Here is a 288,358-nt window from a genome sequence, read left to right as displayed (position 1 = left end):
GGAACAGAGCTTTACACAGAACGTGTGTATCTTAGCAGTGTCCCAAATAAGCATTACAGACATCCCTTCTTTTATGCACCTTTCATGGTCGACACACCCAACTTATCTGGTTTATCAGTGTCCACCATTTCTCTATCATTATGGAGGACCATGACTGGACTTTCTTATCAGGGGATCACACACAATGATTTGGCACATACAGACAACTTACAATGTGATTACCATCTACAACAGCTTACACTACATAATGTTATCTTAACTTGCTGGCAACATATTCTACAGACAAAAACATGTTTTTGTCTTTTCTGAAGTGCTGACAGAGGGATACAGAATATACTTAATTTATTAACACATCAAACATAAATATATCAGTGGGGCACCCTATTGCATATATGGTGGGAATGCAATCTCATACAGCCGTTTTGGAAGGAAATCCACCGGCTGATTGCTCAAATATCCTCATATACACACGCCTTCACCCCTGAAAGATATCTACTACACCACACCTCAGTCCCAACAGGATCCTACAAAAAGTCACTCACCATACACTTAGTCAAATTATTAGCCAAGCCAATGATAATACTAGCAAATTTAACACCACCTGGGCATGCTGGTTCCACTTCCGTCAATCCTCCCTACAGACTTCTCCACATAACACTTCATCTCAGACACCACTTTAAGCACATATGCCTTGATACCCTGAAACCCTGCCTCCGCGGTACCGCCTACCTGACCCCCTGTCCCCTTCCCCCTACCCATTTCCAACTTCGTTCAGAGACATATCCCCACCTTCTCACAGACATACTAGACAAGGTCCCTTTTGGATATCCGCTTCCATTCTCTCTACTTGTGATAGAAGCTGATTCCCACCAATATCTTCTTGCCCTAACTGACACCTGTCAGCGACAAACCAGGTCACTCTGTGGATCTGCATTTCCATACACATCACATTTTAGCTGATGATCCCACCTTATCCTATGCCTTCAGTTCCCGACCCATTCACAGTACTGGTCCCGTTAGGGGTGAATGGAACCGGGTTGTGCATATGACAATCTTGATGTGACCGTTGCTATTCTTAGGTTCCCATCCTCTAGAACCATCGTCTTATCTTTTAATTATTGCCTCAGTTTGAGGAATTCTAGTTACTTCTACAAAACATGTTCTTTGACGGGAATTGACTTACTGTCCATCCTCAATGTGTAGAATACTATGGAAATTCTATATATGCTCTCAACTTTTGTAACCTTACGGTGTGAGATGTATGTCACGTATACTTTGTACATCTGTAAAACTTAATAAAATCTTTTGAAAAAAAAAAAAACATAAATATATCAGTGATACAGAATTGATCATAAATTTCCCCTACACATTTCCCCCCTTTGATCATTGCTGATCACTAATCTTCATTCTTTCCCACCAGCCTGAAAGTGTCAGGGACCAAGGGAGTATGAAACAAAAGACCCTTCAAAACATCTATCATTTTAAGTATGGAAATGCAAAGATATAAGTCCTTTACTCTCCCACACTCATCCCCATCCACAGACCTTTTGGTGTAAAAGAAGGTTACAATACTTTAGTTCCTTACTATCCTCCTAAAATCTAGACACCGTCCATTCCATCTCCTCTACCGACATCCACAAGCTGGAGTAGCCATACTCATGAACTGGGTAAATGTTACCCTCGAATCGCTGGAGTTAATGGGACAGAGTCATCAACTATTCACTCAAGGAAGCTTTCATTTTATTTCGCCACTGCACATATCAACCATCCACACTCTAACTAAAAATTCACATCCCCCATAAACAGACAAAACTCCACCATCTGTCTCAAAGTAGGCACAAAAATGCATTTCCCTTCATTACTTAGGTGAACCCCACCATCTCAGAAGAGATCAAGCTGTTCTCCTTCCAAAGAATAATTATGGTACATATACCCCTTTTCCTTCCACAAAAACCCTTTTAGAACATTGTTTATTCTCCTTCCCCTCCACTTTGCTCCCGACTCCAACATGATCTGAGAACAATGGAGGAAAATACCAGAATGGTGTCAGGGAAATACTCTGAAATCCACTTCAAATCTCCTTTTATAAAAGAAATCAATCCAAGATTCCTCTTTCTCCCCACATCATTACCACCTAAGTGGATGATAATGCCAAGAGGAGTAGGGCAATGACCAGCCGCCTCTAACAAGAGTGGCCTCAAAGCCCTCCAGCGCATTCCCCTAACACCACCCCAAACTACTCTTATTTTGTTAAGATCACAGCCCAAATTCTCCATCCCCACTTGTAATTCTGGGCCTAATGTATATATGAATGTCCCACAACCCAGATTTCTTGTACAGTCTGTTCTACTTCCAATATTTAAAGTGAGTCATCAGAATAAACAGACTCCCGATTCTCTTCTGAAGGTTCTTCAGCACTGGGTAGGGAAGTGGGTCCAGCAGCACAGCTAAATTGTTTTAGTTCAAAGTTCATGGTAGCGACCGTAGGGCTTAGAGATTCTTCAAATGTCTCATAAAGCATCTGAGTGGGCAAATTCTCAATTTCAAGTTCAACTAGTTCAGGCATTTCTGCTTCAGCAGCATAACAGGACAGACAACTGCAGGGGCCATCAAATACGGAGAATAGATCTGGCATTTCTCTTTCTGCCATTTTCTTCCTTTGAGAAAGCAAAAGAAACATCTGAGGCTTTCTTATCAGGTTTTATCTTTCCTTACACATTGCTATACATGCACAAATGACTATTTTAAAACACAAATACAAACATAGCACCGCTCCTAAGATCACCCCCAGAATTTTCAGTAGTCCTATCAAAAAGTTTTTAAACACTTCTCCTATTCCCTTGAACCATGATAGAGGGTTCAACCAGGATAGCCATCCTCCTCCTCTTTCTGATAAATCCAATGTATGATTAGCAATATCATGCACTTTCCCCTGCAATTCCCCTGCTGCTGCTAAATGCTTTTCTACATCATAGCTATTATCAACTATATAAGTACAACATTCCTGCTCAATAACTTTACACAACCCTCCTTGTGAAGCAAATAATATGTCTAATCTCATGTGATTAACAATCACCTGTCTTCATATCTCTATTAGCTCATCTGTCTCCTCCTTTAGGGCCTCAAAAACATGTCCCAACATCATATTATTAGCATTAGCATCATTTAACCTATTAATCATTTCATGTCCCCAGCCTGTGAACGAGGGGGCATAAGTCCATGACTTAAATGCCTCCCTGAACAAAGAAACTGAGAACTTTTTCCCTATTCGTTCCATCTCCTTTTGTGCTGTAGTGATAGAGTACACCTTATCGGCTGTAGATCTCTTAAATCTTTTTCCTTTATGGGCCTCTATTAGTTCTGTAGTATTAACAACTCTAGTAGTGTAAATCAACCTAGCAAGCACACAAGTATCATTTGCCTTTACTAGTAGCCACTTATAGGCCTTTCGGCCACATACATAATAATATGAGGCTGGCAACACTCTCGCTTCAACGCTTACGAGGTGAATTTTCAATTGGGAATCTACTTTGTCCCTCAAAGAGTGATTGTACATATTTAAGTCAGTAAACTCATAATCCCTTTCACATTCATCAGTTACATTTAACTCTTTCAATGACCTTTTCAAGGTCTCATCAAAACAGTTATGCCGCGTACACACAAGCGGACTTCTCGTCCGCCTGAACTCCGAAGGACTTTTAGACGGAGTTCCGATGGAGTTGCGACAGAGTTCCAACGAAACGGACTTGCCTACACACGATCACACCAAAGTCCGATCGTTTCGAACGTGATGACGTACGATGAGACTAGAATAAGAAAGTTCATAGCCAGTAGCCAATAGCTGCCCTTGCGTCCTTTTTTGTCCGTCGAACTAGCATACAGACGAACGGATTTTTCGATCGGACTCGAGTCCATTGGAAAGATTTGAAACGTGTTCTCGTTCTAGGTCCATCTGAATTTTAGACAGAAAAGGTCCAATGAAGGTCCAATGAAGCCCACACACGATCGGAATGTCCGACAGATTCGTTCCATCGGACCTTTTCTGCCGGACAGTCTGCTCTTGTGTACGCGGCATCAGAGCAATCCTTAAGGCACTGACACATAGTTTGGTTTTCTATACTAAAACAACCATTCACCACAACCTGAACATTCCCAGGGTCCTGATAATAATCAGTAATCCCCATTTCAACCATCTCTGGGTCAGCACTTAGCCCTATTCCTTTTCCTGATATTCCTTGCCCTAACAGCCCCTTTTCTCCCTCCAGTTTCCAAGGCTTCTCAGTTAGGGCACTATTGGCTGTTTCTTTAGTCAATATTGCATAAAATAAATTGGGATCTGTAACTGCTAGGGCTACTATCGGTTTGTGTCTCACACTTGATTTAAATGCTTGTGTAACCCAATGACATACTCAGTGAGTGACACGTATGATCTTGCTAAAGCCTGTGGATAGTACAAGCCTGTCTTTGGTACTGATCCAAATAATATTTCATAGAGAGAGAGTTTCCCGTTTTGTTTTGGTGTACTTCTCAATGCAAACAGAGCTATAGGCAACCCTTGAAGCCAATTTAGCCCTGTGTCAGCTGTAATTTTACTCAACTTGTCTTTTAGTAGCCCGTTGTATTTTTCTATCTTACCACTAGCTGTGGGGTTGTATGGAGTGTGTAAGAGTTGCTCAATGTTAAAGGCTGCAAGTACTTCTTTCATTACCTGCCCAGTAAAGTGACTTTCTCTATCTGACTCTAAGGTCTCAAAAATCCCATATCTACACACCACTTCCTGTATCAGCTTCTTTGCGTTTGCTGTGGCTGTACCCTACTGTATAGGCCACGCCTCCAACCAGCTTGAGAAGCAGTCAACACACGTGAGCACATACTTGTATAAACCTACCTTAGGCAACTGTATGTAGTCTATTTGTAATCTCTGGAAGGGATACAGAGCTCTTGGAATGTGACCCAAAGGGGTTTTCACCTTTTTGTCTGGATTATATTGTGGACAAATTAAGCAAGCCTGACAATACTTCTTAGCTACTTCTTCAATGCCTGTTGCATACCACAATTTCCATATTAGATCAACCATCCCCCCTTTGTTTACATGAGAAGGGAGATGTGCCATAGAACAAAGAGAAGGGTACATCGAAGGAGGGGCACACGGCCTCCCATCCTCGTGGAGCCAAACACCTGTATCCTCATTGTAATGACAATTGTTCTTTTTCCACTTATTGATTACCTCTCGAGATGCTGTGCTTTACAATTGCTGTAGGGTTTGAGTGTCTGTATCCTCTTTTAAGAAATACACTCTTTCATCATCACCCACCACCAGGGGAAGCAAGGCAGCTGCTTTAGCTGCCTCATCTGCCCTTTGGTTGCCTATTGCAACAGCATCAGATGCTTTTGTGAGCCTTCACCTTGACCACTGCAACTGCAGCGGGCAAGGTGATAGCTTCAAGTAGGGCTTTCACCTGAGCAGAGTTTTTAATAGGTTTGCCCTGAGATATTAGAAAGCTACAACTTTTCCAGAGAATTGTATAATCATGAACAGCACCATGGGCATAATGAGAATCAGTGTATATATTCACAAATTTCCCCTTTGCCATTTCACACACTTTTATCAAAGCCTCCAACTCAGCCACTTGGGCAGAACAATAATCTGGGAAAGCCCTCTGGAAAGTGACTTCCTCTTGACCAACCACAGCCAAACCAGTGACAGGAGAACCTTTCTTAGTGTAATACCTGGAACCATCTACCCACAGTTCCAGCTCTGGGTTCTCCAGGGCAAAATCCTGTACCGTCACTGGGAGCTCATAGTGGGCCTCAGTTGTGTGACAATAGTCATGTACCCACTCCACTGGAGTAGGCCGAATGGGTAACAAAGTGGCTGGATTTAAAACATCACACCTTTTAATGACAAAATTACTTGGTGTAAGCAAAGCCAGCTCATACTTAGTTAACCTAGCAGCAGATAAGTGTCTCGTGTTAAGATGTCCCAGCACCTGCTCCACAACATGGGGGACCATGAGAATCAAGGTGTTCCCCAACACAATTTCAGCAGTTTTCTCCACTAACATGGCTGCTGCTGCCGTGGCTTTCACACAAGGTGCTGCTGTTGAGATTACAGGATCAAGAGGCTGGGAATAATATCCCACAGGTTTGTGCTTATCAGCAGATTTTTGTGTTAACACTCCAGATGCCTGATTACCTGATTCATGACAGAACAGGTAAAAGTCCTTTTTATAGTCAGGTAGTGCCAATGCCAGAGATGCCATTATAGCCTCCTTCAATGTCTCCACAGCCTGTATCTCCTCAGCAGACAACTCAAAATGCACAGCCTTACCTGAGGTTAAAGCATACAATGGTTTAGCTATTTCGGACATATTTGGGATCCATTGTCTGCAATAATCAACCAAACTCAAAAATGTTCTTAGAGACCTTTGATTTTTAGGGGTATGAGCGTATCACCTCTTTCCTTTCTGAGGTTAAGTGTTTACCCCCTTTAAAGATACAGTGCCCCAGGAAAACAACTTTTTCCTGGCACCATTAGCTTATCTTTAGCTACCTTACAATTTTGGTCTGCCAAAAAATTTAAGCAAACTCAAAGAAGCCTTTTCACATACTTCTCTGGTCACTGCCACCAAGCACAAGTCCTCTACATACTGGAGCTGTGTGACACCTGGTGGTGCCTGCCATTGGTCCAACACCTGTTTTAATGCTTGATTAAAACAGCTTGGAGAGATAGATAGGCCTTGAGGGAGGCGGAGCCAGGTATATTTTTTTGATCAAAGGTGAAACGTAACAGGTAGAAGCATGATTCGTCCAGCTTTACACTAAAATAAGTGTTTGCCAGGTCAATCACAGTGCAACAGCTGGCGTCACTGGGAATACCTGAAAGGAGAGTATAGGGATTTGCCACAACCAGTACATCAGCTTCAATTATTTTGTTTATAGCTCGCAAATCATGTAACATCCAGTACTTAACTGGAGCTTTCTTATCTGTAGGTTTCTTTTTCACTGCCTATAGAGGAGTGTTGCAAGGGGAGCTCGCTTCCCGCAATACCCCCCCTTCTCTAAGTAAATCCTTATTCGATCCCTGATACCTTCCCATTGCTGATAGGAGAGAGGATACTGAGGTCATTTCGGTAAGGTGGATCCTGGTTTTACCTTTACGCTGACTGGAGTCACATTTAGGAGAACTATGTCTTCCTTGGACTCTGCCCAGAGTGACTCAGGTACTTCCAGCAAGGCTGATGATGAATTTGGGCTTTGCGGGGCAGCCACCAAAACATGGAGAGAGGTATAGTTTTGGGATTTGGATCAATTTATGTATTTATTTAAGTGGCAGCTTTGTTCACCGTACACTGTGTATGTACACTTATTTTGTATTATTTACACATCTTTTATATAGCTTTGCACTTTTCTTTGGCGCAGTGGAGTAAGAGGGATTCAGGGGCGGTTTATTTGTATACCTCTTGCTACAAACCATGGAGACTGTCACACACATCTTGCTCTATTTCAGTCAGCGGAGAGGTAACAAACACTCCCTCAGGAGTGTAACTTATGGTACACTGTAATTTTGATAAGATATCTCTTCCCATCAAGTTACAAGGCACAGAGACAACAAAATAGTAGATTGTACCATAAGATTTCCGATCCTCACAGACAGAGGGGCAGTTTCTTTTAGAGTTGTTACGGAACCATTCAAACCAATCACTGTCCTTTCATTTAAGTGGCGGAGAGATGGGGTACAATGGGAAGAGAGAACTGACTTTGATGCCCCAGTATCTGTTTAGGAATGTGAGCTCATTATAATAGGGCATTTCTGCCAAAGTAATTTTTACAAAAGCATCATTACCATCAGTTTCAGATATCACTGACCATACTGGGGCCTCTGCCTGTCAATCCCTTTTTCCCCATGCATCCTTGACAATTCTCCTGGGTGCACAGCAAAACCTAGCAATGTGGCCAGGTTTTTGGCAGTTGAAACACACACCTATAGCTTTTAGTCTCCCGCTGTCCCTCCCTTTTCCGCCCTGTGGAGCTTCTTTGGGTGAGAGGTAGGAGAGCAGCACCTTTTGTGGCTTTCTTGCCTCTTTGTCATTCATATTCTTTTGGATATGGGATGCCACTGAGGTTAGAGCTTGTAGGCCCTTCCACTCAGGATAACGGGTGGTTAACTTTTCCTGGATGGATTTTTTTAAACCTGTACCCCACATGGTGACAATCATTGAGGCCAGCGCTGGACTATCTGGATCCTGCCCAGTCTCAAGGACTGCATTCCTAAAGCGATCAGTGTATTGGTTCACTTCCTCTTTACTTTCCTGTGTCATTGAACTCACTTTATTCCAAGAGGCTGCTGGGAAAATCTTCCCTATCCTTTCCTTCAATTTTTCACATTCTTCTAATGCCAAATCTGGTGTGTCCAGTTTGGAGATCCCCAACTCTTCTGATTTCACTAACCCTGCCTCCCGTATCATGAGATCAGCATCACTTATTCCTGCCACCCCCTTTATGATTCGTAACATGTCCTCCTAATTCGCTTTGTAGCTTGTAGCTATGTTGCACAGCTGCTTAGCAAACAGATGAGGACTATGCCTGGGCTTGAGGATCGAATTTAGAAAAGTATTCATCTCCCCAGGAGTCCAGGGCACATGGTGAACTAAAATCCCTGTTAATTCACTTTTATCATCATAAGCTCTCTGCTCTCTCACTGGTAATACTCTTCCTGTCCCCCCTTGTTTAGAAATTATTACCTCTTCGTCACCTGAGTCAGGGGGAAGAGGGGGGTAAATTCTTTCCTGTTTCATACTCACCCTTTGTATTGGTGTCATCCTAGGAAACTTTTATCCTGCCAACTTACCTCTTGGCGAATCTTCTGTACTCAGCAACCTGGACGGAGGCATGCTACTCCATCCCGACGACTTATACCAATGTTTACCCTTAAGTGTGTCTGGTACATATCCTTGCATCACCTCTTCTCTCATTGGTGCAGATGCTTCTATAGCACCTGCTCCAAGAGGGGTAGATGATGTGACATATGGTGGTGGGGACCCACTACTAGACACTAGTTGGTCAGAGACAGGCCTACTTGGGTTTCTGATGAGTGTTTTTGCCAACATATGTGTACTAGCAATCATTTCCTCTGATAACTCACCTTCTTCCTCCGATACCTTGGGCAGTGTTGCAACTAGGACCTTAGCTGTTTTCCCATATGCTTCTGCCTCCCATCTAACCCATGCTGCATCTTCATTAGGTTCAGTCGTCCTACTCTTAAAGTTATGGTGTAATGCCATCCAAACCCTGACACCAAATGTTCCCTGTATGGGTACCAGCCAATCAGTTGCCTTTGCCAAGCTGTGCCATTTCTTTAGGTACTTCACTACCCACTTCCCATAGCAGGCCTTGACTTCCTCCCAGGGTGTCAATGGCGCCCCATAAACCTTAGCACCTCCTCCCACCTGATTCCCCATTACTGGATTGTCAGTGAGGTTCCAGTTACTTTTCCTTTCCTATGGGAGCTGGCCAATACTCCCCTTGTGCTTTCCTCCACTGAAAGCACACCCTCACCCTCTACTTGGATGAGGCTATATACTGGACTTTTATGGCACAGTTTGTTACAGCACGAATTGGAGATCACACACAGGGAAACCATGCTGTCTATCTCGCCAGATTTTCAGCAGCATACACACCATAAACACTATGATATAACAGATGAACAATGTATATACTATCACCCCAAGTTGCTCACATTCATTTCTTGGACACATCAGCAAGGTTATGCAATTTTATGTATTCTCCACCCTCTAGCTCTTTGTGCTCTGAGGGTACAGTTTTCTCTCTTGGTCTAAGCACAAATTACTTTACTCTATGAACCCTGTTAGCAAAAACCCACTCATACAGGGTAGCCATTAATACCTTCCAATTAGTATGCATGAACATCAACAATTAGTATAGTTCTATGACATATAGACAATACACTTTCACTCAGAAGGCACCTGTGACATCATAGGCATCAAAGCAGCGCATGTATGGCCTCACCTTAGGCTATGAACCCAGGCCTTCCAGCTTTTGACATTTAGGCAACCCTCTCATTCACACTCAAAAACAATTTAGTACTCTGCGTTAGTTTAAAAGTCAATAGTTTCACCTTTTTTTTACATATAACAGACAATAATGTTCACTCTTCACACTTGCTCGGAAAGGGGTTCTCCTCACCTTGAGACTCCAACTTTCCTTACACACTCACACACATACAAGTTAGTAGACAAACAGAACATAAAATATCACCCCCCTTGCCCAGGTTATTTGATTGCATTTTGACACACGATCTGTATTCACCCTGGTCGTACAAGGACGATCAGACATGTAGTGAGAAATTTTTACTCACCGATTGGGCCCTTGTCTTTTTGCAGTTGTACGTCAGGTGGACCACAGATCCTGTATTCAGTTTAGCAATCCGAGTCTTCTACGGCACCATTGATTGTAAAGGGAAAATACCTGGTTCCAAATTCAAGATGTTTATTAATATATATATATATATATATATATATATATATATATATATATATATATATATATATATAGGGAACAGAGCTTTACACAGAACGTGTGTATCTTAGCAGTGTCCCAAATAAGCATTACAGACATCCTTTCTTTTATGCACCTTTCATGGTTGACACACCCAGATTATCTGGTTTATCAGTGTCCATTTCACCACCATTTCACCACCATGTCCATTTCACCACCATTTCACTGTCATTACGTAGGACCATGACTGGACTTTCTTATCAGGGGATCACACACAATGATTTGGCACATTCAGGCAACTTACAATGTGATTACCATTTACAACAGCTTACACTACATAATGTTATCTTAACTTGCTGGCAACATATTCTAAAGACAAAAACATGTTTTTGTCTTTTCTGAAGTGCTGACAGAGGAATACAGAATATACTTAATTTATTAACACATCAAACATAAATATATCAGTGATACAGCATTGATCATAAATTTCCCCTACACAATAGTAACTACTATGGTTCTGTGTCCCGTGATGTAAGATAAAGAAAACAAGCATGTCATACGTACCTGCTCTGTGCAGTTCTTTTGCACAGAGCAGCCCTGATGCTCCTCTTTTCAGGTCCCCCACCAACGCACCTGGCCCCTCCCTGCTGCTGAGTGTCCCATAGCAGGCAGCTTGCTATGGGGGCACCCGAGCAGGCACGCTCCCGAGACGTTGCTCTGTCTGTCCCTTCAGACACAGTGCATGGCTCGGCCGCATCCCCGCTCGCTTCTCATTGGCTCACTGGCTGTGATTGACAAAAGCGGTACTGTCTTGTGTTTTTACAAGTGCTTGCAGTAACTTGCAGTGGCAGCAGTGCTACTGACTGTGATTGACAGTAGCTCTGCTCTCTTAGCGAATGAGGAGGCAGGGATCCCATGGAGCTGTTACTATTATGCACATCGCTGGATCGAGATGGGGCTCAGGTAAGCATTAGGGGGGGTCTGCACACACAGAAGGATTTTTATCTTGCATGATGGTAAAAAACCTTGAGCCTTTACAATCAAAGGAAGACGGCGGTTTGAGAGAAGTATTGGAGAAGATATTGGAGAAAGCAGGAGTGCATCTGTCAGTGCTAGAGGATGGCAGACTAGTTAATAGAAAACTTCATGCTTACCATGGAAGCCCCCTTCCTATCCAGCCTGACATCGTAAATTCCACTTTAAAGTAGAACTCCAAATTTTTTTTTAACTAAATTGGAAATGGTTAGAACTTTTGTAAGGCTTTTATTACTGTCTCCCCACTCATTAAGGAGTGTTTCCTCACTTCCTGTTCTGGTGATACAAAAAGGGAGTGGAAATCTACCCAATGGGGACACAGACAGCTATAAACAACTGAGAATCATTTGCTTCTGAGAACCATTTACACGGGTAAGAAATATCCAGGGTTTTAGTGGCTTGAGTGCAGTTATAAGATGACCTATCAAAAGGTCTTTCTTAGCACTGCATACATGCAGGTGTTTGGGCAAGCACCATTTTCGAGTTTTGAATGCACATTTCCCCACTGGCTCTTTGACACCAGTATAATTTGCTGTTTTTTTTAAGTTACTATTGTAATACATAACTAAGATTAACATATCAACAATATCACACCATAGATTGTGTGCTATTCAGAATAGCTTTATTTGCTTCGATGATTTAAAAAATGACGTCTGCAATAAATATAGGATGTTTTTTTTTTTTTAACTCCTTTATTTTTATACATTTTTACAAAAACATATACTACTGATCGAGAGGCACCTCGTATACATACTATTATAAGATCTTTACAATGTCGTGTATAAATTCACACTTAAATAACCTTCAATACATTATTATACCCAGTTCGTATTTACTTCCTTTAAAGGGGAAAAAAAAGAAGACACACAACTACTACCAATACCTCAGCTCCCTCTCCTCTACGGTTCTCTAACCTTTTGTGACCCCTTTATCCTTTTATAACTCCTCTCTCCCCTCTCCTCCCTCCCTAATCTTTTTTAATAAAGTGCAATTGTCCCTTCCATACACTGTGTCTATTTAAATAACAGATATATTATGTATTCTTATTTCTCTCTTCTCACTCTTATTTGCCACTTCCCTTCGTCCTCTCCACTCCCCCCTTATTTTCCCGATAATATCCTCCTAGTCTTTGAATATGATCTCCACTCTCTAGTAGTTATTCCCTTTAAAGGGGACATCCCATTTTATCTAACCAGGGCTTCCACATCATTAAGAATTTGTCCAGTTTCCTCCGTCTAACAAATACCACTTTTTCCCTCCATACTGTGGCATCCATCACTTTAGTACTGTCTTCTGATGTTGGGGGTCTCACTGATTGCCAGTTCTGAATAAACATCTTATTACTGCAATTTTACTATTTTTGGGCACAGTATTTTCCTCTATTTTCCCCAACAGACATATAGCACCATTCAGGTCTATCTTAAGCTCAAAGGTACTATTAATATCCTCCAGTATCTCTGTCCAGTACCTGAATAGTTTTGGGCACCTCCACATCATATGAATCAAATCCCCTATTCCTGGACGCGTTGGGCATTTGTCGTCAGCTCTGTATCCGTGCCGAAAAATATAGGATGTTTTTAAACATTTTAAATTAGACCCACCCCCCTCAATGGATGACTTTTGATTTGCTACCATGTATAATAAACACCCTTTCTTGCTCTCATTGCGGTCTCTTTAAGTCTACTTGTACTCACAAGTAGATTGATTTTACATCTATTTTAACTCTCCAAGTACGAAGATCTGGTAGCAGCTTTGTGTGGACTGCACCTTACTGATGATGGATGAGAGAATGAAGGTTGATAGTGTGTTAGTAAATCAAGTCATTCTTACAGCCTTTTTCTCCTTTTGAAAAGATCATGGATTATACTGTAATGAATGAGAAAAAAAAACACAATGACTTTTGGGTTTATATGTGGTAACAGTTAAATATAAATTATTTTTTACCTTAATGTGACACTAAACTCAGGTTTTACAAAAATGATATAAAAAAATAGAGGAAGCCACGTGACAAGGATGCAACGCTTAGGGGTGCAGCCAGTGATGTCAGGATGCCAGAGCAGGAAGTGGATCTTGTTCAGGTCACAACCGCTGAATATTATTCCTTAAGGGGACTGTTCATGTTAATACTCTGTGGTGTGGGGGGCGTGACAGGCAGCAGGGATGTGAGCAGCGTTTCTCAGGAGCTCCAGCAGAGCCGATGTCCTTTTCACTGATTCTGCAGGCACAGCAAGCCAGAGCGTATGGCGGAGCCACGCTCTTACGTCATACCTGGAAGACGCAGCTTGGAACGCAGATGGTACGCACACTATGGACCGGCTCCGTACTTACCACTTCTACCCTTAGTTCCTCGCTTTTGTTTGCCAGCGTTTTTGTTTCTGTTTTTAATTAATTTTTAGATAATACATTTTTATTTCAAATACTGCACTATGGGAGCCCCTTGTTTTTTCTATGAGGACTCTGCCGCTTGCTGATGGGAAATGCCTTAGGAATCCCCGGATAGCACATACCCGGATCCCGACTGAATAGGGACACTACCCTGACGGAGGAACGGACTGGCCCGCACAGCTACCAAGGAGGATAGCCATTTAAAGCCACCCACTCTATGCCTTTCACCCCTGCAGGGGTAACTACGTCTGGTGAGTGGGGACCCACTGGGGGATCACTACAGTCACATTACTTGTTGAGCACGGAAGCACGGAAGTCACTTTATGTATGGAACACTGAACAATTTGAGACTATTTATTTATTTTCCACATTTATGTCTTTTTGATTTTGATCAAATTGGACACTCAACATATTCACGCATAACTGTGGACTTACTGCACTGTAATATTGTGGGGGATGCTCACACGCCTAGCGTTTGCATGATAGGGTGTGGATACCCCTGGACACGTTTGCACGCTCATGTTACATAGTCCTATATGTTATTATTTATTTATTCATATACAATTCTACTTTTTATTTTTATTTTTATGTTTATTATCTAATCACAGCAACTGGAGTTAGTATGTATTTTATTTAATTTATATTACGCACTTACCTTTTATATTGGAGATCTGTACGCCTTTTAAGTACTGACATTTACTCTATTATTCACATATTACACCCCGCTGTGGGGGTACGCTTACTGCCGATCTGGTGTAAGGAGCTCAGTATAATATTTATACTGCCTCCTGATCAACCATTAGCACCATATAGGGTGGCGCCAATCACCCCATTTTCTATACATACCCCTGTAAGTTCCTTTGGGAACCCAAAAGGGTGGGCAGCAACCCATACTATCCTAAGCGCGGAATCTACTTTGTAATTATCTAGATCACCTTAGGGTGTGACTCTTTTCTGCAGCTATGGATATTTTTGGCTACATGACTAATAGAAACATAGACATAGAGGGTATTTTTAGTCAAGAACAAGTTACTAACAACAAGGACATGCATGGCTTGATGAAACAATTGACACATACTTTAGAAAAGTAATTAAGGGTCTGGTGGGATATCGCCACTTTAGAGATGTACATTACGGAAAAATTGACCCCTAGAAGATTAAGGTGGGATGTACACCCCAATGATAATATTGATGATGCTAACCTTATGGGAGACTGGTACGCCCTCTTTAACAAATGTGAGGGAGAATTACTCCGAAACATCGTCAAAAGAAGGCAGTTCAAATTAAGGGGGATAGAAAGTAACCTAGTGAAGATAAAAAACCTACTCATACCCTTTGCTCACTTAAAAGAATATAAAGATAAGGAAAAAGAACTCCAAGAATTTATAAAAAGTATGATAGTGATATTCAAGCCAAAAAACAGAAAAAGTTTAAAAGAGATGTTCTGGACTATAAAGAGTCCAAAGTATATAAATGGCAAATACCATTGGAAGACCAACAAAATGAATTAGAAGACACCTCTATGGATGATAGCCCTGAATTAACTACACCAACCCGTCCCTTAGGGACATTGGGGTTTACACCTTGGAGAACGGAACCAGATAGGAATATACCCTATGGCCAGGAAAGATCCACACCCCTTAATGGGCAATCAGGAAGGAGGGAGGCTACCAGGGGAGAATATCGAGAGCCTCCAAATTACAGGACCCCGAACTATAGAACCCAGAGCAATGGCTATAATATACCCACATACAATAGGTTCTCACCACTTAGGAGTTATGAATAGAGGGGTCCCAGTTCTCCCTATGGGGGGAGTATGGGGAAGATAGGGGTTTTCCCAGGGCTGGTCCTCGGGACAGGCCACCTGGGAGATGGAAACCCCGTATCCCCTACAGGACCTCAGGATGGAGAGGATGCAATGGGAACAGAGGAAGAGTCCCAGGAGACAACCATCGAACTACAAGGGAAGAAAGAATTACAATCGAACATCAGACATATGGAGACAGTACACACCCTGGAACCAGGAGAGATTATCCCCAAGGAAGAAACTTGGGACCTATGCTGAGAAACCTAGAAAGAGAAAACAGACAAGAGGAAGAAGAGGAGGCAAGAAGAAGAAAAAGAAGACGAGAACACTAGGCCAAGGAATATTTAATCTTAGTGATGTACAGTTTTCCCAAGCAGAATTAGAAGTGCTTGAACTAGGGCTCAAGTTTGCACCTGACAAGCCTCTGGATAAATTCTAGGTCTATATTGACCTCCAAAAATTTCTGAGAAAACTTAACATAAAGAAACACTTTGCCTTGAATACAATTAATGTAAGAAGGGAAGACACAGAGTATATACAGACAAACCTCAGAAATAATTCCATCTTCAACCCGAAAACACCAGGAAATCAATGCATGGGTGCATTTAAGAAGATGGTAGAGGATGATATTAGATCACTAGGGAAAAGTAACAAGAAGACACATAACATTTGGAAAACTATTAAGGAAATTGGAAGCAAGCATGAAGTGGTAATACGGCCTGCAGATAAAGGGGGAGGACTGGTAATATTGAATAAGAAAGACTACCAAGAAGAAATGGCTAATATACTGAATACAGAAAATACCTATAAGAAGCTGACAGGCAATCCCAAGAAAAAGTATGAGAAGAAACTGAAGAACTATGTACAGAAGGGGAAAAATAAGGGTATCTTAAATCCTAAAGAAGCAGAATACCTTGTCTCAAACTCCACCAAGACACCAGTGATATACTACACACCCAAGATTCACAAAAGATTGGAGAAACCCCCCAGAGAGACCCATTATTAGTGGAATAAATTCGGTCTTCTCTAGATTAGGGGAGTACCTGGACAAATACCTCAAACCATTGGTACAGAAAGGTAAATCTTATTTACGAGATAGCATGCAACTTATCCAAGAGCTTCAGAACATAAAGGGTGTAGAACACTGGGTGCTTGTTGCTTGCTACTATAGATGTCAACTCACTGTATACTAGTATCGAACAAAAAGATGGTCTCTTGGGAGTGGAAAAAGCATTACATGGTGATGCAGGGATGAAGCAACAACAGATTAACTATATTCTAGAGGGCCTCAAACTTGCCATGGAATGTAATTATTTCTGGTACAATAAGGAGTACTTTGTACAAACTAAAGGTGTTGCAATAGGAGCTCGCTACGCTCCAAGTGTAGCGAACTTATTTATGAACATATGGGAAGATAAGTACATTTACTGCAAAAATATCCCCGAAATCAAGATGTACAGAAGATACATAGACGATTTGATCATACTATGGGATGGAACACCAGATAGTTTTACCAAATTCCTCGAAGGTCTGAATACGAACAGTTATGGAATCACATTCACAGGCAAATGGAGGCAATGGCAACTGATCGGAATGGGTACATCCCCACCTCCAGCTGCCATCACCCACGATGGAAGCATAACACCCTAAAGGGTCAACTAATGCGGATACGGCGTAACTGATGCATTTGAAGATTTTAATGTACAGGCCAATTGTCACGACTAATACTCACCGAGGCCAAGATGCCGAGAGCGGCTCGCCCTTACGACCACGCGCACCTGAGCCCCTGGAGGTGATACAGGGAGTCGGGGGCACGCAGAGGTCATGGGTATCAGGCAGGCAGAGTAATCCGTTAAACAGGCAGAGGTCAGGGGTATCAGGCAGGCAGAGTAATCCGTTCAACAGGCAGAGGTCAGGGGTATCAGGCAGGCAGAGTAATCCGTTAAACAGGCAGAGGTCAGGGGTATCAGGCAGGCAGAGCAATCCATTAAACAGGCAGAGGTTCAGCACGGGTAGACAGGAACAAGGAACTAGCAATGGTTCAGGGGAACAGGAACAGCTGACGACAAACCAGCAACCCGACTGGGTGCTGGAGCCATCTGAAGTAGCCTCCCCGGCGAGCGCGTCAGCGTGACGTGCTACCGGGCACCCGTACGGGCGACGGCGCGCACACGGGGACCGGCGTCCACCCGCGCGCGCCGCACCATCGGGCCGCACCATCGGGCCGCGAACAGGTGTACGTCTCAGCGCTAGCCCACTGCGCATGCGCCCCGAAGCCCGGCGGACGGAGGCAACCTGCGTCTCCTGACAGTGCCCTAAGGGCGGACACTGGACGCCCAGGCTGGACATCAATTCCGGATGGTCTCGATGAAAGGCTTCAATTAAACGAGGTGCATGTAAGTTCCTTGCGGGCTCCCAAGAATTGTCCTCAGGTGGGTATCCTTTCCACTGGATCAGATACTGTAGTTGCCTGCCCCTCTTCCTACAATTAAGGATGGACTCTACCTCGAACTCGTTCTCCCCGTCCACCCTGATTGGTGGAGGAGGGAACTCTCCTCTTTCTGGAAAAGCACTGGGCACCACAGGCTTCAGCAGGGATACATGGAAGACAGGATGGATCCTGTACGTCTTTGGTAGTGCTAGCTCCATGGCCACAGGATTGATAATTCTTTTGATAGGGAAAGGACCAATGAACTTGGGTCCCAGTTTCCGAGATGGCACAGGTAGTTTAAGATTGGCGGTGGATAACCAGATCTCTTCCCCTATATTAAACGTTGGATTCTCCTTCCTACCCCGGTCATACTGCTCCTTGTAGTCCCTTTGAGCTTTCTGTAACATGTCTTGGATCCTCTGGAAATTAGATTGTAATTAGGTTATCCTGTCGTGAACTTCAGGGACTGCTATCTCAGGAATATCGTTAGACAGAAACGTAGGGTGGAATCCGCAATTTGCCCAGAAAGGCGTTTGGTTGGTAGGTGCGTGAACGGAATTATTATAAGCGAACTCCGCATACGGGAGAAGACTTGCCCAATCATCCTGGGATCCTGAGCAGAAGCAACGGAGGTATTGCTCTAAGGTCTGGTTCGTCCTCTCCGTTTGACCGTTGCTCTGAGGATGGTAAGCTGATGAGAGGCAAACTTTGATATCCAGGGCTTTGCAGAGTTCCTTCCAGAATTTAGACGTAAATTGCATGCCCCTATCCGACACTATACTCCTTGGTACGCCATGGAGCCTGATGATTTCTTTCAGAAAAGTATTGGCCGTCTCCACAGCAGAAGGAGTGCCCTCCATGGGCAAAAAATGAGCCATCTTGGAGAGACGGTAAGTCCACGATGAAATCCATGGACACGTCGGTCCATGGTTGTTCTGGAATGGGCAGGGGTTTGAGCAGACCCCAGGACTTAGTGTTTTGGCCCTTGTTCCATTGACAAAGAGGACAGGAGGCCACATACTCCCTGCAATCCCGTCTCCACCCAGGCCACCAGAAGGAGCGAGAGATCAGCTCAGATGTTTTCCTAATTCCGAAGTGCCCTGCCAGTTTACGGTCATGGCACATTTTAAGGGTTAATGACCGTGTCTCCTAAGGTACAAAAATTTTCCCCCGGATCCAAAAAAAATTCCCATATTTCTTCAAGGAATGTACCTCTGGTTCCATACATGAGTTAGACGAGGCTTTGATGGATGACATTAAGTCCGCCTGCGCCAGCCCAAGGAAGTTTTGAGGAGAGAGGATTGTGCTCGGTTCCGGAGTTTGGGGATCAGCCGAGAACATCCTAGAGAGGGCGTCTGCCTTTCCATTCTTTGCACCAGGTCTGTAGGAAATATGAAAATTGAAGCGAGAGAAAAAGAGGGCCCAACGGGCTTGTCTGGGTTTGAGTCGTTTTGCTGTCCGGAGATATTCAAGGTTCTTGTGATCTGTAAAGATCATCACTGGGTGGAGTGCCCCCTCAAGCAAATATCTCCATTCCTCCAGGGCGAATTTTATGGCCAGCAGCTCCCTGTCATCCACATCGTAGTTTAATTCCGGCGGGCTGAGTCTCCGGGATGCAAACGCAACGGGATGTAGGATGGCTTTAGGTCCCTGTCTTTGGGAAAGAATTGCTCCTGTTGCGATCTCCAATGCGTCCACCTCCAGTACAAATGGCTGAGAAGGATCGGGGTGACGAAGAATTGGAGCGGAACTGAACAGGGTCTTCAATCTCAGAAAGGCTTCCTGTGCGGCTTGGGACCACCGGAATGAACCGTGCTGGCGGGTTAGCTGGGTGATGGGTGCCACTATGGCAGAGAATCCAACAATGAATTTCCGGTAGAAGTTGGCAAATCCTATAAACCGCTGGACTCCTCTTTTATCAGATGGGGCTGGCCATTCCTGGATAGCTTGTATCTTTTGAGGATCCATTGCGACCCCATTTGCTGATATGATGAACCCCAGTAATTGCACGACTGGTTTTTCGAACTTGCACTTCTCCACTTTCAAGTAGAGCTTGTGTTGCTTCAGTATGGTAAGAACCTTTCTGACGTTCCCCTTGTGTAGCTCAATCGTGGAGGAGAAAATTAGTATATCGTCCAAATAGACCACAAGGAAATCATCCAGGTATTCTCGGAATATATCATTTACTAGGTGTTGAAAGGTGGCTGGAGCATTACAAAGCCCGAATGGCATCACCAAGTACTCAAAGTGTCCAAATCTGGACCTGAAGGCCATCTTCCATTCATCCCCGGCCCTGATTCTGACAAGGTTATAGGCACCTCGGAGATCTAATTTGGAAAAGACTTTAGCTGATCGGAACCGTTGGAACAGCTCCTGAATGAGCGTCAGTGGGTACCTATTCTTGATGGTAATGTTATTAAGCTGCCGGTAGTCCACACAGGGTCTAAGGGAGCCGTCTTTCTTCCCAACAAAGAATATACCCGCTCCGGCAGGTGAGGACGAGGGACAGATGAACCCCTTCTTCAGGTTCTCGTCGATATATTGTTTGAGAGCCTCCAGCTCAGTCTCCGAAAGGGGAAATATACGACCAAACGGGATTTCCGACCCTGGCAGCAGGTCAATTGGGCAGTCATAGGGTCGATGAGGTGGTAGGCGATCGGCCATTTGTTTGCTGAAGACTTCCTGGAACTCAAGATATTCATGTGGAACATGTTGGAGGTTATCTGATGGAACAGTAACCGTAGCACAGAGCCGAAGGGAGGCAATGTTGAGAGCAATATGGAGAGGGGAACGAAACCGCCTTAGTACTCCATTGGATCTGTGAATCGTGAGCCTGTAGCCAGGGCAGGCCTAGAATGACTGGAAACATGGGAGAGTGAATGAGGTCTAGGCGTAGGAGCTCTTGATGCCCGGAATCAGTAGTTACTAGAATAGGTTGGGTCTCCTGGGTAATTGGACCTGAACTAGGGAGAGACCCATCAGCCAGATGTACTCGTAGATGTTGAGCTTTGGTTTGCAAGGGGACATGCAGGTTGCGGGCCAAGGCAGCATCCATGAAGCAACTACATGCACCCGAATCAATGATGGCTGGCAAGCGGGACTCCCCTTCCGGTAGCTGTAGAGAAACAAACAACCTTACGTAAGATTTAGGAGCATTGTTGTCTAGGCAATTCATCGATTTTGGCTGAAAGAACTTACTGGGCCTTATCGGGCAGTTGCGCAGGAAATGTCCGGCCCCCCCCACAATAGAGACACAATTTGGACTGCCGTCTGCGTTGCCTTTCTTCTGAGGTCAGTGGTGCCCGGACCAGGCCAAGCTGCATGGGTTCGGCCTCGGGAGGTGTAGTAGAACCAGCTGCCATAGGAGATGGTGACTGCACAGGTAGGGGTCTCGACGGCGTCCACGCAGGGCGTGGATTTTGGAACCGTTCTGAACGACGTTCCCGCAAACGTCTGTCCAGCTTTGTGGCTGCCTGGATTAATTCCTCCAAGGAAGTGGGAGTCTCCATCCTGGCTAACTCGTCCTTGAGGAGTTCGGACAGGCCTTGACGGTACTGATAGCGCAGGGCCAGCTCGTTCCAGTTCGTATTGGCCGCCCATTTACGGAACTCCACCGTATAATCCTCAATTGGTCTCCTTCCTTGGGACAGGTGGTGCAGGATGGCTTTGGCTGTAGCCATACGCTGCGGGTCATCATAAAGCTGGGACATACTCTCGAAGAAGGTATCGATTGTATTTAGCTCCTGACTTCCCTGTTCCATCAAGCCGTGGGCCCAGGCCTGAGGTTCTTCAGACAGCAGGGAGATCGCAAATCCTACCTTGACCACCTCTGATGCGAAGGTTCAGGGCTGGAGGGTGAAATAGAGAGATCATGCATTCTTAAAAGTCCTAAATTTCTTACGGTCCCCTGAGAACCGTTCAGGTGTAGGGACCCTGGGTTCCGGAAGCTCCATGACAACTGTGGGACTGGCGGTAGCCTGGTGAAGCGGACCTTCACTGCTGGGTGCGGGAGCTGCGGCGGCAGAAGGGAGTGGCCCCGTAAGCTGTTGGAGGCGGTTGTCAATTTGAGTATATCCCTCTTGTAGTTTCTGCACCGAGTCGGCCAGGGTGGAAACCTGCTGACACAGGATCTCCAAGGGGGGCGCGCTCTGTCGGCCTCGGACATCTGGCTGGTTTGTACTGTCAAGACTAATACTCACCGAGGCCAAGATGCTGAGAGCGGCTCGCCCTTACGACCACGCGCACCTGAGCCCCTGGAGGTGTTACAGGGAGTCGGGGGCACGCGGAGGCACGGGCTTCCAGTAGCTGCAGGATATCAGGAAGGCCGGCTAGAAGTCCTAGTTGGTTATTGGAGAACACCGGCGGGTGCCGTGCAGGACCGGGGAACTGAAAAACAGAAAGTCCGTAAAGCAGGCAGAGGTCAGAACCGGGGGATCAGGCAGATCAGAGTCCGTTAAGCAAGCAGAGGTCAGAACCGGGGTATCAGGCAGATCAGAGTCCGTTAAGCAGGCAGAGGTCAGGGGTATCAGGCAGGCAGAGTAATCCGTTAAACAGGCAGAGGTCAGGGGTATAAGGCAGGCAGAGTAATCCATTCAACAGGCAGAGGTCAGGGGTATCAGGCAGGCAGAGTAATCCGTTAAACAGGCAGAGGTCAGGGGTATCAGGCAGGCAGAGCAATCCGTTAAACAGGCAGAGGTTCAGCACGGGTAGACAGGAACAAGGAACTAGCAATGGTTCAGGGGAACAGGAACAGCTGACGACAAACCAGCAACCCGACTGGGTGCTGGAGCCGTCTGAAGTAGCCTCCCTGGCGAGCGTGTCAGCGTGACGAGCTACCGGCACCCGCACGGCGACGGCACGCACACGGGGACTGCCGTGCACCCGCGCACGCCGCACCATCGGGCCGCGAACGGGTGTACATCTCAGCGCTAGCCCACTGCGCATGCGCCCCGAAGCCCGGCGGACAGAGGCGACCTGCGTCTCCTGACACCGATATCCTAATCAGTAGATTTCATGATAAGGGTTATTCCCTTGATTATCTTATGAAACTCAAAGCAGAAATCATGGGAATGGATAGAAACACCTTATTCCAGAAAAAGAATAATGAGAAGAACGAACAAACAGAAATAGCCTTTATAACCGGATTTAACAGCCAATTCAAAGATCTTGAACGGATTGTGAAAAAATACTGGCCGATATTAAAAGAAGATCGTGTTCTATCTAAAATTTTGCCCACAAAACCCAAATTTGTTTACAGAAGGGCACCCACCTTGAGGAACCATTTGGTACATAATGCTATAGATCCCCGTAAACCGATTAAAATTCTTCCTGATCTTAAGGGGTTCTATAGGTGCCAAAGATACTTACCCTGTAAGGTCAGCAAGAGACAACCAAGAAAGAGAACCTCCTTTAAATCACTTGCTGACCATAAAGTATACCATATCAAGCAACTAATCACATGCCGGAGCACACACGTCACTTACATTATAGAATGTCCTTGCCATCTTCAGTACGTGGGCAGAACCACCCGCCCTCTTTTTGTTCATATACGGGAACACATCAAAAATATAAGAACGGGTTTCCCCAATCACAGCCTATCAAGACACTTTGATGAGGTCCACCACAGAGATCCAAGTGGGCTCATCTTCTATGGGATTGACTCAGTACAGGAACAGTGGAGAGGGGGCAACAGAGAAATTTTAATATCCAGAAACGAAACCAGCTGGATATACCAGCTGAGATCTCTTGCCCCTAGAGGACTGAATTTAGACATTGATCTGAACTGTTTCATAGCAAACCCTTAAAATAAACAAGCACATATTTGGGAGTTATTAGTAAAACCGAATGTAGTGATTAATACCCAACTTATAGGCTGTAATCTAGGGGGGGAGACACTAGGGATAATCATTATGACACTTATTAGATATCACACCAATTCATCTGGTGGAAAGGGTGGGCTTATGAAATTAGCTCACTAACCATTATTGTGTCTAGCCAGCCTATGATACTACATACAGGTAATAGTGTTAATTACCTTATAGAATACAACTAATAACAACCCCCCCCCCCCCCCCCGTTTGACCTTCCCTTCCCTATATTTATACTTTTTGAGGTCTTGGGCCTCAGACTTATTCCAGTGTGTAATTTTGTGTAGGCCTTATGGCCTATAATACAACATTGGGTGGGATGTCTGTAACAATGAGGATGCTGCATATGTAGGGAAGGACAGGCTAAACTGGTGTGGCTCTCTTTCTCTTTGCATATATACGTTCCTATAGTTGCCGTATGAACTGCATCCCCATTTCAACAAATGCTTCCACCCTTTTATCTCATCAAATGATCCCCATTGTTGTCAATAACCTGCCACATGGGGCGAATCCTCACTGAGTGTTAATTAGGTCATGGTATTTTTAACTGATGTAAACCAACTTACTTTGAATCATAGCTGTCGATGTTGAGACCCCTTTTACATTTTTTGATTATTTGCTACAAGCACATTTTTTCAGATACACCCTTATTTTATTGTTATTCATTTTTAGTCAGTGTCAACAACACTGACATATGGTGCAATATACAAGTATACATTTTAATATAGATTTAATAATCATTAGTAGGTCATGTTGGCCTGACATTTACTACCAAGTAGGCTATCTTTTAGGTTTAGCCCCTTTATTGAGAGGTAATTAATCCTATATATACTCTTGTGAATATACACAGTATTGGATGCCAACATCTCACTTTTATGAATGTATTAGGATGGATGTAGTACCCAACTTAACCACCTGGCTGTGCTTTTCTTTCTTCTTCTGTGTTGCACACACACACATATATATATATATATATATATATATATATATATATATATATATATATATATATATATATATATATATATATATATATATATATATATTTATATTTATTTTTTTTTTTATATATATATATTTTTTATAAGTTATATTTACTAATACCAAAATTTAACTTATGTTCAACAAATTCATTTTCCTCAGCGGATTGACCTATGTGGACGGTTACTTTTATCCCCAGTGCCCCATTAAGTTTATGTATTTAGCCCGCCTAGCCTCTCTATGCATTGTCTGTTATCTCTTATGGACGAGCTGACTTTAGCCAATGTATTATGAAGGGATGTCAGTCCGGCCGCTCGCACTCTCGGCCGCTGCTAAACTATCATTGGTTGCCTACCGTTAGGGTCCGGCTTAGCTGGGTCCGCTTGTCCATATTAGACGTAGGGCGTGGAGTGATGGCACCGCCTTTGAGAACGTCCTATGATGAAACGCGTAAGGCGGAGCCACGCTCTTACGTCATACCCGGAAGACGCAGCTTGGAACGCAGATGGTACGCACGCTACGGACCACCTCCGTGCTTACCATTTCTACCCTTAGTTCCTTGCTTTTGTTTGCCAGCGTTTTTATTTCTGTTTTTAATTCATTTTTAGATAATACATTTTTATTTCAAATACTGCACTATGGGAGCCCCTTGTTTTTTCTATGAGGACTCTGCCGCTTGCTGATGGGAAATGCCTTAGGAATCCCCGGATAGCACATACCCGGATCCCGACCGAATAGGACACTACCCTGATGGAGGAACGGACTGGCCCGCACAGCTACCAAGGAGGATAGCCATTTAAAGTCACCCACTCTATGCCTTTCACCCCTGCAGGGGTAACTACGTCTGGTGAGTGGGGACCCACTGGGGGATCACTACAGTCATATTACTTGTTGAGCACGGAAGCACGAAAGTCACTTTATGTATGGAACACTGAACAATTTGAGACTATTTATTTATTTTCCACATTTATGTCTTTTTGATTTTGATCAAATTGGACACTCAACATATTCACGCATAACTTTGGACTTACTGCACTGTATTATTGTGGGGGATGCATGATAGGGTGTGGATACCCCTGGACACGTTTGCACGCTCATGTTACATAGTCCTATATGTTATTATTTATTTATTCATATACAATTCTACTTTTTATTTTTTTTTTTATGTTTATTATCTAATCACAGCAACTGGAGTTAGTATGTATTTTATTTAATTTATATTACGCACTTACCTTTTATATTGGAGATCTGTACGCCTTTTAAGTACTGACATTTACTCTACTATTCACATATTACACCCCACTGTGGGGGTACGCTTACTGCCGATCTGGTGTAAGGAGCTCAGTATAATATTTATACTGCCTCCTGATCAACCATTAGCACCATATAGGGTAGCGCCAATCACCCCATTTTCTATACAGCAAGCCAGATCTCTTCCTTTCTCACTCACCCTGTGTCCCAACATCCTGCTGCCTCTATTGCCATGGTCAAAATCGGGCATGGCTCTCTCAAGCCCCTCAGAGATTGATTGCCAAAGGGATCCTTATGAGGCACTAAAGATGGCAGAGTTGCAGAAGATCCATGTGCTCTCCCCCAGCGGGAGAAGTGCAAGAAGACATTAGTGGGTGAGTTCTCCAGCTCTACATTTAAAAAACCCGCTGCCTTGAAGTCGAAACTTCCCAGCACTATCAGAGAGCATTTTTCCATGTCAGAGCATGCTCCATTGGAGTTACAACTAGGTATTACTCATACTCCCGGCATGCACCAATGGTGCTTAAGTCCTTTTCAGTTTTCTGATCCTTTGGTATTATATAAATGTGGGGGTGACATGAAATCTTATTGGAAGAATAATGATCAGGGGGTCTTGACGGGTCTATGATGGGATGCCTTTAAGGCTGTAATGAGAGGCTCTTATATGACTGGGGTGCATGCACTGAAGAAAGCTAATAAATCCAATTTAACTTAACTTTCCCTAATACCCCTTTCACAATGAGGTGCTTGAAAACTGGCCATAAAATGGCGATCGCTTTTGCAGCGCATTTCAAATGTTTTTGAGGCATTAACGGTGTGCTTTTTTGAAGGTCACGTGACTCAAAAGAACCATTTTGAGGCACTTTTGAAGCACTTTTCAGGTGCTTTTGAGACGCTTTCCATTCATTTCAATGGAGAGGGGCACTTTTGAAGCGTGTTTTTTTAGCGCTTCAAACATGCTTCAAAGATGCTGCTTGCAGGAGTTTTTTCACCGCCCCACCAGTGCACTGCCCCAGTGTGAAAGCATTCATTGATTTTAATGGAAATTAGTTTTCATGAGCCTTTTTTTAGCGTGAAAGTGCCTGCTGTTTTTTAGTGTGAAAGGGGTCTTAAGGTTGTGGATACAGAGAAACCATAGATCTCTGACCCGTCGTCCCACAATTATCACCAATGGAAGGCAACTCATAGACAGATAAGACTCAGATAAAATTGTTGTACCAAGCACAACACATTTTTGAGTCAGGGATAAGAGTGGCCAACTGCTCGCCTTTTTAGCTAAGCTTGTCCATGAACTCTTTACTATCCCCAGATTAAAGATAATAGTGGTACTCTTCAAACTTCCATTGAGCTAATTGTGAATAGCTTTTTCACAGTAACCACTTTGACTGTAGCTTTTGGAGGGGACTGAACGCTGGCCTCTTGTCTACTGACTATGGGCCCTGGCATTTGAGGGGGCTCTATTCTTTAAGAGGTGTGTGCCTGGGGGACCTTTGGAGTCGTTTTACTTTGTCTATGTCTCCCCGAAACACACAGACTTTAAGAACTGGAGGACCCGGATACAGATTTTAGGCCTCTGTGCCAAAACCAGCATTGACTGCTTTAACCCCCTCCTAGACTCAGAGACTCTAAACAGAAGATAATCAACTCAAAACAACCTGATGCTGAGGTCTCCTGCTGTTATGTGTAATCTGTTTATTATAGTGTTATGTGTTTACTGTTAAGTGTATTTCTCCCATTGTTAATTGAGTAACCTATTGTTCCTGTCTGTTTGCTAATCCTCTTAATGTGATTAGTCTTGTGTCAACTTGACCTCATAACTTAACCATTGTGGAATGTTTACCTCAAAGTGTAATATTTGTTTTTATTGTTCATATAGGGACTGCCCCTATTTTTGAAGTGTAGAAAAACCTCTATTTCTGTTCAATAAACATTCATTACTTTGGTTTTTACCCCAACATATTGTCTCTGTACAATGCTTGGGGTAAAGTGCTAGTATTAGCTATCGCTCTGCTGGAAGAGTTTGGTTGGCAGGAGGCACTGTTTGGTGGAGGCATCTAGGCAGGGTGCCAAGAGGAAGAGGTCCATCACAAGCTTCTTACAGTGATTTATATACTTTTCATGTTAACTATGGATCCATTGAGTTCTTGAGGTATTTACAAAAGCAAACCCCACACAGGGGCCACAGTTTGGCAGACCGCCGGATGTCTGCCAACACAAGAAGCACTGTAGAAAATCGAACAACTCAAGTGTGTGTGTGTCTCATCCTCATACCAAAATGTAGATCAAACGGAACAATCATCCCCATTTGGCCAACAGGATAGGTTATATTTAGATAGCTCAATCACCTCTGATGAGATTGAAAAAATGTTGGCAAGCACAAAACACCTGGCCTAGATGGCCTGCCCATTGAATGGTATATAGCCCACAAGGAAGATTTGGTGCCCCCGATTATGGGTGCTCTATAAGGTTATCTTTGAAGAAAAAGCATTAAGATCTTAGCTAAAATCCTGGCCTCTTGCCTAAACTCTGTAATGACCTCACTAGTAAAATATTACCAAACTGGTTTTATTCCCGGCCGGTCCACAAATAATAATCTTCACAGACTTTTCACTAATTTGCAGGTGCCTAACCTTTTGCATACCCCTAGAGCTCTTATATCCTTAGATACCCATAAGGCTTTTTATTTCGTAGAATGGCCATACTTATTTCAAGTTTTTCAAACCTTCGGATTCAGGAAGGTCTTTTTTACCTGGATATGTTTCCTATATACAACCTCAGGTTTGTATATGGGTTAAGCACTATATCTCTGATTTGTTTTCCATACAAAAGGGGCACCAGGCAGGGGTGTCCAATCTCATCCCTGCTGTTTCCCCTAGCTATAGAACCACTGGCGGAACTACTTTGGGTTTCCCTACTGGTTAAGGGTATCCAAATTGGCATGCTAGAAGAACGTGTCTCCTAATATGCTGACGACATGCTATTGTATCTAGCTGACCTGCAGCATACTATACTTCAGGTCCTGCATTTAATCCAACACTTTGGGTCCTATTCGGGGCTTTAAGGTTAATTGGTCAAAATCTCATATCTTTCTGTTAGATCTGGATCCTAATTTCCACTTGCCCCGAACTGCCCACTGCAGACCATGCAGAAATTTTAAAACCTGGGTATTGATATCCAAGTACCACTGTCAAGGTTTTATGATAATAATTTAGCACCTTGTATTTCTTTCTTCTGTACCAAAGTTGCTCAGTTGGCTAAATTGCCTCTTTTGTTTGATGGGGAGAGTAAATATATTTAAACATTTTAGTTTTTTTCTCCCAAAATGTTTATGCACACGGGTTCTCTGTTTGTTTTGTTTGAAGAGGGGTTTTTATAATTTATTTTTGTGGATGAAAAAGGCCAGCCATACACGGAGCACATTTCTTTCCTGCAACCACAGACTGTAGGAAAGGAATTTTCTTGATTCCTCTATAAACACAGACGGGTATTGTATCTCTCCTGCCGGGCCATTGTCTTCTCCCGATGGGGGGGGGGGGGGTTAGGCCTTCCCCACCGGGAGAAGACAGTGATTAATGTTAGAGGCTATAGCAGCCTCTATCAACAATCACGGGTAATACCTGGCTCGATAAACTTGGTACATTAAGCCTGTCCATACATGGTTCGAATCTTGGCCAGTTCAGCAGGAAACGGCCTAGATTCAAATCATGTATGGCCTGCCTAAGTCTTGTATGATCTTTTGTGGAATACCATTATCCTGCACTCCAGAGTGATATTAAATATATGATGATTTTAGCAGAAAGCAATTATTTTTTTATGTTTTTGAGCAGATGAATAAAAGGTGCCATATAGGATTCACTTTCCTGAAGGTGACAGGTAGAACCGGGTAAAAGTGGAGAGAGACAGTTTTCTATTGGTAAGTGTGGTGAAGCGATACCTTAGAGCTTTATTTCCCCTATAAAGGGTAAGGTGCATTTTGATCTATCAGATCCATAGGTCAGGAGAGACGGTGAGAATATAGTGTGAATGGCGGAGGACAAACGTGTGATTTACCCATCCAGAGATTGGATCTGTTATAGGAGATCATACGGAAAATAAGAATGAAGATTTTTTTTATGGTCTATATATTGGACTTATTTACTTATACATGTGGTTTTACATGCATATACAGTTGTGTGAAAAAGTATTTGCCCCCTTCCTGATTTTTAACTTTTTTGCATATTTCTCACACTTAAATGATTCAGATCATCAAACTAAATTTAATATTACATAAAAATAACCTGAGTAAATCCAAGATGCAGTTTTAAAATTATTATTTCATTTATTAAGGGAAAAAAGCTGTTCAAACCTACCTGGCCTGTGAAAAAGTAATTGCCCCTTCCCATGCTGAATCATGAATGAACTGTGATTAACCACAATTTTTTGGAAAGCCGAGTTTGAATTAACTTGCCACACTCAGGCCTGATTACTGCCAGACCTGTTGAATCAAGAAATCACATAGGGGGCGTGACCGGAAGCCGACCTGAATGGGTGCCTGATCTCCCAGCTCTCTTAGCCCGCAGCACAAACGGCACAATCGGGGACGATCCACCACACTTACATGGGCAGATCGAGGACCACCCGCTCATCCAATGCCAGGGCACATCGCAGCCCCCTCCAGGCTCCTCCACGGACCTCTGATTCTTCTTTTACCCGCTGGACATGCCGCCAGGCAGGGGGGACAAGATGGTGTCGGACGCCTATGCATACCACTCCCGGACCACCATGCAGCTCTCTCCTCCAGCTCCCTCCACAAATCGAACCTCCACAGGTCCCCGCTGGCAGCCATGGGCCCCATGGAGTCCGCACATCATTCCAGAGCGGTGAGTCCACCGAATCACCCCACCTCCCCGGAGGCTTCAGCACGTGGGTTACAGGCCGCCATGTCTGAACCCCCCCTCCAGCACTACACACGGTGCTCAGAAGCTTTCCAGAGGCCTTTGAGGACAGCCTCAGACCCCTGCGTCCCTGGGACAGATCCAGAATCCCCCACTGCCTCAGACTTCTCCCTGGACTTTCCGGCCCTGCCAGGCCCCGCATACCCCACCAGTCAGAAACCTCAAGAGCCTGAGGGCTTACATGCGGCCTCATGGGCCTCGGCAGCCTCCTCACCCCCCTAAGGCACAGAGATTATCCCGCTCAAGGGATCCTAGCTCATCCAGAGCGCAGTTGGCACACAGGGTCACATACGCTCAGAAGGCCCGCTCCCCGGCCCCCCTTCCACCAGGGGCACACAGTGTGAGGCCTCCCCAGCCAGGGCAGGCTCCGACATGGTCAGAACTGTGGGACCCTCTGGCACCAAAACCACACCAGGCCACAGGCCTGGCCACAACTGGCCCCCATCCGCAACCATCCTGCCCATCATCACCCCCCAGTTCTATAGGCCTGTTCAAACACCTCCTTTGACCCCTCAGTGGCACACCTATTTGCAAGCATTTCCAACAAAAGCAGACTTCAGACAATTAATAGAGGATGTGAAATCCACATGCCGCTCAGAAATCCAGGTGCTCCAATCAGGCCTTAAACATCTCGCAGATAGAGTAGAAATGGCCGAAGAAGAATTCCAGGAAACAAAATTGGCCGTGCATAGGAACCAACTCCAGGGTGCGGATCACGATCCCTGCTCAGAGACATGCAACAACACGTAGAGGACCTGGACAACAGGGGGTGCAGAAACAACTTTTGAGTGAGAGGAATACCTGAACCAGAGGGCTCTGAAGACCTGCGATCGACCCTGAAGACCGTATTCAATAACCTATTTGGCGAACCACCTGCGAAACACATAGAAATGGACAAAGCCCACCGAGCCCTACGACTCAAGGGAGTCATCTCTAAGCCGAGAAATATCATATGCAGGATTTTCTCTTATCCCATCAAAGAAGAAATTATGCGGCAAGCCCGCCTGGCACGCAAAGTGACTTTTGACGGTGTCCAGATACAATTGTATCCCGACCTTTCCTGGATCACTCTGCAAAAACGCAGATTGCTCCAACCCCTACTGCACACGCTGCAGGAAGAATCCATCCCTTACCAATGGGGGTTCCCGTTCAGCCTTACTGCAGCCTCTCTCACACACCTACCATCTCCCCCCAACCCGGTTTATAGCTTAGAGCTATCTGAAGTTTACTTGTTGGTTTTCCTATTTTTTTTCTTGTTTTTAGACCAGTTTGGGGCTCCCCTGTGCCCCTTCTGGCCCATTTATTTGGTGTGGGGTCGAGGGGGCACCTGGGAAACCGTATTAACCTAGGCTTGTTAGCCTCTCAAGGTTTTATGACAATGTTTGCTCCTTGCTCCCCCTGCTATCTTGCACTAACCACTTTCCTCTTTTTCAGCCTCCCCCCCTTCTCTCCCCTTTCCGATCATCGCCAGGCCCACCACACAGATAGCGAAAATTGCCTGGGTCTCCTCCCGAAGGGTGCCCACTCCCTGCCTTCAGCCTTCGGAAACTCCACATCCTCATCAGGTAAGCATGCACCCTCTTGCTTATACCCAACACCATGGCTAAGATCCTATCTCTGAATGTTCACAGCCTCAACTCCAATAGAGAGGCATCTGGCACTGAGGGAGTTTAGACAGTCAGGAGCAGATGTCATATTGGTCCAGGAAACTCACTTTGACAAAGGGGGGCTCTTTTGCATTTGCCTTGAAATACTACCCTCAGATCTTCCTTTCATCGAGTTCCCATAAAAAAGCTGGAGTTGCCATACTTATTAAACGCGGTTCCCCCTTCACCTGCTCAGCCCACTACTGCGACCCTCATGGTCACTTTATCATACTGCAGAGACTCTGGCAAACACAAGAGGTCACCTTCTGTGCCCTATATTCCTCAAACACAAAACGACACAGCTTTCTGTCCAGGGTACATGCCCGCATTTTCCGGTCAAACCACGGGATCCTTGTGGTTGGTGGAGACTTCAACCTAACCCAATCAGCAACTGCGGATCGCCACGTGGTGAGCCCCCGGCATCCCCTCCTCTGGCTCTTAGAGACTCGAGGATCTTCTGACAAATCACCAGACAATACGCTCTCTTTGATGCCTGGAGGGCTCTCCACCCAAGTGATCGGAAGTACACCTTCTACTCAGCCCCCCATCGCACACACTCCCAAATTGACTACTTTTTCGTTAATAACGCCACACTCAGAATAACATGTGAAGCTCAGATACTCCCTATCTCATGGTCGGACCATGCCCCTATCCTACTTACAATAGACCTAGGTTCCCCCAATCGTAGACCATATAATTGGAAACTAAACACATTCCTCCTCCAACACGTCCCCGCACGAGAAGAAATGAACACCACCCTCAAATTTTATTTTGAGGAGAACAATACCCCAGATATATCTCTCCCCACACTGTGGGAAGCCCACAAGGCAGTCCTTCGAGGTAGGTGCGTGACACTGTCCTCTGCAATGAAAAAGGACACGTTGGCCACAAAAGTACAAACAGAGAGGGAACTTCGAGTTCTCAAACGTCGACTACAAATCACTCCTACAATACCTCTCCTTAAAAAGATAGTCAACCTACGTGCAACCCTTAGTGAATTGGCCCTAGGCTGCGTCGAAAAAGCGCTGACCAGATTGAAACAACTGTTTTACGATAAAGGAAACAAAGCGCACTCCCTTTTGGCAAAGAAGCTATGTGAAAACTCCCACATGCAGACCCCACACCAGATTAAGAGCAAATCGGGCCACATGCTATCCCACCCCATAGAGATTGCCCATACCTTTGCAGACTTCTACAGGGATCTATATAACAACCCGGACATCCCCAGTAACCCCCCTCACCTGACCTTTCCCACCGCATTCGACAATATCTGGAACGAAGCGGGATTCCCCATCTTCAACCCTCTGACCTATTATCTCTTAACACCCCAATCACCGACAAAGAAATAGAACAGACTATTAAATCCTTACCATCTCACAAAGCCCCAGGTCCAGATGGATTGCCCTATGAATATTATAAAACTTTTCTTCCCCTTCTACTACCCCACCTACGCAAACTGTTTAACGCCTTACTCCAGGACACACCCATTTCCTCGGACATGCAACGCTCCTTTCTCACCCTATTTCCAAAACCGGATAGGGACCCTTCCCTGTGCGCCAACTACAGACCCATTGCCCTATTGAACTCTGACGTTAAAATATTCACAAAATTACTCTCAATCCGCCTGAACATGGTCCTTCCCTCCCTGATTCATAAAGATCAAGTGGGCTTCGTCCCATTTAGACAAGCTGGCGACACCAGAAAAGTGATAGCTTTAGTAGGCGTGGCGAACAGGGAGAACTCGGCATCCTTGCTACTCAGCCTGGATGCCGAAAAGGCCTTTGACCGTTTGGGGTGGCCATTCCTGTTTGACACGCTACGTCACATAGCCACTTAAGGACTAGCCTCGTTTTGAGATTTTGGTGTTTACATGTTTAAAACAGGTTTTTTTGCTAAAAAATTACTTAGAACCCCCCAAACATTATTGTTTTTTTTTTTCTAACACCCTAGAGAATAAAATGGCGGTCATTGCAATACTTTATTTCGCACCGTATTTGCGCAGCGGGCTTACAAGCGCACTTTTTTTGGAAAAAAAATCACTTTTTTGAATGAAAAAAATAAGACAACAGCAAAGTTAGTCCAATTTTTCTTTTTACTTTCTTTTTTTTTTTTACTCTTTTTACTCTTCTTATTTCTTTGTCTTCTTTGCCTCTTTTGTGACTTCTTTATGTTTATTTGGGTTCATTCTTTTATCCATCTTTATTGGATAATATATTAGTAACAGACAGGAGTAGATGGAATGGAATGTAACAAGTTATTATCACGTTTTTTTTTTTTATTTCTTGTCTGGCTGTATGTGCAGAAATGTAATGTAGTATACAGAAGGATTGTTCATTTTTCTCTTTATATAAAAGAAAAATAAATAAATAAATAAAAAAAAAAAAAACATTTTTTTTTTATATTGTGAAAGATAATGTTACGCCGAGTAAATTGATACCCAACATGTCATGCTTCAAAATTGCATCCTCTTGTGGAATGGCGTCAAACTTTTACCCTCAAAAATCTCCATAGGTGATGTTTAAAAAATTCTACAGGTTGCATGTTTTACGTTACAGAGGAGGTCTAGGGCTGGAATTATTGCTCGCTCTACCGATCGCGGCGATACCTCACATGTGTGGTTTGACCACCGTTTTCATATGCGGGCACTACTCATGTATGCCTTCGCTTCTGTGCGTGAGCTCATCGGGATGGGGCGCTTTAAAAAAATGTTTTCTTCTTCTTGATTTTACTTGATTTTATTTATTTTTTCCACTGTTTTTTTTTTTTTTTTTTTTAAATGGGTCACTTTTATTCCTATTACAAAGAATGTAAACATCACTTGTAATAGAAAAAAAAGCATGACAGGACCTCTTAAATATGAGATCTGGGGTCAAAAAGTCCTCAGATCTCATATTTGGACTAAAATTCAAGAAAAAAAAATTTTTTGAAAAAATGACAACAGAAAAATGTGCCTTTAAGACGTATGGGCAGAAGTGACGTTTTGACATCGCTTCCGCCCTCCTATGGTATGTAGATGGGTGGGGGCCATCTTCCCCTCACTCATCTCCATACCACAGACGTGAAAGGACCCGATCACCTCCACCGCTACTGACGGCTCCGGTAAGCGGCGGAGGGCACGGGAGAGCGGCGGGAGGGTGATCTCGCGGTGAATCCGCCGCAGAGACCACCATTATCGAAAACAGAACCGCCAGCTCTAAAGATGGATACCTGGGTTGTGGCAGCAGCTGCTGCCGTCACCGAGATATCCATCTTCAAACTGCCGACATATATGTACATGAGCCGGTCGGTAAGTGGATAAGGTTTCGAGGGCCCTTCATGCGGGCGATCAGACATCTCTACTCCAATCCCTCCTCTCAAGTTAGGACTCCCTTTGCCCTTTCCCCTTCTTTTTCAGTGGCTAACGGAACTAGGCAGGGGTGCCCACTCTCACCCCTGCTGTTTGAACCTCTTGCTGCCTCTATCCGGAACAACCCAGACAATCGGGGAATATCGGTCAGGGGCAAAGAGTTCAAAATTTCCCTTTTTGCCGACGACATTATCCTCACACTGACCTAACCCCACATATCCCTCCCGATCCTGCACGCAGAGCTAGACCACTATGGAGCCCTCTTGGGATATAAAATTAATACATCCAAGTCAGAGGCCCTGCCCATCAACATTCCCGAAGCAGAGACCACACTTTTAAAAACCAACTTTTCTTACAGCTGGAAAACAACTGCCCTAAAATACCTAGGGATCCAAATTACCCCAAAATTCACTACCCTATACCAGGGCCGTAGATATTTTTTTTTCCTGGGGGGGGGTCAGGTCTTTCAAACTTAAAGGCATCATTTACACTTTTAGGTTGGGGAATGTACGGTAAAAACATGTGACAGCAGAGTGGGGCCATGAGACTTTGCAATGCAGTGCAGCAAAAATGATCTCCATTCAACTGAATAGAACGCAATGCATGCAGTTGTGGTGCGGTAGTGTACTCATTAGTACAGCAAGCTCCCCCTAAGCTCCCTAGTTTTTTTTTCCTTCAGCCCGCTGGGTTGAACTAAAAAAAACTTACCGTGTGAACCAGGCTTTAGATATCATTCATATGTTCTAAATGGCCATGGAATGGCAAATATATCATGAATACCTACAGCCAGTATCCCAGATGTTCCCATTTTTATCAGCTGTTCGCCCTGTTCACCTGAGAGATGGGCTTAAAAGAGCCACTGCTGTTAACATGTATCTGTGCACATTCAGTGGTTCCCATGTTTAAGCTCCGGGGACAAAGCAAAACACATTGGGGTGTGGCCTGGCAGGAACCCAGGCTGAGGTCTCTCCCATCACTACTACATTACCATAGGACTCTGTGGATGTGTGGCACCAGGGATTTTTTTTTCTCTCTTCCCTTCAGCCAGCACTCCTGCAGCACATTCGGTATCATCTACATTACTCACCAGATCGATTAAGCCTGAGCAACACACTAACAGACCATGGGTCACAGTGGTTACCTGCTGTTAGGGACACATTTCTGACCCTGGATGCAGAGAGATTTTATTCAAGGGCAAAAATGTATGCCTACCTGCAGGTAATCACTGGATGTGCAGATACAGGTGGATACATGTTTACAGCAGCAGATAGCCTTGGCTCTTTTCAGCCCATCACTCAGGTGTACAGGCTGAGATTGGAACATCTGAGATCCCGGGTGCGGGTATTTGCAGTATACTTGCTGCACCATGGTCATGTAGGATATATGAATGAGACCCAAGACTGGATTTTAGCTAACCTTACTGTGCAAGTTGAGCAGGTGCAAGGGGCAACATATGGTGGTGGGCAGTACATTCAGTGATTTATTTACACCTTAAAAATATGTGTCCTAAGAAATGTTATGAAATGTTTTAAGAGATGAAAAGATAAAAAATATTGTGCACTGCCTACCAAAGGATGGTGCCCTTTGCACCTGGTCAATATGGTTGGCTTTTATTCAGTCTTAAACTGTAGTAAACCCAGCTTTTGAACTTGTACCTACAAGTAAGCCTATAATAACGCTTATCTGTAGGTATAGTGAATATCTCCTTAACTTGTGGTGTTTAGGAGATATTCACATGGAAAGCAGGCGGTGATGTCACCAGTGCATGCGCTCTGAAGGAATGGCATACTGCTTGGTTGTACTTCTCCTGGGGAGGAGCGCAGTTCGTTCTGCACTTTTGTGACCCATTTTTAGCCAACAGCCAGCTATAGCACGCTGTCAGCTGACATCGCTCAGCAGGTCCAGGCTGTGGAAAGATCCTAACTTTAAAGTCAGGATTCACCCAGATGCCTGGACCAGCAGCTTGCTCAGCCTCTCAGTGAGCCACAGAGACCCTGAGTCAGCCGCTCCTGCCCCTCCACAGCCTGTCATTCCAGTGAGCTTGGGAGAGGGGGCAGAGCCAGGGACTGACAGTCGCCACTCTTTGCTCACTGAAGGCTGAGAACTGAGTAATCAGCGGTCTTTGATCGCTCTGTTGGGCTTAGAAGCAGCTGGGGACAGATGCAACATTGGATCGATGCTCTATCCACCTAGTATAATTAAAAAAAAAACATCCCTATTAAAAGGAAAAAAATCCCCCTCTCCCTCCTAAGAACCCTCTCTCCCCAAGCAAAGATTCCTGCTGTAAAATATCTCCCTCCCTTAAACATCCCCCCAAAAATTAAACCCCCCTGTCTCTAAACCGACCCACCAAAGCAAAAATATCTCCCTCAGTCAATACCCTCTCCCCCAGCAAAGATTTCTAATTATGAAGAAAATCTCCCTTCATCCAATCAAACTCCCTCCCAGAAGCAAATCCCTGCCATTAACCACCCCCTGTAAACTTCTCTATAAGAAACCACCCTTCTCCAAAAGCAAACCCACCCCCTTTCCTTAACCCCCCACCAAAAGAAACTCCCCCAGAATGGAATTCTTACTTCCTCCTTCCTAAAACAGAAAATTGATGCCACCCCACTTACCAGACCTCAGATTCAGCACAGCACAGAAGTAGGAAAACTTCTGCATCCCCAGTCTCCCTTTGGCTGTGTCATATGATACCTCAAGGAGGAGTCTAGGAGTTCCCTCAACTGTGCACTGTCAATTGCCAGCATCTGAGACCCTGCAGTAATTTCATGCTTTTCAAGGGGACCCCTTATTAAACTGAGGGGATGGGACACAATAGAAGGGGGGCTGGCTGCTGCACTCCGAAACTCTGATTGCTTTTACTGTCAAATACAAATACTATCAGGCAACCCAGCTATGAGCAGTTGCCTCCTGGTTTACCCAACGGTCCTATAACAAATGGACAGAAATTGAAAAAATATGGATAGCTCCGACACACCCGAACCACTTACTCTGGAGTGCGAATGCGGAGGTAGCTCCCAAATGCCTGCTGGGCTCTATGTCCCTACTCAGGCAGCTCTGGCGCAAATTGTCACAATCCCATGGGTTGTCATCTGTCATATCATTGCAAAACCTATTCCACTTTGGGAACCTAGTGGACCCCAGGTCACACAAACTGTTACCCATTGCCGAACTTCAGACCAAATTTGATCTATCACGACAGGTGTTCTATGGGTATCTGCAAATCCGACATTACGCACTTACTATTGCCCCTAACTTAAAATTCTCTCCTCCATCCCCTTTTGAAGCTATAATTCTGGCTGGTACTGCACAGAAGGGCCTAATCTCAGATATTTATAAGATACTAAATACTTGCTCCCTAGAAGAACAGGGGAAGCATTCCTATATGACTAGATGGGAGAAAGCCCTCAATGAGGAAATTCCCATAGAACAGTGGCGGGTGATATGGTCCCAAGCAGCAAAAAGTTCAATATGTACACTATATAAAGAAAACACATACAAAATCCTCCTGTTCTGGTACATGACTCCAGATGTACTCCACGCCATCTATCCTACTAGCACAGATAGGTGTTGGCGATGTCAGGGAGCGAAGGGCACCCTTCTCCATATTTATTGGAGTTGCCCACTAATCACCCCATATTGGACCACAGTCCAACAGTTATTGGCCCACCTTCTTGAAAAAACGGTCCCGGCGACCCCAACATTTTTCCTACTAGGTTTGTCACCGCTGAGGCTCCCCACGCCCTATAAAAAAACGAGTACACCATGTCCTCACAGCAGCACGCTGTCTTATAGCCCTAAATTGGAAATGCTGCGCCCCCCCTTCTCCTGAAGCCCTTTTCTCCAAAATTAAGAATGTTGAATTGATGGAGAAAATGACGGCTAGGATGCAGGACAGACTGGAGGCTTATAATAAGGTCTGGGAGTTGTGGCACCTTCGGGAGGACCCACCAAAAGCTATCGTGATGACTTCTTTTTTTTTCCCCTTCTTACTCTTTCCCCCTCCTTCCCTTCATATAGAGTATTCGTGTGACTCTAACTACAACATACAAATTGTCACGATTAAATGAATAAGAAATGCATATTTGACAAAATGATAATGCTAGATAAATAAATAAAATACATAATGACTGCTGTCTTTAAACATAGCATCAATATTCATGAGTAACTATCTGAAAGAAATGATGCATACTACGACTTATGCCGAGTACACTTATGCCGAGTACCGACTTTCCGGCAGAAAAGGTCAGACGGAATCATTCCTCGGACATTCCGATCGTCTGTGGGCTTCATCGGACTTTTTCTTTCTAAAATTCTGACGGATCTAGAAATAGAACATGTTTCAAATCTTTCCGACGGAATCAGTTCCTATCGGGAAAACCGCTTGTCAGTATGCTATTCCGACGGCCCAAAAACAACGCAAGGGCAGCTACTGGCTACTGGCTATTGAACTTCCTTTTTCTAGTCCCGTCGTAAGTCATCGCATTGTAAATGATCACACCTTTGAAATTGTGTACCTCTTTATTCTGTATCGCAAATACAAACAATAATAAAATGTTATTTGACAAAAAACAAAGAAATCACATAAACAGAAGCTGTCTGACAAAGTGAAGCATGCTAACAGATCACAAAAAGCCACACATCATGCCACAATCTAAAAAAAATCAAGAACAGATAAGAAACAAAGTAATGTACATGTATCGGTCTAGGAAGGGTTTCAAAGCCATTTCTAAGGCTTTGGAACTTCAGCGAACCATGGGGAGAGCCATTATCCACAAATGGAGATAACTTAGAGCAGTGGTGAACCTTCCCAGAAGTGGCCGGCCTACAAAAATTACTCCAAGAGCATGACGACGACTCATCCAGGAGGTCATAAAAGAACCCAGAACAACATATAAGGAACTGCATGCCTCACTTGCTTCAGGCAAGATCAGTGTTTATGATTCAACAATAAGAAAGAGACTGGGCAAAAATGGCATCCATGGGAGAGTATCAAGGCTAAAGTCACTGCTGACCAAAAAGAACACAAAGGGTCATCTCTCATTTACCAAAAAACATCTTGATTATCCCCAAGACTTTTAGGCAAATATTCTGTGGACTGATGAGACAAAAATTTAACTTTTTGGAAGTTATGCGTCCCGTTACATCTGGCATAAAACTAATATGCTATGTACACACAATCGGACATTCCGACAACAAAACCGTGGATTTTTTTTCCGACGGATGTTGGCTCAAACTTGTCTTGCATACACACGGTCACACAAATGTTGTCGGAAATTACGATCACAAAGAGCGCGATGACTGACAAGTGGATTTGCCTTTAGTAAATATCCCCATTGTCACTGTAAACTACACCAACTTACTACAAAAACTGGTATTGAGCATTGAAAGAAGAAGCCACACATTGTTAAGTATAAAACATTTTACTCAAAGCACATTCATGTGCGTTAGAAAAGGTATTTTTAACAAACCAACATCTTTGCTGTATAACATTTTTATGTTTGACAGTAGAAATTTCCTTTTTTGGGTTAAACAGGCATGTTTAAAACCATAACATACACAACTAAGGAACTTACAAAGTTCAACTTTGATAAATTGAAGGCAATATGTAGTATGTCATAACTTTGTTGATTTTGCCTTCATCAGATGGGCTGATATCACCCCTGTAAAAACCAAATTTCGAAGATGCCCACAAATTGGGAGTGAAAATGTGGATTTCCCTCCTGATCCCATGCCTAATGTCAACATGTGCTAGCTCCCATCATGGGGGATCAATTGACGTGTTTCGGGGATGCAAGCCCTTCCTCTCATCTACTTGAGTTGCGAGGAAGGGGTTGCATCCACAAAACGTGTACATTGATATCCCGTGATGGCAGATAGCACATGTTGACACACTGTGTGCATCTTCAAAATTTGGCTTTCAAATTACTTTAAAACTTTTTGAAAATAAAAAATATAATGACAAAATGTAAAAATGTTTGGGTGTTTTATATTTTGCTTAAAAACATCAGTGATGTTGTTGAGTCTTTTTTCAATATCATTTATGTTTTCCTTTATCTTCTCTAATTCCCGATTGCACACAATGATCTCGCCTATGAGGATGTGTGCACTTGCACTGGTGAAATGAGTTTCTTCTTCCACAACATCCACCGCATCACCTAAAAATAAAAAAACACACCATGTATTATAAATATGCATGCATACACCTATTATCTGAAGCTGTAGTCTCAGACACTGACCTGTAGTGGTCACTATTTCGCCCAATTCCTGAAGCTCTCCCTCCACATCTTCTTCAGGGTATGTGTGGATTTCCCCTTCTTTAGGAGGTTTTGTGTTTTTGGTGTCCTCAGTTGCCCCGAGTCTTTTATCTTCTATGTGAAGAAAAAATAAGGTATACTTAGCACACAGATATTTGAGGCAAGAAATAGGAATATGAAACATTGCTTGGAAGTGACGTACAATTGTCTGTTTTGGCAGAGTTCCAAGCTGAAACATGTTTTTTTTTCCCTTTCTAAAGCTGGAATACTTACCTTTTGTTGTTATTAAAGTTTCACAGATGGAGAGACCCCTAGTATCCATTGGAGCTCCTGCGTGGGACACCCTAAAAAGGGAGTTCTGGTGTCCCACACTAGTTCTCCTGCATCCAGATGTGTAAACAGCTGCTGAGTGTCCTCTCCTTACACTGAATCAAGTTTGCATTTCATTCTAGTTACAAACCCATCTAAACGACAATGTACTAAACTTCTTTTCATACAAATACGCCTGAACAAATGTAGTTAACCTGCATTTGCAAAAAACATTGTATTAAGGGTCGAATGATATTGAGTGTGACAGAACGATGTTTACTGTGAACGAACAATGTTTACTGTGAACGACGATTACTGTCCCCACGCCATTTTAAAAAACAGTAAGAAAAGCACATGGAGCACCATGCAAGTAATAATAATTGGAACACACGACAAAATACTTACTTTTTTGCAGCTCTCTCTTGATCCTTCTGTACTGATCCTGCTCCCTCAATTTGAGATCTGACCAGCGTTTCCTCAATTGCTCCTTAGATCGTCGTACCCCAAAATTCTTCTGCAGACTTTTCACAACTTTAGTCATGATTTTGGCCTTTCTCACATTTGGGTTGCTGTACGGTCCATATTTCACGTCATAGTTGGCCCTCTTCAAGATGTCCACCATCTCCACCATCTCTACAAAGGACATATTTGATGCCTTAAATCTCCTCCTGGATCGGGACATTTGTGGCTCCGGGCTTTCGTCCTCCTTGTTGCTGAGATTATCATGCACCTGTTGTCTCTCCGCCATGTGATCTCCCACTGCGCCCAAAGAGAAGGGGTGGGGAATATACTATAAAAAAGGCCAGGGGCGGCGTTTCATGCATGCGCAGCAAAGATAAAGCGTAAAACGCATGCGTCGTACGTACGATCTGTGAGTGGGGGACGGAGTAGCATAAGCGCTGATCGTGCAAACGAAGGCACCATTTTAACTTGGGGCATCAGTGGTTAGTGGCCTTTACTGCTTATAGATTGAGGCCTATATTAAGACAAGATTAGGAGAGTTTAGCCTGACGTTAGGGTTTGTCTTGTTGTGTCTTGCAGAGAAAATGGATAAATTTAATGACCATGACTTCCTCCCCAACTTTATTGATAAGTACAGGGAGCTGCCCTGTCTGTGGCAAGTGAAACACCCATTTTATAATAATAAAATAAAGAGGAAGGCATCGCTGGATCAACTTCTGGAATTGGTGAAGCCGGTGATTCTCACGGCAGACATCACCTATTTGAAGTGCAAAATTGGTGGCCGGAGGAGCACATATTATAGGGAGTGCAAAAAAGTCCAGGATTCCATGAGATCAGGAGCAGCGGCAGATGACATTTATGTCCCCAGGCTGTGGTACTATGGCAGACTATGGTTTCTGTCAGACCAGAGTGAACCCAGGCCATCACTCTCAACCCTTTCTTCCACAGTTCCTTCTACCTCAGACGAGGCTTCAGACGTACAACCTGGGCCTTCCACCCAGGAAGATGTGGAGGAGCCCAGCTTGAGCCAGGTATAGCATTGTTCAACATATTTCTTCAAAAATTTCATCAAAAATGTAATTATGTTAACTAGATTCTATTATTGATCACTAATTTCTGATTTAACAAAGTGGTTTACATATCAATAGACAATAGTAGCCAAAAATGATTGGGACAAGAATGAAAAATGCTGGGGTCAGAATGATAGTCTTTTCTATTTGTTAACATTCAATTTGCAACAGTCATGAGCTCAAAATTGTGTGTGATTGATGACCAAAAAAATAAAACTATGTCCCATTTTCATACACAGGAAAGTCTCAACCAGGAGGAGGCAGTGGAAAGTGGCAGCCAGGAGGTGGCGGGGGAAAGTGGCAGCCAGGAGGTGGCAGGGAAAGTGGCAGCCAGGAGGTGGCCGTGCCCAGTAGCCTGACCGAATTGCAGGTTACTCCCCTCCACCTTCCAACAAAAAGGCCCAGGAAGGGGAGGAACATGGAGGAGTCAGAGCTTGGTTTGATTCGGCAGGCTACTGCGGTCCTCACAACCACCCCTAATGTCCAGAAGGCCTTTGCGTGTATGACGGCCAGTAAGATGCAGGAAATGGAGGTGGGGCAACGCCTCATCAGTGAGGAGCTCATATTTCAGGTCCTAAATAAGGGGGTGAGGGGAGAACTCACCAAGAAAAGTCATGTATGTGAGTTGGACCATACTCCTCCTCCACCTCCTGCCACAACTCCAACACCACAGCCACAGCCTGGAAGGAAGCGTGGAAGGAAGTCAAGAGAGTGATGGCCTGGGTTCGGTCTGGTCTGGCAAAAGACGCAGGTTGTTGAAAGACCACAGCCTCGGGACATATATGTCATCTGCTGATGCTCCCGATCTCTAGGAGTCCTGGACCGTATTGTGCTCCCTATTAAATGGACTCCTCAGGTTACCAATTTGGCCTGTCAAATAACTGATGTCTGCCCTGGGGAACAAAGGCTTCGCCAATTTCAACAGTTTATCCAGCGTTGCCTTCCTCTTTATTTGGGTATGACCCCTAATAAATTTCAAATTTTTTTTTTTAAATCCTTGGCCATGTGTTTTAGTTCAAAAAGGATAGTTTGTTTGTTAGTAGGCAGGTACATTTCAAAAAATGTCAAATGTCAATGTCAAATTAACAAGGGACACCAACACCAACCAACCTCTTTGAGGTTAAAAAATACAAGATAATAATGGTGTTGTGGTAACTTGACACAAAACAACAAAAAATATTATGGAAATCACAAGAAAAAAAAATCAGGAGATCTTGATAAAAAAAAGTAGATCACTATAAAAAAAACGTATAAACATTATTCTGGAGATCTGGCGAAAAAAAAAAAAAAAGATTATTTAGGCGATCACAAGAAACAATAAATAAATCAGTTTGACAGAACTCTGTGTGAATATCAGCAGCAAAACAACTTCATTATTCTAGCATTATAAAGGAGAAGATAATGCGCTGCATTGAAATATTTAAAAATTTGCAGCGTGACGAATGTGCTATCTCCATTACGAATGCCAGTTTTACCAGACCGAGAGCTTCCGTCTTGTACTTGATTCTGAGCATGCGTGGAATTTTGTGCCTCAGACTTGTGTACACACGCTCGGAATTTACGACAACAAAGTTTTTTGTCGGAAAATTTGAGAACCTGTTCTCAAACAGTTGTTGTCGGAAATTCCAACAGAAAATGTCCGATGGAGCTTGCACACGATCGGAATTTCCGACAACATGCTCACATCGAACATTTCCTGTTGGAAAATCCGATCGTGTGTACGGCCCAATACAGCTTTTCATAACAAGAACATCATACCAACAGTCAGACATGGTGGTGGTAGTGTGATGGTCTGGGGCTGCTTTGCAGCTTCAGGACCTGGACGACTTACCATAATTGATGGAACTATGAATTCTGAGCTCTACCAGAAAATCCTAAAGAAGAATGTCCGGCCATCAGTTTGTGACCTCAAGCACAAGTGCACTTGGTAAAACAATAAAAACAGGTAGGTATCTGCGCTACTGAAAAAGGTACTAATATTGGAAGAGGAAAGCAGCCAGCACTATTTGTTGATAAGCAAATATAAAAATATAAAAAGTCCACATTCGGCGCTATAAAAAGCAACAGTCTGAAGTATTAAAAGAGGAAAAGATGATAATTCCTTCACCAGTATTCAGTGTGTATAGGGAAGCACTCCACACCACGTGAGAATCAAATCTGCTTACCAGATATCAGCAAGTGAAAGGCACTGATTAATAACTTCCAAAGAAATCACATCTGAACTTGTCAATCACCAGTAAGTAGATGGTTAAAATACACTGCAAAGCTTGCATCCATTCACTTGTCCCAGGCAGCAACAAAGTAGTAAACATTCAGCAGTCAGTGGGCGTCTCACCCAATCAAGGGAATATCATCACCAAATGTAAATAAAGCAGCATATAGTGAAGCCCGTCTCACTTGTGAAAGGGTTTATTGTAGCAACTTACATGTATTGTCAATAAGAACAATCATCATAAAACAAAACAGCTGCGGCATTCAGCGTGCTTGTGTCTTAGCCTGACATGTTTCATCCGAGTGGATATCATCAGAGTCTTGGCTGTACCATACAAGCACGCCCTTTTAAGTGTGTCACCAGGTGATGCGAATCAACCACCAGGATGACGTGAGAACCCGGAAATACTCTGCTGGAACGCATCACGTCCTGCGCCTGCGTTCCATACAGAGGAAATGCCTCTCAGATGTGATTGACAGGGGATGAGCCCCCAGACAGATGCACCAACGGAGAAGAGATCCTCTAGCTGCTAGATGCTATCATGTTAGCGCTAGGTATATACATGCACAAAAAATACATTTACTATAGCAATGCTGCTTAAATAATATACAAATGGCTTAAGGATACAAAACTAATTTGTAGGACGATCACATAAGTCATGCAATGTCTAAAAACATATATAAAATTGCAATAAACGAATACAATAAAGACACTGAGTGCATATATATATATATATATATATATATATATATATATATATATATATATATACACACACACAGTGCCTTGCAAAAGTATTCACCCCCCTTGGCTTTTAACCTATTTTATTACATTACAGCCTTTAATTCAATTTTTTTTTAAATCTGAATTATATGTGATGGATCAGAACACAATAGTCTAAGTTGGTGCAGTAAAATTAGAATAATATATACATAAAACTATTTTTATGAAATAAAAAACTGATAATTGGAATGTGTGTATGTATTCACCCCCTTTGTTATGAAGCCCATAAAAAAGTGCTGGTGCAACCAATTACCTTCAGAAGTCACATAATTAGTGAAATGATGCCTACCTGTGTGCAATCTAAGTGTCATGTGATCTGTCATTATATATACACACCTTTTTGAAAGGCCCCAGAGGCTGCAACACCAAGAGGCACCACTAACCAAACACTGTCATGAAGACCAAGGAACTCTCCAAACAAGTAAGGGACAATGCTGTTGAGAAGTATAAGTCAGTGTTAGGTCATAAAAAATATTCAAATATTTGATGATCCCTAGGAGCACCATCAAATAACTAAATGGAAAGAACATGGCACAATAGCAAACCTGCCAAGAGACGACCGCACACCAAAACTCACGGACCGGGCAAGAGGGGCATTAATCAGAGAGGCAGCACACAGACCTAAGGTAACTCTGGAGGAGCTGCAGAGTTCCACAGCAGAGACTGGAGTATCTGTATATAGGACGACAATAAGCTGTACGCTCCATAGAGTTGGGCTTTATGGCAGAGCGGCCAGAAGAAAGCCATTACTTTCAACAAAAAACAAAATGGCACGTTTTGAGTTTGCGAAAAGGCATGTGGGAAACTCCCAAAAATGTATGGAGGAAGGTGCTCTGGTCTGATGAGACTTAAATTGAACTTTTTGGCCATCAAAGAAAACGCAAACCCAACACATCACATCACTCAAAGAACACCATCCCCACAGTGAAAGATGGTGGTGGCAGCATCATGCTGTGGGGATGTTTTTCAGCAGTCAGGACAGGGAAACTGGTCAGGGTTGAGGGAAAAATGGATGGTGCTAAATACAGGGATATTCTTGAGCAAAACCTGTACCACTCTGTGTGTGATTTGAGGCTAGGATGGAGGTTCACCTTCCAGCAGGACAATGACCCCAAACACACTGCTAAAGCAACACTTGAGTGGTTTAAGGGGAAACATGTAATTGTGTTGGAATGGCCTAGTCAAAGCCCAGATCTCAATAGAAAATCTGTGGTCAGACTTAAAGATTGCAGTTTTGCAAGGAGGAATGGACAAAAATCCCAGTGGTAAGATGTGGCAAGCTCATAGAGACTTATCCAAAGCGACTTGGAGCTGTGATAGCCACAAAAGGTGGCTCTACAAAGTATTGACTTTAGGGAGGTGAATAGTTATGCACATTGACTTTTTCTGTTATTTTGTCCTATTTTTTGTTTGCTTCACAATAAAAAAAAATTGTGGGCATGTTCTGTAAATTAAATCATGCAAATCTTCAAACAATCCATGTTAATTCCAGGTTGTGAGACAACGAAACACGAAAAATGCCAAGGGGGGGTGAATACATTTGCAAGGCACTGTACATGGAAAAATGCATTTGGTAAAGCAATGCCACATAATATATATATATATATACAAATGGCTTAAGGATACACACCTCTTAACTGAGGGATCACATGAGCCATACGTTGTGTTATACCATAATCAAAATGTGAAAACGTTTACTAAATGTGCAGCACAGTGGCGCAGTGGTTAGCACCTTCACCCAGCTGCAAAAAGGTTTGCTGGTTCGAATCCCAACCATGACACCACCCGCCTGGAACTTGCATGCTCTCCCCGCACCTGCGTGGACCCACTCCAGCCTCCCCCCACACTCCAAAGACATGTCGGCAGGTCAACTGGATTCCGTCCAAACTGACCACAGCATGCATGAATGTGAGCTAGGGACCCCAGTCCGAGGGCAGGGACTGATGCAAACGTACAACACACACGTAAAGAGCTGCACAAATTGATGGCGCCACACAAGCACCTGAAATAATAATAATGAAATAAAATATAAAAAGCTATACACTTTAAGAAACTAAGCGCCCCTAGTGGACATTTAGTAAACTATCACCCATCGAAATATAAAACATAATATATTAGAGTCATTGCTATTGGTACCACTACCTATTGACACCCTTGAGCTAAGCAATCAACTCTATAAGGATAATTAGTAGACCTCAACTGTTATTAATGAAGCTATTCACATTCCAATCTACATTTAACCCAAATTGCGTGTAGCAAGCATTTTAAATAATAAATCCAGCAGGTTTAAGAGATCTCTCTCTTAGCGACACTCCCAGGTCAATGTGGGGTCAACCTATCAATAGCTGTGAATGTAGTAACCACTGGATTTTTGTTGTGACGCTCTAAGTAATGATGGGAAACAGTATGTTTAGGAAACCCCTTTTTGATGTTAGCCACATGTTCTTTTATTCTAACGTTCATAGCTCTAACCTTGCTGCCCACATATTGTAGACCGCATGGACAGGTTAACATGTAAACCACGTTTTGGGACGTGAAAGTAATGAATGTATTAATATCATACTCTTTCAATATAACGTTAGATTTAAATCTGCAATTTTTTTTATCTTTGTTTCTATTAAGATGGCAGACAGCACATTTGCGACATGGATAGAAACCTTTTGTTTTCTGAAAAAAATAAACTCTATTGGGAGCATCTAGAATGTTAGGTGCTACTCTAAGTTTAAGGGGAGGAACTCCTCTAAATACTACTTGTGGACGATCTGGGAGGACAGGGCCCAATACTCTATCATTTTTTAAAACTGCCCAATGTTTTTAAAAATTTTTTTTAGAAAAAAGAAGGAGTATTCCCACGCTGCTTGTATCTACAGGGATAAGGATACTAGTTGCAGCAAACACCATAACCCAAAAAATAAATAAAATAAAATCAACGAGTGGTGTTGCGCTCTAAGTAATAACTAAAATTATAATAATAATAGTGGTGGATAAACAATAAAGCACATATGGAATAAATCCTAAATGCTAATCACACAGTACTAGAGAATAACCACTATAGATGAATAAATATAAAGTGCGAGTGAAAAAGTGACAATATTGGAATACAATCTTCAGGTAGGGAAATATTAAAGTGCTGGTAATAAAAAAAGTCCATATGGATAATTCTTCGGATAAATATTAAAGTGCTACTAGTATAGAACAAGTCTATATAAAGGTGAACTGGAGCCGTGAAGTGCTGCTCTAAATGACACTCTGTGCAGATCAAAGAATATATATGGTGACTTGGTGATTAGATTCTTCAGTGTGATTACACCTCTGTATAGGTGGTCCCTTACCTTACCACTGTAAGGTAACAACATGAGAGAGTACAGAGACAACCAGGATAGTCCAGGTTCCTGCTGTGGAGTAAAGGTATTTCCTCTGCATAACTCAGCAATAAAAATAAAGAGGGGGAGCTCCAGGGACCACCTTATACAGAGGTATAATCACACTGAAGAATCTAATCACCAAGTCACCATCTTTGATCTGCATAGTGTCATTTAGAGCAGCACTTCACGGCTTCAGTTCACCTTTATATGGACTTGTTCTATACTAGTAGTACTTTAATATTTATCTGAAGAATTATCCATGTGGACTTTTTTTATCACCAGCACTTTAATATTTCCCTATCTGAAGATTGTATTCCAATATTGTCACTTTTTCACTTGCACTTTATATTTATTAATCTATAGTGGTTATTCTCTAGTACTGTGTGATTATTATTTAGGATTTATTCCATATGTGCTTTATTGCTTATCCACCACTATTATTTTGTTTTTGTTTTTTTAAATCTTGTTTTATTGAATTTTCAATTTCACATACAGCTGTAGCCCACTCAGGGGCAAGACCAACGTGTCACATTCTCATACAGCACATAGAACACAAGAACCAAACATAACAATCTGCTAAACTACTACCTCGGTGTAGGGAGAGGGTTCAGTTCAGGATTAACTATGCTCAAACCTGGGATACTAGGAAATAAATTAAAATATTTATCCCGTGAATAAGTGAGTGGTCAGAGACTATAGTTTGACTAGAGTAGCCTTAATCTCCCCTTGCTGTAGTGGTGTCATCGAGTCAACATGTCCAAACTTTATTAAATTTATTAGGGCAACCCCTGTTTGCATAAGTGGTCTTATACAGGGGCAGACTGACATTTATCAATCCCTTCCGGAATTGGACAGAAGGAGGGGATGAATACTTCCAATGCATTGTGATGGCTTTGTGAGCGTAAAATAATAATAGACTGATAAGTATTCTCCTGGCCATGGTCACTGACATTTGCTCAACCAATCCTAACAAACAATATCTTGGGTTGCATGGTAAGTGAAGCTTGGTTACCTTGTTAAGCACTTGAAGGACCTCCTGCCAGTATAGTTGTATTGCTGGGCAGCTCCAAAAGATATGGAAAAACTCCCCAGGCTGTTGCGTACATCTCCAGCACAATGGGGAGTGTGCTGCAGACATCCTGTGGAGCCTGAGAGGCGTATAATATGCTCTGTGCAATATTTGTAGCAGTCAGGAAAGGCCAACCCCCCCCATCCACAGTCTTGGTCAAAGTAGTGTATTTGTATCTGGGCGTTTTTGATCCCCAGATAAAGGGCGTGAAAAGTTGTTTGATGGAGTTAAAGAGTTTTTTTTGAGAGCCACTGAGGAGAGTTCCTAAAAATATATGTGAATTTGGGGTGGACCTTCAGTTAGTGAGAGGGGGAAGTTGCTCCATGCTTTTAATTTCGTTTTAACCCTAGCTATTACAGGATTCAGGTTGAGGCTCACAAAGTACTTACTATGTCTGGATATCTCAATTCCCAAATAAGTAATGTGGTCCACCCACTGCACGGGAGAGATGGGGACAAGATCTAGCCCCCTCATCCACCGGCAACAACTGGGATTTGTGCCAATTCACCCATAATTCCGTGAAGGCTAAGGTGTTCATTATACTGTGGGCAATCTGCAGAGAGGCCCCAGCATCATTCAAGAAGAGTAGTAAGTCGTCGGCATAGAGAGCCACTCTCTCCTCCAGCCATCCCACCCAAAGGCCACGAAATTCTGAGGGCTTCAGCGATGGGTTCCATGGCCAGGGTGAAGAGGGCCAGGGAGAGAGGGCATCCCTGTCTGTTACACCTCTGCAGGGGAAAGGGGGCAGATAGCAATCCATTAAGCCTTATGTTTGCCTGGGGGCCCATGTAGAGCGTGCGTACCCAGTCAATAAATTTTAGTGGGAATCCCATCCTCCTCATCACCTGTCTTTTCCATATCTAGGGTGGCAATGGTTCTGGTGCCCAATAATCTGGATCTACAAGGGATTTTATAACTTTGTTCAGCCTGGTGGCAAGCAGCTTGGTAAGGATCTTCAGATCACAATTGAGAAGTGCAATTTGTCTGTATGAGGCGCACAGCTTGGGATCCTTATTGGGTTTAGGTATTAGGATAATGTGGGCTTCTTTTATGGAGGGGGGTAGAGAGCCTGTTTGTAAACAGGATGTGAACAACTCAGCCAAACTTGGGGCAAGCAGTTCGGTGTGGTCTCTATAGAATTCGATGGGTAAACCATCAGGGCCCGGGGCCTTACTCACCGGGAGAGACTGTATGGCAAGTGTGATTTCTTCCGGGGTGATGTCTGCAACCAAAAAATTCCTCTCAGTGTTGGAGAACCAGCCCAACACCAGGGCATCTAAAGCAGAGGTCATGGGGCAGGGTCAAAGGTCTCTGGCAAGGAGGATGTGTACAGTGTAGTGTAGAACCTAGTGAATTCTGTCAGGATATCCTCCTGTGAGATGGCCGTCGTGCCATCTGCTGTAAGCATTTTGGAGACAACTGCAAGGGGTCTATCTTGTTGTGCTAATAGTGCCAGTAACTTGCTGTTTTTGTCCCCATGTTCAAAGTACTCCTGCCTACAAGATTGTATGCCAAGTCTGGTGACCTCAGAGATGTGAAGGTGCAATTCCCTCCTAAGTGAGGAGAGGTGATCGAAATTTGGGGCAGTGGGTGATGCGGAGTATTGACTCAAGGCCTTATTAACCTTTTGCTTAAGTGAATAGACCGCAACACCATGCTTTGCCTTTACAGCAGCCACAGCAGAGATATACTGTCCTCTGCCGTGAGCCTTGAACGCATCCCATGTTACCTTTGGGGAGGCTGACTCCGCATTAATTACAGGCACACCCCACTTTTAAGTACACAATGGGGTTTATTTACTAACGCTGGAAAGTGCAAAATCAGGCTCACTTCTGCATAGATACCAATGAGCTAGAAGCCCCAGCTTGTTCAATTAAGCTTTGGTAATAAAACCTGGAAGCTCATTGGTTTCTATGCAGAAGTGAGCCTGATTTTGCACTTTCAAGCTTTAGTAAATAAACCCCATTGTGTACTTAAAATTGGGGTATGCCTGTACCCAGTATTCCTTCAATTGGGGGGGGGGGGATTCGGTCCTGAACCGATTCATGGTTAATCCATTGGAGTTGCAGTCTCCAAAGGGCTCTATTGCACGTTTTTGGGGTTCTAATGGTCAATTTCAATGGATTATGATCTGAGAGGCCAGAGGAAAGATAACATGCCTCTTGGCTCTCATTAAGGAGGGCCACATTTGCAAATGCCAGGTCTATACAGGATAACTTCTTAAAGGTGGTAGAGAAATAGGAGTAAGTTCTATCATGAGGATGTAACCATTTCCATACCTCTGTAAAGTTCGTGGCATGTGCCCAGGTGCCCAGATCTGAACTAAAATTAGCTTGAGGTGAGGGCCTATCCAAATCTCCTTCCAGTCATCCTCATCCAGTCCCGTGATTGTCCCCCTCCCATTTCCTGCAAAGGGAGGACAGCTCGGGACTAGCAGCCACTAGTAGGTAGCCATATAGTTGAGACGTGGACTTTTCCAAGTCTTCCACTTGGAGGGTAGATTCCAATTGTGAATATGTCAGAGTTACCCGTTGACCCAAAAATTGGCACCTGAAGGCATGAGCAATCTGGGGGTATCTGAAAAGTGCTTGTGCGGGTAAATTAAATTTCTTCTTGGACTTCCATTGAAGTGGCAAAAAAAAATTGCAAGCAACTCAGAATCAAGCTGCTCGCCTGGTCTCCGGATGCTTCAGAACAGACCACATCTCTCCCGTGCTGGAAAAACTGCACTGGCTTTCTTTCGCTAAGCGAGTACTATTCAAGGCAATGTGCTATATGTATAGGGCACACCGGAAACTGGGCCCAATTTATCTGTCTGAATAGGCCTCTCACCATGTACCGTCAAGACCGCTCCGATCGGCCAACTTACTTCTCACAGAACCGATAATCAGCAGACTAAAATTTACTGGTAACAGACGCCTGGTTACAAAGGGCAATGAGCTGTGGAACTCCCTTCCATTGTCTCTAAGGTCTTTACCCTCCCTCCTGAGTTTCAGGAAGGGTTTAAACACCTTCCTCTTTATCCAGGCCTACAGATAATCTTATGAAGAATTCCCTCTTAAGTGAGGAGAAGTGATTGAAATTTGGGGCAGTGGGTGATGCGGAGTATTGACTCAAGGCCTTATTAACCTTTTGCTGCAGTGAATAGACCGCAACACCGTGCTCTGCCTTTACAGCAGCCACAGCAGAGATATACTGTCCTCTGTTGTGAGCCTTGAACGCATCCCATGTTACCTTTGGGGAGGCCGACTCCGCATTAATTAACCAGTATTCCTTCAATTGGGGGGGGGATTCGGTCTTGAACCGATTCATGGTTAATCTATTGGAGTTGCTGTCTCCAAAGGGCTCTATTGCATGTTTTTGGGGTTCTAATGGTCAATTTCAGCAGATTATGATCTGAGAGGCCAGAGGGAAGATAACATGCCTCTTGGATCTCATTAAGGAGGGCCGCGTTTGCAAATGCCAGGTCTATACGGGATAAGGTCTTAAAGGTGGTAGAGAAACAGGAGTAAATTCTATCATGAGGATGTAACCATCTCCATACCTCTGTAAAGTCCGTTGCATGTGCCCAGATCTGAATTAAAGCTTGAAGTGAGGGCCTATCCAAATCTCGTGATAGGGTGGCGTTGAAATCACCCATGAACAGATCCTGGGCAGGGAAATGCGGAGCCAACCTTTCGTATAGGGGGTACAGAGACTGCACCTGACTAGGAGGGGGCAGGTAGACATTTACAATAACATATTTCTCGTTGTATATGGTCAATAACAACATAACATATTTCCCATGAGGGTTTAGATGTACATCATGAATTATACACGGTAATTGTTTACCGATCAGAATAGACAACCCATGGGAGTATGTGGAGTAGGTCGCATGGAATGCTTTTTGTACCCACGGTTTCTTAAGAGCCATTACTCTGCTTCCCATTAAGTGGGTCTTCTGCATCAATACTATGTGGGGGTTGTGCATTTTCAGGTATTGAAACAGTAGTGACCTCTTGTATTTGGCATAGAGCCCCCTGACATTCCATAACAAGACAATCAAGGACTCTTTGCCAGAGTTAGCCATCATGGAATGGCAGGGGTGCGCAGGACCAGGATGAGACCGGCAAGCCTCTCCACAGTAAAATCATCATAGACAAGCATTGTCTGTGTGAGTCTTCAAAGTAACACGTGTTTGCGCAATAGTAGTTATATGTACATCCCTAAAACATATGTCCTCCTCCCCCCCCCCCAAAAAATAACTCCCTACCCTAGCATCAAAAAAACAACAGAGCAGCATGGCTAAAAACGGGCCAAAAAGAGAAGAAAAAAAAACTGATGCAGGGTTTCTTCCCATAACTTGTCAACAAGGTGAAAACTTCAAGCCACTGGGATCTCGAGAAACTTTGCACACAGGGCTGGAGCAGGTGGAGCACACCCCAACAAAACATCTGACAGTACCTGGGTAAGTTCCAGACGCAAGGTGCGTGAGGGAAAAATGGGGTGAACCTCAGTAGTGTGTCTTGTAGAGTAAGTGCTTCACTTCTGCAACATGTGGCTAGTGTCAGGATCCCAGCCCCCATAAATGACTGTATTAGGCAGAATTGTATTCCAGTGTGGATGTCAGGCAAAGAATCAGCGGGAATCGAACCAAGAGACAGCTGTAGCAGGGGTTTCAAAGTAGCGGGTGGAACTACCATCCACCACCCTGAGCTTGCAGGAGGCTGTACTTCAGGCCGTTCTTCAGGAGGTGCTTGTGGATCTCCGTGAAGGAGCGACAACATTGCTGCATTTCAGGTGAGTAGTCGGGGTACAGGGAGATCTTGGAGTTTTCAAAGGTTAGCTCCACAGCATTTCTGGCGGCTGCCAGAAATCTATTCCTGTCACGGTAGTTGAGGAGCTTAATCAGGAAGGGTCTAGGACGAGCCCCAAGACTAGATGGTGTAGTGGGGACCCTGTGGGCCCGCTCCACTACAAATGTGGGTGGGAGATCCGTGAGGCCTAGCAGCGTGGTGAGGAACCCCTCAGTGAATTCATCAGGTTTGGTGCCCTCGGCCCGTTCAGGGAGCCCCACCACCCGCATGTTGTTACGACGGACCCTGTTCTCCATGTCCACTGTTTTTTTCATGCAAGGATTGTACCTGTTTTCGGATGATTCTCCACTCCCTGGAGTCCTCATGCACCATGTCTTCTACCTGTTATATGCAGGATTCCGCCTTGGACATCTGGGACCAGAATTTGTCCATATCGTGACGAATTAGGCTGACCTCCGAGGTCACTGTGTCAATCTTGGCAGTAAGGGTCTTTTTCAGGGAGGTGATAGCCGCCATCAGGTCTGCCAAAGAAGGCTCTGCATCTCCCCTGCTTGCAGGTGCTGTCTGGGTGCTCACAGTCACACAGGATGGGGAGGAGGGGGCAGAGCACGAGGGCAAGATGGCCGCCGATGGAGGAGACCGGGCCTGGGGAGCTGTGTGTTTGCCGTATTTTCTCTGACCCGAAGCCATCTAGGAGGGCAGGAGTAGCTGGAAACCGGAGAGGCACTGATCAGACACTGGTATGTGAGTACAGAACCGTCAACCACTGTAGCAGGAAGGTCAGAAGGATTAGGTAGAAGCGGAGCACATATACTGCATGTCTGCCTTGCTTCACATCCGGACACTCCTCCTATCCACCACTATTATTATTTTTATTTTGGTTATTACTTAGAGCGCAACAGCACTCACTGATTTTATTTTTTTTTAAATTGTTTAACGTCATAATATTGGTGAGAACATATGGTGACCATAGAAAATTTATAATCATTCTCATGTATTTTATCTCTGCCTTTCAGCATCACAGCTCTATCCATGTTCACACACCTTATTCACACACGTTATCCACACCTCACCAATAACTTTATCCAAATCACCAGGAAGGTATCCTTTATTAACGAATTAATTTTTTTAAGGAAGAAGTTTGTTTCTAAAAATCCTTTTTCATAGTACAATTTCGCCTCAAGCGAATATACTGACTCTTAGGTACTGATTTTAGCCATGTGGGGTGAGGGCAACTACCCTGCCCCATATACCCATTGCTATCAGTACTTTTCAAGTAGGTAGAAATGTTAAAAGTATTCTCTCTAATCTTAAAGTTTAAAACTAGAAAGTGGATATTAGTCTGGCTGGCCTCATATTGCAGAGAAATGCCCAAAGTATTATCGTTAAGGTGTTCCATGAATACTGCCAATGACGTCATATCACCATCCCATAGGAGGAGGACGTTGTCTATATATCTACCCCAGAAAACAAATTCTGGTCTCCTAAGGGTATTGATGGTGTCCTCCTCACCTTTAGCCATAAACAGGTTTGTCATGCTCGGTGCAAACTTTGCACCCATTGTGACCCCTCTATTCTGAAGATAGACGGATCCTCTGAAACAGAAGTAATTATTAGACATGGTGAACCTGAGTAGGCTTAACACAAATTTTCTTTGGGGAGAGAGTAAATCACCATCTCTCCTCAAATACATATCTACTGCCTCAAACCCATCGTTAAGTGATATTATGGTTTATAGAGAGAAGCCACATCGGCAGTAGCCATAATGTGACTCTCTTTCCACTCCATGGCCTCCAATGTTTGAATGACCTGTGTGGAACCTTTAATGAAAGATGGAGTCTGTGAGACTAATGGCTGTAAAAAGCCATTTATAAATTTGCCTATCCTTGAAGTGACAGAGTCCAGCCCACTGATGATAGGTCTTCCCGGTGGTTTAACTGGGTCTTTGTGCACTTTGGGTAAAAAGTATATAACTGAAATCCTCGGTGCCGAAGGAACCAGATATACCTTCTCTTTCTTAGTGAGCAGATTATCTTTAAACCCTACATCTATAAGTTTCGTCAGTTCCTTTTTATAATTAAAGGTGGGGTAATTGTGGAGTGGCTTATAGGTGTCTCTATCAGAAAGGATCTTATTCATTTCTTCCACATAAGCTGTTTTATCCATTATCACAATTCCACCACCTTTATCTGACGGGCGGATAATATCCTTCCTATTTTCCAAGGATTTCAAACCTTCACAAAATCTAAAATTATTTCCTATTAAGTGCACTTGGGTTATGCAGCAGGACAATGATCCAAAACACAACAGCAAGTCCACCTCCAAATGGTTCAAACAGCATCACAGCTCTATCCATGTTCACACACCTTATTCACACACGTTATCCACACCTCACCAATAACTTTATCCAAATCACCAGGAAGGTATCCTTTATTAACGAATTACCGTATTTATCGGCATACAACACGCACTTTTTTCCTCTTAAAATCAGGGGAAAATCGTGGGTGCGTGTTATACGCCGATCCCCGCTAATTGTGATCTATCGGCGGCAATCGCCGCCGACATTCACATAGCGTATAGTTATAAATATGGCGCCGTGGAGTTCGGAGGGACTCGGCGGAGCTGAACGAGCGCTGCCGAAATCACAGTGACTGGGCGGAGCCGAGATACACATAGTCGAGTGTTCTCGGCTCTTTCCAGCGCCGCTCACAGTCACACCCAGTCCCGCCATTGGACCTGTGTTATGTCCATCATAGGGCGGGACTGCGTGGGACTGTGAGCGGCGCCGGAAAGAGCCGAGTACACTCGACTATGTGTATCTTGGCGGCGTTCGTTCAGCTCCGCCGAGTCCCTCCGAACTCCACGGCGCCATATTTAAAACTACATGCTATGTGTATGTCGGCGGCGATCTGTCCAAGCATGGACACTGGGGGCAAGGCTGCACTGACCACTTTGGCAAGGCTGCACTGACCACTGGGGCAAGGCTGCACTAACCACTGGGGCAAGGCTGCACTAACCACTGGGGCAAAGCTGCACTGACAAGGCTGCACTGACAAGGCTGCACTGGGGCAAAGCTGCACTGACAAGGCTGCACTGAGGCAAAGCTGCACTGGGGCAAAGCTGCACTGACAAGGCTGCAATGGACACTGGGGCAAGGCTGCACTGACACTGAAAAGGCTGCAATGACACTAACAAGGCTGCAGATGGACACGATAAGGCTGCAATGATGGGCATTTTAATGTAAGTTTTTTTTCCTTAAACTTCCCTCCTAAAAGTTTTTTTCCTTAAAACTCTCTCTTAAACTTGGGGTGCGTGTTATACGCCGATAAATACGGTAATTTTTTTTAAGGAAGAAGTTTATTTCTTAAAAATCCTTTTTCATAGTACAGTTTCACCTCAAGCGAATATACTGACTCTTAGGTACTGATTTTAGCCATGTGGGGTGATGGCAACTACCCTGCCCCATATACCCATTGCTATCAGTACTTTTCAAGTAGGTAGAAATGTTAAAAGTATTCTCTCTAATCTTGATGTTTAAAACTAGCAAGTGGATATTAGTCTGACTGGCCTCATATTGCAGAGAAATGCCCAAAGTATTATCGTTCAGGTGTTCCATGAATACAGCCAATGACGTCATATCGCCATCCCATAGGAGGACGTCGTCTATATATCTATATATATGTCTATATATCTACCCCAGAAAACAAATTCTAATCTCCTAAGGGCATAGATGGCGTCCTCCTCCCATTAAGCCATAAACAGGTTTGTCATGCTCGGTGCAAACTTTGCACCCATTGCGACCCCTCTATTCTGAAGCTAGACGGATCCTCTGAAACAGAAGTAATTATTAGACATGGTGAACCTGAGTAGGCTTAACACAAATTTTCTTTGGGGAGAGAGTAAATCACCATCTCTCCTCAAATACATATCTACTGCCTCAAACCCATCGTTATGTGATATTATGGTTTAGAGAGAAGCCACATCGGCAGTAGCCATAATGTAACTCTCTTTCCACTCCATGGCCAAATATGCAAAAAAATACAAAATCAGAAAGGGGGCAAAGTCTTTTTCACACAATTGTATAGTAATTATAGATTTTTGTTGGTTTGATATATAAACACAATTATTGATAATATCTGCGTATGTGGTTTTGTTTTCATAGAGGACATTACAAGGAAGCAGACAAAAGAAACAATTTCATAATAAATAGATTAAGGGGCCAATAAATAAGATGAATATTGTTTAGTGTCACAGGACACGATCCCCTTTATTATAACTAACACTAACCCCCCAACAACAGCCTAAGACCAGTGTTGATGAGCAGTGGGCTTTTGACTTAAGTTTGAGATGCTTCTGAAGTCATTCTTTGCAGGGACATTTGACCTGCTTCTAAGTGCTTTAGCACGCCCCAAGGCTTGAAGACTATGGAGATAACCTAACTTACTTCATGGCAGTAGCCTCCTCCAGAGTTCACAATCCGTCCCCTCTCACTTTTCAGCATGATGTGACCTTGGAGTAGGAGGATTTGTACAGATTACATAGTAACATAACATAGTTGGCAAGGTTGAATAAAGACATCAGTCCATCCAGTTCAACCTGTGTAGGTGTGTGTGTGTAGAACAATCATTTCCCATATCCCTTTAAATTGTTTACATTAAGATGCATGTCCAAGAGTCTTTTAAAACTATCCATACTTCCTGCCGACACCACAGATTATGGAAGAGAGTTCCACATCCTTACTGCCCTGACAGTGAAAAACCCCCTACGCAGTTTACTTTATGAGAACCAGGTAAGGTGGGTTCGAGGTAGTTTAAATAAGGGTCCACCTGTCCTTTAAAGAAAATGTACAACAAGAGAACTATAAAGGGTGCCATTGCTGTCCTGAAAATCCATGTTGCCAGGCTATCATTGGTCCTAATACTTCTCAGTGACTGACCTGAGAACAAACATGCATCAACTTACGTAAGAGTGAAGTCAGAACTCACAATTTACACATTCATTCTGAGTCAATGATTTAGAAAGTACCAAAACCAATGAACTAGAATGACAAACTGACAAATATTTTTAGAAGGAAAAAAACAACAGGCTCAGTAGTACAAATTCGGTTATTCGGTTAAAGGTATAAAAAGAAAAAAAAAAGAAAAGAAAGTTAGATTTGGCCATTCTTTGAATACATGTATACATTATGTTTTAAAATCACCCAGCAGAACAGCATAATATATCAAAGTCATTTTATTAATCTGTACAACAATCACCTCTTCATAAGCTAGAAATCATTCATGCAGAAAATAATTGGAAAGCATTTGTATATCAATATAACCTGTTTTTAATAGCAAAGAAATAATTCAAGCACAGTGCAAAGTAAAATCCATTGACCTTAGCATCCACATATTTTGATAAAAAACAGAATGTGTTATCTTTAGTGTAATAATTGTAACAATATTGCCACCATATGCCATGTTCAAATATATTGCTGCTTATTTAGGAAACTAAAGGGAATAAAACTGGCCATACACTGGTAGAATTTAGCCTAAAAATTTTTTTAAAACATTTGTTCGATTTTGTAAGGCTCAGGATGGAAAATTTTTGTTTGTTACTTATCTGTAAAAAATGAAATCCTAACTATTAAAGTACAAGTAAATTCCCTTTGTTGTTTTGTACATACAGGTAAGCATATAACAAGGCTTACCTGTAGGTACAGTAAATATCTCCTAAATGTGCACGGTTTAGGAGATATTTACATATGAAGCAGCCAGTGACATCACCGGCACTGTGCCCTCAATGGATGGCATGCCATTCATTGAGAGAGCTGTGCCGTGACCTTGACTCCCGCGCATGTGACGTCATCGCAACTCGCCCATTTAAACGGCCAGAGCCTGCGGACCCGAAAGGACGAGCTAGTAAGGATGGATTCCTTGTCAGCGGTGACAGGGCGCCACTGGAGGGATCCGTTTCACAGGTAAGTCTGTCAAAATGTGCTAGTATGCAGTTTTTTTAAAAAGTGGTTTACTACAACTTTAATGTGATTCGCAGTCAGGAAAAATCATTTAAGTTCTATACATTGCTATGGCAACTAAATGAAAAATTTCACCTTTAAATTAAAATTTAAAAGATGTCAAACTATTTTTCATGAACAGTTGTTTGAAAAGCTAACAGTGTATGGCCAGTTTAAAGCCTAAGTTTAGCCTGAAACTAAAGGATATAACCGTTAGTATGATGTGTCCCTTATCCTAATTCATCAGCTTTTAGCAGAAATCTTTATCTTTCCTACCACAAACCCCCCACCCCTCCCCGCTGCCGTAACTTCCCATGCAAGTGGGGATTAATACAGCTAAAGGTCTGTCAGGCGCTCTCATCAAGAGAACTTGACTATGTCTGCCTTTCCTGCACTATCCGCCATTTTTAGAAGCCATACTATAGCTTCTATGAATGACACAGGATCTTTGAACTGGGGATGAGCAGATTATTAAAAGCCCCTCCCCTTCATTCATGAGGGAGTTGGAAGACAAATGATTTCTACTGAAAGCAGAAGAATCTGGACAAAGGACACATCATACTAATGGCAAGTTACGTCCCTTGTGCTGATTTTTGTGTTTTTAGTTTTAGCTAAACTCAGACTAAGTCCTCATTACCAACAGCACCCACTCATCATCCAGCTCACATTTAATTCTAACTTTCAGCAGAATAATTTCAGTTGTATTCTGTTTTGTTGTCACAGCCCCACTTTGTAAAATAGGAAGGCAATTGGTTTCCCTGCTGGCTGGAAGAAACTGCTGGGAGGTGCTAATTGATATCTAGGGAACCTTAGTGTGACCAAGCCCAAGGCCGACCATAGGTTAGAATCTCGGCCGGTTCAGCAGGAACTGGCCAAGATTCGAACAGTTAATGGGCAGGCTGAATGTATCAAGTTGATCGACCAATCAACTTGGGTACAACCAGCCTGCTGGATTCTCTTACAATTATCGCTAGTGGCTTGCTATAGCCATTAGCGATAATCACTGTCTTCTCCCATGGGGACAGCTTTTGGGTGCTGCCACCCTAATTTGCCTCTAATTTGCCTGGTGGAGGAGGCACCAGAGCTGTGGCACCAGAGGGGGGAGGAGTCAGTTAAGCAGAGGTTCTACTTTTGGGTGGAACTCCACTGTAAAAGGTTGGCTCAGGTGACCCAGTATGCTTATGCTGATGTAGACAGGAAGGGGCGAAAGTAAGTAGAGCAGCAGACATCACGTATCCCACTGGGCAACAATAGATGCTGCAACAAGTTTTCTAAGATACCCGATCAATGTTCCCTGTCAGCTGGTGATTGTCTGTCACTACAGACATGAGATCACAACCCAATCAAAGACAAAAACATATAGCTTAGGCAATAGTGGCTTCATGTCTAACTCACACAATGGACACTCCTTTTGCTTTTTCAAATCTTGCACAAAATAGATACTGTATTCTTGATATCAATGATATGTGTGTGTTTGTGTGTGTGTATATAATGTATAGTAAATATAATTAAATTTGTTCTTGTATATGAAGTATTGAGAGAGACAGTGTTTGAACTGGCAGGAGCCTGTACAGCCAAAACTGGGAAGTTTGTTACCCAGGAGGCTGAGTAAATGACTGACATTAAGCAGTGAGTCAGTGCAGGACAGACTCGGGGACTACACAATCCAGGTGCCAGGAGGCTGAAGATATTTGTGTTAGGGGAATGGAATGCTGAAAATCCCCTGCAAGGGTAACCTTTAGTGTGACTTTTTAACTTTACCTATGTAACAGAGCAGGCAAAAATGTGGCTGGACTGAAGTTTGTGAAAAGCATTTCACTTGAGCTGAACCCTCATTATATACTGTATAGCTCTACAATCATCGGTGGCAGCATTTCTTTAAAAAATATTTAACACAAAAAAATTATATATTACAAGATAATGTCTACTTTAGAATTTTAATTTATTTTTTACAATAAATGAGCGGTACACACTGTGAGGCTTTTCTTGTTTCTATGAGTTTATATATCCTCGGATGACTCTGACTATTCATATGGGATAGTAAGAGGACCTCTGGAGCAAGTCTTAGAATCTGCTGAGCTGAGGAGGATCTTTGTGGAAAGAGTGCAATATTAAGCTGTTATTGACCTTACCATATTAGTAAGGTCCACGGTATCAGTGTAGGGCTCTTGAAGTTTTGTATATTGGACTTCATATGCACACTGTATTTATTATGTATTATAGCTCAATTTAATTTGCACAATGACACTTGTTATGTATTGTATATTTATTTTGTGTTATTACATATTTTTTAAAAGAGAGCTCAGATGACTGTAGTTTTTTTTAACGTTATATTTTAATGATTTCACAGGGGTGTCTATCTACTTTTTGTATACTCCGCTGAGGTTATTTAACCATTTTTTATTTTGGTGATTTAAGTTAGTAGCGTGGGGATATATATATATATATATATATATATATATATATATATATATATATATATATACACACACACACACACACACACACACACACGTATATATGTACACACACACACACACACACTGAACCTGTAGTCTTGTCAATTTGTAGAACCCCAACAAGTATGTTCAGATCTTGTTTTCCTACAGCTTCCTGTGCCTGGATGTAAGTCGGGTTGAACAAATAAATGCAGCCTTAAGGAGTAATTCAGAAAGGGGCATTATTCTGGATTCTGTATAGCTGCAGAGTGTGTTCTATGAATGGAAATGTTAGTTAAAATGTTAAAAAGATAAGATATTGGTTTGCTAGAGGGAAATTACCAATGTTTTTTCATATGTAAAATTATATTTAACAACAACTTCACTTGGCCAATAAATGGAATACAAAATCAATAACAGTAGTGTACACACAATTCCAGGTAGTATTAAGATGTCAGTGGGTCCAGGACAAAGATCACAGTAGTGAGTCCCTTATCATGTTTTCTCTGGTGAGTAAAACATATTTTTACCAATTAGGCTACCGTTAACATCACACTGGATCTTGCTAAAGGCACCATGCATGGGGGTGCTTGTATTACTTCCCTGATATACGCCAAGCATGCTATGGTGTTGTGATTAATGGCACATTACAATTAAGTCAAACCCCCCAGCTGCCGTAACCTTCCGCTAAGGGCAGCTAAAGGGCTGTCAGAAGCTCTCATCAAGAGAGCTTCACTATGTCTGCCTTTCCTGCACGATTTGCCATTCATAGAAGCCATACTATAGCTTCTATGAATGACACAGGATCTCTGAATGGGGGATGGGCAGAATTATTAAAAGCTCCACTCCCTTCGTTCATGGAGGAGTTGGAAGACAGATGAAGATTTCTACTGAAAGCAGAAGAATCCGGACAAGGGACATGTCATACTAACTGCAAGTTACGTCCCTTGTGCTGACTTTTGTGTTTTTAGTTTTAGCTAAACTCAGGCTAAGTCCTCGTTTCCAACAGCATTCACTCATCATTCTGCTTACATTTAATTCTAACTTGCAGCAGAAGAAATACAGTTGTATTCCGATTTGCTGTTACAAGCAAAACAAGTTAAGCTTAGTACACACGGACCGAATGTCGGGCAGCATTGGCCGGTTCAACAGAAACCGCTCAACATTCGGTCTGTGTGTACTACAGCCGATCAGGTTCTGTCGAAGGGACATAACTGAAAAAGGTCTGAGGTCTGCCAACCGGCTCCCTATCAGCACTCCCAGCCATTGGCTGAGAGCGCTGACTGGAGTGTTCTGGTGGGGGGCCCGTCCCCTGTCAGAACACAATATAACAGCAGGGGAGATCGCTGTACTAACAAACATCAGATTGTTAGTACAGCGGCTCCGACCTGAGCTGTCAGTTTTTTTCAACCCTCTGTGTTGAACGAAAAAAAAAAACTAGTAGTTCGTACATGGCTTTAGTTAGCCCCACTTTGTAATATGGGAAGGCAAATGGTTTCGCTGCTGGCTGGAAGAAAATGCTGGGAGTAGCTGATTGATATCTAGGGAACCTCATTAACATAACACTGTATCTTGCTAAAGGCTACATGTATGGGGGTGCTTGCATTACCTCCCTGATATACGCCAAGCATGCTTGGCATTTAAGACTGGTGTTGAGATTAATGGACAATTACAACTGAATCAACAATCCCTCATTTAAAGTACACCCACACACCTGGCTATTTGTTAAGTGCAATTCTTTACCAATATGTTATAACTCTTTTAACACAAATTACTTTCATCTTTATCCCTGGGACTGTAATAGTCTGATATATGTACACTTCTTTAAATTAAATAATGGTGAATCAGACTTTAATTTGCGTATTTCAGTAAAAGAAATATAAAAAGATGAACCTACTTATGAAGGCCATAGGTCTCTATGAATAATCACTGGTCTGCATAAAGGGAAAACAGGTTTCATAAACATCAATGAATGAAACAGCAAAAAATTTTTATATCTAACTCCACGTCATCTCTTTTTTGGCAGAAACCAAACAAACTGCTTCATAGACTACAATGATGTCAAACCTAGAATATCTATTCCTCTTCAATTTATTATCATAAATAACAATATGATCAGTTGTATGAAAAGTTACTATTTAAATATTTGAACACTATGGGTTGAAGGTAAATATAAACAATATCCATCAAAATAATTAGATATTTCAGTTATCCCTTTAGTAGTCGATGAAAGATTGAACCATAATATCCTGGAATGAATCTTGGACATAGCAATTTATCTAAAAGACACTCAACATGTCAATTTTTTATTAAAAAGGGATTAAATAATAATTTTTAAATGTGAAATCTGAAGAGGACAGTGCTTGTCAAATATGCACATACAAAAACATTTATATTGATGTGACACACAACTAGAACTAATGCCACGTACACACGACCGGACTTTACGGCATACTTGGTCCGGCGGACTGGAGTCCGTCGGACAATTCGATTGTGTGTGGGCTCCAGCAGACTTTTTTTTCCCAAAAGTTCGACGGACCTAGAAATGAAACATGTTTCAAATCTTTCTGACGAACTCAAGTCCGGTCGAAAAGTCTGCTCGTCTGTATGCTATTCCAACGGACAAAAACCGACGCTAGGGCAGCTATTGGCTACTGGCTATGAACTTCCTTGTTTTAGTCCGGCCGTACGTCATCACGTATGAATCCGTCAGACTTTGGTTGATCATATGTAGGCAAGTCCGTTCATTCGGAAAGTCCGTCGTAAAGTCAGTCGAAAAGTCCGCCGGACAAAGTCTGCCGTAAAGTCCGCTCGTGTGTACGCGGCATTAGAGTACTGTTAGCTGAACCGAGCACAATCTAAAAGGTCAGATTTGAAATCTGATGAACATGTTCAGCAGACTACAAATTTAATGCGCCACAATGCACGGTTACGCACTACTGTGTGCCGTGGTGCGCTGCATCTGGAAAAAGATAGTCCATATCCAGAATTTGCTGCATTGTGGTGTGCCCGTCCATTTAAAACGAACAGGCTGTGTTAATACAACGCAGGTTAACAGACCATATTGCAGCGTATACAGTTGTGCTCATAAGTTTACATACCCTGGCAGAATTTATGATTTCTTGGCCATTTTTCAGAGAATATGAATGATAACACAAAAACTTTTCTTTCACTCGTGGTTAGTGTTTGGCTGAAGCCATTTATTATCAGTCAACTGTGTTTACTCTTTTTAAATCATAATGACAACAGAAACTACCCAAATGACCCTGATTAAAAGTTTACATACCCTTGTGATTTTGGCCTGATAACATGCACACAAGTTGACACAAGGAGGTTTGAATGGCTATTAAAGGTAACCATCCTCACCTGTAATCTGTTTGTTTGTAATTAGTGTGTGTGTATAAAAGGTTATTGAGTTTCTGGACTCCTGACAGACCCTTGCATCTTTCATCCAGTGCTGCACTGACGTTTCTGGATTCTGAGTCATGGGGAAAGCAAAAGAATTGTCAAAGGATCTTCGGAAAAAGGTAGTTGAACTGTATAAAACAGGAACGGGATATAAAAAGATATCCAAGGAATTGAGAATGCCAATCAGCAGTGTTCAAACTCTAATCAAGAACTGGAAAATGAGGGGTTCTGTTGAAACCAAACCACGGTCAGGTAGACCAACTAAAATTTCAGCCACAACTGCCAAGAAAATTGTTCGGGATGCAAAGAAAAACACACAAATAACTTCAGGTGAAATACAGGACTCTCTGAAAACATGTGGTGTGGCTGTTCTAAGATACACAATAAGAAGGCACTTGAAGAAAGATGGGCTGCATGGTTGAGTCCCCAGAAGAAAGCCATTACTACACAAATGCGACAAAGTATCCCGCTTACCATACACCAAACAGCACAGAGACAAGCCTCAAACCTTCTCGCACAAAGTCATTTGGAGTGATGAGACCAAAATTTAGTTTTTTGGCCACAACCATAAACACTACATTTGGAGAGGAGTCAACAAGGCCTATGATAAAAGGAGGTACACCATTCCTACTGTGAAACACGGAGGTGGATCGCTGATGTTTTAGGGATGTGTGAGCTACAAAGGCACTGGAAATTTGGTCAAAATTGATGGCAAGATGAATGCAGTATGTTATCAAAAAATACTGGAGGAACATTTGAATTCATCAGCCAGGAAGCTGCGCATGGGACGTAGTTGGACATTCCAACATGACAATAATCCAAAACACAAGGCCAAGTCGACCTGTCATTGGCTACAGCAGAATAAAGTGAAGGTTCTGGAGTGGCCATCTCAGTCTCCTGACCTCAATATCATTGAGCCACTCAAATGATCACAAATGTGCAGTTCATGCAAGACAGCCCAAGAATTTACAGGAACTAGAGGCTTTTTGCCAAGGGGAATGGGCAGCTTTACCATCTGATAAGATAAAGAGCCTCATCCACAAGTACCACAAAAGACTTCAAGCTGTTATTGATGTTAAAGGGGGCAATACACTGTATTAGGAACTGGGGTATGTAAACTTTTGATCAGGGTCATTTGGGTAGTTTCTGTTGCCATTATTTATTTAAAAAGAGTAAACACAGTTGATTAACCATACGTGAAAGAAAAGTTTTTCTGTTAGCATATTCTCTGAAAAATGGCCAAGAAATCATAAATTCTGCCAGGGTATGTAAACTTATGTGCACAACTGTATATCTGAATAGGCCCTAAGGGGTGCTTAAGCACTCAGCTCTTCATTTCAAATATCATGGTTTGACAGTAATACTGGGTCATACCACTCATGAGTGATAATTTACCGTATATACTCGAGTATAAGTCGATCCGAGCATAAGTCGAGGCCCTAATTTACCACAAAAAAATGTGAAAAACGTATTGACCCGAGTATAAGACGAGGGTGAGAAATGCGACACCTGTACCTGTGTGCATGTGTCTGTGTGCATGTGTCTGTGTGCATCCTACCTGTGTCCTGTGCATCCTCTGTGTGCCGCTCTGCACCGATCAGCGTGTGCGGTGGCCATTCACTGTTCAAAAGCCGCGCCTCCATCTCGTCCATGATAGGCAGAAAACTCATTTTCCCAGCAGTCAGCGGTCAGCCTATCACGGACATTCTCTCATCCTCATACCACGGATGAGGAGCAGAGAATGTCCGTGATAGGCAGTCAGTGTACAGCCTATCACAGATGAGGAGGCGCGGCTTTTGAACAGTGAAAGGCTGCCGAGTGCTATGTAGCACACGCTGGCCGCCGTCTGCCTGCATGACACGTTGATCATGTAGGCAGACGGAGGTGACTCGAGTATATGTCGAGGGGGGCACTTTCAGCCCCAAAAAAGGGCCTGAAAATTTCAACTTATACTCGAGTATATACGGTACTTATGATGTGGAGTCTGGTGGACCAAGTCATCTGCCGATTTCTTCTATCCCTTGAAGATTTCAGTAGTAAGATCTCCTTACTGTGGATCCTAGCTCTGCTGTAGCCCACTTGGTCATCTCAATCCCATCTTACAACAAAAGTGCTTCTGTTCCTCCTGCTAAACTCTTCATAATATTAAATAAACATTTAGTAGGGACAGAGGTCCCTTACATAATTGCCCTGACAGGAGAGCAGACATGGGCACTCGTGCACAGAAATCTTGCCATCAGAGTCCCTGAGAGAAATAAGGAATCACTGTGTGATTTAAAGGAGAATTATGGGGTTAATAAAAAAACAAGAAATAAAAACAAATGTATGTACTCACTTCCATACTGCAGCATCTGTTTGACATTGCAGCTGTCCCAAGAGAGTTGACAGATCACAGGACCACTTACCTGTCACCTCTCAGTTTGTTTGCAGTGAAAAAACAGTGACTGTCAGTCACTTCACCCCATTTAACTCCTTCATCACTCACTGGAGCAACAGGCTGGGGGAAGAGGGTGTGGCTGGCTCCAACTCTCATCCACAAATTGAAAGGCATAGCAAACTGTCAATTAAAGTGGAAGTAAACCAGGGAAACTAACATCTTGGCTTCTGTTTGATCTTCAACTGCCATGATGCTGCACATGTGATCAGTTATGACACTAGCCATTAGATAGTGTGGCAGTTTGGTTAAGAGCACAACCAATGAGACAGTTACATTTCTGGCACATGCCGCAAATGTAACTGTTTTTTGAAACTGTTAAATCCATAGATTTACTTCCGCTTTAAGCAGCCAACTGATCTCAACAATATAGTCAGATGCCCTCTAAGTATATCCTGGAAATAGGTTTGGCTATAGTTCTCTTAGTCAAGACATAGATAATTTGATTTTCTTTCCTTCCACCAGATGTGGAAGGAAAGAAAATTGCTTGATTACCCCATCAACAGCTTAATTCCCCCATCTCCAGCAAGTATTTACTCACATAGTATGTCAGCAGCCTCTTGCTGGGGCAAAGCTGGCCACACCTGACTCTAATTTTGGCCAATTCCTGTAAACTGGTCAAATCTGAGCCATAGGTGACCCTGCCAACACCACCCAGCTTGATAAAATCAATGGAGCCGGGTGAAAAAAAAGTTGGTTGAACAGTAACTGAATTAGCTGAAGTCACTGTTTAGGTATTCTGACAACCACAGGTGCCAGCTGTCAGAATAAAATAGCAGGCAGTAGGAGATCTGTCCATCCATGCAGTTTAGCATGCATGGGGGTATCTACAGAAATCTTTTTTTCTGTATGGCCAGCTTTAGTTTTTCACTTTAAATTTATCCACAGGTTGGTTTTGATGATTCTGCTTAGACACATAGGAAACATTATTCAGTGGTGCCAAGGCCAAGGTGTTCCCTTAAGCCACCCACACACAAAAGACAGAGTCCTTTTCTAAAGCTGCAGTGATCTTACCTACTAAAAAATGGATCATCTGAAAAACAGACATGTATTTCTGGTGATATAAAGGTATTCTTATAGCACAGAAACAAACTGAGTTTATTTGTTCGGCTATCTTGGAGGCATTGGCCACCTCCATTATTCTCTCAGAGCTGGTTTTCCTAGAGTGTATGTAAACCCAAGAACAAAAATGCAATACAATGCAGATTACCAGTCTTTAGCTGTGGTAGCTGCATTTGTTTTAGACTTTTCTTATTATTTTCACCTGTGATCCTGCTAGTAAAATACTTCCTGTCCTAAGGTGATAACGCTCACTCACTGCACTATATGTTTTCAAGAGCAGGAAGGTCCTACTAGATCAGGAAGTGCGTTAGGATAGAATACCTTCCCATCCCTTCATCTCTAGAACACTGGGGGAGGTGTTCTGTAATTCAAATGGCACTCAGATAGGGCTGATAAGATGGTCTCAAATGTCATTGTTGGCTTAATACAGGAAGTTACGAACCCACTGGATTTCTGGGTATTTTTGCCAAAGGGATATACAAAATACTTTCAATGATAAATTTAACAGACCAAAGGGGAGAAGATAAGAGACATTAACTGCTAAAGTTTGCATACACTTTAAAGATGCTAAAACTATGTTCATCCTATGGTAAACTGCCAAAAAATCCCACTGCTGCACATCAATTTTTTTGGCAATATTCGTAAATAAATAGCCTGTTTCTTCAAACTGCTATCTAATGTCTGTGGGTAGCCTTACTGGGACCAGAGATGATCAAAAAATTCTGCTCTTCCCTGGATACAAACTAGATGGATGTGCATGGGATGGAGGGCTGAACACAGCTTTGGCCATGAGATCAGAACTGCTATCTCTTCCCAGTCCGCCGTGTCTCTTTGCCATTACTGATGGAGTTTGGTGCTCCAGGGAGTGAGTGGTTAGGCTGGCTACGTGTAATCCGTCCGCTTGATGGATGGGCAGTTGTTGGGGGTGGATGTACAGTACTGCTTTGGTTGTTGGTTCCATTACCATTGGGCAAATCAGAAGCTGAAAATGAGAGAAGATACATTCTAAGTTTTCAGGCATCTTTTCTTTCTTTATAATAAAATGAATTTGTGCTTTCCCCATGCAGATAAAACAGATGTACAATGCAATGCTTATATTTACCTTCCCTTTGCTTCCCATCACTGTGTTGATCTATGGTAGTGAGGAGAAAGAGCCCAGTGTAAGCTGTAAGTCATGAATTGAAAATTTCACAGGGCTGAGGACTCTTTCCAACCACATGTGACAAAGCTGGGTGCCTAAGCAGCCAATCACCAAGCACTAGCACTCTGATGTGGGAGGAAGAAAAGCGAGTCACATGATCCTCAATACCTGGAAGAACTGAGTATGTAACTTCACTTAGCTGGGCAAATGGAAAGGCAGAGAAGTGAAGAGAAGGAAAGAAAAAGTAGATGTGGGGGATTGCCATTAAAGTGAACCTGTTGCATTCCCTTTAAGGGCAAAGCTTAGGTTTATTTTAAGCTATATTTATAGTTGCATTTCTACTTATATTAAGTAAACATGTAGGTATTATGTTGGGATACATATATATATATCTATATATATATAGATATGTATATCTATATATATATAGATATATATATATATATATATATATATCTATATCTATATCTATCTATATAGATATATATATATCTATCTATAGATGTATATATATATATATATATATCTATCTATCTATCTGTAGATAGATAGATAGATAGATAGATAGATAGATAGATAGATAGATAGATAGATAGATAGATAGATAGATAGATAGATAGATCTATCTATATATATAGATCTATATCTATATATATAGATATAGATATATATATATAAATACTAAAGGTGCATGCACTTAAAAAGTTATTTTCACGATTACCTGCTGGAGCCGCACTGCTGGAGGAGCTGTGATTGGCTGTTCCTGGCAGACTGTCTGCTTGTGCCTGAAATTACAAAGTCAAATGTAAGTTAAAGGCCAACAGTAAGCCCTCATGACTACACATGAGAAATCTTGTACCCCTTGGAGGCTTTGATAATTTGTAAAAGTGTTAAAAAGGGAGTTCAGAATTGTCATAAGATCTGCTATCATTTTGACATTGAAACCTTGTGACTCCTAATAAAAGCCTAAATGCAGCCAAAATAAAATCCACAAAAATCAACACAAGTGACATAACCTACAGTTAGCAGGATGTGTCCCTTGTGCTGATGCCTCTTCTGTTAGATAAAATCCTCCTTTGCTGTTAGAAATCCCTCCCTGACTGCAGTTTCAGAGATTTGAACCGTGTGTGGGAAGACTGAATGTACCAAGTTCAAAAAACAAAGAAGGTGAAGGCGCAAACCCCTAGTGCATTATCAAAGGAATTTATTTATATGAAAAGCAACTAATGAAATGCATACTCACAAAGGTGCACAGGTATATAGCATGTACATAGAAGGATATCATGAAGTAAAAAATCCAAGTTTCTGCAACCTCACATGCACCTTTCCCTTCTTTGTTTTTTGTAGTTCCACATGGGACTACATGGAATTCATCACAACAGGAAATATCTTCCCTTAATTAGGATTCACAAGGTGACAAGGTGTCAAAATGACAGCACTCGCATTTACAGTTGCACACGTATGCGTGGTAGTTTTCAAAACATAAAGAGTGAGTGCAGGCGGTTACGCATGTATAGCCATGCACAGCGTATTCTGTAATGCATATCAATGGGAAAAATTACACTGCAGCTGTGGCTCCCAGGTACCACAACAGCCGCCATATTTAACTCTGTAAGACTGTATGCCCTAATGTAAGTCTGTGTGCAAGAGCCTTTTTTATGTGTCTAGAGTTTTGTGTTGTGTACAGCATGAATGAGTCATTTGTTTACATGTCTGAAGCCACTTGGAGCTGCATGCAAGCAGCCTGTGTAAGTGAACAGGTACGCAACGGCTGTACAGACACAATTGCATATCTGAGTTTAAAAGGTGTGCAGGGACAGGTGCTCAATGCCACCCCCCACCATGCAACAAATTCATGTACCTCTTTCTGACAAGCACAACAGAATTATAAAGATTCTGTGACACCTTTACTGAATTCCAAGGAATATGTAGTAAGACTGTACCATCTTTGAGCGCCACGTCATCAGGACAAACAAAACTCCTCTTTCGTCTTCACCTGACAGGTTAATGCAATACACATGTGGTTAGTGACTGATTCCCTTTTCTTTAGAGGTAAGAGAGCAGTTGGTTTCTATCTTAACAGAGATTTTTCTATAGCTTAGAAATTGCTCCCGATAGCAAAGACGTCTGACTGTCAGAAGCATTTGTCTTCTCTCTCCAGGGGGGACCTTTATGTGGTCTGATCTTTGGCCTATTGCCACAAGAGATTATGACACAGAATTTAATAACTGAGATAAGATGGGGCCTCACCACCAGAAACGATATACATGAGTTTTCTACTACTGCCAACAGAAGAGACATTCACCTGTTTGTTTTGGGATTGCTGTGCCACATACTCGGGGTTTGGTTCACTAAAATTAGGCGCTTCAGAATATACCATGCAAAATCTGCAAAAGAAAACTGACAATTAACACAAAAATGTATCAATAAAATCAAAAAACGATCAAACATTTGACAAGTTGAACTCCAGCCATATCTTAAGTCATGCACAATTGTGCCGGCTCTTCTCATGTACTGAAATTGCTAAAAACAGAGTTCCCCCCAACTTTACAAGAAGGTCTTAAACTAAAGACCACCCCCTCCACCCCTCGTTTTTGGATGTACAGTGGCCAATAATTAACGGATTAATTACAAACCGCGCTCCTTATAAAGTGCAAGTGCAGAATCACACTCTAATGTAAACCAAAACATGTATTATAGTGTATAAATAATAACAATAGTGATACTCATAGATAACTAACAACTGAGTGAAATCAACAAATAACCATACATTAAATATTGAAAATAAAAATTAAAAATTGAAAATTAAAAATAAACAAAACAGGTGAAAGCAACAGTTCAAATTCAAAATTAAATTCCAAAAAATTCAAAAATTGTGTGTTCAAAAAATGTTCAAATAGTGATGAAATCAAACTTCTGGATAAATCCTCCTGGGGGTCAGCAAGGCATCAAACAACAGTAATCCACCTCCATCACCGGCCACACAGCCTACTCACCAGATTGAAGTTACTCAATCTGGAGTCAAAAACGCTTCAAGAACAGCCAAAGAAGCTCGCGATCACAGCTCTGTTCAGGTGCTGGAACTCAGGTAGCTTAGGTGACACTGTAGCTGCTTGGATGCATGCGGACAAACTCCCGAATAGAGATGGGTCATTGAAGACCATTAGTGCCATGAACGGGGAGAAATTAAATGGAAAAATCCCATCGTGAAGTATGCCAGAAATTTATTGAACAGGCTAAAATCAAGCTAAAAACCGCATCACCCACATGTGGGTACGTATGGACAAATAAACAAACTATGTTGGGAACGGAAGTGGCATGTCACGTTCGGTACGTCCGACCGGTTTCGTCAGTGCGTTCGGACGTCATCAGGGATCGTACAAACGGGCACGCCGCCTCCTTAAATACACACATCTATCAGAGGCATCCAATCCGGTGACATCACGCCTCACAGAGGGATTAACCAAAATTGAAAAATAAGATTAAAAGAAACACTGCCATCTTGTGGCCAGTGAGCAGAATACAATTATAAAATTATTACGGCATCTGAACTGCCATCTTATGGGTAGATGCCAAATTGCACAACTGAATAAAGTGTCATTTTATGAATAAAGGTACATATTAAATTAGAAAAATATAAATAAATATAATGAAATATATGTAAAAAAATATATATAAAAATATTATAATAAAAAAAAAAAAAATTATAATAAAAAGTAATAGTGTTGGGTAATTTTAAAGTTGAAAGAAATATGAAGGGGAATGTAAAGAGATGAGACCAGAATGGATTGCCCCTTCACAATCTGTATGGATATAAATCAATAATTGGACAGATAACAATTTAGATCAATGTCGACGTTAATACCTGCCGGAGTGAGTGTATTCAATCGATAAATCCATTCGGTTTCGTTTTTTTATATTCTCTGAACCATATTTCCTCCTCTCCAATCAGCATGTCAATCCCAAAGAATTTAGCCAAGCTAGGATCCTGCCGATGGTGGATTCTAAAATGGTTAGAGAGACTGTGTTTAGGAAAACCATTTTTAATGTTTGTGAGGTGTTCATTGATACGTGTGCAGAGGTTTCTTTTAGTACGTCCGCATGGGCAAATGATGAGGTACGTAACAAAGGTAGATTTACAAGTGATAAATTTATCTATTTTGTAATCTTTACCCGTGCTGAAGGATGTGAAGTGTTCTACTTTTCTCATATTATCCTAGTTAATTTGTAGGCTTTACACTTCCTACAATAAAAGAACCCTTTGACATCCAAGAAAATGGGAGTTCTCCTGGGGAGGTTTAGTACATTCGGGGCTAGTTTATTTCGTAAATTTGGTGCACGCCGATAAATGAATCTAGGACGTTCTGGTAGGAAGCTAGACAAAGTCCTGTCTCCTAGCAAAACTGACCAGTGTTTTGAAAAAAAATTTCAACACTTTTATAGTCCCTATTGAAACTAGTCAGAAAAGGAACATAGTCCAGTTCACCTTTCTCTTTGATATTATCTTTCAGAAGTTGGTCCCTATCCATCCGTGAAATAAAAAACTGGGCGGCCCTGAGATCTTTTTCGCGGTACCCTTTTTCCTTGAATCTGTCAACCAATAAGTTGGATTGAGTCATGTAATCTGACATAGAATCACAATTACGTCTAATCCTTAGTAGTTGCCCCTTGGGTATCCCTTTGAGCCAGTTAGGGGGATGACAGCTGGCCGTGGGTATATAACTATTTCTATCGGCGCTCTTGAAATGGGTCTTTGTCTGAATTTTACCATTGCTCTTATATAGTTAAGTCAAGGAAACTAATCTCACTTGTACTCCAATTGCCTGTGAAACTAAGTCCATAGCAGTTGTGGTTGATGGTACTAAGGAACGTTTTCCAATGCCCCCACTGTACCATTCCACAGAATCACAATGTCATCAATATACCTTTTGTACAGGCAGATCTTGGGTGTGTGGGTTCCAAATATGCCATGATCTTCCCAAAGGCTCAGGAGTACGTTGGCCACACTGGGAGCATACTCCCATCGCGACTCCCTTGATCTACCTGTAACAAGACCCCTCATGCCAGAAATAGTTATTAGGCATAGCCAGCTCCAAGATCTCAATCAGAAACTCTTTCTGTTCAACCTTGAGGCTGGACTTAGAATCAAGGGCCCTTCTAGTTGTTCTCAGAACATCTTTCTGAACCAGGTTGGTATAAAGCGATTCAACATCAATTGTAACAATGATTGTGTCACCCTGAATCGGAATATCCTTAAGTTCAGGATGACACAACCATTGTTACGATTGATGTCGAATCGCTTTATACCAACCTGGTTCAGAGTTTCTGATTGAGATCTTGGAGCTGGCTATGTCTAATAACTATTTCTGGCATCAGGGGTCTTGTTACAGGCAGATCAAGGGAGTGGCCATGGGAGCCAAGTATGCTCCCAAGTGTGGCCAACATACTCCTGAGCCTTTGGGAAGATCATAGCATATTTGGAACCCACACACCTGAGATCTGCCTGTACAAAAGGTATATTGATGACATTGTGATTCTGTGGAATGGTACAGTGGGGGCATTGGAAACGTTCCTTAGTACCATCAACCACAACTGCTATGGACTTAGTTTCACAGGCAATTGGAGTACAAGTGAGATTTGTTTCCTTGACTTAACTCTATATAAGAACAATGGTAAAATTCAGACAAAGACCCATTTCAAGAGCACTGATAGAAATAGTTATATACCCACGGCCAGCTGTCATCACCCTAACTGGCTCAAAGGGATACCCAAGGGTCAACTACTAAGGATTAGACGTAATTGTGATTCTATGTCAGATTACATGTCTCAATCCAACTTATTGGTTAACAGATTCAAGGAAAAAGGGTACCGCAAAAAAGATCTCAGGGCCACCCAGTCTCTTATTTCATGGATGGATAGGGACCAACTTCTGAAAGATAATATCAAAAAGAAAGGTGAACTGGACTATGTTCCTTTTCTGACTAGTTTGAATAGGGACTATAAAAGTGTTGAAAATTTTTTTTCAAAACACTGGTCAGTTTTGCTAGGAGACAGGACTTTGTCTAGCTTCCTACCAGAACGTCCTAGATTCATTTATCGGCGTGCACCAAATTTACGAAATAAACTAGCCTCGAATGTACTAAACTCCCCCAGGAGAGCTCCCACTTTCTTGGATGTCAAAGGGTTCTTTTATTGTAGGAAGTGTAAAGCCTGCAAATTAACTAGGAACAATATGAGAAAAGTAGAACACTTCACATCCTTCAGCACGGGTAAAGATTACAAAATAGATACATTTATCACCTGTAAATCTACCTTTGTTAAGTACCTCATCATTTGCCCATGCGGGTTACAGTACGTCGGACGTACTAAAAGAAACCTCTGCACACGTATCAATGAACACCTCACAAACATTAAAAACGGTTTTCCCAAACACAGTCTCTCTAACCATTTTAGAATCCACCATCGGCAGGATCCTAGCTTGGCTAAATTCTTTGGGATTGACAAGCTGGATGCTGATTGGAGGGGAGGAAATATGGTTCAGAGAATATAAAAAAACGAAACGGATTGGATTTATCGATTGAATACACTCACTCCGGCAGGTATTAACGTTGACATCGATCTAAATTTTTATCTGTCCAATTATTGATTTATATCCATACAGATTGTGAAGGGGCAATCCATTCTGGTCTCATCTCTTTACATTCCCCTTTATATTTCTTTCAACTTTAAAATTACCCAACTCTATTACTTTTTATTATAATTTTTTTTTTATTATTATAATATTTTTATATATATTTTTAACATATATTTCATTATATTTATTTATATTTTTCTAATTTAATATGTACCTTTATTCATAAAATGACACTTTATTCAGTTGTGCAATTTGGCATCTACCCACAAGATGGCAGTTCAGATGCCGTAATAATTTTATAATTGTATTCTGCTCACTGGCCACAAGATGGCAGTGTTTCTTTTAATCTTATTTTTCAATTTTGGTTAATCCCTCTGTGAGGCGGGATGTCACCGGATTGGATGCCTCTGATAGATGTGTGTATTTAAGGAGGCGGCGTGCCCGTTCATACGATCCCTGATGACGTTAGAACGCTTTGCCGAAACCGGTCGGACGTACCGAACGTGACACGCCACTTCCATTCGCAACATAGTTTGTTTGTTTGTCTGTACGTACCCACATGTGGGTGATGTGGTTTTTAGCTTGTTTTTAGCCTGTTCAATACATTTTTGGCATACTTCACGATGGGAGTTTTCCATTTAATTTCTCCCCGTTCATGGCACTAATGGTCTTCAATGACCCATCTCTATTCGGGAGTTCGTTCGCATGCATCCAAGCAGCTACAGTGTCATCTAAGCTACCTGAGTTCCAACACCTGAGTTCCAGCACCTATAACAGAGCCGTGATCACGAGCTCATTTGGCTGTTCTTGAAGTGTTTTTGACTCCTGTCATGGGAGTCACTTCAATCTGGTGAGTAGGCTGTGTGGCGGTGATGGTGGTGGATTACTGTTGTTTGATGCCTTGCTGAACCCCAGGAGGAGCTATCCAGAAGTTTAATTTCATCACTATTTGAACATTTTTTGAACACACAATTTTTGAATTTTTTGGAATTTAATTTTGAATTTGAACTATTGCTTTCACCTGTTTTGGTTATTTTTAATTTTCAATTTTTATTTTTAATTTTCAATATTTAATGTATGGTTATTTGTTGATTTCACTCAGTTGTTAGTTATCACTATGGTTATTATTTATACACTATAATACATGTTTTGGTTTACATTAGAGTGTGATTCTGCACTTGCACTTTATAAGGAGCGCGGTTTGTAATTAATCCGTTAATTATTGTCCATTTAATTTTGTTATAACGTGCTGCTCCTTAATTAATTTTTTTTTTTTTTTTAACAAAACAGGTGAGCTTTATTGTCGCAGAAGGTATAAATACAAAATACCAATTGACATAGTACATAACACTACATGAAATTTATACAGGACTTCTCACAGAACGAGTCGGTGTGTACAGACTAGAGGGCAGCGCATAGGAAATATCAATACTATAGGTCGAAACAATTCTTCCCACACCCGGAAACCTCTCCCACCCCACCAACAGACTATTCACACAACAACACTATATAGCATTAGGAGGACATCCACGGAGCCCAGACTTTTTTGAATTTCCATGGACAACCTTGGTTAATATATGTCATTCTATACATGGGTATAGCTGCCTCAATCTGTGCTTCCCAGGCTGCAACGGTCGGGGAGGAGGAGTCGATCCACTTCATGAGGATCTCATTTTTGGCGTAAAAGAGGCGATAAGAGATAAGCAATTTCAGATGATAGGATCATTGCTCGTCATCATGAACCCCCAATAGATCTAATTCTGGCGAGACTGGGATGGATATTTGTAACCTAGAATTAATTTCTCCAAATATCGCAGACCAAAATGTCGCTATAATGGGGCACTCCCAGAACATGTGGAAGAAGGTTCCAATTTGAAGCTTACATTTAGGACATGTAGGGTCTTTATCAGGGAAAATACAATGGAGTCTCTGAGGAGTGTAATAAACCCTATCGATAAATTTGACCTGAATTAATTTGTCTTTAGATGCTATCACTAACTTAGGGCCATAATCCAGACAGTCCTCCCATCCCTCTTTATCCAATGATGGTATATCTGCATGCCATCTTTCCCATAATTTCTCTATCTTGGGAGAGTCCTTGCCTAGGAGTGCATTATATAGAGTAGATAGGGGTTTAGAGACATCTCCGGAAGAGAGAAGCTCCTCAATGGGATCAGCTTGAAGTAGGGGGATTTGTGGAAATTGAGCCCTAGCCGCGTGTCTAAGTTGTAGATATCTGAACCTCATCCATTGGGGTAATTGAAATGTATCCATTATGACTGGCAGGGAGAGCAACTCCCCCCGGGCATTATTTGCCCCAGGGTTGTAATACCATATCTAGCCCAAATCTGCGGGTCCAGGATGGTACAAAAGTGCTTAATTTTACATTAAATAATTTTACATTAGTTCTATCAGCTTCCATTTGCGCGAGTTGGTAGTTTCTACCATTTACTACACTCTTTGGATGTACAGTATCTCACAAAAGTGAGTACACCCCTCACATTTTTGTAAATATTTTATTCTATCTTTTCATGTGACAACATTGAAGAAATTACACTTTGTTACAATGTAAAGTAGTGAGTGTACAGATTATATAACAGTGTAAATTTGCTGTCCCCTCAAAATAACTCAACACAGCTATTAATGTCTAAACCGCTGGCAACAAAAGTGAGTACACCCCTAAGTGAAAATGTCCAAAATGGGCCCAATTAGCCATTTTTCCTTCTCGGTGTCATGTGACTCATTACAAGGTCTCAGGTGTGAATGGGGAGCAGGTGCGTTAAATTTGGTATTATCGCTCTCACTCTCTCATACTGGTCACTGGAAGTTCAACATGGCACCTCATGGCAAAGAACTCTCTGTGGATCTGAAAAAAAGAATTGTTGCTCTACATAAAGATGGCCTAGGCTATAAGAAGATTGCCAAGACCATGAAACTGAGCTGCAGCACGGTGGCCAAGATCATACAGCGGTTTGACAGGACAGGTTCCACTCAGAACAGGCCTCGCCATGGTCGGCCAAAGAAGTTGAGTGCACGTGCTCAGCGTCATATCCACAGGTTGTCTTTGGGAAATAGACGTATGAGTGCTGTCACCATTGCTGCAGAGGTTGAAGGGGTGGGGGGTCAGTCTGTCAGTGCTCAGACTATACATCGCACACTGCATCAAATTAGTCTGCATGGCTGTCGTCCCAGAAGGAAGTCTCTTCTAAAGATGATGCACAACAAAACACCTGTAAACAGTTTGCTGAAGACAAGCAGACTAAGGACATGGATTACTGAAACCATGTCCTGTGGTCTGATGAGACCAAGATAAACTTATTTGGTTCAGATGATGTCAAGCGTGTGTGGTGGCAACCAGGTGAGGAGTACAAAGAAGTGTGTCTTGCCTACAGTCAATCATGGTGGTGGGAGTGTCATAGTCTGGGGCTGCATGAGTGCTGGCGGCACTGGGGAGCTGCAGTTCTTTGAGGGAACGATAAATGCCAACATATACTGTGACATACTGAAGCAAAGCATGATCCCCTCCCTTCAGAGACTGGGCCGCAGGGCAGTATTATAACATAATAAGGACTCCAAACACACCTCCAAGAAGACCACTGCCTTGCTAAAGAAGCTGAGGGTAAAAGTGATGAACTGGCCAAGCATGTCTCCAGACCTAATCCCTACTGAGCATCTGTGGGGCATCCTCAAACGAAAGGTGGAGGAGCACAAGGTCTCTAACATCCACCAGCTCTGTGATGTCATCATGGAGGAGTGGAAGAGGACTCCAGTGGCAACCTGTGAAGCTCTGGTGAACTCTAGGCAGTGCTGGAATATAATGGGGGCCACACAAAATATTTACACTTTGGGCCCAATTTAGACATTTTCACTTAGGGGTGTACTTACTTTTGTTGCCAGCAGTTTAGACAATAATGGCTGTGTTGCGTTATTTTAAAGGGAAAGCAAATTGACACTGTTATGCAAGCTGTACACTCATTACCTTACATTGTAGCAAAGTGTCATTTCTTCAGTGTTGTCACATGAAAAGATATAATAAAATATTTACAAAAATGTGAGGGGTGTGCTCACTTTTGTAAGATACTGTATGTATATATATATATTTTTTTTTTCTTACCTTTTAGGAAGTACAAAGGCGAAGTATGTAATTTCCTCTCCTGCGGGGGGAGCCCTCCTCCTTCTCCCTCACTGCCTTCTGGGACCTGTGTATGTTCCAGAAGGTGAGGTGGCCATTCATAAAGCGCCGCGCGACTCGCGCATGCGCAGTAGGAAATCGGTTGTGAAGCCTGAAGGCTCCACTGCTTGCACCCGTTCCGGTGGACAAATTGGTCTCGGGGAGGCCGACATCGTGGGCTCCCTGAACAAGTAAGTGTCCTTATTAAAAGTCAGCAGCTACAGTACTTGTAGCTGCTGACTTTTAGAAAAAAACTTTTTTGATGCTGGAACCCCGCTTTAATCTGATATTACTGCACATTGTGAGCTTCTCACAATGTGCATTATAATTATCCTGAACTATCCTCCCCATTTGTACTGTTCCTGTCCTGCCCCTTTTATTAGTTGTATTTCAGTTCTTTAAATCATGGAGGCTCAGTATCATATGTGGGCATTACCTAGGGCAATTTGCATGCATATACAGACTGCCTAGGAGTGCCCAATCCTCCAGACTGACAATCACTCATGAAGGCATTTTTGGTTTAGCATAACTTTTCTCAAGGGCCAGACCACTGCTTGCATCAGGTCTGAGGGCTCTTTAGAGGCATACTGAGACATGGCGATGTGATGTTTTCAGTAAACTAGAAATACCACCCTGCTGGTCCCTCCTACCACCTCCCAATATCACCACCTGCATGTCATAGAAAAGCGTAGGGACCCACTGTTGATGTCACTGGTATGTAATGAAAAATGGAAAGGATTTACTTTAAATGCAATTAGCATGTTTGTAAGGGAGGGAAAAAAAGAATCAGATAAGGCAAAATATAACCAGACTAAACATATATAACATTATCTTCCAACTTAAAAATATTTTGGAGTTGCTAGCAAAAGTGCACCCAACATCCCACTGTGACCTAATCACAGATAAACAAAACTTATGGCTTTCTATGGCATATAATGCCAGCAGCCTATAGAAGCCTCCACATCCCTCTTCTCCTGTGTCTCTGAATATCTGCCAACACTTCAAAAGGGGAAAAAGAGTTGTAACTCAAACAGAAATGATTCAGCTTTAATATTTATACAACCTGTATGCTGTATACAAGACTATGAACTGCTAATCATGTGACCGTGAAAGGAGATTTAGAGGAGGTCAAATTATATTCTGTATATTATACAGATAACAAAAGGAGCCTCCACAGCAGGCAATGGATTTGCAAGAGCATAAATAACAATGTAAACAAATGTATTTTCATGTATATGCCTTATGTACTGCTAGGCATACTTATTAAAGCCCTGACAGGTAGATAGGTTAGCAGGGGTGAAGTACAAATGAAAGCTCTGTGAACTGAAAGTTGAAAACATCATGTGGTTAAGTGTTGTAGTAAAGCCTTACTCTCCAATCTTCTGCAAGTCCCCTCCCCGTCCTGTGTAAAGAGTCAGGCAACCTTTGAAGACAGAAGCATAGCTGCAAATAGACAGAGAGATATCAGAGAGCAAACAAGAGGATTAAAGACCAAATCAATAGCAAAACATTTTTTAACTCTGGATAAAATAAGGTAGGGCTTCGAACCTCAGTCAGATGTTTATAATGCATGATAAGAGAAAGTCAGCATGCCAAAAAATCCCAAATTAGAAAATTTACTGAAGTCTTATCGCAGCAGCAAGGTTACACTGACGGCAGCCATCTTTGCCAAGGTTACAAGCAGAGACTTAAAGTGGAAGTTCAGGCAAAATCTAATGCTAATCCTGCTCTCTGCCACATTCGAAACCTAATCTATCTAACCCTGTAAAGCAAAAATCGCTATGCTTACCTGTTCTGCAGCCGATCTGGTCCCAGCATCAGCTGTCAGCAGCAGCTTTAGTGTGGAGGAGGGTGCAGGAGAGGCAGCTGACAACGGAAGCCCCATAGTAAGTCTATAGGTGATGTCACTTAACAGCCATTTCACAGCCGTTGCTGTTTGTCTCCTGCACACAGCTTCTGCCGCTGAAAACCGGACCGGATCGGCTGCAGAATAGGTACAGTGCCTCGAAAAAGTATTCAAACCTCTTGACATTTTCCACATATTGTCATGTTACAACCAAAAAGTTAATGTATTTTATTGGGATTTTATGTGATAGACCAACATAAAAGTGGCACATAATTGTGAAGTGGAAGGAAAATGATAAATGATTTTCAATTTTTTTTTTACAAATAAATATCTGAAAAGTGTGGCGAGCAGTTGTATTTAGCACCCTTTATTCTGATACCCCTAACTAAAATCTAGTGGAACCAATTGCCTTCAGAAGTCACCTAATTAGTAAATAGAGTACGCCTGTGTGTAATTTAACCTCAATATAAATGCAGCTATTCTGTGAAGTCCTCAGAGGTTTGTTAGAGAAACTTTGTGAACAAACAGCATCATGAAGGCCAAGGAACACACAAGACAGGTCAGAGATAAAGTTGTGGAGAAGTTTGAAGCAGGATTAGTGTATAAAAAAATATCCCAAGCTTTGAACATCTCACGGAGCACTGTTCAACCCATTATCCAAAAATGGAAAGTATATGGCACAACTGCAAACCTACCAAGACATGGCTGTCCACCTAAATTGACAGGCTGGACAAGGAGAGCATTATTCAGAGAAGCAGCCAAGAGGACCATGATAACTCTGGAGGAGCTGCAGAGATCCACAGCTCAGGTGGGGGAATCTATCCACAGGACAAGAAGAGTATGGAAGAGTGGCAAGAAGAAAGCCATTGTTGAAAGAAAGCCATAAGAAATCCTGTTTGCAGTTTGCGGGAAGCCATGTGGGGGATACAGCAAACATGTGGAAGAAGGTGCTCCGGTCAGGTGAGACCAAAATTGAAATTTTTGGCCGAAATGCAAAACGCTATGTGTGGCGGAAAACTAACACTGCACATCACCCTAAACACACCATCCCCACAGTAAAACATGGTGGTGACAGAATCAGTTGCGGGGATGCTTTTCGGCTGGTCAGAGTTGATGGGAAGATGAATGGAGCAAAATACAGGGCAATCTTAGAAGAAAACCTGTTATGCCCCATACACACAGTCGGACATTGATTGGACATTCCGACAACAAAATCCTAGGATTTTTTCTGATGGATGTTGGCTCAAACTTGTTTTGCGTACACACGGTCGCACAAAGTTGTCGGAATTTCCGATCGCCAACAACGCGGTGACATCAACCACGTACGACGAGACTAGAAAAGGCCAGTTCAGAACCAAGCGCGGCACCCTTTGGGCTCCTTTTGCTAATCTCGTGTTAGTAAAAGTTTGGTGAGAGACGATTCGCGCTTTTTCAGACTTGTGGCTTTCAGATCGTTTTCTGCGGTTCAGTTAGTGCTTGTGGGTTTGTATCTGCTCTTCAGTGCATGCAGTCAGTTCGTATTGGAGTTTTCTGTGCGATCTTGTCCGCTCGTTGCTGTTTTTCAGGTCGCTCTTCACAGGCCTTGCTGTTCTTCAGTGCGTTCTGTTACTTCGTTCTGAGCAGCCGACCGTTTTCTAGCCATGTTGCGTATACGTACTCCTCGTAGAGTTCGTGCTGTGCGGGGGCTTGGTGTTGGGGTCCTGACCTTGACACAAGTCCAGTCCATGAACAGGGTGGGGAGGAGTTCATGGACCAAGAATTGGTTGCTTCAGCGTGACCAGTTCTCTCATATGCCTTTGCTCCGTGAGATCCGTGAGAATAATCCTGACGATTTCAGGAACTTTCTCAGGATGACGGACTCCGTATTTCACCGTTTGTTGGCTTCGCTCACCCCCTATATCAGCAGGCAGGATACCTGCATGAGGCAAGCCATCACTCCGGCGCAGAGGCTCGTCGCTACCCTGCGGTACTTGGCGACAGGGAGAAGCCTGCAGGACTTGAAGTTCTCGACAGGCATCTCCCCCCAGGCTCTGGGTATCATTATCCCAGAGACCTGTTCTGCCATCATCCAGGTCCTGCAGAAGGAGTATATGAAGGTAAGATTTTTATCCCTTAATATCACATTTTATTGTATTGAATGTTTGCTAATATATTGTATTTCTTTTCTCATTCCCTAATTACCATGATTGTAATATGCTGTGAATGTCCCCTTTGTCCTCATTCATGCTGGAATTTTATGTAATTTTTTTCCTTCATACATATTTGCCTTCACTTACCTCCCCAGCATGCTCTCCTGGCCCTATATTCACCTCATGTAGTCACTTAACAATGTATTTTATCATCTCCATAGTAGTGCTTTACCCCAAACACCCCCTAAAATGTTTTGAAATGTGATTGGTGCTTTAAATTCAGGCATAGTGCCAGAGGCTTGTTTTTGTGGTGTCCCCAAATCATTTTGAACCCTCCCTCCCCCCCAACTGCTAAGTCAGCTGATCCCAATTCTCTATCTATCCTCAATCATCTATCTGCTGACTTTGCCAAACCCATACACACTATACCCATCTCTTTTGTGCTCAGATTTATTGATGAATTCCCCAAAGCATGTAGTGCAAGGGCCTGCCTATATACTTTCAAATGGTACTGTTTAAAGTTTTTGTATTATATTATTATCTTGATAGGTAATAGCAGAATGTCCAAATGTGCTCAAATGTGTACAGTGTGTATTTATATCTTTGTATTATGACACTTCTTACCTGTCCAGTGGTCTGCCAATAGTGTAACTAAGGAGGGGCTGTTCCAAGTAATACCCATTATTTAGGCATTTATCTCTCAATGAAGTGGAGAGGGTTACCTGTCCAAGATCCCCCCCCCCTCTAATGTTAGAAATGGCCCATGAGAGGGGGGGGGGGGGGGAATCTGATAGGTGTACCTTATACTTTGGTGTTTAAAAATTCACATTAATAAATGTTATCTTGATGTTGGCCAAGAATGTTTGTGTCTAATCTGCTTTCCATGTTTTAATGTGCAAAAATACAAATTTTTTTTGTTTCCTCCACAGTTTCCTTCCACGCCACAGGAATGGCAGACTGTGGCCTCCCACTTTGCCCAGCAGTGGGACTTTCCTAACTGCGGAGGGGCAATTGATGGGAAACATGTCCACATCGTGCCACCACCCAACTCGGGGTCGTACTATTATAATTACAAGGGGTTCAATAGTATTGTGATGTTGGCGGTGGTGTCAGCTAATTACGACTTCCTGTGTGTGGATGTGGGGAAGAATGGCCGGATGTCCGATGGTGGAGTCATCGCCCAGATGGAGAGATGGAGTTTTACAGGCGTCTCCAGAATGGCAGCTTGGACTTGCCACCTCCAGAAGAGAATGTGGAAGGACTCCCATTCGTCTTCGTGGCGGATGGAGCATTTGCGCTGGGGGACCATCTTATGCGGCCAATCCCGATGAAGACCCTCACCCCGGAACAGAGGGTTTTTAATTACCGGCTGGCCAGAGCCAGAAGAGTGGTGGAGAACACATTTGGAATCATGGCCAGCCGGTTCCGCCTATTTCTTACACCCATCCATATGGCGGAGTATAAACTGAATCATATAATCCTGGCGTGCTGTGTTCTACATAACTTTTTACGGCAACATTCTGCTAACTATGCTGGCTCAGTTGGGCCTGAGGCTGGAATTATAAATGAAACAACCCTGACGGCGCTTGAAAGTGGCCGTCCTGGCTTGCCCTCCCTGAGTGCCCGTGATGTCCGGCTAAGATACCTTGAGTTCTTTGCGGGTAGGGGGGCCATCAATATGCCAGACAATCTGTGAAACCTTGATTAAATAAAAAAAAATTAAGCAAATCTTTGGTGACATTTACTGCTTGTGTTTGTTTTAGCTGACCCTGACCGAAATGTGGTGAGTCCTGAAAATGGCGTGATTGTGTAACCTTATACAAAGCACTGTTGGGTGTTATTTACTAAAGGCAAATACACTTTGCACTACAAGTGCACTTGAAAATGCACTTGAAACTGCACTTGTAGTGCAAAGTGGATTTGCCCTTAGGAAATAACACCCATTGTCACAGAAAGCAGCAATTACATCACCACAAAAGTGTTGTAGCGTTGAGACAATAATCCACAAATTCTTGATTAACAATCTTTTTAATACCTGCACAATCACATGTGCATTTAGAAAAGGTTTTTAAAACAAACCAATATGTTTGTTGTATAACAATTTTTGGGGTGGCATTATCAAAAATAGAAATGTCCATTTAAGATAAAACAGGCATGTTTCAAAACAACAAGAAAAACACAAATCTTGAACTTACAAAGTTCACATATGGTAAAACTTGAAGGCAATATCAGACATGAGTATTTAGGAACTGTGTTTGATATTGCGTTTAGATGGGGTGAAGTCACCCCAGGAAAAGCCAAATTTTGAAGATGCACACCAATTTACGAATGTCAACATGTGCTAGCTGCCATCACGAGGGATCAAGGGACGTGTTTTGGGGGAGCAACCCCTTCCTCTCAGCTACTTTATTATTGAGGAAGGGGTTGCACCCCCAAAACGAGTCCATTGATCTCCCGTGATGGCAGATAGCACATGTTGACACACTGTGTGCATCCTCAAAATTCGACTTTTCTAAAAATCGCTAAAACATTTTTAACATTGTAGCACACAAAAAAACACAGGGATTTGGAGGGGTTTTAAACTCTCCCCAAAACATCAATGATGTTATTATTTTTTTGAATAACATCATTGATGTTTTTCTTGATGTTTTCCAAAGCTAAATTACACCCCATGATCTCCCCAATCAGGATCTGTGCACTTTCCGAGGTGAAATGCCCTGGATCCACAACATCACGATCACCTAAAAAGAGAGAAAACCACAAAAAAAACAGGTATTATAAATATGCCGGCATCCATCTCTTACCTGAGCCTGTGGTCACAGACACTCACCTGTTGTGGTGCCAATTTCCACCACGTCTTCTTCCTCCTCCTGCTCTGCTTGGGTTGGGGGTATTTCCCCTTCTTCCCGAGGTGGGGGGTCTCTGGTCTCCTTGGATGAGGGGTGTCCTCCGAGTCTTTTCTCCCCTATGTAAAACAAAAATGGTATAATTAGCACACAGATATTTGATGGCCGAAATATAAAGATGAAACATTGCTTGGAAGTGGTGTACAGTTGTCTATTTTTGCAGAGTTCCAAGATGTAGAATTTTTATTGTCCGTTGTCAAGCTTCAAGACTTTACCTGTTTTGTACAAGCTTCACAGATGGAGACCCCCCCTATAGTATACACTGGAGCACCTGTGTGGGCCCCCTAATAAAAAGGGTGTTCTTGTGTCCCACACTAGTGCTCCAGCGTCCAGATGTGAAAACAGCTGCTGAGTGTCCTCTCCTTACACAGAATATAGTTTGCATTTCATTCTAGTAACAAACCCATCTACACAACCAAATATTTTTCATACAAGTAGGCCCTAAAAAATGTGGGCGAATGCATATGGCCTAAACAATGGTGTTTTATAGGCCGAAAGAAAAATGTTTGATACGAACGAATAATGTGCCCATGAACATGAAAGTTGCCATTTTAAACTGTACAACAGCACAGCAGCACGAACGTAATAAAGACAAAAAGAATAGGAACACAGCACAACTACTTACTTTTTTGCAGCACTCTCTGCATCTTTCTGTACTGCTCGGGCGCTCTTAATTTCAGGTCCGACCACCGCTTCCTGAGCTGATCTTTCGATCGTCGTACCCCGAAATTCCGGTGCAGACTTTTGACCACTTTCGCCATGATCTTGGCCTTTCTGATATTGGGGTTGGGGTAAGGTCCATACTTTCCATCATAGTCGGCCTTCTTCAGGATGTCCACCATCTCCAACATCTCCCCAAAGGACATATTTGATGCCTTAAATCGTCTCCTTCTGGATCGGGACGTTTCCGGATCCGGGCTTTCCTCCTCCTCCTCGTTGCTATGATTAGCACGCACCTGCTCTGACTCCGCCATGTGCTCTTCACCCACTGCGCCGAACGAAAAGGGGCGGTGAATAGATTAGAAAGAACGTCAGGGGCGGGCGGAGTTACACGCATGCGCAGTGTGTATAAAGCGTAACACGCGTGCGTAGTACGTACGATCTGTGAGTGGAGGAAGGTGTATCGGAGGCGCCGATCGTGATAACGAAGGTAAGAGCCAAACTTGGGCCTATACTGCTTCTAGATTGAGGCCTATATTGTAACTGGATTAGGAGAGTTTTGCCTGACATTAGGGTTTGTCTTGTGTTGTGTCTTGCAGTGAAAATGGATATCTTGAAAGATACTGACTTTATGGCAATCTTCATAGATATGTTCAGGGAGCTGCCTTGTCTTTGGGAGATAAACCACCCACATTATAAGAACCAAACAAAGAGGAAGGCAGCATTGGATCAATTGCTGGAATTTGTGAAGGCGGTGATCCCCACGGCAGACATGACCTATTTGAAGATCCTAATTGGTGGCCTGAGGAGCACTTATCTAAGGGAGCACAAGAAGGTCCAGGATTCCCAGAGATCCGGAACAGCAGATGACATCTATGTCCCCAGGATGTGGTACTATGACAGGCTGCATTTTCTGGCAGGCCAGACTGAACCCAGGTCATCACTCTCCAGTCTTCCTTCCCCCCCAGCTGAGGCTTCTGACGCCCAACCTGGGCCTTCCGGGCAGCAACATGTGGAGGAGCCCAGCTTGAGCCAGGTATAGCATTCCTCTAAATAGTTCAGGTTGTCCAATCAATGATGTTAACTAGATGTTAGTTTGGAGTACTAATTTATGATTGTGATTGATGATGCAGAAACTAAAACCATGTCCCTTTTTCATACACAGGGAAGTCTCAGCCAGGCTGCCTGATATCCAGGTCCCTCCCCTACACCCGCAAAGAGAAAGTGGCAGGAAGAGGAGTACCCTGGAGGAGGCTGCCATAGGCCTCTTTTGGAAAGCTACAGAGGCCCTGACAGCCCCCCACACTGTGGAGGAGGACTTTGCTGGCATAATTGCCTGTAAAATGCAGCGGATGGAGGAGGGCCAACAACTCATGTGTGAGTCATTAATTTTGGAAGCTCTCAATAAGGGTTTGAGGGGCCAAATAACATCTGCTACCCACATTTGTGATCTCACACATGGTCCTCCTCCTCCTCCTCCAGGTCTTTCTACTTCTCCTCCTCCTCCAGGTCCTACTAGTCCTCCTCCTCCAGGTCCTACTCCTCCTCCTGCCACATCTCCAACAGCAGAGCCACAGCCGGGAAGGAAGCGTGGAAAGAAGACCAGAAAGTGATGACCTGGGTTCAGTCTGGTCTGGCAAAAGATGCAGCCTCTTGTGGTACCACAGCCTGGGGACACAGATGTCATCTGCTGCTTTCCGGATCTCTGGGACTTCTGGATCAGACTGCACTCCCTTACATATGGACTCCTCAGGCCACCAATTTTGATGTTAAAGAATTGATGTCTGCCCTGGGGGTCCAGGGCTTCGCCAATTTCTGCTGTTTCTCCAGCGCTGCCTCCCTTTGTTTGGTTCTGAGCCCTTAATAAAGGATTTTTGGTTTCAATTATACTCTCCTATGTGTGTTTTCCTTCAAAAAGGACAGTTTGTTTGTGAGGATTCAGGTACATTTCTAAAGTACAATGTGAAATTAACAAGGGACACCAACACCAAACAATCTCCTTGAGATTAAATAATATAAGATATCAATGGTTTTAAATATTTTTGTCAGATGTGACAAATCAAAATATATTAAGGGAATCCCGATAAATAATAAAGAAAGAAGTTTGTGAGAAGTCTGTGTGAATATGAGCAGCAAAACTACTTCATTCTTCTCACATTATAAAGAAGAAGAGAGTGCGCTGTACTAAATCATTTTTAACATTGTACCGTGACGAAAGTGTTGTATCCAATGCGAACGCTAAGTTTACCAGACCGAGCTGTTCCGTCTCTGAATTTCTTCTGAGCATGCGTGGCACTTTGCGCGTCGAAACAGGCCACACATGGTCGTAATTGACGCGATCGGATTTTGTTGTCGGAAAATTTTATAGCCTGCTCTCAAACTTTGTGTGTCGGAAAATCCGATGGAAAATGTCCGATGGAGCCCACACACGGTCGGAATTTCCGACAACACGCTCTGATCGGACATTTTCCATCGGAAAATCCGACCGTGTGTAGGGGGCATTAGAGTCTGCAAGACTTGAGACTGGGGCGGAGATTAACCTTCCAGCAGGACAATGACCCTAAACATACAGCCAGAACTACAATGGAATGGTTTATCAAAACATATTCATCTGTTAGACTGGCCCAGTCAAGACCAGACCTAAATCCAATTGAGAATCTGTGGCAAGACTTGAAAATTGCTGTTCACAGACGCTCTCCATCCAATCTGACAGAGCTTGAGCTATTTTGCAAAGAAGAATGGGCAAAAATGTTATTCTCTAGATGTGCAAAGCTGGTAGAGACATACCTAAAAAGACTTGCAGCTGTAATTGCAGCAATAAGTGGTTCTACACAGTATTGACTCGGGGGGGGGGGGGGGTGTGTGAATACAAATGTACGTGACACTTTTCAGATATTGTAAAAAAAAATTGAAGACCATTTATCATTTTCTTTCCACTTCACAATTATGTGCCACTTTGTGTTGGTCTATCACATAAAATCCCAATAAAATATGTTTTTGGTTGTAACATGACAAGATGTGGAAATATCCACTCTTAGGTGTCTATTCTCCAGGGAGAATAATTTCATGTTTGTAGTGGTTCCTCATGCATGCTAGTAGTCTGAAGGCCATGCTTGCTGCAGCTTGGCATTACAGCTATTGCTAAGTCTGTGATCTACAAGAGCCCCCAAATCCTTTTCTATCCTCGATTCCACCAGAGGTTCTCTCCCTAGTGTGTAACTTGCAGTCATATTTTTCGTTTTCAAATACATTACTTTACATTTTGCTACAGTAAACCCCATTTTCCAATAAGCTGCCCCTCTATTTTTGTGAGGTCTTTTTGTAAAGTTTCTATATTCCGTTGTGAAGTTATTACCCTGCTTGGCTTTAAATAATCAGCAAACACTGAGATTGAACTATTTATTTCAACCTCTACACCATTTGTTATGAACAAGTTAAACAGAACTGGTCCCAGGACAGAGCACCCCATTCACAACTCTAGACCATTCATAAAATACGCCATTAATCACCACCCTCTGAACCCGCTCCTGTAACCAGTTTTCTATCCTTATACATATGATCTCACCAACGCCAAAATGTATAAATTAAGCATTTATGGGATACTGTGCGAAATACAGATACATTATGTCCACAGGCCTTCCTCTATCTAAATTACAGCTAAGCTCCTTCATATAGTATTGAAAGGTTGATCTGGCAAGTATAATCTGCTCCATTATTTGTAAATTCATAACGTGAAATAATGCAACACATGAAAACAGCACACTATGAATGTTAATGAATATCTAAAATATTTAAGTCAAAACAACAGCTATGATGAGACACTTAACGGAGATATAGTCAAGATGGTGTCCAAATCTATAACTGTTGTCAGTTTATATGTCCTGTACAATCATCATCTCCACCAATCATTTACCCTTTTGTAAGTCTGATGATATCCCCAGGCTGGATCAAGTTTCCCACATCATCCCAAACAGAGATGTTGATGCTTCCCGTCTTGTCAGCCACTTTACAAGTTCTCACTTCATGTCCATCCTTTGTCTTGGTGACTCTGCCTGACAGTTAAAGTTGTGAACAGTGGTTAATAGAAATCTTTTTTCCTACAATTAAACTTAATTATGCATTATTAGGGAAATTGCAAACTGCATCCTATATTCTAAATAAATAAAATTGTAATGCTGCTTTTTTCTATTTCTTTACCTATTTTTGCTTCTGCTATAAGCAAAATGAAATTTGATTGGTGTACTGCTTGATTAACTGTGTTAATAAAAATATAAGCAATATAAAGATAAACAGATAGATTGATAAATATTGTAAACATAGTACATGTACTTAAAGCGGGAGTAACAAACAATTGCAGGTTTAAGTCATAATGTACTAATATACACCACATACTAGCACATTATTACAGACTTACCTGTACATGGAGCCCTCCAGCGAAGCACTGTCATGGCTCCCCTACGCTGCCATCTTCACCCGGTCTTCCTTCTAGGTTCGCGAGCTCCAGCTGTATGAGTGGCTGGGGCTGTGATGTCACTCCCGCGCAGGAGCCATCGGCTATGGCATGGTATGCCGTCCCTTCAGAGCGCATGCATCAGTGACGTTGCTGGCTGCATGTTGTGTAAATATATCCTAAACAGTGCAAGTTTAGCAGATATTCACTGTACCTACAGGTAAGCCTCATTATAGGCCTACCTGAAGGTACAAGTTCAAAAGTAGAGTTTAATTCCACTTTAAAGGAGTTGTAAAGGCAGAAGGTTTTTTATCTTAATGAATTCTAAGCATTAAGATAAAAAGTCTTCTGTGTGTAGCAGCCTCCCCAACACACCCTAATACTTACCTGAGCCCCATCCCTGTCCAGCAATGCCCAAGAGTTCCTTGGCTGTCCGGGACTCCCCTCCCGATTGGTTGAGACACAGCAGCAGTGCCAGTTAGCCAATCAGGAGAGAAAGGGGACGGGGCCGAACGGCAGCTCCGTGTCTGAATGGACACACGGAGGTGCAGTTTGGCTCGGGTGCCCCCATAGCAAGCTGCCTGCTGTGGGGGCACTCGACAGAGCAGCGAAGAGGGACCTGAGAAGAGGAGGAGAAGTATAACATGTTTGTTGTTTTCTTAAAAAAAATAGAAAACTAGACTTTACAATCACTTTAAGTTTAGCTATAAAACAACCCATACCTCAGAAAGATCTAAATACATAAGGGCAGAAAGTGCAATACAGATGTGGGAGTTCAGTAACCTATAGCGTCTAGATTTAATTCTGCTGCACTCAGATTTATGAACCTCTGAATTCTGGTTGCTGTAGGTTTGTGTTTTAGCAAAGCATTCTTTGCTTTGCTGAATAAGTCCAATAGTGCTACAAAAAAAGCTGGGCATAGATGACTTGCTTTTTTTACTTTCGATCAGCCAGCAGGCTGAATGAAAAAAAAATCGAACTGATTCCTTTATCCTTGCAAGTGAGGTGGATAGAGGAATCCTCCTGCTGGGACATTGTATTCTGACAGTGGGACTCTCTGCTGTCACTGCTGATTGGCTGCAACCGGCTGATCGAGAATTTTTTTTCAACATGTCCATCGATGGAAGTTCATCTAACATTCGACTTTTGTTGAACAGGCACTGCCACACATGTGGATTGAAATGTGGCTGGTTTCGCCTGAACCAGCTGAATTTTGTGCCATCTATGGCCGGTTTAAGGAAGAAAATCTCATATCTGGTAAACCTTTAAGTCCCAAGTTATTTTTATCACACCTGTACACTGTGTGCTATCTTGAAATAAAAAAAAAAGCAGTAAAATAAAAAATATAAACATAAACAGATCTACTTCATGTAACAGGATTTTTGTACTCACTGCAAAATCCTTTCTTGCAGTCAACTGAGGGCCACAGGAAGTCTGGTGTGGTGTGGACAAGTGTGCTCTGGCGGGGTGTGTTAACGGTAGTCCATTCATTTGGGTGGTCTGCCAACGTACCAACAGACCTGAAATTTGGACCTGCACCATTTTTGCTGACCCATAACACCACAGAGCAATGTAGTATGTTGCTATGGTAAGCAACAATGCAGGTGGGTTGCACAGTTGTGATGCCAGCATTAGACATGCTGAGCTACAACTACCAACATGCAGTGCACGGTAAAAGCGTGTGTATCATAATATAATATAGCTAATCTTTTCAGTGCATTTGGTACCTGCGTTTGGGGTGTTGTTAACTTTACATTGACACCATCGCTGCAAATAGCTTTAAACGCGGTGTAGGAAATGCACACAGAAAGTGGGTTTCCCGTACCACGTTCTGGTGTGAACGGAGCCTTACACAGGAAGTTTGAAATTTGAAAGTGGTGTAGGAAAAGGTGGAGCGGAGAAAAGATGGCGGCCGAGGAACCTGAGCGGCAGAAGTTGCAGTGTACTGACGGTGTGAATTGCCTCACATATGACGAAGCTATTATTGCCCAGCAGGACCGAATACAGCAAGAGATTGCTGGACAGACTCCACTACTCTCAGATCGGTTGGACCTTTCTGTACTGTATCAGGAATGGGCTAGAAGTGAGGGGGCTAGAGTGAACCTCTTGCTTGTAGCACCTGGAAACCACCTGTTGCACATTTGAGATGTCAGCTGTTCAACTGTTTAAGATGAATTTTCTTAGGGGTTGGCAGAGTTGGAGTTCCAGGAGTTGCAGGAGGCTCAAGCTTAGCTTGGGCTTAGAGTTTAAGGGTCATAAGTAATGATAAGAAAAGATCTTGTCCTCCAGTGATGATTAACCTTCCTAGACTGAGGCTTCTTTAGTTCAGGAAGATGGGTGCTTTAGGTGCTTCTTATGCCGCGTACACACGGTCGGACTTTTCATCTACAAAAGTCCAACGGACGCCGACGGACTAAAGCTGGCTGGTAATCCGATCGTGTGTGGGCTTCTCCGGACTTTCAGCAGACTTTTTCAGCCTCAAATCCGACGGACTTTAGATTTGAAACATGCTTCAAATCTTTACGTCGTAACTACGACGGACCCCGAAATCCGCTCGTCTGTGTGCTAGTCCGACGGACAAAAACCCATGCTAGGGCAGCTATTGGCTACTGGCTATGAACTTCCTTATTTTAGTCCGGTGTACGTCATCACGTACGAATCCGTCGGACTTTTGTGTGGTCGTGTGTAGGCAAGTCCGTTCGTTAGAAAGTCTGCTGCAAGTCCGCCGAAAGTCCGCAGGAAGTCTGTCGGACAGGCTGTCGGACTTTTGTAGACGAAAAGTCCGACCGTGTGTACGCGGCATTAGATGTGGATTCCACAGTCCAGCACTTTAATCAAAATACTCTCTTCATGTGAACTGACAGGAGACTTGTGCAGGAACTGAAACAGTAAAACTTCCAGCAGCCCCTAGTTCAGAGCTACAGCCATTTGTTCCTATTATTCTATGACCCAGGGATCAACCTCAATAGTAATCATATAACTTCTAACAGTCTTAAGCCCCATACACACGATAGGACTTTGTACAAACTTTCCCTTGGATTTTTGTACAAAGGGCATTGGCTGTCAGTTTGTCTTGCATACAGACGGCAGGACTTTTCCAGCCAACTTTCACCAAATCACGTGGTTTTTCAGCTCTTTACCACCACCCTTTGGTCAACTTCTGTATTGTTGTCTGATATTGTGTCAATCTCGCCACTTTTATCGGCGAGATTGACACCTTGCGAGCCGGGTTCACACTGGTGCAGGGATCCGACTTGGATCCCCGCCAATGCCAGGCACTGTGTTTGGTATGAATCTTGAGGGGGAACTCCACGCCAAATTTTAAATAAAAAAATGGCAGGGGTTCCCCTCCAGGGTCATACCAGGCCCTTAGATCTGTATGGATTTTAAGGGGAACCCCCTACGCCGAAAAAAATGGCATGGGGGTCCCCCCAAAATCCATACCAGACCCTTATCAGAGCAGGCAGCCCGGCCGGTCAGGAAAGGGGGTGGGGACGAGCGAGCACCCCCCCGAGCCATACCAGGCTGCATGCCCCCAAAATGGGGGGTGGGTGCTTTGGGGGAGGGGGGCGCCCTGCGGCCCCTCCACCCCAAAGCACCTTGTCCCCATGTTGATGAGGACAAGGACCTCTTCCCGAAAACCCTGGCCGTTGATTGTCGGGGTCTGCGGGTGAGGGGCTTATCGGAATCCGGGAGAGACCCCAGAAGTCAGAAGAAGACCCCAGAAGTTGGAAGAAGACCCCCGGAGCTGCCTAATAAATTACTTTTAAAACCTGTGTAGTGTGTTATTTTTATTGACACTTTTTTCCCTAGGTGAATGGGTAGGGGTACGATGTACCCCATACTCATTCACATAGGGTGGGGGGCTGGGATCTGGGGGCCCCCTTATTAAAGAGGGCTCCCGGATTCCGATAAGCCCCCCACCCGCAGACCCCGACAACCAACGGCCAGGCTAACGAATTACCAGAACAAGGTCTGGAAGGCGCCTTGTGTTGAACCCAGTGCCCGAAGGTTACTTCCAGACTAGCCTCGTAATGTCCAGTCCAACGGGGTCTGGGTATGACACTCCAAAGCTGAGCTTTACAAACACCAATCCAGAAAGTTGTCATGTAGAGACCAGTTCAAAATCTACGTACAAAAAATCTTGATTTATTCGAGAGAAAATATCCTAGCAAAAAAATTAGAGAGACTTTTCCTAGAAGAGCTGAGAAAAGTGCTAGGACACTATCAAAATGGGTTTTTCTGTGCTGGCCTACAATTTTTTTCTTTGCCGGTTTCCAATCCTGCTGTTGGTAGCAATATAACTTGACAGTTAATTGACAAAAAATAAAATGTAATGTTTGATTTTGCCCATACACTTTTTAATATTTTAAAAGAAAAACAAAATAAGATTTCTCTAAACTGAATGAAAAAAAAAATACAGCATAGAAGGATGTATTCCCTTTAATACAATATAATAATTGAAGCTAAGAATGCTGTAGTCACTTCTGTTTATTTAAATTAAAGTCTTGGTTGGGAATAGAACTATTGTGAGCAATGAACAATGGCAAATATTGGCTTTAGATCCCGCAAGATAGCTAACAATCTGGTGAGTTCACTAAAGTAAGATAATACACCCAAGAAATTAAAAGTTTAACGTTTGAAATCATGAATTTTTGCATAAGGATACGAATTTTAATTTTCAGCCATGATGTTACACTGAGTAAATAGATAGCTAACATGTCACGCTTTAAAATTGCACACAATCATGGAATGGCGCCAAATTTCATTCCTTTAAAATCTCCATAGGTGATGCTTTAAAATTTTTTCCAAGTTACCAGTTTAGAGTTACAGAGGAGGTCTAGTGCTAGAATTGTTGTACACGCTCTAACGCACGCGGCGATACCCCACATGTGTGGTTTGAGCGGCGTTTACATATGCGGGTGGGACTTACGTGTGCGTTCGCTTCTGAGCGCGAGCTACCGGGGACAGGGGCGTTTTAAATTTTTTTTTTATTATTTTATTTTTTATTTTACTTATTTTTTTTTTATTTTTACACTTTTTTAACATTTTTTAAATTACTTTTATTCCTATTACAAGGAATGTAAACATCCATTGTAATAGGAATCTATGCGACAGGTTCTCTTTATGGAGAGATATGGGGTCAATAAGACCCCACATCTCTCCTTCGGGCTGGAAAGCATGAGATCGGGAAAAAAAAATTCACCGATCTCATGCTGACAGCCGCGATCGCGGCTTAGTTTATTTCCGGGTACCCGGGCGTGACGTCATAATGTCACGCCCGGGCCTCCGATGGTCATAGAGATGACTGGTGACCATCTGGTCACCAGTCATCTCTATCGTCTTCATCCGGCGCCGGCCGATTCTTTCTCCGAGCCCCCGATGGCACGGGAAAGCCCGGAGAAGCACCGGATGGCGGCGGGAGGGGGGACGTCCCCTCCCATCGCCTATAAGAACAATCAAGCGGCGGAACTGCCGCTATGATTGTTCTTATCGTGCACAGAATCACTGGCTGCAAAGAATGATATCTGAATGATGCATCTAGCTGCAGGCATCATTCAGATATCACCCCACAAAGTAGAGGACGTCATTTGACTATAGCCGGTTATTGAAGTGGTTAAATCTCTCCGGACTCAGCTTTTTGGACTGTCACTTTTTTTAAAACAATGATCTTTATCCTAGTACTGTATATTAGATTTGTGGATTGAGCCTGTCATACTATAAATATTCTTTCAAGACCATAAAGATAAAAACTACCTTGAAATTTTACATACCTGTTTCAAGAACAATAAAAATTACATTCAGGTTTTTGAGTCCAGGCTTCACATCTTTTACAAAGGTTTCAGTAGTCATAATTGCCCTCCTGTAAAGCTGACGCTTTAATCACTGTAAAAAAATATAATTCAACAGTTATTCATGCACATTGATGTAGTTCTTCTGCCTTAACTACCTAGAACTAAAAGCCAACCAGCACAATAGGAGTGTCCACATATTCCATAATAATGTACCTGCGTGGCTTTATGACTGTTAACATCACTATCATGAATTACGTAATGTAATAACTTTATATATGTTCATCATCCCTATTATTTAGCAGAGTGTAGAATCACACAATACTGATGCAGGTTATAGAGATTTGTGCGGAACTTTTTTGTTTATTATAGTTGTTAGTAAGATCAATGGTTCAGCACACCAGCCTCATTAATATAAAACAAGTTATTAGCAATGGTACTTACACACAAATATTGCTATGAATTTCAAACAGACTGCCTTTTGTACTCCAATTTTCCATCTTTTAATTAGGTGTTATAGATTATTTTAGGCAGGTATGACAAAAATCCTGTTAATTAAAGCGGTAGTAAAGTCTTTAATAAAAAATAAATTCCACCTGCAGGGCAATATCATAATGTGCTAGTAAGCACCGCATACTAGTACATTATGAAAGACTTACCTTAAAAAGAAGCCTGCTAGCTGTCACAGCTCAAGAGGCTTCCATCTTCACCTGGTGTTCCTTGTAGGTTCGGGGACTCAGGCCGTCTTATTGGCCAAGCCGCAATGATGTCACTCTCGCACACACGCGTGGGAGTCGTGGCCGCTGCACACAGCTCTGAAGGAACGGCACAGGTATGCTGTTCCTTCAGGGCGCTTGCGCGGGTAACGTCACCGGCTGCAGACGTTTGTTTGTTTTTTTTAAAACACAAACAAACGTTTACATATCCTTTAAGTTTTTTTATGAATAGAGAGTACAGATACAAAGAATAGAACAAGTACAAAGAGTGTAATGTTCAGGTCATTCAAAATGGTAAACTATATATATCGAAAATCCATATAAAAACTTAGATTCCAGTAATCAGAAGCATTACTGTCTTGGATCATCTAGATAGGGACAGGGAAGACAACAACTCACCTAAATTTGTTGAATGCTACCTTCTCCGGGTAACATAGTGACAATTGTCATAATTTGATTAGCAGGTTTGTAAAGTAGTAAAGAGAAAATATGCGAGTCTATAAGAAGTGTGGCTTGTAGCAAGGGAAGCTAGAAGTCAGGAAGAAAAAAAAAGAGTGATTTGGGGTAGGAAGAGGAGAGGGAAGATCACTATCACTTCATCATGGCCTGTTGGGGGTTGGAGGAATGACTTCCTTGATCCAATCCTGAAATGCAGATGGAACTTTTCTTTTACATGTTGTACAAGAGATGTGGACCTGAACCTCGCTTTTCCCATCCAATTAGTCCTATCCACTTTTCGTCGAAATGCAGATGAGTAGTGAAACTTAGACAAAGAGGTCCAAGTTTTACTGAACTGTTCTTCCCTTCCATTTTCCTGTGACAGCAAATGTCCCAGGTCTCTGATGAAATCAAGTTCAGTTGCCCATGCCACAATAGGAGGTATAGAGTTTGTTTTCCAAAAAGGTTGTAAGACCATTCTGGTTGTGGCTAGGAAGTGCCCAAAGACATCTTTTTTGTGGCATTAAGGGGTCCAGGAATCAAGGAGAGGAGTGCTGATATGGAAGAGAATGGGATTGGAGTAGCCATAAGCTTGCAGTAAAGAGTAAGGATTCACACCCAGAAAGCATGGGTAGGTTACCAGTCCCACCAGATATAAACTATGGTGCCTTAGGTGGTGTGCCACCACCAAGTGTCTGGGATTGCACAATTGAAGTGGTGGAAAATGGAACAACGCTGAAAGATTTATTTGCAACATTTTATAACAAAAACAAATAAAAACTTTTTAATCAAAATTTTCTGTATTTTTTGTTTATATAGCAATAAAAAATAACCCAGTGGTGAATAATTACCACCATAAGAAAGCTCTATCTGACTCAAAATAAATGATAAAAATAAAATTTGGATACAGTGACGCATGAGTAATTGCCATTCAAAGTGTGGCAGCACTGAAAGCTAAAAAATTGGCCTGGGCAGGAAGGGGGCTAAAGTGTCCTATATTGAGGTGGTTAAAAAATCTAAATGTAAAAATCACGAGAAGCTAAACACATGAAAACAAGCATTGCTTCCATGGGTTTGTTTCACATAATATTAATCAATCATGTTATCGTTAGAGCTCCGCCCACATATTCACCTAGACAGCAAGGATAAACAACGGAGCAATAACAATGCATAGCAATAACCATCCTTGAACCACCCATGTGGCATGCAGGAGGGTCACATGGAACAGCAGAGAAGACTACAAACATTTTTTCTAATGAACATCTAGGTCCATAAATGAATGCATTGATGTCATGTGTTTGAATTGACATAATGCTATTTACAAGCAACCACCAGAGTTCCGCCCACATATTGCACATAGACTTACTGAAGAAATGGAGAGAGATCATGTGACCAATTCTAAAACTACATTGAAAAAGGTATTTACAAGATTTCTAAACCACCATTATATTGACCTTGATTTTATTGATACCATACACTACATGCATGTATATGCTAAGGTATGTGCACATAGGTTTAAAGTGTCACTAAACTAAAAAAAAAATAAATAAAAGAAACCCTTCCTAATAATTGCAGTCTTTGTTTAGGTCTGAAATCTATATTTATGTAAAACCTACTTGACAGTCACCTATAGTTCCTTGGTGGAAGCAATGACCTGCAGGTTTATAAAGCTTCTGGATCCTTGCCACCACACTGCACATGCTCTGTTTCTTTAATGAAAGTAATGGTTAGTCTACACAATGAGAAAATTGAACGAAAATAACCATCACGATGGATAAGAACACCTAGCCGTTAGTACACAGCTTCCGATATCCAATCACGACTGTTCATACAAAAGTTTCTAAAGGAACATGAGAGAAAATTGTTCCCATCAGATAACAGATCGAGTGATTATCTAGTAATTAGTATGGTGTTCGCACAAAAGAATTTGAATGAATAAGATCGCAGATGAAATGAAAGAACGAAGCGGAAGAAGAAAAGGGCAACAAGGCAAGTTATTTTTCACTCAAAATGTAAACAAACAGGGAAAAACCATATAGGGCCTTCAAAGACAAATTGAATGCCATGTTTTTTGAATGACAGTTGATGGGAATGCCCTTAGTGCTGGGGCTAGCATTGCCTGGTCTGAATGACTGGTTGGTATTGCAGAGGACTCATCTTTAGTTTCCTTGTTCTGTCTATTGCCTCTATGTTGTGATTCCGTTGTTTGGTCTGCTAGGTGAGTCTCAACTTGTATCTCTCCTTTGTTGTTTCCCATCACTATTAACCCTGCTGTTTGCTGCCCAGGTGCCCTGTCAATGGTATGAGGAGTTTTGTACCCCAAGGTCAGATGTGAAGAGGAGGCATGGTATGTTTGGCTTTCTGGTTGGTGCTTTAAGCACAGATTTCGGTGATGGTGGTGACGCAGCTGTCTCCTTTTTTTCTCCTGTTCCTGTCTCTCCCATTTGAGGGTAATTGAGTATACTTTTACCTCTATTTTAATCATTTCATTCAGTGAAGTGCTAAAAAACATGATCTCCCATGAAGGGCAGTTGTAACAATCCCTTCTTAGACTGTGACTCCACTGACCAGCACTTAAGCCAAATTGCCGTGCGAATCCGTACCAAACAAAGGTATACCCGAGAAAAAACTTGCCAAGCATCTATCACTGCATTACACATAAAATGTGAAGCAACAATCATCTGACCCACACAATTATTAAACTGGTGATCTGGTGATCAACACCAGAAGCCACCCATCCCACTAAGGAATAGATGGATTGAGAAAGTGCTTCCAACTTTTTGTCAGCAGGGTCTTTAAAAGACGGAGATCTTAGATAGGGATGCCTTGTTAAGACACCGAAGAGTCAAGCTTGGCAGAAGTAGATAATGTTTGACAAAATCTTCTGGAAAGGGGTATACATTTGGAAATACACGTTTTATAAGATGGAATAAAAAGGGATTGAGGCACATTCAGGTGAAGTCATATTAAAAGTCTGTAAATTTAAAGTAGAACGCACAGCACTGATTAAAAAGGGAACAGTTTCTTGGTTCTGTGACATAAATGGCAACTGAAAATCAGCCAGTGACACCCCATGCTCCTCTTGGGAAAAAAAGAGCCACGTCATCTGATAATTATATGGGAAGATCTCCCACTGACCCAGGAATATTAAGCACCTCAGAGTCTGCTGGTGAATAAGACTGAACCTTTTTTTTTTTGACCAGTGGTCTCCAAACTGCAGCCCAGGTGTCGGATGCAGCCCTTCGCTTGCCTTTATCAGCCTCCCCCAGAGCATTTTTCAGCAGCAGGAGGGGCACTGTCATGAGCTGACGGGTAGGGAGCGGACAGGGGAGAGCAGACAGGAGAGAGTGAATGACGGAGGCACGTAAACCGACCACAGTGTCAGGGCTCAGCAGTCATGATAAACCGTGGTCAATTTACAGAAGGGAGTGTAGAAACTGGCAGGGTCAGCCAGGTATTTCAGGAGGCCAAATTACACAGCACAAGCACTGTGCTGTATAACATGCTTTAAAGGGACAAGATCCATTTTTTATTTTCTAGGGTAACAAACACTTTAAATTGATGGGTTTAGTTCCACTTTACGTTTTACCGCTGCTCAGCAGCTCTGGGCTTCAGCATAATGGCCGCCTCCAGCAAGAAGAAACAAGAATAATGCTGGAGGCAATTTACAGCACACACTAATTTAATTTAATTATTAATTTGGAATGTATGCTCCTTGCTAAAGAATATTATTTTGTATCAAGTTGTTATGGGTAAAGTTCCACTTTAAGGCTGCGTTCACACCTGGGTGCACTCTTGGATGTTTGACGCATGCTAAACGCATATCGCCAAATATGCTTGGCTCGTGGGATAAAATTTGGTACACAAGCTCTTCTTTTGACACATTTTTCACACAAGGGAAAGTCCAGTCAAGTTGATGGGTTGTCACGCTAAAATAGGACGCCTGGCTACGCTCAGGTGACTGTATCCTCAATGGGGCGGTACATACAGAGTATGCAGATCCCATGGTGACACACCATTATCACCATTCACTTTCACAGTATATTAGGAATAAAAGACTTCCTTGTGCCTTGATTCTTTTTTAGCATGAAGTGACCTGGCTTTGCCTGTCATTATGGACAGTAATGGTCTGCTGACTACTGAAGTGAAATAATCACCTCCTGGGAAGTCCTACAACCCCCCCTGAACACTACAAATAGCCAAAATGGCGGCTACATGTACTGAATGCCGTAATTGCTGGCTGTATCGAGGCCCGTGACGTCAGGAAACATTGACTGGCAACTCCCTCCTGATTGGACGGGCAGCCTCGTTGCGTCAACAGCTGATGAATGAGTTAAAGGACAACCTCACTTTTGCCATAAAACTCCCCCCAGCCCTCCTTCCTAATCCTGAGACCTAATGTAGAGCAGAGCCCCCCCACTCCGGAGTGTATCTACCTCTCCGTCACTGCAGCGGCCTCCTCCGTTCTTAACATCCTCAGTACAGAAATCTCCGGCACCAGCCGCGCCTGCGCAGTAACTCCCCATAGAATTGAATGGGGCTGTACTCCAAGGAGGGGGCAGCCAGCGCCGGAGGTTCTGCACCGAAGATGTAAACACCGGAGGAGGCCCCCGCCGTCACGGAGAGGTGGGTGAGCACGTGAGTGTGGAGGGGTCCAGCTCACATTAGCTGAGGGGGCTATAGAGGAGGAGGGGGGCTGGGTTTTGGTGAACTTGTACTTTAAAGGTTTTCCTATCCCCAGGAAACATCCAGCCTTAATCTCCCGCCCTCTTCTTTAGCTCCGCCCCCCACTCTTCTATCATTGGCTGTCGGAGCGCAGAGGCCACGCGCTCTTAGGACAGCTCGCTTCCGAGATTGGCTTAGACGGCCAGTCGGTCAGGGAATGGAGGGCGTGGTTTAGCGGTGGGTTGCGTAGCAGCACCGCTGTGAGACCGGTGGTGGCGTCAGCGCCTGTCAGGGGGAGCGGAGTGTCGGGGGTCCGTAGGCTCCCTGCCCCGGGAGAGGCGGCGTCCGCTCCACTGGGGTTGGGGGTTGGGTACGGTAAGTACTTTCGGGTGTCTCCGGTGCGGCGTAGAGAATGGCGTGAGTGGAGGCCGCTAGAAGTGGGTGAAGCTGCAGGCAGGTGAGGAGAACTGTGTGGTATTGTATGGTGGTGGGCACCTCAGGCCCTGTACTCATGGGGGGGGGGGAGACGGCTGACAGCTGTTGTATGTTTTGCTGACAGCTATTCATATGTACATACCTAATGAACGCAGGGTTAGAATGAATGGTGAGGGTTGGGGAAGTCCTAGGCGTTATAACCCTTCTCCTATGGGACGTTGGTTTCTAACTGAAACTACTCCATGTCTGACAGTTCTTTGGTGGAATGGATTCCTTTCCAGTGCAGGCAGTTAACTATATTTACTCATGAAATCCTAAAGTGTTATCAAACCTGAACATTTTAATATCAATTCCAGCGACTTACCTTATTCTTCAGTGAGCCAGTATAAAGATTCCCCGCAGCAGGCTTCCTCTTCTTATGGAGTGGCTCCTTTGCCCCACATAGACCCCATGGAGCCACCCTTGCATGCTAACGCCTGATACACAGACCACAGGCAGCAACAGAAGACCAGTAAAGTCCAGGAGCAAGTGAAAACATTCAGGTTGGGTTCACACTGGTGATTAAGGATGATCTCGCAGGCAGTGAGACATTTTCCCCGATGCGCGGCTGCGTAGATCGGGAAACTTCTCACTGCCTGTGATTAGCGCAGTGCCAACTTCCTAGCGGGCTCTGCACGTGGAGTGTGCGAACACGCCGGAGATCATCCTTACTGGTGATACCTGTGTGGGTTATCACATCTGAATCACAGGCAGTTCACGCTGCTCTCTGCGAACCACAAAGGGTGTCAATATAAAGTTAACGACACCCCCAGATCTGTTTGAAGAAAGCAGGGCGAACTATGGAATCAGATTGCATGGGTCTGAACACCCATGCTGTCCGATTCCATTGCGGACAAAAAAAAAAAAAAAAAAAAACCTCCACCATTTTGGTACAAATTCAATTTCAGCCGTACAAACTGTATGGCTGAATTCGCACTGCACAGACATTGCATGTGATGTGCACAGGTATGCGGTGCAAATCACATGCAATGTCTGGCATCACACAAGTGTGAACCCAGCCTTCACTATCCACCCACTCCGTGAATGTATCTTGCAGAGATGACCAAGACACTCGTTCCCTTCACCACAATTAAGATTAACCCCTTACCAAATATGAAAGATTCCCACCACAGAGATCAGCCAGGTATGTAATTAAAGTGGTCCTGAACCCACAACAGTAAAATCAATCTGTGTATGCAGTAAAGCATGCTTGTTATACTCGCTGTGGAAGGGGTTAATCCTCCCCTTCTTCCACTGCCACTATTCCATCTCCTGATAGAACAGAGCAATGGGGGCACTCTGCACATGCTCAGTTTCATATGTATCACTTGGGAGGTTGTGTGTGTGTGTGTGTGGTTTTTTTTGTTTTTTTTTCTCCTTGGGAGAGTGCATATGATCAACACTGTCCAGACACAGGGTCAGGGGTCCTGCAACCTCATAGGACACTTGGGGGAGAATGAAAACTCCTCCTACTTCAAGCTTTAAACACACTGATGGAAGTCACAAGACTGCTATATACAGCTGATGAGAAAAGGTATTTCGCAGTTTATATTTACTAAAATAATTGCATTTCCGTGTGTACTGTGGGAGACCAGATATCGTGAATACAGCGTCCTTGGTTTTACTAACACTTTAATAGACCTCCAGACAATGGCAAAAACAGGATACCAACTTCCATTTCCAACTATCAGCATGTCAGATCAGGCTGAATCCACGCTTGTAGAGAATAGAGGCCACACATAGTGTAAAACAAATTTATTTAAAACCAATAGACAGAGGCAGGGTGGATTTGATTTAAATCACTCGTAAAAATGGTTTGATTTCTAAATCCTAATTTTTAAAAAGCAATTGTCACCTCTGTCCCACAGCAGCTCCTCCTCTGACCAGCTGTTGACTCACTGACAGTCCCATTCACTTTAATGGGATGGCTGGTGATGCGGCAGTGACACAACAAGGTGAGGGACGTGGCGGCAGCAGGTGAGTGGATGCCCGCTAACAGGTGCTGTGTGATGGATCTGAAATGACAGGTGCTCTTTAAATGTAACGACTCATTCATGCTGGTAGTTTAGAATCTTTAATATTTGCAACCAAAATGAAGGTTTCCTATTTAGAATAAGCTGTCAGTAAAACAGCGATATCAGAACCAATTCAATCATACAGTCTGTAGTGTACATAGATTTGTAAAACAATGGGATAAAGGAATTTTCCTGAACTCTGTTTTATTTCATGGTTAATGTGTAATTGTGTGAATGTATCAATGCAGTGTATGTTATCGCAGCTTACAGAACTTGGATTTATTGAGTGAGTTTACCAAAAATGTAAATATTGCAAACTATACAGCTTCATGCTACACAACTAAGCTTCATTTCATGCTGAATAAACAAAATTAACAATGTATCTTAAATAGAAAACTATCTTTAGATCCATTTTTTTTTTTTTTTTAATAAATTTGATAAAAATAAAAAAATCTGCTTTAAATCAGATGTTTGTCACTTGATGTTTGTGGATTTTTTTTTTGTCTGTATACACTCATCCAGACGCTCATTGTATGTGTATACATTAACCTCCAATATTCTGATGTTTAGTGGATTCTGCTCTGTGTGCATATTTTTTTTTTTTTCTTTAACAGCGCAAAATAATAATTTTTGTATTTTTAACATTAGACTGAGCTGGCGTGATTCCTGCAGCTTTTTGTGGCACCTGAAAACATTTAGCTGAGGCCGCCAAGCCTGTCCACTCTGACAGCTGCAGCTGCTGCCGACCTATCTGTGACTGTTTGAGCAGCCACTGTTACCTGCGGTGATCGATGCTGGACGCACACAAAGTGCTATGTTAAGCAGTGATCGACACAGGTAACCGCTATCATTAATGTGTATGGGCTTAGTGGCCACAGCTAGCCACTCACAGGTGGTAAAATCAGCAAATTCCTGCCGTTGTTATTTGCACCAGTTTAAAGCTGGGAGCTCGGTATAAACTGTATGTAGCAGTACTCATACAGTATACAGCAATGTGTTCTTTCATTGAGATGGGAACTTCCCATTCCTCAGCCTGGATGGATATAGTTATGGGATGGGAAGTCCCTGTCTAGCTGGAATACAGTGCTGTATACTGTATGTAGCAGATGCTACATAGTGTGTGTTTGTTTTTGTTTTTTTTAACTCTCTTGAAGCACATCTGTTAGCCCTCATGCACACAGGCTGTTAAAAAAACGTTATGAAAACGCCAGTATCTTTGCAGTGAATTTTTTTAACTTTTTTCAGCTTTTTTCAGCGTTTTTGCAATAGCGTTTTTTAGCGTTTTTGAGCGTTTTTTCGCGTTAGCGTTTTGAGCGTTTTTCAGCGTTTTTCAGCGTTTTTCAGCGTTTTTGAGCATTTTTGAGCGTTTTTGAGCGTTTTTGAGCGTTTTTCAGTGTTAGAACGTTTTTACAGCTGAAAAACGTCTTTCAGAACGCACTGGTCCTGGGTTTTTTTTACAGCTTAAAAACTCTTATGCCACTTGCAGCTCAAAAACGCCTAGGTGGGCATGAAGCCATAGACTAACATAGACAGGCCTTTTTAAGCTGCAAAAAAAGCTCAAAAAAGCAGCTGTAAAAACGTCCATGTGCATGAGGACTTAAGCTGGCTATAGACAGATCGAAATTCAGCAGGGACTGGATACATTTTGTGGGGGACTGCCCCTATTCACCAGGTTTTGGTATGTTTTTGTGTGTGGCTGGAGGAAGCTATGTTTGTTTTCGCTCGGTAAAGGAAATTGTTTGGGCAAAGTTTGGCCCAAGTGCACTATTTAAAGTCATAGAAAAACCCGGAGTTAGGCTTTAGTAGGTATGCAGTTAGATGTCAGTTTTTTGTAGAGCTGCACGATTCTGGCCAAAATGAGAATCGCAATTTTTTTGCTTAGAATAAAAAGATCACGATTCTCTCACGATTCTCGAGATGTAAAATCTTTCACAATATACAAAAAAATGGCCTAACTTAACTGGTTAGGTTTTTTTTTTTTTTTTTTTCCCTCATTAAAGTCATTTTTATTAAATTTGCATTTGAAAGACCGCTGCGCAAATACAGTGTGACATAAAATATTGCAACAACCACCATTTTATTCTCTAGGGTGTCTACTAAAAAAAAAATATAGAATGTTTGGGGGTTCTAAGTAATTTTCTAGCAAAAAAAAAAAAAAATGATTTTAACTTGAAACCAACAAATGTCAGAAAAAGGTTTAGTGTTTAAGTGGTTAAACTATTTTCACTCACACACAATCTATTCCATTGACAAATTGTTACAATGTTTATACTTAAGTTCAACTGATAAAGAATGTTTTGTTTCTTGGCAGACTGCCCGTATTTTTCTCTTCCTTTCTTTTGAGGGCTGTGGCTTCAGAGGAGCAGAGAATTCTTTGCATAGAAAGAATTGTAAAACACTTTAGTCAAGATCGCGATAACGATTCTTAACGATTAATTGTGCAGCTCAAGTTTTTTGCATTTAAATCTATTCTTGAACAGAACAAAATAACGGCTGAAATTTTTTTTCCAAATAGCTGTGAATTTCAACAGTCTCAGTCTTAGAGGTTGTACATCGCGGGGGGGGGGGAACAAACCTTGCAAAACAAAGGCCATAATGGGTTAGTATGTATCGCATACTAGCTCGTTCTAAAATACTTACCTTTAGAATGCCCTGAATTGGCATTGGCCTGAGTACAGCCAGACATCTTCCGGGTTTGCAGCTCCGGCGTTGTAATTGGCCGGAGCCGTGATTACACCACTCCCACGCATGCACGCGGGAGCTGCCAGTCACAGCACAGCTACTGAAGAAACGTCACCAGCGGCCCGTTACTTCACTGCGCAGATGACGTCAGCAGCAACGCATATACTGAATATCTCCTAAACTGCAAGTTTAGGAGATATTCAAGGTACCTAGAGAAGCCTTGTTCTAGGCTTACCTCCTGTAGGTAAAATTTGGTGTAACAGGGCTTACAACCACTTTAAAGTGCATGCAAGAGCAAAAAATGGAAGATTGTGAACAGACAGGCATTTTTATTGCCAAAGGAAACTTTCAATATCTCTTCTAAAATAAAATACTTTCCTGTTCACCCCTGCAGAACGTACGTCAAGCATGCGCAGCTCAGTTTACATTCCTCCACAGATTGCACTCCTGTGTAGGTGTGATAGTGATGTCATCTCATGCCAGCCAATCAAAACGGCTGAAGATCTACACCTGTAAGAACCTGGGGGGAAGATTAAGGTATAAGGGGGGAGGTGCTGCGCTAACCAGAAGAAAGCTGTAAATCTCTGTCTGGTCAATTAATAAAATGACATAAAATAGCATAATAAATCGCATAAATAAGTGTTGACGCTAAAAAACATTCAAGTCTTAATAATCAGCATCATGTGTATGTGAAAAAAAAGTGCATAAAAAATCCTTTTCAATTGGTATATACTAAATGACAAAAAAATCACATATTAAATCGCATAAATAAGTGTTGACACTAAAAACATATAAATCTAGATAATCAGGTGTTGGTGCACAAAGGGACATAAACACTACTTCATGTGAATAATTCTCAATAAAAATACATAGAATAAATCAGAAATAACCATCAAAAACATATCCTTATAAATGGTGCAAAACGTACAAAGTGCCAGTGCTTAAAGGTGATCTAGATATCGCAAATAAAACACATCAATCCAACGCAATATGGATAATAAATAATATAAATAAATGTCCCAATAATAGTGATATAAAATATATTGTGCTGGCCTGCGAAACAAATGACCAATGACATGCCAGTAAGTGCAGCAAACTTAAAGTGCCAGTGTAAAAGTCATTGAAGGTGCATTCTGGTGTATTCAACAAAACAACAGTGGGGTGTCTGGGATGCAATTCACTCAGTGTCCTCTTCGTGCATAAAACACTAATGTAAGCAGTGGCCCCTTACCTAGCGGTGCTAGGTCAACCGCAAGAATTGTAGCTAAAACGCCAGGTCCTGAGCCTCAATCGCGTCCCTATATCCACGCTTGCCGGTGTTGGGTTATCCTAATGGCAGCCGATTACAAGTGGCTATGGTCCTATCAGGGGTCCTGGACCAGCGCGGATCCTAGCTCAACCTCCACATCTCAGGTATGTATGTACAGGAATATGCAGGACAAAGGTACTTGATAGTGAAGTATGTATTAACCAGGTAATGCTTTATTAAAAATCTTTAAGTAGATGTACTCACATAAAAACAATGCAGAGCAAACCTCTCTCCTACGAGCAGCGAACTCGTTTTGTGTCTAGCAATGTGAAACAGCCTATTCTGTCCCTACGCGTGTCATCACCGATCACGTGACTTCTTGATCCCCTGAAGAAGTCACGTGATCGGTGATGACACGCGTAGGAACGGAATAGGCTGTTTCACGTTGCTAGACACAGAACGAGTTCGCTGCTCGTAGGAGAGAGGTTTGCTCTGCATTGTTTTTATGTGAGTACATCTACTTAACCACTTCAATACCGGGCCAATTCTGACATTTCTCTCCTACATGTAAAAATCATCATTTTTTTTGCTAGAAAATTACATAGAACCCCCAAACATTTGTATATGGTTTTTTTTTTAAGCAAAGACCCTAGAGAATACAATGGCGGTTGTTGCAACTTTTTATCTCACACAGTATTTGCGCAGGAATTTTTCGAACGCGTTTTTTTGGGGGAAAAAAACTGTTTTGTGTTTAAAAAAACAAAACAAAACAGTAAAGTTAGCCCAATGTTTTTGCATTTTGTGAAAGATGAAGTTACGCCGAGTAAATAGATACCTAACATGTCACGCTTCAAAATTGCACACGCTCGTGGAATGGCGCCAATGTTCGGTACTTAAAAATCCCCATAGGCAACGCTTGAAATTTTTTTACTGGTTACATGTTTTGAGTTACAGAGGAGGTCTAGGGCCAAAATTATTGCTCTCGCTCCAACGTTCGCGGCGATACCTCACATGTATGGTTTGAACACCGTTTTCATATGTGGGCGGGACTTACGTATGCGTTCGCTTCTTCGTGCGAGCACACGGGGACAGCGGCGCTTTAAAATTTTTTTTTTTTTTAATTTTATTTTGACACTTTTTTGAAAAAAAAAAAAAAAAAATTGATCACTTTTATTCATATTACAAGGAATGTAAACATCCCTTGTAATAGCAATATGACATGTCAGGTGCTCTTAATAGTGAGATATGGGGTCAATAAGACCCCATATCTCACCACTAGGCTGGGAAGCCTGAAATAAAAAAAAAAAAAAAAAAAACGATCGCCGCTTCCCAGCCGAAGCTGCGCCGTTTTTTTGAATGGAGAGGCCGGGCGTGACGTTATAACATCGCGCCCAGCCTCCGACGATCATAGACTCCGGGGACCATCTGGTCCGCCGGAAATCTCTATGATCTACATCCGGCGCCGGCGGATCCACTCTCCGCCTCACCGATCGTAACGGTGAGTCGGAGCAAGCACCGGAGGGCGGCGGGGGGGGACGTCCCCTCTCGCCTCCCATAGGAACGATCAAGCGGCGGAACGGCCGCTATAATCGTTCCTATGGTGTAGAGATTCACCGGCTGAAACCGGCAATATCTGAATGATGTCTGTAACTACAGGCATCATTCAGATATACCCGCCCAAAGCCCAGGATGTCATATGATGTCCGTGGGCTGGAAGTGGTTAAAGATTTTTAATAAAGCATTACCTGGTTAATACATACTTCACTATCAAGTACCTTTGTCCTGCATATTCCTGTACATACATACCTGAGATGTGGAGGTTGAGCTAGGATCCGCGCTGGTCCAGGACCCCTGATAGGACCATAGCCACTTGTAATCAGCTGCCATTAGGATAACCCAACACCGGCAAGCGTGGATATAGGGACGCGATTGAGGCTCAGGACCTGGCGTTTTAGCTACAATTCTTGCGGTTGACCTAGCACCGCTAGGTAAGGGGCCACTGCTTACATTAGTGTTTTATGCACGAAGAGGACACTGAGTGAATTGCATCCCAGACACCCCACTGTTGTTTTGTTGAATACACCAGAACTTGCTTTTGCACCTTCAATGACTTTTACACTGGCACTTTAAGTTTGCTGCACTTACTGGCATGTCATTGGTCATTTGTTTCGCAGGCCAGCACAATATATTTTATATCACTATTATTGGGACATTTATTTATATTATTTATTATCCATATTGCGTTGGATTGATGTGTTTTATTTGCGATATCTAGATCACCTTTAAGCACTGGCACTTTGTACGTTTTGCACCATTTATAAGGATATGTTTTTGATGGTTATTTCTGATTTATTCTATGTATTTTTATTGAGAATTATTCACATGAAGTAATGTTTATGTCCCTTTGTGCACCAACACCTGATTATCTAGATTTATATGTTTTTAGTGTCAACACTTATTTATGCGATTTAACATGCAATTTTTTTTTTTTTTTTGTCATTTAGTATATACCAATTGAAAAGGATTTTTTATGCACTTTTTTCACATACACATGATGCTGATTATTAAGACTTGAATGTTTTTTAGTGTCAAAACTTATTTATGCGATTTATTATGCGATTTTATGTCATTTTATTAATTGACCACAGACAGATTTACAGCTTTCTTCTGGTTAGCGCAGCACCTCCCCCCTTATACCTCAGTTTGATTTTGGGCTTATGTCTGACCCTTGCTTCGGTGCATGCAGCTGTCCAGTCGCATACGTGCGTTTTTTACTATTTTTCTGAGTTCTTGTTTTCTTTTCTTTTTCCAATTGGGTAGCGCAGGAATATTCTTATTACATTTCACCGGGGGGAAGATTGTCAATGGGCCCCGTGGGCATTGGATCTTTTGGAGCTTAGGTGAGTATTTTGGTTTCTTTAGTTCTGGTTTTCATTGTCTCTAATATGATATAAAGTCATGTACAGGGATGTTCATTCTTCTAATAATGTGACTTTGATGTGTCTGTCTAGTCAGAAATTAAAGGCCTCATGCAGGTGCACAGGCACCATAAAAAGGGCATTATCTTTGTGCCTAGGAGTTATATGTGTTCATGCTTAGCCTGTAAAAATCAGCAATAGGCTGACAGACGCCACTGTATGTACAGCAGCAGATGACTGGCCCTGGACGCAAATTGTCTGCTTCCAGTACTGCTTATCTGTCCCTTTAGGGCTCATTTACACTTGCTTTTACTTCAACACACTTTAAAGCACCTACTGATTCAAAGTGCATTTTTGATGCTTTTTTGAAGCTTGGCAGATGCCCTGTGTGTTTTATATCATACCTGCAATTTCTCCAGAACAAAGTGCATCTAAAGCTGAATTAATGCCTCTCCAAAAGCTTCAGGTGCTTCAAGCGACCTTTGTCATAGACTTATATGGAGGCTTTGAAGCACCAAAGTGATCTGGGATACATTTTTTGAAGTGAAGCAAACCCCAAGGTGTAAACAGGACTGTGGGGTATCCATTTTATTTAGTGACCGGGGCTTTGACTGGCGTTCAGGGAGCTTTAAAAAAAAGCGTGTTTGAAGCAACTGTAAACGAGCCCTTACTCTGATATAACTGCTCAGATGTGCAGGTAAATGCGTAGAGCTGCAGCCTGTCATTGATTTTGTATGGTCTGTTGGCCATGGCTATATTTAAACGCCTGTGACTCCTGGGCACAGAGATTATGCTTCTTTGTGCACTCTGGCCAAGTGACAGAGGAACTTCAACCATGCCCACAAAAAATCATTTTCGGTTACCACACACCTTTTGATGGATGTATATCCTGGGTAAGCATACTCTTAAGCCCTGAAAATCCTTCATTGTCCTTTTTGCCTCCATTGCTCTAGTAAACAAACGCATGATTCTGCATTTTTTGTTTTCGGCAGAGAGACCTTTATGCAATAAATATTTATTGGATGCAGCAGGGTTATTTTATCACATGGTAATCCTATGCTGCCCTGATTGTCACAAAAAATTGTGATTAATATTCTATTAATACTCCTGCCAACATCTATGTGTTTTCCTAGATGGTTTATCTGACAGAACCTGTACTTTACAATTTGTAGAAATGATTGGATGTTATTACTGGCATGGTTGATTATAGCTGTTGCTGTCTAGTTGTTCAGATTCCTCTTCTCTAGTGAGGCTCCTCAGTGCTGGTGGTAGGTTTACACTAGTCGGGTAAACCCCGCCCCTTTGTCTACTGTAGCAGCAGGACTGAATGACAGCTCTGCTTCTCCCTAGGCTGCTTTGGAGCCAGCAAATGACAGATCCAGGATGTCATGGAATGCCCCCCCCCCCCCCTTTACTTTAGCGGCGGGGAGAACTGACAATGTAACTTGGTGCCGGCAAGTGACCGGTCCTCTGTCTACACCAGTGTTTCTCAATTCCAGGCCTTAACGGGTCATGTTTTCAGGCTTACCATTATTTTGCACAGGTGTTTTGATCAGTTTCACTGCCTTAGTAATTACCACAGCTGCTTCAGCTGAGGAAAAACATGACCTGTTGGTGCGCCTTGAGGACTGGAATTGGGAAACGCTGGTCTACACACTCCCCCTGCTGACAAGTGAGGTCCTCTGTCTACACACTGCCCCCCTCTGCTGTTTACATTCTGCTGTCAGTGGGGAATTCCCCGCTGACAGCAAAGGTGAGTCACTGGTTGTTAGGAGCCAGCACCGCCAACCAATGCAAAAACGGACTATTTGTCTGTTGACATCTGTTTAGGGGATATGTATGTATGTATATACATATACGCGCATGTTAACGAAGGTAGATGTCATCAACAGTTGATCATTCGCTTGCCCATAGAAATGCATTGGTGTCCGTTTTTCATCCATCAACGGAAGGAGGAAAGACATACGGAACACCTGTGTGAAAGGGGCCTAAAACCTAGAAGCTGATCGGTTACTGCGCACAGCTACAACATTTTTAGTTAATTTGCCTCTGTCTGCCTAATCAGAACGAAATGTTGTGTTTTCTCCTTTTTTTTTTTTTTTTTTTTCTTTCTTTGTAAGAGCACCCCCCAAATCTTTCTTATCAGATTCTCAGCTGTAGCCACAAGTCCAATCCCTGTGTAAGCTCCATGTCAGATGGTGACCTGGTTTACTCAGGGTTAACCTCTCCATTGTTCTGTGACAGTGTTTGGAACTGGTGATTGGCTGCACATGTTTGAGCTCTGGATCCCGGGGACAAGTTTACATGCTCCTTTATACATTGGACAAGGTATTTATTGTGGGTTTCAACAGGTGCGTTATAGTGGGTCACGAGTCTGACAAAAGACTGGGCTTTGCTCTATATAGATGGAGGTGTGGCCATACTCTGATCGCAGCTTGACCATCACCGCTCTGTGTGGACCAGAAAACTGAGTGATCAACTGCAGCCATCTAGGTGAGTGTGTTTTTGTTGTGGTGTGTTTTTTTTTTTTTTTTAATTTTATTTTTCTGCCAAAGCCCTTCATGACATTTAAAATGGCACTTTTTTGCTAGTGTATAAGGTGCTCTAATTTATTTTTTTTAAAGTAGTGGCAACAATCGGTTCTGTTTTTGTATCCCAAATTTTTTTTTTTACATTTTCATTTTTTTACAAAAAAATGAACAAGGTATGAAATGCCTTGTGAAGATGGCTCAGATTTTTAAAAACCTTTTAAAATACGTTTTGTTCAGAAATGATCTAAAAGGCAATCCTTCCTTCCTTCCTCTTCTCTTTTTTTTTTTTTTTGTGTAGCAGCATGCCTCCATTTCATTCATGCTGAAATCAACTTCCTTGTGCTGAATGAGGAATGTGTAAGCTAAAGACGAGTGAGAGCACATGCCTTATTAATACCACTGTGCCTTGTATTTTAAGGGCTAAGTTCACCTTTAGGGCCGGTTCACACTGGTGCGATGTCAGATCGGATGTGATTCACTCCACACTGCAGTGAAAATCGCATGTGATCTCTGTGATGCGATTTCAGCCATACAGATCGTATGGCTCAATTCGCATCAAACTCGCACAGGACCCTTTTTTTTTTTTTTTTTTTTTTTTGTCCGCAGCAGAATCGGATCTCATGGGTGCGATCCGATTCCTGTCTGAGTTTGCAAATCCCACTGCGATATGCAAACTGATTTGTGGGGGGGTGTCATTAACTTTTACCTGACACTCCCAGCAATTTGCATAGGGCAGTGTGAACTGCCGCCGGTAAACATGCGATACAGGAACCCGCAGTGGATTCGCAGGGTTTCCCGCATTGCAGCAGTGTGAACCCTCAAGGAAAACAATGCTCATGTTTTTGCCTGTTCCTCTTTAGGGGCTTTCAGTTGGAGAGCTGGAGGAAGTGTGATTGGACTAGGAGTGTCGCGATTATTGCTCTTGTATTACGTTAAGAAATACTAGTCCATCTGTGCAGTGGCAGACATGACTTCTTCACAGATCTGTGAATGATGCAGTTGAGCGTTTGGAGCTCCACACAGCTGTGCAAAAGTCACAGCTGCTGCAGGGGAGAATGGGGGTGAAAGGGGGGTTCAGGGCCTGCTGAACAACATGTTACACACTGAGTATGGGTTGTACAGGGCGCCAAAGATGGGTCCTGGATGGCAGGTGTATTTCCCCACTATTTGTGTTGTGGTCCCTTTTTTTTTTTTTTTTTTTAGGAAGATGGTTTGAAGTCATTGTTGAGTACTCAGCAGTTATAGGGTGAGGGATTCTGGGGTAGTCTGTTTGATGAAGAGAGAACTAGTTTTCAGTATTCTATGGATTGCCAAGTCCTCATTAGGGACACTGAATTTGGAGGTTCAAAGAGCTATTCAGGTGGGAAAGAATCTCCAAACCCTGACTACAGGGACTTGGGTCCTAAAGAGGTTAACCCCTCTGTGTATGAGTCCAAAAAAGGGGAAAAAAACACCCATCACCAGTCTGAGGGAGTGAGAAGCTGTACACATTTAGGAGCAGAAGTGTTGAAATGTTTGTGGCTGATATGGTTAAGCTGCTGGTGGCCTGGCTGTTGCGACCCCCCCCCCCCCCCCCCCCCCCCCCCCGAGCAGTCATGGACTTCAGCCCTGCATGGACAAGGTTTTTGTGGGCGGACTATTTTGTCTTTCTGTGCTAAATAAAGCTACTTTAAAAAAAAAAAAAAAAAAAAAAAGGTTTCACTGTAGTATTTTCGCTGGATTAAAAGTGTGGATCTGAAACCTTGTCTTCAGAGAAATAGTGGACTGTCTGGGTGTGAAAGATTTTAGCTCGTTGGCCAACCTACTGCCAATTTTGTTGCCATTGGCGTAGATTTTTCTGTGTCGTCCACTTCAGATGATCCACCTTTTCAGTCCAGCAAAGATTCCGGTCTGTTCGCTCCCGTTGCACTGCAGATCTAGTTTGATTAGATGGGCAACTTTTGAAGAGTTCCATCGTGGCAGCAAGATCAAATTCCTATCGCTTAATGCGCAAAAGCCATTCCTTACAATGTGAGGCGTAAAGGAAAGATTAAAAAAAAAAATTAAAGGTAAAATTTATTCCTTGGATATAAAATTTTTTTTTTTTTTTTTTTTTTTTTTTTTTTTGATATCCTCAACCACAGTAGGGGACAACATTGAGCCAAGAAGAAAGCAAGGCAAGAGTGACTAGAATCGAGTTAAAGTTGGACCTGGGGGGTAGTAAGCGTAGATGTGGACGTGACCTGTGGTAAATTGTCTGCGGACAAATACATGGTCAGGGTGGGAGAGACTAATGGGGGGGGGGGGGGGGGCTGAGAATGATTGGTATAGGCTCTATTGATGAGATGGGAGTTCTCTCCATGTGTCAGCTAGATAACTTGGAGGTGACTTTGCTGAAGAGATCTGGTTGAGTTTAGTATTAAGCATCAGATTGGAGTCACCACATAGTAGCAATGTCCCCATTGCATGAGTTTGGTGCAATGAGAAAGAAACTGTGTCATCTGCAGGTTCGCTGTAAACTTTTGTGCCCACATACCATGCTTTGTACTTCCAAGTTTAAACTGTATTCAATACCGATTGAGCTACAATTGTCCTGTAAGAGCTAGGGGTGCACCGAATGGGAAATTTTGGTGTGGAAAATGACAGTTCCAAAAAAAACTATATATATATATATATATATATATATATATATATATATATATATATATATATATATATATATATAATATATATATATATATATTTTATTCGACTTTTTAATTTAATATGAATTTTATTTTTGGCCATTTATTGGCACCTTTTTAGTGCAAGAAAGGTCAAGAAAAAATGCAGTCCTCAGTCTCTAACCATCTCTTGTATCATGTCCTCAGTCTCTCAATTATAATTTTTATTCAACTTCAGAAGAGGGTAAAGCTCCAGTACAACAGCATATACGTACAGATGTGGCAATGCATGAGGACGCAGCCTCTATCAATATGAAAATGAATGAGGACGCAGCCTCTATCAATGTAAATATTTGTAATTCTAACATTTTTAATTATTTTAACGGTGATATACAATCAAAATGCTTTTTACTGTAATGCTATATAATTGGGTAGGGCCTTCCCTCTCCATTTCCAATTTTCATATCAAAAATTTGAGAATAGATGGTTCAGGAAAAAAGGAAAGGGAAAGAAGAGGGATAGCGTAGAAGGGAAGACAAGAGAAAGAATGGTAGTAGGAAGTAGAAAAGGGAAGGAATCTAAAGGAAGGAGAGGGAGGTTGTAAGAGAGCAGAAGGGACAGGGAAGCAGGAGGGGGGGAATGGGATGAGGAGGCACATGGAGGCAGCGGACGCGCCCGTCTGAGCCGCAGGGAGCCACCCACACCTTCAGACCGTACTGACCGACTTTTCCCACCATCAATCCCTCAAAAAGGGGAATATGCTAAACAGATGTGCTATTTCCCAGGAGGGTCTGACCCTTGTCTGAGAATAATAAACATATTCCACTTGGTCCAAGTCTTGGTGAACCGTTCATTTCGGTGTCAGGCCGTGAGAACGAGATCCTCCATTCCCCCCCCCCCCCCCCCCTTTTTTTTTTTTTGATATCCTCTACTTTTCTAACCCACATACCAACAGTAGGAGCCTGTGTGGACTTCCACAATAAGGGAATGCACACTTTTTGGCGGTGTCAAACAGGTTTTTTTTGTAAGCCCTAGTGGGCATGTGGGAGGCATGGAGTAGGAAGAAGGCTGGGTCCGCCAAAATGGGGCGCTCAGTGAAATTCTGTGCCGTATGTTGGATCGTCTTCCAGAATTGCTCCAAAATGGGGCAGGTCCAAAAGATATGGAGGAATGTCCTCAGTCTCTAACCATCTTGTGTATCATGTCCTCAGTCTCTAACCATCTCGTGTATCATGTTCCTCCCTCTCTAACCACCTCGTGTATCATGTCCTCCCTCTCTAACCATCTCGTGTATCATGTCCTCCCTCTCTAACCATCTCGTGTATCATGTCCTCCCTCTCTAACCATCTCGTGTATCATGTCCTCAGTCTCTTACTTAAACACACTGCTAAATAGTATTAGCAAAATTTCCATTTGGTGCAACCCTAGCAGACATGATAGAGGAGATGGTCAGAGACTGCAGACATGATACAAAAGATCAGATGCAGCCCGCATGTGCAGTGTGCCCGGATCAGAGTGGCGATCTCCATGTGCCACGGAGCTGGATTTAAATTGCCAGGGCTGCAGTAACAATGTCCCGCCTCCTGTGATCACGTAACTGATTCAGTGTCCCGCCATTGGATCTGTGTGCTGTCTATCACAGGAGGCAGGACATTGTTACTGCAGTCCATGCAGTTCAGCTCCGTGACACAAGGAGGCAGGGGAGGACTGGGGCATGCCAGGATGACCGACCCCCCCCCCCCCCCCAAATGGATGGGCAGCACCTGGGGCAGGCCCCGCCCCCTTTCCGGCTTCCATTATCTTTTTTTTTTTTTTTTCTTTCGGCCGATACTGAAAAAAACATTTTCGGGCGATTTAAATTTCGGTGGCCGAAATTTCGGTGCACCTCTAGTAAGAGCACCAGGGTACGCAAATCTGTGACATCAATAAAAAAATAGTGCAACACATGTCAATATGGCAGTGGGGTAGAAAGGAAAGGGGAGGTTGGGGTTAAGTCAGGAAGGGGCAGGGGTTAGGATGGGAGTGGGGAGAGGGCTGAGGGAAAGGGTAAAGAAGAGCTTTAGGTTGAGGAGGGTACGAGGGGTTATTCTCAGGCCTGGTTCACACATATGCATCTTTTTAGTGCCTTTTCAGTTTTGCAGAAACACACTACAGTCCATTTAACATGGTTTCCTATGGATGTAATTCACATCTGTGCATTTTATGGAAAGAGCCAGGAGTTTTCTTTTCTGGTTTTTGGTTTCATAGACTTCAGTGGTTTAAAGATGTGTATTGAAAAAACACAAAATGCACCTGCAATATGCAACCTGCACAAGTGTGCCTTAAACCTAGTATAACGGATCTGTGGGGCAGTGAGTCATTTCCAACAACCTCATTATGGGTTCAAGTGCCCACGCTTAAATTTATGGACTAAAAAAGGGGCTAGGAGGAGACCCCCATGTACTGGAGAAACAGAAAAAAAATGCAAACTGCTTTGGGGTAGTGGCATGTAAGGAATTATTGAACAAAATCAGACAACACACTATGGGGTTGATTTTACTAAAACTGGAGAGTGCAACATCTGGTGCAGCTGTTCATGGTAACCAATCAGCTTGTTCAATTAAGCTTTAACAAAAAAACAGGATGCTGATTGATTTCTCTGCTAAAGGGACTAGAAGTAATAAAACCGTGAGATCATGTAGTCACAAACAATATATATAATGCAAGGGAAAATTAAGGTAATGTTCCTGGGTGCAGGAAGGAACCATTGTTGTACAACCGCTGGCAAAAATTATGGAATCACCAGTCCCTGAGGATGTTCCTTCAGTTGTTGGTTGTAGAAAAAAAGCAGATCACAGACATGGCCAAAAACTAAAGGCATTTCAAATGGCAACTTTCTGGCTTTAAGAAACCCTAAAAGAAATCAAGAAAAATAATTGTGGTGGCCAGTAACAGTTAGATTTAAAGAACAAGCACAGGGAAAAAATTATGGAATCGCTCAATTCTGAGGAAAAAATTATGGAATCACCCTGTAAATTTTCATTACTAACACCTGCATCAGATTAAATCTGCTTGTTAGTATGTAGGTAAAAAGGAGTGATCACACACAAATGGGAGGAAACTGGAGTCAACATCTGTGACCGAACTGTAAGAAACCGCCTAAAGAAAATGGGATTTACATACAGAAAAGCTAAAAGAAAGCCATCTCTAACACCTAAACACAAACAAACAAGGTTACAATGGGCTAAGGAAAGGCAATCGTGGACTTTGGATGAAAGTCATATTCAGTGATGAATCTCGAATCTGCATTGGGCAATGTGATGATGCTGGAACTTTTGTTTGGTGCCGTTCCGTTTATGCAGACGACTGAAGAAAGCATGCAAATTTCCACAGTCAATTATGATATGGGGCTGCATGTCAGGTAAAGGCACTGGGGAGATGGCTGTCATTAAATCTTCAATAAATGCACAGGTTTGCATTGAAATTTTGGACACTTTTCTTATCCCATCTATTGAAAGGATGTTTGGGGATGATATCATTTATCAAGATAATGCATCTTGCCATAGAGCAAAAACTGTAAAAAAATTCCTTGAAGAAAGACACATAAGGTCATTGTCATGGCCTGCAAACAGTCCGGATCTCAATCCAATTGAAGATCTGTGGTGGAAGTTAAAGAAAATGGTCCATGACAAGGCTCCAACCTGCAAAGATGATTTGGCAACAGCAATCAGAGAAGGCTGGAGCCAGATTGATGAAGAGTACTGTTTATCACTCATTAAGTCAATACCTCAGAGACTGCAAGCAGTTATAAAAGCCAGAGGTGGTGCAACAAAGTACTAGTGATGTGTTGGAGTGTTATTTTGTTTGTTTTTCATGATTCCATAATTTTTTCCCTTAGAGTTGAGTGATTCCATAATTTATTCCCTGTGCTTGTTATATAAATCTAACTGTTACTGGCCACCACAATTTTATTTTTCTAGATTTCTTTTAGTGTTTCTTAAAGCCAGAAAGTTGCCATTTGAAATGCCTTTAGTTTTTGGCCATGTCTGTGATCTGCCTTTTTTTTTTTTTTTTTTTTCTACAACAATAAACAACTGAAGGAACATCCTCAGGGACTGGTGATTCCATAATTTTTGCCAGGGGTTGTAGTAGGCACTCTGCGACTGGAGAGTTCCACCAGTAATAATGCATGGCACCTCAGGAAGGCAGAATGTGATTTACTTGCTTCCTTGCAGTACAGACATCAAAGGATACTGGTGTTCCCAGCCCACAGCCAAATGGGCACAACAAAGGTGTGGTTTAAAAATCGCCAGAAATGGGCCATTAAAAAAAATAGTCCACCATGGTAGAGGTGGGTAGTCATCCAGCCACCTAGAAGCTGAAGGCTTGAGACCTCCTGTGTTTGGGTGCATTGCTCTTTGGGCTGAGTTTTTTGGCTTTAGCGGTCCAGGAGTGCACTGAAATTGAGATGAAGTTGATTGCTGGGATCCACAGATCTGCAGGAATCTTCAGACCCCTGGTCTGCAAGCAGTGTCAGAGTTCTTTTAAGAGTGGTTGCTTCATAATGGGTATTGTGGTAGTCGAACTGAATTTTAAAGAAGTCGTCCGCTTTATTTTTTTATATTACGTCATGATTGTAAGATCTGTAGGGGAGGGTTTTGTTTTATGGTGTGTGTGTAGTGTTTTTTGTTTTTCAAATATTTCAACTGAAAGTTAGATCCATGTCAACATGACCATAAAAAGAAACCGCAGTATTCCAGTAAATGTAGCATAAGTACAACCAAGCAATAGGGAGAATAAAGACACCAGTAATGAAACATTTTATATTGTACCTATGAGGTAATAAACAATGCCCCATGTTCATATAGGACTGGGAATTATAGCACTGGATACCCTAAGAAACAGGGACCACCTAACTTCTTTTAAAAAAAGAGTAGAAAGATAGGTGAGAGACAGACCAAGAGGGCCAGGATAAGGGAGGAGTGGAATGGTGGGAGGAAAAATAAGTTAATTCTGTGGATAGATTGGTAGTATATCTCAGCAAAGGAACCCAGTCTCTTACAAACAACACTCTATTCATCAAAAAAGAGCCTTCCCCTCTTCAGAGCAGACAAACCTACTCCACAGAGTCCAAGTTTAAGTTACATTCACGCTTATGCTGTGATGTGAGTTTTAGGTCATGTTGTGTGTCCCCCCCCCCCCCCACTTCCAAATAGGAGGAATGCAAGACTTAGCGGTGTTAAGGCGGTGACTAATAACCAATCACTTGTAAATTTTCGTTGGGATGATAGAATCATGGAGAAGAAAAAAGGCCCTATTGGGGGGGATGTAGTTTAAAATCACGGGGTAGTGCCTCGTAACACCACGGCATTCCAGAGATTGGAACCTGACTTTGAATCTGTTCAAGCTGAGGCCAGAGTTTGGTGTCACAGTGGCGGCACCAGTCAATCTCCCTAAATTGATAATACTTTTGGATATCTGGAACTGCCAATCCTCCTTGCTTTGGGAACGACAGCTGGAGATGAAGATTTGGGTGTTTATGTGCCCAGATAACGTCAATGAATAAAGATTGGGCTTGTTTGAAGTCATGCCGATACCTTCTGTTGACCGCCTCCAACATCCAAGCCAATGATATCCATGTTCAAGTGAATTCTGCAGCGGCAGGGTTCAAGTGACAGGGCAACGAGGGGAGGGATAAGGGGGACCCCTGCCTTGTCCCATTAGAAATGAAGAATGGCTTGGAGAACTCCATTAGCCTTAACTTGCGTTGTCGGTTTAGAATAGATCTTGGTAATCCAATTACGCATAGTCTCCCCAGGGCCCATGTGTCTTAAGACCTAGAACATGAACTGCCATTTCACCCGGTCAAATGCCTTCTCAGCATCCATACCCAGAAACACGCATGGGTGCAGTTCACATTAGCCACATGGATCAGAGTAAGGACCTTGACTGTGTATTATCTTGGGTTTCACAGGTCGGTAGGAACCCAACTTGGTCGAAATGTACCAGTTGTGATAGATGTTGACGTCTAGAGGCCATCTTTCACCTCTTTAGGGATAACAGAAATACGGGCCTTTAGTTTCCCTGGGAAAGACTGCCTCTGATCCAAGTGAATAAAAATGTTTTTAACTATGTAGGGGCCAAGAGTAGAGAGGGAGAGTTTGTAGTATTGTACTGTAAAGCTGTTGGGTCCTGGGGCTTTGGATGCACCTACAGCTCGCTGGAGCTCCTAGTGTGATGAGGGGCTCTAGTTCCTCTCACCTCACAAGATAATGTAGGCAAATGGGACAAGACTAGGTAGTCCTCTGAGTCTGAGAGGCAGATGGAACCAGAAGAATAGAATTCTCTATATTCTTGGAGTTGAAACTTGAGGGCTATACGTTGCCAGGGTTTGTTCCCTGAGGGATCTGGGCAGCATACAGCCACTTATTGCCTGATTCCTAGCATTGTTTCCGACAAACTTGTAATGCCGCTTTTATATTGCATCAGATCAGTGATTTGTCTGCGTAAGGTTTATTATTATTATTATTCAGGATTTATATAGCGCCAACAGTTTACGCAGCGCTTTACAATATAAAAGGGAGACAATACAGTTATAATACAATACAAAACAATAGGATTAAGAGGGCCCTGCTCAGAAGAGCTTACAATCTAATAGGGTGGGGCAGGTGGTACAAAGGTTGTAACTGGGGAATGAGCTGGTGGAAGTGGTAGGAGATTAGTTGGAGACGTGATAGGCTTTCCTGAAGAGATGAGTTTTCAGGGATTGCCTGAAGGTAGCAAGAGTAGGGGATAGCCGGATAGATGGAGGTAGCGAGTTCCAGAGGATGGGAGAGGCTCTGGAGAAATCCTGGAGACGAGCATGGGAGGAGGAGATGAGAGAGCTTGAAAGCAGGAGGTCTTGAGAAGAGCGGAGAGGTCGATTTGGGTGATATTTGGAGACAAGATTAGTGATGTAGCTTGGGGCAGAGTTGTGAATGGCTTTGTATGTTGTGGTTAGAATTTTGAATTTAATTCGCTGGGTGATTGGGAGCCAGTGTAGGGATTGAAGTAGAGGGTTGGCAGACACTGAGCGGTTGGTAAGGTGGATAAGTCTGGCAGCAGCATTCATGATAGACTGAAGAGGGGATAGCCTATGGAGCGGTAGGCCAATGAGAAGGGAGTTGCAATAGTCAAGGCGAGAGATAAGAAGGGAGTGAATGAGGAGCTTGGTGGTTTCATTTGTTAAAAAAGGGTGAATTTTAGAGATGTTACGGAGGTGAATTCTACAAACTTTTGACAGTGATTGGATTTGAGGCTGAAATGACAAGTCAGAGTCTAGGATTACACCTAGTTCCAGTGTTTGGGGATAGATCTCTGCCAAAGGGCTTTTCCACAGCCTGGCCACATACAGAGGCCCAATATGCAGGGAGCACCGTCAGTTATTCTAGGAGCATAAATCACACCTTTAGTTTCCTGACTACCTATTACATTTTTGAAGGCCCTGGAGCACCAGGACAATAGCATTACCCACAAAATGACCCAATTTTGGAAAAAAACAGTCCAATGTATATTCTATGAGGCAGAATGAGTCTTTTGAACGTATTTATTTATTTTTTACTTTCCACGGTTTCCGAAAAGTTGTCAATTTTATAAGATATTTCTAACACTTGGCATGTACATACCAAGAAGTACACCCCAAAATACATTTTGCTGAGCAAAGGGTAAAAAAAAAAAAAAAAAATTACCTGTGGTTTTAGCAGGCAGAAATACTGTCCCAGCACAGGCAAAGCATTGATCCAGATGGTCAAAGGAATTGTCCAGGCAGAGAGATGCCAAAGTATTGGTCCTGGCAGTAGGCAAGAAAATGGTCCATAAGTAGGCAGTTCAGGTGGCAAGAGGTAAGAGTTCAAGAGGCATGGCTGTTCAGGTGGCAGCAGGCAGCACTATAAGCCTTAGGGCTTCGGTCAGGTAAGACCTGAGAGTGGGTAGAGACTTCTTCCCACCCAAATCAGTTTGAAGCCTCTTTGAGAGTCTTGCCTTGGGAGGTCTGTCCTGCGTCCTGGGCACCTTCATTCTGGGACACTACAATGTCCCGGAATTGCCCCCTGGGCAAATCTGATGCCCCCTAATAAATGCTGCCTCTGTCCCTCTGCCCGGTGTACTGCTGGCCGAGACCCACGGCACTTTATTAACCCCCAGGCACTGCCTGACTCACTGCCCAAACTACTGGTTGATGGACACTGCCTGCCTGGCATCTAGCAACCAGTGACGTCATGACGAGGAGGAGAGCAGGGCCCCAGCATTCAGAGCGAGCTGTAGGAGAATCTCCTCCTTGTGCCTAAGCTCTGCCCCCTGACTCATGGTCTTGCCTGATGTCTGTTCCTGCTCTAGAAGAAATGTAGGAGAAATGCTCCCTGCCCTGAGGACGCTCATAGTCACTGCCACCCCCTCCCATCAAAAATTGAAAAAAAAAAACAAAAAAAAAAAAACAAATTAAAAACTTTATCCCATCCGCTGCCCTACTGACTGACACCATTCAGACCACACTGGCGGAACTACCAGCAAAGGTCTCTGTACTTGGCTCATCCCAGAACCCTGCACTCTGTACATGGCTCATCCCAGAACCCTGCATGCTTTTATTCCCCCCCCCCCCCTTTTCTGGAGCCCCTCACGTGTGACCCCTGTGTGGTCTTGAATCCCACTAATACAGTGGCAGGGCAAAGTTCAGGAGGCAGGCAAAAGGCATGGTCATTTAAGAGGCCGAGGTCAATTTACATGAAAGGCATAAATGTGGTTGGCAGAGGCATAGTGGATTAAACAGTTTGGTTCATACACAGAAATAGCAGATGGTGGAAACTGGAAAAATATCTTCACTTCACATATACTTTCACTAATGGTAAAGTGTGATTAGATCCGATGGCGCTCTCCAATACAGAGGCCTTGCTGGGAGGGACATTGGGGATAGTATCGGGTGTCAAGGCAAATTCATTTGCTTGAACATACCCAAATAGACTGCAAACCCCCAAAAATGTAGATTAAGAGGGAGGATATAGGGGAAGTGCCTTTTCATGAAGTTTGGCTAATGTATCGGAGCATATTTTTCAGGGGCATGGCCATGCGGATAAGGAAGGGCTGTAATAACCTCTTGAAATTTTAGATATGGGATCTTTGTGTGCACCTCCTATGAATTGAACAGCGCTAGCTGAATCAAATGGTGACTTTCTTATACCAAAACCGTGATCTCCTGGTGGCCAAGTAGGGCTGCATCAGCTGGTCATTCATTTCCACCCCCCATATGAATAGGTTATATTCCTGTGCACATTTTGGCTACGGGACATCGTCTTGTCTGAAGTTCCACCAAGGTGTCGTCATTTTTTGTGGAAAGGATGTAGACATCTTTTATCTCTTCATTCCGCATACTGGCTCCCCGTTTCAATATCGAGGTGACCAGTCTCTGTGGGAAGCCCTTGCGGTTGGTCCGTGCTGTCCCAGAGGCCACAGTCTTCAGGTAGAGATGATGATGGAAAAGTAGGAGGCTTGTGTAGAAATTTTTTACGTATAGGTGGTAACCCTTCCCGAACAGCGGTTCTATCAGTTGCCAGACACTTTTGCCACTTGTCCCCATATAGGTAGGGCATCCAGGGGGTTTAGCTGGCTGTCCTTTCATAAATTTTGAAATTGTAACCCATGGCCCTACTGCATGCCTTGTAAAATGTTACCCTATATTTGGCCCATTTTTAGAGGTATTGCTTGATGCCAAGTTTTTATCCGGTGAAGTGGACCAGGGATTCACCCACACAAATATTTTGGGGGTAAACATTTGCTTGAAGCTAGAGCAAAAAAAAAATTGATTAGGGGCGAATTTTGAATAATTTTGTCATAATTGGGATGATTTTGAGGGAGGCACTGGACAATCTTATTTAAATGTGAAAATCTAATTTTGTTATGGGTTCTAGGCATGGCATATGGATATGTTGGGTAGGCATGGAGTTCATTATTTATTTTTTTGTCGGTCCCATGTTCAGGGTTCGTCCCAAAGGATTTAAAATTCTTCCACGATGAGGGGTTTCCATACAAAAGGACGGGCATGGGAAGAATCGGGATTGCTGGCAATATGTTGGTTGTCATGCAGATTACACTGCGCCACAATGTAATTCAGCAGATCATCAGTGAAAAACATTATTATTTACATTTTGTTTGTATCTGAGGGCCTGGCTGCGCTGTAAAAGGGGAATTGCAGGTTCTGCCTAAGTAGCGGGCAGCCATGTGGGATATAATGCATCTGGGAGGCTAGTATGGGAACAAAATATGTGCCACTGACTTTTGCAGCAAGGAGCATTGGAAAGCAATGCATATCAAACAATCCTTGGAAAAATTCCAAGCTCTACTTACCAACCAGATTAACCTAACAGTATGCGTTTAAAAACGGGTTTAGTTGCACAAATTTGCAAATGCATGTGTAAGCTACAGGCCCCGGCCAGTATGGCCCCTGCCTCGTTGTGGATGGGATGCCCCATTACTAGCATCTGGGAATGTTGCCCTGCTTGTGCTTGCCACTGCACAAGCACTTGCAGAATTGCTGCTGGATGTCTGCCTATTCTCTTGGAGTACTGCGCTACTGGTGGATGCCACAGGATTTATTGCGTTGCTAGTGGATGCCTGCGCCTCCAAATATTCTGAGACTTTTTGTTAGGATTCTGTCTTCCTCAGTTTCCATTTCAGAGCCACTGCTTTCTACTGGCTCATATTATCTATCAGAGTATTATGGAGAGAGTTCCCTGCTACTCTTGTCCGGCATACTCTAGAATATATGGAAAGCCTCCCCCGCTGCTGAATAATTGTTTTAGCCATGTTGACAGATGGTGATTACTGGGTCAGACATGCGCCAGGTGTTTTTCAGTGTAGGGACACTAGCTGGGTGATCAGCGTGTAAAAATAAATAAATAAAATCAAAACTCGCTGATCCCCCGGCTGGCAGCACAGATTCTCTCCTTTTCACTGACAGGCTCTGTGTGAGAAGCAGATCCGATTTGCTGTTAAAACGGCCCTGTTTACATTACATGATGGCTGTGAATTGGACAAGGCCAATTTGTGATCGGGGGGGCCAATCGCAGAGCCCTCCTGTGGAGCGGTCTTGCACTGTGTCCAGGGATCACGGGCACACAGTGATTTCGCAGCTGCGTGGGCACGCTCCTTCTGAGGGACGGTCAGGAACGTCCACCCGGCCGTTTTATATGCAGTGGCCGAGTGGGAGGAGATTAATTACTCTTGATGATTCTAATGCCTGGATTAAGGATTTGTGGTTTAATCCACCTATGAACAGTTTTTCTTCTGAATTGCTTTGTTTTTGCATGTTCCACAAGCTTTTATTGAAGTCTTTATAGTCGCAAGTATTTTGAGTGACCTTTTAACATTTCTGTTTTTTTTATTTTCATTACCTTTCACACATGCATATCTTTATGTGAAATGGCTGACTTCTGTTCAACATTTTTCTTTCATTTGGATATGTCAAATCCGTACACTGAGGTTGTAAGGCCGGGTTCACACCTATATGGGTTTCCTCACATCTAATTTGCATAGCAGGAGAATGTGACTGGCTCCCTATGGAGCCGGTTCACATATCTCCGTTGCGACTCTGGAACGCACCGCACCGTGCGTCTTGGACTCCGTTTTCAGGGCCAAATTCAGGCATAGAATCGGCCCTAAAAACGGCGAACAGGGACACAGAGCACTCCTGTGCGATCCGCAGTGGGTTCCAGTGATCTGTTATATATGTGTGTGTGTGTATGGTGTATGTATATGTGGGGGCGGGACGAGTGCCCTCAGATTACATACAGTGAGAATCTCCTGTTTACTTGGCGGCCTCTGTAATAGGAAGTCCCTTCTCCTGGGCCGCCATTGAACCAGTGTTCTGTCTATCATAGGAGATTCTCACTGTATGTAATCTGTCGGGCGCTCGTCCCGCCCCCCTCACTGTCCCCTCTAGGCTGCAGATTGACATCGATCAGGCTGCACTGATGGCAATGGTGAGGCTGCTGCATTGAAGGCAGTGGTGAGGCTGCTGCATTGAAGGCAGTGGTGAGGCTGCATTGATGGTAATGGTGAGGCTGCAGATGGGCACTGACCCTAATTTTGCTTCAAAGCTCCTTATTTAAAATTTAAGTTTTTTTCCTGAAACTCCCCTCTTAAAATGAATATGCGTGTTATACGCCGATAAATACGGTATTTACATCAGTTTATGGAAAGTACAACAAAAGGTGTGAGACTATATTGTTTTGGAGGAGACCTAAACACAATGAGAATTTTAGTGGGTGATTTATCCACTAGACTTCCTTTCAAAATTGATTTCACTTTTTGTAAATGTACTATATTTTTGTAATGGGAGTTTGGTATTAGAACCATTTGCTCAAAATTAAATTAACAGGAATTGAGCTTTTAAGTCCCTTGCAAAAAGACCATAAGCGATTCATTAAAAAAAATCAAGGGGCAATCCACATGATTTCTCATCTGAAATTACCTAAAAATATAAAGATTGGATCAGAAGGAATAAATATGGCATCTATACATGAGACACCATGAATACTTGGATGTGCAAATGATGTATCTTTCTTACTACTACAGATCTGTGTCATTGATGGCAGGGCACTAGGGTTTTGGAAGCCCTTGGACAAATGAACTTTATGACGGGGACACAGTATAAATCTTAGGTAAGAGCAGGAACATAAATCTGAGCACAGTGCAGGCACAGGGTGCCTACAAGCAAACAGATAAATACCATGTTGCCAGTTGGTTGTAAATGTCTGTCACCATGAGCGCCTGCATTTTATTAATTATGCAACCTACATGTTTGCTTAGCTTGACAGATGGGGACAGTGCAAGTGTGTTCCAGTTTGTCTGGTGTAGAATCCCAACCAGGGACAAAACACTCGCTGATACAGACATCAGGATCAGATGCTGAAATCAATACAAAACAGACAGGATGAGAGTGCAAATCCAATACAGGACAGATGAGGCTAGGCATGATAGAAGTGTCTAGCCTAAGCCATGGAACAGAGCTTGAAATACGCCCTTTTTTTTTTTTTTTTCCCCCATTTTGGCTAGTGTAAGGGAGGGCTATAACCCTTGTGAGATTATTATTTTTTTTTTGTGCAGTTTTACCTTTTAAGCCTGGGCTCACACTGTAGCGAACACAGACGTTGCATGTGATTCGCACCCGCACTGCCGATCACATGTGATGTCTGTGCAATGCGAGTTCAGCCATACAGTTTGTATGGCTGAACTCGCATTGGATTTGCACAAAAGAGGTGCAAGGACTTTTCCCAAGGTGCCTTTTCAGGATGGCACCTGAGAGATTGACTCCTCCAAATGGTAACCAGGAAATGCCTCCTTTCTCCAGATCTTTTAAAGGGAGGCACCTCCCTACCATCCATCAGTTTTCCTGTTTCCTCTGACCCGGAGTGAACATACGTGGGGGGGGGAGCTATGGTATCTTAGGTGCTCCTGAGGGACAGGGGTTCCTCTCCTCCCATATTTTTTTTTTTTGCCTCCTTTTTTCAAAGAACCTCAGCCCTCCTGGTTTACACAGGCTTCTGTGGCGGTACGTCTGGGCTCCTCTTCCTAGGGGTGCACCGAATGTGTTTTTGGTGCCAAAAATGAAAAATACACTAGGCCGAAAATGACAGGTACCGAAACTTGTCTTTTAAAAAATATATTTTTATACAGGAGATGGTCAGAGACTGGGGACATGGTACAGGAGATGGTCAGAGACTGGGGACATGGTACAGGAGATGGTCAGAGACTGGGGACATGGTACAGGAGATCAATGCAGCCTCACCAGTGCCTGTCAGATGCAGCCCGCCTGTTGTCCCCCGTGCAGCCAGCCCGCCTGTTGTCCCCCGTGCAGCCAGTGCAGGAGGAGAGGAAAGAGAGGAGAGCCGCCGCCTGGTTGATTAGAGCGCCGGGAACATAACAGCTTTTCATTTCAATAGCTGTGTGTTCCCCGCTGCGTGCCGTCACATACAGCCCCCCCTTTGTCCTGGCACTTTGATAGACAGATCACCCATCCAGATCACCCAGCAATTGAAATGAAAGCTGTTCTGTTCCCGGCGCTCTAATCAACCAGTCGGCGGCTCTCCTCTCTCTTCTGCGCTATAGGACACCCCTGTAAGGGGCGGGGGCAGAGCTGCGCCCCCCCGCCCCATTTTCGGCTCCATTATCTGCCATTTTTCTCTTTCAGCAAATTGCCGAAAAGGCCATTTTCGGCCGATATGTTTCGGCGCCCAAATTTCGGTGCATCCCTACCTCTTCCTCTTACTTGGGGTTTCTGGTCCTCCTTTCCCCCCTTGTGGCGGGGGCCTGTCTGGGCACTTTAGGCTGTTTATACCCTTTTTTTTAAAATGCACCTTGGGGTGGTCCACAGGCGGAGACTGGGTCTCAGCAAAGGCCTCCTGTGGTTTTGTTTTGTTTCCTCTGTTTTAGGCAAAAGGAAATGCCCCACATGCAAAGCCAAAATGGGGGAGAATTGGAAAAAAGCCTTATGCAGCACTTGCATTGCTTCCTTGGTCAAAGAGCAATGGGCTTCAGTCTGTGATGACTTGGTTGCTTCAGTAAAAAAGGAGCTGTTTGCCACGATCCAGTCATTCTGTGATTTGTTGGTCAATCCAACAGCTAGTCAGCCTTCCTCATCCTAGTCTTCCCAGGTTTCTCTTTCTGTTCCAGAGAATCTTTCAGAAGGCCCTTCTACCAGGAAGTCCCCTGCTCCTTCCAATGATTGTTCAGAAAAGGAGGGGGGGTGAGGTGGCGGTGGTGGCCCCATCTAAATTTAAATTATCCCTGGAAGAAGTTGATGGGCTTCTTAGAGCCATACATGTTACCCTTGGCCTAAGCAAAGAAAAAAAGGAACTAACAAACTGCACGACCGCATGTACATTGGTCTAGGTGAGCCTAAGGTTCAGACTTTTCTGGTTCATTCTGTCATTTCAGACTCCATAAGAAAAGCATGGCAGGAACCAGAGAAACTTTTTTTTTTTCCCTCAAGAGCCCACAAGAGACGTTTTGAGGAAGGCCCCTCTGCAGTATTGAACAAGGTCCCTAGGCTGGCTGCTGCCTTCTCCCAGGTCTTTAGATCCACCGACCTGGCCTTTGAAGACATGGGGGTCCTAAGGGATCCAATGGATAAGCGTATGGATCTCCTGTCCAAGAGATTTTGGCAATAGGCCATGGGCAATTTAAAGCCAGCCATAGCCAGGGACCTGGAATATTGGGTTAACCAGCTAAAGACTCATATAGTAGCGGATTCACCCAAACAGGAAATTCTGGATTCCTTTTCTACCTTGTCCTCTGCGGTAGCCTATATAGTGGATGCTTCAACCAAAGCAATTAGAATGTCGGCTAGATCAGCAGCCCTAACAAACTCGGCAAGAGCATTATGGCTGAAGACTGGTGATGTGGCATCAAAAAGTAAACTCTGTAGTATTCCCTTTTCGGGAGACCTCATTGGCTCTCATCTAATTACCATTCCAGACAGGACTGCTGATGGGAAGCGGTCCTTCCTGGTAAAGAAGAAGAAACACACCCTGAATCGCCTTTTTTTTTTTTTTCCCCTCAAAGAGCTCAGGATCAGGACAAGTCCCAGGGGAGGAGGAAGAATTGGAGTTGCTGCTCTTCTGGAGGCACTTGAATCGCTACACCCTGCTGCATTAGCTCCTTTAATGAGGACTGCATGGCCAGGGCTTTTACTGGATCCTTTGGGGTATTCATCATGAGAAATCTTCTTTTGGGGGCGGGGGGGGGGATGGATTCTGGGCCTAAATCATCATCTGCAGTTCAGGGCCTTGCCTTACCAAGGTGATGGTGGCAGCCCTAGCTCGGCTTCGTGTTCAGGGAATCGCTGTGATTCCCTGATTTGGATGACCTACTATTCTTCGCCCCCTCAAGGGAAAGGTTGCAGGACAACTTTGCCAAAGCATGCAACCATCTGGAATCTCTAGAATAATTCTAAACCTCCAGAAATCCTCCCTAAACTCTTCACAGGAGGTTTGCTTTCTGGGCTATCAAATCAGTTCAGTAGAACAGAAGATTTTTCTCCCCCAAGAGAAAAAGAACAAGGTTTAGTGCACTGTGTTGATGCTGCAGACCAACCAGCTGATAACGATAAGGCAAGTTATGTCGGCGTTAGGGGTACTGACCTCAACAATGCTGGCTATTCAGTGTGCAAGACTGCACTTCAGGTGTCTACAAACTTTTCTCCTGAGGTCATGGGATCACAGCTTAAGATCCCTAGACACGCAGGTGAAGATTCCAACCCAGGTGAAGAGGTCACTATGGTGGTGGAAGAGTCAGGAGATCCTATCAAGGGGTCTAGATTTGTGCCTTTCCAGTCGAAAGAAGACTGACAGCAGACCCCAGCACTTGTGGATGGGGGACCCACCTAGAGGAAAACTTCACCCAAGGAAGTTGGTCAAAGACGGAGGCGTCAAGGTCTTCAAATTGCAGAGGGCTGAAGGCGATCGCTTTACCTCCACTAATTTGCTCAAGATCTCCAGTTTCACCACGTTCAAGTGTTGACGGACAACGCCAAGACTGTGGCTTATTTAAACACAGGGGGGTACAAGGAGCAGGTCCTTGCAAGCACTGGCAACGGAAATCCTGCTGTGGGCGGAGAAGCACTTGCTATCCCTCTCGGCAATCCACCTAAAGAGGACCCTGAACAGAGTGGGGAATTTCCTAAGCAGGCACCCCATTCAGGAGGCAGAGTGGTCTCTGAATCCGGAGGTCTGCGCAACAATTTCCAATATGTGGGGACAGCCAAAGGTGGACCTGTTTTGTTATACTCCTTGCAATGTAAATCGATCACCCAGAGGGGAATTTTTTTTTTTTCTCAACAAAAGTGGAGCTGCACTTTAATTGAAGAAGCTGATTGGCTACCATGCACAGCTGCACCAAATTTTGTATTCTCCAGTTTTAGTGAATCAACCCCTGTGTCCACACGCATGTGTATTTTGATCAGTTTGGAAGCTATTGGACAAGACATGCTTATGATTTGTAGTAGGGCTGGGCGATTTCCCCCCCCCCCCCACGAAAAAAAAATCTGCGAAAAAAGAAAAAAAAAAAATATATTTTTTTTTTTTTTTTTTTTTTTAGTGATGTACTGTGTCGGTATACAGTGATGATCACTGTATACTGACCCACTACATCACAGTATACTGACTATTGCACTGATGGATTGGTGTGTGTGTGTACTGATCGCACACACTGCCATCCATATCTCCATGATCTCTCTATCATCTCTCTATCATCTCGCTATCTCTCTATCATATCGTCCCTGTACAGGAGTCACCCACCCCCCTCCTCCTGACATCACAGCGCTCCACCAACAGATCTAAGCCTTGCCCACTATCCCGCCTACCTACTCATGCACAGTGTCCCGCCTCGCAGACTAGGCTGAAGCCGCGGCCTCGCCTGAAAAATCGTGCCCGCAGCTCCTCAGGACCGTCACGGTCCTGGTGGAAAAAAATCAATTTGACCTCTCAACTCGATTCAAATTGATTTTTTTTCCCCCAGCCCTACTGTGTAGTTCCTGCTGGCAAAACCACCACATGTAAACTAGTTATGCTTAACTTGGCATTTAAAATATAAAGGAAATTGTGAGGAATTAACAAGAAAAATATTGAAGTGAAGTTGAAGCTTGGTGATCCAACTATTAAACTCCCTGCTACAGGAGTCAACCCTGTGTAACCTCTGATAGATGACATCTCTGCCCTGGGCAGTTGACATTGTCCCATTAAGATATGTTGTAAAAGAGTGTTACTGCTTTAGTAAACTGTAATTGCTAAGGTCATGTTAATGAGGCTATAAAGACTGTAGTACACAGGCACTTTTGGCATTCCTTGTTTTCTTTCTACTCGGATGATTCGTGTGTCAGTTCATGGGGTTGTTACAGAAAATAGTATCTAGTTTTGCAGGTGGGTGATAATTCCTTTTTAGATTGCAGAGATTTGTCAATAAATCCTAGTGTATGTATAGTTATGGGTAGAGCAGGAAGAGTTGAAACCTCTACCAGTTAATTTTTCCTGTGTACCATTGGGGAATCTATTCGCTTCCTGTCCTAGCAAAGCAACAGGAAGTTAAAGAAAATCTCCCAAAGTAAGTCTCTAAGTATACATGGGTTGCATTTTTGGTGGTGGTGGTGGGTTGTTTAAGTGGTTGAACAAAAAGACAGATCCCCCCCCCCCCCTCCCCCATCAACACAAGCGATGTGGATCACCGCTCCACTTTTGTATACTGATCTAATGCTGGTTTTCCTGACAGAACACCCATACTGAAATTCGTCTGGCTCCTGCTGAACTGGCTGAATTTCGATGTGTTTTATATCCAGCTTTAGATTTCCTCTTACCTTTCTTTCTAGATGACAATGGTCACTAGTATAAATGAAGGGGGTAACCCTTCCTAGTAGGGGCACAGATGGCAATAAAAACTTGAGGGTGTTACCCTTCCTTACTCTATCCAAAACTAAAAATGGCTTTACCTAGAGATGCTCTTTGTTTTCATATTTACATGAGAAAGATGCATAAAGATCAGGGTGGATTTGATTTAAATAGAGTAAACTAGTTAAAAGGCTTGCTTTTAAATCCAACTTGATTTAATTTAATCTCATTCACTTTAATGGGACAGCTGGTGATGCAGCAGTGACACAACAAGGTGAGGGACGTGGCGGCAGCAGGTGAGGTGGATGCCCGCTAACAGGCGCTGCCATGATGAATCTGAAATGCCAGGTGCTCTTTAAATGTAAGGGCTCATTCTAGCTGGTAGTAAGAATCTTTATTATTCACAAACAAAAAATTATGGTTTCCTATTTAGAATAAGCTGTCAGGTTAGTAAAACAGTGATATTGGAACCGATTCAGTCATACAGTTTGCGGTGTACATAGATTTGCAAAACAATGGGATAAAGGAATATTTCTGAACTTTGTTGTATCTCATGGTTACTGTGAAATTGTGTAAATGCACCAATGCAGTGCATGTTATCTTAGCTTGCAGGGCTTGGATTTATTGAATGAGTTTACAAAAAAATGTAAATATTGCAGAATACACAGCTTCATGCCACATAATTAAGCTCCATGTCATGCTGAATAAACTAAATCATGAATGTATCCTAAATGGAAAGCTATTTTAAATAGATTTTTTTTCTCCAAAGGCATTTTATTAAAATTGGATAAAAATCAAAAAATCTTTTTTTTTTTCATTTTTATCCACCCTGAAGATATCCTGCATTCTGTTTATGCAGTAATAGCCCCAAAAAAGGAACACCTTTTGAAGAAATAAATGCTTGACATCCCCAACTTTTACACCATGCAGAGTGTGCATTTGCTGAGCTCGAAGGCTGTTTATTAGGTACTGCCTACACAACTCTTCCTAAAAGCCAGGTAAACTTTTCGAGCTGAGATGCATAACTACTGTTTTACAAAACAATATGACAAACTTGGGTGCAGCCAGGTGCATGCATGGCTGTGGATCTTGTGTACATGGCCTTGGAGGAGGTGGGCTGTCAGATCTTGACTGTGATTGGGGGTTGCACTACATTGTTTAACAAATGGCCAGTCTGGCTTTCGGGGTGTCTGTGGATACATATTGGAGACCTTTTTGATGCTCATGAAAGTCTTGCCTTAGCTGGGTGGCTGCCTCACTGTGAGTAGTGAGACATCTAGGCTTTCACGAATGAATGGTCTCTCTAGGTCTCAGCAGCTGAGTCAAACATACACCAGCTTTTTGCACTCACACTTGATGTAACTCCATTGAGAATCTGAAAGGCAATTTGAAGCATCTAAAAGCATACTGCATTTGACTTTTGTGTCTGAAGGCCATCTCTGTGCAATTCCTTTCCTTGACTTAGCCAGAGGAATTGGCCACATGTTTACAGGCTTAAAGTAGTTTTGTTACACATATGCCTAGCACTAGTCATCTCTATAATGTGGCTAAAGCTTTTTACAGCATACAGTATAAAGTTTTTTTTGCTTTGGACATTCATACAATAGGAGTGGGTACAGTAGGAGTTGCACACAGCTTCTGAGTAAGAAGTCTTTGACACAGCTGTGAGTAGCTATGTTAATTAGTGTATTTGTGACGTTTGTGTGCTCGTGTTTTATGTATTTAAAAAAAAAAAAAAAAAAAAAAAAAAAGTTGAAGCCTTTCATTTCTGTATTTAGCATAGGATCTGGTCTAAGTTCAGTGGATGCCTGATGCAATCTGCGTATATGATATTGATCTATGTATCGTTACTTAGGTAGCCCATACGTTAGTCATTTGTTTTTCCTTTTAACTAGTGGGTTGAATGAAAGACTCATCAGAGGTAGATGAGGGAATCGTTCCCACTGAGGTGTTGTGTTTTCACAGCAGGGACACTTCCGTGCCAATAGATACACTGATCAGTGCTGCCGGCTATAGCTTGTGGTGCTGATCAGGTGAAAATTTTCCAACAGGCTGGTAGGTCATTGGGTCGACTTCTGTACAACCAGCCTGCCCATACATGGCTTGAACCAAACCAGTCTGGATCCATGTATGGCCAGCTTTAACTAGTACTGGCTAGAATGATTATTGGACACTGTCTGCTTTGAAAATGCCAAATGGTATCAGATACACATATCGGAGGCCTTAGCAAGTGGTCACGTGTACTTACAGCAGAGAGATTTCTAGCTGTGCTTAGGGTTGTGTTAAAATGGCTCATCGCTGTCTGCTGTAGTTCTGCTGTTTCTCAAGCTAGCACCTCTTCTTGTTCTAGGTATTTTTAGAAAAGTAACAGCATAACAGAGAACTGCAAAGTGGTGAGAATTGAATTAGCTGAGTTTATTCAGTGAATCTGGTGGAATTGGGAAATCACCCTTCCACAATGTATTTCAGCAGAGCCGCTTGTATGCATTTTTAGAGCGACACCATTCATTTTGAATCCAAAAACACGACAAAGAAGCTTGTGTGCCCAATGTTGACACTGTTTTGCCACGCTTATTGTTGCAAAATCGTATCATGTTTGGGTTGATAAGAAAAATAGGTGACACAAGTGTGTTGCATGTTTTTGTTGCGATTCTGGAAGCACAGGCAGAATCGCACATTTCTGCCTGTGATTCCAATACGCTCAGGTGCAAACGGGCCGTAGTCTTCATCAGGATCATACGTGACATGTTGACTGTACAGGACATCATATGTTACCTCATATTAGAAAATGTCTGAACAAATGCCATCATGGCAATATTCCTGTAATGAAAGCTTCAGCTTAAAAAAACAAAAAAAAAACAAAAAAACAGCATTTGAAATTACACTAACATGTTAAGATTTTTATGAAGTTATAGTAATTGTGCTTACATTTAACTCAACAAGGAACTAAAATCTTTATTTTAAAGCAATTCTGGCAATGGGGTGTTTGTTTTACTGGGGAAAAAAAAGATTGTTTGCAAGCAATGTTTTTCTAAATTTACACTGACACACATGTGATGGTGTTTTAAATAATTTGCAGGAACATTGTCACTGGCCGGCCAGTCATCATGGCCAAAGATCTCAAACCAATAGAAAAACTGGACGACAGTCTGCATTGATGATGGGGCAACCAGTGAGCTAGCAGCTCTCACTGAGCTGAAGGGAAATTTACTGCAGGTCTTTAGAACTTTTAACATAATGCGTGATTATCTACAGTATATTCCGCAACCACACACACCTACTTTTTGTTTTTGCTTTGACTGCTGACATCATATTACTTTTTACACTTCCATCATCTTCTTGGTCTACCATTGTACATAGTGGTGCACCAAAATGCAAATTCTGAACCGAAACCGAAAATTCTCGATGCACTTGGCCGAAAACCAAAATGGACTGTTTAGGGAAAAAAAAAGATCTTGTATTTGACTTTTTAATTTTGTTTTTCAAGCGCTGTGTGTGTGTGTGTGTGTGTGTGTGTGTGTTTTTTTTGGTAGTTTTTTTTTATAAAAAAAAGATAAATGCATCCCTTTTTAAATTCTATCCATTTCCTCAAACTGATCCGTCGCAGTGTTACTCACTTCCTCATTAAAATGCAATGACGTCGTGGCAAAAACGCATCCATGTTTTTCGTTGGCTATTATTGGCACTTTTTTTTTTTTTTTTTTCTCTCATTTTCTAGCAAAAAAACTGTTTTTAACTTGTAAACAACACATCTCAAAAAGAGGCTTGGTCCTTAAGTGGTTAAAGCATCTCTGTTTTGTTAAAGAATAAACAGGAGTGTCAGTATGAATGACCTAAAACCAGTTTGTGGTCCTCCGGCTGTATGAAAGCCAGTTTTTGATTATTAATAGTACATTTTTTGATGCCTATTAGTGTGTGTGTTGTGTTTATCTTTGTTGGACAAACTGTCGAACCTGGCAGAATGTGGAACCTACATCACTTCCTGTGACTTGACATCAGCTGTTTTGCTTAACCACGTGCACTACATCCATTAGTTACATCAGCGCTGACATCGGGACACTGAGAAATTTGCATGTCCTATTTCTTGACAGATGATGCAGAGGTTACGACTACTCTGCCAACCACAGTTACTGCACATGCGTGCAGTTGGCCTCAATGATTGGCTGACTGCATACAAAGAGGTTGGCTAATATGAATAAAGTCTGCTTCTATTTTAATACTTACAGTAGTTAAACACTGACTGCACGCATGTGCTGTTAAAATGGTTGGCAGAGTGGCCGCAAAACACTAAATTTCACAAGCATTAGTGTACTTTTTCAATGCTGTGCATCATTGGGCGAAGAATTTGACATGCAAATTCCTGAGTGCACTGTCGTAATGGATGGCGCGCAGATTTGCTGAACAGCTGATGTCACGTCACAGGAAGTTACGTGGGTTTCATATTCTGCCGGGTTCAACAATTTGTCTTAACATATGTGTAGCACTAACTCACTGTGGAACTGCTGGTTTAAAGCGGGCTGTTGCCGTCACCTTTTGTTACCTCAATTTCACCAGAACCGGGTCTAGGGTCCCGTTGAGTTTAATACCAGACACTTGAGTATCTTTTCCAATGCTTTAATAAAGAGTAACTGAAGGACATAGCAGATAAGAGGTAGAAGAAGAGTTTAAGTTCAAATACCTTTTCTTGATATAGCATTATGAATTGAAGTCTTGTAGATGAATGTACTCTTCCTTTTTAGAGTTGAATCTTTGCCCGCCCGGATAGGTTTCTCTCACTAACCTAGCAACCGGCACGCAGCACGAACAAAAGTCTCTGCCACAGACTTGAATGGAATAGAAACCCGTACGATCCTCTGCCACAGGATGTAATGGTTTACGATGGACACCAAACGCAGCACTAGAACCTTTAAGCCAACCCAGCAGTACTATGTGGTAGGTTAACTTTAGGATACGTCCTCCAGCTGAGTCACCAGGCCCCTCTCCAGACAAGCACTCTGCATGATCCTTTCATGACGTGTCCTCCCCGGGATCTTCTCAGTTGTCCAGCTTCTTAACGCAGGACAGACAGCACAGGACCATTCCCTCGCGGCTGTGGTAGGCCCCAGACAGGCTTCTGGGCCCACCCACTCGCTGCAGCAACGTGGTCCTCCCGGATGGAGGACCAAGCGGTAGTACTCCTAACACATACCTGTCGGCCAGGAGGGCCAGCAGGTGGAACGAAAAAACCCTAAAACATGGTGTCTGACCCATAAATACCCTCTCCCAGAATGCAACTCGGAGGACCACCTCCACCGAGTTATCTCCGGGACAGAAGAGCGCTCATACGCTTCAGCTCGTTGCCTTTCCAACACCGACCCATGGCAACGACACCTACAGGCACAGTGTGAAACTGCATGCAACACAGCCAAACTGCAACAGAGGCTAAATCTGACTATGTATAAAACAGATAACTCACTAAATTTACCTATAAGCGGTAGATGAAAATCTACCAGCGCTGCATATGCTACGGGAGTTAGTTGTAGCAGTTCTGGGAGTTGATGTGGGAGGGTCCTAGGGTTACTGTGGGTGTTTCTGGGCCTTCATGTGGGTGGTGAAAGAATGAAAGAACATTTCTTCTCCAAGAGATGGTTTGTAAAGTTACACTTCCTATTATACAGCACTCTTAACTGCAGAGGAATGGAGTGCGATTTGTGAGAGCAGAATTCCAAGAGTATTGGAATTCTGCTCTCTCAAATCGCACTCCATTCCTCTGCAGTTAAGAGTGCTGTATAATAGGAAGTGTAACTTTACAAACCATCTCTTGGAGAAGAAATGTGCCATTCTAGCTATAAAGGACACACCAATATAAGATTGATCACATGATCATGTTTTTTTTTTCTCTTCTCATTCTTTTTAACAAACAGCAAATTGTCTTTGTTGAAGGCAAGGTGTGTGTGTGTGTGTGTGTGTGTACAGTATGTGTGTGTGTGTGTGTGTGTGTTTATATGTGTGTGTGTGTGTGTATATATATATATATATATATATATATATATATATATATATATATATATATATATATATATATATATATATATATATATATATATATATATATATATATATATATATATATATATATTACATATTACAAACGCCACAAAATTATTGTGAGCAGAAATGCACACTCCTACACAAAGTGTGAATGGGGCCTTAGATGTAAGGGATCGCTACCTTGCTAGAATCATTGCAGTCTTAGGGCTTATTTAAAATTTAATGGTGTAAAAAATGCAGCACAACCACAAGGTTTTACTGCTCCCCCTTTAGCTGACGGGGCAGTGGCTTGGAGTGCACACATGCCACGACTGCGATACTCTGCTTCATGGCTGTGGTGGGAACTATACCTCCTTTAGTGCTTGGTGGGCACTACTGCCTGCCACACACAACCAATTCCAGTAAATGGAGCCACACTGCAATTGTGTACAATGTGCATGTTTTGTAAGCAGTACTGCAGCATTTATGTGGTTAAAATAGGTGATAAGGTGATGCAATTCCGCCTGTCAAACGCTCTCTGAAGAGTGACCCGAATGCAGAGCACTCTTTGGTCTGCAAAGCACATGTAAATGTGTAATTTTTGTCTTGCAGCATGCCAAAGAATAGTGGCTTTCTGCAAGACTACAAAGAAAGGCTATGGGAGGTTATGAAGGCATTTCCTTCATGTGTAAATGTATCCATTTACAGAGAGCAGGGCTCTGGGATGGCGGGACCTGAGGGGTGGGACTCTCCCTGTTCACACTGGTCCTCCTTTTTAATTGGACAGGACTAAATGCTAATTGTGATCCATTCAATCCTGCCTTGTAGCAGCACAGTTAGCTTTTAAAACAGGCTGTATGAAGGAGTTTAGTTCTTTAATAATGCTGTGAGGTTGGACTTGGGAGTTTTGGACTCTTCATGTAGGTGTGACTTGATACGATTGAATGCTTATAAGGATGTATTCTAGATCCAACCCACCATCAGAACTGAAGGAAGTTACATTTGCAGATTCCTCAAAGACTACAGAGGGGTGTGTGTTAGGCTAGAGATGCAGCAGGAAGTGGCTATGGAAGGCATTCTGTCTACATCAGACTATACAGCGTGTCACATGGTACAAAACCACAACTAAACCCAGAAAATCAGGGGATCTGCAGACAGCAGTGCAACACGGTACAGAGGTAAGATCTATGCTGGTACTGATCATTCTATTCAGTTCTAGTGAAAAGAAAGTTGGCGTTTAGCTTTAAACTTTTAAAGCCCAACTCTAGGAATTGGGGGGGGGGGGGAAATCTGTCCTTGCCGTGGACTATCCCCCCCGATATGGCAAGAGTTGAATGCGCGTTATGCCCTTGGGGTACAGGAACAGGCATTGCTATCTACCCTATCCCCCATTCCAGCTCTGCCTTCTCTAATGCTCCAGTCAGGGGAGGTCCCTCAACATCAAGTTCAATGTATGGCCATTAAGCCTGAATTGATGTTGCAGGAGCAAGAGTGCGATTGCAAATGATCACCTTGTAAAACGACCTATTCCGTTTGAAATAGAAATGAAAAGCAAAACACTTGTGTAATGCTGCATAAGAGCTGGGGAGGAGAAACGACAGTACACAATGAGCTTCCCAGTGAATAGCTGTGCAACTGGGGAGTATCAGGACAAGTCTGATCATTGGAGAACAGGCTGAGTTCCCAGCATAGCTAGAGAACTGACCACGGTGTGCTGACCTGGCAGGAACACCAGGGATTTCACATAAAGGAAGCAATACAAAGAGAACAGGATACATTCTCATACAAGTACATGGTACAGCAGACACATATCAGGAATATGAAATGCTGCAGTAACTGAAGCTGAATTTCGATGCATGTATGGGCAGAGAGGTTGTACAGTTGATCTACCAATCAACTTCTTTATAATTATTCTATCTGGTTTTTGTTGCTCGATCAGCACCACTGGCAATAGCAGGCAACGCTGATCAGTGTATTCTGACAGCAGGAAAGTCTCCCGGCTGTCAGAATACAATAGCCCAGCAGGAGGAATCCACATAAAGTCAGAATACACTGATCAATCAACAAAAAACAGTCAGGGCAGTTGAATGAAAGACTCATGTAAGGGATGCAAGGGACCATGCCGAGGGACCCTGCTGAAGCGTTGTAGAATATAATTTTTATATAGAGTGTGTGTTTTTGTTTTTTGTTTTTTTTTTTTGTTGTTTCTAATTTATACGTTTTTACTGCTTTACAAAGATATGAAAATAGGAAAAATTTGTTTAATATTTTGTCCCATTTTTCAGTCCACTATACCATCATATTTCTTTCATACGTTCCTTATGTGTTTTGTTGAAGTTCATGTGTTTTTTTTGTTTTTGTGTGTGTGTGTGTGTGTGGGTGGGTGTAGTTTTTAACATGTCTGAGCGTAACCACTATATAAGGCAGAGACTGCTGCAGGGGCAAAATCCAGACTTGTGTGCATCTCATTTGCATGCTATTAACCCAGATCTACTGTAAACTATGAAAGCTGCTGAGAATGTAATACTGGTGTCACTTGTTAACTATTCCACAAATGATTTCATTTTTAATATAAAAATAGTTTGCGCGCTTTATTTATTTTTCTCCCTGTGCAGCTTTTCTTTTAAATTTTATACAGAACAAAATTTCTTTATCATATTTGTATATATGTTATGAAATGTACGACTTGTACAGCGCTTTCATCTACTTTTAAAAATGATTTATTTTGGAAGGTAGCCGAGCAAACCCTTTCCGTGGCTTAAAATCGGGATTTAAATAAAGGTCATCCCTCTTTATTATCCAGATTTGATTGGTAGGCAGATTGTTTTGGCAGCAAAATGTTTGTATGTGTTCTATCGGGATTACATATCTATAAATTTATCAGATCACAAATGATAAATAAGCAATGGTTCTTATATTGTGATATTCCAAAAATGTACTTGTGCAAAATAAAAACCAAAACCTATGTGCTTGACCAAGACAGCTGGGAAAGCTGCTTGAATTGAGAGGGTTAAATACAAAAAAAGTCAAATTTCTGTTAACACTCCTCCCCCCCCTTCTTTTTTATTTATTTTTTTTTCCCCCCTAAGCTACAGAATTATCTGGCAACCTCTAGTGCTACTGTGCATGCCAGTGATAACCTCACTTCATTGTTCTACACCAGAGAAAATTTTGCCCCATTAAGAATGCAATATAAAATATTAATGTTATGTTGAAATTAGTGAAGCAGTAAGCAGCCTACCCCATCCTTTAGAAAATGTACCTTTTTTCTATCCAGTAATATGGAGAAAATATATATAGTTATTTTTGTGTGCGTAATAAATATATAGGAGTATCTCACTCACTGTATAATATCTCACAAAAGTGAGTACACCCCTCACATGTTTGTGAAATTTTTTATTATCTTTTCATTTTTGTGAAAACACTGAAGAAATGACACTTTGCTACAATTTAAAGTAGTGAGTGTACAGCTTGTATAACAGTGTAAAATTGCTGTCCCCTCAAAGTAACTCAACACACAGCCATTAATGTCTAAACCGCTGGCCACAAAAGTCAGTGCACTCCGAAAAAGAAATGTCTAAATTGAGCCCAAAGTGTTAATATTTTGTGTGGCCACCATTATTTTCCAGCACTGCCTTAACCCTCTTGGGCATGGAGTTCACCAGAGCTTCACAGGTTGCCACTGGAGTCCTCTTCCACTCCTCCATGACGATATCACGGAGCTGGTGGATGTTAGAGGCCTTGCACTCCTCCACCTTCCGTTTGAGGATGCTCAATATGGTTTAGGCCTGGAGATATGCTTGGCCAGTCCATCATCGCCTTTACCCTCAGCTTCTTTAGCAAGGCAGTGGTCCTCTTGGAGGTGTGTTTGGGGTTGTTAGGTTGGAATACTGCCCTGCGACCCAGTCTCCGAAGGCAGGGGGATCATGCTCTGTTTCAGTATGTCGCTGTACATGTTGGCATTCATGGTTCCCTTAAAGTGGATGTAAACCCAATGTCATCCTTTCTAAACTACTGCCATAGGGGTTATCTATAAGAATATACATACCTCCTGCATGTATCTTTATCTGTCAAATGTCTCCCCTCTGTCTGTTGTGAGACCCGAAAAACTGCATATTCTGTGGGTGGGTCTGTTGTCTGGAGCTCGGTGGGTGGAGTCGTGATGTCAGTAGACTCCCCGCCCACCTCTACACTCCTTGTCAATATGCATTTTCTCCTGTTTATTTCTAACACTGAATTTCTGCTATGACCTCTAACATCCAGTGAAAAGACAGGAAAGTAACCACATGACTTCAGCATGCAAAATCATGCTGAGGTGTGGAACAGCCAATCCTTGCAGAGCTGCTGAAGAAAGGAGTGGGGGGGAATTAAAAAAAATAATTCCTGTGTCTTAGGCTGTCACTCACAGCAAGGGGGAGTATTTGACAAAGGTTTTTCTCACTGAACAATAAGAGGATTGCTCAGAGATGGATTAACTCTGTGGCAAGACTGGGCTCAAATGATAGGAAATCTTATACTCTACTGTATGATATAAAAAAAAAAAATACAAATTTCGGGTTTACATCCACTTTAATAAACTGTAGCTCCCCAGCACTTGTGCAGCCCTAGACTATGACACTCCTACCACCATGCTTGACTGTAGGCAAGACGCACTTGTCTTTGTACTCCTCACCTGGTTGCTGCCACACACGCTTGACACATCTTCTTCTCTTTTTTTTTTTTTTTTTTTTTTTTAAATTCTGTTTTATTGGTTTTCTTTTTTTTTTTCACAAAAACATACAACATACAGCACTCAGACGTGTCATATGGACACCGTCCGAATATGGCCAACATGGCCTGGTCCTACTTGCCTAACTAACATAGTTCAACTGTCTAGCACAAAAAGCCCCCTCCCCTTAACTCTACTTCCCAACCTTGAGTCAGTTCCTAAAGAAGGATTCTCCAGTTTGTTGCTATCTACTGGACAATGTTAATTAAGCTATATATAGTTGCATATTATATTTAGGCAAACATCGCAGTGTTTATGAAACATAGAGATCATTTGACTTGCCGGGGTGAAAAAATTAATACAGTATATCAATAAAGAAAGAAATATAGATATCTTATTTTAAGAAGAGGACAAGAGATGAGAAAGTAGCCTCTTCTTCCTATGGGTGTTACATTTTCCATTGGACTTCAACACAATTTACATTCTTTTCCCTATCCTACCGTATTACTACATTTATACCAAGTGTGCTACACCTTGTCGAATTTTTCCCCATTCTGTCTTTCAGGACAGCACCATAGAGAGAGACCTTGGCTCCTCCCATCTCAGGAAACACCGTCTTAAACTTCAGAATTTAAGCCTCACTGTCCTGCCAGCCCCTCAGTTCTGGTGTTTCCTCCGGTGGGGAGACACCGCTAAGGAGCCAGGGGCTAAGTCAGCCAGGGAGGCTGAACATTTCCTGAGGGAGGAGGAGGGGTGGACCAGGCTCTCGCTCTCGCGCTCTCTCTCTCTCTCGCTCTCTCGCTTTCACTCTCATTTCTACCCTGCAGTCTGTGAGGCTAGGGAGCCCAGGTTCTTCCCAGGGAGCTTCCGGTTCGGGTCGCGTGTTTTGAAAGCGGACCGTGCGCTTGGCTGGTGCTGCCTCATCTTTGCTCTGGGGACAGCACACAGAGGCTAAGGAAGCCACACCGATCCTCAGCGGGAAATGTCCGAAGCGGAGGCTTCACGAACGGTTCCTGGAGAAGCCTGCACCAGCCACCCAAAGGTAAGAGGAACCCTGGGGTGGTTTTTCCCCCTTGGTGGGGGGGAGGGGGCGTAGCTGGGACCCTGATGGTGGTTGGTCCTGGGAAGAGCACCCCTGGTGGCCCTCTGTGTAAAGTGCTGGTGGATGGGCTTTCTGACTACCCTTCTTTTTATTCTGATTTCAGAGCAAGTCCACGGAAAAAATCAAGTCGCCCCATAATTTCAAGAAAAAATGCCCTTCATGCAGAGCCACGATGGGGGAGTCTTGGTCCAAGCCACTCTATAGGGAGTGCATAGAGGGGTTAGTGAGGGAACAGTCAGCGGAACAATGTACGGATCTAGCAGCATCCGTCAAGGAGCTTTCTAGCACTGTGCAGTCTTTTAAGACACTTTTTTCTAGTTTCCAGTTGCCACAGCCCCAGGTTAATCCTCCACCAGCACAACAGAGTATTGCTCCAAGCTTAATGGATGCTCCCTCTGGGAGTGGAGAGAATCCAGAAGGCTCTAGAGAGGAAATCGAGGAGGAGCCTGATAGCGTTTCTTCAGATTCCCAAGGGGAGTCGGTAGGAGAGGAAGTGGATGGGGAATCCACAAAAGCCTCTCGCTACAAACTTTCCCTGGAAGAGGTGGAGGTGCTCTTAGGAGCTATCCATACCACTTTAGGAATCCAGGAGGAAAGGAAGACGTTATCACTCCACGACCCGATGTATAGGGGCCTAGGGGAACATAGAAGGTGTTTCGGGTCCATGATGTCTTGGTCAATGCCATCAAAAAAGAGTGGCAAGACCCAGAAAGGAAGCCTTTCTTTTCAAGAACTCTGAAACGAAGGTTCCCCTTTGCAGAAGAGGAGGCGCTAGTTTGGAATAAATCCCCTAAACTAGATGCAGCTTTTTCACAGGTCTCTAGGCATACTGACCTGGCCTTTGAGGACATGGGGGCGCTCCCAGATCCCATGGACAAGAGGATAGATTCGCTATTAAAAAAAATCCTGGGATTCTTCCCTGGGTAACCTCAAACCTGCCATGGTGTCCACAGTGGTGGCACGCAACATAGAATATTGGTTGACACAAATTAAAGCGCACATAGAAGCAGGAACGTCCTAAAGAAACAATCCTGTCTTTCCCTATGCTCATTAAGGGGGTGGCTTATCTGGCGGACGCGTCGGCAGAATCAGTGCGTATGTCCGCCAGATCTGCAGCATTATCCAATTCAGCAAGGAGAGCCTTGTGGCTTAAGACGTGGCAGGGAGATAACGCTTCTAAGATCAAACTTTGCAGAATCCCTCTCACAGGGGACTTGTTGTTTGGACTTGGTTTGGAGGCCGCCTTGGATCGGACAGCCGACAAGAAAAAAGGCCTTTCCTTTTTAAAAGGAAATTTGTAGAGACTAAAGTCTCGCCCTCGGAAAAAGTTTGACCCTCCAAAAACTGAACAGCAGAAGAAGGTTTGGGGACAAAAGGGCAAAGGGCGTGGGGGGGGCTATTCGCCCTCCTGAACAGCCCAAAAAGTCCAAGTGACGGAACCACAGTGGGAGGAAGATTGGGGGGCTTCCTCCCACAGTGGGAAATGATTACCTCCAACCGTTCGTATTGGGGATTATAAGAAGAGGATACTGGTTGGAGTTTGCAAAACCTCCACTACTCAGACTCCTTGTCACCGAGCTGCCAAAATGCGCAGAACGATCATCAGCTCTTCTTTCCTCTCTACAGGAGTTGGAGGAACAGGAAGTGGTAGTAAGAGTCCCAGACACAGAGACAGGCAGAGGCTTCTACTCCCACATCTTTGTGGTCCGCAAACCATCGGGAAAGTTCATCCTGAACCTGAAGCCTCTGAATGTCTCGGTCACCTACAGGAGGTTCCGAATGGACTCAATCTACTTGGTGAAAGCACTTCTTCCCCACAAACTGCTTCATGGCATTGGTGGACTTGAAGGATGCCTATCTGCACATCCCCATCGCAGAAGGATACCAGAAGTTCCTCAGGCTGGCGGTAAATACCGGAAAAGGGACTTTTCACTTGTAGTTCAGGGCTCTCCCTTTCGGGCTATCCTCTTCCCCCCCGCATCTTCACCAAGGTCATGGTGGAAGTCCTGGCTTTTCTGCGTCTCAGAGGCATCTCAGTAGTCGCATACTTAGACGATCTGCTCCTGTTTGCCTCTTCCCTGGAACAGTTGTCGTGGGACCTACTGGTAACAAGAGACATCCTGGAAAATCTAGGATGGCTCTTAAACCTGGAGAAATCCAACTTGGTCCCATCACAAAAGGTAATCTTTCTGGGCTGCAGCTTGGATTCAACAAAGCAGAAAGTCTTCCTTCCCTTAGAAAAGATCCAGAAGGTAGACCAGGCGATGTTGTTACTCCAGGGCAGTCATCAGATTTTTGTAAGAAAAGGCATGTCTGCTTTGGGCTTACTGACAGCCTCGCTTCCAGCAGTTCAGTGGGCAGGGTTGCATTTTCGCCCTTTACAACTGTTCATCCTGAGGGTCTGGGACCACAGTCGGTCTTTGGATTCCCTGATAAAGGTGCCGAATCAAATCAAGAGATCACTCTGGTGGTAGAGAAAGGGGGCCAATCTTTCACAAGGTCTGGATTGGGTCCTGCCTGTGTCCAGGAATATCATGACCGATGCGAGCGGCATAGGCTGGGGTGCACATCTATATTCCCGGATGGTTCAGGGCGTCTGGCTGAGAGAGGACGCAAAGAGGTCCTCGAACTGGAGGGAACTGAGAGCTATAGCCTTAGCACTCCTCAGCAGACAACTCCTCAGCAGTAGCCTATATAAACAGGCAGGGGGGTACTAAAAAGCAGATCCCTGTGGGTCCTAACAGAGACTATTCTCAAATGGGCCGAAGCAAATATCCTGTCCCTCTCGGCGGTACGTTTGAAGGGGGAACTAAATCAGGTAGCAGATTTCCTCAGCAGGAAAAAGCTGAGAGAAGGCGACTGGGTTTTGAACCAGGAGGTTTTCGAGACAATCTCTCTAAAGTGGGGGATGCCAGGTGTAGACCTCTTCACTTCGAGAGAAAACCGAAAGACGTGTCTTTTCTTCTCCCTGAACAAATGGGATGGGGCACTTGAAGTGGACGCACTGGCTCACAGCTGGCCTTTCTCCAGGTGTTATGCCTTCCCCCCCCTCCTGTACTGATTCCAGCAGTGCTGAGAAAGTTCCAGTTGGAGAGCACAACTCCTCATTCTGATTGCACCTCATTGGCCCAGGAGGCCCTGGTTTTCCATCCTAAAAAGCCTAGTGGTGGAACCTCCCTGGATTCTGCCAGTCCAGGAGAATCTTCTTTCTCAGGGGCCAATCGGTTGTCCTCAGGTGGAGCGGTGGAACCTCGCAGCTTGGCTACCGAAGAGGAATTGCTGAGGGGCAAGGGGTTCTCAGATCGCTTAGTGAAAACCCTTCTAAGTTGCAGGAAAAAGGAAACGCAAGTCATCTACCGAAAGGTGTGGAAACGTTTCAGTAGCTGGTGCACAGAAAGTTCTTTTGATGTACGCAGCTCCGTAGCGGTATTAGAATTTCTGCGGGCAGGGGCAGATAAAGGGTTAGCCCTTAGCACCTTGAAGGGACAGGTATCTGCCTTGAGCGTTTTTCTGGAAAAACAGCTAGCAACGGACCGGTGGATAGTCAGGTTTTTTAAAGCCTTAAGCAGGCGGAGACCAGTTAGAGTCTCCCCCTTCCCAATATGGGATCTTTCTTTAGTTTTACAGGCCCTCGCGGTGGAACCTTTTGAGCCATTAGAGGCCTATACGTTAAATTTGATCACCTTCAAAACAGTGTTTTTGGTGGCGATCACTACGGCAAGGAGAGTGAGTGAACTGGAAGCCCTCTCTATTAGGACACCTTTTTTTCAGGTGTTTCCGGACCGTGTGATTTTTAGAACCAATCCAGCCTTTTTGCTAAAGGTGGCCTTGAGTTTTCATAGAGGCCAAGAAATTATTTTGCCTACCTTCTGTTCGAATCCTGTGAGGGAACAGGAACATATTTTTCATAAATTGGACGTTAGAAGGTGCGTCCTTCAGTACTTATTACAAAACCGTTTAGGAAGTCTGATTCCTTTTTTGTATTATTTTCAGAGACTAGGAAAGGATACAAAGCCTCTAGGCGTACAATAGCCAGATGGGTAAGGTCAGCCATTACTCAGCCTTACGTAGTCAGGGGAGTGGAGCCCCCGGAAGGCATTAAGGCACATTCCACCAGGGCAATGGCGACCTCTCAGGCAGAGTGGGCTGGTGCGTCTCCAGAGTAGATCTGTAGGGCTGCAATGTGGTCCAGGTTTGACACATTCGTGAAGCACTACAGATTGGATCTTCTGTCAGCAAAAGACCAGGCTTTTGGTCGTAAAGTACTGCAGGCAGTAGTCCCACCCTAAGGTAAGGTGCTCGCTTATCCTCCTCTATGGTGCTGTCCTGAAAGACGGAATGGGGGAAAAACTGAGTTACTTACTGGTAACATCCTTTTCCAGGAGTCTTTCAGGACAGCACAGATACCCACCCAATTTATTGGACATTACTAAAGAACTCATCGCAGGAGAACGTCAGGTAAGATTAAAATTATTATGACGTGTTCTTGTGTCTCCCCAGCTGGCCGGAGGTACTCCTGAAGAACTGAGGGGCTGGCGGGATGGTGAGGCTTAAATTCTGAAGTTTAAGGCAGTGTTTCCTGAGATGGGAGGAGCCAAGGTCTCTCTCTATGGTGCTGTCCTGAAAGACTCCTGGAAAAGGATGTTACCGGTAAATAACTCAGTTTTTTCATATAGACCCTAGCTTCGTACGTAGACTTATAGTAGGGTAGCGTGGCGTTTACTAGTTCCTTCCAGAAGGCCACTTTTGGTGCTCCCGGCTTCTTCCAGTGTAATAAAATAGCTTTCCTCCCATAGAATAATAGAATGTTGAGCATGGTCCGCAAAGCACGTGGTGGCACCACTTCCTCTACGAGACCCAATAGACAAACCTTTACTGTCATCGGTATTGGTACCGTCAATAATTCTGAGATGCATGAGGTGACATCCGACCGAAACCGTTGAACCTGTTGACAGTGCCAGAAAATGTGGTCCGCGTTTGCCAGAAAGTGAGAACACCTTCAACACTCTGCTGAGGCATTGGGAAAGATCTTAACCAACCTAGCTGGAGTATAATAGCTCCTGTGCAAAAATTTAAACTGAATCAGCCTATCCCTGGCTGACACCAGATGTTTAAATGGTTGCGTCCATAACTCATCCCAGTCCTCCCCCTGTACATCAGGGATCTCTGCCTCCCATTTCTCTCTACACCTGACGACCGCCTGTGGTGTGTTTTTGAAAAATTCTTTGTATGATGCCGAGAGAGGTTGCAAGTTCTCGTTTTCCTCATTATCTTGTACTCGCTCAGTCTTAATGGCTGAGATACATTCCCCTCTAGTAACTGCCTTGAAGGCATCCCATACTATTGGGGTATCCGCTGTATCCGTATTGGATGACCAATATGTTTTTATAGCGTCCTCCAGTTGGGCAGCAAACTGATCATGCTGTAGCCAACTAGGGGAAAGTCTCCACCCCCCCCCCCCCTTCTCGTCCCCGACGCTAAAGACCGAGTGAGAGAAAGAGGGTTATGGTCAGTTAGTCCCCCAGCCAAGTAATTGATGTCTGTCACAAATTGTAGGACAATGTCATTCCCGAAGGCCAAGTCAATCCTAGCCGAGGATCCATGGGCCTGAGACACATGAGAATAACATCTGTCCGCCGGTGTTTCCATCGCCACAGTTCCCTAAATGCTGTCACTGACACCCAGCTCGACAGACCAGCAGATCCCCCTCTGTTCGGATTAGAGGAGTCCAGCGCCACATCTAGGACGGCGTTGAAATCCCCCATCACTACCACAGGAAGATGGGAATATGGTGCAATCCTAGTTAGTAAATCATACAGAATCTGTCCCTGGAAGGGGGGGCACATATACATTCACCACCACAATTTTCTTGAAGCAAATATCCATTACAACCGCCACATATCTGCCTTCCGGATCTGAGAGCACCTGATGAATCGAGCAAGGGATGGACTTATTGATTAGGATAGAAACCCCCCTCGCAAACGGAGTAGGTCGAGTGTAAAGCTCTTTGAATCCACGGTTTGCGCAGGGAGAGGATCCTGCTGCTATCTAGGTGTGTCACCTGCAGGAAGACGACATGTGGTTTGTATTGTTTAAGGTATTGGAACACTGAGGCCCTTTTTAAGCCTGTGATTAAGGCCTCGAACATTCCAAGACACTATTTTAACGTCATCCGTCATCTTTGTCTTTCCTACCAATCATATCCCACGAGGATGGTTGTTTAATTAGGATGTCCCCAACAATAGCACCGTAAAGCCCAAATGATATATAAACTACGATTAACCTTAATACAGTTGATTGAGCTGTGACTCTAGAAAAAAAATAAACCCTCCTCTGCCAGTATGCCAGAAACAAAACTTTTCAGTCCGGCATATAGCTTAGTCCCTAAACACAAGAACAAAAAACATGTGGTGAAATCCCGCCGCCGTAATTGAAAGTCCGGCATTTCCGTAGATGATTTCATATCCTCTCTGCTTGCTCCAAACAACAAAAACTGGAACCGTACTGTATAAAGTGAACATTTTAAGTGTACAAGGAGATCGCACTAAAAAATAAAATAAAATAATCTTATCAGTGAGTGAGGATGGTTCACAATTTTGTATAATAGAGGAACCGGCATCCCTCATAAGCTAGTGAAATCTGACTCAAGTTTGCCAGCAGACTTTACTTTTGTCCCAACACATTATGTTCCTATCCGCTGGCAGTCCCCTGGTCCTCCTTGACATCCCCCTCATAGCAAAGGAGAAAAATAGATAGCAGATAAGTCCAACAACATCCAGGAAAAGTACTCTTCAACACAGGCGTGCCTAGTAAGTGTCCATGGTCAGGACGCCATTTTTAGTCCATTATGACAGGAGAAAAATGTAGATAAAAATGGTCAAAGAAAAAAATAACAGAATAGAAAAGTGATTACCTTCCCAGGTATGGACCCTGAAGCTGAAGGGCTGTTAAAATTCTTTGTCCATCCATTCGCAAGCTTCCTCCGGGTTTTCAAAGAATTTCACCGACCCCTTGTATTGGATCCTGAGTTTGCTGGGGTAAAGCATGCTATATTTGATCTCCTTCTCCCTCAGCCGTCTGCGGGCCTCATTAAAGGATCTTCGGTTGTATTGCGTTGCAGCCGAGAAGTCTGGAAATGGCATTATTCGTGCATTTTCATGGCGCAGTTCTTGAATCTTCCTGGCATGCGTCAGGATCATGTCTCGGTCCCGGTAGTTTAAGAAACGAACTAGGAAAGGTCGCGGAAAGGCACCCGGGGTTCTGCTGCCAGTGGGTACCCTGTGCGCTCTCTCCACCACATAAGTAGGGGGCAGATCTTGTAAAGACAGCAGTTGCTTAAACAGGAGCTCTGCAAACTGTGTGGGTTTGTCACCCTCAGCAGCCCCACCACCCGGACATTGTTCCTCCTTTGTCGGTCCTCTGCGTCATCTGCTCTGCGCTGTAAGGCCTGAACCTGTTCCCGGAGTTCAGATATGTGGGTATGAGAAACATCCTCCACATCTGAAACCCTTGTCTCCACCATGGTTAGGCGGCCCCGGATCTTGTCTAGGTGATACCTTATTAATGTGCATTCAGAGGATAGGTGGTCTATGCGCCCCATCAACTCCGCTTTACTGGCACTAATGGCTTCCAGAATAGGCCCTGTAATTGCAGCAGCATCCACCGCCAGGACCGAGTCCCCCTCCAAATCTGTTCCGGCTACCCCCTGCGCCTGTGCTATCTTTACCGCCGCTACTTTGGCGCTCTGCTCTTTCGGTGAGGAAGACAAGATGGCAGGGGCGGGGCCTCTCACAGCTTCCTTAGTGGAGCGGGTATACTGAGGGTCCGTGTGTGCCTTAGAAGCCTTCTTGGAGGCTGAAGAGGGCACCGCTATAATCAGGGCGCCTTCACCTACCCTGTGGTTGAATCGAGGACAATTATAATCACTCCAGTATATCGGATGATGACAGGGAGACGGAGCTGCAGAGGAACGTGTGCTGCCTCGATCACATCCGGCCGGAAGTTCCGCTTGACACATCTGAACCAAATATGTTTGTCTTGGTCTCATCAGACAACAGGACATGGTTCCAGTAATCCATGTCCTTTAGTCTGCTTGTCTTCAGCAAACTGTTTGCGGGCTTTCTTGTGCATCATCTTTAGAAGAGGCTTCCTTCTGGGATGACAGCCATGCAGACCAATTTGATGCAGTGTGCGGCGTATGCTCTGAGCACTGACAGGTTGACCCCTCACCTCCACCCCCACCCCTTCAACCTCTGTAGCATCGCTGGCAGCACTCATACATCTATTTCATAGACCGCCTCGGGTTATGACACTGAGTACGTGTACTCAACTTCTTTGGTCGACCATGGCGAGGCCTGTTCTGAGTGGAACCTGTCCTGTTAAACAGCTGTATGGTCTTGGACACTGTGCTGCAGCTCAGTTTTAGGGTCTTGGCAATCTTCGTATAGCCTAAGCCATCTTTATGTAGAGCAGAAAATCTTTTTTTCAGATCCTCAGTACCTTGCCAGGTGCCATGTTGAACTTCTAGTGACCAGTGTAAGAGAATGAGAACAATTACGCCAAATTTAACACACCTGCTCCCTGTTCACACCTGAGACCTTGTAACACTAACGAGCCACATGACATCGGGGAGGGAAAATGGCTAATTGGGCCCAATTTGGACATTTTCACTTAGGGGGTGTACTCGCTTTTGTTGCCAGCGGTTTAGACATTAAAGTGGATGTAAACTCGATTCATGAAATTTGAGCTGGGCACATATATCTGTGTGTGTGTGTGTGTGTGTGTGTGTTTTTTTGTTTTTTTTTCTCTCCAAAGCACTATGTCCCATTGCTGTCTCTTGCTCTGTTATCAGCCTGATAACTTCTCACATGTTTTCCAAGACTGGAGATAGAAGTGTGTCAGGGGAGGTTGCTATAAATTAGCAGTCAGCTTGCCATTTAAGAGCTGAGCTCTGCACATTCCTTCCTTCCTTTGCCTATGAGAAGTGGGAGTGTGCCTTTCCTCCAGTCAGCTGTCTTGGCTGTATTCCAATAATCCACTCCCAATGCTAACCAGGAAGAGAAAATCTTTAACAAGAAGAACACTCTTTCTAAAGGATATACAGTGCTTTGCAAAAGTATTCACCCCCCCCCCCCCCCCACGCTTGGCTTTTTACCTATTTTGTTACATTACAGCCTTTAGTTCAATGTTTTTTTTAATCTGAATTGTATGTGATGGATCAGAACACAATAGTCTAAGTTGGTGAAGTAAAATTTAGAAAAATAGCGCTGCTGAAGTTTTGAAAGATTTACCATTTGATTGAAATTATTCCAAATCGTAGTTTTGATTGCTTCCCTTGTATCAAGATTTTTTTCATTATAGCTGCTGCTCTTTTTTACTTCATTTATGATTTTCCTAAGCCCCGTATAAGTGATCGTTTGCAAACTTCTGTGTAGTAAAATTAGAAAAATGTATACATAAAACTAAAACTATTTTTCAGAAATAAAAAAAAAACAAACTGATCATTGGCATGTGCGTATTATTCACCCCTTTTGTTATGAAGCCCATAAAAAGCTCTGGTGCAACCAATTGCCTTCAGAAGTCACATAATTGGTGAAATGCCCACCTGTGTGCAATCCAAGTGTCACATGATCTGTCATTACATATACACACCTTTTTGAAAGGCCCCAAAGGCTGCAACACCTAAGCAAGAGGCACCACTAACCAAACACTGCCATGAAGACCAAGGAACTCTCCAAACAAGCAAGGGACAATGTTGTTGAGGTTCACGTCAGGGTTAGGTTATAATAAAAAAAAAATCCAAATCTTTAATGATCCCTAGGAGCACCATTAGAAAGCCATTACTTTCAGCAAAAAACAAAATGGCACATTTTGAGTTTGCGAAAAGGCATGTGGGAGACTCCCAAAATGTATGGAGGAAGGTGCTCTTGTCTGAGACTAAACTTGAACTTTTTGGCCATCAAAGAAACGCTATGTCTGGCGCAAACCCAACACATCGCATCACCCAAAGAACACCATCCCCACAGTGAAACATGGTGGTGGCAGCATCATGCTGTGGGGATGTTTTTCAGCAGTCGGGACTGGGAAACTGGTCAGAGTTGAGGGAAAGATGGATGGTGCTAAATACAGGGATATTCTTGAGCAAAACCTGTACCACTCTGTGTGTGATTTGAGGCTAGGACGGAGGTTCACCTTCCAGCAGGACAATGACCCCAAACACACTGCTAAAGCAACACTTGAGTGGTTTAAGGGGAAACATGTAAATGTGTTGGAATGGCCTAGTCAAAGCCCAGACCGCAATCCAATAGAAAATCTGTGGTCAGACTTAAAGATTGCTGTTCACAAGCACAAACCATCCAACTTGAAGGAGCTGGAGCAGTTTTGCAAGGAGGAATGGGCAAAAATCCCAGTGGTAAGATGTGGCAAGCTCATAGAGACTTATCCAATGTGACTTGAAACTGTGATGGCCGCAAAAGGTGGCTCTACAAAGTATTGACTTTAAGGGGGTGAATAGTTATGCACATTGACGTTTTCTGTTATTTTTGTCCTATATGTTTGCTTCACAATAAAAAAAATCAAGTTGGCTTGTTCTGTAAATTAAATGATGCAAATCCTCAAACAATGCATGTTAATTCCAGGTTGTGAGGCAACAAAACATGAAAAATGCTAAGGGGGTGAATACTTTTGCAAGGCACTGTATACCAAGACAGCAGATATAAATGTCAAACTTTTATATAGGGAAATTTCTTTCATCTCTGTATCATCTGAGGCTGTTCACTTCTCTGGGTATATGTGAGGGTTTACATCCACTTTAATGGTTGTGTGTTGTTACTTCCAGATGTATTCCTAGCAATGGAAAGCTGTAATCCCAAAACTGGCAGAGAAACTTGATTTTCTGGTTTTACAGTCAGGTCATGAAAAGAAAGTAAATCATTCTACAGGCAGCAGATTTTGGTGTGTGTGTGTGTGTGTGTGTGTGTGTGTGTGTGTGTGTGTGTGTAGGTCTTTCTGCACCAGCAAAGTAACTTCCTTATTTTGCTTTACCAACACCCCCCCCCCCCCCCTTTCCTTTCCCAAAAATTGTTTTGTTAGAGGTAACAATTCTGGCATTGAGTAGCTAATGTGTTTTGGCACATAACAGTGTTAACTCGGGTTTAAAAAAAGAAAAACTCCTCGGGTTTGATTTCTCTAATAATATATATCGCTATAATTGAATCTAAGACACCACCACTGAGACCCTACCATCTCCAATGGGAGGCCGAGCTTGGGAAACAATTAGACCCCGAGGATTGGCAAAGCATGACTACTGCGCTAAGAATGTTCTCTTTTTGGAGAACGCTTATAAAGTCTTCTATAGGTGGTATTACACCCCGGCTAGATTAGCAAGCTTCATTCCAGCCTATTCCCCTCTTTGTTTTCGTGGGTGTTCACAGGAAGGCACGATGGCGCATATTTGGTGGACCGTCCCAGGGTTTGCAGATTATGGGTCAGAGTATATGCGCTACTACGTAATCTTTTTAATACCACCATAAAACGGGACCCTTTTGAAGCCCTTTTATGGAAACCGATTACAGAACTTCTTCGTCCTGAACGTCAATTAGCAGCACATATTTTCACTGCAACTAAATTGACCATAGCAAGGGCCTGGAAAACTCCGAACCTTAGTTTTGAAGCAGTAAAAAACAGTGTGAATGAAATCATGGTAAACGAGAAACTTACGGCCATTTTGTTGGACTCACATGACATGTTCCTCAGGTTATGACAACCCTGGGTGACTTTTATAACCGCCCATCAAGATTTGATCTAACGCTCCTTTCCCTATAATGAGCCTCCGTTCCCCCCACCCCAGGGCCCTTCCTTTCCTTCTTTCTACCCCCTTCTTCTCCTACTTTCATTTTCTTTCTCCTTCTCCTCATTCATGCCCTCAGGCCTAATTCTGCAGAGATTGGATATTTAATATAACATACGAATTATCACATGCAGAGGTATGTTCTCCTCTTTGAAGTTATTCAAATTAAGCTGACTTTATTTTTGGTTCTTTTTGTTCCTCATAATTTTTTTTTTTTTGCATGTAACGTTACATATTGCAACAATATCTTGCTGTGTAATTTTTTTATTTATTTTTTTTTGTTATTCACGTGCGTTTGCAAAGATACTACTTCGTGCTGGTTCTATATAGTTACGCCAGTAAACGCGAGTTGATGATGTGCCTTGGTATGTCGCCTGGCCTCGGCTTAGAGTAGCCTGAGACCAGGCTTAAATTTTTGATCATTAGCTCTAATGGCCGGTCACCGGCAGCCATGTACCTATTCATTTATGATGTATCCATCACTGTTTTGTACTTTTCTGTTGATATATTTTCAATAAAACCTTTGTACAAGAAAAAAAGAAAAACCTCTCCCATTTTATTTGCTATTAACCACTTCAGCCCTGGAAGATTTGGCTGCAGAATGACCGGGCCATTTTTTGCAATTCGGCACTGTGTCGCTTTAACTGACAATTGCGCGGTCGTGCGACGTTGCACCCAAAATAAATTGTTGTCCTTCTTTTTTCTCATTCATTGACAGATGCAGCCTTCATAACAATTTGATTATATCGCCTTTATTAGGAGTAGGACTAAGCAGAACAAAAAACAAACACCTGGCTACGCCCATGGGCCGTCCTTCAGTCAGTATATAACCCCTGACCTGCTCTAGGTATTCAGTTTTTTTTTTTTTTTTTTTTTCTGCTTAGTCTAGGAAAAGGACCTGGCTCCCTGTTGGAACCTTTTGGTTCTTTTGGATTTTTGTTTTTTTATTTCTTTTATTTCCTTTAAGGTCATCGAGCGCGCGCTGACCTTAGCTTCATGCTGGGTCGGCTGCAACAAGCCCCGTTCTGGACTGGGGCAGCCGGCAAGATTGAGTCTCACAGGGACACATGACTGGGCTACTGCTGTCTGGATCACAGTGTCGCCATGGCCGACAGCCACTCCATCTTGGCGGTGGATCGGTCTGTGGAAAGGGAGCGTTACCTGCGCACTTCGCTGGAGTGCTAAGTAAGGGGCCCCCGCCTCTCCTTCCCTGGAGAGGTGGGGGGCGCGGGTACTCCCTGGGGTGGTCGGCCCCTCTGGGGTTCTCCCCCCCCCCCCCCTTTCCCGGGTGAAGTCCAGGCTTCTGGCCTAGGGACTTTTTGGGACATGCGGCCCCTGTTTTCCACCTTCGGGTTTTAGATTGGGGGGGTATCTGGAGTGAGGCCTGTAAGGAGGGTGTTCGGAGGTCCTGGGGCTAATCTAGGCTGCGGCTTTGCGGCCTACCAGCAGGGGCCACCACTCGTGGCTGGTGGGCAAAAATTTAGGCCGCGGGTTTGCGGCCTACCAGCCACGGCTCACGTTTTGTGTCCCCTGTGGGGGGGGAAACTGTTTGTGTCTCCTGTGGGGGGGCCACGGTCTGTGCCCCCTGTGAGGGGCCCCAGTTCTATGGAGGGACTTCAGTCTGTCTTCCTGTGCGGGGCCTCGCTCGAGGGGTGCTGGTTTTCGCACTTATATCTGTGCAGGATCCTTTTTAAGATGGTGCAGCAGTGGCTGTGGCGGAGTGCCGGTATCCCTTTTTGGATTATCGGTTTTGCGCGGCGAACGCATTCCCTTCTCCCTCTTATTCGGACAAATTTTGTCCATGAGGACTGGGTGTGTCCAAAGTGTCTTTGGTGTTTCCAAGAACACTTGCTGTAAGGTACCCCTTTGGGGAGTCCCTCCTCCAGTAGTGGACTGTTCCAGTAGTGGACCCTTCTATCTCTAGGCTGCCCAAGGCAACCATGGTTCCAGTAGAGGATTCTCTGGTTTCTAAAGGCCAGCGGACATACCTGAAGGGGGAGCAGAGTCCCCCTGTCCTTGCTGCATTGGCGGACCTGTTGGTCCAGGTGCTACAGTTGACCGCTAGGTTGCTTGGCCGCAGTTACCCTGGTTGCTGAGCTCTGTTTCCTCAGTGGTGCTGAGACGTGTATTTTGGGGGGGTGACCCTGAATGGTAGCATGTCGCATCTTGATCTGGTCCAGTTACTAGATAGTTTTCCGGTGGGAAAACTGTAGGGTGTGATGTTCCTGTGCTAAGAATGGTTTCAGGGGTTTTATTCTAACCTGTTCGGTCTACAGGATGGAGGGCATGGTACATGCCTTATGGGGGGTACAGTAGTTCCGAATGGAGTCCGTCCGCACAGCGGTGGCACTCCTTCGTCATGGGGACTTTCTAACGTCTATCGACATCACGAATGCTACGTACGCATTCTGTTGTGTTCCCGTCTCCAGCACTTCCTCTGTTTTTTGCTGTGTGTGCGGGGCATTATGAGCGTGTGGTGTTGACCCTTTGGGTCTGTCCACCGCTCCTCGGGTGTTTACGAGGTGTTGGCCCCTGATCTGGCATGTTTACTTCATTGGGGGTTTGTGATCCTGGGCTGTCTGGACGATCTTCTTCTCCGACTCCCCGACTACTCCGAGGAGCACTGTAATTCTTATACATACCTTGACTGATTTCACTCAGAGTCTATACTATCGGATGTCTGCTTGGCCCTGCCAGATCGTTGGATTATCTGAGCATGACTCTGGCTTCAGCTCTGGCCAGAGTGTTGCTTCTCCCCGACAATACTCCGGAAGTTGCATGCTGTGTTTTTTTTCATTTACGGTTCAGCAGATGGGCTCCTCTGCGGATCTGCATGCGGGTGTTGGGTCCGATTTATTATCCTTCTTTCCTTTTTTTTTATTTTTTTTTATTTTTTTGAGACTATTCTATTTGCATGATGCCATACAAGCTCCCTTAGGGGAGATCCTGGCATAATGGGGCAAATACCCAGGGTCTCTGGACAATCTGATTCAGCTGAGCCGGGAAACCAGATTTTCCCTAGTCTGGTAACTTCGCTTTCTGGTTCTTCGTGGGTAAATCCTTTTCTTCCCTTGTATTGAACAGGGTGACCACCAATGTCAGCCTGTCCAGGTGGGAAGAGGTCCTAGAACTGAGCTCTACGCAGGGTTGTTGGACGTTGGTGAAATCCAGACTACCGAGTAATATCTTGGAACTTCATGCAAACAGACTAGTTCTGGATCATGAAAGGATCGACTTCGGGGGTACGGATCCAGTCGGGCAAGGCAACGGCTGTGGCTTATGTCCTCCGCCAGGGCGGGCCAAGAGGCTGTTGGCAGCATCCTCCAGTGGGCAGAGCCTCTCATTCCGGCTTTTTCTGGCATACGCTTTCCAGGAGAATATTGTAAAACGGATACCTCGGTTAGTTGGGGTTGGACCAAGGGGTGTGCCCTTCACTGGGCCGCGTTTCATCGTATTGGTCTCCGCTGGGGCACGCCTGAGGTAGATCTGTTTTGCGTCTTGGCTCAACAGGAATGTACCAAGGTTTATGGCGAGGTCACGGGATCTTCTGGTGGCTCTAGTGACCCATGTTTTGCTTTTATGCCTTTCCTTCTCTCCAGCCTTTGCTGTGGCCTTTTGGCAGGATCACAGCTGCTGTGATTCGGTCATTCTATTGATTCTGAATGGGTCCCGGTGGTCTGGGTATGCCGACCGGGTGCGCCCGGTCGCCAACGTTTTTCTGGGAGACTGCCTCTCAGGAAGGATCTACTGTCTCATGGACCGTTCTTCCATCGTGTTTTTAGAGTCACTGGTTTTTAACGGCCTGGCTGTAATGAGCCAGGTGCTGCGGGGGGGGGAATAGAGGAAATGGGCCTTGAGTACCATCGAGGCCCGGGTGGTCGTCTTCAGCGTCTCCCGGTCTCACACTTGCTGGTGCATACTGCTGGTTTTTTTTTTTTTTTTTTTTTCCCCCAGGGGTTAGACGTCTGTTTCCACCAGTTCGGTTCTTCTACTGCCGTGGGACCTGAACTTGGTAATGTCGGTTCCCCAGCAGCTTCTCTCTTTCAAGATATTCGGGAGATTCCACTGCTTACTCTGGCTCGGAAGGTGGTCTCTTGGCAGCTATCACCTCAGCTCACAGGGTGTAAAAAAAAAAAAAAAAAAAAAGGGGGGGGGCGTTATCTTGTCATTCACCTTACCCAGGTTAAGGGAGTGCTTTGCCCTTTGTAAAAAAAAAAAAAAAAAAAAAAAAAAAAAAGGGCAAAGCACTCCCTTAACCTGGGTAAGGTGAACGACAAGATAACGCCCCCCTTTTTTTTTTTTTTTTTTTTTTTTTTTTTTAAGAGTTCTGTTATTGGAATTCCATTTGAATAAGGACATTGTGTTGCCTTTCTTGTGTCCCTAGTCAGCACTTTCCAAGGAATTTGCCTTATCTGCCCTGAAGGGGTATTTGCAGACGGGCCTAGAAGGGGGAGTTCTGTTTTTTTTTCTGCGACCCTTCTCCTGGATGGAGGGCTGTTCTGTAAGGGATTGGGTGCCTCCTTTATGTTTTATGGCGCTTTCTTCTTGGGCACTTATTGTTTCTTGGGCCTTCTGTCATCATGTGTCCGTTGTGCAAGTTTGCAAGGCGACTACTAGTCGTCGGTGTACATGTCCACAAGTCTATGAAGTGAATGGGTTGGCATCTGCGGATGCCTCTTTTGGCCGCAAGTTTTTTTGCAGGCCGCTGGGTAGAGGGTCCTCTTGAAGGAGTATCGTTCAGGTTGGGTTCCAGCTTGTCCTGGGTGAAGTTCCTGTTACCTGGTTGGCTTTTGTATTAGCCTTGGGATTTTTTATGTTGGCACTGCTTTGGGACGTCCCTATCGTTATGATGGCTGTCTGTCAGTGTAGGTATGAGAAAATAGGATTTTTCTGAAGTTCATTGACAGACACCGCACCCACCCCTCTGGAGTTCCTTTTTATGCTTCTATTACTGCTTGCTACCAAACTGAATACCTAGAGCAGGGCGGGGGTTATATACTGACTGAAGGACGGGCCATGGGCGTAGCCAGGTGTTAATTGGGAGTAGGACTAGGCAGAACAAAAAGCAAAATTAAGCATGAGCTCCGGCGTGTTCGCAGAGCCCACCAGGAAGTCGGCACTGCGCTGATCACAGGCAGTGAGACATTTCCCGATCTCTACAGCCGCGCATCGGGACAATGTCTCACTGCCTATGATCAGCGCAGTGCCGACTTCCTGGCGGGCTCTGCACGTGGGCTGTGCGAACACGCCGGAGCTCATCCTTGCTCCTAATAGAGGCGATAGGATTATATCGTTATGAAGGCTGTGTCTGTCAATGAACTTCAGAGAAATGGATTTTACGGTAAGTAAAAAATCCTTTTTTTTTTTTTTTTTTTTTTTTTCCCCCACAAATAGAGCTTTCTTTTGGTGGTATTTGATCGCCTCTGCGGTTTTTATTTTTTGCACTATAAACAAAAAAGGCGACAATTTTGAAAAACAAACAATATTTTGTACTTTTTGCTGTAATAAATATCCCCATAATATTTATTTTATTTATTTTTTTTAAAAAAGCTATTTTTTTTTTTTTCTCAGTTTAGGCCGATATGCTTTCTTGTACATATTTTTGGTTAAAAAAAAACAAAAAAAAAAAAACACAATAAGCGTATATTGATTGATTTGCGCAAAAGTTATAGCATCTACAAAATGGGGGGATAGAGGTTTTTTAGCGTTTTTGTGTTTTGTTTTGTTTTATCATGACTGCGACATGGCGGACACATCGGACAATTTTGGCACATTTTTGAGACCATTGGCATTTATACAGCGATCAGTGCTAAAAAAAAGGCATTGATTACTGTAAAAAATGGCAGTGAAGGGGTTAACACTAGGGGGCGATTAAGGGGTTAACTCTGTTCCCTGGGAGGTGATTCTAACTGAAGGGGGAGTGGACTGACTAGAGGAAGTGACCGATCGTGGTTCCTAGCTAATTGGAACACAGTCTCATTCCTCTCAGAACACAACACGGATTTGTGTGTTTATATATACACACACACACACACACACACACACACACACACACACACACACACACACTTCCAAGTTCTGTCCCTCGTGCTTGTGATCGCTCGTGGCCGGCAGTCATCGGCCACGAGCATTGGCACCCCCGCTGTGCAGCGGGCCTGTGCCTGCTATCCCTGATCCCGCAAGCCGACGTATAACTATGATGGTTCGCGGGATCGTGCCGACCTGCCGCAGTGTGATGGCGGCTGGTCAGCAAGCGGTTTAAAAAAAAAATGCATTTTTAACATAAAACCAACATAAGCAACTCAAGTGTGTCTTCTATCTGTGTCCATTTAAGCGACTTATGTCATCGTGGCAGACATTGGAATTACTTTTTAAAGCATAGGAATACTTGCATACTAACCCACCCTTTTGCTGGGTGGGCTACGACCACTACTGTTCCCACGTTTCAGGTTATATTTCCTGCCATTCCTATCTCAATGCAACCTGTAGTGATGTCTGGATTAACAGAAGGAATCACAGCGCAGGACATGCGGTCTTGCATTCCCGGAAGTGTTGGGTAGCAGTGGTGGCTATAGGTCATGAAGGAGCAAGATTTAACATGCCACCCACTGGAGCACATGCTCTGTTTCTAAGCTGAGCATTTCTTCTCTATCAAATCTGAGCAGCCCATGTGACTATAGAGTCACACAGTGGTAAATGACAGCCCATGCCCTCCCTCCACCCCTAGCTAAACACAATGGGGGTGGGATATTGCATGTAGATTAATGGTGGCTTCACCTTCCTTTTATTCTAAGACAGGCTGAAGGGCCTGTGACTGGCAGAAATCTGCCCATGCCTTATTTCCACAAAATAAAGATTTGATTCCAAATATATATTTGTATGCCAATTTAAAACGGTTTTATTGTTGTTTTTTTAGTCTGTATTCCAAAGGCTATTTTGTTTTGAACATTTGAGCAGTAGCAGAACTAGATGCTTGTCCTGCTTATGTTTCCCTGCAGACAGGCTGGGAAAGATCTAGGTCATGTGACAGCTGTATATCGATTAGGAAAGAAGTACTTCTTTTCTATTTTTTTTTTATTAAAATTACAGTGCCATCCATATACAGAAATAAAAGGGACAATGTAAATTCAATTATCCTGCTGCAGAATAAATTTGGGGCCAATCGCATGCCTCCCTGATGGTATGATATGATGGATAATAAGTATATATCTTTTATTTCTCAGCATTGAGACCATCGGTCCTGACCAAATCTCCAGCTCCAATTGCAGAAATACAGCCCGAAACTTGCAAGGAACCTCCACCATGCTTCACTGTCGCCTGCAGACACTCATTGTTGTACCGATCTCCATAACTTCGGTAAACAAACTGCCTCCTGCTACAGCCAAATCTTTCAAATCTTGACTCCTCAGCCTAGAGCACCTACTGCCACTTTTCTGCACCCCAGTTTGTTTTACTGCATAGTTGAGTCGCTTAGCCGTCCATGTCGGTATGGCTTTTTGGCCACAATTCTTCCATGAAAGCCAGTTCTGGACAGTTTTCTCCAGGCAGTAGATGGGTGTACCTGGGTCCCACTGGTTTCTGCCAGTTTGCTGATGGTACTGTTGGACATCTGATGCAGAAGGGAAAATGCTTGTGTCTTTCATCTGCTGCATTAAATTTTCCTTGGCCAACCAGAGTTTTTTTTTTTTTTTTTTCTTTATTAACCACTTCACCCCCTGGAGAATTTACCTCCTTCCTGACAAGGCCATTTTTTTGCTATATGGCACTTTTTTCCCCCACGAATAGAGCTTTATTTTGGTGGTATTTGATCACCTCCTGCGGCTTTTATTTTTTGTGCTATAAACAAAAAGAGCGACAATTTTGAAAATACAATATTTTCTACTTTTTGCTATAATAAAGTAAACAATTTTTTTTTCCTCAGTTTAGGCCGATATGTATTCTACATATTTTTGGTAAAAAAAAAAAAAAATTGCATAAGCGTATATTGATTGGTTTGCGCAAAAGTTTACAAAATAGGGGATAGATTCATGTCTAGTAATGCCGGTGATTAGCGATTGATTTTTTTTTTTTTTATCGTGACTGCGACATTGCGGTGGACAGATCGGACACTATACTCTTTTGTGGGACCAGCGATGAGCTAAATCTAGCCATTAATTACTGTATAAATGTCATTGGCAGGGAAGGGGTTAATACTGGGGGGTGATCTGTCTCTACTCCCCTGAGAACCGGGATTTGTGTGTTTACACACACAGATCCGGTTCTCGCTCTGTCACAAGTGATCGTGAATGCCCGGCGGTCATCGCGCCCACCGGGCATGCACATCGGTTACGGGGACATGCTGAAAGCACGCGCCTGCTAAAGCGTCTTGAAGAGTCAACGCGCAATTACGACTGGTCATTCAGGGGAGCCAACCTGCCGCAGTATAACTGCAGCAGCTGGTCCGGAAACGGGTAAAGAGAAAGCAGTTTACATACTTAAGAGTACAGATGTAAAATGGTACAAAACATTGATAACAGTTGTGGGTAAATCCACATGGAACCAAGATTACCTAATTTCAGAAACCAATTGGGCAATAAGGTGTATAACAAAGTATGATCTGTTGGAGACTCTTGCACATTTATATAGGCTACAAAACGGTAGAGTAAAGTAAAATGGAACATAAAGAATCTTTACTGATCTATCTTTTTCTTTAAGAGGGTGTCTAAGGTCACAGTGGCCTAGCGGTGCCACTGTGGGACTCATCACAGCCAATTGGGACAAAGGACAATTGACAAGAGTGATAGTCTGTCAGTCAGTGATCCGACCATCCGTAAATAGAAATGGCAACCAGTACTGTTGTGTTTTCACCCTGTGTATAATTGCAGATAATGGTCAGAATACTGAAACGCCAACCAGGGTGACCAGTGTTTTGTATTTTTCACTAGCCATGGTCACTGTTTCCTCCATATGGTAGATATCCTCTATGGAGTGAAACCATTTAGGGATCAAAGGGGCACACTTCGATTTCCACTGTCTGGGAATCAAAATGTTTGCTGTATTTAGCAAATGTCTGGTTAGGAACCTTTTTGTAACATCTCATGGAACAATCTGCGATGTGCAGGATGCAACAAGCGGGGGTAAGATTTTAGTTTCAGTAATATACCGTATTTATCGGCGTATAACACGCGCCAGCGTATAACACGCACCCCAAGTTTAGGAGGGAAGTTTAAGGAAAAAAAACTTACATTTAAATGCCCATCAATGCAGCCTCATCAGTGTTCATCTGCATCCTTGTTAGTGTCATTGCAGCCTTTTCAGTGTCAGTGCAGCCTTGTCAGTGCAGCTTTGCCCCAGTGCAGCCTTGTCAGTGCAGCTTTGGGAGACTCTGAGGGACGTGGCGGGCTGCTACATATGGGCACTGGTGAGGCTACATGACGGGCACAGACAGGCTGCTACAACTGACTGGTAGGCTGCATTCATCTCCTGTACCATGTCCCTGCAGTCTCTGGCCATCTCCTGTACCATGTCCCTGCAGTCTCTGATTATCTCCTGTATAAAAATATTTTTTAAAAACAGTCACTTTCGGTTTCGGTTTTCGGGATCAAGGAAGATTTATTTTCGGTTTCAGCCCCAAAAAACCCATTCGGTGCATCCCTAGTATTGGCACGCCTGCCTTTTACACGCACATGAACTTTAATGGCATCCCAGTCTTGGTCCATAGGGTTCAACATGGAGTTGGTACACCCTTTGCAGCTGTAACAGCTTCAACTCTTCTGGGAAGGCTGCCCACAAGATCTGGGAGTGTAATATGGGAATGTTTGAAAATTCTTCCAGAAGCGCATTTTGTGAGGTCAGGCACTGATGTTGGACGAGAAGGCTCTGCTCTAATTCATCCTAAAGGTGTTCTATCGGGTTGAGGTCGGGATTTTGTGCAGGCCAGTCAAGCTCCTCCACCCCAGACTTGCTCATTTGTGTCTTTATGGACCTTGCTTTGTGCACTGGTCCAAATCCTTTGGTGGAGGGGGGATTATGGTGTGGGGTCGTTTTTCAGGGGCTGAGCTTGGTGAAGCAAACTCTACAAGTGATTATAAAGGCAGAAGGTTTGTGTCAGGTCACCTGAGTCCAGGTGACAGATGCACACCGCTGGGATCTGGAGCGCACCGCTAAGCTTGTGGAGCTCTGGTGCTTCAGGAAAGCAGCTCCACCTGAGCACCGACACAGATCAAGCAGGAAGCTAGAGCATAAGATTCCCCAGGACACGGAGTCTAAGTCAGCAGGTTTTCACCAGGCCCTCTGATAGTAAGGATGGCCTTCTCTGCAGCTGACTCCAGGTCGCAGCCCCCAGGGTCTCCCAGCTCACGGCAGGCTCTGGTGGATGGAGAGGAAGCAGCAGTGCAGGGCAACAAGGAATAGTCAGGACAAGCCAAGGCTCGGGGTAACAAGCAGACAGGGATATTCAGAACGTGCCAAAGGTTGGGGCTACAAGCAGACAGGGATAGTCGGGAAACAAGCCAAAGTCTGTAAACGGAATCAAACGTAAAGCACACTGCAAGAAACACAGGGGAGCCTAAACACATTATGGCTCAGGCAAGGCAGGCTTGCAGTGCATGGTGTTAAATAGTGTTTCTTTTTAAAGGCTAGGGTGGAGCCACACTAAGAGAAGATTACTTTAAACATGCAGGTGAGAGTGCAGTCCCTAAATCTGATACAGACCAGAGGTAAGCAGGCAGGGCATGAAACATTACTGCAGATTCGTGACAGTTTATCTTAATGCATGGAGATAAAAAAAACTGTGTGCTGCAGTCTCCCTCAGCCCACACCCCCCCCCCAATACTTACCTGAACCCCATCTCTATCCAGCAATGTTGCAGGAGAGACTCGGCTGCCCGGGCCTCTCATTGGCTGAGACAGCAGCAGAGCGTCATTGGCTCCCGCTGCTGTCAATCAGTCAGTGAGCCAATGAGAGAGGGGGTGGGGCCTAGCTGAGGCTCTGTCTGATATTGCTTGCTGTGGGGGAACTTGTCAGGGGGAGGGGCCAAGGGAGCCCAAGAGGAGAATGAGGATCTGCATACCAAGACATTTTGGACCATTTCATGTTTGGGGATGTCCCCTTCCTATTCCAACATGACTGCACACCAGTGCACAAAGCAAGGTCCATAATGTCATGGAAGACTGTGTTTGGGGTGGAGGCAATTGACTGGTCTGCAGAGTCCTGACCTCAACTGTCCTGATATTTTTGACCATATAGTGTTAAAATGTCAGGCCTCTGTGTTGTAAAAAATGAGACCATGATAAAAAGGTGGAAAAAGTTCTGATTTATTTTAGAGGTCAACCGATATATATTTGGCTTTTTTTACTTAATCGGCATCAGCCAATTGTGCTGATAAAAAAAAGCCGATTCTGTGGGACTTGCAAATGACTTCTGTAATATAAGTCAATTGCAAGTTGTCTGAAGTTTTCTTCTCTCCTCCTCTGGGCAGCCTGCCAAGTCTGATAAGAAGATACATTGTATCTCTTTCAGGTTCTTTTATCAATAGACTGAACTCTGTGGAGACTTTTCAGTTTAACCATTTAAAGACTAAATCTTTTCTGACACTTGTTGCTTACAAGTAAAAATCCTGTATTTTCTGCTATAAAATCACTTAGAACCCCCAAACATTATATATATATATTTTTTAGCAGAGACCCTAGGGAATAAAATAGCGGTTGTTGCAATATTTTATGTCACACGGTATTTGCGCAGCGGTCTTTCAAACGCAATTTAAAAAAAAAAAAAATACACTAATGAAAAAAAAAAAAAAAAAGCAGTAAAGTTAGCCCATTTTTTTTCGTCCAAAAGTTTTGATTACCTGTTTTTTGTGTATTTAATATTTAAGATATAGTTATTTTTTTTAAATCTAAATTCTCCATACAAGTGAACTGATTGGAGGTTTGTTTTGTTTAATAAATGTTTAAATATAAAAAATTTTCTGTATCACTTATTACTTAAGGCTGCTTTCACACTGGAGCGGGCATGCGTTGACGGTAAAACGCTGTTAATTTTAGCGGCGCTTTACCGTCATTTTAGTGGCGCTATTCTGCTGCTAGCGGGGCACTTATAACCCAGCTAGCGGCCGAAGAAGGGGTTAAATGCGCTGCTGCCGAAACGCTTTGCAGGCGCTTCGGCAGCGGTGCGCATTCATTTCAATGGGCAGGAGTGGTGGAGGAGCGGTATAAACACCGCTCCAAAGATGCTGCTTGCAGGACTTTTTTTTAACATCCTGCCAGCGCATCGCCTCAGTGTGAAAGCACTCGAGCTTTCACGCAGACTGCAGGGGAGCCGTTTTACAGGCGCTATTTTTAGCCCAAAAGCGCCTGAAAAACGTCCCAGTGTGAAGGGGGTCTAACTGTTAGATTTTATGAGATGAAGGGAAAAAAAAAAAAATCGGCCTAATATATCGGCCCAAAAAAATCGGCATCATATATCGGCCATCGGCCACCGCGATTTCTAAATATCGGCTTTGGCATCGTCCAGAGAAAAACCCATATCGGTCGACCTCTAATTTATTTTATGTCCTATAAACTGTATGACTCAGTTGAACAAAGAGGAATAAATAATGAATGAATAAAGATGAAATACTAAAATAATGGGGTTCCATAAGTCTGCACACCCTCTCATAACTAGGGATGTAGCTGTGTTCAGAATTAAGCAATCCCATTCAAACTCATGTTAAATAGGAGTCAGTACACACCCGCCATCATTTTAAGGTGTCTCTGATTAACCCCAAATAAAGTTTAGCTGTTCTAGTAGATCTTTCCTGACATTTTCTTAGTCTCATCCTACAACAAAAGCCAAGGTCCCCAGAGAGCTTCCAAAGCATCAGAGGAATCTCATTGTTAAAAGGTATCGGTCAGGAGAAGGGTACAAAAGAATTTCCAAGGCATTAGATATACAATGGAACACAGTCATCAAGTGGAGAAAATATGGCACAACAGTGATGTCACCAACAGCAGGACGTCCCTCCAAAATTGATGAAAAAACGAGAAGAAAACTGGTCAGGGAGGCTGCCAAAAATCCTACAGCAACATTAAAGGAGCTTCAGGAATATCTGGCAAGTACTGGCTGTGTGGTACATGTGACAACAATCTCCCGTATTCTTAATATGCCTGGGCTGTTGGGTAGAGTAACGAGAAGTAAACCTTTTCTTACGAAGAAAAACATCCAAGCCCGGCTCCATTTTGCAAAAACGCATCTGTAGTCTCCCACAAGCATGTGGGAAAATGTGTTATGGTCTAATGAAACCAAGATTGAACTTTTTTGGCCATAATTCCAAAAGATATGAACAGTTCCAAATACCAGTCAATATTGGCACAAAACCTTCAAGCTTCTGCTAGAAAGCTAAACATCAAGAGGAACTTTTATCTTTCAGCATGACAATGACCCAAAGCATACATCCAAATCAACAAAGGAATGGCTTCACCAGAAGATTAAAGGGCAATTCCACTTTCGTTGCGAGAAAAAAATATAGCCCCAGTGGCTGCCCACGTGAAAGCGAAGATGGATGCACTGATTGCTTCTGTGCGGGAAACTTTTAAAAATGGAGGATGCTGCTGCGGTGGAGACGCCGGTCCCTTTTGGCACTCATAAGCCACCTCGTGCAGCAAGAGTGTTCCCTTTATCCCTCCTTTTTTGACAAGTTTGTGTATAAAGAATAGGAGCGTCCAAAACGCCCCTTTGTGATCCCAAAGTGTTTCGCTGTGCGTTATCCCATTGAGGAGAGTCTGCCCAAAAATTGGACCGCTTGTTAGCCCTCCAAGCGCAGTGCAAGGCCTGTTGCTCCAAGTGGTGATTGTCCCTGTTCCGGTGTCGGACCGTCTCCAGGGATTTTATTCAAATCTATTTACGATCCCCCAAAAAAAGGGTACGGTACGTCCGATTCTGGACCTCAAGGCCCTGAACCGCTATGTGCAGGTGCGGAAGTTCAGAATGGAGTCCATTCGCTCCATGGTGGCATCTCTTCATCAAGGGGACTTTCTTGCCTCCATCGACATCAAGGATGCCTACCTGCACATTCCGATTTTTGCACAGCACCAGTGGTTCCTCCGCTTTGCTGTGGGAGAGGAGCATTATAAGTTTGCGACGTTACCCTTTTGGTCTCACCCCCGCTCCTCGGGTCTTCACCAAAGTGTTGGCCCCGGTTCTGGTGCTGCTGCACCAGCGGGGAATTTTCTTTTCTGGGCGACCTTCTGCGAGCAGAGTCCCTGCACTCTACTTGGACGCTGAATGCCTCCTGGGCCTTCCGTCATCAGGCGTAAGTAACGCAAGTTTACAAGGCGGCCACCTGGTCGTCTGTGCATACTTTCACTTTTACAAGGTGGATGTGCTGGCATTTGCAGATGCTTCTTTTGGCCGCAAGGTTCTGCAGTCTAGAGGGTTTTTCCCTTGTCAAAGGGTGTGTGTGTGTGTGTGTGTGTGTGTGTGTGTGTGTGTGTGTTGGCTGTCCCTCCCCTCATGTTTGGAACATATCCCTATGGTTCTGAATAAAGAAGGCTGTGTCGGTCAATGAACAAATGAGAAAATAGGACTTTTGACTCGCCGTAAAATCTGTTTCTCTGAGTACAACAGACGCAGCACCTGCCCCTATATGAAGTTGTAAATACTTCTAGTACTGCTTGTTGCATAACTGAAGGCCTATAGGAGAGAGGGGGGTGTATATCACCTGGGACTGCCTATGGGCGTAGCCAAGTCTTTTTTTTTTCTGCCTAGTGTTCTACTCCCTGTAGGGGGCAATATAACCCTATGGTTCTGAATAAAGAAGCCTGTGTCTGTCAATGAACGACTGATAAATGGATTTTATGGCAAGTCAAAAATCCTATTTTCCTTTTTTTTTTTTTTTAACCGGTTCAATACAGGGCAATTTCACCCCCTTCCTTCCCAGGCCAATTTTTAGTTTTCAGCGCTGTCGCACTTTAAACGTCAATTGCGCGGTCGTGCGACGTTGTACCCAAAAAAAATTGACGTCCTTTTTTCACCACAAATAGAGCTTTTTTTTTTGTGGTATTTGATCGCCTCTGCGTTTTTTATTTTTTGCGCTATAAACAAAAGAGGGACAATTTTGAAAAAAACACAATATTTTTTACTTTTTGCTATAATTAAATATCCCAATTTTTTTTTTTTAAAAACACATTTTTTTCCTCAGTTTTGGCCAATACATATTCTTCTATATATTTTTAGTAAAAAAAATCGCAATAAGCGTATATTGATTGGTTTGCGCAAAAGTTATAGCGTCTACAAAATACGGGATAGATTTATGGCATTTAAAAAAAAATTTTTTTTTATTTTTTTAGCGGCGATCGCGATTTTTTTTTTTTTTTTTGGTGACTGCGACATTATGGCGGACACATCAGACACTTTTCACACATTTTTGGGACCAATCACATTTATACAGCGATCAATGCTATAAAATTGCATTGATTACTGTGTAAATGCGACAGGCAGTGAAGGGGTTAACCACTAGGGGCGGGGAGGGGTTAAGTATGTTTCCTAGGGAATGATTCTAACTGAAGGGGGAGGGGACGCACTAGGGGAGGAGACCGATCAGTGTTCCTCCGTTCTGGGAACACAGATCGCTCTCCTCAGAGCTGATAGGCTGTGGATCTGTGTGTTTACACACACAGATCCACATGCCGGCCTGGTTAACGGGCAATCGCGGGTGCCCGGCGGACATCGCGGCCGCCGGGCACACGCACCGGGTCCTGAGGAACGCGGCGGGCCGGGAATCCCAGGAATCCCAGGACATCATATGACGTCCACCCAGGATGGGAGATCCCATCTGTGGACGTCATATGACTATGGGCGGGTACTGAAGTGGTTAATCTGCAGCCGCTGTAATTTTCTATAAATGCAATATACAATGTTGTAGAATGTGTACTGACCACTCCCCAGAAACTTAATTTCCTGCTTGTGTGATTGGCTCACCAATTTTCCCAGAAGTCTGCCTAAGATGCAAGTCAGATTTCAGGCATCCCCTGCAACAAAAATGTCAATTTTGGTAAGATATTTCCAATAGGAATACGTCTAAAGGGATGCAGGCCCAGCTTTCCACATCAGTGCTCTTCAGCTGCCACAGCTGACGGATAATTATGAAACCACTCCCATTAGACCTACTCGGAACAGACATGCATGGATTTCTTAAGAATAACAGGTAGGAATCTGCAACATGGGTGGTTATAATCCTTGCAATGTACATAAATCACCCGGAGGGAATATTTTAATTTATTTTTCTCAAAATGCCTCTGCATTTGAAAAAATTGACGCTGCCTCGACTCTCGGCTGGGAAGCTGAGATCGTGGGTGTTTAGTTGATTGGGGTGTGTTTTTTTTTTTTTTTTTTTTTTTTTTTTTTTTTAATTTCAGGCTTCCCAGTCTAGAGGTGAGATCTGGGGACTTGTAGACCCTAGATCTTGCTGTAAAGAGCACCTGTCATGCCCTAATCCTATTACAAGGGATGTTTACGTTCCTTGTAATGGGAATAAAAGTGATTAAAGAAAAATTAATTTAAAAGTGTCAAAATGGAAAAAAAAGTTAAAATGAACAAAATAAATTTAAAGCACCCCCGTCCCTGTGCGCTCACTTGCAGAAACGAATGCATACACACCCACATATGTAAATGTATAAAACACATGTGAGAAATTGCTGTGAACGTTTCAGCGAGAGCAACAATTCTAGTGCTAGACCTGTAATTCTAAACTGGTAACCTGTAAATTTTGAAATCGTTGCCTATGGGGATTTTTAAGTACCGAGGTTTGTTGCCATTCCACGAGTGTGCAATTTTAAAGCGTAACATTTTGGGTATATATATTTACTAAGCGTAACATGCTCTTTCACATTATGCAAAAAATAGGGGTAACTTTTTGGTGTGAGGTGTTTGTTTTTTTTTTTTTTCAAATGCATTTGAAAAAATTGCTGCGCGAATACCATGTGAGATAAAGTTGCAACGACCACTATTTTATTCCTTAGGGCCAGGGGTAGGTATCCTGGGGCCCTCCCAGCTGTTGCAGAACTACAAGTCCCATCATGCCTCTGAGAGTAATTATAACTGCCAGCCTTGCAATGCCACAACAGCTGGAGGGCACCAGGTTGCCTACCCCTGCCCTAGGGTCTGTGCTAAAAAAAAAATGTTTGGGGGTTCTAATTTTCTTGCAAAAGATGATTTTTACATGTAGGAGAGAGGTGTCAGAATTGGCTTGGGAGGTAAGTGGTTAAAGGAGTAGTCCAACCTGAGCTAGTTTGGCAGGACTTCTCCTATGGGTCACAGGAGTGCAATTCATTTTGCACTCCTGTGACCCGGTTTCAGCAGAGAGCGGTCTGAAATCAGTCCAGGCACCACGTCATCACGACAATGAAGTCTGGATCTGCCTGGACTGATGCCTGTCTCGTTCTCTCAGTGAGCCGCTGAGAGACTGAGACGGCTGCTCCCTGCCCCTCCACAGCTCAGCGCTTCAGTGAGCATGGAGGAGCAGAGAGGAGAGCTGCTAACTGACAGGCAGCAGCTCTCCGCTTGGATGTGTGAGAACCAAGCTGTCATTTGGCCATGTTCTGAAATCGTCGGAGTAACCTTTTGGAACGAAATTGTGCAAGTTCAGCTGAACTCTTACAATTTCAATCCCACAGCAGTGTGAACCTGGGCTAAAAGGTGGAAAAAGTTCTGAAATGTCTTACTTTTGTCATTTATTTATTATTTAGGTGGATATTGTTTAACTATTCAGTTATACACTTCCTTGCATTGGCTGAGGGCATCCTGTGTGTGATAGATTCCACCTTTTAGCCCAGGTTCACACTGCTGTGTGTGTATGTATGTATGTATGTATGTATATGTGTGTGTGTGTATATATGTGTGTGTGTGTATGTATGTATGTATATATATATATATATATATATATATATATATATATATATATATATATATATATATATATATATATATATATATATATATATATAGAAATTTGCCTCTAACCAAGAAGCTGAGATGCTGTGACTTTGTTCCATATAACATTCATAAGCATTATCAGATGAAAATGTCTCCAAAATACAGATAAGACTGTTCAACTTACTTTGTAGTGATGGCAGTAATGAGGTGTTTTGCCATTGATAATATTTTGAAGCAAATTGTCTTTTGATCTACAATTTATTTTCTGTTATGCAAGCCTTACATGTGGCCTTTTAAACCGCAATTATTTTCTGAACTGCGTAGTAACAGTCTTGGTGAAATTTCTTGCTGCAGCAATACAAAATATCAGCCCTTCCCAGGTCAAGAAGTTAGAGTATGACTGAGAACTGGGTTGAGAAATTCTATGGGCTAGTCAACAAGGCTGAGAAAACTATCCAGTCATAATACAAACTGATTTTGTTACAAAATCTATGATAAACAAAATAGAAGAAAAAACATCTCACGTTTTAAGATCCATATTCATTCTTTTTCAGTAGCTGAGTTTCTGAGGAGCAATTCTAGGCACCATATTGCGGCCTCGTACACTGCTTTTGGCGTGGTTTTCTTCCTTTACCTTTTTTTTTTTTTTTTTTTTTTTTTTTTTTTTAAGGGTAAAGCCATAATGTGCTAGTTTATGTGAAACTTGCCTGAAAACAAAGCATTCCAGCAATGCGATGGCAACTTCCATCTTCACCCAGTCTTCCTACTGGGTCCGTGGACTCCGGCTGTGTGACTGGCTAGAGCCACGAGGACGTCACTCCCGTGCGGCCGTTCCTTCAGAGCGAATGCGTCGGTGACGTCATTGGCTGCATATATAGTAAATATCTTCTAAACTGTGCACCTTTTTAGGAGATATTTACAGTGCCTGTGGACAAGCCTTATTATAGGAGGGAGAATAAAAAGGGAAGGGGAATAAACTTAAAACACATTAACTTTTAGGTGCCATTGGTGAAACTTTCCTTTTACTTGCCTGGAGACGCAACAGAAAATGAGGAAATCTCTCCAATGAAACACAAAACGAAAGGGAGAAATCTTTGTAGCTAGGAGGTATGAACAGAAGTTCTAATCCTCCTTCTCTACACTTTCTCTCAACCTAAAAAAAAGTTTACTATACAGTGTAATTGTTGTTTTTTTAAATGTACGAATGAAGAGAGGTTGACACTATAACACATTATGAAGAGGGTGCATTTGTATCGCCCATAGCAACCAGAATTTAGCAGTGCTCATCTGTGCATGTAGGGAGTGGAAAGATCTGGATGCTGTGAGCAACATAATCAAATTTATTTTCTTTAAAATGTAATGCTATATTTTATTTTTTCAGTGTCGGTGATGAGCGATGGGGTATGATGTAACGCGCTTCCAGGGTGATGTGGACGAAGATCTTATATGCCCCATATGCAGTGGGGTTTTGGAGGAGCCAGTGCAAGTAAGCTGTTTTTACTTTTACTGTGAATACTGTCCTATTCTGGAGACCTCAAAAGATATTGAGATAGAACAAGTGTGGAGACGGGTAACAAAAAATGGTGAAAGGTCTGGGGGATAAAACGTATCGAGAGCAACTTCAGGAGTCTAATATGCACAGTCTGGAGGAAAGAAGGGACAGGGAAGACCTGATTGAAACCTTTGAATCAAAGGGGGTAAGAAGTTTCAAGACAGCGTTTTATTTATTTAATATGAAAACAAAATCAAGAACACTGGGACATGACATCAAAATATCTGGAGGAAAGTTCAAAACTAATCTTTGGAGTATTTTATTGAAAGGGTAGTTGATGCTTGGAATAGACTTCAACAGAGGTAGTGAGCCAGTCAACAGTAAATGGTTTCAAATGACAATAGTGTACTAAAGCGCTAATATGATGTGATTCAATTGCTGTGAAATTATACTAAAAAATCATATGTAATATTCAAAGAAATAATAATGAAAGATATTCAAGGAGATACTAAAATACCACTCAAATGAAATTGTAATAATATTAATGAAATAAGTGTGCTAAATAAACTTCCTAATGTGTGCTAATATGTAAGGCAGATAGCAGAGCTACACCATATAAACCTTAAGCAATAGTATATAGGGCATATGATAGTCCCAGATGGATATATAATCCAAATCCAGCGATTATTACAAAACAAAATTAAAATGAAAAAAATGTCACAATTCCAGAGTGCTTATCTTCCTCAATAAACTTCATTCAATAGATGTTATAACTTCACCCTGGGTTTTGTTCCCTGTATAGTCAGCCTATTTGTTATACAGATCTCCGGTGGTAAGTTTTGTTCATGCAACCAAAAGAAAAGATATCATTGCACAATGAACCTTAGCATTATATCAATCTCCTTGCTGCATGTAAATAAATGCACTCGCTTTGTGTTACACAACATCTGCGCATAAGGCAGTCAGCCGCTCACCGCGTTCTCTCTCCTCGCACTGTACTCTGTGTACCGATCAGGCACATCGGATGACGTCACTGGCCACTATTGCTTAAGGTTTATATGGTGTGGCTCTGCTATCTGCCTTACATATTAGCACACATTAGGAAGTTTATTTAGCGCACTTATTTCATTAATATTATTAGTAAATGGTTTCAAACATGCTTTGGACAAACATAGGTCTATACGTGGACAAAAAAAGTTAATCAGAAAAACAAAAAATACAAAACCTGTATAAATACTGTCAGACTATGGACTACTCAGTCCTTCTTTTTTTTTTTTTTTCTGCCATCACTTTTCTATGTAATATCTTATGAAATTTTCTGTATATTGTGCATAAATGAACAATAAAGTGAAACTCTTGTAATTTCTCGCCTTTTTGCGTTCTGCCGACTGCTAGTAGCATCTGCTACAATGGCACAGAGATAGTGGGGTTTATTTACTAAAGCTGGATAGTGCAGAATTAGGCTCACTTCTGCATAGAAACCAATCCGCTTCTAACCTCAGCTTGTTCAATTAAAGCGGAGTTCTACACAAAATGGAACTTCCGCTTTTCGGAACCCTCCCCCCCTCCGGTGTCACATTTGGCACCTTTCAGTGGGGAGGGGGTGCAGATACTTGTCTAAGAGAGGTATTTGCACCCACTTCCTGGCATAGACTCCAACGGAGTCTACGCCTCTTCCCATCCCTCCGCGCTGTTTTCTGGGAAACACACAGGTCCCGGGAAATAGCGGGGACCAGTTACGACGTGCAGCGCAACTCGCGCATGTGCAGTAGGGAACCGGGAAGTGAAACCGCAATGCTTCACGCTTCACTTCCTGATTCCCTCACCTAGGATGGCGGCGGCAGCTGCCGAGAGTCGAGCAAGTGATTGGCGTCGGCTGCCGACATCGCTGGACCCTGGAACAGGTAAGTGTCCATTTATTAAAAGTCAGCAGCTGCAGTATTTGTAGCTGCTGGCTTTTAATCCTTTTTTTTTTTTTTTTTTTTTTTTTTTTTTTTTTTTTTTTTTTTTTTTGTAGGTGGACTCCAGCTTTAGGCTTTGGCAATAAAACCCGGAAGCTTGGCTTCTATGAAGAAGTGAACCTGATTTTGCACTCTTTAGCTTTATTAAACCCCACTGTGTTGCTTAACATATTATGTTAAGGGGGCATTTTGATGGGCACATTTTAGGTTAAGGGGCACTCTGATGGGCCTAACAAAATATGCCCATCAGCGTGCACCTTAACTGATAGCCGCCCGCCCACTGTCATATGACGGTGGGACAAGGCAGTTCTCGTTCTGGGCGGACGTCATATGACGTGATCCACTAGGGGGCGCGTGCCCGCCGCGTCACTGGGGACCCAATGTCCGCCAGGCACCCGCGATTGCCCAGTAACTCCCAGCCACTAGGGGGCGCGTGCCCGCCGCGTCACTGGGGACCCAATGTCCGCCAGGCACCCGCGATTGCCCAGTAACTGAGCAGGACTGTGGATCTGTGTGTGTAAACACACAGATCCACGTCCTGTCAGAGGAGAGGAGACGATGGTGTGTCCCTTGTACATAGGGACACAGATTAGTCACCTCCCTAGGACACACCTTTAACCCCTCAATCACCCCCTAGTGTTAACCCCTTCCCTGCCAGTCATATTTCCACAGTAATCAATGCATTTTTATAGCACCGATCACTGTATAAATGTGAATGGTCCCAAAAAATGTCTGATATGTCCGCCTCTATATCGCAGTCACAATAAAAATCGCAGATCGCTGCCATGACTAGTTTAAAAAAAATAATAAATAAAAATGCTATATATATCCCCTATTTTGTAGACGCTATAACTTTTGTGTAAACCAATCAATATACGCTTATTGCGATGATTTTTTTTTTTTCCAAAAATATGTAGAAGAATACATATCGGCCTAAACTGAGGAAAAAATTTGTTTAAAAAAAAAAAATTGGATATTTATTATAGCAAAAAGTAAGAAATTGTTTTTTTTCAAACTTGTCCCTCTTCTTTTGTTTATAGCGCAATAAAAACCGCAGAGGTGATCAAATACCACCAAAAAAAAGCTCTATTTGTGGGGAAAAAATTATAAAAATTTAATTAGGGTGCAGTGTTGCATGACCGCGCAATTGTCATTCAAAGTGCGACAGCGCTGAAAGCTGAAAAATGGCTTGGGCAGGAAGGGGGTGAAAGTGCCCTGTATTGAGGTGGTTAACAAATTATGCCCCACATTACCTTTAGGGCAGGAGTCGGCACATTCGGCAAGCTGCAGGGGGGGTGGAAGCTGCAAGATATACCTCACAAGTGGGAGCTGCGAGCAGCAGGGGGGCGGGACGCGCATGTGACGTGTCGGACAGGAGTGAGACCCGCAGTCAGAAGCAGGAGGCGGGGCGCACACACAGTGTTGCTGGGCAACCCGTGATCCCAGCAAACCAATGACTGCTACTACACTGGCGGTCCAGGCTCAAGCGTGGACCGCCATTTAGTGACGGCTGGTGTAAGCCCTTGTCTGCTTTTTACCTGGCCCTGCTTAGTGTTCACTCCCCGAAGATATACTTCATATTCCCATTGCACACATTCCTGGTGTAAGCTCTCGAGGTTTGGGTGCTGCAGCAACAACCAGCTGGGTACTGGTTTCAAGTCACAACGTAGATATTTGCCAGCACACCGAGGATCAGCACAAAGTGGCGTCCAAACGGGTAGTTTATTGCATGATCACAACACAAAGGTCAGGACCCCTTCATCAAGCATGTGATAAACGTGGGATAACAGTGGAAAGAATTTAAATAACCATCAACCAATCAGAAAATAAAGAAAACCAAAGCTCCTCCCACCCTAGATAGGTATGTCACAAATCCCACCAAAAAAGACTCAAAGGGTTAACATAATTAAAACGGATCCAAAAAAAGTATGTAAAGAAGGGGTTAACAAACAACCTGTGTTTTTGTCATATAGGAATTGATATTGTGGATCATAAGTCACTAAAAGGGCGGGCCCATTGCTAGGGAACATAAATATGGATCGCACGATCTAAATATCGATCGGCGCCAGTGTAGGCAAGAATTAGTTACATGAACACGGCAATCGCTGATTGCGCATGCGCAATGCGGTGGTAATCAAGCAACAGGGACGCCGTGGTGCCGCCAATGCCATGGAGACGCATGACATCAGAATACCCCGGCCCGACCTAGATTGGCGCGTGTGGGGTAGATGTTTGCCAGTACGTTCAGACTACAGCTGTCATCGCCGGCTGCGCGTGCGTGATGCGCCAGCGGTGACCAAACGGGACGCTGCAGTGTTGGGGCCGGATGATGCTGGCTGGCCCTGCCCATCGGGGCAGACTGCATCCAATCCAGGGAGGGGGAGTGAATGTGGGAAACGTGAGTGATGCAGGAAGAGAAAAACAGGAAGTGAAAGAACTAAAGAAAGAGAGAGAAAAACAAGAAAGGAATATAGGAATTTGGAGAACCAAAAGAGATGGTTGAAAACAGATGAGAAAGTAAAGTCAAGAAAAGAGATGCAGGGAGCCAAAGAAAAGAGACAGGGACAACAATAGTGACTATCCCTAGCAACGGGCCTGCCCTTATAGTGACTTATAATCCACAATACCAATTCCTATATGACAAAAACACAGGTTGGTTTTTATGTTAACCCCTTCTTTACATTCTCCCCTCTTTCGTCTTTCAGGACAGCACACTTGAGAGACCTCGGATCCTCCCCTATTAGGAAACACCGCCTCCACCAGACTTTTAAGTCGCCCCTTCCCTTTAGCCCGTCAGTTTTGGTGTTTCCTCCAGGAGGGAGACATCGCTAGGAACCTGGGCCATATCAGCTGGTGAGGCTGAGGCCGGTACGATCGTTGGAAAGGAGAGACAGAAGTCTCTCATTCACAGCAGTACGGATGGGGAATCTGGCTACCTGCTGTAGCATTGCACTCCCTGTCCTCCCTTGGGGAATGCGAAGGCCTGGGAGTTTGTTTTTCCGCTGCCTGGGGAAGGCGATATGAAGGTGCCCAGATTCCCCTCACTCTGAGAGTCAGCATGGAGCAACGCTGAGTCGGATGACGGGTGACGTCATTTCCGACGGGAAGGGCACTTCCGTTCGGACAGCGGCTTCCGGTTGCAGGACGGATAAACGAATGGTGCGACGGCTGGTGCGGGCTCCATTAAAGCTGAAGTGTCAGACAGAGGAGCATTCTGAGGCAGACCACTCCCCTGGCCAGAGGGATGTCAGAGACGGATGGTTCCCGTTCTGTGTCGGGTGATGCCAGCACCAGCCACACTAAGGTAAGTGGAACCCTGGGGTGGTGTTCCCTTACCTTATTCCCACTTAGCTCCATGGGATAAACCCCCCTCTTAGTGGTCAGAGGGGAGGAGAGGCACGTCTGGGACCCTGGTGGTGGTTGGTCCTGGGGGGGTGCACTCCTGGTGTTGGTCACTTGTTTTTTTTTTGTTTTTAAAGACTGTTGCTGATGCCGGCGCTTGTTTTGTCATTCCAGGACAAACCCGCGGAAAAGACCAAGCCCTTACATGTGTCCAAAAGAAAGTGCCCATCATGTAGAAGTACTTTAGGAGAGTCCTGGGGGAAGGTTTTGTGCAAGAAATGCATTGAAGGCTTAGTTAAGGAACACTCTATGGAACAGAGCTCTGACCTGGCAGCTTCTGTTAAGGAGCTTTCCAGCACTTTTCAATCTTTCAAAACATTGTTTGAAAATTTTCAGCCTATACAGCCCCCAGCAGGTCCTCTGCCAGCACAGCAAGATGTCGCACCTGGTCCTTCAGGTCCCTCAGTCAGTGAGGAGTTACCGGGGGTTTCCAGAGAGGCTTTAGAGGATGAATAGGATGGTGCATCTTCACATTCCTCAGGCGAATCAGATGGAGAGAAGGTGGATGGCGAGTCCTCCAGAACCTCCCGATATAAACTTTCCTTGGAGGAGGTGAAGGAGCTCTTGGGAGCAATCCACACCACCCTAGGTATCCAGGAGGAGAAAAAAATCTGTCTCTACATGACCGAATGTACGTGGGTCTTGGAGAGCAGAAGAAAAGGGTCTTTCCGGTACATGAGGTCCTAGTAGATACCATTAAAAAGGAATGGCGGGACCCAGAAAGGAAACCTTTCTTTTCTAGAGCGTTAAAGCGCAGATTCCCTTTTTCAGAGGATGAAGCTGCTGTATGGAACAAGTCACCTAGACTGAATGCAGCCTTCTCTCAGGTATCCAGAAAAACAGACTTGGCGTTTGAAGATATGGGGGTGCTAACAGATCCCATTGACAAACGGACGGATTCTCTACTTAGAAAATCCTGGGATTCCTCTTTAGGCAACCTTAAGCCGGCCATGGCTGTCACAGTGGTGGCACGTAACATGGAGCACTGGCTAACACATATAAAAGCTCATATTGAAGCTGGAACCGCTAAGGAGACCATTCTCTCCTCTTTCCCAATGCTCTTGAAGGGGATCGCATACATTGCTGACGCCTCGGTGGAGTCGGTCCACATGTCTGCTAGATCTTCTGCCTTGGCCAACTCAGCCAGGAGAGCCCTTTGGTTAAAGACCTGGCAGGGGGACAATGCTTCAAATAAACTTTGCGGGATCCCTTTCACTGGGGACTTGCTGTTCGTTCCGGATCTGGAGGTGGTCCTTGATCGAACGGCCTGATAAAAAGAAGGCATTCCCCTTGAAGAAAGTTGGGAACAGCCTAAAAAGAAGACTCGTTCGCAACGGAAGTTTAATTTTCCTAGGGCAGAGTCTCAGAAAAAAGTCTGGACCAACAAGGGCAGAGGGCGCGGGGGAGCGATTTTTCGCCCTCCTGAACAGCCCCAAAAGCCCCAATGACGGGTTAACCCCAGTGGGAGGAACACTGGGGGCATTCCTCCCACAGTGGGAGTCAGTTACCTCCAATCAGTTTATTCTGGGGATCGTAAGGAGTGGTTACAGATTAGAATTCTCAAGTCCCCCCCACACAGACTGCTGGTTACGGGCTTGCCAAAGTGTGCGGAGAAGGCAGCGGCATTAATAGCTTCACTGGAGGATCTAGAGCGGCAGGATGTGATATCACGTGTCCCATCCGGAGAAATGGGCAGGGGTTGCTACTCCCACAACTTTGTGGTTCGGAAGCCTTCAGGGAAATTCAGGCTCATCCTGAACTTAAAGCCCCTGAACCTATCAATCTCCTACAAGAAGTTTCGGATGGATTCAATTTTTTCTGTAAAAACACTACTTCCTCCGAATTGCTACATGGCGTCCATAGATCTAAGGGACGCCTATCTGCACATTCTGACTGCAGAGGACAGTCAGAAGTTCCTCAGGCTGGCGGTAAGGTCCGGGGAGGAAGTAGAGCATCTTCAGTTCCAGGCCCTCCCCTTTGGGCTCTCCTCGTAGCCTCGGATATTCACCAAAGTTTTGGCGGAAGTTCTGGCGTTTACGCGCCTTCGGGGAATTTCGGTAGTCGCATACCTGGACGACCTGCTCCCTCCCCAGAGCAGCTTGTCCAGGATTTGCAAGTAGCGAGAGGTATACTTTAACATCTGGGATGGCTCCTAAACTTGGAGAAGTCCAGCCTGGTTCCATCCCAGAGGATTACATTCCTAGGTTACATCCTGGACTCAATCCAACGGAGAGTCTTTCTTCACGAAGAAAAAATTGCCAAAATAGACAGGGCCTTGGCAGTTCTGCAGGGCAATCACCAAATCACCATAAGAAGGGCCATGTCAGCCTTGGGATTGCTGACAGCTGCCCTCCCAGCAGTAAGGTGGGCAGGAGTGCACTTCCTCCCTTTACAGTGGTTCATTCTGAAAGTTTGGGACCACACTCAGAAGTCCTTGGACTCGGCGGTCTTCATTCCTGTACGAGTGAAGAGATCCCTGTGGTGGTGGAGAAAGGCAGCAAACCTATCGCAGGGTCTGGTGTGGGTTCTGCCTGTGTCCAAAATTGTGGCACCGGTTGGGGTGCACACCTGGGGACGAGTCTGGCACAGGGTTCCTGGGGGGTCGAGGACGCAGTACAGTCCTCGAACTGGAGAGAACTGAGGGCCATTTTTCTGGCTCTCAGAGCCTTCCAACAGGATCTCCAGGGACATCATGTACAGATCCGTTCAGACAATTCCTCAGCGGTCGCTTATGTAAACCGACAGGGGGGCACCAGGAGCAGTTCCCTTTGGGGTCTGACGGAGATAATTTTCAGTTGGGCCGAGGTCACGGTACTCTCTCTATCGGTGGTTCACCTGAAAGGGGAGTTAAACCAGAGAGCAGACTTCCTCAGCCTGAGGAAGTTGAAGGAAGGCGATTGGGTCCTCAATCAAGTCCTCTACAAGATGATTAACGAAAAATGGGGGATCCCATGTGTGGACCTTTTCGCTTCAGGGGAAAACAAGAAGGCCCCCCTCTTTTTCTCCCTGAACCGCTGGGACGAGGCGATAGGGGTGGATGCTCTGTCTCAGAGCTGGGATTTTGCCAAATGCTATGCCTTCCCCCCCCCTCCGGTTCTGTTGCCTGTGGTCTTGAGAAAATTCCAGTTAGAGGACACGACCCTAATCCTGATAGCTCCACACTGGCCCAGGAGGCCATGGTTCTCGGTCCTAAGGAAACTGGCGGTGGAACCACCCTGGATTCTACCGGTCCAGGAAGGTCTATTCTATCAAGGCCCAGTCTGCTGCCCTCAGGTGGAGAGGTGGAATCTGGCTGCCTGGCTACTGAAGAGGACTTGCTGAGAAGTAAGGGGTTTTCCGAAGGACTGATAACAACTGTTCTGAATTCTAGAAAAAAGGAGACGCGCAGAATCTATTTGAAGGTCTGGAAGAAATTCAGTTCTTGGTGCGCAAAGAGCTCCTTTAATGTTCGCAGTCCAGTAGCAGTGCTAGAGTTCCTACAGAGTGGGGCAGATAAGGGGTTGGCACTTAGTACCCTTAAAAGTCAGGTGTCGGCTTTAAGTGTATTCCTTGAACAACAGCTAGCAATGGATCCCTGGATATCCAGGTTTTTCAGAGCTTTAAGTAGGCAGAGACCAGTCAGCTCTTGCCCCTTTTCTGGTATGGGATCTATCCTTAGTACTACAGGCCCTTACAGAGGGTCCTTTTGAACCTATTGAGTCTTGTACGGTGAAGTTTTTAACCCTCAAGACGGTTTTCTTAGTAGCTATCACTATTGCAAGGAGGGTCAGCGAGCTACAAGCCCTCTCTAGGAGGGCACCTTTCTTTCAAGTTTTTCCGGATAGGATTATTTTTAAAACCGATCCGGCCTTTTTTCCAAAGGTGGTTTCGGAATTTCATAGAAGCCAGGAAATTTGTTTACCCACTTTTTGCTCAAATCCTGTGAAGGAACAGGAACAGGTCTTCCACAATTTAGATGTCAGAAGATGTGCGTTAAGGTACCTGGAGGTTACGGAGCAGTTTAAGAAATCCGACTCCTTTTTTGTTTCCTTTTCAGGGGCAAGGATGGGTTCCAAAGCCTCTAGACACACTATAGCCAGATGGCTAAGATTAGCTATCAGTCAAGCCTATATAGCAAAGGGGGTGGAAGTTCCGAAAGGTATTAGGGCTCATTCCACTAGGGCTATGGCAACGTCACAAGCAGAGTGGGCAGGTGCTACACCCGATCAGATCTGCAGAGCAGCAACGTGGTCAAGTTTTTTAAGACTTTCGTTAAGCACTATAGACTGGACTTATTGTCTGCCCAGGACCAGGCTTTTGGGCGAAAAGTTCTGCAGGCAGTAGTCCCACCCAATGTAAGTGCTCGCTTATCCTCAAGTGTGCTGTCCTGAAAGACGAAAGAGGGAAAATCGAAGTTACTTACCGGTAACGTTTTTTCCAGGAGTCTTTCAGGACAGCACCGGTACCCACTCAGATATTGTCTTGCCACTAGGACGTGAGAGCATCAGGAATATAAATGTTATGTGTTCTTATGTCTCCCTAGACTGGCCGGAGGTTCTCGTGCAAAAACTAATGGGCTAAAGGGAAGGGGAGACTTAAAAGTCTGGTGGAGGCGGTGTTTCCTAAGAGGGGAGGAGCCGAGGTCTCAAGTGTGCTGTCCTGAAAGACTCCTGGAAAAAACATTACCGGTAAGTAACTTCGATTTTTGGATCTGTTTTAATTATGTTAACCATTTGAGTCTTTCATTTTTTTTTTTTTTTTTGGCGGGATTTGTGACGTCATACCTATCTGGGGTGGGAGGAGTTTTGGTTTTCTTTATTTTCTGATTGGTTGATAGTTATTTAAATTCTTTCCACTGTTATCCCACATTTATCACATGCCTGATGAAGGGGTCCTGCGTGACTCCCAAATGTTGCACCTTTCTTGTATTGTGATCATGCAATATACTACCCGTTTGGACGCCACTTTGTGCCGATCCTTGGTGTGCTGGCAAATATCTGCTTTGTGACTCCCCCAAGATGGCATGGTTATGGGACTCGTGGAAGGCTGACCTACCTGACCTCGATAGTGAGGACTGTCTTGAGGATAGTACCAGATTGCTGATCGCCTCTCGAGACAAACTTATTTAGATAAAATGACTGCATAGGGTTTATTATACCCCTCTAGAAACTACTTGGCATCTACCCTCAGAGGTCACAAGCCTGCACACTATGTGGGGGTGATAAAGGTACATATTGCCATATGTTCTGCAGTTGTCCAGCAGTGGCTCGATTTTGGAGTGAAGTGAAGTTGAACTCATTAATTTCTGCCTCCAGCTGTCCCAGTCTCTCCAGAACTGGTATTACTGGGAATACAGGATGATCAACAGAGGTCTAGGTGCACCAAACTTACTATTTATTTTATTTAAGGTACTTGTATAGCGCCGTCAATTTACGCAGCGCTTTACATATACATTATACATTCACATCAGTCCCTACACCCTCAAGGAGCTTACAATCTAAGGTCCCTAACTCACATTCATACATACTAGGGCCAATTTAGACAGGATCCAATTAACCTACCAGCATGTCTTTGGAGTGTGGGAGGAAACATGCTAGAGAAAATTGAGTACTGTCCGTGATACTTTTTTTATTTGCACTAACATACAAATAGATGCTATAGAAATTATTCTCAAGTGGAATGCCTGTTCCCCTCCCTCCCCGTAGGTTCATGGGGGGTAAAAAAATCGCTTAACGCTGCTCTTCTTCTGTATAAGTTAACCTATATAGGCAGGAAATGCGCTAAAGTCTGATAGCGTATGGCTGCCATGTACAGATTAGATTGGGGGTGTCTTCCCCCTCTGTATCCAGGGTACCTGGTGGTGGCTGCGATGCCCTCTTTTATGCACTTAGTTATATTGTAGATTGAGTACTGTTATCCTCGCAAGTTTTCTATGTGGTGTACTTGCTTGTCTTATGTTACTGAGACTTTGCCTATTCTACCATTGTCAATGGGAAATGTACTACTTTTGATTACTTCCATTCTACTGATTTTGTACCATGCCTTTTTGTTTCAATAAAGGAATATTGTTAAAAAAAACTAAATGCAGTAACATGGAATGGCAGGTAGATATTTCTACGTATTGGGAACTGTGAGCTATTACTACTGTAAAGGTGTGTGTGGTTTTTTTTTTTGTTTTTTTTTTTTTTTGTTTTTTTCATTTAGGATTTAAGATATAAAAATATTGACCATAATTTTGTAATCTGTGCTCCAGTGCAATTTAACCAATTCAGCCCCGGAAAGTTTACCCCCCCCCCCCCCCCCCCCTTCATGAATACAGCACTGCATTACTTTAACAGACAGTTGAGCAGTTTTTTTTTTTTTTTTTTGTTAGTAATGGCGGCGGTCAGCGATTTTCAGCTGGGCTGCGACATTGCGGTGGACAAATCGGATACCTGACGACAATTTTTTTTTTTTTGTTTTTTTTTTTTTGACACTCTTTGGCGACCGGTGACACTAATACAGTGATCAGTGCTAAAAAAAAATGAACTGTAACTATACTAATGACACTGGCAGGGAAGGGGTTAACATCAGGGGCGATCAAAGGGTTAAGTGTGTCCCTAGGGGGTGCTTTCTGGCAGAACGGCGGTCTGCCTTTTTACTTAGGCAGCCCCGATGATTGGCTCCCGTTTGTGTCGGATCACAACGGGAGCGGGTCGCGAACAAATGCCCAAGACCCATGCATAAAATCTCGTACAGGTACATGACTTCATGCAGGAGGACCGCCCTGCCACAGTATATCTGCGTGGGGCAGTCCAGAAGAGGTTAAATTGCCTAGCTGTGTACATTTAGTATTAAGTGGGCATTTAACTACTTGCCAACCGGCTCACGCCGATATGTCGACAAAGTGGCACGGGTGCACAAAATTATGTACCCGTACGTCATTGCATAAACGGCAGCTAGCGGGCGCGCGCCTCCCGTGTACTCTGTCCGCTGGTAGCCCGCGATCGTGACACAGAGGCAGAACGGGGAGATGCTTATGTAAATAAGGTATTTCCCTGTTCTGCCTAGCACCATGACAGGGATCTACTGCTCCCAGTGATCGGGAGCAGTGATCTCTCTCATGTTGTAGTGAGCCCATCCCCCCTACAGTTAGAACACACTGAGAAAACACACGTAACCCCTTGATCGCCCTCTAGTATTTTAACCCCTTCCTTGCCAGTGACATTTACACAGTAATCGGTGCGTTTTTATAGCACTGATCGCTATATAAATGCCAATGGTCCAAAAATAGTGTCAAAAGTGTCTGATCTGTCCGCTGCAATGTCGCAGTCACGATAAAAATCTCAGATCACCAGCATTACAAATAAAAAAAATAAAAAAAAAAAGTTCCATAAATCTATCCCCTATTTTGTAGACAATATAACTTTTGTGCAAACCAACCAATATAAGTTTTTGTTTTTTTTGCGCTTTTATAGCGCAAAAAATTAAAACCGCAGAGGTGATCACATACCACCAAAAGAAAGCTCTGTTTGTGGGGGGGGGGGGGAGGACCTCAGTTTTGTTTGGGTACAACGTTGCACGACTGCGTAATTGTCGGTTAAAGAGGCGCAGCGCTGTATCGCCAAAAAAGGCTTGGTCAGGTAGGGGGTTAATCCTTCCAGGGCTGAAGTGGTTAATGTTTAGACATATATCCTGTGGAGTATGTGGTAGGTATTCCCGCGCTGCGATAAAAAAGAAGAGGTTATAACTGCTGAAAAGCACTGGAAGGTTACTCCATAACCACAAGAGAAAATCAAAAACAAAAAATAATGCTGCGCTGTTAGGTAGTACTAGGGGTAATAACTAGTGTGCAGATAAACTAGAGAGCATGTGTGGTAGAAGCACCTAGTAAATCTACATAAACAATAAAGTGCAAATGAGCAAATATATCAAAGTGTACTGTGAATATCGCATAAGAAATCGTGATAAAAAATCCTCTGAAGAGTGATAGATGAGAGTGCAACGTGCAGTATGCAAAAATAAGGTGACTTTCTTTCTTCTGTGCACACAAAAAAGAGGATAAAGTGCAAAATTATTTTTCTTTGCTGGTGACACACACTCTACAACACACTTCTGCGCATATGCATTCAATTTAGGTTTGTGGTGCAAGGTGATTGCCCAAGGTGATGGCCTGTTCCGTGCAGTGCACTATGATGATAGATGGCCGCTTACCTCACTGCTATAAGGTAATAGCATATATGTAATCATAGGTAATTCCTCTATATATCCTGATGGTAACCGTGTGTGCTTTCAATGTGGAGATTGAAGTCTGCTCCTTTGCGATCAAATAACGCTATCACTTCCACAATTTCGCCTGGGACTCCCGCAGTGAAAGTGTATACAAGATAAGATAGGGAAGAAGGGGATTCCAGAATGATGTAGTATGCCTTTTACAACTTCATTTATTGAATAAAACAAAAGATTCAAGATACTCGCATAGTAACTTTCAGTTTAAAAAAAACCACGAGCGCCGAGCTCGCCAGTGTCTCTTCCGGTGCCTCTGTATCCCTACGCGTGTCGTCACGCTCGACGCTTGTGGTTTTTTTAAACTGAATGTTGCTATGTAATGTGAGTACCTTGACTCTTTTTTGTTTTATTCAATAAATGAAGTTTTAAAAGACATACTACACCATTCTGGAATCCCCTTCTTCCCTATGTTATCTTGTATTCACTTTCACTGCGGGAGTCAGAAGTGAAATTGTGGAAGTGATAGCTGCATTTTATCGTAAAGGAGCAGACTTCTATCTCCATATTGAAAGCACACACGCATAGGAGTCCGGTTACCGTCAGGTTATATAGAGAAGTCGCCTGTGATTATTACATACATGCTGTTACCTTACAGCCGTGAGGTAAGAGGCCATCTATCATAGTGCACTGCACGGAAGAGGCCATCACCTTGCACCACAAACCTAAATTGAATGCACATGCACAGAAGTATGTGTCACCAGCAAAGAAAAATAATTTTGCACTTTATCCTCTTTCTTTGTTCTGTGAAAAAAAAATCACCCTATTTTTGCATATTGCACGTTGCACTTTTTCATCTATCACTCTTCAGAGGATTATTTATCGCTTTTCGGAGGACTTTTTAATTTTGTTGATTTATGTTTATATCACGATTTCTTATGTGATATGCACGGTACACTTTGATACATTTGATTAATTTGCACTTTGTTTATGTAGATTTACTAGGTGCATTTACCACAAATGCCCTCTAGTTTATCTGCACACTAGTTATTACCCCTAGTACTACCTAACAGCGCAGCATTTTTATTTTTTTTTTTATTTTATCCTGTGGAGAAGCTGTGTGTTTGGAAACACCTTTTATACACTGTTGCAAATTTTCTACATATTCTAGTAGATAAGCGTGAGACGCCTGCAGTTGTTGGGGGAAGAATTTCATAGGGGGACTGCCCATGTGGTTGTTAGGGGTAGTTGGAACAGAATGTAGGGCTATTGGGAAAGCTTCCTACCCATATTTTCCCTGTATCTGCTTGTAGAAAGATATTTTATATATACAGCAGTAAAAGCGAACAGTTGATTTAATCAATGTACTCTAGCTGAAACTAAAAATAAAATAACGTTTTGCCTTTTTAGTTAACACTTTAAGTCTCAACTTTACCACTACTTTGTGGATGATGAGGAGTTTGGAAAGCTTGCTGTATGTTAAGGGCTTCCATGATCTCTTTCATCACTTCTCCTGTAAAGTGGGTTCCACTGTCACTCCCAATAGTTTCAGGAACTCCATATCTGCTAACTTTCATTACAAAGATTCTTTGCTGTGTTTTGCATTTCCACTGGCCAGGCCTCAGGCCAACTTGAGAACATATCAAAGCAAACTAGCGCATACTCATAGACTTCTATTCAGATGCTCAGAATAGGGACCTATTTGAATCCTTTGAAAAGGGAAATTTTGGTTTAGGGGACTGCTTTTGGAGAACTTGGACAGGCCTTCCTGTGTTGTACAGAGAACAAGTGAGACATTAAGCATGAAACTTTGTTGCAAATGCAATAAATCCAGGTGTTCTCCAATAGCAGTCAGTATGTTCCACCAATGATCCTTTAGCGAGATGACTGACGCCATGTGCCAGTGGTGCTGAAACCAGGCACAAACTCTTAGGTAGACACCACTTGTTCTCAGCGCTCCACATACCCTGCTCAATTTGAGTAGTATTACATTTTATTCACTTATCCTTCACTTCACCAGACGCCTGATTATGCAACTGAATTAGTTTTGTTATTCCACAGGGGCGGTGACTAACACCGATGTGAGCAGGCGTGTATAGCTCACCTGTGCTCCATCATCCTGATTGTGGGCCGTTGTGTCCTGGACTTGCCCTTGTGGTCCCTGTCTGGAGCTGGGCAGCATTTTTGTTGGGGCTGGTAGACGCTAGATCTCCGGCGGGTGAGGCAGAGGAGCTGGACTTGAACACAACAGCCTTGGCCCTGATCTTCTTGCCACGGTTATTTCTGCTGCGTCCAGGCGCCTCCCAATTCAGTATGCGAGGGGGTAGAGCGGCTGGCTTGGCTCCAGTGGGAAGACATCAGATTTGGCTATCCAAGAACTGGGAGGATCAACCCAACTTATATTTCCTTGGATTCCCTTGTTTCCTGATGGCTAGTCAGTCAGTTCAGATTGGAGCTGCCCCATCTGACTTTTATGGCGGCCCCCAGCTTACAGTGGACCAGCTGAGGAGAAAAAAAAAATTTAAGTTTTATTAAAGTGACAAGAGAAGTGGCTGTTATTTTTGTGTGCTGTGTGAGGGGGCTTGCGCTGTTGGGAGCCTGGTCAGAAAAGTAAGAATACAATTTTTGAAACCCCTTAAACTGAGGCAAGAATGACGAGGCAAAAAGGGGAGTCTCAGGGTCACAGGACATTGCCAGTTTGCAACCACAACACAGTAAAAGTTGGCCACAGCAGCGGCAAAACTGTAAATATTTGTGCACAATCCATCTCAGAACTAGAAGTACTATCCTCCTCTCCATCTGTAGCCTCCAAAGGATGAAGTTTGCACAGCGGGTCCCCTAAAATGATCTCAGCACCCTGTACCCCAACTGCAGCAAGATCGCAGGAATCCTCTACTATAAAGGTATCACTAGTGGAGGAACCATTTTTGAGGTATTTTTGATAGTAAATGAATGTAAAACTTCTTCTTTGTCTGAAACGTCTGACCAGTTGAAGTGCATTAAAGAGAAAATGTCATTTGTTAGACATGACTTGTGCAAAATGTGAGTGCACCCCGGAGCTAGAAGGCAGAGTCACGGTTGAGGATGCGATAACTTGGTAGTACCAGCTGATTGGTGCTACATTGGCTTTTCTCTGATCTTTAAAGGACCAATATATTTCCCTGGAAACTACAGACCAGTTAGCCTCACATTAATATTATAAAAGCTCCTTGAAGGGATAAGGGACAAGATTTTAGTAATGAAATGGCTATCAGCAGTACTCAGCATGGATTCATGAGAAATCGTTCTTGCCAAACAAATCCACTAACCTTCTATGAGGAGGTGAGCTGCCATTTTAGATGAAGGAAGGCCCATAGATATAATGTATCTGGATCGAGCATTTGATACAGTTCCCCGCAAAGGTTTTCCTATACAAGCTAAGGTCTGTCTGTATGGACCAAAGGGTGAGTACCTGGATTGAAAACTGGCTACAAGAGCGAGTTCAGAGGGTAGTGATAAATGGAGAGTACTCGAATGGTCCAGTGTTGAAAGTGGTGTCCCTCAGGGTTCTGTCCTGGGACCAATCCTATTTAATTTATTCATAAATGACTTGGAGAATGGGATAAACTGCTCAATCTCAGTATTTGCAGACGATACTAAGCTAAGCAGGGCACTAGCTTCTCCGCAGGATGTGGAAACCTTACAAGAAGATCTGAACAAATTAATGGGATGGGCAACTACATGGCAAATGAGGTTTAATGTGGAAAAATGTAAAACAATGCATTTAGGCTGCAAAAATATGAATGCAATCCACTCACTAGGGGGAGAACCTCTGGGGGAGTCTAGGATGGAAAAGGACCTGGGGGTCCTAGTAAATGACAGGCTCAGCAAAGCCAATAGAATATTGGCATGCATTAAAAAGGGAATTTAACTCAAGAGATGAAATGATAATTCTCCCACTCAGCAAGACTCGCATGGAGTATGCCGTCCAGTTCTGTGCTCCAGTCCTCAGGAAGGATGTGCTGGAAATGGACAGAGTACATATTAGGGCAACAAAGCTAGTAAAGGGACTGGAGGATCTTGGTTATGAGGAAAGATTGCAAGCACTGAACTTATTCTCTCTAGAGAAGAGCCTTGACAGGAGATATGATTTCAATGTACAAATACAGTACCCCACAATAGGGATAAAACTGTTCCACGAAAGGGCATTTAAAAAGACTTGCGGCCATTCACGAAGTTTAGAGGAAAAGCCATTTAACCGGTAACACCATAAAGGGTTCTTTATGGTAAAAATGTGGAACTCTTCCACAAGCTGTGGTTTCAGCAGGGAGCATAGATCATTTCAAAAAACTATTAGATGGGCATCTAAACGACCACATCATACAGGGATTAACAATGTAATATTGACATATGAAAGCGCACACACACACACAGGATGGACTTTTGTCTTTTTTTTTTTTTTTTTTTTTTCAACCTTACCAACTATGTAACGCCTGTGAAACAGATTGAACTTTTTTTCTATTATTCATTTATCTTTATCAAGTTTTGTAATAACAATTATTACAGATCAAAGAGTATAACAAAAGCCCAACCGGGCTACACACCGTAACACAACATACGCTTCTTCAGCATTTGGCTCATTGTATAACGCTGAGACCAATACCCAGGAATACAGAAACAAGAGTAAAGACCCCCTATATAACTCATCAAATAAACCATTCTTTGGCCCAATCTATATATCCCCCCTTTCCTTCAAGATGCCTACAGCATTGACATGTGTATATATTAATGCATGACCACATTGTCCATCCAGTGATAATAGCGGGCAGATGACCCACATCCCCAGATCAGAATCAACACATTATAGGCTACGTCCTTTGTTGAAAAAAATATCAATTTAATCAGACACCGTGGATGTACTATTCATCCAACTACCCCACACCTTATCGAACTTATGTGATATACCTCTGCTAGTGTAAGTATCCTTGTATAAGGGGGCGGCTTTGTTAACAATAGCCTTCCATGCTGAAATAGATTGAGGGGCAGACATTTTCCATGAAAACACCTATAAGCTTCTTGGCGTAATAGAGTGGAAGTGTCCACAAAGTACATGTCACTCTTTTCAGAGCTAAAGCGTCAACTAGTCCTAGGAGACTTACCTCTACTGTTGGCTGTATGTGGACAGCAGTAACCACCTCCTATACACCCAGTGAACCCATCCCCCCCCCCCCCCCGCCAAAAGTTTTGAATAGTCACAAAATTCCAGGATATGTAAAAAAAAAAAATCTGCGGTGGATGAAGTGCACCACCAGCAACAGGGCGACTGGGTAGGGAGTTGCGATTTTAAATTAAATAAGATCTCTGGCCGACACCAGTCTGGAAAAGTTAATATCCCAAATATCATCCCAATCCATCTGAGGGAACACTGCCTCCCAAGCCGCTCTGCAGCATGAAAGGAGCTCACCAACTGCTGTAAGCAACTGTTTTTGTAAATGGTAGACAGGACCTTTTATCTAAAGCGTCCTCTGAGTAGTGATTCCAAATCACTCATTTGCAAACTAAGAATGTTACCGCCAAATTGGGCACTGTACGCATGCCTAAGTTGCAAATAATGAAACAGGTGAGTATTGGGAAGATGAAATTTCGTTTAGAAAGTATCAAACTGAAGGAGTTTCCCATTACCCACTATATCCCCAGTGTCTTAATACCAAATATAGTCCAAATGATTGGATCAGGGTACTCGAAGTGGGTCAGGTTGGGATTCCTCCATAACTGTGTGTGAAGGGGAATTGCTGCATCCCCACTCACTTTATTAACCACCGCCCATGCCCTACCAGTTGCCCGCAAGGATACTGTAACATTATATGGAGCCCCGTTTGTTTCCACGTAGCAACAGATGTGCCAGTGCCTCATATGAGCCGACAAAAGCCGCTTCAAGGGTAGTGGCAGCATCATCTGGAAGACTAAACCACATATGGGTGAAGACCAGCTGACCTATTAGGAAAGATCGATTAAAATCAGGGACCGCCAGCCCCCCTGTTTCTACGACAGTTGCAACACCCTGAGTTTGAGCCTAGGGTGGCGCCCTTGCCACAGGAAAGTCATGACCAACTGATCAAACTGTTTAAATTTATATCAGTGTTAAAGGAAAATTCTGCCATGCTTGTAGCCTACCTTTGACAAAAGTGGAGTGATGTTTAATGGAATAATGTCTGACACGGAGTTGGAAATAGACAGACCCAGATATTTGATCTTGTCTACCTGTTGCAAGGAGCAGTCGGCAGGAACCCTACAATTAAGAGACGTGTCCTGTGTGGGAGAGTCTGGGATTTACCCCAATTTACTTTCAGTCCTGAAAAATTGGCGAAAGGATTTAAAATGTCTAATGCTGTCGTCAAAGATGTATCCGAGTTGCGCAAAAAAAGCACCATGTCATTGGCATATAGAGCTGGGTTTTTTTCGTTCAAACTACCCATTTATCCCCTGTACCTCAGTGAAAGCAGCAGCCAAGGGTTCGATAATTATCGCAAAAAGACCTGGTTACATAGGGCATCCTTGGCAAGTGCCCCTACCCACTGAAAAAAGCTCTGACAGCATCCCGTTCAATTTAATGGCTGCTGTTGGGGAATGATAAAGAATGTCAGTCCACTTTCTAAAGTGAGGGCCAAAGCCAAACACTTCCATCACTGTATTCGTATATTTCCAATCAATGGTATAAAAAAAATCAAGGAAGACCAAAATCCCTCCACTGGAAATATCTGGGCCTGAGTATGCGTAAAAAACCCTATGTAAATTTTACACCCGTGGCCTTCTTGAGTATAAAACCAGTCTGGTCAAGGGAAATAACATGTTGCAAGACTGACATAAGCCTGGTAACTAACAATTTAGTCAGTATGTTGAAATCCATATTTAATTATATAGGTTTATATGACAAGCATTGCAAGGGACCCTTGTCTAGCTTGGTCAATAGCACTATGTGTGCCTCATATAAGGAGGAAGGGAGGCTCCCTTTCTGGAAACAGTCTAAATATAACTGTAGCAATCCTGGGTGAAGGGCCTCTGCGTATTGGTGGTACCACTCTATTGACATTGACATTGATATTGAAATGACCCAATTGCGCAAACTACCTCTTCCTCTCTAAATGGGGCATCCAAAAGATCTCTAGAGTCATCAGGCAGCGTAGACAAATGCAAGGCCTCTAAGGTAGCCAAAAGTTTCGCAACATCAGGCACTATAGGAGAGTACAGAGTCTTATAAAAGGATACAAATGCCTGCATGATGGCCTCCCTGTCTTTTTAATATTCCCGATGGGGAAGAAATACATGGGACTACAGTCAGGGATTTATCCACTGCTGTCAGCTAATCATTTACCATTCTTGTCTCCCTTTTCGAAAATGCGTGCCGCACTCTTACAGATTACAGGCCATGTCTTGAAAATTTAGATACACGTTCTTCCTGGCAAACTGCAACTGAGCTAACTTATCTGGAGAGGGCGAGTCAGCATGAACCCATGCACTTTCCCATTCTTTATCCTGAAGATTTGTCACTATACTGTTGTGCTCCTTTCTAAGGGCTTTAATGGCTGATATGTACATCCCCCTGGTAGAAGCCTTGAAAGCATCCCATTCTATTTGCATTGTGGCCGATCCCGCATTAGTCTGCCAATATGAGTCTGTGTGGCTTCAGAGATTGAACTCTTAAAGAAAATGGTCAAAAGGCAAAATGACACTTTGGAAGATTTTAGATTAATCGAGGAGAAAAATGTTCGCCTAATGGGCATACCTGAACGCAGCAAGGGAAACCGTATGAGACTTTCTAAAAAAATGTCTTCAGGAGGCCTTCAGGAAAGAAGGACTTTTTTTTTTTTTCTGTTTACCATTAAGGGGGCTCGTCTCTTTTTAAGAGCTTCCCTGTTGGGAGGGATACCAAAACCAGCGCTTATGAAATGCTCCCCCCACCCCCCCCCAAAATGGCAACGGAAATGAAAAATGTACACTATAGATTACCAAAAGTATTGAAACACCCACCTTATACACACATGATCGTTTAATGATATCCCAGTCTTAGTCCGTAGGGTTCAATATTGAGTTGGCCCACCTGTTGCAGCTATAACAGCTTTAACTCTTCTGAGAAAGCTATCCACCGTGTTTAGGCGTGTCTATGGGAAATGGCAAATGTGCTTCTGGAAGAATGGTCAAACCTTCCCATAGACACACTCCTAAACCTTGTGGACAGCCTTCCCAGAGGCGTTGAAGTTGTTATAGCTGCAAACTGTGGACCCGATTTTTATGGTAAAAAAGTGAGTGTTATACACCAATAAATACAGTGTGTGTGTGTGTGTGTATATATATATATATATATATATATATATATATATATATATATATATATATAATTTAGAATATCTCTATCTCTCCTTTAAGTATGAAGGCACAGCAGGATAAAACAACAAGAAAAGTTTTTTTTTGTTTTTTTTTGTTTGTTTTTTTTGTTTTTTTGTTTATAAAGCTTTAGTCCCCTTTTAGATATTTGAGGATGCTATTGGTCATTGGTGAAGGTAATGTGATTAATTATGGTCACTTTAACAAAGGGTTGATGGTTATAATTTTGGCTTTGCGATTTGATGAGTAAAGCAGTGTGTGTGTGTGTCTGTCCTTGGAATGTGAGGGGACTGGGAGCTCCAGCCAAAAAAGTTGCTATATTTAACTTTGCCTCCACTCTCAAGGTCTCTGTCCTTTGCCTGCAGGAGACGCATCTTACTAAGGAGAAACAAAATTGAAGCATAAGGGATTTCCCTATCAGTATCACTCAGTATATACACCCTATTCACGAGGAACAAGTGTTTTTTAATACACAGGTCGGTGCCTTTTTCCTATTGACAGTGCAGGACTTTATGTGTGTGTGTGTGTATATATCTATATAAATTGTGTGTGTGTGTATATGTATGTGTGTGTGTGTGTGTGTGTGTGTGTATACAGTGGCTTGCGAAAGTATTCGGCCCCCTTGAACTTTTCAACCTTTTGCCACATTTCAGGCTTCAAACATAAAGATATAAAATTTTTATTTTTTGTGAAGAATCAACAACAAGTGGGACACAATTGTGAAGTGGAACGAAATCTTTTGGATTTTTGAAACTTTTTTTAACTAATAAAAAAACAAAGTGGGGCGTGCAAAATTATTCGGCCCCCTTGCGTTAATACTTTGTAGAGCCACCTTTTGCTGCGATTTACAGCTGCAAGTCGCTTGGGGTATGTCTCTATCAGTTTTGCACATCGAGAGACTGAAATTCTTGCCCATTCTTCCTTGCAAAACAGCTCGAGCTCAGTTAGGTTGAATGGAGAGCATTTGTGAACAGCAGTTTTCAGCTCTTTCCACCGATGCTCGATTGGATTCAGGTCTGGACTTTGACTTGGCCATTCTAACACCTGGATACGTTTATTTGTGAACCATTCCTTTGTAGATTTTGCTGTATGTTTGGGATCATTGTCTTGTTGGAAGATAAATCTCCGTCCCAGTTTCAGGTCTTTTGCAGACTCCAACAGGTTTTCATCCAGAATGGTCCTGTATTTGGCTGCATCCATCTTCCCCTCAATTTTAACCATCTTCCCTGTCCCTGCTGAAGAAAAGCAGGCCCAAACCATGATGCTGCCACCACCATGTTTGACAGTGGGGATGGTGTGTTGAGTGTGATGAGCTGTGTTGCTTTTACGCCAAACATATCGTTTTGCATTGTGGCCAAAAAGTTCGATTTTGGTTTCATCGGACCAGAGCACCTTCTTCCACATGTTTGGTGTGTCTCCCAGGTGGCTTGTGGCAAACTTTAGACGAGACTTTTTATGGATATCTTTGAGAAATGGCTTTCTTCTTGCCACTCTTCCATAAAGGCCAGATTTGTGCAGTGTACGACTGATTGTTGTCCTATGGATAGACTCTCCCACCTCAGCTGTAGTTCTCTGCAGTTCATCCAGAGTGATCATGGGCCTCTTGGCTTCATCTCTGATCGGTCTTCTCCTTGTCTAAGCTGAAAGTTTAGAGGGACAGCCAGGTCTTGGTAGATTTGCAGTGGTCTGATACTCCTTCCATTTCAAAATGATCGCTTGCACAGTGCTCCTTGGGATGTTTAAAGCTTGGGAAATCTTTTTGTATCCAAATCCGGCATTAAACTTCTCCACAACAGTATTACGGACCTGCCTGGTGTGTTCCTTGGTCTTCATGATGCTCTCTGCGCTTTCAACAGAACCCTGAGACTATCACAGAGCAGGTGCATTTATACCGAGACTTGATTACACACCGGTGGATTCTATTTATCACCATCAGTCATTTAGGACAACATTGGATCATTCAGAGATCCTCGCTGAACTTCTGGAGTGAGTTTGCTGCACTGAAAGTAAAGGGGCCGAATAATTTTGCACGCACCACTTTTCAGTTTTTTAATTGCTAAAAAAGTTTAAAATATCCAATAGATTTCGTTCCACTTCACAATTGTGTCCCACTTGTTGGTGATTCTTTACAAAAAATTAAAATTTTATATCTTTATGTTTGAAGCCTGAAATGTGGCAAAAGGTGTGTGTGTGTGTGTGTGTGTGTGTGTGTGTATATGTATGTATGTATGTATGTGTATATGTGTATATGTGTATATATATATATATATATATATATATATTATATTAATCTTACTAGCGGTTATTCCATGTATACTGATCAATATCGCTCCCCCCCCCCCCCCCCTATGATAGAGATTATTATATTATAATTACATGCAGTAGAATTTTATAGCTGACACGTGGAGTTCCAGCCATAGCAGTAGGGAACTTTAACATGGTGATGAACAGGCAGTTGCATAAATTCCCCTTGGGAAAGAGATGGACAGGAGAGATACTGCAGGAGAGAAATCGGAGATGTGAATAAGGACATGGCGAATTTTTTCCAGGGCTTAGCAATCCTATCTCTCTCCAAGGAGAATAAAGGCACCCATTACCATAGAGTAGAGTAACTCTGCATTATCAGCCTTTGCTAATCATAATAAAACACCAGGTTCAGATTGGTTACCAACAGAAATATGGAAACACTGTGGGGAAACAATGGCTACTGGAACTCTTGCTAGTGCTAAATGAGGCCTATAAGTATGGAGAATTGCTGCCCTCCATGACAGAAGCCACGATTATAGTAATACAAAATAAGAGGATCCCCTCCAGCCCTCATGATATAGACCAATTTCTCTGCTTTGTGCGGATGTTGTTACTAGCAAGTGTTCTGGCCTCTAGATTGAGCAGGATACTGGATAAGTTGATCCATCCTGATTTTTATCTGGGTTTATCCCTGGTAGGTCAACATTCCTAAATGTTGGAGCCTTTCTAAATCTACAGGTTCCAACAGAGGAGAGGGGCCCATCGAGTATTTGTGGCAGGCTATGTTTAAATTCAGTCCTTCATTTATGAGGTGGGTAAGATTGCTTTATAGTGCCCCTAAAGTGGTGAAGATTATCGGACTATTTAAAAAAATTTTTTTTTTTTTTGGCCCCAGGGACAAGGCCGGGGTACCCTTTGTCACCTCTGCTTTTCACACTGGCCATAGCCATTTAGGACCGCGAGAGAAATAAGATGCTTTTGTAGCGTAGATGAGAAAAAAAATCTAGTTTATGTAGATATTTTGGGAGATGCAGGTCGTTCATGGACCACAGTAATGTACATTTATAAAGAACTTTTGGCTCTTTTTCTGGCCTTACTATTAGAAGGGTTCGTTAAAGACGCTAGTGTCGCCCTACTGAATAAGCCAGTGGAAAATGTCCCTAGATCTGCTAGGACGTTAATATATTTAATGTGTCTGGTGGCCAAAATTGCCATTGCGTCGGCGTGGAAAGTCCTGTTATAGACATAGCATTGTTGAAACGTAAACTTACGTGGATCATGCTAAACGATAAAATGGAGAGCATTCTGTGTGACAAACAACCCCTTTTCGGGAAATATGGTCCCCCTGGCTTGCATACCTACAGGTTCCTGATACAGTGTTATTTACCTGGATGACTGATGGAGGATTCCTGGGTGGATTCAACTTTTTTCCTCTTCTCCCCTTTTTTTTCTTTTTTTTTTTTTTTTCTTCACTTTTCACCTCTTTATCTTATGCCAAATCTTGATATCGTGCTTCTATAGCCCTCTCGCTTCTCCTCTTCCCTTTTAACCCAGACATTGCTGGGTATATTATTCCCCCATAAGGGACAGTTGTAAAGTTTGATTGTTGAAAGAGCCTTACTTTCCACAGCAAAAGCTGAGGAAAAGTTTGCATCAGGGAAAGTGTGTGCCATTTTTCCACAAAATCCCCAGGATTCTGACCATCTGCCTTTTTCAGGCAGACGACAATCCTGAGGTTATTCCTTCACATGCGATCTTCAAGGTCATGAGCTTTCTGGCACCAGAAGGAGATCTGTGTCTGCTGCTGACACCCTTCTAGGGAGAGGTGAAAAATTGTGCCCTAGAGAAGAGATTCTTCGTTCTCTCTCTGCTTTCTCTGTTGTGAATGCATGTTTAGGAGTCTGCAGCAGCTGTCTCACTGCTCCTCGTGTGAGGACTGTAGTCGCAATCTTGTTTATCGAAATTCTTTCAGCCGCTCTGCGGCTATAGAGGAGCGATGCTTACTCTTGGAGGTAGCTGAACACTTGGTCTGTCCAGGGAGCTGTGTGATGATGCAGGAGCAGCTAGGAATAAGCAGGATGGTGATGGATTCTGAAGGTGGCTGGCAGAGCTCCCTCTAGACATGTCCAGCCATCTTGGCTGTAGCCACACACCCCCCTTGAGCCTTACTTATTACATAACGGTAAGAGGCTCCATAGCCACCTAGACCAACTAAGGCCCCTTTCACACGAGGCGGACTCCGCTTCCATGGAGTCCGCCTCGGTCCGCCGGCTCAGCGGGAGATCTCTCCGTTGATCTCCGCTGAGCCGGCGGATGACAGGTCCCTCTCTGCTCACTGAGCGGGGAGGGGCTTGTCAGGCGCCGCTGCCACCCATGGAGGGATCGGATGAAAACGGACAGCATGTCCGTTTTCATCAGATCTCATCCGATCCGCCAGCGACGGACCTGGACGTAGGGCCATCCGTCTGCTTTTAGCGGATCGGACCGGGTCAGATGTCAGCGGACATGTCTCCGCTGACATCCGTCGCTCCATAGGCTAACATGGAGGGCCCGTTCAGGTCCGCCGTCAAAACTGACAGGCGGACCTGAACGGTCCGATCGTGTGAAAGGGGCCTTACTGTTTTTCCTTAGCAATGTTGTGTATCTGTGATCAGGCTGTCTTGCATACACACAATACACTAGGTGGCTAGTCGGATGGTTCATGAACTCGTAGAGTTCATGAAGTTCAAATGTTCAATCAGTAATTTATAATTCGTTACTGTCCTGTCTTATATTTTAGTTAGTGTGTTGGGGGGCCTCACGGCAGACCTAACCTGCATGTTATGATCTACATTAACCTCTATAAAGCCCCACAATTGTAGGTCTCCTACGTAAAATCCTTGTAGTGTGTGAGGATTGTTCGCTTAAGACATTGTGTCTCCTTTCTTTGTCAGTGATGGGACGTTGTTGCTTAATCAAGATGTGTGGATGCCTCAAATTTTACACATCTTGCATAACTTGCTAGTATGGATCAGTGGAAGTTGGTTTAGGAAGATACTTTATTTAGGGATTTGATATGGAAAAGGAAACGGGCTAGGATAAAGCTTTGTGTACTGCAGTTGCCAAAAGATAGGGGTGGCCTAGCGGTGCCACACCCCAGGAGTTTTTTTCATGGCGGTGCAATTGCAGCATACAGTGGGGATCGAAAGTTTGGGCACCCCAGATAAAAAATGTGTAATAATGTGCATAACAAAGCCAAAGAAAGATGGAAAAATCTCCAAATGGCATCAAATTACAGATTAGACATTCTTATAATATGTCAAAAAAAGTTAGATTTTATTTCCATCATTTACACTTTCAAAATTACAGAAAACAAAAAAATGGCGTCTGCAGAAGTTTGGGCACCCTGCAGAATTTATAGCATGCACTGCCCCCTTTGCAAAGCTGAGACCTGCCAGTGTCATGGATTGTTCTCAATCATCGTCTGGGAAGACCAGGTGATGTCAATCTCAAAGGTTTTAAATGGCCAGACTCATCTGACCTTGCCCCAACAATCAGCACCATGGGTTCTTCTAAGCAGTTGTCTAGGAAACTGAAACTGAAAATAGTTGACGCTCACAAAGCTGGAGAACGCTATAAGAAGATAGCAAAGCATTTTCAGATGTCAATATCCTCTGTTCGGAATGTAATTAAGAAATGGCAGTCATCAGGAACAGTGGAAGTTAAAGCTAGTTCTGGAAGACCAAGAAAAATATCAGACCGAACAGCTCGCAGGATTGTGATAAAAGCAATTCAAAACCCCACTTTGACTGCACGATCCCTCCAGAAAGATCTGGCAGACACTGGAGTTGTGGTACACTATTCCACTATAAAGAGATACTTGTACAAATATGGTCTTCATGGAAGAGTCATCAGAAGAAAACCTCTTCTACGTCCTCACCACAAAAATCAGCGTTTGAACTTTGCAAATGAACATATAGTCAAGCCTGAGGCATTTTGGAAACAAGTTCTGTGGACCGATGAGGTTAAAATAGAACTTTTTGGCCAGAATGAGCAAAGGTACGTTTGGAGAAGAAAGGGCACAGAATTTAATGAAAAGAACCTCTGTCCAACTGTTAAGCATGGGGGTGGATCAATCATGCTTTGGGGTTGTATTTCAGTCAGTGGCACAGGGAACATTTCACGAGTAGAAGGAAAAATGGATTCAATAAAATTTCAGCAATTTTTGGATGGTAACTTGATGCCATCTGTGAAAAAGCTCACGTTTAAAGAGAGGATGGCTTCTACAAATGGATAATGATCCTAAACACACCTCAAAATCCACGGGGGATTACATCAAGAGACGTAAACTGAAGGTTTTGCCATGGCCTTCACAGTCTCCTGACCTCCACATTATTGAAAATCTATAAATAGACCTTAAAAGAGGAGTGCATGACAGACAGCCCAGAAATCTCAAAGAACTGGAAGACTTTTGTAAGGAAGAATGGGCAAAGATACCTCAAACAAGAATTGAAAGACTCTTGGCTGGCTACAAAAAGCGTTTACAAGCTGTGATACTTGCCAAAGGGGGCAGTACAAGATATTAACTCTGCAGGGTGCCCAAACTTTTCCTGACGCCATTTTTTGTTTTCTGTAATTTTGAAAGTGTAAACGATGGAAATAAAATCCTAACATTTTTTGACATATAAGAATGTCTAATCTGTAATTTGATGCCATTTGGAGAATTTTCCATCTTTCCTTGGCTTCGTTATGCACATTAATACAAATTTTTACCTGGGGTGCCCAAACTTTCGATCCCCACTGTATGTGGGAGTGTGTATTGGGAAGGGACACTGTAGGTTATAGTACATTGCAAGCCTGTACACCACACTTCACATACATTGAGGCATTAGAATCAAGATACCTGAAGATGAACATGGACAGTCTTACAATTCACTTATTACTGAAAGTATGGCAGAGGATATGTTCCCTACTTCGATATTCAGGGTTCACACAGAATACACACCATTATGGGATAATAACTTATGAGATGTTGGAGAGACTGCAGCATCTCAACAACTGAAAACAAAAGGGCATGGGGAGGCTGTTACAATTTTATATAGCACCAGAGTCATGAAAAGCTTCCAGGAGTTAAGGGATGAATTTGAGTTCTCAAATGTTTCTGTCAGTACTTGCAGATAAGACACGTGTTGACAGTCCAGTTTTTAAGGTAGCCAGGCTAGAATGGAATAAGGCCCCTCTCCTAAAAATCTTGGTGTGTGTGTGCGCATCCTCTTCCAAAGGGTTAATATTGAAAAAGAACCCGACCTTTCATGCAGGGTAAAATGGGAAGAAGCTGTAGGAAGATTAATGGATGTTAGGTGGGACTGTATTTTAAAATCTGTAACGTTAACATCTTTATCCCCGGCACAAAAACTGACACAGATTTCTAGAATACATAGGACATACTATGCACCAAGAAAATTCTTTCTGTTTGGAAGACCGCCAGAGCCATCGTGCACTGGGTGTTGAGACCCAGTTGGGAGTCTTACTGATATGTTCTGGAGGTGTAGAGAGAGTAAGTACTGGTATGAACTATTGTAATATTGTATTATTGTATTCTTGTAGTAATTTTATAAGCATTGATAATTATGTAAATTAAAAACTTTAATAAAAAAAAATTTAAGGAAATGGGGGCGGGGGAGAAATTTCTGTATCCCACTACTCTTGGTGAAGGGAATCTTTCCCTGCTACCTGGGTGACAACTACAGTGAGTAACTTCAGAATCCTTAACAGCATTGCCTCTGACTGTTATGACACCCCCTTTTGTGTGCCCTTTTTACCTTAAGTTGTAAACTTCTTTTCTCCCTTTTTTTTTTTTTTTTTTTTTTAAGGCCTCAAAATAGCCACTTTATGCTTTGCATGACTCACTGGCTTTCCTACACTGGTGGAAAAGTTCTGTGCTTTCCAAATGGGCCTAAAATGATCTATTCCAAAAGCATATCTACTGTGTAGAGCTGCGCGATTAATCGTTAAAGGATCGAGATCGCAATCCAACCCCCCTCGCGATCTTAACACAGCATTTCCTTGATTTTAGTGCAGAGTTCTCTGCTCAAGCCGACTGTCAAAAAAAAAAAAAAAAAAACAGGCAGCCTGCCAAGTTTATCACAACATCCTTCAGGCGAGATAAAGAGAAACATTGTAACATTTTCTTTTAAATCAGAGGAATTAACTTGTGTCTATAGATTAGGGCAGTTGAACCACTTAGACTAAACCTTTTTATGATGCTTGTTAAAATCTGTATATATGTGTGTGTGTATATATATATATATATATATATATATATATATATATATATATATATATATATATATATATATATATAAATTTTTTTTATTATTTACACACACAGCGGGGACGGAAAGTATTCAGACTCCCTTAAATTTTTCACGCTTTGTTATATTGCAGCCATGTGCTAAAATCATTTTAAGTTCATTTTTTTTCTCATTAATGTACACACAGCACCCCATATTGACAGAAAAACACAATTGTTGACATTTTTGCAGATTTATTAAAGAAAAACTGAAATATCACATGGTCCTAAGTATTCAGACCCTTTGCTGTGACACTCATATATTTAATGTGCTGTCCATTTCTTATGATCATCCTTGAGATGGTTCTACACCTTCATTTGAGTCCAGCTGTGTTTGATTATACTGATTGGACTTGATTAGGAAAGCCGCATACCTGTCTATATAAGACCTTACAGCTCACAGTGCATGTCAGAGCAAATGAGAATCATGAGGTCAAAGGAACTGCCTGAAGAGCTCAGACAGAATTGTGGCAAGGCACAGATTTGGCCAAGGTTACAAAAAATGTCTGCTGCACTTAAGGTTCCTAAGAGCACAGTGGCCTCCATAATCCTTAAATGGAAGAAGTTTGGGACAACCAGAACCCTTCCTAGAGCTGGCCGTCTGGCCAAACTGAGCTATCGGGGGAGAAGAGCCTTGGTGAGAGAGGTAAAGAAGAACCCAATGATCACTGTGGCTGAGCTCCAGAGATGCAGTCGGGAGATGGGAGAAAGTTGTAGAAAGTCAACCATCACTGCAGCCCTCCACCAGTCGGGGCTATGTGGCAGAGTGGCCTGGCAGAAGCCTCTCCTCAATGCAAGACACATGAAAGCCCGCATGGAGTTTGCTAAAAAAACACCTGAAGGACTCCAAGATGGTGAGAAATAATATTCTTTGGTCTGAGACCAAGATAGAACTTTTTGGCCTTAATTCGAAGTGGCATGTGTGGAGAAAACCAGGCACTGCTCATCACCTGTCCAATACAGTCTCAACAGTGAAGCATGGTGGTGGCAGCATCATGCTGTGGGGGTGATTTTCAGCTGCAGGGACAGGACGACTGCAATCGAGGTAAAGATGAATGCGGCCAAGTACAGGGATATCCTGGACGAAAACCTTCTCCAGAGTGTTCAGGACCTCAGACTGGGCCAAAGGTTTACCTTCCAACAAGACAATGACCCTAAGCACACAGCTAAAATAATGGAGTGGCTTCACAACAACTTGGTGACTGTTCTTGAATGGCCCAGCCAGAGCCCTGATTTAAACCCAATTGAGCATCTCTGGAGAGACCTAAAAATGGCTGTCCACCAACGTTTACCATCCAACCTGACAGAACTGGAGAGGATCTGCAAGGAGGAATGGCAGAGGATCCCCAAATCCAGGTGTGAAAAACTTTTTGCATCTTTCCCAAATAGACTCATGGCTGTATTAGATCAAAAGGGTGCGTCTACTAAATACTGAGCAAAGGGTCTGAATACTTAGGACCATGTGATATTTCAGTTTTTTTTCTTTAATAAATCTGCAAAAATGTCAACAATTCTGTGTTTTTCTGTCAATATGGGGTGCTGTGTGTACATTGAGGGAAAAAATGAACTTAAATGATTTTAGCAAATGGCTGCAATATTACAAAGAGTGAAAAATTTAAGGGGGTCTGAATACTTTCCCGTCCTCACTGTGTGTGTGATATATAGATATAGCGATATATAGATAGATAGAAATAGCTATAGATAGATAGATAAGATCAATTACTATAAAGCTGATGTTGGAGGCGGGTATTTCACTTGAAGTGTGGGTGTTTGGCACTTTAGGAGTGACTGCCTCAGTTGTGTTATTCATGGCTCTTAGATCATGCACCATGCAGTATGTTACTTGACCACCCCTCTTTTCTGGCAATTGGGAAAAGGGTTGTATTGGCTTGGGACTTAGCATAGCGACCCCTACTGCTTTCAGCTGAGAGATTTGATTCTTTATCCCTTCAGTTTGAGCAATGCTCAGTGGATACTGTCCAGTCTGTGGGAGTTGGGCTCCTGGTTTTGTTTTTATCATCCCTGGGGTACAATCCAGTAGGCCTGCATCATAGTTACTGGAGGCCCATAAATCATTTGCAATCACTTCCAATTCTGAAGGAAAAGGCAGAGTGCAGTCTTGCATTAAAAATACTTCACAGTTAGACGCCAATGTACAGCTCCAATGAATTTTGCAATGTCCATATGGTGTAAATGCCTAAAGAATTTTCCTCTTTCATCCCCATGTTCCCCCCTTACAAATGTGCTATTTAACCCACCTATTCCTGATAGTTTGTCCTTGGGATGTATCCTCCCTTGGACAAACAATTCCCTATTTCAGCTCCGCAATCTAGTCCACCCAATCTCCCGTAGGTTCCACTCTTTTGAATACCTCCGCGAAAAGTTTGACATACCTCTGCATCAGTTTAATTTCTGTTTGCAAATTAGGCACTCGGACCTATCTCTTGAGAAACCCACCCTCTTTGAATATCTATGCGCACAGGGCCCTTGCCAGTCACACCTAGTCTCATCTATATATCACTTTTTCCAGGAGTCAACTCCCCTTACTGAAGACACATTTATACATGAGAAGATGGGCTCACCTGATAGGTCAGCCCTTTAACTCCCAGATGTGGGACAGGATATGGTCCTCTGTTTTCAAATCCTCTAAGTGTGTTACACAGAGAGAGACATCATCAAGATCCTTATGCACTGGTATAGGACACCAGAGGTCATACATAAATATGATCCTTCAAGCTCAGCTAAATGTTGGCATTGCGGAAAGGCTGTGGGATCTATATTTCATATCTTTTGGCAATGTGATCTGATTCAGCCCTTCTGACAAGAAGCTATGTTGTTAATACAGAAAGTGGTGGGGGTGTCTCTACCACTTGACCCATTACATTACCTACTGGGTCTTCCTTTTTCTGGTATTACTAAAAAAAACAATAGACTAATCTCTTACATCCTCCTTGCTGCTAAGAGACTGATTCCTTTATGTTGGTTATCCAATTCCCCCCTACCATGGCCTAGACTTCTTGAGCTTATTGCAGAGATTCGTAGAATGGAATATATGACAGCCATTGTGCAAGACACCACACCCCAATTTGACAAAATTTAAGAACCTTGGGATAGTTAAGAATATGGAACGCAAATTTAGTTCACTTGAGTCCTGAAAACTACTGGTTCCATTTCCCAATTCTATCTCTAGAGACTTATTCCCATACCACTCGACCTAGGTATATAATAGTCTGACTTCCTCTAGAGTTCCTGACCGTACTTGTATACTCTAACTTAGTTTTGCTCTATATGGATGACCTCTGTATATGTTCTGATTACACTTCTAAGCTGTTATGTACTTTTGTATTGAATTGTGCAGTACACTTTTATGTCCTGTTCTTGTGGACAATTTTCTTTTTTTTTTTTTTTTTTTTTTTTCTATATTATCACTCTTGTTGAGAACCTTCATTCCACTCTTGTGTCCTAATGTTATGTAATTTTTTCATTGAAAAACTTTAATAAAAATACAATTTAAAAAAAAAAATTAGTACACAGGCAGAATGTAAACTTCTGACAAATTGAACATATTTGATCATATTTAAATCATATTGATCATATTTATGTATGACCTCTGGTGTCCTATACCAGTGCATAAGGATCTTGATGGATGTCTCTCTCTGTGTAACACACTTGGAGGACTTGAAAACAGAGGACCATATCCTGTCCCACATCGGGGAGCTGATGGGCCGACCTATCAGGTGAGCCCATCTTCTCATGTATGAATGTGTTTCTTCAGTAAGGGGAGTTGACTCCTGGAGAATGTGATATATGGATGAGACTAGGTGTGACTGGCAAGGGCCCTGTGCTCATAGATATTCAAAGAGGGTGGGTTTCTATAGGAGTTTAGTGTGATAAATTTTGGCCCAGAATATCAGCTCCTAAGATTAGTAGGAACTTTGTCTGAAACTAGCATTTTAGGAGCAGTTTCCATTTGTTCTAGCCTATGCTTGAAGTGGCTTGAACTCAATCGAACCAGTAGAGCTCCTAGTTAGGTGTACGCCAAAAATGAATTAAAGGGGTGTTGTGTTTTTTTTTTTTTTTTTAAGATGTGCCTCTTCCTCAACACTCAGCAGAGCACCGTCCGTTTCTATATTCACCTATTAAGCTTGAAGAACCCAGGGATGATTGCTTACTTATGGAGGTCTATTGGACTTGTGCTGATACTTTTGCCACGATTCCTAAAGGTTTCCAGACCACATATGCCAGGCATTCCTTGACAGCCTCAATGTCCAGAGCAACTATATTATTCTTCCAATAAAACCGGGCAAACATGCCATGGATCCCAATTCTTACAGGCCCATCCCGCTACTGCAGTCGGACGTGAAGATATTAGCCAACGTGTTGGCCCTTAGATTAAACAAAGTTATTAGTTCTATTATACTTTACGATCAAGCAGGCTTTATGCCTCAGAAATCCACTGCTATAAATTTATGTAGATGGTTTATCAATACGCCCGAGCATTGTCACTAGACGCAACTAAAGTTTTGTGTTGTGCAGATGACCTGCTTCTCCTTCTTAGTAATTCACTTCAGTGAGAGCGGCAATGGCCATCTCCAGTTTCAGAAAGCTCTCTGGTTTGGTTTTTAAAGTGGACCTTCAGTCATATATATTTTTTTTTTTTTTTTTTTTTTTTTAATCTTTCCATCTATTAAGTCCTCTGCCCTTGTTTTTAACTGTTGGATAGTAAAACCCATTTTTTTTTTTCTCCTGCTAGTAAATACCTTATACAGCCCATTTCCTGTTTCTTTTCCGGGAAAAAAAATCCTATGCTTATGACATCACGCACAGCGCTTATGTGAGCAGACTGCAGTTCCTCTTTAATTGGCCTAAATCAGCCCTGTTGCCACTGAGATGGCACTACTGACCCCACTACGTTAACCTTTTTGTCCAGTTCAGATTATGGTATCCTTTAACCACTTGCCACCCGCCCTATTACAAAATGATGGCGGCAAAGTGGTTTGATATTCCTGACTGGACGTCATATGCGATCAGGATATCGAGCCGCTGCACGCCCCCGGGGGCGCGCATCGCGGTGATCGTTGTTGCGGGGTGTCAGTCTGACACCCTGCAACACCGATCTAGGTAAAGAGTCTCTGACTGAGACTCTTTACCACGTGATCAGCCGTGTCCAATCACGGCTGATCACGATGTAAATAGGAAGAGCCGGTGATTGGCTGCTCTCCTGACAGGAGGGGTCTGTGCTGATTATCAGTGCCCATCGGTGAAAGAGAAAACTTACTTATTTACAAATTTTTTTTTTTTAACAGAAACAAAAGCAAAACTTTTATTTTTTTTCAAAATTTTCTGTCTTTTTTTTATTCAGCAAAAAATAAAAACCGCAGAGGTGATCAAATACCACCAAAAGAAAGCTCTATTTGTGGGAACAAAATGATAAAAATTTAGTTTGGGTACAGTGTAGCATGGCCGCTGAATTGTCATTCAAACTGCAACAGCACTGAAAGCTGAAAATTGGTCTGGGCAGGAGGGTGTCTAAGTGCCCCGTATTGAAGTGGTTAAATAATTGGGCATCCGAATTACTTCCAGCCTCTAAAGCCAGCCATAGATGGAGTGATTTTTCTTTCCTGTAACCATGGTTTGCAGGAAAGAAAATCGCTCAATCCCCCCATAAACACTGGCAGTGTTGATGGGGAGCTTCCCTCTTGCAGACCTGTTTTGTTCTCAGGGCGGGCGGAGGAAGCCCTGCGTGCCGGGAGAACACATCGATTATTTCTAGCAGCTATAACAGCCGCTATGTAATCGCATGTAAAATCTGGTAAGCTGGTTGTACCCAAGTTGATCGTTTGGTACATACAGCCTGCCCAACATTGTTCGAATCTCAGGCAGTTCCTGCTGAGCTGGCTAAGATTCAAACGGTCTGTCAGCTTTAGACTACTGTCGCCGGATTATAGTTACTTTACTCATTTTAGGGACAAGGTAAAGGTGTGGTCCAAACTCTTCCTTGCTGGCAGAGCAAACCTTATAATAATTGGGGCATGAAGATAATTTTTTGTATTTCCTCCACAACAACCCAGTTGTGATCCCCACTTAAAATATTAAATGTGAACCCCGTATTTAGATTCTTACTCCGGGGGGACCGTCGTCCTAGAATAAAGCTGGAACCGTTGTAGCGATCTAAAGATAGGAAGGGGTATAGCTCTCCCCAATAGTACATGGCTGTACCGTTTTAGCATCACAATTACAACATGTATAACGGCATCACAGGGGCTGATTTTGACCACGTTCTGGCTGGTGACTCCACTTTACAGGTGATGCTGCACTGAGTCTTGCTATCTACTAGAAGGCCTTGAGTCTCAATCTTTTTGTAAACCCACTTAAAAGTAACCTACTTATAGACTACTGCACAAAATTGGGTCATGTTAAGCAATCGCATAAAGTTATGGGGTTTACGACATAGCCTCATCTGGCACAATGCCACTCTACCGCAACTGGCCAAACTTCAACATGCATCTAAATGGGAATCTTGTGGCATAACGAATTTGCGCCACATTTCTGATATTGAGCTGCTCTTTTGACAATCCCACTTTTAACCTACCAGATACAATGTTATTTTACTACCTCCATCTTAAGCATCCTGTTACTGCACAAGGCCCAGCAGACCTTTTGGCATTACTCCCCCACTCCTGTTTGCAATTATTTGCAAATAGTCACGACTAATAAAGGGCTCATTTGCCATTGCTATGAAATGCTTTTTTTCTGATTACCTGGAAGGTTATCCAAGCAAGGCTAGGGGTTGTGTTTTTTTTTTTCTTTATTCCTGAACTTCTTTTAAAGGAACAAGATAGTTGACATTCTTTGTCACATGCTTTCAAGACAACATGTAAGACTGTTCAATTGCAACACTTGTTTCCATCTTATCAGATCGAGTTTTCATGCAGTACAATCTTGTTTTTCCTACTAATTAATAAAACTGATACATCAATAAGGGCTGACATACCTTGATGATGATTTTTTTTTTTTACCACTTCGATTTTTACAAATCACTTTTATATTCGTGAATTGTGTTATCAGTTGCACCTTGGTTGTTTATACTTTTAAAATTCTGCTGTTCTGTCTTTGTCTATTAGCTTGCATAGCACCATACCTATTTTGCAAGACTAGAAACAATGAAATATATGCTATTTTTACCTTGTGATGTTTTGAAAGCTCAACATTTCAGGACCTCGCTTGTAAACCAATTGGTATAAATTTAGGCTCTGTGCCAGTGCAAAGAATTTATGCCTAGAGTACACATTGTTTCTCGTGGGTGCCCTAAGTACCTGTCACATGAGTCAACTTGCAATCTGGAAGCTGTTGTCTACGTTGCAGTGTCCCAAGTGACGCATTCCACTTGCATCCTCTTGCTGCTGCTTTCCACGGTAAAAAAACAAAAGCTATACAAGATCATTTCTCCAATTGTCTGCAGTGAGTGTATACATAGTATTCAGCTGACCTGCAGTGTATGACAGTTCTGCAGAGCTGAAGGCTGGTAATATTGTTCCTACCACGGAAAGCCTTGACAACCTGTCATGGATATAGCAGAATGCGTAAAAGGTAGACGGTCTGACACTGAGCAATATCAGCATAATGCACTTGGTACATGTAAAGGCTTTTGTTGGTGCTGGAACATAGATAAATATTTTAGTTAAGATGAGTTCTAAGGAAAACTGGTACAAGCCTTTTTAGTGTTATCTGAGTGTAATTGAATGTGATAACAAAAATTACGTATTTTTCATTGTTTCAGATGAACAGTTTCTGCTTTGTTTTAAATGTGCTTGATATGCTGCATGTGGCGTATCTCTGTGCATGGTATTGTTGGGGCTGCATATTTTCTTCAGAGCATCATGCAGTGACAGGCCATAATAGATCATGCACCTCCACCACTTCTTGAAGTGTATTCAAGGCAAAATAACATTTACAAGTTTTTGCAATGTACGTACATTTCCCCTTGGTACACACGTTTTTTAAAGACCCTGCACGTATACAAAAAAACCTGTAGATCTACCAGAAATGCTCTCGGCTTATAAAGTGGAGCTAAACTCCCTTCAGCTGCCTGACATCCGTCAATGTCTGACTGTCTTGCGGGTTTCAGGCTGTGTCCGTTTTCATTTGCCGGCACTAGATGATGGCACTCCTAGACATGCGCAGGACCACAGTCATCCGAGCACACAGTTGCTGTGCCGGAATGTAAAAACAGAGCTGCAGTTCAGTGTACATTTGAAAAAAGACTACAAGCAGGTGTGTTTGGTTTTTTTTTTGTTTTGTTTTTTTTATTGCAGGCTATGCATGTCTATTCTGCAATAAAGAAGCCTGTATGTTTGCCGTTTTCTAAAGTGAGACTTTCGTTCTTTATGCCTGCTTTTAGGCTGAAACCAGTTTTTTTTTTTTTTTTTTTAAAGGGCCAAGTGGTGTCAACCCACCCAGTGTCCTTTTCCTAACTACTCAGACTTTCCCACTCAGATTTCTACAACATAAAGGCTAAAACTGGCCATACACGTGTAGAAATTGTCACGTCTCTGATGGGATTATGGATTGTACTGATGACTTTTTTTTTTTTTTTTTTTGTACAAATGTTCATACAAAAATCTACCAGCATATATAGTCAGCTTAATTATTCTGTAGTCTAAGATTATAACACTGGGGTGTGTAGAGGACACAGGCTTTGCTAAATGGAATATTTAACCAACCAAAAGGAAGCAAATAAAAGGTTCGTTTTTGGGGTTTAAAGAGCAATTCATTGATGTAGCTTCCTAGAAGGGAAGTAAAGCCTGCCATAAGGATTAAAAATTGTCCGGTTCACCAGGGACCGCCGGCTGACTTTCGATTCAAGTGTGGTCATACAGAAATCAATCTACTGGCTATGGCTGGCAGCACTGATCAGTCTGACGGGGAAGCTTCCACCCTGTCTAAATACAATAGCTCAGCGGGGAGGACTTCCCCATCCACATCGAGTGTATGGATGGGGGAATCAAGTCAGTTTTTTTTCATTCAACCTGCTGGTTGAACAAAAAAGTGACACATTTATGGGCTGCCTAACTATTTTTATTGCAGTAGTAATTTTTTATTATAAGGTAAGCTTATAATAGAGCTTACCTGTAGGTACAAGGAATATCTCCTAAACATGCACCGTTTAGGAGATTTTCAGGATTTCTGCAGCTGGTGGTGTGACCAGCACATGCTCACTGCACTCTGAAAGGACAGCACACTGAGTTTGCTGTCCTTTCAGAGCACTGTGCTGCGGCCTTGGCTCCTGTGCCCATGCCAAATTTCAATCCATGTTTGGCTAGCTTTAGAGTGTATTGGAAGCCTGTAAGAGCAAAAACTGCATTGCAGAAAAATCAGTGGATCAAAAGTTAAAAGCAGCTGAATGTACAGTATATGCAAAGCTCTGCTAGTTCTGATCCCTGAGCCTCTCATTTTGTCTCTATGTAATAGAAAATCCCATTGACCAATAGGGGAGTTCAGGAGTTTTATAGTGGTACAAGACCAAGCTTGACTTTCTGTAAAACTTGTATCTTGTGATCTCCCATTCGCTTAGACAAGGGGTTTTCTGGCCTTTGTCTCTAGATCTCCTGATTGCTTAAGGTACCACATTGTATGATTTCTATCTATTGATTACACCATTCATGCTTAATAGTATTTTATGGAAGAATCTATCCTGCTAGCTATTGTAGTCTGACATCCAGCAACCGCAGCTATCGGAGCCCTTCTACATTAGAATGCAGTTTGGGAAAGCCGCGTTCCCGCGCGGCTTCACACACTGCGACCTGCTGTGAGGGTCAGTTTAAAGTCATTGATGCCCCAAACGCAGTGCGTTGGCCCGCATTAAATTGCATGGTACAAAGGTGCCATGCATTTCAAAAAGTAGTGAATGCACTGCTTTTGGTGCTGTGCCATTTCAGCCCATTAAAAATCGCACCACACAGAACTGCGTGTGAATCTCACAGGAACCACAGAGTTCCTGTGCGATTCACATGCCTGCAGTTCCTAGTGTTAATGAGCCTTCAGAATACCTGAACAGTGACTGCTGACAAGGGCACCTATGGCTTAAATTTCTACCAGATGACCAGGAATCTGACATAATTTACTCTGTGTATGGCCAGCCTTAAACTGTGCAGATTGTATAGTGTACTGCCAATCTCCTCCTTTAGATCTACCAACAACTATATAGTGCAAGAGCCTGTCTGATTTGATATAAATTAATGGGTTGTTAGGTGGGTCCTCATAGTACAAAGTTTTGGCAACTCTTAAGTGCCAGGTCACACAAGGGCGGCTTCAAAGTTGTCTGACTCTGAAGCCGCCCCGCACAGCTCGGCTTGCAAACGACTTCTTTAATAGAAGTCAATGCAAGCCGCTCCGAAGTCACCCTAAAGTAGTGCAGGAACCTCTTTTGAAGTTGGAGCGACTTGAGTCTCTCCTATTAAAATGGTTCCATTGCACTGCATGGAGCGTGACTTGTCAGGTGGCTAAGTTGCCTGACAGGTCGCCGCTGTGTGAACCAGGACTAAGATTGTACAAACAGATTGTAGTGTGTGGCCAGCTTTGGAGAAGTGGTTTTCTGGTATGCATCTCCGGATTGCTTAGGCTGGCCATTCACGGCTCAAGCACTAATGGGCAGACAATGTGCCAAGTGTGCTAGCGATAATAGCCATCTTCAGTCTGACAGTGCGCAGACAATAGCTCGGCAGGAAGGATTCACCTGTCAGCACTGTCTGTGTTGATCGGGGGAATAGTGTGAATCTCTAAGGTCCCGTACACTCGATCGGACTTCTTGACGACAAACATGCAAATTAGCTGTTTTGGAGCAACATCCGACCGTGTGTACGCTCCATCGGACAAACTTTTTCTGGTTTCATCTGACTTTTGTTGGCTGTGCGAACGCACAAACTTTCCGGCAACAAAAGTCCGATGGAGCAAAGTACGATCGTGTGTATACCAAACCATCGGACTTTTGTACAAACTACAGTACACAGCCGCAAGAATGTTTCCAGCGCGATCCCATTGCGCTGGTTCTCAGCGACTGTACATCTCGCGCTGGCTGCAATAGGAAAAACACATTTTCCTATTGCAGCCAGCGCGAGAGGGAATTCCCCTCTGGGAGCATTCCAGGCCCTTAGGTCTGGTATGGATTTTAAGGGGAACCCCCGACACCGAAAAAAACGGTGTGGGGTCCCCCCCAAAATCCATACCAGACCCTTATCCGAGTACGCAGCCTGGCCAGTCAAGAAAGGGGGTGGGGACGAGAGAGCGCCCCCCCCCCCCCCCCCGAACCGTAGCAGGCCGCATGCCCTCAACGTGGGGGCGCCCTACGCCCCCCCCCCCCAAAGCACCTTGTCCCCATGTTGATGAGGACAAGGGCCTCTTCCCAACAACCCTGGCCGTTGGGGTCTGCGGGAGGGGAGCTTATCAGAATACCGGAGCCCCCTTTAATAAGGGGGCCCCCAGATCCCGGCCCCCCCACCCTATGTGAATGAGTATAGGGGACATCATACCCAGTAGTGCGTTTAGGTTTTGTGCTGCCCTAGGCCTGACTAAACTCCTGCACCCCCTAATTTAAATATGACCCACCCCTTCCTGTCAAGGCCACACTTTTGCTGGAAAAGGCCTGCCCTGAAATTTTCGAGTGGGGACACTAGTTCTGAGGGCCGGGGGGGGGGGGGGCAATGGATTCCCTTAATTTGCAAGGATTTCCTCTCACTTCCTGTTTGGCTATGGGACAGGGATGGTAAAAAATAAAATGACGGGTTACTCCCTTACTCTAGCCACAATGAAAAACAAAAGTGTTGCCCATAGTTCTACTTTAAGCACAAATTTATGATAATTTTATGGAGAGGACTAAGAAGATATAACCATGCCAATGGTGCAGCAGAAAACATATAGCACAGTGAGGAAGGTTTGTAGTCCAGGATGAGTGGACAGTCAAAATTAGAAGCCCCCCCACAGTTGCGGAATGTTAGCCGCTTGCATACCGGAAGCAGTGCGGCCGCTTTTATGGGGGCGCTAGACTAATTTGCCTCTCAGACCAGTCCTCCCCATAAGACTGGTGCTAAACTAACAGTGTAGAGCAAACCGGCAGGGACTCTTTTCGTGCTGCCCCCCTGCAAAGTGCTGCCCTAGGCCTGGCCTTGTCGGTCTAGGCCAGGATACAGCGTTGATCATACCCCTACCCATTCACCTAGGGGAAAAAAGTGTCAATAAAAAAACACACTACACAGGTTTTTAAAGTAATTTATTAGGCAGCTCCAGGGGTCTTCTTCCGACTTCGAGGGTCTCTCCGGCCTCTTCTCCCGGTGTTCAGTTCTTCTCCCGATATCCGGTTCTTCTGCCGGTCTCCTCCGCTATCTTCTGCTCTTTTGCTGCTCTCTTTCTAGCGGTGGCCCAGTCGTCTTCGTGGTCTTCTTCCCTCTTCTCTTCTTCCGATGTTGACACAACGCTCTCTCCCGCTGTAATGCTGTGTGAGCGCCTCGCAATGACTTGTATAGGCATGGGGCATGATCGGGTGATATCATCCGGTGACCCCCCCCCCTTATGACGTCACAATCCTGGGGCATGCTAGTATGCCCCTGGAGGGGAACCCATGCCGGTTTTTTATTTAAAATTTGCGTGGAGTTCCCGCTCATGATTCATACCAAACACAGTGCCTGGCATTGGCGGAGATCCAAGTCGGATCCCCGCACCAGTGTGAACCCGGCTCGCAAGGTGTCAATCTCGCCGATAAAAGCAGCGAAATTGACACAATATCAGACAATACAGAAGTTGACCAAAGGGTGGTGGTAAAGAGCTGAAAAATGTGATTTGGTGAACGTTGGCTGAAAAAGTTCTGCCGTGTGTATGCAATACAAACTTATGGCCAACGCCCTTTGTACAAAAATCCACGGGAAAGTTTGTACAAAGTCCGATTGTGTGTATGAGGCTTTAGACTGGCCACAGACCGTGTGAATTTCTTTCCTGCAACTACGGGTTGCAGGAAAAAGGAAAAAAAAAAATCACACGGTCTGTGGCCAGGCTTATACGAGGGTCTGCTTTATGTATTTTCATCTTATGCTCTATTCAGATTGCTTGAGTCTTCTATTTTGCCCACTGGGCACTTATACCCCCTTCCTAACCAGGCCAATTTTCAGCTTTCAGTGCTCACGTTTTGAAGGACAATTCCGGTCATGCTCAGATTGTATAGTGTACTTAAAACTGTACCCATATGAAATTTTTGGGGGTTTTTTTGTTTTGGGTGTTGTGTGTTGTGCGTTGTGTGGTGTGTTGTTGTTTTTTTGTTTTTTTGTTTTTTTGTTTTTTTGTTTTTTTGTTTTTTTGTTTTTTTGTTTTTTTTGTTTTTTTTGTTTTTTTGTTTGTTTGTTTGTTTGTTTGTTTTTTGTTTTTTTTGCACTATAAGGGCACTTTCACACTGAACCGTGTCTGCAGATAAAAGCGCTGCTATTTTTAACAACGCTTTTCGGCCGCTAGCGGGGCGCTTTTAACCCCGCTAGCAGGCGAAAAAGGGGTTAGAAGCGCTGCAGTAGCGGCACTTTCCATTGATTTCAGTGGGCAGGGGCGCTTTAGGAGTGGTGTATACAATGCTCCTAAAGCGTCTTAAAGAAGCTGCTTGCAGGACTTTTTTGAGCATCCTGCCAGCGCACCCCCGGGGTTTCACATTGGAGTGTCAGAGGCGCTTTGCAGTTGCTATTTTTAGCGCTATAGCACATGTAAAATGCCGCAGTGTGAAAGTTGCCTAAATGAAAAAGGAGCAAAAATTTTTTTTTTTTCTTCATTTCTGTTTATAAAATTTAGTAATTTTTTTTCCTTCATACATTTTGGCCAACATTTATACTGCTACATATCTTTGGTGAAAATCAAAATCCGTGTATTTTTTGGTCTCTTTTTGATCACACCTGATGTCCTTTCTTGAGACACTAATGGCCTGTACACTCCATCTGAAAATCAGACAAAAAATACAGCTTTTGAAACGATCATACGATAATCGGATCGTTAGTACAGAGCTTTCAAGAGCCGATCCTGACAGTTCATCCCATATTCTCCAATCGGACAAACACAAATTTTTCTCGTATGATACTAAATCGTACGATTTTCTTTTTAATCAGTACAGTTGTCGTCCTAAAATACAATAGACATGCACAGCATCACTTCCGATTTTTCAGTCGTACAAGAATTTTCGTATCTTTAATAACCTCTCCATTTTCAATATGTGACTAACAAGCAAAAAAAAAGACAATCTGTTGTCAGATTTTCAGATTGTGTGTATGCGCCATAACAAGCCAGGAAAGTACAAATATTCCCCAAATGACCCCTTTTTGGAAAGTAGACATTCCAAGGTTTTAAGAGGCATGGTGATTTTTTTTTTTTTTTTTTTTTTTTTCCCCCCCACAATTCTTTGCAAAATGATATTATTTTTTTTTTTTTTTTCACAAAATTTTTATATTAACAGGCCATTTCTCTCACATGGCACATGCATACTTGCAACTACAACCCAAAACACATTCTGCTACTCCTGAGTATTGCAATGCCACATGTGAGACTTTCACAGCCTGGCCACATAGAGGCTAAACATGCAGGGAGCACCATCAGGTGTTCTAGGGACATAAATTACACATATAATTTCTTTGCTACCTATTACACTTTTGAAGGCCCTGGAGCACCAGGACAATGGAAACGCCCAAAAAATGACCCCCTTTTGAAAAGCAAACACCCCAACACATAATCTAGGAGGCATAATGTGTCTTTGGAAAATGTGGAAAGAATGAACACTTCTTTCTCTTTTTTTTTTTTTTTTTTTTTTTTTTTTTCTCTTCACAAAGTTGTTAATTTTATAAGAACAGCATGTACATAGCAAAAATTACACCCCAAAATACATTCTGCTACTCCTGAGTATGGCGATACCGCTTGTGTGAGGCCCAACATGCAGGGAGCACAATCAGGTGTTCTAGGGACATAAATGGGACATAAATGAAACATCTATTTTCCTGAATGGCTATTTATACTTTTGTGAGGCAATGGATGTGGCACGGATGGAGCAATGGATGAGGCATGAATAGGCACTTCAGATCCAGGCCACTCACGCTGCTGCACTGGCTCCCTCCTCTCCTCACAAGCTGTACTGATTGGTGTGAGAAGAGGGCTGAACCGGACATGCGCCGGTTTAAGTGATCACTCCGTCATTGGATAGAGCCATCACATTGTAAAAGGCCGTTGTCATTGGCCCCTTACCCCGATCACATACACTTCCGGGGTGGGGGCTCGCAGGAAGCACGATGAGTTTGAGAGGACGTCATAGTACGCCCTCCCGGAACTAGCCAACCGCGCTGTAGCCCTCAGTCAGCTATGGCCTGGTCGGTAAGTGGTTAAAGACTTATTTTTCTTGGTATGTGTGCATACCAGGTGTCCCAACACATGATATGCACATGATTGTTCTAGATCAATGACTCATCAAGGACAACAGTACAGCAGTGGCAGGGCCCATGTTCCTATTCCGATAGGTTCAGTTTTAAAATACATGCTCTGACAACCTGTGCTAAGAATTGTTTTAGCTAATTAGCAGTTTCACTGCTGCCTCTCATTTGGCTATGGAATATTGAGTTCAATTGAGTTGAAAACAAAAAAGGAAATAAAAACTGCGCTAAGGTCAATAAAAACAATTAAACACATATACCCAATCCCAAAGAATACCAGTGGAATGACATGTGAAAAATGAATACAGCAGCAATTCTCCTGCACAACATAAATACAGTAATCAAAAATGGAAAAACATAGAATTGCGCTAAACATATGAAAATATTTGCATAGAATAAGTGTACTCTCATACACCATCCCGATACCTAAATGGCCATATGTCCACATATGTGCAACCATATAAATAGTGAAAGAAAAACCTAAATGTCAAAATGACATGACGCCTAAAGGAAAAAAAAAAAAAAATATATATATATATATATATATATATATATATATATATATATATATATATATATATATATATATATATATATATATATATATATATATATATATATATTATATATATTTATATTTATTTTAACATCGGGGGTTGGTTTAGCTTAAAGGTAGAGCTTACCAGTGAGCTGAGTCCACGCCAGATATGCAGTTTTAATGGCTTGTAGGCCCACTTTTATTAAAGAAAGAAAATGTCCGATAACAGAAGAGTTGCCCACACAGGGGTTTCAGCTTTCCACAGCAACAATGTAAGCTCAATCAAAAATACCAAGCCACCTGGCTCTCTTTAGCAGCACTGCTGCTCAAACTTATGCTTCAGCCCTCTCGGCTCTATAACAGAGTTCCTGTAAACCCAGTACCTCAGCACTCTTTTCCAGCTTCCTTTTCCAGCCCACAGGCTTGGACCCTCTGTCTGCTCTGACAGACAGACCTGTGCAGACATGCACACTTCTCCCTTGCTTGCCTGGACTCCTCGGGAGGGTGGAGCAGTCTCCAACTGGGAGCCTTGAGGTCTTCCCATATCCTCATTATAAGTGCTGCTGGTAATCTCCAAAGTCTGGACACAGGGTTGGAGATCCCGTCCCACCCAAGACACTATGGAATCTCCAAACTACAGAGCCCCATGACCAAATACCAAAACCTGGAGAAAGCTGCGAAAGCAGTTTTCTCCAGTCCACATTTATGCTCTGTAGCCTTGCACCAAGCAAATGTGCATACCCTGTGTCCCCCAAACTATCAATTTTACCTTGACAGCATCTCCTACTGTCACAAAATATATATATTAGGTTACGCAGCGCGCTACCCCTGCATGACATAACCTATTACAAAACGTGTAGGGCGGAGCGACGCGCTGACGTCACCTCCTGTCGTTGATGGTTCCAAAAGGATGGGTTAGTCTGAGTGTTACCAGCCGGTGCACCAGACACTAAGGCGTTTTTCTGCTTTTTACATGTAAGTGCGATACTGTGTTTTATTATTCGATAAACTCTGAAGGTTTTTACACTATTGGAGCACTTATATTTTTACATGCTCTGCACATCCATCCATGAGTTGGGAACGAAATGAGGAGATTTGAGGTGTCATAAGTTCCAATTGGTGTCTCTGGAGACTGCATTATCGTCACTAACGTATCGAGGATATTAGATGTATCCGATATGCCCTGGAGGGCTTTTCTCTATACAGGCTTCCCTTGATCCTCTGTAGCAGGGGATCATGGGCTTCCGGTAAGCAGTAACCCTCTACTTAATGGTGGTGGACTTGTGCACTAGATCCCTATATAACTCCGAAGATTCCACTATTTATGGATGGACATTATAATTTATTAATATTTACGGTTCAGATACTGTTTAGGCTATTTGGACATAATTTTATTACAATTTTTAAATTTTTAATTGGCCCATTGTCTGTTACGCAATTACTTTTGGGCAAAATAAAATAAAATTATAATATTAAAATATATATATATATATATATATATATATATATATATATATATATATATATTTATTTTATCTCTATCTATATCTATATATCTCTCTAGCTAGGTGTCATGTCATTTTGACATTTTAGGTTTTTCTTTCACTATTTATATGGTTGCACATATGTGGACATATGACCATTTAGATATCAGGTTGGTGTATGTGAGTACACTTTTCTATGCAAATATGTTTTTAGCGCGATTCTGTTTTTCCAAATAATAATTTCAAAATGTTAGCAGTGGCTGCCTACATATTTCTCAATGTATTTCAGCCTGCTGTGTAGCAGGAATAGATGAAATAAAACGTTTTTCAATCTTCAGTAATATTTTGTTCATTCTGATACCTAAATGCAAAAGAAAAATCATGCTTTTAGGCTAGTAGGTTATGTTTTTATATTTATTATTATTTTTTTTTTTTTATTTGATTTTTTTTCTTACCTTGGTTTTAAATGGCAGTAGATGCTAGCAACTCAAGGCTTGTGTAACCTGGTCTATTTTTAGAGACAGTGACTGTTTTAAAATATTTTGCAGGGTAAATTGGTAACATTTGAAGTGTTTACTTTTCCGTTCCTTGCTGGCAGGAAATAGCTGCCAGTTTTGGATGTTTTTTTCCAGCCTTCCCAGTAAAATCAAATCAGTACAAGGAGTTCAATATGTATGTGAATGTATTACATTTTGTAAACATTGCTAATGCATTCCAATGATTTGGGTCAGCCCACTGAAATTCTAAAGTTGGCTAGATGCTGCACTGGCATTTAAAAGGGTCACTTTTTTCAGGATGCTATACAAAGAATCTGTAAGGAACTGCAAACTGGTGCATTAAAGAACTCGCAGCTGTTTACCCCTCTGTACAGAGGGGTAAATGGAAATGGGAAAAATTGTGCCATAGATGACATTATTTTCTTTCCTGCAACCACGGATTGCTGTGGAAATACCTCCCGCAGAGCTATTGTGTTCTGGCAGGGGGACAGGTAGCGGGGAGCCGTCCCTGCCTGGAGAACACAGTGATTGATAGCGGCTTTAACCACTGGCATCAAATCGCATGTAAAAAATCTGACATGGTGGTTGTACCCAAGTCGATTGCTGGATCAACGTTGGTACAATCAGCCTGCCCATACATGGTTTGAATCTCAGGTCAGTCCCTGTTGAACCAGCCATCAAGGTTTTTCTTTTAAAGTGGACTTTCACCAAAAAGTGTAACTTTTGCTCAATTTGGCACCTTTTTGAGGGGAAGGGGGGAGCGGAATACCGGACTTTGACAGGTATCCTGTCCCCACTTCTGGCAGTCTGGGCCAGAGCGATTTACCTCAGCAGCTTGGCTCCCTCCTCCTTCCCAGTAGGATAGCGCAGTGGTGCCTCGCGCATGCGCAGTAGGGACCCGGCGTAAAGCCATAATGCTGCACTGCCGGGTTCACTTACCCACAATGGCGGCAGCACCAGACAGCTGATGGAAACATCAGCTGCGGTGCCAACATCGCTGGAGTCCAGGACAGGTAAGTGTCCTATTATTAAAAGTCAGCAGCTGCAGTATGTGAAGCTGCTGGCTTTTAATTTGTCCAGGGGTGGGCGAATCTCCTCTTTAACTGTGTGGGACAAAATGTCATGGGTAGGAGGTGGTAATGCAAACGAGCTTTGTACCTTGTGCCATTCGATTTGTAATAATAAGCATGTTTGAAGGAAATTCTAGGTAGATAAAAGGGCAGTTTAGCAAGAAACCCATTTAGGACCCTTTAAAGCAGTATGAAAAAGATAACCAGATAGAGGAAGAGATGAAAAGAGGGAGGAATTAGGTGTTGCGGAGTGGAAAGGGGTTATTTCGAAAATGTGTGTAGGCCGAGCAAAAGGGAGGCTATCAAGCCTTTGTTAACGGTAATGTGACCAAGCCCCTGCTTGCATTTCTTATGTTGGTTCAGCCTTTTATAATTTGAGGAACAAAAGAAATTGATCTACTATTTCAGTGTATTCTGAATCTGTATTCTTTTCATGCAAAAGTGGAAAATTGATACGATGATAAATATATGGTTCATCATTCGATCAAAAAAATTAAGCCTGCATGGGGAGAGTCTGGTTTGCGCTATTAAAGCGGGATTCCGTCCTAAAAGAAAAAATTTAAGTCCGCAGCTACGAACACTGTGTAGCTGCTGACTTTAGATAAGTACTTACCTGTCCTGGGTGCCCGCGATGTCGGCCGACCCATCCCTCGGCTCTCGGGTCCCGGCACCGCTATTCCTAGGTAAGGGAAACAGGCAGTGGAGCCTTGCGGCTTCACTGCCAGTTTCCTACTGCGCACGAGCGCTCTGTGAATGGCCCCGTGGTGTTCTGGGAACACACACAGTTCCCAGAAGACAGCGGGGCCACTGACCGAGGAGCAAAAGACGCCGCGGAAAAGGAAGAGGCAGATTAGGAAGACTGCCTAGCAGCAACAAGGGTTTAGGTAAGTTTAACTAAAGTCGCAATTTGTTTTGTTTTTAATAGAGTGCATAGGGATTAAAACACTTGTCCTTTTTTTTTGCTTTCTGTGACCCCGTTAGGGAGATGCAACCCTTCCAATTTGTCCTGTTTATCATTATTAGTGAAAGTAAAAAAAAATCCCAAAATTTGGGTTGTCCCCTGAAAAGTGGTAGAGGAGAAATCCTCAATGGGGACACTCTTTCTGAGGAGCTGCGGATCCCTAAGAATTCCCTTTTTAATTTGCAGGGATTTCCTCTCCCTTCCTGTTTTGGCTGTGGGACAGTAAGTGAAGGGAAATCCTCCAATGGGACACAGATGGGGCAAAAAATCTGATGGGTTATAACCCTCCCTTAGTTTTGCCTACAGTTCTTCTATGCTATTTTGAATCGCGCATTCTCTGCAATCTGCTTCCAAAATAGTTCTTAAAATATATGCATAATGCATTAGACCTGTACCTACGGAGGTAGCACCTACCCTCTTTTTTGTTTCATTTTAAAATTGTTACATTTAAAAACTAAAATATATTAGAATATTTTAGTAAATGCTATTGTTTTTATTATCAATTTACAATACATATATAGATATATATATTTTTTTTCTTTCTACTTAAATCTATAGGCTCCTCATTGTGAACACGCCTTTTGCAATGCCTGCATCACACAGTGGTTCTCCCAGCAGCAGACCTGTCCTGTGGATCGCAGTGTTGTAACGGTAGCTCATCTCCGTCCAGTCCCCCGCATCATGCGGAATATGCTCTCCAAATTACAGATTACTTGTGACAACGCAGTTTTTGGCTGTACCACGATTGTGCGACTTGATAACCTCATGTCTCATCTTAACGACTGTGAACACAATCCAAAGCGACCAGTAACATGTGAGCAGGGATGTGGGTAAGTAGCAGTTTATGTCCTTGTTAAAGTGACAAGGCTTAGTTGTATGTTTTACATATCACTGTGCTTGCTTCTATGCCAAACAAAAGCCGACAATTTCTCTACCCCTTCTTACAAGTCCCATCATGGCTATAAAACATCTTTCCTAATTTCTGCATTATCCAGGCTTCTGCCTGGTCTCCTGTGTACCTGCCACTATATCTCTTATAATGTGATGGACATATACTCTCTATCAATTCACACATCAATTTAGTCAATTGCATTGCTGAAAAAATCACTACATTCTGTAGTGATATTTTTTTAGATCCCTATTTAGACCATGAATAGTCATAACCTTGGGTGCCATGGAGATTTTTTGCTACAGAACTCCTGAGCCCAGTTACTTGAATCATTTGCCACATGCTAATGCTCACATCTGACTTTTTTTTTTTGATCTTGTGATCTTCTCGAGCTCCTTCCCCGACCTTCTGGGCTATGTGGGTCTAATCCTGGTTTCCTTATCATTCACCTTCTCCTGTCATGACATTTGTCTGTCTGGTTCTATGTTCAGGAACATACGCTCTAAAGCACTCCTCGTTTGCTCTCCCATGAGAGTTTATCTCAGAATCTGCTGCCCTACTTTTTGAGGCAGTCCCTGCCCTGTTTTATTCACTTAGGGCAGTGTTTCAGAAACTTTTTTGTTTTGCGGCGTACCAAAAAGATGTAAACATTTTTGTAGCACACCTGAAAAGATTTGCAATGCAGCCTCACCAGTGCCCATCAATGCAGCCTCACCACTGGGGCGACACAAGAAAAACAGAAATGGAAAACGCGTTAGCTGTACCCCGTGTTCTGTGCATGTGAATGCACTGTTTATGGCCTTTTGTGCGTTGCATTTTGTGAGTACCCAATTTTATACAAGAATTTCTTATTAAATTATCTCTGGTAATGCACTAGGTGTGCGCGCCTTCCATTTGTTTTTCTTGTTTCTGCTTTCGGATTACCCCATCTGAGGAAGGAAGCATCCACCTAGTTTTGTGATACTATATATACCTTTCACACCACCATTTTATCTGACTTCTGTTACTCCACACCTTGGAAGACCTATTAGCGCTGGAAGTGACTGTTTTTTGTGTCTCGCCACTGGGGCAGGGCAAATGGGGGGGGATGTCAGGGTCTCTCACCTGGCAGCTTAGCAGGTCCTTGCATGCCACGATCTCCTAGATGGGTTTTGGTCATGGGGTAAAGTTGCTGCCAGCGCCCAGCACCGCAGCCCGAGCCAGTCGTGCGTTCCGATTCCCTTGTGCGCCTTGCCTGCACGACTCCGGTCTCCGGGAGTTGCAGTTTCCTCTGCGCTTGAGCACAGACTACAACTCCCAGAATGCAACGCTGCCCGCTAAACAGTGACAGCTCCCAGGATCCCCACGGCACACCTGCAAATGTGCCCCGGCAGAGTTTGAGAATCACTGACTTAGGGTCACTAGGACTCTTCTCACTATGTGGGGAGGTTAGCTCTACTACCTTGAGCCCCTTTACTCTTCAGAGCCATAACACATCTTGCTTACAACCCTCAGACTCTGCTCTGATGTCTCCCTCTCTTCTTGTATCATGGTTTTTGAATCACCAAGTTTTGCTTGTGCCTTCTCAAAAACCTGGTGGACTTCCGTTTTGCTGGAGAAGATTGCACTGCTCCTGTTCTCAGTGCTTCTTCTTTTTTTTTTTTTTTTCCCCCCTCCCCACATGCGGTTTGTCAGTACCCCAAAACTTGCCTGCCTCTTTCAATAGAGACTTCTCTGCAGTCTTTTTTGCCCAGATATCTCCCAGCATCTCTAATTTCTGTATCGTACATCATAGGACACAGAGCCTTAAGTATTTACAGTACTTAGTGGGTTATAGCTACCTTCAGGTGTTGACACTGGCACACCAAATACAGGAAGTTGACTTCCCTAATATAACCCCCTCCTCCTTCTAGGAGTCCTCAGTTTTTTCGCCAGTGTCTAAAGGTGTTGGCACGAGTGAAGATGTGCTCTGCGGAGCTCCAGGAGGGATCCATGCTGGATTTAAAAAGCCTCCACAACTGGATCCGTCCCGCTACTGCAGCTCCAGGATGGTACCCGGGCCTCGCATACAAGAATGAGGTTTTTGCCTGTAATGCTCCTCTTTGAGGCCTGGACCCTAGGTACCAGGACTCTTTGTGGTCTTGCTACATTACCTAAAACTGTCCTGAGGGGTGCTATACATGTTCCAAAGGAGTGGAGCCCCTATTAAAAGGGCCCCAGTCTTTGAAGTTTTAAACACGCTGCCCACCGTGATGGGTGGAGTTTGGATCTGTCTGTTTACAGCAGTATCCTGCAGTGAGGAAAAGGTAAGAGGAAAGCATAGGAACTCAAAAGTCCACCTATGACTTTTCTTTCAATTATATTGTAAAATGCCTTAAACTCCTCTAGAGGGAGTAATAGTGTATAGACCCTGTTTAAATCTGTGCTAATACAGCGTGTGTCTCAGCAGCTGGAAGGGGGGGGGGGTCTCCTCTCCCCCTAAATGGGGAAACTGAGTGGATAGGGATACATGTTATGTTTAAACAAGCATAAATCTGAAAAGCTGAGAGAGGCTGTGTAAATCCCCTTCCCCCGCCTCCCCTCTGAGGTGACTCTCTTGCTAAAGCACAGGAAAGGGTGTGGCGCATAGACAGTCAGGCTCACACCTGAAAAAGCTTCAAGCTGATACTCTTGGAAAAGACAGTGTCTATCAGAGCAGCTGAAGCAAGGCTGCCACAGGACACAGAAGCGCTGGTGCGCGTGAGGGGTTTACACAGGCATTTGCAGTACAGGAAAAAACTTGTTTAGCATTAGATCATTCTATGCTATCACTGTTTTTCCTACTATTGTTCAAATAAGTAGAACAGATCTTAGAGTACCTTTTTGCTTTTTGTGCTTTGCACTATGGCTTCAAGGCTTACTACTAAGGCACCAAAACCACCCCCAGGCACTGGGGGGGGGGGGGGGGGATCACCAAAAAATGGAAAGTTCCATCAGTAGATGCTGCGATTTCCAGTGTGTCCAGTGGACAATGCACACATGCTAAAGGATCCAACAGATAAAACGTTGGAACTGTTAAAATCCTTTTTTTCTTTAGCAGGTACTGTTGCTCAGCCTGCAATTGCAGCTATAGGCATCTGTCAGTCCTTAAAAGACCAGTTAACAAGCTCCCTGCACAACAGGCCAGTGAGTTGGCCGATTTACCAAAAGCATTATGTTTTGCCATAGATGTTATAAAGGATTCTATTCCCCAGGCGTCTCGCCTTGCACTTGTGCTAGTACACATGCATAGGACCCTTTGGCCTAAAGGGTTGGTCTGCCAAAGCACCCTGCAAAAACCTACTGTCTAGTTTCCAATTTCATGGGAAGCGACTATTTGGCGATGATTTGGATAAATACATCCAGACAATTTCCAGTGGAAAAAGTACTCTTTTGCCAGTCAAAAGAAAGTATAAACGTCCTTCATTTAAACTGACTCTCTCCTGCGCCAAGCATATCTGCCTCTAGGCAGTGGTGACGGCTTCCACTGTCAGATTCCAGAGGAAAATCGCAGGGTCAGGCCCAGGCTCAAAGGAAGACCTGGAGCTGCAAGACTACAAAGCAAAATACTAAGACCTCTTCATGAAGAGGCGTCTCCCCCTCAGCAAGGTGGGGGGAAGACTTCTGCATTTCGCAGTAGTCTGGCAGAGGGAAACTCAGGACAGATGGGCTCCCTCCACAGTGATTCTAGGATACAAACTAGAGTTTCAAGAGTTTCCACCATCTCACTTTGAGATCAAACGTTCCCAAGGATCCAGGGAAAAGACAATCCCTGTTTCAAGCATTAGACCGATCGACTCAAGAGGTAATCATACAGATCCCCACAGAAGAACAAGGTTTAGGTTCCTATTCAAACCTGTTTACGGTACCAAAACCGAATGGAGATGTCAGACGCATTCTGGATCTAAAAAATCTAAATCTGTTCCTAAAAATTGGCTCAAAATATTTCCCGCTCACCAAAGGTTTCTGCGATTCGAAGTGGAACAACGGCAATTTCAGTTCACGGCCTTACCCTTCGGGCTAGCCACAGCACCACGGGTATTCACAAAAATACTGGCCCCACCTCTAGCCAGGTTGAGGGCACAGGGCGTAACAGTGTTGGTGTACCTAGACGCTCTATTGTTAATAGACCAGTCAGTGACTCGCTTAAGGCAAAGCGTACTCATTACAACCAGTTACCTGGAAAGTCTCAGTTGGATCCTCAGCCTAGAGAAGTTTTCCTTAAAACCAGTAAGAAGGCTGGATTACTTGGGCCTGATTTATAGATACATCCCAGAAAAGGGTGTTCTTGCCTCCAGCAAAGATCAGCTCCATACAAGAGCTGGTACGGATGGTCAGGGCAAAAGCAAATCCTTCAATTCTCCTTTGCATGAGGTTGTTAGGAAAGATGGTAGCTTCATTCGAAGCAGTCCCCTATGCCCAGTTCCATTCAAGACTGTTGCAAAACAGAATCCTCTCTGCTTGGAACAAGACGATCCAAGCTTTGGACTTGCCAATACGGCTGTCCCCAAGAGTGTCTCAAAGCCTCGGTTGGTGGTTACGAAGCCAGAATTTGCTGAAGAGGAAATCCTTCAGACCAATAATCTGGAAAGTAGTAACGACAGATGCCAGCCTCTCAGGCTGGGGAGCGGTACTAGAGGAGATGACTGTCCAGGGACAGTGGTCAAAACTCGAAAGAGCCCTGCCCATCAACATCCTAGAGATTCGGGCAGTGTATCTGGCTCTGAAAACCTGGACCTCCAGGTTTAAGAATTGTCCAGTCCGGATTCAATCTGACAATGTCACGGCTGTGGCCTATATCAATCACCAAGGGGGCACCAAGAGTCTCTCAGCTCAGAGAGAGGTGAACCATATCCTAACTTGGGCAGAAGGGAATGTTCCATCCCTATTGGCAGTTTTCATTCTGGGAGTAAAAAATTGGCAGGCGGACTATCTAAGTCGCCAGCAGTTTTATTCCCAGGGAAATGGTCTCTTCACCCCGAACTGTGTTGGGCTGTTTGCCAAAGATGGGGGACTCCAGACATAGATCTTCTAGCGTCCAGATTCAACATGAAGTTGGTCAACTTCGTGTCCAGAACAAGGGATCCACTCGCATACGGAAAAGATGCGCTGGTAACTCCGTGGGATCAGTTTTCACTGATCTACGCTTTTCCCCCCAATTCAGTTGCTGCCTCGACTTCTTTGCAGGATCAAGTTGGAAAGAAAGCCGGTAATTCTGGTAGCACCAGCGTGGCCCAGAAGGTCATGGTGCGTAGTGATCGTAAAGATGGCAGTGGAGGGTCCTTGGCCTCTCCCACTAAGGCCAGACCTGCTATCGCAGGGGCCGATATTCCATCCTACTTTACGAACGCTAAATTTAACGGCTTGGCTATTGAAACCCACATTCTGAAGAAGGGTGGGCTTTCCAGGTCTGTTATCTCAACTTTAATCAATGCAAGGAAACCAGTTTCCAGAGCTGTATATTATAGAGTTTGGAAAGCTTATGTTTCCTGGTGTGAATCCAAGGGTTGGCACCCTCGGAGATATATTATAGGCAGAATCCTTGCCTTTCTACAATTGGGTGTAGAGATGAAGTTGGCCCTAAGTACTATTAAGGGTCAAGTCTCAGCCTTATTGGTTTTATTTCAAAGACCGCTTGCTACGCATTCTTTAGTCCGGGGTTTTATGCAAGGGGTGATGTGGATTAATCCGCCAGTTAAATCACCTTTAACCCCTTGGGACTTGAATTTAGTTTTGTCAGTGTTACAAAAACCGCCATTTGAACCATTACAGAATGTTCCCTTAGTCCTTCTGACTAGGAAGCTGATATTTTTGGTTGCTATATCCTCAGCAAGGTTTCAGAATTGGCTGCTCTTTCTTGTAAAGAGCCATATTTGATTATTCTTGAGGACAGAGTGGGGTTACACCCTCGTCCAGGCTTTTTGCCAAAAGTGGTTTCAGGCTTTCATCTGAATGAAGATATTGTCCTGCCATCGTTTTTCCCAAAACCATGTTCCAGGAACGAAAAGTCACTACATTGTCTTGATGTAGTGAGAGCAGTGAAAATCTATTTAAAGAAAACTGCTCAGATTCGTAAGACTGGTGTCTTATTTATTCTGCCAGAGGGTCCTAAAAAAAAAAAAGGACAGGCAGCGTCAAAATGCACTGTTGCTAAATTGATTCGGCGAGTTATAATTCAAACTTATGATTTAAGGGGTAAAATTCCCCCTATTCAAGTTAAGGCGCACTCTACCAGAGCGGTTAGTGCTTCTTGGGCAGTGCATCACCAGGCCTCCTTTGCTCAGATCTGCAAGGCCGCAACTTAGTCTTCGGTCCATACATTCACAAAATTTTACCAAGTGGATGTAAGAAGGAATGAGGATATCGCCTTCAGGCGCAGTGTGCTGCAGTCAGCAGTAGAAGTCCTCAAGGTCTGGGGGTGCCCTACGGGTTGTGTCTCCCTCCCCTCAAGTAGCATTGCTATGGGACATCCCCCTAAGTAAATACTTTAAGGCTCTGTGTCCTATGATGTACGATAAAGAAAATAGAGTTTTTAAAACAGCTTACCTGTAAAATCCTTTTCTTGGAGTACATCATAGGACACAGAGGTCCCACCCCTCTTTTTATGGGGTGTAAGTATATTGCTTGGCTACAAAAACCGAGGACTCCTGGAAGGAGGAGGGGTTATATAGGGGAGCCAACTTCCTGTATTGGGTGTGCCAGTGTCAAAACCTGAAAGTAGCTATAATCCACTAAGTAAATACTTAAGGCTCTGTGTCCTATGATGTACTCCAAGAAAAGGATTTTACTGGTAAGCTGTTTGTAAAATCCTATTTTTACATCGCATCACAACCGGATCACATTTTGGTAACGTGATCCGGTGCAGGCAAACTGCACTGCACTGCACTGCACTTGCAATGTGTTTTGGGTGTCGTTTTAGCTTTGTTATTGACACCAGTGGTGAGTCTCAAACAGTGTGATTGCAATACGGAAAACAGGGATTGCTTCATTTCCCACACCGCATATGTGTGAACCTAGGCTTAGTGTGATGATAGTGAACTTCATCTTAAAACCTATTCCTGTTCCTCATCCTGCAACTTCTTTTATTTGGATTTGCCAACCACCTAGCCTTCATTACCCTGCAGGTAATTGTTTGGGCTTGTATTTCTTCTTCCTTACGCCCTTGCCGTCTCATTCCCTGCACACGCTTTAGCGAGAAGTTGCCATTCATCGCATGCTGCAACTTTGTGTCTCTCTGTGGCCTTCAATTGCTCTTGCCCACGGGAGCCCTCCACTTGTGTTCTTGGGGATACTGCCTTTAAAAGGTTGGTTGTAATAATGGAGTCGCCTTCTCATCATTGCCCTGACAGCTGTAGTTCTGTCTTTTTTTTTTTTCTTGGGAACCCCCTTTTTTGCTTCTGCTACATGGGGCAAATATCTTGGAAGCCAGTCCTTGTTTCCATGGTGCTGATCCAATTGGCTTTTGTGGGAATTTCATTCTCCCTCCAATGTCTGTCTTGAAGGCATGATATGAGTGTTTTTGTTTTAAAAGATTTGAGAGTTTTTTTATTGGTACATAGTTTAGACAATCAGCTTATGTAGGTACAATGGTCGAACAATTTTCACTTTGCCTTATGGGTGGGGTTAGGACTGCCATCTATGGCGACTTGCCACATCTTCTCTTGGCAACTGATTCCTCTTCTGTTTTCCCACAGAATGGTCTTCCTATGGAATTCCTCTTCCACAGGGCTGGGTGGCTTATTTTGTCTGTTTTCTAGGGTTTCTACCCACAGGAATGAGCATCTCCTTTCCCTTCCTGAACCCATTCTCCCAGACAACTTTTCATTTTGGGTTATTTTTAGCTGATATAAACAGAATTAAGGAGAATTGTAACACTAATATATTTATTGAGACCGCTCTCCATGCTGGGCATATATAATCTCTCCATCTTTCGCATTTACCTTCAAAAGCAAATTTGGTGTTTTGGGTTTATCTGCTCTTTTCATTCTGTTTTATGTCTACAAACTACAGGGATATAACTTTTGTTTGCATATTGGTAACATGTTTAGCATGATCAAGTTTTTTGTACAGTTTTAGAATTCATGTATGTTCAAGTCTTTTTAGCTTTACTTGTATTATGTATCTTAATGTCCAACAGCCTAGAAATGCCCAAAGATGAACTACCAAACCACAACTGCATAAAACATCTCCGTTCTGTGGTTCAGCAGCAACAAACACGTATAGGGGAACTAGAAAAGGCAGCCGCTGAAAACAAGCATCAGCTGTCTGAACAGGTAATGCTTTAATTTCTTTTTATCTTGCAAGCATTGTGTATTAAACCTTCTGTGAAATTGCTTTAAAAAATCTAGCAAGTAAAAAAATGGCATATACAAATTCCATTTTTAGGGTGGAACATGTAACATGTTCCCAATGCCACTGCCCGGTTTCGGAATGGATGTATGGGGATTGATGTACGGGCACACAGATGGTGACAGATCTGCAGGAGACCTGCATGGCACCAGCGATCTGATGATCGCTGGTGCAATGCTTTACAGGCTCAAAAAAAAAAAAAAAACTCATCCTTTTAATGTTATTAAACATTACCTTTCCTTGTCACTTCACAGCTGCGGTAATTGTCTGTAAAATTCAATGCAATATTGCAAGCTGCAGGCCTCCTGTACACAGTTCGTGTGCAGAAATTCCCCAGAAATGTCATTTTCTGCTTATGCGATTGGCTGGCTGATTTTTACCAGATGTCTGCACCACAATAGAATAGAGCTGCATGGTTAATTGTTAAATTGCGATTCAACCTTCCTCACGCTCTTAATCTGGCATTTCCAGGATTTATGTAACAAGTGCAGAGCTGTCAAAAGAAGAAAAGCCAGCAAAGTTTATCACAACATTGCTCAGCGCTGAGAGATGAAAATAAACCATGTATCATTTGGTTCTTTTAGATCAAAGGGATGAACTTCGGTCTGTAAATTAGGTTGGTTTAACCACTTAAAGACTAAGCCTTTTTCTGACAATTGTTGCTTACAACTTAAAATCTAATCTTTAAAATGTCGGTCGTTGCAATATTGTCAAACTGTATTTGAGGGGGGCAGGATCTGGGGGTGCCCTCATTAAAGGGGACATCCATATTCTGTTAAGTCCTCCGCTCACAGACCCTGACAACCACTGGCCAAGGTTGTCTGGAAGAGGCCCTTGTCCCCATCAACATGGGGACAGGCACCCCCCCAATATGTTGAGGGCATGTGGCTGGTACGGGTATTTGTTTATTTTTTGGCGTGGAGTTCCCCTTAAAAACTATGCCTGACCTGAAGGGCCTGGTATGGATTTTGGGAGGGACTCCACGCCAATTTTTTGGGAAAAATTTGGTGTCGAGTTCCCCTTAAAATCCATACTATACCCAAAGGGCTTGGTATTGCTTTTGGGGGGACCCCCCACGCAAATTTAGTTTGAACTATTTTTGTGGTATTTTTCCTAATTTGGTGCTTAGAGATAATGCACATTTAGTTGACGTTTCATGGCTTACCTAGTCCACAAAATAAATTAGTAGAGCCCTGAAATTCCGCTTTGGAGCAGGGATTTTTTAATTTTTTTTTTTCTAATCAAGGACAAGCATGTGTGCACAACCAAATTCTTTTGTATGCAACTAGATTTAATACAGTTTTGAAGGAGTATGAATAGTTTGCATTTATAAAATATGTATTTAGAGTCTGCAGAAGTCAAACAAAGCAAAAAACAATCCACTTTTTATTTCAACTTTGGGTTAAACTTTTGTTACATTAATGTTCTTTGACCGAAAAATAAAAGGCATGGAAATGATGCTCCAGAATTTGACAATATAGTTAGAAGGGCCCTGCTCAAAAGGGCTTACAATCCTACAAGGATAGGACACTAAAGATTAGACAAATATTAAGACACAGATTAACTACTTACAGACCGGAAGATTTTCCCCCTTAACAACCAGGCCATTTTTTGCGATACGGCACTGCATTGCTTTAACTGACAATTGCGCGGTCATGCGACGCTGTACCCAACAAAATTTAGATCTTTTTTTTTCCCCACAATTAGAGCTTTCTTTTGGTGGTATTTGATCACCTCTGCGGTTTTTATTTCACTTTCGTTCATTGACGGACACAGCTCCATTCTCTTGACCGTAGGTTTATATCTTCCTCCTTTCATGCGAGACTAGGCAGAACATGCATTGCATGTGAAAAAAACAACTATACAGTTCCGCCCAGGGGGCGGTCCCTCTGATATAAAGCAAAGGAGAAGGACCTAGGTTCCCTATCTTGGCCCTTTGGTCCTGGGGGTTTTTTCTGGATTTTGCCTTTTTGCGCAAGATTTTAAGATCCTGTGATCTTCTATCAACAGCCGGCTGGGTGACAGGCTGGATAAATATAGATCCTTGTAGTCTACCCAGCCTGGCCACCGAGCGTGTGCAGGCCCTAGCTACACGCTAGGTCAGCCATGACATGCCCCTCAGGCTCCAGGGGTGGCCGGTGAGCTCCAAGCTCCGGGGCACACATATGACCGGACTACGGATGTCTTTGTCACAGTGTGCTATGGCCCGCAGCCACTCCGTACTGCTCAGGTGTGGATCTGTGATGGGATTTCCCCAGCTCGTCCGGAGGGTAAGTACAGCTCTTCCTGTCTTGGCAGGACTGAGCAGCTGGACATTCCCTGGGAGGTCGGTTAGGGGGTCCCTCTTCTCCCTTTCTTCTGTCCCTGCTTTAGCCCCCCCCCCCGTGGGGGATGCTGCAGACTAGCGGTGTGTGTACCTAGGCAGGGGTCCTCCAGGAGGGCTCTTATCCCTGATGAGGGGCTGTGCTGGCTGTCTATGTCCCTGATACTGTGTTTCTGGGTTTCTGTGGGCTTCTGTGTACTGCCGTTCGGCGCCATTATCTAGGTACATCTCTGTGTACAGTTGTGATGTTGGACATTTTCTGTTAGCCCTGTGAAAAACGTGGGTGGCGGCCATTTTCCCGGAGCTCGGGGGCCATTTTCCCTGTGTTTTTGTCCTATGTACAGGACGCCCGGTGGCCATTTTTTTTGTAGCCTGGCACGCTTTTTCTCCACACAGCTCTGTTCCCTGGGCTCAGAACAGTGCGGTTTTCAATCCAGGACACCTGTGCATTCTCACAGGATACAGCCAGCAGCACGGCACAGCTCTCGGTCAGGGTGGTGAGTCCTGTGGTGGGAATCCCTCAGTCTGTAGCAGCTAGGAGGGTGGGACTATACACCCTGTCCTAAGTCCCCAAGGGTGGCAGACAGGAAGGGTCAGCATGGCGTCAGAACCTGGTATTTCTTCCCCAGATCTCCCTGCAATTGCAACCGGCTCACCTGCAAATAGTGTGGTGCCTTTGGACGCTTTGTCGGCGGTCCTTGAATTGTTCGTTGCCAGGGTGGAGATGCCGTGCGGGCATAAGAAACAGCCCCTGCCCCCCCCCCCTCTCCTCCAGGGAGGGCTCTGATTCAGACTCGGGCCCTGCAGTGACTGGCGGCCCCTGTTCTGATGCGTCAGAGGACGCTGACCAGGACCAATTGGACAGTGAGGAGGATTCCGGGTCCGCGCAGGAAAAATCGCTAGTTGGAGCACTTATCACCGCTGTACGTGCAACCCTGAAAATACAGGATGCGGCAGGATCCTCTGCCGAGGTGGCGGTCCCTTTTGGGTCCCGTAAGCCAGCCCGTACACCTAAGGTATTCCCGTATCTGACTTTGATAAGTTCATATACAAGGAATGGGGTAGCCCGCAACAGACCTTTTCGGTCCCAAAACAAATGGCGGTGTGTTACCCCTTTGAGGAGAGCCTTCTTAAGAAATGGTTGGCTCCCCCGGTCGTGGACCCCCCAGTGTCCAGGTTAAACAAAGTAACCACGATCCCGGTAGAAGGGACTCCTGCATTTAAGGATCCTACTGACAGGAGGGCTGAGGCAGTGGCCCGATCCATCTTTACGGTAGCGGGGTCAGCGCTACGACCGGTACTGGCCACGGCATTAGTGTCGCAGACCCTTACTGAATGGGCGAAACTATTGCACCATGAATTGGAGAAACGGCAGTCTCCTCCTGTCTGCGTGGAACTAGCAGACCAATTGGTGCAAGGCCTTAAGTATGTCTGATGCGGCGCTGGATACACTTCCTTTGCTCTCCAGAGCATCAGTATCAGCAGTGGTGCTGCGGCGCCTGATATGGCTGAAATGCTGGTCTGCGGAACAGGCATCTAAAAAAGCTCTGATGGATTTGCCTTTCCTTGGTGAACAGCTTTTTGGAGCCTCGCTAGATGACATTATTAAGAATGTCACGGGTGGGAAGAGCACTTTACTCCCACAGTCCAGGAAGGGTAAGGAGCCACGCCGCAGGCAAGCGCCCTCCTTTTCCGCTCAAAAGAGGCTTTTCCGTCCGCCCAGGACCTCAGGTAAACGTTCCCAGTCCGACAGGGCGACTACTGAGGGTTAGAAGCGTCCCTGGCCTCGCAAGCCCAGCAAGCCTGCGAGCAAATGTGCTACCGCAGGAAGGTTTGCCCCCGCCCAACACACGGGTGGGCGGGGGTCACCTTCAGGAGTTTGCAGTTCGGTGGGCCTCTCGGCTGTCAGACAAATGGGTCTGCAAACTGATTTCATCAGGCTACAAGATAGTTTCTCTCTTGGCCACCAAACAGATTCCACGGACTATCTAAGTCGTCAGATGCTGGACCCAGGAGAATGGGCTCTGCATCCGGAGAAGTTCAGGCTTCTTTGCCTGTGGTGGGGCACACCAGATGTGGACCTTCTGGCCTCTCGGCTCAATCGACAGGTGCGGAGGTTCGTGTCCAGGACAAAAGATCCTTGGGCGGACGCGTGAGACGCATTGGTGGCTCCGTGGGAGCAGTACCGGCTGATTTACGCCTTTCCTCCGCTCAAACTGTTGCAACGTCTGCTCCGCAGAGTGGTGGACGAGGGGATCCCAGTCATACTGATTGCCCCAGATTGGCCTCGGCGTCCTTGGTACGCCGACCTGATACGCCTGGTGGCGGATGCTCCTTGGCAGTTGCCAGTGCGGGAGGACCTCCTATCACAAGGTCCGATACTTCATCCTGCCTTACCGTCGCTGGCTTTAACCGCGTGGCTGTTAAAAGCCAGGTGCTAAGGAACCGAGGTCTGTCGACTTGGTCATTTACACTATGCTGAGGGCAAGGAAATCTTCTTCCCGGAAGATATATCGTACATGGAAGGCCTGTATCTCCATGTGTGAGGAGATGGGGTGGCGCCCACGTACTTTATTTGGTGGCTAGAGTCCTGCTGTTCTTACAGCGAGGAGTGGACCAGAAGTTGCCTTGAGCACCGTTAAGGGACAGATTTCAGCTTTGGCTGTTTTTTTTTTTTTTCCAACGACCCCTGGCGTCCCACTCGTTGTTGCGCACTTTTGTGCAGGGGGCTCGGCATGTAGTTCCTCCAGTGGGTCCACCTCTACCTCCGTGGGATCTAAACCTGGTGCTGTCGGCGCTTCAGAAACCGCCGTTTGAGAACATCAGGGAAATTCCCTTGTTGACCCTGTCTCAGAAAGTGGTCGTTTTAGTGGCTAATACATCTGCCTGGAGGGTTGCAGAGCTGGCTGCCTTGTCTTGCAAATCGCCCTATCTGATTATCCACAGGGATAAGGTGGTGTTGCGTCCGCAACCTTCTTTTTTGCCAAAGGTGGTTTCGGCCTACCACCTCAATGAAGACATTACGTTACCATCTGTGTCCTAAGCCGACCCATCCTACAGAGGTCGCCCTCCATTCCCTGGATGTGGTTCGGGCTCTAAGAGTATATCTGTCTGCCACGGCTCCCTTCTGGAAGTCAGATTCACTGTTTGTTTCGGTGGCTGGTCCGAAAAAAGGGCTAGCGGTCTCGTCAACTACCATTTCCAGGTGGATCAGACAGATCATGGTCCAGGCTTACGCCTTGAAGGAGCATGTACCCCCCTTTCCTGTCACAGCCCATTCCACTAGGGCAATTGGGACTTCTTGGGCTTTCCGACATCAAGCGTCAGTTTCCCAAGTGTGTAAGGCGGCGACTTGGTCGTCCGTTCACACCTTTACCAAGTTATCAAAAATGTCATCACTGGTGAAAAACTTACAACGCAACAGAGGAAGAACATAGAAACCTCTAGTCAGGGAGCAGGATTGGGATTCAAACCAAGAACCTCAGTGCTGCTAGGCAGAAGTGCTAACCTAACACTGTGCTGCCACATGTTTGTAGTCTGCATCCCTGTGGTGTAAAACAGTCCCGAGTCCCAGGGGTGCAAGAAGTTAATCAATGCAGATGTTCTGTGGAAGGCCAGAGAGACACTGAACAACCTTTTTCTGGCATATGTCATCTGTTTTGAAGGCTGGTTATGGCTGATTACTGTCAGCATGCTGAGAGATAAATGGCTGTCGTTTTTGTGGGGTTTTGGCTTGTAAGGGGCTGCAATTAGTGCTGGTGGGGAAATGTTAAGGCAGATTAGAGTCCTTGCCCATTGAAAACATATGACACGATTTGCGATGGTGGTGGAACCCTCCTACACATAAATACAACATTTAGATATCATTTATGGAAGGACCTGAGTCAGGAGTTCTACATCATAGGGAGAACAGAACCAAAAACCTCAGTGCTGCTAGGCAGAAGTGCTAACCTGTTGGCCACTGTGCTGCCACATGTGAAACCCTCTTACACATAAATACTGCATTTATTTGGACATGAAGGTAGTGGATTTACAATAGTCAGGAGTTATTATTCTTGATTTATTCTGTAATATTTGGTGGTGGTTGCTGTGTGAGTTTAGAATAGTGATGTTACCCTCTGATTTATGGGAATGACTTTTTGATTTCTGATGTTGGTACACATCACATTTTTTGGGCTCAAATTATGATCATTTGGAAATAAACACACAATTGGGACATTTTAAATTTGCATCAGCTAGGGCTGAAACAACTAATCGATTTATGGGGGGGGGGGGGGGTGAGAGCGCCCCTTCCTGAACCGTATGAGGCCACATGCCCTCAACATGGGGGAGTGTGATTTGGGGTCCCCCCAAAGCACCTTGTCCCCTTGTTGATGCATTATTAAGATCACTGCTCCTAAAAAAAAAAAAGTTATGCTTTTTTTTTTTTTTTTTTTTGCATTGATACATGTCCCCTGTGGCAGGACCCAGGTCCCCATATACTTTTTATGGCAAAAACTTGCACAAAAGCCTTTAAAATGAGCACTTTTACTTTTTCATGTTCGTGTCCCATAGACTTTAACCGATTGACGTCCAGCGCACGACAATATACGTCGGCAGAATGGCACAGCAGTGCAAATAGGTGTACCTGTACGTTAAATGGCGAGCGGCACGTGCGGGAGCGTGCCCGCGGACTCTGTCCGCCGGTGGCCCGCGATCGTGACAGAAGCTGAACGGGGAGATGCCGATCTAAACAAGGCATTTCCCTGTTCTGCCTAGCAACATGACAGGGATCTACTGCTCCCAGTGATCGGGAGCAGTGATCTGTCATGTTCTAGTGAGCCCATCCCCCCTACAGTTAGAACACACTGAGGGAATACATTTAACCCCTTAATCGCTCTCTAGTGTTCATCTCCTTCCCTGCCAGTGACATTTACACACATTAGTGCATTTTTATAGCACTGATCGTTATATAAATGTCAATGGTCCCAAATTGGTGTAAAAAGTGTCCGCTCTGTCCTCCGCAATGTCACTGTCACGATAAAATGCGCTGATTGTCGCCATTACTAATAAAAAAAAAAAAATAATAATAATAAAAATGGCACAAATCTATCCCCTGTTTTGTAGACGCTATAACCTTTGCGCAAACCAATCAATATACGCTTATTGCGATTTATTGCAATCAAATACCATCAAAAGAAAGCTCTATTTGTGGGGAAAAAATACATCAATATTGTTTGGGTGCAACGTCGCAAGACCGCGCAGTTGTCAGTTAAAGCGACGCAGTGCCGTTTCGCAAAAAATGGCCTGGTCATTGGGGGGGGGGGGGGGGGGCATCTTCCGATCTGTAAGTGGTTAAGCTTTCACAGTAAAACCTGGAAGCTGATTGGTTTTTATGCGGACCTGCACCAGATTTTGCACTCTCCAGTCTCAATCCCCCTAAATGTCTCTTTTGCAATAAAAACCCATCGGCTTGCAGTTTTTTAATTCATGGTCAAGTTCTACTTTCAACAGTCCAGCATCTATCATAAAGTGATATATCAGTTTTAGGTGGATTGACCTTTTTACTACATCCATAAACTTTGTGCTTACTTGCAGTTCTTTAATCACAGTACAAGCGGCCTGTTCCATCATGAAAAAGTTTTGCAAAGTGCAGTGTGCGGATGTCCATTTTGTTCTGTTCTAGAATATTTGTTCCGGTCACAAAGTCTCTCCGCAATTGTCAGTTAAAGCGACGCAGTGCCGTATGGCAAAAAATACTCTGGTCAGGAAGGGGGTAAATCCTTCCGTGGCTGAAGTGGTTAATTTTTAATATCTATATTCTTTCACTGTTTCACAGTATAAATTAACCCCTTATAGTGCCGATTATCTAAACTTTTTGTATTATAAAGGGCTAATTTTATCTTTTTTAAACCCATGATGACAGGTGTTGTGTTTTTTTTTTTTGTTTTTTTTGGTTCAATAGACTTCAATGGAGAAGCTGCAGAAAAGCATGTAGTGCGTTTTTGCAGCTATTTTGCGTTTTTTGTTTGTTTTTTTTTTGTTTTTTTAATTCTGCCTAACAAATTGGCCAAAAAAAAGCATAAAAATGCAAAACTAAAATCGCATGTGCAAAAATGCAAATTGCACAGCAAAAAGCACTGACACGGATCAAAAGCAAACTGCATAGGTGTGATTTAATTTTTGTGCTGTCATTTCTGAACGAAAACCACATACACTGTTTGAAAATTCCTTTGAGCAAGAAGTTTTCTATTCTGCTCCTTCGAAAATTGTTTTTTTTTTTTTTTTTTGTAGAAAGATATTGGTTTTTGTATGGCCAGCATATGATATATTACAGTTCTGTCTGAAAAGCGGCAAAACAGTCTTACATTTTTTTTTCTTTAACCATCTCAATACAGTGCATTTTAACCCCCTTCCTGCCCAAGCCATTTTTCAGCTTTCAGCGCTGTCACACTTTGAATGACAATTGCGTGGTCATACAACACTGTACCCAAATGAAATTTTTATTATTTTTTTCCCCACAAATAGAGCATTAGTTTGGTGGTATTTGATCACATCTGCGGTTTTTATTTTTTGCGCTTTAAACAAAAGAAGAGGGACAAGTTTGAAAAAAACACTATTTTTTACTTTTTGTTATCCATTTTTTTTTTTTTTTTTTAACAAATTTTTTCCTCAGTTTAGGCCGATACTTATTCTTCTACATATTTATGGTAAAGAAAATTGCAGTATGAGTCTATTGATTGGTTTGCGCAAAAGTTATAGCATCTACAAAATAGGGGATAGATTTATAGCATTTTTTTTCTTTTTTTTTTTTTCTTTTTACTAGTCATGGCGGCGATCTGCGAATTTTTTTTTTTTTTTTTTTTTTTTGTGACTGCGATATTGTGGCAGACACATCGGACACTTTTGACACATTTTTGGGAGCATTCACATTTATACAGCGATCAGTGCTATAAAAATGCATTGATTACTGTATAAATGTGACTGGCAGGGTAGGGGTTAACACTAGGGGGTGATCGAGGGGTTAACTGTGTTCCTAGGGAATTTTCTAACTGAAGGGGGAGGGGACTCACAAGGGGAGGAGACCGATCTGTGTTGCTCTGTACTGAGAACACAGATCGGTCTTCTCTCCTCTCTAACAGGACGTGGATCTGTGTGTTTACACACACAGATCCACGTCCTGCCGTTTTACCGGGCAATCGCATGTGCCCGGCAGACATCATGGCCACTGGGCACACACATCGGGTGCTCAGTGACACGGCGGGCGCGCGTGATTGCCGTCGGCGGCGCGCGCGCGCGCCCCCTGGTGGGTAGGGAAGGCGAGGGTATCATATGACGCCCTCCCAGAACGAGAGCCTCGCCGTCATGTGACGGCAGGCGGCAAGCGGTTAAATAAAAAATTTGATCTCTGATTCATATTTTCCAGATTCAACCTCCTAATAGTATATACAGTATATCTCTCCTGTCTGTCTGTTCTCAGAGTGGATTAGAGATTTTACTTCCTAACCGTATTTAATAATTGGCTTTTTTTTTTAAACTTAAATTATACACCACTTTTTTTTTTTTAAGGTTATTATCCGATTAATCGAACCAATCGGCCAACTAATTGATTATAAAAGTAATCCTTAGTTGCAGCCCTAGCATCGGCAATGGTATTTGTGGTTTGTAAAGACACCTGTGTGAGTTTCGGTAAAGATTTTTGTGAGATGAACAGCAACAAGAGATACAGAGAAAAATATATTTTACCAAAACATAAAAACACTACACATTCTTAAAAACAAAGTAGATTAGGAAGCAGCAACTTTGTTGCATGGATAATGTGAGAGAAAGATGAATTTCATCTCAACATGAAAATTTGGGGAATTTACAATTGTACCATTAGAATCAATGGCTGAAACTTGCATTGGGCTACATAACTCATTTTCACTCTCAAAAAGAGTGCGGCAGATGATTTCAGTGTTAGGACAGACGAGAAGTGAGACAGAAGAGCATGGGAATACAGCGGTGGAGCAGATGTGCAGGGGAGGTACAGTAATGGGGCAGATGAGCAGGGGGAGGTACAGTGGTGGGAGGGATTAGAAGGGGGTTCAGCAGTGGGACAGAAAGACGGGGGTACAGTGATGGGGCAGATGAGCAGGGGGCGTTCAGTGTTGGGCCAGATGAGAAGGGGGTTACAGTGGTGGGAAAGATGAGTGGGGGGGTTCAGTGTTGGCAGAGAAGAAAGGAGGTACATTGGTGGAACACATGAGCAGGTGGTTACAGTGGTGGGGCAGAAGAGCAGGGGGAACAGATGTGCAGGAGGTACAGTTGTGGGGCAGATGAGAAAGGGGGCTACAGTGGTGGAGCAGATACGTTCAGTGTTAGCACAGATGAGAAGATGGTTCAGTGGTAGAGCAGATGTGCAATGAGGTACAGTGGTGGGGCAGATGAGCAGGGGCTTACAGTGGTGGGGCAGATGAGCAGGGGGGGACAGTCATCTGAGGTGTTGAGTTGCAGGGATCGGTGCTGATCTGAGGTGTGAGAGTGCAGGATGTTAATTTCTCACTACTAAAGTAGTTTACAGCATTTACTTTATAAAAAATCCTTTTCGTGATTGAGAGTGTGAAGTGGACATTTGTTTGTTATAAAATCAACACTCTCAATGACTTTTTTTTTTTTATATACCTGTATATATATAATACAGTGGGTGATCCTCTATCTCTACCACATAAAAGTGGTCCCAGCAGCGGATTCACCACGGAATCACTTTTATGGGCAGCAGGAGAGGTGACCAATACACACATACACACACACACACACACACACACACACACACACACACACACACACACACACACACACACACCATTTCTGTCGCTTACCAGAGAGATCAGCAGTGGCGGAAATGATCTGATCCGGTGGAGTGATGGGCAGCAAGATGGCCCCTGCTCGACTTTTTCCTTGGAGGACCGGAGCGAAGAAAATATAATCGTTTTAAAGTGCCCCGTCCCTCTGAGCTTGCGCGCCCACATATGTAAACTGTGTTCAAACTTTTTTAAAGCGTTGCCTATGGAGGCGTAGTTTCTCATCATTCCACGAGCGTGCACAATTTTAAAACATGACATGTTGGGTATCAATTTACTTGGCGTAACAACATCTTTTACATTATACAAAACAATTGGGCTAACTTTACTGTTTTTTTGGTTTTTTTTGGGTTTTTTTTGTGACAGCTGAGTGAGCAGAGTACTCTCTACACTTGTTACATAGATGGGAAATTTACAGCAAATGTCAGAAATAGGCTTGGTCCTTAAGTGGTTAAGCAAAATGGTGGTTCGAAGAAATTTTCTAGGAAAAAATACTGATTGTTGCATGTAAACAAAGTCTTCAATTGGTTAAGAACAGAAATGGGTAGGACGATGCTAAAAAGTTTGTTTAAAGCATTTGTTGACCAAAAAACAAAACACAGATTCTGTTCCTTTAAAGCATGTTACACAGTACAGTGCTTGTGCTGTGTAATTTGGCACCCTGTAACGCCTGGCTATCCCGTTCCCTCTGCAAACAGACCACGATAATCATGGCTGCTGAGCCCCTGGCATCATGGTCCGTTCTTTTGTGCCTCCATCATCCACAGCCTGCTCTTCTCCCTGTCCTCCAACCCCATATCCCCCAAGCCCCCCACCCCTCTCATTAGTCATTAAAAAAACTCCCATCTGCGCTCTAATATGCCAGTAAATGTGCCTGTTGGGTAACAAAAAATATGCTTATCTGTATGTATAACAGCGCATCTCCCAGCGCTCAGCTGACTCGCCTTTCACACTCTCCTCTTGGTCCCGCCCACTGGAGCTGTAAGTCGGAAAGAGAGGAGACCCGAAGAGGCAGCTGAGTGCTGGGAGCCGCGCTGTTATACATACAGATAAGCATGTTTTTTACCTAATACAGGGACATCTATTGGTTCATTACCGATGGGATGTTTTTATATAAGTGGGTTAACAACCACTTTAAATACCTGCAACATATGAATTTTACATCTGTGTGAGAAAATACTAGAATTGACCTGGTTTGAAATGGTTAAAGGCGTTCTAAACCTTTCTACGTGCACCTTGTGTTTTTCACTTGTTCAAGATATGCATTGATCATGTCGTCTCTTCCCTGTATGTACAGCCTATAGTAGAGTACTTTACGTTCCGGTGTCAGAAGTTAGTTTGCATTCAAACATGAGGCTTGTGGCATGGGAAGGTTAATGCATGACATTTTTCCTGAAGGTCGAAGAACCGCTGCTTCTTGTGAAGAAACTATATATCCCACAATCCCTGGGTCTCTCAGTCTAGCATTGGTGCAGGTGATGGTTAAATGGTAATTAGATCTGACAAAGCAACAAACAGGCGGGGAAATTACAGAAAGATTACCATGCTGAAAGATGTGCACATCACATCAGTGCTGCCAGATTTGCGATGAAACAGAGGAAATTGTGTGGCATTATTTAATAAAACTGGAGTGCGCAAAATCTGGTGCAGCTGTGCATGGTAGCAAGTTGGCTCCTAACTTCAGCTTATTTAATTAAGCTTCGACAAAAAAAAATGGAAGTTGACTGGTTTCTATGTAAAGCTGCACCAGATTTTGCGCTTTCCAGTTTTAATAAATCAGCCCCTACGCATCCCAGAACAAAAGTATTGCCTGTCCCTTCAGCGAATAGAGTTGGGTGAATAGAGACATGAATATACATGCAGAAGATACATGCAGTTTGTAGTATTATGGCTAACTGACTTCCCTAACGTGAGCCCATCATTAGAAAGCGAGGAAATAAACAGCACAGGGATTAGAACTATACGAATACTAATGTTAGAACAGCAGAAACATTTTAAACCATGTACATGCCTTTTAAATACCTCATTAGAAATAATGGGCCATTTTTGGCCCTATATTGAGGTTTTAGCAGAATAGTAACCAGCCCTCCCTTAGGCTGCATTCACACCTGAGCGGTTTCAGCTCATAAAATGCTCGTAAAACGCCTGAAACTCCCAATAGGCAAAATCCCATTCATTTCAATAGCACTTGTTCACATCTTAGCGTTTTGTCACCTGAAGCAAAATGCCTTAAACTAAAAAAAGAACATGAGCTTCTTTAGGACAGATTACAGGCGTTTTTCTGCTTTTTACATTGATGAACAATTGTACAAAATCGGAGCAAAAAACGCGCGACTTTGAAACGCTCAGGTGTGAATGCAGCCTCAAGGTCATTTTGAGTTTACATTATACTCAAAGTATACTTTATACTTTTCTCCGCGTATGTCATCCTTTCTCAGCGTTTAAAGAATGTTCTGAGTGTCTGTATTGTCCGACCAGTGAGCTTGTTTTCCTTTTTACAATAGGGGAGCGCAAAATGAATTGGTTGAATTTGCTTTTCCGAACCCAGAATATGGATTAATATTTTTCTCAGTTTGTTTAGGGAGTCCTCCTATATTACGGATCATGGCGAGAACAATGTTTGATTCCATTAGTAGCTTGACTTGAGAAGATCAATAATGTGCATGGGCAGGAATCTGAATATTCAGTTTTGCTACATCTTGTGATAATATCCCTAATAAGGACTCGGATAGCAACAAAAACGTGACAGAGCTTCTGACTCCCCAATCTTTTGACAACTAAAAATTGGATTGTTTCGAGTTGAATAGGACAACTACTGTGGGGGGGGAGGGGGAAAATATCCAGTGCCCTAATTGTATAAGTTTTAATAGTCTACTGTGTTTTAGTTTTAATTTATTTTTTACTGGAATTCTCAATGTAGCTAAATGAACACCACTTTGTTTAAAGCCCAAATCCAGTTACCATAATTTCAATAGCTTAAGAGGTTTTAAAATGTATGCAAAGTTGCTGTGTAGTAACTGTTTAACCTGACAGCTGTACACAACATACATGTGGAGGCAGGATGAATGGGCCATAGCACCCAGCCAGTGCGCACATGTCCACGGGAAACCATCATTCTACTCTAGCCACCTTTAGGCAATCCTGAAAACTCATCTGTTTAGAGAAGCCTATTCAGCCCCCACCTAACAAGTACAAATGTATTTTCTCCACCTGCTCATCTTATAGTCACTGTTTTGTATCACTTGACTCTTTTAGGAAGAGCAGGGCCTTCCGATTTCCTCTTGGATTGTATTGTAACTGTACAGTCTGCCTTAATTTTGAGAAGCACTGTGCTAACTGTTGGCGCTATATAAACCCCGTATATTAGTGAAAATATAATAATTCTATGCAAAGTGCACTCATTGCACACTCCCAGCACAGTGATCATGCTGAGGTCAGCTCCTGGTCATTACTTACGATTGGCAACTCTTGATCATGTGTGCACTGTGACAGCCAATCACAGCAGTCAATTAGGGCTTCCACCTCTACCTACCGATGTTAAGATCATGTTAAATAATGCCAGGCGGTGGCAAGGGGTTATAAATGAGGTTTCTTTTTTTTTTTTTTTCTACCCCTGGCCATTTACAAATTGCACTGAAATAAGCAGGGCCCACAAGTACAAAAGGAGCTGTAGTATCTGGTAAAAACTGTCAAGCTGTTTAAAGGTTGCTGACATTACATTACAACACATCAGTGGTAAATGCATTCTAAGCCGCCTTATGCTGTGGATATTGGAGCTCCAGGGGTTGGCATTTAAGAGGTGGTATTCAGATACTGTGTTCACTTCTAATTCCCTGTGATGTCCTTCATAGTATTTAATTAAGTTGGAAATACACATTTTGAAACCTTTTTATATAGAATATTTTTTATTCTTTTCACTGGCAATTGGGGGGTGTGTGTGATTAAATGTATTTGATTTTAAGATATTATATGTAGTGCTGCATTTTGCTTGTCATTCTTTCAAATTGCAAAGCTCCATGGTATATAGGAGTGTAAACTACAGCTCGCTCTTCTTCCTTTCTTTATTTTTTTTAACCTTCTAACAGAAACGGGACATCCAGCTACTAAAGGCATATATGAGAGCAATCCGCAGTGCCAACCCTAATCTTCAGAACTTGGAGGAAACAATAGAGTATAATGAAATTCTTGAGTAAGTAGTGGTATTGATAGAAATTTTACATTTTCGTTTGAAATTGGGTGCATCTGTTGCCACTGAAATAGATTGGAAGTTATTAACTGGCTGGTCAATTTTGGGTTCAGCTCATTGACCTGGCTACATTTTATGGTAAAGAGGTCCTAATCTGGAATCATAAGGAAATGCAAAAAAGGTTACATTTACGAAAGGTATAAAACACATTTGAATGACATGGAAAAGGTTATAAACCAGATTTGGGTACAGGTAGTGAATATTATGTACGCAAAGCCAAAGTTGGTCCTTTCCTAGTAACGTTCTCTCAAAGCCAGTCATCCTGTTTTATTGCCGTGACCCCTTTTGTTCACTTAGGACAATGATGGTGATGTTGGCACCCCAGATGTGTTGGAACTAAATTTCCCATGATGCTCAACTATACTGCAGAGTGCATGAGCATCATGGGAAATGTATTTCCAAAACATCTGGGGTGCCAAGGTTCACTATCACTGACTTAGGATGACTGCTGAATATTTCTGTTTTAACATGGGGTACATCGGCTTTATAATGCCTATACGATAGAGCTCCTATGATGCCAAATCTCTTTTAGGGCCTTTTGACATGGTGGTCTGCTCCATTCAGCAGGGGGGACATGGTGGTCTGCTCCATTCAGCAGTGGGGACCTGTGAGCAGATGTCGGGGTTTTATTTTTTTAATTTTTTTTAAATACATCTCTGCTGCTGGTTCAATTTGGGTCCACATTTACACAGCAGTCAGGGTTGGACCTGGGATGGCTGTATGGAAACAGTCCTTTTTTTCTGTTTTTTGGGGGCTTTTTTCCCCTGGATCTGGATGGACTCGGCGGTAGGCGAGTGTAAGACCTGATCAGGAAGGAAACCACCCCCCTCCACCCCAGGTGTTGATCTTGCACCGCAGATTTTGTTTTAATGTGGTCAAATCCTCAAGACTACAGCGCATAATGGTAACCATAGATAGGCAGGTTTCTAAATCAGAACCAGCAGCTATATGTGGTTCTTATGAAGCACTTGATAGTTGTCTCTAGTAAACTCCTTCATTGTTTCATTGCAAGTAGTGCTTGAATCTGTCACATGACTTGTATGTGTTAGGGAATGTAAGGATTTGAAATGATTGTCTGACTTGTGTAATGATTACATTCTCCCACACAGGTGGGTAAACTCTTTACAACCTGCACGCGTGACTCGGTGGGGTGGAATGATCTCAACGCCAGACGCTGTGTTACAAGCTGTCATCAAACGCTCACTAGTAGAAAGTGGCTGCCCAGCATCCATAGTGAATGAGCTCATAGAAAATGCCCATGAGCGCAACTGGCCGCAGGGCCTAGCTACACTTGAGACACGACAGATGAACCGGAGGTATTACGAGAACTATGTGGCGAAGCGGATTCCAGGAAAGCAGGCTGTTGTGGTTATGGCCTGTGAGAACCAACATATGGGAGAGGACATGGTGCTGGAGCCTGGCCTGGTTATGATCTTTGCTCATGGTGTGGAGGAAATATAAATGCACTTTGGCAACTGTATACACACTTGTTTTGCTTCTCCATATGCTCCATCATGTTACCTGAGATAACATTTTGAAATGCTAAGTCTCCAGACCCTGCTCTTGCCACTGGTGCCTACTAGTTGAGTACTGTGTGATGACTTGCCATTGTTGTGTTTTTGTTTTTTTTTTCTTTGGTAAATAAAGACTCGAGCTAAGCTTTTAGTTTCCCCTATCGTGCACTATGGCCAAGCTTCCAGCACAAGCAAACCCAGTCCAAAGTCATGTTGATTTCTTTCCTTCTGCTTCATGTTGGCTGAATGTGCTATCACTAGTTCCTCAGGAGAAGGGACAATGTGGCAAAAACTAGAGAGAAAAGACTAACAGAAGACACTACAAAGAAGGGGCATTGTGCAAGATTTATGGGCATTTGTAAGTTAGGGGTGCCGAAGCACCCTCTTAAATCACTGGCATCTACAACTTGAATTTGAATTTGGACTTGCACAGACCCACTAGAACCTGCCCTGGCAGGGATATTTTGTGCAAGCAGGCTAGAAGAAAAATGAAATATTTTTTTATTAATCCCTTTATTACTTGGCACTGTTAGATGTTCATTTCTGTTCTGGTGTGGCCAGTGTCACAATAAAATATGAATAAGCAGCAGACAATGCAGCAATCATATTACACTCCAAGCGTTTGTTGTGTTCAAGCCGTTTTCATGATTTGATGTGATCAGACACAACGCTCCAATCTTCCATATTCAGTCTTCATTGGATGAATGGCAAACAATATAGCTCTGGACATGTATGTTGTGAGTTATGAACTTGATTGTTTTTTTTTTTTTTTTTTTTTCTACGCAAGGGATCATGCACTTATTTTGAGGTGCTTGTACAGAAGTGTAATGATTTGTTTTACTTGTCTGTGCACCAAACAAGCATTTATTCATGCAGTGGACTTTGGTGCAGCATTATTGGCTTCAAAGCTTTTATCTTGTGTATCTTTTTTTTTTCTTCATAACTTTAATGTCACTTTTTTTTATGTCAAGCGTGCATGTTAAATTTACCATATTCTGCAAGAGTTGAAAAGGTTTCGATGTTGATTTGACAGTGGAAGAAAGATTGCAGTATCTTAGTTATACTTTCAATACTACAGTTCATATCTGCATTCTGACCACATTTGAGGTTTAGCATGTAAATTTTTTTTCAACAAATTGTTGCAGAGATTTACTCCTCAGTGGTGCCTTTTCTTGTGTGTAAAGAAAAAAAAACTTGAAGGTCATGCAGAGCACTGCTTGTTCTGTGTTCCACCTGTACCAGGTGTCCACCTGTCTTTATTTTCTTGTTGATCTTGCAAAAGCTTTATATGTATTTTTTTCCCAGTTCCGTTCAATATTTGTGCTTCAGTATTTTTTTTAATTATTTGTGTCTTTTTGATTTTTGTATGTATGGTTCCTTTGTCTATTTTAATATACATAAAACATAAAGTACATGTTTTTTGTGTGTTACCTTAAGTCACCTTATATTTTACTACCAACCTAAAGCAATTGTTGGTGCACAATTTAAATGGTTAAAAATGCTTCACCTGTGATGTGTGCTGAAAATGCCCTTCAACAGACCTCCCTATTATGTGTATTTTGTGCTAAGATGGTTCTACAAAATGCCCAGAGCATACACTGCAGTTTTACTACATGCTGGTATGTGCTGTTTCTTGGTAGACAGAGTAGACCTCATTTTCATACAAGCTTCAAAGACCTTGTGGAGAATCTGTACTCTTAATCCTCTTAGGCAGTGTCCTGTTTGAAGTCGGATAAACATTGGATATTAATAATTTTTCAGTTCTCGGGGGGGTTTTTTTATGTATTAAGACAAGTAAGAGCAGTTGTATATACAGATTCTTGTTTGTGCGCAAATATGTGTATTATGCTGCTATTTGTAAAGTGCAAAGGGTTCGCTGCTCTTTTTGTTTACTAATATTAAAATGTATACCTATATAAAGCAATAGTTAATGTCACAGCACCTACTGCCCTACTGTAAAGGGTTGCTATAATGTGTAAAAGCCATTATAACAGCAGGTGAAAACCTTGAACACAGCAACCAAAGAAACAAAAAAAAAAAAATGCTAACTACAGTGGTCACTACCACCAGTGCATGTAACATGGCACCAAAGTGACAGGAGTTATTTGTGTCTGTTAAACTCTTCTCTCCAGCTTCAAAATTCCAGATTTCCCAGGTTGTCAGTATTACAGTTTCAGCTGGCATGCACGTGATAATAGGTATTTTTTAGAAGGGTGCTGAAAATTACCAATAGCGCAATAAAAATTCATACAAAAAAAAAATTGTTCAATAAATATAGATACGGAGCTAACAAAGTCTTTTGCTTGATGTTCTTAAATTTTTAGACAAGTTGTAACATCTGTCATGTTTAAAGGGAAAATATAAAATGAATAAGTGTCAAGTATATATCTATACTGTTTCTATTTGAAACATTTAATATATGACAAAGGACAGATGGCTATGGGTTAGCTGAAGACACCAACTCCTTTGAGGCTTTGTATGTTGGAATAAAATTTCAGATTGAATCCAATAAGACCTGCTCATTTGCGCTTGGTGTCTCTTTAGGAGAATGGAGGTCTTCCTTCCTTTTGAAAACGTTCACTCTACTGAGGACACGGCAAAAAGCTGAAGTATTCCAATTGTGGGTGGGTTTATCCTATGCTGTCTAACAGTTTTTGGTTGCCAATAGTCAGGTGATAGCATAAGCAAATATCAACAGTATAACTTTTTATTCATAAATGTACGGTTATGAAATATTTTTCCTGTTACTTTGCTGGCCTTTCCCTTCTGAATGGTCTGGTCTGGGTTCAGTTGGCAGTGGCACATTTGTGGTTTTATTCAATTATCGGGCGGCTACCTGGAGTGTTGGGTAGAGTTCTTGTTCTGGGTTTAGCTTGCTGTGCCAGTGATTCCAGGGGGAATTAAAAAATCTGGCTGGTAGACTTTTTCAGAAGTTAATATCTGCACCAAGGGAAAATGGCTCCATCATCCAGAAGTGTTCTGAAACATATGTCTGTTCTGGGGAACGCCAAAAGTGCACTTGGTGTGTCAGTTCAACTTGATGCAAGACTAATCTGCATATGCTTCTTGGTTGTTGGTTTGATGATCTAGCTATTGAAACTCAGTCCCTGAGATGGGGCATTTTATCCTGACAGCTCCTAAGGCTGGCCATGCATTATACATTTTTCTTGTACAATTTTTTTTTTTATTTGGATTTACCAAAACCATATAACGAGGTCAAACCTAAATACTTTCAATTTGTATGCAATCAGTCAGGCCCTTGCACTACATAGTTGAAGGTAAATCTAAAGGAAATTGAATAAGAAAATTGTATGTTTGGTCAGCTTTAATCTTTTTGTACAAAACTATTATAAAACATGGAAAACCTTTAATTTGTGTGATTCTCTGCAATTTTTTCTTTCATGTGCTTTTTTTTTTTTTTTTTTTTTTTTTTTTTTTTTTTTTTTTTTTTTTTGTGGGCCTTGTTCTCTTTTTCCTCCGGTTGAAGGTTTGCTAATCATATGCAGATTCATACTGCTGTACAAGGGTTACACACGTTGGAATACCTTTTTAGACCTCCACTCCAACATTTGTGTTAAAATGTTTGTCAGTGTTACAAGGACCTATTTTCCTTATTGTATATAACAGGACATGAGGTATCTTCGTATTCATTACTACCACCTTCAGGTAATTGGATACTGGCACCAAAAGACAGGAAATCCCCGCCAAGGCAAAACCCCCTCACAGCTAGGCATAGCTTCGGGTTTTTTTGCTAGTGTCTTAGGTGATGATCATGCCCGTGCAGTCTCTGCACTAGATGCATATAATTAATTTCTCTGTTGCCTATGGCTAAAATTGCCAAGGAAAATGATAACACCCTGCTTTGGTCATGCAGGGATGGCCTGCAATATGATCTTTTGACACTTGGCCCTGGACCCAGCGTTATGGGATTTTTCTATCGTCCGGTTGGACTGGTAGTGTGCTTTACAAGTCCAGTGATTCTCTGAACTGTTTCCCTGAAGGCCGAAAGCCTGTGCCTGCCAAGATGGATGAAGTTTTGAACCCATGAGGCTACTGCTGCATGGACTGGTGAGATCCCTGGTAGTGTATTCCCCAGGTGGCAGTACCCTGGGGGGCAATATTACCCTTTAACCACTTACAGACCGGAAGATTTTCCCCTTAATGACCAGGCCATTTTTTTGCAATACGGCACTGCGTCATTTTAACTGACAATTGCGCGGTCGTGCAGTGTTGTACCCAAAAAAAATTGACCTCCTTTTTTTTCCCCACAAATAGAGCTTTTGTTTTGGTGATATTTGATCACCTCTGTGTGGTTTTATTTTTTTGCACTATAAACAAAAAAAAGCGACTATTTTGAAAAAACAATATTTTTTACTTTTTGCTATAATATCCAAAAAAGAAAAAAAATTTTTTTTTTTTTTTTTTTTTTTTCATACATCATGGAACACAGAGTTGGGCTAATATTACCTACTGGGTTATACTTCATCTCCAGGTGAATGGACACTGGTAGACCAAAGGTTTTTAGACAGGAAATGATGCCCCTATATAACCCCTCCTATATAGGCAACGCTAAATCCTGGCCTAGGCTGACAAGGCCCAAGCCTAGGGCAGCACTTTGGAAAGCGGCAGCAGGGAAAGAGTCCCCGCCAGCTTGCGATACCCTGTTAGTGTAGCATCAGTCTTATGGGGCGGACTGGGCTGAGAGGCAAATTAGTCTAGCGCCCCCATAAATCGGCCTCACTGCTTCCATTATGCAGGCGGCTGCCATTCCGCAACTAATTTGACTGTCCTCTCATCCTGGACCACAAACCTTCCTCCCTGTGCTATATTTTTTCTGCTGCACCATTGGCTTGGTTATATCTATATCTTCTTAGTCCTCTCTGTAAAATTATCAGAAATTTGTGCTTAAAGTAGAACTATAGGCAACAGTTCTTTTTTTTTTTTTTTTTTTTTTTTTTTTCCCAATTTGGATAGAGTAAGGAAGTGTTATAACCCCTGTCAGTTTATTTTTACCATCCTCACCCCATTGCAGAGATTTACTTCCTGCCCCATAGCCAAACAGGACGTGAAAGGAAATCTATGCAAATCAAGGAAATCCATTGCCCCCCCCCCCCCCCCCAGCCCTCAGAACTAGTGTCACCACTCGAAAATTTCAGGGTGGATCTTAAACAGGAAGGGGTGGGTCATATTTAAATTGGGGGGTGCACGAGTTTAGCCAGGCCTAGGGCAGCAAAAAAACTAAATACACTACTGTATACAGGAAGTACTTCAGTTTTTTGGTTTTTTTTTTACCAGTGTCTCCAAGGTGGATGGGCACATTTGTTTGAGCTCTCTGAGCTCCAGGTCTCTAGTCCCACAAATTGTTCTTAAATGAATCAAGGGATTGACCGATCGGATCCATTTACACAGGCTCTATATGCTTAGATAAATGGTACCCTAGTCTTGCAAAGACGACTCAAGATCCTGCAAGATTTTGCCTGTAATGCGACTTCCAGGCGCTGGACCCTGTGAAGTGGAATCCTGGACACCACAGCGCTAAGGTATTCCTACTGTACAGGTTAAAGGGAGTGGACCCTAAACATGAAAAGGGTACCCAGTCCTTGAAGGTCCTCAAGTGACAGGAATCCGCTGTGATGGGTGAAGATTGGGCTCTTAGTTTCTAAGCTGCCCTGCGCCTGGACGGGTAAGTGAAAACGACCTTATTTATTTATTGTGGGGTGTCCCAGTGATTGTTACAATCAGTCAGGTGTCCAGCCTCTAGCTAACTTATGTGTGATGACCATACAGGGAAGTTTTGGGCTAGCTGTGGGTGTACCTTGTCTGGCTGTTTTTTACCTGTTTAAAAGACTGTGCGCCTTTTCGCCTTGGTTCACCATAGCGCAAGAGCGCTGCTGTGGTCGGCAGTTTGGCGGAAATGGTGCTCGCAAGCCGCATATGCGCCCTAGCATTTATCTGGGCACATAAAGATTTGCGTCATATGCGTATACTTCCGTGCCATTTCGGGACCGTGCATGTGCGCGCGCATGCGCAGAACATTCTGGCACACAGCCAGCTTATTTAAGCTGTGTATGCCAAGCATGCGGTGCTTCCAGAAGGCAGCTGTTGGGACACAAAGCAGGCTCTGAACCAGGCATTTGCAGTAGTTTATTTCTCCTTGCCTGGGTCAGGTGAGTCACCAGGTGTTGCTTGGTAGGCTAAAGGTGCTTTGGCAGGATAGTTGCATAGGGGCTTGGTGAGCCCTATTAAAGGGTCTCCCTTCTGAGGTGTGTTAATACTACACCCAGGTGCTCTTTTTGTGGCTTGTAAATATCTTCAAAACAGAGGAGCGGGACTAATGCTGTAGGGAAGGGAACTTTTATGTCGTCAGCAGTTCCTGATGAACCTAGTCGTATCCCTAGTGTTGTATCTCCTGAAGCACCGGAGACAAAAACATCTATTGAAAAGGGTCCAGGAGCACCTTTTCAAGCCACAAGAGAATATTGCTTGGTGTTCTCTGGATTGAAAAGGTGCTCCTGGACCCTTTCAATAGATGTTTTTGCTCCCCATATTGTATGAAAATTCTTTTGCTGCTTCTCTGTAAAACCAGGCTTTAGAAGGGAGATCTCGCAACAGAGGGAGGGGAGTTTTCCATTGCCCCATTAGAGTGGAGGAGACGTTGGGATTGTCCATAACCCTGAGGGGTACAATGTCTGCTTGCCATAACATGAGTGTGAGGCAATTATCTCCGTTGAGTGTACAGTGAAGAGGTGACATCTTTTCATCTGTGTTATTGCATGGACTCTCTGCTCTACTGTTCCAGCTGTGGACACCTTTATTTTGGGCTATTTTACACCTTTCTTATCCCTGGGTGTTTAGTGCATTAAGAAATGCCAGCACCATGATTTACCGCTGCTATTTAGATTGTGGTAGATTTGACTTTTATTTCATATTTATTTAAAGTGGCAGCTGTAGAAGATGTTTAGTTTTGGTGCAGTGGTAGGGTCAATGAGTAGTAAGGGTAAGTTTAGAGCCTGTTGAGTATACTATATATTTTAAGTGTGCTTGCACTTGCTGTAGTCTGTTCACATGGTCTGGTTGCCCCGAGGACTATTGGGTTGTGTTTAGAGGCAGAGCGGTACATTCTGCTGCCAAAATACAGGGTCCCAGATACCTTTTTTTTCTATTAGGCAGAGAGGAATGTGGCTGAAGCTTCCCTTGCAAAACCTCCCCTGGAGCTCTGTTCCTGAGGGTTGTGATCCAACAGTATCCTTTTGCGGTCTGGGTTGCAAACAAATGCTCCTCTTGCTCTCTTCCCTTGTTGCAGAAGCAGAATGAGGAGGTAAAAAAAATACATTTTTTCAGAGGATGGACACGAGGATAATTCCTCCTGAGGGATCCCAGGGTCCAGTCCTATCTCAGACACCAAAGGCCTTGGATTATTTTGTGAAAGAGGTCCATACCAATTAAAAATCACCTCTTCCAGAATCCCCTGTCCCTAAGGTTACGCGTTTGGGTCCTGGCAGCTGCCACAGCATTCATCCAATCCTTGTAAGACAAAGACAATTCCATAGCTCAACTCACCAACCAGTCTGCTGACCAACCAAATTAGCCTGTCTAACCGTATGTTAAAAGCAGGGGTTTAGTTAGCACACATTTGCAAACGCATGTGAAAGCTGCAAGGCCTCGTCAAGGCACCCTGTATACTTGCAGTCCTAACACTACTAAATTTATAAGTGTCTCCACAGTGGAAGCACATGCATTGAATGGATAGGTGTAGGCAGGTGAGCCTGGAGGCGGCCCAAGCCCCCTTAAAGGGACAGGAGCACACTGGACACCCAGCAAGAGCACAATGGCAGCAAAGGTGTCCAGTGTGTCCCCGACCCAAATTTACGTACAGTAACAAAACACTGGCCACCGCCCACACCCATAACTGGCCTTCACAGTAAGGAGCACATGGAGGGCATATACATGTAAGACAAAGACAATTCCATAGCTCAACTCACCAACCAGTCTGCTGACCAACCAAATTAGCCTGTCTAACCGTATGTTAAAAGCAGGGGTTTAGTTAGCACACATTTGCAAATGCATGTGAAAGCTGCAAGGCCTCGTCAAGGCACCCTGTATACTTGCAGTCCTAACACTACTAAATTTATAAGTGTCTCCACAGTGGAAGCACATGCATTGAATGGATAGGTGTAGGCAGGTGAGCCTGGAGGCGGCCCAAGCCCCCTTAAAGGGACAGGAGCACACTGGACACCCAGCAAGAGCACAATGGCAGCAAAGGTGTCCAGTGTGTCCCCGACCCAAATTTACGTACAGTAACAAAACACTGGCCACCGCCCTTCCCTATACATCCTTTTTTAAGGGTGTGTTTTATATATGGACTGGGTTCACCTAAAGGTGTTTGCTCCACCAAAATGATTTGCACACTATACTATGGAAAGCACGTTTACTAAGAAATGGTATAGGCCTCTGGTGGATCCAGCAGTTTTTTGTTTTTTTTTTAATCAAGAAGACCCTCGGGGTTCTAATGCACAAAGTCCTGGTATTAAAGTGAATACTAAAAATGCACACTGTTTAATTTACATTGTCCCTTCTGTTTCTGTGGACGGTGACACTGAATTTTTTTTTTTTTATTATTATTATAAAGTACCATTTTCCTAATTGATATACAGCTGTCACATGACCCAGATCTTTCCCAGCCTGTCTGCAGGGAAACATAAGCAGAAGGAGCTTCTAGTCCTCTGCTGCTGGTCACATGTTAGCTTTTTTTTTTTTTTTTTTTTTTTAATTGGAATACAGAGTAAAAATAAATAATAAACTGTGTTTTTAATTTGTATACAAATGTGTATATGTTTGAAATCAAATCTTTATTTTGTGGAAGTAACATGGTGTGAGTAGATTTCTGCCAGTCAGACTGTGTCACACCCTTCCAGCCTGTGTCTTGGCATAAGAGGGAGGTGAAGCCTCCATTAATCTACATTTCATATCCTGCCCCCATTGTTTTTAGCTGGTTAGTGAGCATGGAGGAGGAGGGAAGGAGTGGGCTGTCATCTACCACCGTATATACACCCACATGTGTGACTCCATAATTACAAGGGCTGCTCGTATGTGATGGCGAGGCAATGCTCAGCATAAAAAAACTCACTGAAAACAGAGCATGTGTAGAGTTGCCACCACAACTGCAAAATCCGTAACTGAATTGGGGACATGAACAGTATGGAGATCGAGAGCAGTATAATCAAGCAGGTTGATTGTGACTGGGTGAGTATGAACAGCATGTAATACGGTATTTATTGATTGTTTTTTATGATGTGGGTTTAGTGGCACTTTAAAGTTAATTGGCTAGAAGCCTAATTTTAAAGTGATTGTAAACCTCAGAAATTAAATATGCACAAAATATATCCCTCTATAGTGTGTACTTGTCTCAATGAAAAGCACTAAACTAAAAGTCACTTCTGATACGTTTTCCTGACACCAAGAGAAAAAAGGGGGCTGTAAGGGAGCAGCAGCTGGTTGCCAGCCTCAGCTCTGTCCCTCTCTGTAGGGAGCGTGTCCATTCCCTTCAATCAGCTCTCAGAGCTTTCCTGAGCTCTGCAGACTAACAGCTCTAGCCCCCCCCCCCCCTCTTTTTTTTTTTTTTTTTTCTAACGACGAACATGAACTTTATAATTTCTGGACTGATGTTTAGTGGACTGCAGATAAATTGGTGGTACTTATGTTGAAAGATTTGTTTCAGCAGTGTATCACCCAAGACCAGTCACTTCACTTGGTATATGTAAGGGTTTACAACTACTTTAAAGTGGATGTAAACCCAATGTCATCATTTCTAAACTACTGCCATAGGGTTTATCTATAAGGATATACATGCCTCCTGCATGTATCCTTTCCTGTCAAATATCTCCCCTCTGTCTGTTATTAGACCCGAAAAACTGCATATTCTGTGGGTGGGTCTGTTGTCTGAAGCTCAGTGGGTGGAGTCGTGATGTCAGACTCCCTGCCCACCTCTACACTCCTTGTTACTTACACTCCTTGTCAATATGCATTTTCTGCTGTGTATTTCTAACACTGAACTTCTGCTATGATCTCTAACATCCAGTGAAAAGACAAGAAAGTAACCACATGACTTCAGCATGCCAAATCATGCTGAGGCGTGGAACAGCCAATCCTTGCAGAGCTGCTGAAGAAAGGAGTGGGGGAGGGAATTAAAAAATAATGCCTGTGTCTTAGGCTGTCACTCACAGCAAGGGGGAGTATTTGACAAAGTTTTTCTCAGTTTGTCAAGATTTTTCTCACTGAACAATAAGAGGATTGCTCAGAGATGGATTAACTCTGTGTGGCAAGACTGGGCTCAAATGATAGGAAATCTTATACTCTACAGTATAATATAAAAAAAAAAAAAAAAATTCAGGTTTACATCCGCTTTAACCACTAGGCACTGAAAATACGCAAATATGCGGCCTCTCGGCGGGTGGGCCTTGAGGCCGAGCGACCACGTATTTGCGTACCAATTAGTCTACAGCTTTTCCGAGCATGCTGTAATTACCTGTTCCGCAGCTGCTCTGGTCCATACCCACACTGAGCTGTCAGTGGCGGCTTCAGTGTGTGGGAGTGTGCAGAATAGGCAGCCAACAAAGGCAGCTCCATAGTAACTCTATGGGTGATGTCACTTCCCAGGCATGTCACAGCTGTTGTCAGTTCTCTCCTGCACACTGGACTAGATCTGCTTTAGAAAAGGTAAGTTATGGCTATTTTTGCTTTACAGGGTTAGATAGATTAGGCTTAGAGTAGGTTTAGGTTTTCTTTGGAATTCCCCTTTTAAAAGACATTTCAACAAATGCTTAGTGCCCCCTTCTCCTTCCAAAAAAGCATTTCTTTCATCAATTACAGGCCTTGGGATTTAAACCCAAGCCCTGATTCCAGTTCTGCAAGTCCTGGACTCAAGAAAAAAAAAAGTAAGCCAACATATATGGAGACAAATCCTCCTTCCAAAGAAGGGATGCCCCTACTCAATCAGGGGTGAGGATATTTGGCAGGGGTACATTGCAGACAAGTGGGTCCACAATATATCTCCTTGACTCCACAAAAAAGGACCCCCCCAAAAAAAAGCTCTTGATCATCTGCTGTCTCGGAGTGATCAATCCCGGTCCTGCAGAGCGAAAGGTTTCACCCTGTTTTGTTTTTTTTTATTTACTGAAACTGCTTCACAGTTTGAAAAACCAAATGGAGATATTCACGCCATCCTAGAGCCCAAGAGCCTCAACATGTTTCTCTGATGCAGAAGTTTTGGATGGAATTGGTTTAGTGGTTGCCTCCTACAGCGGGGAAAATTTCTGACATCAGTGGATATCAAGGATTTCTATCTGCAAATCCCAATCTTCCCACCGCACCAAAAAAGGCACCTGTAGTTTGCACTGGACGACCACCACTTTCAATTTGTGGCTCTGCCATATGGCCTTCTAAGTGCAGCAGTTAATTACTTTTTTTCAATGTGAAGAATGCAACTCACAATGTGGCTGATCATCATTGCATGTGTCTGATAAAGACAAACAATAACACATGGCACACCAAGCTGAATGGAAAAGGAATAGGCTGATTTATAGAGTCTGTTAACCGGTTCAATACAGGGCATTTTCACCCCCTTCCTTCCCAGACCAATTTTTAGTTTTCAGCGCTGTCGCATTTTAAACGACAATTGCACGGTCGTGCGACATTGTATGCAAACAATTGACGTCCTTTTTTCCCCCACAAATAGAGCTTTCTTTTGGTGGTATTTGATCACCTCTCCGGTTTTTATTTTTTGCGCTATAAACAAAAGAAGAGCGACAATTTTGAAAAAAACACAATATTTTTTACTTTTTGCTAGAATAAATATCCCAATTATTAAAAAAAAAAAAAAAAAAAAAAAAATTTCTTCCTCAATATATATTCTTATACATATTTTTGGTAAAAAAAATCGCAATAAGCGTATATTGATTGGTTTGCGCAAAAGTTATAGCGTCTATAAAATACGAGATAGATTGATTTTTTTTTTTTCAAATATAGGTTTTATTTATTTTTTTACAGGCCCAACGTGGGCTTAAAACATTACAATACAGTACGATACATACATTGAAAATGAGGAGAGGCATATTCATTTACCTTCCTAAATAAATAATCCCATACATTGATAGATTTCTTACACTAGAAGGTCAGCAGTAAAAATTCACATTTAACATTTCTCTCCATAAGTCTCCACTCGCCTCCTATCTCACTCAGGCAGAACCTCAATACCCAAGAGGGGAGGGGCAGCGGAGAAAATCATAGGTATACATCGGGAAAGAGAGGGGTAGATAGAGAGAGGGATAAAGGAAAGAAAAGGAGGAGCCTGCGAGGGGGGGGGGGGGCTCTGGTTGATTCAGGACAGCCCCAGATTTTGTATTCTCTGGAGGGGTGAGCTTATCAGGCGGTTCTAAGGATGGTGCCCTCTGAGGACAGAATAAATTGTTGCCATATTGCCCACGTCTTTCTATATTTTTCCTGTTGGTGTCTCGTCGTTAGTACCAGGTCTTCCATTCTACTAATCTCCTCCACCCTCCGAACCCACTCCGCCACGTTTGGTGGAGTTTGTCTTTTCCATTGGAGTGGGATACAAGATTTAGCTGCGTTAACTAAGTGTCGCACAATGGACTTTTTGTATCTTTTAGTTGATATAGTATTTACGTGTAACAGAAAAAAGGCCGGGTCATTGGGGATATTGTATTCCGTGAGTTTTTGGATGGTTGCTCTAATGGTGGACCAGAAATGTGAGAGTTTCGAGCAGGACCAGAATACGTGTAGCAACGTGCCCCTCTCCACCCGACATCTCCAACAAAGTGCCGAGGTGTTCGGGTAGAAGGTATGTAGGGCTTGGGGGGTTAGGTTTATAGTTGGGTATATAGAGTTTATAGTTAGTTTCCTGTAATTTTGTGCAAATAGAGGACTTTAGCGAAAAAGTTACTATACGTTGAATCTGGTCCGATGTAAATGTATAGTTCAAATCCCTCTCCCATTTACGTATAAAGGTTAGATGTGTCGTCCGTCAGGGTAATGAGGAGGTTATACATTATCGATAGCGTCCTTGCGAGTGCACCCTCCTCTGAGCAGTAATCTTCAAATGCCGTTAGAGGTTGTGCAAACCCCTGTGGGTTAGGTATAGACGTGAGGAAGTGTCTCAACTGGACAGCCGTCCAAAATGATAACTTAAAGGGGCCTGTTTGGTTGCTTAATGTCTCCACGGATGGCCATGAATCTCCTGTCAGAAAGTGTTGTGCTTGTGTGCGCTTTAAGCTCCAAAGTGCATTTTTAACCTGAGGGTCTAGACCTGGGGAGAATTGTGGGTTTCCTATAATTGGATAGAGTGGGGAGTTAGCCGACGATAGTGATTGCAGTTGGCATGTTTGTGAGCTCACCCGGAGCGTCGTCCCTATCAGTGGGTGTCTTTTTGTCTTGTACTCGAAGGTGTTCATAGCACCACAGAGCTCCCTGCAGGGGTATTTGTACCTGGGCCTGTTCTAGGTGTGTCCACAGTTTGAGGTCTTGGTGGTGACACCAGTCTATAATTCTGCCCAGGTGTACTGCTTGGTAGTATTTTCTCACATCCGGGACAGCAAGGCCTCCGGAAGCTTTGGGCATAGATAGGAGTGTACGTGGTAATCTCGATTTCTTGTTTGCCCATATGAATTTATGGAGTTGACTATGCACCTTTCTAAAATAGGATGTGGGGATCGCGATTGGGAGTGCTTGTAACATATAAAGGTATTTGGGTAAGATGCACATCTTGATAAGATTGCATCTACCGAACCAGGAGTGTAGGCCTTTACCCCAAGATGTCAGTATGTTTCTTGTCTTAGCTAGTAAGGGTGGGAAATTCAGCCTAAAGGTATGGTTGAGGTTTGCTGGGACCAGAGTACCCAAATATGTCAGAGCTGTGGATGTCCATTTAAAGTTAAAACTAGAGCGCAGTGTAGGTCGTGATAACTCTATACCCATGGCCTCTGACTTGTTGTAGTTAATTTTAAGATTGGAGATGCTTCCAAATTCTTAAAATTCCCTAAGAAGGTTTGGAAGAGAAATTACTGGGTTTGATAGGGAGAACATCAGGTCGTCCGCATATGCAGAGACCTTATATTGGGCCCGCTGACCTTTAGACCTTGGATGTCTGGGTTATTTCTAATTTTGCTTAAGAACGGTTCTAACGTGAGGGCAAACAGTAGGGGGGACAGTGGACAACCCTGTCTCGTCCCGTTTTTAATTTGGAAGGGGTCCGATTAAAATTCTGTTCACTTTGACTTGAGCTGTGGGGGTATTTGTATATTTGGGTAATCCATCCCATCATCTTTTCTCCCAGTCCTATGTGTCTGAGGACTGTAAACATATACTCCCAATTGACCCTATCGAATGCTTTTTCAGCGTCCGTGTTTAGGAAAACTGAGGGCTCATGGGTCTGGTTGGCTATGTGTATCAAATTTAGTACTTTAATTGTACTGTCTCTGGCTTCCCTGGTGGGGATAAAGCCCACCTGGTCTAAATGAATTAAAGATTGCATATGATGGGTTAGACGGGACGCGAGGATCTTAGTAAATAGTTTGAGGTCTGTGTTTAGCAGGGAGATGGGTCTGTAACTACTACATATTAGAGGGTCTTTGCCCTCTTTTGGGATGACTGTAATGTGCGCTCGTGTGGTATCATTTGAAAAGGCTGTTTGAGGTCCTATTGCATTAAAAAGGATATCATGTGGGTGTTGAGGGATGAGAATAGCGTTTTATAATATGGGAGGGTAAGGCCATCTGATCCAGGGGCTTTATCAGGTTTGGCAGATTTAAGTGCTAATGTCAATTCTTCTTGCGTGATTGGAGAATCCAAATCCGCTATATTTTCTGATGTCAGTGTGGGAATCTGGCTGGAGGATAAATATGCCTCCATCCTCGACTGTGCTCTTGGCACGGACGGTAGGCTGTAAAGAGTTTCTAATATTCCTTAAAGGAGTTAGCTATCGGACGTGGTAAGCTGACTTTCGTATCTGTTATCGTTTTAATATGGGGGATGTATGTTTTCATTTTAAGATCTTTAACTGCTCTGGCTAGTATCCGTCCACATTTGTCTCCCGACTCATAAGTAGTGAGGCGACATCTTTGTAATGCTGCCCTATACCCAAGTAGGTCATTTATTTGACTGCGGGTGGAGTTTAGTTCGGCTTCTACTAGGGGGTCTGGTGAATTTTTGTGTTGCGACGCAGTGATGTGGAGTTTGTTGAGAAGTAGCTCTAGCTGTTTCCCATTCTCTTTTTATCCGTGCGCCGTGTTTTATGAATATCCCCCTGATAACCACCTTATGGGCCTCCCATACCAAGCCTGGGGTGCAGTCAGCTGTTGTGTTTGTACGAAAATAACCTGTCCGTTCTCTATTCACTTCTTCTAGGACCTCAGGTCTCTTCAGAAGGCTCTCATTTAGGCACCAGAAGGGAGTCTTGTGCGTAGAGATGTCCGACAATGCGTAGGTCAACATTATCAGAGCATGGTCTGACCGTATCATTAGGCCTATAGTCGAATCCTTAACAGCATGTAGTTGGCTATGGGGAATTAAGAAGTAGTCTATTCTTGAGTGTATTTTGTGGGGGGGGGGAGTAGAACGTGTAGTCCCTTTCACCCGGGTGGTGGAGGCGCCACACATCAATGAGCTGGTTCTCATGTAGGGTTTTGGTGATGTGCTTACGGGCCTTAATCGATATGGAGGACGATCCTGAGGAAGTATCTACATTTGGAGCTAAGGGTGTGTTGAAGTCTCCCCCTAGTATCAATTGGCCCTCGCGAAAGTTGGCTAGTTTAGAGAGGGTGTGTTGTATGAAAGTGTCCTGTTTTTCATTTGGGGCATATATGGTCGCCAGCGTCAGGAGCCTATCTCCAATAAGACCCTTAATAAATGTGTACCTGCCCTCTCTATCCACCATAGATGCCTTAGGAGTCCAATGTATTTTACTTGACAGGAGGATGGAGGTTCCTCTAGATTTAGTCTTGTTAGTAGAGTGATAGGTCATTGGGAAGGATCTATTTTGAAGGACTGGCAATTTGTCCTCTTTAAAATGGGTTTCCTGGATGAAGGCCACGTCAGCCTTGGCTTGCCTTAACTCATTCATAAGAATACGTCGTTTCTCTGGTGTGTTAAGGCCCTTTGCATTTACCGAGAATACTTTCAGGCTGTCCATCCTCAACCAGAGCACTGGACAGGGTAGGGGAGGGAAAAAGGGGGAAACCAGGGATAGAAACCTAGCTGTTGGTGAGTTGTATTAGGTCTCTAAAAAGTGACCTTAAAAACACTATCTTTTATCAGGGAAAATTCAGCTATATCAGGGAAAACCACCAAAATAATTCAGTAAAGAGGGAAGATGGGAAGGGGGGGTGTAGGTAGGGTAACACTACTGCAAGCAATTGGCTTGCTTTTGCACGTCTCTACGAATCTCAGTCGAGAGACGTGCTGGCCTATGTGAGTGAGTGACTGGAGAGGGCGAAGGAGGGGTGCTCCCGACCCATCCAGACCAGCCCGGGCCCTAGGAGATACATAAGTGGTCCCCCTGGTCTTTATATGGGTTAGATTAGCATGTTGTAGCATTTATACCCTTGGTAGGTCTTGAACAGCCAGGGACGAATGAAAGAGGATCTCGGGTTACATATGCGTTTCGTGGGCATGTGTCTAAGTAAAAGAACCCCGGGGGTTCCATGTAGGCCTATTCAAAAGTGTTGAGCAGTGTAATTATCAGGAACTGACCTAGCACCTTTATGCATCAAATTTGAATATCTGTCTGATTCAATTCCAGCTCTTCATCTTGCACCAGTTGCCAGGAAATCTCATTAAGTATTGTATGCTCTATTTATCGCAGTTTAGCCTGTCGTTTTCTCTATTATTATTTAAACTAACCAGCTGGCCTGGCATAACCAATCATTGGCTCTAACATTCAGAAAAACAGCATGTATTCTCATCATCTTATACGTCTATGCAGCCTATTTGTATAGTAATATCTAGGGCATTGCGTCACTTATCTGTGCCTTGAGCTGTAATAAAACAAGAATAAAGGAAAAACAGAAATCAATAACGGAACCACTTTAACATAAAAAAACATTAAACCGTTCTCCGGATATCTCCGGGGACCAAGAGGGGGGGGGGGGGGCTTCATCATCTCCCGCGTCAATTCAGGGGGTAAAAAAAAAAGAAAAAACCTACCCCCCTAACTTCAGCATATGTAAACATTGAATTCACCCCGCCCCCCGCACAGATCCCCGCCCCCCAGAACCCCCCGGGAGTAGATCCCCCAATTCTTCTAGGCTCACCCGCCCTTTGAACATGGGGAGGGTGAGGGCTCGGCGGCAGTCACAATTATATAGGTGGCAGAGCCAGTCACTATACATCTCAAGCTCTCCCCTTTTAGAAGTGGGGGGTGAAATTATCCCCTCTGCTTTTTGAAAGTGTTCCTGGTAAGGGCAGGCAGTCCTTTATATCAACCGTGGGGCATACATTGGGTTCGGTCAGAGGGTATCTCAGGAGGCAGGGGAAAAACAATAAAACTGAACGTCCTGCCCCAGGGGAGAACAGCAACCCCTCATGACTCACGTCAAACTCTCCCCTTTTAGAGGTGGGGGGTGAAATTATCCCCTCTGCTTTTTTCTTTAAAAAAAAAAAAAAAAAAAGTGTTCCCGGTAAGGGACAGGCAGTCTTTCATATCAACCGTGGGGCATACATTGGGTTCGGTCAGATGGTATCTCAGCAGGCAGGGGAAAAACAATAAAACTGAACGTCCTGCCTCAGGGGAAAACAGCAACCCCTCATGACTCACGTGTCCCATCTGGTGTCGGTGGATGAGATCTCCGGCGTTGCCTCTGCGGCCTCGGCTGAGGGTTTATCTGCGACGATTGTGGGCCTAGTCGTCCCCCCGTTTGGGGGAGGAACATCAGCCAGTTCGGTATCCGGATGGGGGTGGTCTCCAGAAATGTAGAGAGGGCCGGTAAGTCCCTCTGGGAGCGCAGCTGGAACGATTTTGTCCTCTCCTGAAAAGCACTGAAAGTGGGTATCCCCAGCGATAGGTGGCTCCTTGTCTGCGGGCTGTCTCTAATACTGGGTGCAGCATAGCTCTCCTCTGTAGGGTGGCTCTGGAGACGTCAGGTAGAATTTTAACCACCGCTCCATCAAAGTCTACGTCTCCCGCCTCCCATGCTCCCGCGGATGATTATTTCCTTGTGGGAATAATGATGAAGTCGGCATATAACATCCCTCGGTCTATTAGGGTCTTGCGATTTTGGACCCAGCGCTCGATGGATGCGGTTGAACTCCATATTCTGTGGGAGCGAGTCACCTGGAAGCTTGCGGAATATGGCGATCGCAGTGGCGGCTAAGTCTTCAGGTCCCGTCGCCTCTGGGAGGCCGTGCAGACGAAGGTTGTTACGTCTGCTGCGGTCCTCCATTTCTTCTTGGTGTAGTTGGAGCATTGTAGCAGCGTCCACATGAGCCTCTTGGAGATGTTCTAAATCTGAGACCCGTTTTTCCAGGGATGTCACTGAGGTCTCCCCCGCCGTCAATCTAGTGGATAGTGTGTTCAGCTCTCCTCTCACTTCCTGCATGTCTTTGCGGTGTTGTGTGTCCAGGCGTTCAATGAGGGATTCTATATCCAGCTTAGTGGAGAGGGCTTTAAGCAGTGCCCATAGCTCCGCTTCTCCTCTCATGCCTCCAGAGTTTAACAGGGGGGTCCCCGATCCGGACTGCAGGACCACCGGAACATCTAAGTAAGAGTCTGAGTCCATTGAGGCGGCCGGGGATGCCGATCGGTTCACTTGCATACCGCTCGTCTCTCCACGTGGTTCCACCATCTTGGGGTCCAGGGTGGGAGTCCGGGGTTGAGTGAGGAAGTGGTCTATAGTTCCCCCAGAGTCTCGGCTGGTTTAACTCTCCCCTTTGTCCTCCTTCTCCTTGAGTACATGCTTTGCACTCCGCGTGGGTTTTAGAGCATAGTAGGCTCGGTTAGCCTGGATGAAGCCGGGAGCTCAGAAGCACAGCGTCCTCACCTCGCCATGTCCAGGCCACACCCCAACACGGGATAGATTTATGGCTTTTTTTTTTTTTTTTACTAGTAATAGCGGCGATCGCAATTTTTTTTCGTGACTGCGACATTACGGCGGACACTTTTGACACATTTTTGGGACCATTCACATTTATACAGCGATCAATGCTATAAAATTGCATTGATTACTGTGTAAATGTGACAGGCAGTGAAGGGGTTAACCACTAGGGGGCGGGGAGGGGTTAAATGTGTTTCCTAGGGAATTGCTTCTAACTGTAGGGGGAGGGGACGCTCAAGGGGAGGAGACCGATCAGTGTTCCTCCATTCTGGGAACACAGATCGCTCTCCTCTGAGGTGACAGGACGTGGATCTCTGTGTTTACACACAGAGATCCACGGTCCGGCCGGTTAACGGGCAATCGCGGGTGCCCGGGGGACATGCGCCCCCTAGGCGGCCAGGAACCCGAGGCCGCCATATGACGTCCACCCAGGATGGGAGATCCCATCTGTGGACGTCATATGTACATATACGCGGGTAGGGAAGTGGTTAAATAAGTTTCAGAGTGAAATGATAGTCTCCGGTATAGGTCCTAAAGCTAAATGGCTGCTGGCTCTAATAGGAGCTAGAAGGTACTCTGCAAGGATATAAGAAAGGAAGAGAGAGCAGCAGCAGTTAAAGTGGTTTTAAAGGCAGAAGGTTTTTTATCTTAATGCATTCAGAGAAAAAGCCTTCTATGTGCAGCAGCCCCCCTAACACTACATGCGGTTCTTCTCTGTCCAGCGAGGTCCATGAGTGTCTCAGCTGTCTGAGATTCTCCTTCCTGATTGGCTGAGACACAGCAGCAGTGCCATTGGCTCCAGCTGCGATCAAAGTCAGCTAGCCAATCAGGGGAGAGAGGGGGTGCGGCTGGGTTGGGGCTCCGTGTCAGAATGGACACAGGGTGCTGTGACTCAAGTGCCCCCATAGCAAGCGGCTTGCTGTGGGGGCACTGAACAGGAGGGAGGGGCCAGGATCACAGAAGAGTTACCCGAGAAGAGGATTCAGCCTTCTCTGTGCAAATCCACTGAAACAGAGCAGGTAAGTATAAAGGCCCGTACACACGATCGGACTTTTTGACAACAAACATGCAAATTAGCTGTTTTGGAGCAACATCCGACCGTGTGTACACTTCATCGGACTAACTTTTTCTGTTTCCATCGGACTTTTGTTGGCTGTGCGAGCGGACAAACTTTCCGGCAACAAAAGTCCGATGGAACAAAGTCCGATCGTGTGTACACAAAGGCATCGGACTTTTGTACAAACTACAGTAAGCAGCCGCAAAAATGTTTCCAGCGCGAACCCATCGCGCTGGTTCTCGGCGATCGTGTACTGTACATCTCACGCTGGCTGCAATAGGAAAAACACATTTTCCTATTGCGGTGAGCGCGAGAGGGAATTGCCCTCTGGGGGCATACCAGGCCCCTAGGTCTGGTATGGATTTTAAGGGGAACATCCTATGCCGAAAAAAAACGGCATGGGGGTCCCCCAAAATCCATACCAGACCCTTATACGAGCACGCAGCCCGGCTGGTCAGGATAGGGGGTGGGGACGAACGAGCGCCCCCCGAGCCGTACCAGGCCGCTTGCCCTCAGCATGGGGGGTGGGTGCTTGGGGGGAGGGGGGGGCCCTGCGGCTCCCCCCTCCTCCCCTCCCCTCCCTCAAAGCACCTTGTCCCCATGTTGATGAGGGCAAGGGCCTCTTCCCGACAACCCTGGCCTTTGGTTGTCGAGGTCTGCGGGCGGGGGGTTTATCGGAATCCGGGAGCCCCCTTTAATAAGGGGCCCCCCAGATCCTGGCCCCCCCACCCAATGTGAATGAGTATGGGGTACATGGTACCCCTACCCATTCACCTAGGGGAAAAAAGTGTCAATAAAAAAAAAACCACAGTACACAGGTTTTAAAAGTAATTAGGCAGCTCCGGGGCTGTTCTGCCGACTTCGGGGGTCTCTCAGGCCTCTTAGGCCTCTTCTCCCTCTCTCTGGTGTCGTCTCTGCGCTCTCTGGTTCTTCTCCGCTGCTTTCTTCTGGGCTCCTCCGCTATCTTCTGCTCTTTTGCTAGCGGAGGAGCCCGGTCTTTTCAGACATCTTCTTCCCTCTTCTCTTCCAGAGATATTGACACGACGCTCTCTCCGGCTGTAATGCTGTCTGTGCGCTCTGCTATGACTTATATAGGCGGTGACCCCCCCCCCCCCATGCCATCACAGTCCCCGGTCATGCTGGGACTGTGAGGTCATAAGGGGGCGTGGTCATGTCATCCTATGACCACACCCCCTTATGACCTCACAGTCCCAGCATGCCCCGGGACTGATGTCATAGGGGTCGGGGTCACCGCCTATATAAGTCATAGCAGAGCGCACAGACAGCATTACAGCCGGAGAGAGTGTCATGTCACCATCTCTGGAAGAGAAGAGGGAAGAAGACGATCCAGATGTCTGGGCCACTGCTAGTAAAAGAGCGGCAGAAGATCCAGACACTGGGAGAAGACGCTGGAGAGACCCCCCGAGGGCCTAATAAATTACTTTAAACACCTGTGTACTGTGTTGTTTTTTCTTGACACTTTTTTCCCTAGGTGAATGGGTAGGGGTATGATGTACCCCATACTCATTCACAAAGGGTGGGGGGCCGGGATCTGGGGGCCACCTTATTAAAGGGGGCTCCCGGATTCCAATAAGCCCCTCGCCCGCAGACCCCCGACAACCCTGGCCGTTGGTTGTCGGGAAGAGGCCTTTGTCCTCATCAACATGGGGACAAGGTGCTTTGGGGTGGGGGGCTGCAGGGTGCCCTCTCCCCCAAAGCACCCACCCCCCATGTTGAGGGCATGCAACCTTGGTACGGCTCAGGAGGGGGGGGGCGCTCGTCCCCACCCCCTTTCCTAACCGGCCGGGCTCTGTGCTCGGATAAGGGTCTGGTATGAATTTTGGGGGGACCCCCCCACGCTGTTTTTTCAGCGTAGGGGTTCCCCTTAAAATCCATACCAGATTTAAGGGCCTGGTATGCCCCTGGAGGGGAACCCATGGCTGCTGTGGCTAATCTAAGGTGGGGGGTGCCTCCCTGCCACAAAAAGCTCATGCTGGCGATTTATTTGAAAATCGACTTTGGAATCCACACTGGAGGGTGAGGGTGTATAGTAGTAAGGGTAGGATTTTAATTAAGTTTATCTTCCCAATGAGGGAAAAGGGGACATTTTTCCAGCTGTGGAGTTTCTTAGATAGGAGGGCAAGCAAAGGGGAAACATTAAGGCTAATGATGTCAGTCACTGAGTTTGAAGTCTAGAGTCCTAGGTACTTAATTTGCATTACCTATTAAAGGGGGTTATTGAGGTCAGCCTGTCCAGGTACGGGCTGAGAACGCAAGGGAAGTATTTTGGACCAGTTAACCTTGAGACCGAAGACCACTGTAAATCTACCTCGAAGTGACAGCGCAGCTTGCAAAGAGGGTCCAGTGTCTCTGATGAATAAAACTAGGTCACCTGCATAAAGAGCTGTATTCTCGGTCAGGGTGCCCACACCAATCCCCTTGAGTTGTGGGGAGGAGCGCAATTCAATTGCCAGGGGTTCCATAACCAGTGTGCATAGTCCTGCTGAAAGATGACACCCCTGTCTGGTGCCCCTGGACACTGGAATGGCGCCTGACACCCCTCAATTAAAAAGGAGGGCCGCCACCAGATGGTCATACAATAATGATATCCATTTAAGGAACGTAGGACCAAACCCAATGCGTTGCAATACATGAGTCATGAATCCCCAATCGATGGAATCAAAGGCCTTTTCCAGGTCAAAGAACACCAGAGCCCCCCCAGATGACGTCTCCGTATCCAACTGAGTATGTGTATACACACTCCGGATATTTTACAGCAGTAGCCTTCTTTGGCATAAACCCAGTCTGGTCAGGTGTTACTACGTGGTGTAGAATTTTCAATAACCTATTGGCAATCATTTTGGTAAGTATTTTTAGATCCATATTTAACAATGCTATGGGTCTGTAAGAAGAGCAGAAGAGGGTCCTTGTCAGGTTTGGGGAGTAGTACCACATGAGCCTCATAAAAGGAATTTGGTAAGATCCCTGTTTCAAAACAATCCCCATAGAGTTGTAGAAGTCTGGGGGATAAAAGGACTAGATATTGTTTGTACCATTCTGCGGGGATCCCGTGACTTACCATTAGGAAAGGAGGAAATAGCAGTCGCCAATTCTTTGTCAGTGAAAGGTGCCTCAAGACTGGCCACCACCTCATCTGGCAACACTGGTATCTGAAAGGGATCCAGCAATTCAATCAGAACCTGGTGATCATATGTTGGGATAGCAGAGTACAATTCTGAATAATAGGAAACAAAAGCTTGCATGATACTCTCCCTGTCCCTCACAAGAGTACCCTCTGGTGAATAGACGCAGGGGATCGCTGTACGTGCCCGAGCATCTTCAGTCAGATAGGCCAGCAGTTTCCCGCTCTTGTCCCCTTTCTCGAACAGTTCTTCAGCTCTATGTTTAAAGGTACATTGGGTAATGTTTTGGAAGTGAACCAATAAGGCCTTTCTGGTCATTTGTAAATCCGTTAGGGAGAAGGGGGCCTCAGCATGGGTCTTTGCACATTGTATTTCATGAGCCTGAAGCACCTCGGATTCAAAATTTTGCTCAGCCCTGGCCGCTTTGATGGCCGATACATATAGCTCTTGAGTGGATGCCTTAAACGCATCCCATACTACCGGCCGAGCCCTCATTGTGATCCCAATGTTCCTTTAAATCTGGTGAGACCGGTGCCACCACGGAGGACTCCGGCACCTACCCTGGATGCAGTCTCCAAGTCCTATGACGGCGGCCCCCGGCAAGACTCATCAGTACCTGCAGGAGGGTATGATCTGAGAGCCCCCCGCCAGGTAACAGACCTCCGCAATCTGAAGTAATAGAGCTGGATTGGCAAAGGCCAAATCAATGCAGGACGAGGAGGTACTAACGTGGGAAAGATAGGAATAACCTCTCTCGCCAGTATGTTTCCACTGCCACGCCTCCTCCAGACCTGCCAAGTCCGCCCAATGTCCACGCTCCATGTTCTGCACCCGGGTTGGGTTAGAGGTGTCCAGAGCATAATCCAGGATGTTATGAAAATCACCAGCTACAAGCAACTTCAGTGGGCCAAAAGTGGCAACCTTTGACAGGACTTGGTGTATAGCACTTCATGCTTGAAAGGGGGTGGAACATATACGTTTGCTAGTGCTAGTAGCTGAGACTCAATTGTAAGGACCACTATTATATATGTCCCATAGGGATCAGTTACCACATGCTCAATAGAATATAACTTCTTATGAATTAAGAGTTGGCACATGAGGAATGAGTGGAATGTATAGCTTTCTGTATCCAGTTCCCGTTTAGGGACAATGGTTTGTTGCCCGTTAGGTGGGTCTGGGATTTAAGGTATTGAAGGACCAACGAGCGTTTGAATTTGGAGTTTAATCCATGGACATTCCATGAAAGGAGTTTGAGATCACTCATTAATTAGGGTAATGTACATCACGGGGACAGGAGAAATCCAATTTATGGGGGGGCTGAGGGGGAAGAACCTGGACACAGACAGCCACCGAGCATCACATAACAGCATTTACACATCATATACTGTACTAGGCAAACAAAAGTCCCCCCATTTGTGTAAGCTCTGAAGGCAAGACACAAACGGGAAAGAAAGAGATCCCAAAAGAAAAAAATATTGGGAGAACAAAAAAAATAACAGTTTAAGAACCCAACTCTCTTTTTGCTCCAGGCGAACAGAACCAAAAAGGGAAAAAAGACACCGGAGAAACTTTAGTCCCAAAAACATAGTAGACATTAGTGGATTTTTCCGAGAGTTCATCCACTCCGGAAAGATGAGCTTGGATTCTTCAGCACAATCCACTTATCCGGGAAGGCAGTCACAGTAGGAGAACAGGGCTCTAACGGAGAACCACAACTCCCAACACCATCACAGCAAGAAGGTAAGTAATCATGCGCCCCCCAGCCCTCAGGCACCAAATGTGTAGAACGGGCAACTTGATCACAAGGCTAGGCAATGGAATCCAGTCAGTCGACTGCATTCTCAGGGGGATCAAAAAACTTTACAGAGCCATGGTGGTTGACTTTTAAGCGGCTGGGGTACAGCATGTTGTACACCAGGTCCTTTTCCCTCAGGCATCTGCGGACATCAGTAAAGGAGTGCCGTTTTTTCTGAAGAGAAATCAGGATACAGGTGTATGACAGCATTCTCATATTTCAGCTCAGGATGTTTCAGGCCTCTGTTAGGATCAAGTCTCTGTCCCTGAAGTTTAGCAGGAGGACCAGAAAGTCACATGGCGATGCACCAGCAGGCCTGCGACCAGTGAGCACCCTGTGTGCACACTCCACAATGTACACTGGTGACAAGTGTTGCAGGCCCAGGAGCTGTTTGAAAAAGGCCTCAGCAAACACCACAGGGTTGGGGCCCTCCTCACCTTCCGGAAACACAACTACCCGGACATTGTTGTGCCGGAGATGGTTCTTGGCGTTCTCCGAACGGGCCATAAGGATCTTGACTTGTTGCTACAGTTCCACCACAGTTTGTGCAGTGGAGGCAGCAGTATCTTCCACCGCTGAGATGCGTTGCTCTGCTTCAGTAAAGCGGCCCCTGAATTTGTCCATATCCTACCTTATCAGCCCACATTCAATAGTGTGTCTGTCTTCCCCTCCACAGATGATTTACTGTCTGCAATGGCTGCCAGGATCATTGCGGTTGACTGCTCTCCCAGTAGCTCTGGTTCAGCCCAGGATACTGTAGATGATACCTCCGGATCTGATGCCACGAAAGCTACCATCAAGGAATCCGTCTGCACCGCTACAGAGGCAGGACAGTGACAGGCCATGCGAGTGTTCGGAGGTGGAGCCCAGGAGTTTGGAGCAGCTGCCTTCTTAGTAGATTTGCGCTTTCCAGTCATGGGGAGGACTGGAGTAGCCCCCCAGACAGCAGGAAGGTGCGTACTTAGCAGGATGGCCTGTGGATTGCCAGACGTATATCAGTGGCGTTGCTAAGGGGGTGCGGTCCGCACCCGGGTGCCACCCGTTACAGGGGTGACACCATCCCGAGGGTGAGAAAAGCCCTGGCTGACTCTGGAAGTTTTTTTGCTTTCAGCTGGAAGCCCACTTCCAGCGCTGCGACCGCGGGTGTTCTCCTTCTCTGTCTCTTACTACGGCACTGCTGGCCATTCTCCACCCGGGCAGCACGGCTGCATGCTGTCCTGTCCTCTCCAGCTGCCACCCGGGTATTCCATGTATCTGAGCCGCCCAAGCTAGTGCAGTAACGGGCGAGGGGACGGGGTGTCAGCTTGCGATGAGGGGGGATGTCCTCCACGATGTTGTGACAGGTGGGGGGCTGTACTACTGAGGGGGTAACCGGGGATAGTTTTTCCTGCGGGGTCTGTGCTAATGAAGGGGGGGCTTTGTCCTGGGGGAGGGGTTTGTACTAATGGAGGAGGGGGTGGTTTGTACTGAGGGGGGTCTGTACTTATGGTGGGGGATCTGTACTAAGTGGGGGGGTCTATACTGAGGGGGGAGACTATACTTTGTGGAGCGAGGGTCTGTACTGAGGGGGGGGACTATACTTGGAAGGAGGTCTGTACTGAAGGAGGGGGGGGGTCTGTATTGAGGGGCGACTATAGTTGGTGGAGGGGGAGGGTGACACCATGTTTTACCGCACCGAGTAACACCAACCCTAGTAACGCCACTGTATTTACGGATGGTGGGAGCTCACGATGGACACGTCCTTCTCCTCTCACATCTAGCCCACGCCCCTCTCTTCCTTTCTTATATCCCTGCAGAGTACCTTCTAGCTCTTATTCGACCCAGCAGCTGTCTAGCTTCAGCACCTATACCGGAGACTTTCATTTCACTCTGTGAACTTTTATTTAACAGACTATAAATCGACCTATGCCCTTTCCATCCAGCTTACAGTGCGCCAATTAGTGTTTGACTTTATCTGCCATATGGCCTGTTCACGCCTCCCAGAGTATTCACCAAAGTGTTTGCCCCAATCTTGGGGCTTCTGTATACTTTGGGTATTCCTGTCATAGGTTACCTGAATGACTAGTTTCTGAGGGAGGGGAAGTCTGCTCCACTTCTGGAGCCCAATGTGAATCGAAGGGTGCAGACTCTGGAGAGGTTTGGGTCCTTAACACTTCAATACCGGGCCTATTCTGGCACTTCTCTCCTACATGTAAAATTGTTAGGGCTCTTTCACACGGGGCGGATCATCGATCCCCGCTGAGCAGGAAGATGACAAGTCCGTCGCTGCACGCTGTGCAGCGACGGACCTGTCAGAGCGCCGCTCTCCCCTATGGGGGATCGGATGATGACGGACCATAGAGTCCGTCGTCACCCGATCCGATCCGGAAACGGATGGAAAAGTAGGGTTTTCCTCCGTTACACTTTTTCAGATCGGAGCGGGTCAGATGTCAGCGGACATGTCACCGCTGACATCCAACGCTCCATAGGGATACATGTATGTCCGTTTTTCATCCGAAAACGGAAGGATGAAAAACGGACATACGGATCGTCCGTGTGAAAGAGCCCTTACAGGTTATAATTGTTGCACACGCTCTAACACACGCAGTGATACCTCACATGTGTGGTTTGAACGGCGTTTACATATGTGGGTGGGGCTTACGCGTGTGTTCGCTTCTGAACGCGAGCTACCGGGGACAGGGGCGTTTTAAAATTTTACTTAATTTTTTTTATTTTTACACTTTTTTTTTTTTACAATTTTTTTTTTTTGATCACTTTTATTCCTATTGCAAGGAATGTAAACATCCCTTGTAATAGGAATCTATTGTGACAGGTCCTCTTTATGGAGAGATGCGGGGTCATTAAGACCCCACATCTCTCCTCCAGGCTGGAAAGCATGAGATCGAGGAAAAAAAATTCACCAATCTCATGCTGACAGCCGTGATCTCGGCTTTGTTTACTTCCAGGAACCCGGGCATGACGTCATAATGTCATGCCCGGGCCTAGATGACTGGTGACCATCTGGTCACCGGAAATCTCTATTGTCGTCGTCCGGCGCCGGCTGATTCTTTCTCCGGGCCCCCGATGGCATGAGAGGGCACGGAGCAGCACCGGATGGCGGCAGGAGGGAGGGGAATTGCCGTTATGATTGTTCTTATCGTACACAGAATCGCCAGCTGGAAAGAATGATATTTGAATGATGCCTGTAGCTGCACACATCATTCAGATATCCCCACACAACGTCAAGGACGTCATATGATGCCCTAAGGTATTGAAGTGGTTAATTTTCAGAAGTCTGCCTTAGTCCCACTCCAAAG

At 43.6% G+C, this 288,358-nt stretch overlaps 2 protein-coding genes across 7 annotated transcripts; one reads left to right on the top strand and one right to left on the bottom strand.

Annotated features, from left to right (window-relative positions):
* Nucleotides 1-61,741: 61,741 nt before the first annotated feature.
* NABP2 (nucleic acid binding protein 2) lies at nucleotides 61,742-107,321 on the bottom strand. 4 transcript variants are annotated; one of them, XM_073613990.1, is made up of 8 exons: nucleotides 107,184-107,321; nucleotides 101,576-101,687; nucleotides 95,265-95,403; nucleotides 85,182-85,253; nucleotides 75,311-75,392; nucleotides 73,727-73,790; nucleotides 72,967-73,029; nucleotides 61,742-72,846 (listed from the first exon to the last, which is right to left on the bottom strand). In XM_073613990.1, the coding sequence occupies exons 2-8, from the start codon at nucleotides 101,652-101,654 to the stop codon at nucleotides 72,668-72,670; spliced, it is 678 nt and encodes a 225-aa protein (XP_073470091.1). In that variant the 5' UTR covers nucleotides 101,655-101,687; nucleotides 107,184-107,321; the 3' UTR covers nucleotides 61,742-72,667. The 4 variants fall into 4 exon arrangements, with proteins under 4 accessions (XP_073470091.1, XP_073470092.1, XP_073470093.1 ...); XM_073613991.1 differs by having other exon boundaries at nucleotides 72,967-72,996; XM_073613992.1 differs by lacking the exon at nucleotides 72,967-73,029.
* RNF41 (ring finger protein 41) lies at nucleotides 107,241-261,381 on the top strand. 3 transcript variants are annotated; one of them, XM_073613988.1, is made up of 6 exons: nucleotides 107,241-107,373; nucleotides 183,247-183,351; nucleotides 234,386-234,657; nucleotides 242,851-242,986; nucleotides 258,293-258,396; nucleotides 259,563-261,381. In XM_073613988.1, the coding sequence occupies exons 2-6, from the start codon at nucleotides 183,262-183,264 to the stop codon at nucleotides 259,912-259,914; spliced, it is 954 nt and encodes a 317-aa protein (XP_073470089.1). In that variant the 5' UTR covers nucleotides 107,241-107,373; nucleotides 183,247-183,261; the 3' UTR covers nucleotides 259,915-261,381. The 3 variants fall into 3 exon arrangements, with proteins under 3 accessions (XP_073470089.1, XP_073470088.1, XP_073470090.1); XM_073613987.1 differs by lacking the exon at nucleotides 107,241-107,373 and adding an exon at nucleotides 107,561-107,787; XM_073613989.1 differs by lacking the exon at nucleotides 107,241-107,373 and adding an exon at nucleotides 107,847-107,869.
* Nucleotides 261,382-288,358: the final 26,977 nt, after the last annotated feature.

The sequence above is a fragment of the Aquarana catesbeiana genome, linkage group LG02 (assembly GCF_042186555.1).
Source record: "Aquarana catesbeiana isolate 2022-GZ linkage group LG02, ASM4218655v1, whole genome shotgun sequence".
NCBI classification, from domain to species: Eukaryota; Metazoa; Chordata; class Amphibia; order Anura; family Ranidae; genus Aquarana; species Aquarana catesbeiana.
The sequence above is the reverse complement of the archived record's forward strand: the minus strand, read 5'-3'. Positions and strand labels throughout refer to the sequence as shown.

Excerpts from the sequence above, each read along its gene's own strand:
- NABP2 (XM_073613990.1), bottom strand. The coding sequence starts at position 101,654 with ATGACTACTGAAACCTTTGTAAAAGATGTGAAGCCTGGACTCAAAAAC. Across the intron at positions 95,404-101,575 it reads TTTTATTGTTCTTGAAACAG|GCAGAGTCACCAAGACAAAG; the intron begins GTATGTAAAATT and ends TTTAACTGTCAG. Across the intron at positions 72,847-72,966 it reads TGATGGGAAGCAAAGGGAAG|CTTCTGATTTGCCCAATGGT; the intron begins GTAAATATAAGC and ends TCTCATTTTCAG.
- RNF41 (XM_073613988.1), top strand. The coding sequence starts at position 183,262 with ATGGGGTATGATGTAACGCGCTTCCAGGGTGATGTGGACGAAGATCTT. Across the intron at positions 183,352-234,385 it reads TTTTGGAGGAGCCAGTGCAA|GCTCCTCATTGTGAACACGC; the intron begins GTAAGCTGTTTT and ends TTAAATCTATAG. Across the intron at positions 242,987-258,292 it reads AGCATCAGCTGTCTGAACAG|AAACGGGACATCCAGCTACT; the intron begins GTAATGCTTTAA and ends ACCTTCTAACAG.